This window comes from Coregonus lavaretus (genome assembly GCF_964263955.1).
Source record: "Coregonus lavaretus genome assembly, chromosome: 12".
In the NCBI taxonomy this organism is placed as follows: Eukaryota; Metazoa; Chordata; class Actinopteri; order Salmoniformes; family Salmonidae; genus Coregonus; species Coregonus lavaretus.
The window spans coordinates 45,052,035-45,338,628 of record NC_139999.1 but is presented as its reverse complement, the minus strand read 5'-3'; the positions used below and the strand labels follow the sequence as shown (position 1 = coordinate 45,338,628).

At 42.9% G+C, this 286,594-nt stretch overlaps 17 protein-coding genes and 2 pseudogenes across 31 annotated transcripts; 10 read left to right on the top strand and 9 right to left on the bottom strand.

The window, feature by feature from the left end:
• Window positions 1-360: 360 nt before the first annotated feature.
• Window positions 361-30,026, bottom strand: tmcc1b (transmembrane and coiled-coil domain family 1b). Of its 2 annotated transcripts, XM_084172864.1 has the most exons (8): window positions 29,971-30,026; window positions 26,977-27,151; window positions 24,547-24,590; window positions 21,965-22,756; window positions 19,141-19,566; window positions 17,232-17,713; window positions 5,987-6,122; window positions 361-1,545 (listed from the first exon to the last, which is right to left on the bottom strand). In XM_084172864.1, the coding sequence occupies exons 4-8, from the start codon at window positions 22,568-22,570 to the stop codon at window positions 1,231-1,233; spliced, it is 1,965 nt and encodes a 654-aa protein (XP_084028990.1). In that variant the 5' UTR covers window positions 22,571-22,756; window positions 24,547-24,590; window positions 26,977-27,151; window positions 29,971-30,026; the 3' UTR covers window positions 361-1,230. The 2 variants fall into 2 exon arrangements, with proteins under 2 accessions (XP_084028990.1, XP_084028991.1); XM_084172865.1 differs by lacking the exon at window positions 29,971-30,026 and having other exon boundaries at window positions 362-1,545; window positions 21,965-22,233; window positions 26,977-27,065.
• Window positions 30,027-47,127: 17,101 nt separating this feature from the next.
• LOC311138856 (uncharacterized protein) lies at window positions 47,128-50,176 on the bottom strand (the record flags this gene model as incomplete). Its single annotated transcript, XM_084173654.1, has 3 exons — window positions 47,128-48,878; window positions 49,002-49,103; window positions 49,180-50,176. The coding sequence occupies 3 exons, from the start codon at window positions 50,174-50,176 to the stop codon at window positions 47,128-47,130; spliced, it is 2,850 nt and encodes a 949-aa protein (XP_084029780.1).
• Window positions 50,177-55,603: 5,427 nt separating this feature from the next.
• LOC311138740 (transcriptional regulator QRICH1-like) lies at window positions 55,604-69,039 on the top strand. 2 transcript variants are annotated; one of them, XM_084173546.1, is made up of 12 exons: window positions 55,604-55,653; window positions 57,508-57,780; window positions 58,013-58,093; window positions 58,325-58,429; window positions 58,549-59,592; window positions 59,957-60,116; window positions 60,341-60,495; window positions 61,295-61,409; window positions 61,579-61,687; window positions 63,968-64,128; window positions 64,381-64,471; window positions 64,642-69,039. In XM_084173546.1, the coding sequence occupies exons 2-12, from the start codon at window positions 57,535-57,537 to the stop codon at window positions 64,829-64,831; spliced, it is 2,457 nt and encodes an 818-aa protein (XP_084029672.1). In that variant the 5' UTR covers window positions 55,604-55,653; window positions 57,508-57,534; the 3' UTR covers window positions 64,832-69,039. The 2 variants fall into 2 exon arrangements, with proteins under 2 accessions (XP_084029672.1, XP_084029671.1); XM_084173545.1 differs by lacking the exon at window positions 55,604-55,653 and adding an exon at window positions 55,793-56,093.
• LOC311138855 (pseudouridylate synthase RPUSD4, mitochondrial-like) lies at window positions 68,953-72,510 on the bottom strand (annotated as a pseudogene). Its single transcript has 8 exons — window positions 72,487-72,510; window positions 71,480-71,786; window positions 71,197-71,344; window positions 70,773-70,986; window positions 70,582-70,655; window positions 70,304-70,434; window positions 69,205-69,266; window positions 68,953-69,078 (listed from the first exon to the last, which is right to left on the bottom strand). The product of its transcript is annotated as a pseudouridylate synthase RPUSD4, mitochondrial-like (transcript).
• Window positions 72,511-72,806: 296 nt separating this feature from the next.
• On the top strand, window positions 72,807-76,364 carry LOC311138741 (WD repeat-containing protein 82-like). Of its 3 annotated transcripts, none has more exons than XR_014614065.1 (9): window positions 72,807-73,104; window positions 73,476-73,576; window positions 73,970-74,036; window positions 74,123-74,222; window positions 74,355-74,471; window positions 74,647-74,888; window positions 75,145-75,214; window positions 75,495-75,637; window positions 75,771-76,327. XR_014614065.1 is itself a non-coding variant. In XM_084173547.1 (9 exons), the coding sequence occupies exons 1-9, from the start codon at window positions 72,944-72,946 to the stop codon at window positions 75,798-75,800; spliced, it is 984 nt and encodes a 327-aa protein (XP_084029673.1). In that variant the 5' UTR covers window positions 72,807-72,943; the 3' UTR covers window positions 75,801-76,327. The 3 variants fall into 3 exon arrangements, 2 of the variants coding, with proteins under 2 accessions (XP_084029673.1, XP_084029674.1); XM_084173547.1 differs by having other exon boundaries at window positions 74,647-74,841; XM_084173548.1 differs by having other exon boundaries at window positions 72,809-73,104; window positions 74,647-74,802; window positions 75,771-76,364.
• Window positions 76,365-76,434: 70 nt separating this feature from the next.
• On the top strand, window positions 76,435-90,860 carry LOC311138854 (twinfilin-2-like; annotated as a pseudogene). The gene is made up of 8 exons: window positions 76,435-76,465; window positions 81,338-81,415; window positions 81,558-81,736; window positions 82,004-82,099; window positions 84,853-84,978; window positions 89,626-89,731; window positions 90,411-90,577; window positions 90,795-90,860. The product of its transcript is annotated as a twinfilin-2-like (transcript).
• An 8,022-nt stretch (window positions 90,861-98,882) lies between these two features.
• LOC311138389 (cytokine-inducible SH2-containing protein-like) lies at window positions 98,883-102,792 on the top strand. The gene is made up of 3 exons (XM_084173057.1): window positions 98,883-98,949; window positions 101,732-101,901; window positions 102,097-102,792. Exons 2-3 carry the CDS (start codon window positions 101,760-101,762, stop codon window positions 102,564-102,566), a joined length of 612 nt encoding a protein of 203 aa, XP_084029183.1. The 5' UTR covers window positions 98,883-98,949; window positions 101,732-101,759; the 3' UTR covers window positions 102,567-102,792.
• A 2,531-nt stretch (window positions 102,793-105,323) lies between these two features.
• On the top strand, window positions 105,324-110,679 carry LOC311138780 (transforming protein RhoA). Its single transcript, XM_084173603.1, has 5 exons — window positions 105,324-106,055; window positions 107,243-107,400; window positions 107,776-107,896; window positions 108,107-108,237; window positions 109,941-110,679. The coding sequence occupies exons 2-5, from the start codon at window positions 107,245-107,247 to the stop codon at window positions 110,112-110,114; spliced, it is 582 nt and encodes a 193-aa protein (XP_084029729.1). The 5' UTR covers window positions 105,324-106,055; window positions 107,243-107,244; the 3' UTR covers window positions 110,115-110,679.
• A 415-nt stretch (window positions 110,680-111,094) lies between these two features.
• On the bottom strand, window positions 111,095-122,135 carry tmem43 (transmembrane protein 43). Its single transcript, XM_084173602.1, has 12 exons — window positions 121,887-122,135; window positions 121,401-121,544; window positions 118,097-118,231; window positions 117,622-117,716; window positions 113,899-113,948; window positions 113,555-113,624; window positions 113,345-113,415; window positions 113,112-113,239; window positions 112,515-112,589; window positions 112,086-112,187; window positions 111,796-111,913; window positions 111,095-111,656 (listed from the first exon to the last, which is right to left on the bottom strand). The coding sequence occupies exons 1-12, from the start codon at window positions 121,926-121,928 to the stop codon at window positions 111,454-111,456; spliced, it is 1,233 nt and encodes a 410-aa protein (XP_084029728.1). The 5' UTR covers window positions 121,929-122,135; the 3' UTR covers window positions 111,095-111,453.
• A 6,874-nt stretch (window positions 122,136-129,009) lies between these two features.
• LOC311137988 (rab GDP dissociation inhibitor beta) lies at window positions 129,010-134,296 on the top strand (the record flags this gene model as incomplete). The annotated part of the gene is made up of 11 exons (XM_084172633.1): window positions 129,010-129,051; window positions 131,652-131,759; window positions 131,849-131,945; window positions 132,080-132,214; window positions 132,417-132,615; window positions 132,709-132,840; window positions 132,959-133,058; window positions 133,233-133,404; window positions 133,542-133,686; window positions 133,811-133,865; window positions 134,132-134,296. 11 exons carry the CDS (start codon window positions 129,010-129,012, stop codon window positions 134,294-134,296), a joined length of 1,350 nt encoding a protein of 449 aa, XP_084028759.1.
• Window positions 134,297-134,994: 698 nt separating this feature from the next.
• On the bottom strand, window positions 134,995-137,631 carry ndufaf3 (NADH:ubiquinone oxidoreductase complex assembly factor; the record flags this gene model as incomplete). Its single annotated transcript, XM_084172488.1, has 5 exons — window positions 134,995-135,591; window positions 135,876-135,976; window positions 136,546-136,612; window positions 136,855-137,050; window positions 137,498-137,631. 5 exons carry the CDS (start codon window positions 137,629-137,631, stop codon window positions 135,496-135,498), a joined length of 594 nt encoding a protein of 197 aa, XP_084028614.1. The 3' UTR covers window positions 134,995-135,495.
• A 477-nt stretch (window positions 137,632-138,108) lies between these two features.
• LOC311138191 (NCK-interacting protein with SH3 domain-like) lies at window positions 138,109-162,106 on the top strand. Of its 2 annotated transcripts, none has more exons than XM_084172862.1 (13): window positions 138,109-138,473; window positions 146,956-147,068; window positions 154,685-154,862; window positions 155,011-155,086; window positions 155,268-155,812; window positions 157,147-157,317; window positions 157,549-157,635; window positions 157,829-157,967; window positions 158,287-158,367; window positions 158,568-158,696; window positions 159,362-159,451; window positions 159,615-159,787; window positions 159,971-162,106. In XM_084172862.1, exons 1-13 carry the CDS (start codon window positions 138,303-138,305, stop codon window positions 160,184-160,186), a joined length of 2,169 nt encoding a protein of 722 aa, XP_084028988.1. In that variant the 5' UTR covers window positions 138,109-138,302; the 3' UTR covers window positions 160,187-162,106. The 2 variants fall into 2 exon arrangements, with proteins under 2 accessions (XP_084028988.1, XP_084028987.1); XM_084172861.1 differs by having other exon boundaries at window positions 155,265-155,812.
• Window positions 162,107-163,250: 1,144 nt separating this feature from the next.
• On the top strand, window positions 163,251-169,846 carry slc25a20 (solute carrier family 25 member 20). Its single transcript, XM_084172749.1, has 9 exons — window positions 163,251-163,550; window positions 165,750-165,842; window positions 165,956-166,083; window positions 166,217-166,307; window positions 166,563-166,680; window positions 167,363-167,435; window positions 167,640-167,749; window positions 168,687-168,811; window positions 169,097-169,846. The coding sequence occupies exons 1-9, from the start codon at window positions 163,449-163,451 to the stop codon at window positions 169,157-169,159; spliced, it is 903 nt and encodes a 300-aa protein (XP_084028875.1). The 5' UTR covers window positions 163,251-163,448; the 3' UTR covers window positions 169,160-169,846.
• A 361-nt stretch (window positions 169,847-170,207) lies between these two features.
• On the top strand, window positions 170,208-182,375 carry prkar2ab (protein kinase, cAMP-dependent, regulatory, type II, alpha, B). Its single transcript, XM_084172593.1, has 11 exons — window positions 170,208-170,289; window positions 170,719-170,977; window positions 171,657-171,698; window positions 171,848-171,987; window positions 173,097-173,203; window positions 175,212-175,365; window positions 175,808-175,909; window positions 176,127-176,201; window positions 176,300-176,365; window positions 176,639-176,777; window positions 181,969-182,375. Exons 2-11 carry the CDS (start codon window positions 170,743-170,745, stop codon window positions 182,091-182,093), a joined length of 1,185 nt encoding a protein of 394 aa, XP_084028719.1. The 5' UTR covers window positions 170,208-170,289; window positions 170,719-170,742; the 3' UTR covers window positions 182,094-182,375.
• Window positions 182,376-183,093: 718 nt separating this feature from the next.
• On the bottom strand, window positions 183,094-210,847 carry LOC311137962 (msx2-interacting protein). The gene is made up of 15 exons (XM_084172594.1): window positions 210,616-210,847; window positions 206,876-207,196; window positions 203,652-204,137; window positions 203,219-203,382; window positions 202,773-202,973; window positions 202,454-202,605; window positions 202,229-202,354; window positions 200,433-200,546; window positions 200,213-200,326; window positions 200,017-200,117; window positions 191,972-199,871; window positions 191,769-191,852; window positions 191,430-191,624; window positions 185,834-185,992; window positions 183,094-184,350 (listed from the first exon to the last, which is right to left on the bottom strand). The coding sequence occupies exons 1-15, from the start codon at window positions 210,696-210,698 to the stop codon at window positions 184,219-184,221; spliced, it is 10,332 nt and encodes a 3,443-aa protein (XP_084028720.1). The 5' UTR covers window positions 210,699-210,847; the 3' UTR covers window positions 183,094-184,218.
• A 5,256-nt stretch (window positions 210,848-216,103) lies between these two features.
• On the bottom strand, window positions 216,104-221,028 carry fblim1 (filamin binding LIM protein 1). The gene is made up of 8 exons (XM_084173360.1): window positions 220,917-221,028; window positions 219,770-220,167; window positions 219,406-219,563; window positions 218,426-218,525; window positions 218,095-218,264; window positions 217,831-218,009; window positions 217,564-217,684; window positions 216,104-217,308 (listed from the first exon to the last, which is right to left on the bottom strand). Exons 2-8 carry the CDS (start codon window positions 220,161-220,163, stop codon window positions 217,195-217,197), a joined length of 1,236 nt encoding a protein of 411 aa, XP_084029486.1. The 5' UTR covers window positions 220,164-220,167; window positions 220,917-221,028; the 3' UTR covers window positions 216,104-217,194.
• An 11,294-nt stretch (window positions 221,029-232,322) lies between these two features.
• slc25a34 (solute carrier family 25 member 34) lies at window positions 232,323-249,964 on the bottom strand. 8 transcript variants are annotated; one of them, XM_084173725.1, is made up of 8 exons: window positions 249,880-249,964; window positions 248,626-248,813; window positions 247,925-247,983; window positions 246,769-247,779; window positions 238,132-238,197; window positions 235,282-235,434; window positions 234,900-235,034; window positions 232,323-233,398 (listed from the first exon to the last, which is right to left on the bottom strand). In XM_084173725.1, exons 4-8 carry the CDS (start codon window positions 247,396-247,398, stop codon window positions 233,216-233,218), a joined length of 1,167 nt encoding a protein of 388 aa, XP_084029851.1. In that variant the 5' UTR covers window positions 247,399-247,779; window positions 247,925-247,983; window positions 248,626-248,813; window positions 249,880-249,964; the 3' UTR covers window positions 232,323-233,215. The 8 variants fall into 8 exon arrangements, with proteins under 8 accessions (XP_084029851.1, XP_084029846.1, XP_084029848.1 ...); XM_084173720.1 differs by having other exon boundaries at window positions 246,769-247,983; XM_084173722.1 differs by having other exon boundaries at window positions 246,769-247,934.
• A 7,592-nt stretch (window positions 249,965-257,556) lies between these two features.
• Window positions 257,557-269,197, bottom strand: fbxo42 (F-box protein 42; the record flags this gene model as incomplete). The annotated part of the gene is given in 11 exon segments (XM_084172815.1): window positions 257,557-259,369; window positions 262,579-262,695; window positions 262,815-262,871; window positions 263,039-263,135; window positions 263,438-263,548; window positions 263,817-263,970; window positions 267,314-267,448; window positions 267,661-267,777; window positions 268,092-268,373; window positions 269,096-269,144; window positions 269,147-269,197. Coding segments are annotated over 11 exon segments (2,232 nt in total). The 3' UTR covers window positions 257,557-258,307.
• Window positions 269,198-271,652: 2,455 nt separating this feature from the next.
• On the top strand, window positions 271,653-274,140 carry LOC311137960 (SUZ RNA-binding domain-containing-like). Its single transcript, XM_084172592.1, has 4 exons — window positions 271,653-271,782; window positions 272,492-272,541; window positions 272,641-272,910; window positions 273,185-274,140. The coding sequence occupies exons 1-4, from the start codon at window positions 271,732-271,734 to the stop codon at window positions 273,288-273,290; spliced, it is 477 nt and encodes a 158-aa protein (XP_084028718.1). The 5' UTR covers window positions 271,653-271,731; the 3' UTR covers window positions 273,291-274,140.
• Window positions 274,141-286,594: the final 12,454 nt, after the last annotated feature.

Genomic DNA, 286,594 nt, shown 5'->3' with positions numbered 1-286,594 from the left:
TTGTGTCTGTTGTGATACTTATGGACATTGCCATGGAGGGCTTACACTATTTTAACGTAGTCAACCGGGTGGGAATTCCTGAGTTGGGAGAAATCTGCCATTGGAGAAAATGGAATACTTTAACATGGAGAGCATAGGCAACGCCATTGAAGCTGTCACAGATACAGATTAGTTCTATATCTGTATCTGCCCTCTCATTGGTTAGAATGGTCCCGCCTGCCTTCCATCTTTGAGGACATTGTTAGAGCAGTCACTCGACTAGCTTGACAATACAGGTAATATTTGCTACACAACAAAAACATGAGGTTGAAATAGAAACTGGGTGATGTTGACTCAATGACAAGTCAATCCTTCATTTTTAAAACAGCATTTTTATTTGTTTTAAAAAATAAAAAGTTAATTTAATTGTCACTAATAAACAGTACGGAAGCACTGAAAGTCTGAGCAGTTTCACAGCTCTTCAAGTATGTTCATTCAGTTTAGTCTCTGCAGGGGCAGGGCCAAGAGTGCAGGGCTTCAAGCTGAGCATATTCCGACTCAGTGTCCTGATCAAATCAGGCACAACGTCGCGTCCAATAGAAACAAGTCAAGAACCCATCACTTGCTTGATCCAGTGATGAACAAATTAGATGTTGTCCTCAGTAGTGCACTGTAGTTAGTCACATCAATCCTCCCAGAAAGAAGAGCGATTTGGTGAAATGGGCAAAGAGAGGGGCAGAGGAAGAGAAACAAAGGAAGATAACATATTGGGAGTAAGGAAAGGAAGGGAGAAAGGAGAGATTTTGGGGTTAGAGAAAAGGAGAGCGAAAAAAGGGAAAGACACTTGCCATGTGGATCATCAAAATGCCAGCTGTTTACCTTCCATATCCAGCCACAAGAGAAAGCCCTCAAGAATCTGCATTAATGACTGCAATAACATGAAGAAACAAATTCAATACCACTTGAATCAATTCTAAAGCAATAAAACATATTCCACATGTAAACAATTTCACTGTTTGAAGAGAGAGAGAAATAAAAGTGTGCAGTTCTCCTGGCTCCTCATCCTCCTCCTTTCCGCTAAGCCCGCCCATTGTGCTGGCGCCACCACAGTTACATCAGAGGCAGTGTACGAGTTTGTTAGTTAGTCCCCTCCCCTCACACCAGGCCCCGCCTCTCCGTCCCTCATTGTTCCGGGAGCCCCACCCCTAGGTCGCCTCCCCTCGTCATTTATTAAGAGAGCCCCCCCGTAGGTCAACTCGGGGACAGCAGGAAGCGATCCAGGTACTGCGAGATGACCTCCCAGTTCCTCCACAGGAAGGCGAGGAGGACGACGAAGAGCAGTGTGGAGAAGGTGCGGCTGCGCGTCTTCATCAGGGGCACCACGCAGTTGGCCACGGTGGAGACGAACACCAGGAGCACGGCCATGACGGCTAGCAGCACGTTGATGAGCTTGCCCAGCAGGGTCCGGGCCGTGGCGTTCTCTAGGCCCTCTAGCTGGACCACCTGCTGCTGCTGCTGCTGCAGCTCCATCTTGGAGATACGTGTCTGGCACACCTCCAGAGCCTCCTACATGGGGGGGGGGGGGACATGGTTAAACAGTTTGGAACGTCACCAACTCGCTTCAGCACAAAACACAGCTAGACCCTATCGTAGAACATATTTAATATATATATATACAGTGAGGGAAAAAAGTATTTGATCCCCTGCTGATTTTGTACGTTTGCCCACTGACAAAGAAATGATCAGTCTATAATTTTAATGGTAGGTTTATTTGAACAGTGAGAGACAGAATAACAACAAAAAAATCCAGAAAAACGCATGTCAAAAATGTTATCAATTGATTTGCATTTTAATGAGGGAAATAAGTATTTGACCCCTCTGCAAAACATGACTTAGTACTTGATGGCAAAACCCTTGTTGGCAATGACAGAGGTCAGACGTTTCTTGTAGTTGGCCACCAGGTTTGCACACATCTCAGGAGGGATTTTGTTCCACTCCTCTTTGCTGATATTCTCCAAGTCATTAAGGTTTTGAGGCTGATGTTTGGCAACTCGAACATTCAGCTCCCTCCACAGATTTTCTATGGGATTAAGGTCTGGAGACTGGCTAGGCCACTTCAGGACCTTAATGTGCTTCTTCTTGAGCCACTCCTTTGTTGCCTTGGCCGTGTGTTTTGGGTCATTGTCATGCTGGAATACCCATCCACGACCCATTTTCAATGCCCTGGCTGAGGGAAGGAGGTTCTCACCCAAGATTTGACGGTACATAGCCCCGTCCATCGTCCCTTTGATGCGGTGAAGTTGTCCTGTCCCCTTAGCAGAAAAACACCCCCAAAGCATAATGTTTCCACCTCCATGTTTGATGGTGGGGATGGTGTTCTTGGGGTCATAGGCAGCATTCCTCCTCCTCCAAACACAGCGAGTTGAGTTGATGCCAAAGAGCTCCATTTTGGTGTCATCTGTCCACAACACTTTCACCCAGTTCTCCTCTGAATCATTCAGATGTTCATTGGCAAACTTCAGACGGGCCTGTATATGTGCTTTTTTGAGCAGGGGGACCTTGCGGGCGCTGCAGGATTTCAGTCCTTCACGGCGTAATGTGTTACCAATTGTTTTCTTGGTGACTATGGTCCCAGCTGCCTTGAGCTCATTGACAAGATCCTCCCGTGTAGTTCTGGGCTGATTCCTCACCGTTCTCATGATCATTGCAACTCCACGAGGTGAGATCTTGCATGGAGCCCCAGGCCGAGGGAGATTGACAGTTATTTTGTGTTTCTTCCATTTGCGAATAATCGCACCAACTGTTGTCACCTTCTCACCAAGCTGCTTGGCGATGGTCTTGTAGCCCATTCCAACCTTGTGTAGGTCTACAATCTTGTCCCTGACATCCTTGGAGAGCTCTTTGGTCTTGGCCATGGTGGAGATTTTGGAATCTGATTAATTGCTTCTGTGGACAGGTGTCTTTTATACAGGTAACAAGCTGAGATTAGGAGCACTCCCTTTAAGAGTGTGCTCCTAATCTCAGCTCGTTACCTGTATAAAAAGACACCTGGGAGCCAGAAATCTTCTGATTGAGAGGGGGTCAAATACTTATTTCCCTCATTAAAATGCAAATCAATATATAACATTTTGACATGCGTTTTTCTGGATTTTTTGTTGTTATTCTGTCTCTCACTGTTCAAATAAACCTACCATTAAAATTATAGACTGATAATTTCTTTGTCAGTGGGCAAACGTACAAAATCAGCAGGGGATCAAATACTTTTTTCCCTCACTGTATATGTATGTATGTATGTATGTATGTATGTATGTATGTATGTATGTATGTATGTATGTATGTATGTATGTATGTATGTATGCATGCATGTATGTATATTTTAAATATACCTACACACATATTTTAAATATACCTACACACACACAGTTGAAGTTGGAAGTTTACATACACCTTAGCCAAATACATTTAAACTCAGTTTCACATTTCCTGACATTTAATCCTAGTAAATATTCCCTGTCTTAGGTCAGTTAGGATCACCACTTTATTTTAAGAATGTGAAATGTCAGAATAATAATTTATTTCAGCTTTTATTTCTTTCATCACATTCCCAGTGGGTCAGAAGTTTACACACACTCAATTAGTATTTGGTAGAATTGCCTTTAAATTGTTTAACTTGGGTCAAATGTATCGGGTAGTCTTCCACAAGCTTCCCACAATATGTTGGGTGAATTTTGGCCCATTCCACCTGACATAGCTAGTGTAACGCAGTCAGGTTTGTAGGCCTCCTTGCTCGCACACGCTTTTTCAGTTCTGCCCACACATTTTCTATAGGATTGAGGTCAGGGCTTTGTGATGGCCACTCCAATACCTTCACTTTGTTGTCCTTAAGCCATTTTGCTACAACTTTGGAAGTATGCTTGGAATTTGGAAGACCCATTTGCGACCAAGCTTCAACTTCCTGACTGATGTCTTGAGATGTTGCTTCAATATATCCACATAATTTTCCTTCCTCATGATGCCATCTATTTTGCGAAGTGCACCAGTCCCTCCTGCAGCAAAGCACCCCCACAGCATGATGCTGCCACCCCCGTTCTTCACGGTTGGGATGGTGTTCTTCGGCTTGCAAGGAACCCACTCTTTCCTCCAAACATAACGATGGTCATTTTGGCCAAACAGTTCTATTTTTGTTTCATCAGACCAGAGGACGTTTCTCCAAAAAGTACGATATTTGTCCCCATGTGCAGTTGCAAACCCTAGTCTGGCTTTTTCATGGCGGTTTTAGAGCAGTGGCTTCTTCCTTGCTGAGCGGCCTTTCTGGTTATGTCGATATAGGACTCATTTTACTGTGGATAAAGATAATTTTGTACCGGTTTCCTCCAGCATCTTCACAAGGTCCTTTGCTGTTGTTCTGGGATTGATTTGCAATTTTCGCACCAAAGTACGTTTATCTCTAGGAGACAGAACGCATCTCCTTCCTGAGTGGTATGACGGCTGCGTGGTCCCATACTATTGTTTGTACAGATGAACGTGGTACCTTCAGGTGTTTGGAAATTGCTCCCAAGGATGAACCAGACTTGTGGAGGTCTACAATTTTTTTCTGAGGTCTTGGCTGATTTATTTTGATTTTCCCATGATGTCAAGCAAAGAGGCACTGAGTTTGAAGGTAGGCCTTGAAGTACATCCACAGGTACACCTCCAATTGACTCAAATTATGTAAATTAGCCTATCAGAAGCTTCTAAAGCCATCACATCATTTTCTGGAATTTTCCAAGCTGTTTAAAGGCACAGTCAACTTAGTGTATGTAAACTTCTTTCCCACTGGAATTGTGATACAGTGAATTATAACTGAAATAATCTGTAAACAATTGTTGGAAAAATTACTTGTGTCATGCACAAAGATGTCCTAACCGACTTGCCAAAACTATAGTTTGTTAACAAGACATTTGTGGAGAGGTTGAAAAACAAGTTTTAATGACTCCAACCTAAGTGTCAACAGTGAAGAGGCAACTCCAGGATGCTGACCTACGCAGAGTTGCAAAGAAAAAGCCATATCTCAGACTGGCCAATAAAAAAAAAGACAGGGCAGTCTGAGATATGGCTTTTTCTTTGCAACTCTGCCTAGAAGGTCAGCATCCCGGAGTCTCTGCTTCACTGTTGACGTTGAGACTGGTGTTTTGCGGGTACTATTTAATGAAGCTGCCAGTTGAGGACCTGTGAGGCGTCTGTTTCTCAAAAACTAGACTAATGTATTTGTCCTCTTGCTCAGTTGTGCACCGGGGCCTCCCACTCCTCTTTCTATTCTGGTTAGAGCCAATTTGCGCTGTTCTGTGAAGGGAGTACACAGCGTTGTATGAGATCTTCAGTTTCTTGGCAATTTCTCACATGGAATAGCCATCTTTTCTCAGAACAAGAATAGACTGACAAGTTTCAGAAGAAAGTTATTTGTTTCTGGCCATTTTGAGCCTGTAATCGAACCCACAATCGCTGATGCTTCAGACACTCAACTAGTCTCAAGAAGGCCAGTTTTATAGCTTCTTTAAATCAGCACAACAGTTTTCAGCTGTGCTAACATAATTGCAAAAGGGTTTTCTAATGATCAATTAGCCTTTTAAAATGATAAACTTGGATTAGCAAACACAACGTGCCATTGGAACACAAGACTGATGGTTGCTGATAATGGGCCTCTGTATGCCTATGTAGATATTCCATTAAAAATCAGCCGTTACCAGCTACAATAGCCTTTTAGAAATATAACAATGTCTACACTGTATTTCTGATCAATTTGATGATATTTTAAAAATGGACAAAAAAAATTGCTTTTCTTTCAAAAACAAGGACATTTCTAAGTGACCCCAAACTTTTGAACGGTAGTATACATATACGTGTATGTACACACACACACACACACACACACGTTTACTGGAGATTCATCGGTAGGCCCTTTGCTCCACCAGGACCTAAAAGGGATAAGGTAAGAATAACCCTATTTTCAAGAGCTGACAGAACCTACCTGAATGTCTCTAGCTCTCTCGTAAGACTGATAGGCGATCTTTTCCTCCATGCTGGCCAGCTCCTGCTTCAGGTTCAGGATCTCATTCTGGTGCAGCTCTGTTAAGTCATTGAGCTGCTCCTCCAAACGCTCACACCTGAACACACACACACACACACACACACAAACACACACACAAGGTACCAATCAAACACTCCCTTTCATGAAGGTAGTGGAAATGTTTGCTGGAGCTGAGTGATAAGAGTTATTTTGAAGTGAGAAAATATACCTTTATTCTAAATTTAGTAACAAGGGGTTTTTGCATCTCTTCACAACTTGAGTAACTGCTGAGTTCAGTGAGTATGTACTGTGCCTTCAGAAAGTATTCATACCTCTTGACTTATTCCACATTGTTGTGTTACAGCCTGAATTCAAAATGGAATAAATGTATTTATTTTCATCACACAATACTCCATAATGGCATAGTGAAAACATGTTTAGAGTTTCTTGCAAATATATTGAAAATGAAATATCTCCATTTACATAAGTATTCACACCCTGACTCAACACGTTAGAATCTCCTTTGGCAGTGTTTACATCTTTCTGGGTAAGTCTCTTAAGAGCTTTGCACACTTGCATTGTACAATTTTTCCCCATTATTATTTTCAAAATTCTTCAAGCTCTGTCAAATTGGTTGTTGATCATTGCAAGACAACCATTTTCAAGTTTTGCCATAGATTTTCAAATCAGATTTAAGTCCAAACTGTAAGGAACATTCACTGTCTTCTTGGTAAGCAACTCCACTGTAGATTTGGCCTTGTGTTTTAGGTTATTGTCCTGCTGAAAAGGTGAATTAATCTCCCAGTGTCTGGTGGAAAGCAGACTGAGCCAGGTTTTCCTCTAGGATTTTGCCTGTGCTTAGCTCCATTCAGTTTATTTTTTATCCTGAAAAACTCCCCAGTCCTTATCGATTACAAGCAGAACCATAACATGATGCAGCCACCACTATGCATGAAAATATGGAGAGTGGTACTTAGTAAAGGGAAAGGAAAGGGGGATACCTAGTCAGTTGTACAACTGAATGCATTCAACTGAAATGTTTCTTCTGCATTTAACCCAACCCCCCTCAATAAGTTGTTGTATTGGACTTGACCAAACATAACACTTCGGATTCAGGACAAGTTGTAAACAGGATGCATGTTTTGGAATATTCTTTATTCTGTACAGGCTTCTGAATCAAGTGCACCTACAGCCAACAGAGCAAGACTTGGCATATTATTAAATAATTAATGTGCAAATCTGTCATCAAGGCAAAGGGTGGCTATTTGAAGAATCTCAAATATAAGATATATTTTGATTTGTTTAACACTCTTTTGGTTCCTACATGATTCCATGTGTTATTTCATAGTTCTGATGTCTTCACTATTCTACAATGTAAAAAAAATAGTACAAATAAAGTAGGTGTCCAAACCTTTGACTGGTACTGTATGTATGTATATGAGCACAAGGCTTTATCACTTTTCTATTTACATTTTAGTAATTTAGCAGACGCTCTTATCCAGAGCAACTTACAGCAGCAATTAGAGTTAAGTGCCTTGCTCAAGGGCACACCGACAGATGTTTCACCTAGTCGGCTCGGGGATTCGAACCAGCGACCTTTCAGTTTCTGGCCTTACCCTCTTAACCACTAGCCTTTTCTACTGAAATGTTTGGTGATCAACTAGAAATGCCTTGAAGATCGACCAGTTGATCGACCGGTTGGTAACCGAGTGGTACACAAGGAGGGAGTCTGAGCCAGAGTCAGGACATGGCTCTTGATTGATTATACTGTTATGTACAGTGGGGGGAAAAAAGTATTTAGTCAGCCACCAATTGTGCAAGTTCTCCCACTTAAAAAGATGAGAGAGGCCTGTAATTTTCATCATAGGTACACGTCAAAAATATCCAGAAAATCACATTGTAGGATTTTTAATGAATTTATTTGCAAATTATGGTGGAAAATAAGTATTTGGTCAATAACAAAAGTTTCTCAATACTTTGTTATATACCCTTTGTTGGCAATGACACAGGTCAAACGTTTTCTGTAAGTCTTCACAAGGTTTTCACACACTGTTGCTGGTATTTTGGCCCATTCCTCCATGCAGATCTCCTCTAGAGCAGTGATGTTTTGGGGCTGTCGCTGGGCAACACGGACTTTCAACTCCCTCAAAAGATTTTCTATGGGGTTGAGATCTGGAGACTGGCTAGGCCACTCCAGGACCTTGAAATGCTTCTTACGAAGCCACTCCTTCATTGCCCGGGCGGTGTGTTTGGGATCATTGTCATGCTGAAAGACCCAGCCACGTTTCATCTTCAATGCCCTTGCTGATGGAAGGAGGTTTTCACTCAAAATCTCACGATACATGGCCCCATTCATTCTTTCCTTTACACGGATCAGTCGTCCTGGTCCCTTTGCAGAAAAACAGCCCCAAAGCATGATGTTTCCACCCCCATGCTTCACAGTAGGTATGGTGTTCTTTCGATGCAACTCAGCATTCTTTGTCCCCTAAAAACGACGAGTTGAGTTTTTACCAAAAAGTTCTATTTTGGTTTCATCTGACCATATGACATTCTCCCAATCCTCTTCTGGATCATCCAAATGCACTCTAGCAAACTTCAAACGGGCCTGGACATGTACTGGCTTAAGCAGGGGGACACATCTGGCACTGCAGGATTTGAGTCCCTGGTGGCGTAGTGTGTTATTGATGGTAGGCTTTGTTACTTTGGTCCCAGCTCTCTGCAGGTCATTCACTAGGAACCCCCAGGTGGTTTTGGGATTTTTGCTCACCGTTCTTGTGATCATTTTGACCCCACGGGGTGAGATCTTGCGTGGAGCCCCAGATCGAGGGAGATTATCAGTGGTCTTGTATGTCTTCCATTTCCTAATAATTGCTCCCACAGTTGATTTCTTCAAACCAAGCTACTTACCTATTGCAGATTCAGTCTTCCCAGCCTGGTGCAGGTCTACAATTTTGTTTCTGGTGTCCTTTGACAGCTCTTTGGTCTTGGTCATAGTGGAGTTTGGAGTGTGACTGTTTGAGGTTGTGGACAGGTGTCTTTTATACTGATAACAAGTTCAAACAGGTGCCATGAATACAGGTAACGAGTGGAGGACAGAGGAGCCTCTTAAAGAAGAAGTTACAGGTCTGTGAGAGCCAGAAATCTTGCTTGTTTGTAGGTGACCAAATACTTATTTTCCACCATAATTTGCAAATAAATTCATTAAAAATCCTACAATGTGATTGTCTGGATTTTTTTCTCCTCAATTTGTCTGTCATAGTTGACGTGTACCTATGATGAAAATTACAGGCCTCTCATCTTTTTAATTGGGAGAACTTGCACAATTGGTGGCTGACTAAATTCTTTTTTTCCCCACTGTACTTATTTTCCACCATAACTTGCAAATAAATTCATAAAAAATAATACAATGTGATTTTCTGGAGAAAAAAATTCTCAATTTGTCTGTCATAGTTGACGTGTACCTATGATGAAAATTACAGGCCTCTCCCATCTTTTTACGTGGGAGAACTTGCACAATTGGTGGCTGACTAAATACTTTTTTTCCCCACTGTATGAGGCAATGCATTAGGAATGTCTTAAATGTATATGGTTGAGAATGGGTTACGGACCTGCCATGTTTAAACCATATTTAAGTATCGATTGATAGGTTTTGGAATAAACAGAGCAGTCAGGAGATGGCTCTGTTATTTTTTACATGAGAAAGCCTGGTTCTGCCACTATTGTTTCCAAACTAGATAAATAGGAGGAGACTGAATAGGGTCAGATTTCACCACTATCATAAATTAAGAGAGTGGGCGGAGCGGTCAAAAGATGGCCTGGAAACAATAGTGGAGAAACTGAACTGGGAGGGTTTAAGCTAAAAAAGTATGTAAAACGAGCAGGAATGGAAATTGTATATAAACTGAGGGCCGAGTGTTGGGAGTTCAGATGATTTGCAAACCACCTCGGCTCTATTGCGTATGTAATAAAGTCTATCTTAATTCTACAAAAACTCTGGAAGAACTTTGATTTTTAATAAGTATATTGATAATTTTCCATAACATAATTGGCACCCCAGATGGGCCTGGGAAAAGAGACCACAGGGGTGCTGCACCATCTGGAGGAGGTTGGACGAATCACACACTAAAATACAGTGGCCACTGTTAAGAGGTAAGCAACGTTCCTACTTTTAACATTGAAAGTGTGTGATTCGTTCAAGCTGATTCTGAAGGTCAGGTACCGTGGGGTCTCTCCAGTATTAAGGACTACATTTAGGAAAAGTACAGAGTTTTTGTTGGCATGAGAAATAAGCATGCATGCAATGTTATGGATTGTTGAATATTGTTGGTAATTACAAATAAGTTAAATCCTGTGGATACCGCTTTGGAGAGCTAAGGTTAGCACTCCAGAGGGCTGAACGGGCCAGTGGCTAGCCAGTACATGAATAGGTGCCTACGGTTACCGCTCTAACGTGGAGTTCATTGTTAGAGGCTGCTCGAGTAGGTGTTGCATCATCCTGTGGTGGTGATGCAATAATTAGACAGGGCCAATCAGGTAAAGAAGTAGGTCATCCTGAGTAGGTGACACCATAAATTGGAAGTAGCGCCGGTCATCCAGAGTAGGTGAACGGTTGTGAAATAGCCACTAGGGCTTCAAAATATAAATAAAGTGTTAAATAGAGTAGGTCAGCTCACCTCGTGCGGGTGAATGGTTTGCTTGAGCGGCTGTGATTCATTCAATTGTATGTTTTATCCATCTCATTTAGGTTGCTCATTTGGTCAGCTTGATCAGTTTGTTTGATTCGATTGTTTTGTCTGACTCATTTTGTACAAGACTGGCTTGTTGGACTCGCGAAAGTAGCTCTTTCATCTTGGTCCACTGGTCTGACTAGGTTCGTGCATTCAATCTGTCGAATTCACTCGATTGTTCATCTGATGTATCTGTTCAATTCGTCTGATTCATTCGTTCGTCCTGCTGGTCATTCTGTCTGATTCAGTTAAGAACGAGTGGCTGCTCATCTGTGCGGGTGATCAGAAAATAACAAGAAACCCTGCAAATAATAGCCTTTTCTGTGTTGAGGAAGTGTCAGGAAAGGGACTATATTTAAAGGTCACTTGAAGCTTCTATGTCTGGTGGAGAAAGGGCGTGCCCAATCTTGCATTAGGAAGATAATAAATGGTATGTGGATATTCATTGACCAACTGAGTGTGGAAAATTCACGTTACCAGGAGGGGTAGAATAAATCCTGTTGGAGGAACAGGTCATGTGTGGTTGTATAACGTCTACACATTGTATTTCGGCCAATCTTGTAGGATGTGTTTCGGACATTATATTTGGAAATTTAGAGGTGATGTAGGATTATGGTAAAATTGAACACAGTAAAATGATAAAATGTGATAGGGTTAACATTCCAAATTTGGGCCCTTTTATAGAATAAAATATTCCTGTAGGTTATACAAATAGTTATTGGTGGTTTGTGAATAGACTTTACTAATGCCATGTTTTAGCTCGCGGGTGAAAGAGAGTCGTACTCGCTGGACTGTATCGGGCTGTAAGGGACATTTGAAGCAGAGGTCATAATAGTTGAATCGGGAAACATTCTTTGACAAATTGTTATTACTCAATTCTATAGTTTGTGTAACACCAGTGACGTATGCAAATAGTTAATGAATTCTAAAACGATAATCTGTTTCCATTACGTGGAACAGTGGATTGCAGGTAGTTTTGACTATTACACTAATGGGATAGCACCAACTTGTTGTAGGTTCTAGATTTATTAAACAACACATTTATATTTGACTAAATTAATGCAATAGGCTACAATGATAACATTATCAGAAAGAGGCTAAATCTAATGTGAAACAGCTATTACTTATGTCATTGATCCAGTAAGGATACAAGAAATAGTAATAAAATAAATCTGGGTAGGAGAATTCAGGATAGGGATTAGCTGTCCAGATATAAACAAGTAAACGAGAAAAACAGTAAGGAAGATATTGCTGACTCTACACCCTAATATAGACACTGAACCAAACCTAAGGCTAGCGTCAGGGAGACCAAGAATACAGGGAATAGAGACACCAGTAGAAATCATGAAAAGAAGGTTCCCAGAAAATAAAGAAGAGATTGGAAAAATCTCTGATAAATAAGAACTAGAAAACGAGCAACAAAATGGCCTTAGAGATGTTTGATGTGACAGTGTGTGAGGACATGGATACCCTAATAAAGAACTATAAAACAGGAGAAAGAGGATCACATTTAGACATAGACTGTTATGAGGGACTGAGGGGTATGTTAAGCAAACTGGAAAATTATGGGATAGATGAACAAGATGGTGATGGACAGAGCGAGTGGGATGATGCAAGTAATGAGGAAGATGAGGAACTAAAACAGTGTGCTGACTCTGAGCAAGAACAGAGTGAGACAGAAAGACAATTATCACAGCAAGGAGTCACAGGAGGCAAATCTATAGTAACAGAACTAGGTGAAGCACTGCAAGCCCACCTGGAAAAATCTGAGAGAGAATTAAGAAACAGAAGAACATAAAAAAGCCAGACAAGTATGGAGCCCAGTATCCCATTTTGGTAAAGGGGACAAAGGTTCACTATGTGCCTTGGGGATCACGGGACCTGGAAGGCCTGGTGACTAGACTGCCAAACATGCATGAAGGAGCAGGAAAATGGATTAGAACATTTGAAGAACAAACAATGGGGAAGCTACTGGCAGTGGGAGATTTGAAGGCATTGCTGGCTAGGGTGGTGGGAGTGGCCAAAATGGAGGACCTGTAGGCGGGTGGCCTCATACAGGACGTTACTGGATGGAGTGGCCTTTGACAATTATAGGACTATGGCACACTGAGAATGGAGTATCAAGAAAAATACACCCTAAAGCACTGAGAGGGGAACCATTGGGGGATAAAGAAAGCCCTGCACGCTACCTAGAGGATCAGCTCAAGAGGTGGCGACAAGAAACAGAAAAAGACCCAGAGGGGGATCCACTGATGACAACACTATTCAGGACATCACTGATGGAGGCAATGCCAACGCCTGTCAGAAGCAGACTGGAAGATGTGGTGGGACTAACGTCAAAATCACACAAGGAATTCTGCGACCATGTTATCCACGCAATGGAGAAATACAGGAGGGATGACCCCAGTGATTACTCCAGCACTGCCAGAAGAGGGCGCCATGGCACCTGTTCTCCAAGGAGGTCCACAACTACAGCCTCAACCACAGGGCCAAAGAGCTCCTGCCTTACCAATAGTGAATGTGTACACACACAATAATCCCCTGGACAGTGGCAAAACAAAGGAAATAGAAACAGACCCCAGAATCAAGGGCACCGATCACAACAGCAGACATACCAAAATGGTGGACCAGGAGGACCGCTAGGTGTCTGCTGGGGGTGTCATCAATCAGGACATCTAAGAAGGAATTGTCCTACCAACCCATTGCTGCCTAAGCAACCACAGCAGGGTAATTGGCAAATAAATAACACCAGCTCAGATGCATGGCGGCAGTTCAGACAAAGGCTCCACAGGGCCCAGTGAACCCGTGGGGAGGACCAAATCAGGGATACTAGGGATGCCCAGAGAATCCTAGAGGGGAGGGTCTGCTAGTGGCAGTAACTATGCAGGCTGATGAAGAACCTATGCTGCAGGTTCAGGTGAAGAATAGAGGCACACCCATGATGATAGATACTGGAGCAACTTACTCATGTGTAAGTCCAAATTATGCCTCTCACCTCCCCATGTCAGGCAAATATGTAAAGACAGTAGGATGTACGGGACAAACGCAGCTAATGCCTATGACAGTTCCAGTAAAACTAGAAGCAGGAGAAAAAGCTACCTGCATCATACCTATATTAGTATCAGAACAAACTCCAGTTAATCTATTAGGGAGAGATGCACTGTGTCGAATGGGCATCCAAATTAAATGCACATCAGAGGGACTAATAATAGTAAAGTGTACACCCACAGATGATGGCTACAGACAAAAACAACAAATGTTTACTGGATAGGGAACATAGAATCACCAATATAAGAGTTATTAAAGAAGTGGGGGAAATGTATCAGGGCTCAAATTACAGAAATGAGAGTACCAAAATTAGGCTATCATTATACACTGCAATATGATCCATTTCAAAATCATTTGCTAGAACAACTATGGTTAAGGAAGGGCTAATTATATACACAGAAAACAGAGAATTCATTCATTTTCCAGTCTGTTGACAAAAACCTCATTAAAGTCCTATGCTTTGCAGAACTGATGGGGGAACAACAGGAAGTGGAAATAACTGAGGAAAGGCCAGTTTTGAACCAGTTGTTAAAAAAGAAAAAACAAGAAAAGCTAAGGAAACAAATGAAAAGTGTGATTACAGAAGACTTGATACAGATGTGGGTTGGGTAAAATCAGCTAATCCAATTTGCATTAAAGTAAAGGCAGACACAAGACCCCCATGGAAACAGCAATACCCAATGACACCGGAAGCAGAGGCAGGAATTCAAGCTACAATAGAGGGACTGATAAAAGCAGGAGTACTGGTTAAAACCCAGAGTGACTGGAACCAGTACTAAAATCAAACAAACAGCAGTGAATGAAGTAGTTTAAGACCACCAAGCACAGGTGTCCAATCCACACACACTTAACAAACATTCCACCAGATGCTAAATGGTTCTCAGTAATAGACTTATGTGGAGCATTTTTTAGTGTACCTTTAGCATAAGAAAGTAGACACTTGTTTGCATTTATTTACAAAGGACAGCAATTTATATAAACAAGGAATTAGATTGAAACAAACGATTACTCATTTGATGGAGTACAGTGGAATTATCTTCATGTTTTGATTGTATTAAAACATTTGGGGGGCTGATTAAGATGTACTATAGTGAATGTTAACGAAATGTACACTTTCTTTTCCAGGAGAATGGGAGTTTCATTATGTCTCTTTGGAATGTTTCCCGAGTCTGTGATCTGAGGAGAGCAGTTAGTAAAACTCAGCAATCTTATAATTAGGCCATAAAAGGGAGCTACCAAATTAAATAAGGCCTGGCCATTTGTTTGTTTTTGCCCTACGTTTCACCACACACACAACCCACCTATTATGAATATTTGGTAGTTGTGTAGGGTTTTTATTTTTGGTTTAGTGGATTTTTCACAGGTTAGAAATAATACACCTTAAAGGGCACATAAATTACATTTTCGGAAGTTTCTATTGCCAGAGTTTTGATTACACACGTAAATTATCCTGATAAGAAATGTACTGAAAAATCCCAATGTAAACTTGGTACACAAAATGTTTGAAATATTGTTAAATAATATCTGAGGTAAAGGGGAAGAAAAGGGAAAGAGACACTCACTTAAAATGGTGTTGAATGACCTCTGCTCTGACTTTCTGGTGAGGCCTGATCACCATCACTAGAAAGCTAGAAGACATTGTGTGAGATGTATATGTAGTATGTAATGATTCATACCATGACAACGACAGAGCGAGAGAACTAGCCCTGAATGAGGGACACAATTAAGTTAAGGTGTTATCAAGGGTTATCATTCTAGTTTGATTTGTTATTTTGATTTAACAGACAGTGTTGTCGTTTTTTTTGGGGGGGCTCAACTCTGGCATTAATGAGCTATCGTATGCAAGCTAACAGAATTACGCATCTAACATTGCATGAAATGCTTACGAGTCGACCCATGCCAGTGCCGGTGCTTATGGGACCATATGAGGGTCTGCCTCTAGAGCAAATGGAAAGGGAATTAGAAGAGTATATCAGGCAACTAACTATCATACATGAAGTTTTATACCAACAGGAGAGAAGCAGAGTTCCAGAACCAGAGGCGAATCCACCACGACCAGTGGTCCCGGGGGAGAAGGTCTACGTCAGGGTCTTCAGAAGGAAGTGGAACGAACAGAGATGTGAGGGACCCTACACCTTCATCCAGGCTACACCAACTGCCGTAAGGGTTGAGGGGAGATCGACCTGGTATCATCTAAACCACTGCACCAGAGTACTGCATGGAAACCGACGACCGAGAGATGAGAAAGCTGAGGCTGCCGAGACCCTAGTGACAGAGAAGGTCCCGAGCCAAAGGGACCCAACGCCGGCCCGGAGTAGAGGCCCAGAAGCAGATAGTCATTATCGGAAGAGAGCCCTGCTTGGCCCTCACAACAATGAGGACAACTTGACTGCCCTTATGGCAACCTAGAATGTCTGTATGGGGTCGTTGCAGGAGGAGGATGGGCTTGTCATGACCACAAGGACAAGCAACAGCTGAAGCACACTGGACTTGGAGATATTAATCCTGTTCCATATTGCTTTAGTGATGATAAAGAGTCTAAGCATTAATTAAAGAAGGTGAGTAACATTTAAATTGATTTTGGTGTTGGAACTAGGGGTCCCATATAGGACGCCTGGGGAAAACCTGGAATCCTAAAAATATAGAATAGGCCTCTCTCATGTTTTCTCTATGTAGTATATGCATGTAACATAGGGTTTCAATGTCTCTTAATCCCCTAAACAGGTTCAGCTTAGATTCAGAAAATGGTTGTTAGGGAGGTGTCCGAAAGGGAGCAAGCATTACTAGGCCTTGTAAAACATAAGGGATGATATTATGAAGAATAATATTATAAAGGATTTAGTATTTCATGTATTGCTTATACAAACCGCAAGATAACTGCCTTAAATAGATATTATGGTTGAGCCAGAGTCAGGACATGGCTCTTGATTGATTATACTGTTATGTATGAGGCAATGCATTAGGAATGTCTTAAATGTATATGGTTGAGAACGGGTTATGGACCTGCCATGTTTAAACCATATTTAAGTATCGATTGATAGGTTTTGGAATAAACAGAGCAGATCCAGGAGATGGCTCTGTTATTTTTTACATGAGAAAGCCTGGTTCTGCCACTATTGTTTCCAAACTAGATAAATAGAAGGAGGAGACTGAATAGGGTCAGATTTCACCACTATCATAAATTAAGAGAGTGGGCGGAGCGGTCAAAAGATGAAGGCCTGGAAAAAATAGTGGAGAAACTGAACTGGGAGGGTTTAAGCCAAAAAGTATGTAAAACGAGCAGGAATGGAAATTGTATATAAACTGAGGGCCGAGTGTCTGGAAGAACTTTGATTTTTAATAAGTATAGTGATAATTTTCCACGACAACAACTGGTCTAGTCTATTTAGTACCGGTTGCGTCCTAGGGTGTGTGTGGCATGCAGTGGCTACCTGTATCTCTCCTCCTGCAGGGCCTGCATGATCATGGTGTAGTCTCTCTGGTAATGGCTTTTCAGGCTGTCAAACGACTCATCCAGCCGACCTTGGCTGTTCCGGAGCTCCTGGACCTCATGGAGCAGCGTGTCCAAGCCCAAGATCTGGCCGTGCTCCAGTGTGTTCAGGCCCTTAGAGCTGGGCGGGCCCCCGGGGGCCCCTGTGATGCTGTTGGCCCCGGCCGAGCCGGAGGTGGCACTGGAGCAGTCGTCCTCGCTGCCGTACTTGGGGCTAGAGGCCCCCCCCAGTGTCCTGGACCCCCCCGTCCCCAGAACGTGACCATCATCCTGGGGCTCGTCCAGGGAGTCCTTCAGGGCAGAGATGTTGTCTGCGCTGCCAAACTTGTTGCGGATGAGGGAGGCGATCTCTCGAGGCTTGGACACCACGGCCCCAGCCGCCGAGTGAGTGGCGTGGGAGAAGCTGGAGAGGCCACCGGTCACCTGTTGGGGGAGATGGGTCAGTTACTAACTGGGGGGGTGGGGGGGTAGTGAAAACAGATTCATGGATAGGGACATAGAGATACCAGACCTGGGTTCAACTTAGGGATGTGACAAATGGAGAATTTTGCTTAACGTTTCCATTTTCTTTTTACAATTTATCAGAAAAATCTCAAAATTCCACATCAATTCACAATGCAGAATAATTTTCCTAATGTATGACTGCTGGGCCGGGCAATGAAGTTATATCTACTGCAGTCATATACCCTTGAAAGCGACTCGGCCACGGCATGTTTGTTTGTCTGTAAGGGTGCATTACTGCTTTTTAAAAATGGCGACACTAAACTTTTTCTGGAGATAGTTTTGAAGCGCCACTGAACAGGCATTTTACTTGTCTGTAAAGGAATGCCACTGAAGCGGTACTAACGTCCATCACTAGGCAACCAGAATTGTCAATCAAATAATCGAACTGCCTGCATGCACACAGTCTGGTCTCCTAAAAAAGTACTTTAGGCCTAAATTTCGTTAAATACCATGACTTACCAAGACATTTAGTAGAAAGAAAACATCATTCGATAGGAATCGACTCCTAAGATTTAGTATTTTTTAAACGGAGGAGACTGTTTAGTTGCCGTACTTCACAAACACTTGCATCTTTCCTAGCGAGCTAGCGTGGAAAGAGAGAGAGGGGAGGGGCAGAGTATAGGAAGGTCGGCCACCAGGCAGCCAGTCAGAACTGTGCACTAGGCCTATATCGGCAATCAGAAGCTGTATCACGCAATGTATTTTGCAATTTCTTTGCTTGAAATGTCTCGCAATTTCAATAAACCAGGGCCTATTATCCATAAACAGGCTAGGTAGTATATTCTACACGCAACAGACTGAAGACTGAACACACACACACGCAATATTAGCAAAGAGGAATAGCAGGCGAGCCAGCTGCACTGTCATTTTAATATTGTGTGGGGATTCTTTTTTTTTGTTAGGGATTTTTCTAAACGTTAAGGATCCAAATTTCATTTAAACTTTTTAACGTTTCACACCCCTAGTTCAAATACTACTTGAAATCTTTCAAATACTTTTAGCGTTTGCTTTAGTCTGCCTGGAGTTGCAGATGGGTGGGGTTTGCGACTATTCTCTAGGTTTTTGCACCAGTCAAGCCCAGCTAAAGTATTTGAAATGATTTCGAATAGTATTTGAACCCAGGTCTGAGACATACATATTCTACAAAACTGTTCTGCTAATTACTCTGCAAAGGACAGGTGGCTAAAACCAGACAAACTATATTTTGATGGTGGTGGTAGTACTCACATTAGCAGTTGCAGTGGCACACTACAGTGGTAGAAATAACACTGGTGAAAAATAAGCGGGATGACCTCTAAACAGCTCATCAGGAAAGTATATATGATTAAAATGTTCATAACGCTAACCTTAGCGCCCACGCCCTTGAGGCCTTGGTGCATGTCCCGGAGCACGTCTTTGGGCTGGCGGGGGATCCCGTTGTGCTCCACCTCTCTCAGTTTGCGGTGGTAGTGCTCCAGCTTCCTCTGCAGCTGCTGGATGGTCTGGGCCGACTTCTGGTTCTTCTTCTCAAACACCTGTTTGATGCGGGCACTCTGCTGCTTGTCCGCGTTGTTGGCCAACTTCAGGTACTCGGCCACATTGTCGTCTCTGGCCGTCTGCTCAATCTTGACCTGCTCGGTGAGCTTGAGGATCTTCTGCTGCAGATGGGCGATGGCCTGTTTTGTGCGCTGGGGGTCGGGGGTGCTGTCGACCGAGTCCAGCCCGTAGCCGTCGGCTCCGTAGGAGAGGGCGTTGGGCGATACGGCCGGGCCGGAGCCATCCAGACAATCCAGCTGACCCAGGAAAGACAGAGAGTAATGAGGAGGAAGAGAAGATAGGAGGATGGGGAGGAGAAAAGGATAGATCAGAGACTGTCGTTTAAGATTGAGAAAGTGCATTAAAAGTAGCCAAATGGAGTGGAAAGAGGCCTATATCAATAGGGGCCATTTTATAAACTATAAGGCAAACATTATAAAATCAGCCAACACCAACATCTTATAATCATAATGTAGGGTCTCCAATCAAAAACACATATTTTGACCAATGTGTAAAATAATGTTAATTGTGTAGATAATCATCCAAGAAAACCCAGTGGTCCAAACCTCATGTCTCCATCATAATCCATTCAAAAGTTATTTGAGTCTTTACCCTTGTAGGATGGCCAGAATTAGGGTGACTAAATCAATGACCAAGAAATAAATAAATATATATATATAAGGAAAATTGCATCGCGTCAGCTAGGCTGGATTCTGTGAAAAAATTAAGGCTATGGGCTACCTGACAAGCTCACTTTCCCATTGAACTTGTCGTCATTCTCAAATCCGCAGGACATAAAACAATAGAGGTAAGATGGATATCGATTTTGAGACATGACATGTACGCTTTTCATATTAATTCGAAATTCCTCTATGGAAGATTTCTCACAAAAACAAACATATCTCTGCGAAATGTCATCGGATCACTGAGCGTATATCAAGCTTTTTATTTTCAAAGGTCTTTAGATTTAATTACATTTGTGTAATGCTAATTTTCCGACCCGCAGAAACAACTTTGACGAGAACCACAAAATTGTAAATCATAAAAGTTATGAGGAACCTGCAGCGCTATGTCAGAGCTCTGTGCTTATTATCGGATATATTAAGTTACAAAATCTGACTTTTTGGATATAATGTTAATGATACATTAGAGAAAGACCCCACTGAACGATTCAGAACATGAATAATCATATTTGTCTTGGTAAAATGTATTTTATAGCATAAGGAAGCTTTGGGTTTGCAGTAGATTCTGCCTGTTATAACATAAAGTGACATTCTCACCCACTCTGGGCAGTGGCTGGACACCCTACATAATGTTACCTATCAGACTGATTTACCATAAAGGAGCATGATCATAATTTGTAAAAACAGCTGAGTCGTACCTTCCATAAATATCTCCAGAGGAATCCATGTCTTTATACTGAGCAGTAATCCATCAGACAGGGATGCCATACAGTGTGTACACCTTCCCTATTCACAGTAAATTATGAGGTGGCTTAACTGAAGAAGCTAACGAGGGAGGCTCAACCAGAAAAATGAAATGTTATGTTCTCAAATCAATTTGCTATACAGAGATGTGGTGGCATTCTAGAATGGGGGTGCTGGAGATCAGAACATAATCATTCATTCTGGGCTGTTCTGGGGAGTTGGGACAGACGTAGGACACTAACTACAGTGGAGTTGCACTTCCATCCCCCTTCAAACACTGTCAGTTCAGACAGCTTATGTAACAGACAGCCAGTGGGGGATGGACAGGACTTTTGCTTTCTCCAAGAATGACAGACAGACTGAGTCACTCAACCACAGCCCTGTCCAGACGCTAGCCCGATAGCTGCTCATATAATGCAAGTTAATTACAGTTCACACAATAGGGTGTCCACTGTCTGCTGTTGGAACAGATGGCTTAGACTCATCATCCTACTGCCTGATTCATACCATTACTGCTCAAAAGCCTTAGTTGTGTCATCAAGCATTGTGAGGTGACTGCCAGGGATATGCACTGTGCATGACGGGTATACCTCAGACACAATGGGCTGCTAGCTGTACTAGTTGTCTAGGAGTTCAACACTCAATCCTAACAGTGTAAAAGGCTTTGAAAGGATTTTGAAATGTACTGTCCTGCTAAATGTACTGTCCTGCAAAATATTGCAATACAGTGTACTACAGATTTCTATGGATTTGAGCGATTCCAGTGAGGACCATTCTACATCTAAAATGTTGGAGGACAGTGTCAAAGATGTCAGGGGACAATCCGTTCTTTAAACTTTTCAGCTTGTTTTGGCCTGCAAGTCTTCGCTGGCTGACCTGAAGTACACTTGGAGACAGCCACAGCTAAATATAGAAAGGCTTAGAGCACATAGTGACCAACACACACACTGACCTGCCAGTAATGACAGCTACTTTCACTCCTTCATCCAAGAACATCCAGAGGAAGGCAACCAGTTAGCCCAATATTACCAATTTCATTTCACATCATCACATCATCATGAATTCTGACCTTCAAATACTGTGCTTCCATTTAGATATGCGTTTCTCTAGTAGTAGCTTTTTTTTGTTTTGTTTTTAAATATAGGTGAAAAGCTTGCAGTGGCCTGTCTACACCAGTGGGTAGGTTTTACAGGGGACCAACCCCTGTAGGGCCCTAGTTTCAACTCACCCGATCAGGCTCCTCAGTGGAGTGGTACCCGGAGGTAAGCAGCATGTCGGCCAGGGCAGGGCTGGTGGGCGTGTCCGTGGTGGAGGAGGAGCGCGGGCGGCCAGCCTGCAGCAGCATAACTTCCTGGGTACTCCTCCGGTGGATCTGGGGGCTGCCTTTCTGGGGGGGGTCCCCGGTCCCCCCCACCTTGCTGCGGCGGCTCTGCAGACTAGTCCCTCGCTTCATTATGGGGGGCGCGCCACGGATCTGCTGCAGAACGCGGCTCAGAGCTGCAGGGGGAGCGGAGGAAGTAGTATGGGGGTCAGAGTCCGGACCGGGTACCGAGTGGGCGTCCCCAACCTCTGGCCCCCCACCGTCAGGGGGCTCAGGGGCGGGGCCACCCGAGGAGGAGGCGGTGGCGTCGTGCGGGGAGACGGACGAGCGGCGGCGTTGCGGCTGGAAGAGCTGCTTCAGGCCTTGGCCAAGCGCGCCCATGTTCTCCAGTGCATTGTGGGTGATTTTGGACAGGCCGTGCTCGGACTCCGACGCCCTCCGGGCCACCTCCTGCTCCACCCGACCTCCCGCATCCGGCTCCTCAGGATTCTGCTCACTACTAGCCTGATCCATCAGGGGGCGCCAGGCTGACGCTCAGCCACAGGGTCAACTCTGGGGGTGCGGGGGTCTAGCTACGCCACGACACCACACCCCCTTTGAGAGGCAGCTTCAAAGTCGGGAAGCAGGGGGTATGGCGCTCGCTCACTTGGGCCCTGTGCGCATGCATGCATCTGCGAATTGGCTCAAAGTCATGCTCGTCTAACAAGAAGGAAAATAAAATGGATTATGACATGCAGCAGTGAGTGGATGGGACAAAAGAAAGCACCAGAATTAAAACAATGATTACAAAAAGCGGCAGTCAGAGGTTGAACTCGTGTCGGCTTTGAGACATTAGTTGACTCGATTTATTTAATTTTTATGTTCAAATATTCTTTATATTTTTTTATTCGAATATTACACTGAACAAAAATATAAATGCAACATGTAAAGTGTTGGTCCCATGTTTCATGAGCTGAAATAAAAGCGCCCAGAAATGTTCCATACGCACAAAAACCTTATTTCTCTCTAATTATGTGCACAAATTTGTTTGCATCCCTGTTAGTGAGAATTTCTCCTTTGCCAAGACAATCCATCCACCTGACTGGTGTGGCATATCAAGAAGCTGATTAAACAGCATGATCATTACACAGGTGCACCTTGTGCTGGGGACAATAAAAGCCCACTACAATTTGCAGTTTTGTCACAACACAATGCCACAGATGTCTCAAGTTGAGGGAGTATGCGATTGGCATGCTGACTGCAGGAATGTCCAGCAGAGCTGTTGCCAGATAATTTAATGTTAATTTCTCTACTATAATTTGGCAGTAGGTCCAACCAGCCTCACAACCACAGACCACGTGTACGGCCTCGTGTGGGCGAGCGGTTTGCTGATGTCAACGTTGTGAACAGACTGCCCAATGGTGGCGGTGGGGTTATGGTATGGGCAGGTATAAGCTATGGACAACGAACACATCTGCATTTTATCAATGGCAATTTGAATGCACAAAGACACCATGACGAGATCGTGAGGCCCATTATTTTTAAGGTGACCATTAGATGCACATCTTTATTCCCAGTCATGTGAAATCGATAGATTAGGGCCTAATGAATTTATTTAAATTGACTGATTTCCTTATATGAACTGTAACTCTAAAATCTTTGAAATTGTTGCGTTTATATTTTTGTTCAGTATAGTAAATCCATATGAACCACAACGTCTGATGTCCAAACCCACTTACAAAACAACTCTACTAGCCTTCTAAAGAAAGCAGTCTTCTACAACAATGACGGGTGTCGTGCTAAACAAAATATACTTTCCAAAAACATAATTTCTGAAATGCTGGAGCTTTATTGTACAGTTTCCATAGATATTGTGGCACTTCAGTGTATCATATTGCAAATGCACTTTTAGAGGACGAAAGCGTGTCACATGTCACAGGACCTGGGTTAACTAGCATAATCTGGCTGTGGTTTCCTTGTCAGGCTGAGGTTAACAAACATTGCCTTAATGAGTTATTTACTTCAAAAGTCGTTGTTTGTAGTCTAATATAAGATACACAGCATTTCAGAAACTATTTATTTACTAAATGGGTGAACGAAACCATATATCCTTTGAGGATTTGGAATGAGTTTAAAGTATAGTAAATAGTATGAAAAGGATGATAAGTAATAATGAAACATTCAAATATAAATTAATAGAATCACATTTTCTGGTGGGGTCTTATCTGCCTGAGGCACCCAGAGTTGCACCATGATATCCCTGTAGAGAGCTTTGACCTCAGAGACCGGATCAAACATGGAGCTGTGAGCGGAGCTGGCTAAAGCTAATCCACATCTGAGAGCTGAGCTCCGGGAAAGCACTTTATATAAAGACTGTCTTTTACTTATCAACAGCATAGAAAGAGGGAGGGAGAGAAAGGGGGGAGAGATCTAGAAGGAAGAGAGCGCGAGGGAAAAGGAGAGAGTAAGAAGAAACAGGTGGCAAGAAAGAGAAGAGAAAAAGAGCTTACCATCTGTCCGGCTTTACCTCTTCGGACTCACAGCTCAGGGTTGGCTGCGGAGGAAGAGGTCAACATAAGAGGAAAATCACTATCAAATTGGAACCAATGACGAGATACAAATAAATGACGCTGGCATGGCGGCACACAGACTCGTCTCAAATCAGCCATGTACAAACTGCACAGAATCAAAGAGACATGTACACACACACACTTTGAGGGGCATCAGTGACTTCTAAAATGTATTAATGGGAAATCCTCATCTTAACAGCAAATATCTTCACTGCCCAGTGTACACTCAAAATATGAGACTGACATGAAGGTGTGTGGAACACCTCACAGTGATGACTCCATCCAGATTACTCAGGAGAGCTAAGAGCAGAGCAGTAGATGTCTGATACATCATGAGTGTTACAGTAAATAACGGAAGTAATGAGGGACACAAAGCTTGAGAGACACTGACTAGCAGAGGCTGTCAATAACCTAATGGAGCTCCTTTCATGTAGTGAGCAAAGAACCTGCTTTTGAGTCAATGCCTGCATCCCAAATGGAACCCTATCCTCTACATAGTACACTACTTCTGACCAGAGCCCGTCAAAAGTAGTGCACCAGATAAGGGACAGGGTGTCGTTTGGGACAGAGTCAGTGCCCGTCAGTGGAACCCACCAATCACAGCATTTGCCCAATCAGCACACAACTAAGGAAGAGGAAAAGGGAAAGAATTCAGTCACCACCAGTTTACTGGCACCAGCAGGACACGATGCCTCCCACACAACTCCCTACCCACTTGCAAATTATGATACATCACCAGAATTTCCCTCACATTAGCAGATTGCGCTATGCAGGCAGTTTCTCTCTGCATTCTGCAACACCCAAATACAGCATAGAGAAAACACTACTAATGATGGAGTGAAAGTATCCCAAATGGATAGGATTGAGAGATTGCTTCATTTGAGTAAGTCCCTTCCTCATAGCTATAACACTAAGCCTGTAACATTAACCCAACACTGAGGTAACACTATGGCTAATCTCACCAAGAAGCGCTGCACACTCGGTGTAACTAACACTTGACCTCACCAAATAGGCATCACCAACAGTCATATCTGCATACTCCTCATCTATCAGTGGAAACCCCCTAATGTGCTTACCCTTTCCCCTCCTCATTTCACCGCATGTTTAACTTATTGCAAGCCAGACTGAAAGGTCCTGCTATATATAGGTCTATCTGCAGGCCCAAAATCACTGAGGGGACACAGTGGTTAACAGGTGAGCAGGTAGGCTACACACACACAGTGACATGCATGTTCCACAGAGTGGTAAGGGAATCTAATAGTGTTGTGAATGCATTATTAAGCAGACAAACAGAGGAGTGACTCCAAGACTCAGCACAGCTATTGTGTGTCACTGTAAACAAGCAGGCACCTCAAACCATCTTATGGATAAAACACCCCCTGCCACAATCAGATAGGCCCATAGGCTAATGGAAGTATGGAACACAAGACCTAATGCTGTAATTTCAGACTACCTACTGCCACAGACGTAGTCCAAAATGCACATCCACTGCTGCAGTTTCAAACATTATGAGTACATAGACAAGCATACTAACAGACATTCACACAGTGAAACACACCATGACACTATTACACAACCAGCCCCTCTTCCTCCTTTAGGGCGCTACATTTTCTCTGTCTGAAGCGGCTCAGCCAACACTTACCTATCACTGGGAAGATCTCAATTGCATACACCTTGCATCCGCTCTCTTTGTCTCCTTCTCAAAACCCATTGGATGAGAAAGCCAGAGGTCCCTTCCCTCTGACCTCCTCCAATGGGTTTTGAGAAGGAGACGAGACGAGGAGAGAGGACGCGAGGAGTATGCAATTGAGATCTTCCCTCTTTCCCTCGGCCGCCTCAAGTATGCAGCCTTCCAAGGTCACACCAGCATGTGTGTAACGTGTGTGTTTGTGTGTGTCTCTCACTACAGTCTATACTGCCTGTGCCTACATAGATAAGATGCTGCATGCAAATACCACATTGTCAACCATATCACCATATCTGTCCATTCACTATAACAGTCTACTTTCACATGGCATCTACAGCAGGGCCCTTTGTCCAGGAAGTAAGTCACTCTGGATAAGAGCGTCTGCTAAATGACTTAAATGTAAATGTAAGATCACAATGTCTTAATGTGCTGTGTCAGCCTGCTGATCATCCATCTTTTCATCTATTTTTACCACTGTTCATCTACCAAAAGCTATTCTTCATTCTGATGAAAGCCAACATGGCTGTAACATTAATGCCACAAATATTTCAGGCCCCATTTTTAAAGCTCAAGAGCAGCCTTCTTTTTTATAAAAATAGCTTTAGGAAAGGTGCGATTGGCAATTAGTCTAAGATCACTTTAGTTTGCTAGATACTTTAGTTTGGCTTTACTAGGAAACATACCTTGAGTGCCGGTCATCAACAGGCCTATTAGGATTTCTCTGTATAGGAAAAGGCTAAGTATTCCATGGAAATTTCCAAAACCCACTTCCTTTGAACACTCTTTCCAAGTAAAAGAACTGGGATATCCTTTTCTCTTCAGTCAACAGTTTCCATTGATGTTTAGGAATATCACATGCTGAAAAGGAAAGAGTGGAGAAATATTTCAGGGCAGGTTTTCAAACATCTTTACCATTAACCCAATGACTCCCACCGTATCGCTTGCACGTTTTGGACTTCTAACCCCTTTTAAACATTCTGGTTGAGCTTCTGGGTTGTACCATTGAGTGTGACTATTTCTTCTGCATACGTAGATACCAACCATTAGTCTGTGTGCTTAACGGGGGCTGAGCTAGAGTGGTGTTTGTGAGACAAGGGCAGATCCCTCTGTAGAGTCCAAAGAGTTTGAGCTACACTACAAACTATTAAACATGTTTTGCTCTATGACACAAGCGTCGTTAGAAGGTAAGGGGTTCTTCTACATAGAAAATCATTGGAAATCCCAGGACATAGTGTCTATAATACTGTAATAAGCTCACAGTTTGTCACAAACTCCACACAGTTGTCAATGACTAGTTGGACATCCATTTCCCCGTGAGCAAACTAATTCTGTACTTAAAGCATTCATCAGGTTTTTGCTTTGGCGGACCTCGTCAATAAAACTCATGAACGCAACTGTTTATGACTAATTGTTTTGAGTTCTACTTGTAGCACTGGTTGTCCTATAAAGAAAATAGTTTTTAAAAACCTTCATTGTGAAGCTAATATAAGGGCTGAACATGCAGACAAATGAAAGTCAGATATATGAAAACGCCGATTTTTGCTGGGATCTCGGGACTGATCGGGTTGAGATCATGGTTCAGCCATTGCCTACAAATTGGCTTTATATATTATCTTAGTGCTAAATATGATCTTAATGCTTTTGAGAAACTCACTGCAGTTCAATTAGCTGCAGTACAATACTGTACTTTCAGACTCGACTCAGAAACACATTTGTGACTCACTCATAAGTGTGGTTGATCAGACACTTAATAATAATAATAATAATAATAATAAGCCATTTAGCAGCCGCTTTTATCCAAAGCGTCTTACAGTCATGTGTGCATGCATTTTTATGTATGGATGGTCCCGGGGATCGAACCCACTACACTGGCGTTACAAGCTCCATGCTCTACCAATTGAGCTACAGAGGACCAGATTTGAATGTTTACATCCAAGATGAGGTCCATCTTGAAGGACTCACTTTCACAGTGCAGATGAGAAACTCGGTCAAATGTCATAAAGTACGTTCTCCAGATTCAATTTGCTGTTGCACTGCATATAATTCTGTCTAGTCCAGTGGGCTGTCATGAAGACTAAGACAAAACAGGTGCACAGACACTTGCCTGGAATAGGCAAACCAATGCCAACATTTTCAAGGGGTGTGATAGGCCTACCTGTCAACACAAAGCACTAGAATAGCTGGGCCTAATATTATCCCTGCTAAATCGTGTGAGATTAGTTCAACTGCTACAATCAGTCGGCTACCTAGATAGCGAACTTTGCCTCCTCTGAGTAGCCTATGTCTGGGAGGTTGCTATTTCTTAGCTAACTGTGACTGAGATCGATTTTCCAATCAATGAAATAATCGTTGTGTGGGGTTTGTTTTTACAATAGGAGACATTAGCTAGTTGACTGCCGAGCTAAACACAGAGCTGTTAGCTCAATTAATCCGATAAACGTAATCAGACAGATAGCCGTTGATAAATGTGTTTGCTGTAAGAAATGTGGAGGTGTTTACGGGAGGTGTTTACGCCCAAAGCCGGCCAGTGAGTAATTAGCTAGCGATAAGACACCTAGCGAATTACAATCACACTTCAATCTAACGTTAAGCTACTTGCTAAGCAATTGACTACATATGTTAACTACTGATATTATAAAGTGGAGAAGAACAATTACCCCATCCCATTTCAGAATTGAAAATAACAGCCGCGCGACTGTCACCGTGAGTGGCAAAACACAACACTACCACCAGCATTATCAATATGAGAATGAGCCATGTAGCTGGATGGCTAGCTATTAGCATAGGTGTGGATTTGAATCGAGGCTAGCTAGCTAGTTAACTAGCTAATGTTTAATCCACTATTGTGGACAGACCTAATTAAAATGCTAAACCGGCAACAGACAGATAACATGAAAAATGTGTCTGAACGCAAACCATTTTAGTTGTTGCGTGTTGTGTATGGCTAATGATCTCACAGACAGCCTGAAAATATCCACCCACCCGGTGTTTGTAGGATGTAACGACATAGCTAGCTAACGTTAGCTAGCAAGTTTGTGCCAATGGATTTACACCGCAGCACATCCCGACGTTACACCGGCTGAGAATGGCGTTCGTGTTACTCCCTCCCTGACACCATACTGAATAATTAGCTATACAATTAGCTAGGTACTGTAGGTACCTATTTACTTAGCCAAGATTAATAGCAAACGTTAGCTAGTTTAATTTAATGACAATGTAGCTAGGGCGAATCTGCTTACTGGAAATGTGTGATAATGGAGGGGCATGGTTGATCATATCTGAATGCTGACACACCCCAACAAAAACCGTAACGTTAGTCAGCTCATGCCCGGACAGTAACGACACATTAAAGTAAATCGCTTGCACCCAGACAGCCACACTAGCTAGTTACCGGCTATCTAGCTTAACTAATGCTAGCGAGATAGAACAGGTTGGTTGAGAGTAATGTTAGCTAATGGTGGCTAGCTAATTAGCTAGTTTTAGCGGTAGCCAGCTAACTTTAGTTAGCTAGCCAGCTATTACACAGCTAGTTTAGCTAACACCAGGTTGAACACAACTTCATAAACAATACACCTCTTTCGAGAATATACAACTACAAAATTGGAAAATCTACACTCGGCATTGATATTATAGTTAGTCAATCAAACTATATTGTGTATTTACAGATTACAACTTACATGGGCGCTGAGAGGATTGTGTTGATGACCGTTCATTTCTCCCGATGGAACACGCCCACGATGACGTCAAATAGTTTTTTCAACGTAGGTCGTGATGGGGCAACTCGTCTGACCATAGAACGTCTGACAGCGACAGCGACAGCGACAGACACTTACTTTTATTTTGATAAGGAGAAGACAAATCGCCTGAGAAGATACTGCAATATTCTAATGTAAAAGGTTAAAAGCTATATATATATATATATATATATATATATATATATATATATATATATATATATATATATATAGCACATTATTTTTTATTATATTTGTATGTATGTACAGGTAGCTGCCAAAATAAAGAGAACACTTGAGAAAATAATAATAATATGCCATTTAGCATACGCTTTTATCCAAAGCGACATACAGTCATGTGTGCATACATTTTTACGTATGGGTGGTCCCGGGGATCGAACCCACTACCCTGGCATTACAAGCGCCATGCTCTACCAATTGAGCTACAGAGGACTATTTTATTCCAAAATGAGGGATAAAAATGATATTAAAAGCAGGTGCTTCCACACAGGTGTGGTTTCTGATTTAATTAAGCAATTAACATCCCATCATGCTTAGAGTTGTGTACAAAAATACCCATTTGCCCATTATTTTGGCTACCATGGCTAGAAGAAAATATCTCAGTGACTTTGAAAGAGGGGTCTCACAGAAGCATACAGGGTTTAAAGTGTGTGTTTTATTTGTCACATGCACAAGCACAATGAAATGCTTAACTTATGAACCCTTCCCAACAATGCAGTGTTCTATATCAAAAAGTATAACAAAAAAAAACGTTTAAAAAACACGAGAAATAAGAAACATTAAAGTAAACAGGGCGGCAGGTAGCTTAGTGGTTAAGAGCGTTGTGCCAGTAACCGAAAGGTCGCTGGTTCTAATCCCCGAGCCGACTAGGTGAAAAATCTGTCGATGTGCCCTTGAGCAAGGCACTTAACCCTCTGGATAAGAGCGTCTGCTAAATGACTAAACAAAAATTTAAAAAAAAAAAAAATGGAGAGTGTGAGCTATATACAGGGTCAGTAGCAAAATTACACTGTGCAGGGATACTGGAGTAATTGAGGTGTACATGTAGGCAGGGATTAGGAGGAAGTGACTGGTAGCATAATTAATAACACATAGCAGTGTAAACAGGGCTGAAAAGTGACTGGTAACAGGAATATATAAATACTATGGTAATATATACAGTGCATTCGGAAAGTATTCAGACCCCTTGACTCTTTCCACATTTTGTTACGTTACAGCCTTATTCTAAAATTAATTAAACCGTTTTTTTTCCTTCATCAATCTAAACACAATACCCCATAATGACAAAGCAAAAACAGGTTTGTAGAAATTTTTGCAAATGTATTACAAATTAAAAACTTAAATACCGCATTTATATAAGTATTCAGACCCTTTACTCAGTACTTTCTTGAAGCACCTTTGGCAGCAATTACCACCTTGAGTCTTCTTGGGTATGACTCTACAAGCTTGGCACACCTGTATTTGTGGAGTTTCTCCCATTCTTCTCTGCAGATCCTCTCAAGCTCTGTCAGGCTGGATGGGGAACGCCGCTGCACAGCTATTTTCAGGTCTCTCCAGAGATGTTCGATAGGGTTCAAGTCCAGGCTCTGGCTGGGCCACTCAAGGACATTCAGAGACTTGTCCCAAAGCCACTCCTGCGTTGTCTTGGCTGCATGCTTAGGGTTATTGTCCTGTTGGAAGGTGAACCTTCGCCCCAGTCTGAGGTCCTGAGCGCTCTGGAGCAGGTTTATATCAAGGATCTCTCTGTACTTTGCGCCGTTTATCTTTCCCAAGATCCTGAGTAGTCTCCCAGTCCCTGCCGCTGAAAAACATCCCCACAGCATGATGCTGCCACCACCATGCTTCACCGTAGGGATGGTGCCAGGTTTCCTCCAGACGTGATGCTTGGCATTCAGGCCAAAGAGTTCAATCTTGGTTTCATCAGACCAGAGAATCTTGTTTCTCATGGTCTGAGAGTCCTTTAGGTGCCTTTTGGCAAACTCCAATGGGCTGTCAAGTGACTTTTACTGAGGAGTGGCTTCCGTCTGGCCACTCTACCATAAAGGCCTGATTAGTGGAGTGCTGGAGAGATGGTTGTCCTTCTGGAGGGTTCTCCCATCTCCACAGAGGAACTCTGGAGCTCTGTCAGAGTGACCATCGGGTTCTTGGTCACCTCCCTGACCAAGGCCCTTCTCCCCCGATTGCTGTTTGGCCGGGCAGCCAGCTCTAGGAAGAGTCTTGGTGGTTCCAAATTTCTTCCATTTAAGAATGACGGAGGCCACTGTGTTCTTGGGGACCTTTAACGCTGCAGGAATTTTTTGGTACCCTTCCCCAGATCTGTGCCTCGACACAATACTGTCTCGTAGCTCTACAGACAATTCCTTCGACCTCATGGCCTGGTTTTTGATCTGACATGTACTGTCAACTCTGGGAGCTTATATAGACAATTGTCGTGGAAATTACCACCAGGGACACCTGAAGTCAATCTTAAATTAATCATTCTTTATTATCAGCAAGCTGGAGATGTTCCAACAAACTAAATGTACCAAGTAGTACACGTCTGTCAGGAGCTCCGCCGGGGCAGTCCCGTTAGTTCTCTTATAAGTTATATTTGTATGATTTAGCTTATTCATTATTCATAATTAATTCATAATTAACGTTTGGTTCATGCATGTGACCGACCAATACCTCACGAGGCTTCTTCTCTCCAAGCTGAGACCTTCAAACTGAGACACCCCTTTCAGTTCTCAAAACAATGTTCTGGGTGTACTGCCAAATTGCTTATACTGATAGTGAGGATTCCTCCCAGGCACAATCAATCAGTCACATGCATGAACCCAGTTAAATTGGTTATTAGAAAAGCACAAACATAACATTTTCCTTCACACAGGTGTGTGTCTTTCCAAATCATGTCCAATCATTTGAATTTACCACAGGTGGACTTCATTCAAGTTGTAGAAACATCTCAAGGATGATCAATGGAAACAGGATGCAACTGAGTTCAATTTCGAGTCTCATAGTAGAGGGTTTGAATACTTATGTAAATAAGGTATTTCTAAAAACCTGTTTTCACTTAGTCATTTACGGGGAATTGTGTGTAGATTGATCAGGAAAAAAATAATTGAATCCATTTTAGAATAAGGCTGTAACGTAACAAAATGTGGAAAAAGTCAAGGGGTCTGAATACTTTCTGAATGCACTGTACATGTAAACATGAGTAATAGTGACCAGTAGCAGGATAAATAGATAGATACTAGTTAGCAGCAGCGTAGATGTGAGGGTGTGTGTGTGTGTGTAAGTTTGTGGCGTCAGTAATAAGTGTGTGAGTGAGGGTATATGTGACTGTGTGTATGTGAGTATGTGTGTGTGCGTGTGAGTAAGAGTGACAGTGAAGGTGTGTGTGTCTGAGTGGGTATAGACTTGTGGATGGGCATAGAGTCAGTGTGGATAGTCTGTGGGAGAGGGAGAGCAGTAGTTGTTAGCCATTTAACAGTGTTATGGCCAGGAGATAGAAGCTGTTTAGGAGTCTGTTGGTCTGAGCCTTGATGCACTGGTACCGCCTGCTGGACAGGAGCATGGAGAACAGTCCATGTCTTGGGTGGCTGGAGTCTTTGGCAATTTCTCAGGCCTTTCTCAGACACTCCTGGCGTGTACGTCCTGGATGGCTGGGAGCTCACCCCCAGTGATGCACTGGGCCGCCGCACCACCCTCTGTAGGACCTTCTGGTTGAGGGATGGGCATTTGTCATACCAGACGGTAATACAACCAGTCAGGATGCTCTCAATGGTGCAGCTGTAAAAGTTCCTGAGGATCTGAGAGGACCATGTTAAGTTCTCAGTGATGTGGACAACAAGGAACTTGAAGCTCTTGACCCTCTCCACTGCAGACCCGTCGATGTTTCCTATAGTCCATGATCAGCTCCTTGGCCTTGTTGTCGTTGAGGGAGAGGTTGTTGTCCTGGCACCATACTGCCAGGTCTCTGACATCCTCCCTGTAAGCTGTCTCACCATGTGTGTGTGTCTCAGTCCCCAGATCTCAACCCAAATTAACCCAAAAACACCAAATGATAGAATATGGTGTCGCAACCCTCCAATAGAGTTCCAGACAATTGTAGAATCTATGCCAAGACACTTTGAAGCAGTTCTGGTGGCTCGTGGCCCTATTAAGACACTTTATGTTGGAGTTTCCTTTATTTTGGCAGTTACCTGTATATTGGTACTTAGTTGTATAGTTGTATTAGTTGTAGCAATAGTTTTATTAGTTGGTCAATTAGATTCTAGGTCTATTACATTAATTAGACAGTAGCTAGTTGCCATATTATTCTTGTTACAAAGTATTGTTTTGTTTATCAGACACTCTTGAAAATGAGATGATGCATCTCAAGAGAGTACATTTTCTTTCATTAACTTTGGTGCAATTTTTCACAAGTATGTGGAACATTTTCACAACGAAGCACAAAAACCTAAACAGAGCCTCAAAATGGCTCATGTTAAAAAATTCTAAGAACATTATCAATTGACTGAGTACAACAAACAAATTCACAAAGTCACTTGTTCACTGCACCAAACCACTCTTTCAGTTTGGATGCATATTCAATCTAAGTATCTGCTTTTCAAAATGCAATATTCACTTTACTTTTGATATGATTTTCTTGTCATTTGTTAACAATACAATGAACTATCACTTAATCAAACTGCTCAAAACTGTTAACTACTAAACCAAAATTATGTAGTGCCTAGTTAACGTATATAGTTTGATAACTGCTGAACACTGTAAATGTCTGTCTATATTTGTACCTCATAAATGTATCAATTTGACATCAATTTATGTTAGAAGCTAAAATCAAATCATACACGGAGTGTACAAAACATTAGGAACATGGATGGTGGACCATTCTTGATACACAGGGGAAACTGTTGAGCGTTAAAATCCCAGCAGCGTTGCAGTTCTTGACACACTCATACCGGTGCACCTGGTTCAAAGGCACAACTCTTTTGTCCTACCCATTCGCCCTCTGAATGGCACACATACACAATCCATGTCTCAATGCTTAAATATCCTTCTTTAATCTGTCTCCTCCTCTTCATCTACACTGATTGAAGTGTATTTAACAGGTGACCTCAATAAGGGATCATAGCTTTCACCTGGGTCACCCGATCAGTCATGGAAAGAGCAGGTGTTCCTAATGTTTTGTACACTCAGAATATATGGACGTGGCTGTAAATACTACATCATCCTTCTCCATCAGCCAGTGTGCTTCAATAGGACAAAGTGGAAAGAGTCACTTATGTGCTACCATTTGAAATTATAGTGTAGTGTACAATGCACTGCTGAAATACCTGGGTTGCACAGGAGGTTGGTGGAAGGGCTCATAGTAATGGCCGGAACGGAGTAAATGGAATGGGTAATCGAACTAATCAAACACATGATTTCCATGGGTTTGAAACCATTCCAATTACTCCATTCCAGCCATTATTATGAGCCTTCCTCCCCTCAGCAGCCTCCTGTGAACAATATATTCCACTCATTATTTGAATTCAAGCTGATGAATTTTGTCAAGCAGAGAGACAGGCGATACTGTATCAGTTGACAAGTCACATAGAAAAGGTGATCTTGTACAATGTTGCATGGGGCCGAAATGGCATACAACACCTTGCTATGTTTTTACAGTAGCCAACTGCTTTACAATACCCCTATTTCTGATGATTTGTCCTACATATGTACTGTATAAGGATTAAGAAACTGTAAGACTGACATATTTCTCAACATGCTCACAACCTGCTATTGGATACAAAAAATGTATTGCATGTCAAGTTATATTCAAATACTGTATGGGAAATTATATTTACCCGTCACGCCCTGGCTCTGGGGACACTTGTATGTTGAGCCAGGGTGTGAGTTTCCTTTGTGTATTCTAGTTGTTGTATTTCTATGTTGGCCAGAGTGGTTCTCAATCAGAGGCAACGAGTGTCAGCTGTTGCTGGTTGTCTCTGATTGGGAACCATATTTAGACAGGCTGTTTTCCCACAGTGGTTGTGGGATCTTGTTCCAATTAGGTTTGTGTTTAAACCGAGGACGTCACGTTATCGTTTGTTGTTTTGTTCGTGTGATTACTCGTATAATAAAAATATGTTAACCTTCCACGCTGTGCCTTGGTCCTCTGTTCCCAACGATCGTGACATTACCATCTATTATTCTTTCTATTCAGCACTTCAAAAAGTATAGTTTTGAAATGTGTATTTTGTATTTTTTTCTATTCGATTAAATGGTAGTTAAAATGACTAAATGGGGAGCCTATCATTCATTATCTGATGTAATGGTATTTCACGGAAAACTTAGATTTTGCATGAATAATTCAGGGTTGAAAGATGTGTGAAAACCCAACAAATGCATAATAAAAGGTTCTTAAGATAGGGGGAATTACATGTGTTATCCGTTTAGAGTTGTGTACTTAGAGTTTTGAAAATGTACCACTAACATCTGAAAAATATGCCAAAGTGATAGAACTTTAAATAGAATTGGAAAAATCTACATTCGAAAAGTGTTACAGTGTGTGTGTGTCTGTGTGCCACATGCACATATTAGCTGGACTTTAATTCACATTGATAAAGTCAACAGGCACAGTAGATGGCACACATCTCACACAGCCTATATTTCTTAGCACAGCAAAACCCCAACTCTCCCGTCACATACAGTATGTTACCGAGGTCAACACATCACCCATTTCTACATTGAATAGGGTATAGCAAGAGGATGGCAGTATTCCACTAGCCACGAGACTCAAGCCATGGACCAGTGGATACCCAACTTGTTTTGAGCAGTGAACTACATACTGACCCATTTCTTTCCTTTGCAGAAGTGGCCCTTGAGCATGACAGGTGTGCAGTACATTAATCCACAAAAGCTAGTGGTACTCTGTACCATAATATAAGAGATGCAATAGCTCAGTGAACTCATTGTAATTGCTTTGGGAGAAAGAGCTGATAGATGCATTGAAAATCAATTGTTCCCTTTATGCAATGTTGACTAGGAGAACCATGCAGGCTTCATCAGTCCAGAGGACCCCACTCTGCCTAACAGTATACCCAAGTGTATTTATTTTGCATTTCACAAGGCATGGTTGGCAATTGTAGATTCCTGCTGTTGAAAGAAATGTGTGATTAGAATGAAACTTTAATTGTTATTTGTGTAAATAGTACATTAGATAATTACACAAAATGAGTTACATTAGTAATAACTTTGCCTTTCCATAGGTTACTTCTTAGGGTTAGGATAATGATACGGGGCCATCCCACTTGGCACAGAAGTCAATTCAACGTCTAATCCACGTTGGTTCAACGTAATTTCATTGAAATGACGTGGAAACAAAGTTGATTCAACCAGTGTGTGCCCAGTGGGATTCCATAATGGGGAGGGAACTAAGGAGAGGCATACGGATTCCAGCTGTGAACTATCAGGTACTGGTCATATTGCATGAAGGGCTGCTTGGGTTGGGCCTGGGGAGTGGTGGCAGGGGTAGTGGTGGCATTAGTGGTAGCGGTGGTAGCAGGGCTGGCTGTAGTTGGAGCTGGAATGGTTGTTGGAGGAGTGGCTGACTTTTGACGGTAGGCGTAGGGGAAATCATTGTAATTGTATTTCTGGTTCTGGGGGTTCTTCTGGTCGTTAGCCAGTTGGCTGGCTGTGCAGGAGGGGGCTGTGGTTGGAGCTGTGGTGGGGGGTGCTGTTGGGATGGACGGTTGTTGAGGGGGAAACCCAGGGAAATTGTACTGGGAAACTGGTCGTACAGGGGGTATCCAGGCATTTGTGGGGCCTGGGGGTATCCAGGTTTTTGTGGGACCTGGAGATATCCTTTAGGTGGCATATGCAGGGCCTGGGTAGCAGGGTTAGGGGAATGAGTGTGTTTTACGATCTCTTCGCAGAAACGACAGTTACAGGGATGGTTTAAACAGCTTGATTGTCGTAGCAACTGCAGGGAAACTAGGCAGAAGGGAGGAGTGCTTCAAATACAGCAGTTCTGCAACATCTTTAATTGAGCCTCTCGTTCTCCTTAATTGCCAGCCTCAACACGTTACAGAAAGAGATTAACTGTATAGGAAGCGCTGGGGACAGGTCGTCTGGATACTGGACAGCCAATAAATTGGCAGATGCAAACAGGTTATAATATTTAGCGAACAACAGTCCTTGAGAGCTTGAACAATAAAAGCGTTTTGCGATTTTCGTTCATACTGGTGAACCGGCGTTTGAGTTGTGTGGTTGCAATATCAACAGTGCCTTATCTCTGGTATATGTTGGCATGCATCATTCAAGACTAAGTTTAAATTGTGTGAAGCGCAATGGACATATACTGTAATGCACAATGTCTCAGGAAAGATTGTCTGGGTTGGCAATACTCAGTATAGAAAACAGTCGGGCCTGCAACCTGGACCTACTGGCCGCGGTGAAAACATTTGCACACAAAAAAGGAGGACTTCAGGAGACAAGGGGAGTCTCTCAAGTTGTATTTAATTTGATTTAGGCCTAATTGAATTTACCTTCAATATTGCAGTCCATTTGTGTAGGCTATTAGCCAGACAAAACCCGCTGAGTTCAACAATAAATAGTGGCTGAATTTATCCTCAAGCCGATTAGGCAACTTGTTTCCTTATTGTTCGGCTATTTGAAGTTTATAAATAGCACCTAAATCGCAGCTAAAGACGGTATTTAACTATATATACAGTGGGGAGAACAAGTATTTGATACACTGCCGATTTTGCAGGTTTTCCTACTTACAAAGCATGTAGAGGTCTGTAATTTGTATCATAGGTACACTTCAACTGTGAGAGACGGAATCTAAAACAAAAATCCAGAAAATCACATTGTATGATTTTTAAGTAAATAATTTGCATTTTATTGCACGAGATAAGTATTTGATCACCTACCAACCAGTAAGAATTCCGGCTCTCACAGACCTGTTCGTTTTTCTTTAAGAAGCCCTCCTGTTCTCTACTCATTACCTGTATTATCTGCACCTGTTTGAACTCGTTACCTGTATAAAAGACCCCTGTCCACACACTCAATCAAACAGACTCCAACCTCTCCACAATGGCCAAGACCAGAGAGCTGTGTAAGGACATCAGGGATAAAATTGTAGACCTGCACAAGGCTGGGATGGGCTACAGGACAATAGGCAAGCAGCTTGGTGAGAAGGCAACAACTGTTGACGCAATTATTAGAAAATGGAAGAAGTTCAAGATGACGGTCAATCACCCTCGGTCTGGGGCTCCATGCAAGATCTCACCTCGTGGGGCATCAATGATCATGAGGAAGGTGAGGGATCAGCCCAGAACTACACGGCAGGACTTGGTCAATGACCTGAAGAGAGCTGGGACCACAGTCTCAAAGAAAACCATTAGTAACACACTACGCCATCATGGATTAAAATCCTGCAGCACACGCAAGGTCCCCCTGCTCAAGGCAGCGCATGTCCAGGCCCGTCTGAAGTTTGCCAATGACCATCTGGATGATCCAGAGGAGGAATTGGAGAAGGTCATGTGGTCTGATGAGACAAAAATAGAGCTTTTTGGTCTAAACTCCACTCGCCGTGTTTGGAGGAAGAAGAAGGATGAGTACAACCCCAAGAACACCATCCCAACCGTGAAGCATGGAGGTGGAAACATCATTCTTTGGGGATGCTTTTCTGCAAAGGGGACAGGACGACTGCACCGTATTGAGGGGAGGATGGATGGGGCCATGTATCGCGAGATCTTGGCCAACAACCTCCTTCCCTCAGTAAGAGCATTGAAGATGGGTCGTGGCTGGGTCTTCCAGCATGACAATGACCCGAAACACACAGCCAGGGCAACTAAGGAGTGGCTCCGTAAGAAGCATCTCAAGGTCCTGGAGTGGCCTAGCCAGTCTCCAGACCTGAACCCAATAGAAAATCTTTGGAGGGAGCTGAAAGTCCGTAATGCCCAGCGACAGCCCCGAAACCTGAAGGATCTGGAGAAGGTCTGTATGGAGGAGTGGGCCAAAATCCCTGCTGCAGTGTGTGCAAACCTGGTCAAGACCTACAAGAAACGTATGATCTCTGTAATTGCAAACAAAGGTTTCTGTACCAAATATTAAGTTCTGCTTTTCTGATGTATCAAATACTTATGTCATGCAATAAAATGCAAATTAATTACTTAAAAATCATACAATGTGATTTTCTGGATTTTTGTTTTAGATTCCGTCTTTCACAGTTGAAGTGTACCTATGATAACAATTACAGACCTCTACATGCTTTGTAAGTAGGAAAACCTGCAAAATCGGCAGTGTATCAAATACTTGTTCTCCCCACTGTAGTACACTGCATAATGAAACAATCCCTAGTAAGCTAGTGTTTTGAGAGTGGACTGACTGTATTATTTGGCATTAATAGACTGGTTTTAAGCACAACAACTTTCTATCCAAGCTGGGAGAGAGTGCGAAGACGGCTCATGTCATGCAGGTTCAGGTAGCCTCTACATGACAGCTGTATATTCTAAAATATCAATTGGTAGCTGATTTTAATTTAAAAAATTAAAATTAAATTAAAATTAATTAGACAACGTGCAAGGTTTTAATTTCCAACTTTAATTACTGAAAAAGTAATTACATATTAATCCCACAAGACAGCAGTCTAAAAGTGCAGCATTGCGACACCGTGTGTAGCTTCGTGAAATGTTAGGCTTCACATGAGAAAATGAGGACCAAATAGGCCTACCAATAAACATTTCACCATTAGCTAAAGCAAATATATGCCCTGGCACCATAAAAAGCCTATCATCGATTCGATAGGCATGCAGCCGCGTAGACATAGCAATTGCAGCACCATGGACAGCGATCGGTAGTCTACTTTGTGAGTGGCTGTCTGGCTGACACATTCGATTATTATAATAATCGCCGACCTTGCGTTGGGCCCAGAGAAATTGCGTTACGATAGTGCTCTTCATACAATCAAAACAACTGCAACTCACACTGAACACATCTAATACTAAAGTATTAAACTGCCCTGGCGGCAACAGGGAATCAAGTTGCAAGGAGTTCTGCAGACAATTCCAAGAATGGGGGCCATTAACACTGAAAGCGGATCTACCTAGGCTACGGATCAGTGGAACCTGGAGAGTAACCTATCCCTGTGAACAGGTTTGGTGTCTCATATTTTTTCATTTTAACAGTGAAGTGAGGTATGTTGGGAGCTTTGTAAACAAAATGAAGTGATCTACGAGACTTTAGTAATCGACATTCTGATACAGGATGCAGTGATGAGTATTAAACCTATTCATATATTTGACAACTTTGATTTTTACTCCATTACATTCCTAAAGAAAATATGTACTTTTTACTCCCATACATTTCGAATGCTTAACAAAAAACTGTCAAATTCACACATTTATCAAGAGAACGTGCGGTCATCACTAATGTCTCTGATATGGCGGACTCACTAAAGACAAATGCTTAATCTGTAAATTATGTCTGAGTGTTAGAGTGCCTTTGGCTATCCAGAAATACAACAAATAACATTTTAAAAAATACAATCGTGCTTTCTGGTTTGCTTAATATAAGGAACTTGAAATTATATATATCATTTACTTTTACTATTGATACTTAGGTATATTTTAGCAAATACAATTACTTTTGGTACTTAAGTATATTTAAAACCAAATACGTTTAGACTTTTACTCAAGTAGTATTTTACTGGGTGACTTTCGTTTTTACTTGAGTCATTTTCTATTAAGGTATCTTTACTTTTACTCAAGTATGCCAATTGGGCACTTTTTCCACCACTGAAAAAACAGATAAGACTCAGGAAATAACAAAGGTAAAATGTGACCATTTTCTCTCACTTCCATTAATGACCACAAGACTGGGATAAAAATTGTCTGACTTGCGCCTACATGTCGACTGCATGAACCTTACAGCAATCATATGATCAAAGCTCATGAATTTTCGACTGAAGTCGACTTACATTTTATGCAGTTGCTCCTCACCAGATGCAACTAGTGGCCATCGTCTGCATTGTGAGAGGCACAATTTGGCACAACTAATCATTAGAATGTTTTTGTTTGACCCACCCGAACGGGACCAAAGACATGACTAAACAGGAAGCAACTATGCCGCGATTCATATACAGTATATACGGTGGATATGTACAAATGAGTGTGATATTTTGAGTCTCTCTCTCCCCAATTGATCGTACAATGTACACACACACTACCGTTCAAAAGTTTTAGAACACCTCAAGGGTTTTTCAAGGGTTTTTCTTTATTTTTACTATTTTCTACATTGTAGAATAATAGTGAAGACATCAAAACTATATAACACATATGGAATCATGTAGTAACCAAAAAAGTGTTAAACAAATCAAAATATATTTTATATTTGAGATTATTCAAATAGCCACCCTTTGCCTTGATGACAGCTTTGAACACTCTTGGCATTCTCTCAACCAGCTTCATGAGGTAGTCACCTGGAATGCATTTCAATTAACAGGTGTGCCTTCTTAAAAGTTAATTTGTCAAAAAAATTTCCTTCTTAATGCGTTTGTGCCAATCAGTTGTGTTGTGACAAGGTAGGGAGTATACAGAAAATAGCCCTATTTGGTAAAAGAGCAAGTCCATATTATGGCAAGAACAGCTCAAATATGCAAAGAGACTTCACTTTAAGACATTAAGGTCAGTCAATACGGAACATTTCAAGAACTTTGAAAGTTTCTTTAAGTGCAGTCGCAAAAACCATCAAGCACTATGATGAAACTGGCTCTCATGAGGACCGCCACAGGATTGGAAGCCCCAGAGTTACCTCTGCTGCAGAGGATAAGTTCATTAGAGTTACCAGCCTCAGAAATTACAGCCCAAATAAATGCTTCACAGAGTTCAAGTAACAGACACATCTCAACATCAACTGTTCAGAGGGGAATGTGTGAATCAGACCTTCATGGTCGAATTGCTACAAAGAAACCACTACTAAAGGACACCAATAATAAGAAGAGACTTGCTTAGGCCAAGAAACACGAGCAATGGACGTAAGACGGGTGGAAATTTGGTCCTTTGGTCTGGAGTCCAAATTGGAGACTTTTGGTTCCAACTGCCGTGTCATTTGATCTCCGCATGTGTATTTCCCACCGTAAGGCATGGAGGAGGAGGTTTTATGGTGTGGGGTTACTTTGCTGGTGACACTGTGATTTATTTAGAATTCAAGGCACACTTAACCAGCATGGCCACCACAGCATTCTGCAGCGATACACCATCCCATCTGGCTTGGGCTTAGTGGGACTATCATTTGTTTTCAACAGGACAATGACACACCACACCTCCAGGCTGTGTAAGGGCTATTTTACCAAGAAGGAGAGGGATGGAGGGCTGCATTAGATGACCTGGCCTCCACAATCCCTTGACCTCAACCAAATTGAGATGGTTTGGGATGAGTCGGACCGGAGAGTGAAGGAAAAGCAGCCAACAAGTGCTCAGCATATGTGGGAACTACTTCAAGACTGTTGGAAAAGCATTCCAGGTGAAGCTGGTTGATAGAATGCCAAGAGTGTGCAAAGCTGTCATCAAGGCAAAGGGTGGCTATTTGAAGAATCTTAAATATAAAATATATATATTTGTTTAACACTTTTTTGGTTACTACATGATTCCATATGTGTTATTTCATAGTTTTGATGTCTTCACTATTATTCTACAATGTAGAAAATAGTACAAATAAAGAAAAACCCTTGAATGAGTAGGTGTTCTAAAACTTTTGGCTGGTACTTTTGGAGCTCTCCCCCCTTTGACCTTAAGGGTCATTGCGTCGTTGCTGTTACCGATGGCCCCATGCGCTGGAGTTTAGCATCCAACTTGTGCCATTCTAGGAAAGAAAACGAATAAACAGGGTCTGTAAAGGCTAAAACATTTTCCTTCTTTAAAGGGGCAATCTGTGATTCAAACAACAAAGTGGCACCTTGCCACTTTCTTGGTAAACAGCTGAGGTATGGTGCTGGACTAGGGCCGGATTACCAAACAGGCACGTAAGGCACGTGCCCTGGGGCCTCCTGTGCCTGGGGCCCCGACCTCCAAGGGGTCCCCAGATAGCATACGAACACATCAGTTAAGGACCCCTTGGATGTCGGCTCTTAAGCCATGGCAAAATGTGTAGAATTGGAAGAAATTTGCTTTACAACTGCAACATTTTCTCTCAGCCTCTTGGCAAAATATGTAGAATAGCAGAAGAAATTGCTATAAAATTGCTCAATTCTCTCAGCCTCTTTGCAAAATGTGTAGAATAGCATGTTATTAGCTATAAAACTGCAACATTTTCTCTCAGCCTCATGGCAAAATGTGTAGAATAGCATGAGATTAGCTATTAAACTGCAAAAAAAATCTCTGCTCGTGGCAAAATACAGTGCATTCGGAAAGTTTTCAGACCCCATCTCTTTTTCCACATTTTGTTATGTTACAGCCTTATGCTAAAATGGATTAAATAAAACATTTTCCTTATCAATCTACACATAATACCCCATAATGACGAAGCGAAAACAGGTTTTTAGACATTTTTGCAAATGTATTAAAAAAACTAAAGCAGAAATACTTTATTTACATAAGTATTCAGACCCTTTGCTATGTTTCAGATTATTTTGTGTTGTGAAGCTAGCAACAATAAGGATTAGCCACAATAGTGGATAAATACAAACAGTGGAATCATGCCATGTTTAGATTAGATCATGCTAAACAACTTTGGAGTGTTGGAATGTGGAGCAATGAAATGGAGTAACAGTCTACTCAGTGACACCCACAGAACACAACTGTGAAGAGTTTACACAAATATTAGCGTTGTAGCTCTTATTGAGGGACATTGACTGTGGGAAATCACCCCAGTCAGCCTATTTTGCATATTGACATTCATATTGCACTGTTCAGCCTTACCTAAGGATTGTAGATCAATTAAATGGGGCATCAGTCTACTCAGTACTCAAGTGCTTTTCCCCCCAAAGTCCTCCTCAGAGTTTTCAGACTCCAAAACATCCACGTTGTATTGTTTTTCCTCTGGAATAGTGTTCAATACACATTCAGTGCATTCAGAAAGTATTCAGACCCCTTGACTTTTTCCACATTTTGTTACGTTACAGCCTTATTCTAAAATTGATTAAATAATATTTGTTCCTCATCAATCTACACATAATACCCCATAATGGTTTTTACAAACTTTTGCAAATGTATTAAAAATAAAAAACAGAAATATCTTATTTACATAAGTATTCAGAACCTTTGCTATGAGACTCGAAATTGAGCTCAGATGCATCCTGTTTTCATTGATCATCCTTGAGATGTTTCTACAACTTGATTGGAGTCCACCTGTGGTAAATTAAATTGATTGGACATGTTTTGGAAAGGCACACATCTGTCTATATAAGGTCCCACAGTTGACAGTGCATGTCAGAGCAAAAACCAAGCCATGAGGTCGAAGGAATTGTCCGTAGAGCTCCGAGACAGGATTGTGTCAAGGCACAAATCTGGGGAAGGGTACCAAAAACATTCTGCAGCATTAAAGGTCCCCAAGAACACAGTGGTCTCCATCATTCTTAAATGGAAGAAGTTTGGAACACCAAGACTCTTCCTAGAGCTTGCTGCCCGGCCAAACTGAGCAATCTGGGGAGAAGGGCCTTGGTCAGGGAGGTGACCAAGAACCTGATGGTCACTCTGACAGAGCTCCAGAGTTCCTCTGTGGAGATGGGTATTGTGTGTCCATTTTAGAATAAGGCTGTAACGTAACAAAATGTGGAAAAAGTCAAGGGGTCTGAATACTTTCCGAATGCACTGTATATAGAATTGCAGGAACTTAACTTTGTTTGTAACCAGATGTGGGTGACACTTTTCGAAAGTTCATTTTTCTAATGTTATTTATTTGAAATTTAGCAGGATGAACTCTTGAGATGCATCATCTCTTTTTCAAGTCTCCAATTATTTTATTTTTTAAAATAAACAATACTTAGTGACAAGAACTACTAATGACTAACCATCCATGAGATCAAAATGATAGTTCTAACCAGGTGTTGAAGCTATACAGCATTTTAGTATTATGCTACATGATTTACAAACAAATGTAAAACAAGCATATATGTTTGGTTCTGATGGGGTAAAACAGTTTAACTAAACTCATGTACCAATTCCAGATTACCCCAATTATTTTCAAATAAAAAATCAGGCCTTGTGACTTACCTTGAGATGCAGGTTGGTCGGCCTGATAACCAGCGTCAAATGCAAATGTCAGAGATCTGTTTTGAGTCTTAATGCTGTCAGATGCGGCTGATTCATCTTTGGTGCTACCGAGACCTACCCTTCTCAGTTGGACATTATTACCAACTATAAGCCTCCCGGAACGGACAGTCGGATCAGTTTTGTTATATTTTGGCACAGGAATGCTTGTGTCTGGAATCTGTCGATAGCAAGGCATTACAACAGAGCTCAGCGTCGCTGTCACCATAAAGTGCAATAAAGGATGTTTCCACGACATCACACTTCTAATCGTTTTTTGCATGCTGGCGCACACACAATTCTGTTTAATTGAGCTCGTTTGTATGAACAGACTGAGGACTCTGCTAGAAGTTGCCCCAAATCTAAACCGCTTACCTAATTGAGCAAGGCACTTAACCTCCCACAACAACAGCTCCCCGGACGTCCAGTGTCGCAGACCCCGCACCTCTCCAAAACCTGTACAGTATGTGTGTCCTTCGGAGGGGTTTGGTTAAAAGTCACATTTCGTTTGGCCCTTGTGTGCAATTGTGTAATAAAGTGATCTTAATCGTAATCTTTTACTGAAATTCATAATGAGATGGTAAAAATATCACAACGAACATTATAACTTTAGAATACAAATACAAAATCATAAGTACACTTCTTTAACTGAAATATTTATTAAGAGAACATCGAGTTAAAGTACAGTCAGTGAATTTAACATAGAGAGCTGAATATTTTCATATCTTATATATGACTTTATCAAACTTCTGATGAGTGGTGATGTTCCCCTGCCAAGTGTTCAGTGTGGAACCACCTAAGTCCTTTTGTACTGATATGAAGTGACATGGGCATTGGATGAGGTGATGATGACATCACGGTCAGCTCATAGATCTGTAACATCCTCCCTGCTGCCCACACTGGACCCTTCATCCTCCTGAGTGATCCCTGGCTTATTCACCTTGTTTGGAACAATAGACATGTATATATAATTGTCTGGAACCTCCTCCTGGTGCTCAGGGGTTGGAGTTGGCTGGAGGATCTGGTTATCAGAAGCCTCCAGTAGCTGTGGCTGTGGCTCCGACTTTGGCTCTGCCTCAGGCTGTGCCTGCTCCTTGGCTATGAAATGATCAGAAGTTGCAGGCCTGGAGCCAGCCTCCACCTCCCACCTACAGCCAATATGAGAGGTGGGAGAGGTGAGAGAGGTGAGAGAGGCGGGTGTGATCGCACTGTCCCCCAGCGAGGTGTCAGCACCAGCTTGGTGGGTCCAGGTGGAAGGAGGTGGGGCTGTGAAGAGGCTGCCTACCCCTAGCAGGTGTCCGTTGTCACGGTGGAGAGTGTTGTCGATGCTGCGGCTGAGGTTGATTGGCGACTGGGGGCGCATGTTGCACTCTATGACGGAGAGGATGCACTCGCGCTCCCCCACCCGCTGCCACAGTAGGTGGGTATCACTGCTGCTGCTGGTCGTGGGTTCTCCACCCTTGTGATGAGATGGTGACATGGTGTCCCTCAAGCGGTGTGTGGTGGGGGGATTGTCATAGACCCGTATGGAGCCACTGTCTGCTCCCGAGTGATGCTGCTCCGCCCAGTTTTTCGGTATGAGCTCTGCCCAGTTTTTCTCAAACTTCCTGAAAGGCCCTATCCGCAGGATTTTCCACACCCTGTCCCAAAACGATGCTCCCTCTGGCCTCCCTTGGCCGTGATCGCTCCTGGCACGGCTCCTCCGGGGGGTCCAGAACACCCAGGAGCCCAGCACCAGCATAGAGAAGCCCCATAACAGCTCCAGCACCCGGGCCCAGAACTGCCCCAGCCACCAGCCCCAGCCAAAGCGCCTCCAGTCCCCCAGCAGCCCATAGAGCCAGAGCAGGCTGTAGATCTGCAGGCCAGAGCACAGCACCCCCAGGAGGGCACACACTGCCATCACACGTCTTGCCCGCTCCTCAATCTTCTGAGGGGCCCCACACGTGTGTATGGGGGTCTTGGAGAAGGGGTGCAGGTGGGATAGTGACTGGGTGAGAATGCCCAGGCAGAGTGGCAGGCCCCAGCAGAGAGAGAGGCTCTGTAGCACCAGAGGGAGGGCAGCGGACAGCGTTGGGGAGAGCAGGTCGGCTGCCAGCAGCAGAGTACAGTGTAAGACTGCCAGACTTCCCACCACACGAGGGTGCTGCAGCGCTGGGGACAGCAGAATCATCGCAAGGGCAACCTGTGCCCACAGCAGCAGCAGCAGAGGCAGATTATAGAGGGCAGTGAGGACGGGCCGAGACAGTATCCGGCGTGTGCCATACGGGTCAGTGAGGAGGAGGATAGCACGCAGAGCCCCGGTCAGCAGCAACAGCCTATTGGCCAGGGTTAGGACATCACAGAGGGGGTGGAGCATATTAGACCGTCCAACTATTCCCAACACAGCCACATAGGACAGCATCAGGAAGAGTCCAGCAGAGCCATAGACGTGGAGCTCCCAGGCGAAGGCCAGCGTGCGGCTCAGGTCCTCCCAAAGAAGGAGGGTGCCGTTGGTGCCAGTAGGGAACACGCAGGGGCCAAGACCTAGCACACAGGGGCCTCCAATCAGGTTCTGATGTGTTATGGGGCCAAACACACCGTAGCGGACAGAGGGCGCAGGCCAGAGTTTACCCTTAACTGAGAAAGTGAGGAGGGGGTGAGAGAGAAATGTAATAGTTTACAATCTCATCAAGTAATATAGAAAGCATATTAAGAGAAAGAGAAATTGCCCAACTTAGAACTAACAAAATTGCCATTTACCATTTTCTTCATATTGATGGATTATGTGTTTCACATCAGGTGATGATGGTACCGACAACTCCGTTAATTGTATGTCAGGAATGGATTGAGTTTGTTCATTTTCTGAAAAACAAAATAATCATGCACATAGAATTTATAGCAGAGGAAACACTCTGATATGTTGTGAGTCAACTCTTACCTCTTCCAAACTGTCCTGTCACAATGGGTGCTTGTTTGGGATTGGCTGATGACAGGGTGGAGGTGTGGGACTGTTTTCCCCGACTGTCTCTGCTTATGGGAACCATTGAGTCAATCACAAAAATGTATTTTAACAAATCCACATCTTCTTCCTCATTCTCCTCCAGTGCTCCAAACCCTTCTTCTTCTTCTTCTTCTTCTTCTTCTTCTTTGAGAGTGGCCTCTGTAATTGTGTGTTTAGGAGATTGGTGGGAGCTGTGATGAGTTAATGGGTTTGGAGAATATTTTATTTCTGATGTCGAGTTGACAGTTGGCTCCATTTGTTTTGAGATCTCTACAATAGAATACACAGGTTCCAGATTGAGTCCACTGTCGTCGTCCCCTATGGGTGACAAAGAAAATTTAGACGTTGCTCTAAGTGTAAGCTTGGTCAGTGAGCTCTTGGCTGGTGAACGCACATCCTCTGACGTTCGCAAGCCAGCTGGTTCTGCTGTGCTGACACTGTCTTGGGTCTGTTTTGGGGGCATTGGAGGGAGGGAGAGAGAAGTAGGGATGGAGGAATGGACTTCAAGTTCCTTCGCTTTCTTCTCCTCATTTCCTGGCGCAGAAGTGAAAAGAGGTGTGCTGGCAGGTGGCTCTTGTTGACTTTCTATTATAACTGTGTCCCCAAGTCCACTATCATCCATAGACTCATCACTGTCATGTGATGTGCCAATCAATACCCCATCTAAGTCCTCCATACTGGTAATCCTGTTTCCTGGCACCTGCATCCCGCCGGTGGGCAGAAGGATGTCTGTCCTTGGCTGTTGTGTCGTGGTGAGCTTGGGGGCTGTTGTACTCGTGTTGGAGGTGGTGCTGAGGGAGTTGGAGAATGCAGGGAGTGGGACATGGTCAGAGTTGCTGGATGAGGGTGGGGTGGAGGTGGCCCTGATAATGTTTCCAGGTGAACAGTGAAGCAGTGCGGCCAGCACCAAGGAGAGAGATAAGACCCACACCATTGCTCAATGTAACCTTGAAGCAGCAATCATACCCTGCAGAAGACCTGCTGAACAACACAAAGGAAAACGTAAGTGAGGTGGCTAGCCACTATAGGACGTAGCAGTAGGCAGGCAGGCATAGCACTCCATTTGGACAAAGTGACTTTAATGGATAACATTCACTATCTGCTATCTTGTGACACACTGACTATGAGTCTGGGAGTTGTTGTTCACGGTCAGGTAATGGGGTTTTCCAGGGTAATTTGCAGGTAAACGGGTTAGCAACATGACGTTTGTCAGGGTGAACAGTGGGGCTGTTAAGTAGCAGCTTGGTAAGTCGAGCTCAGGGTAAGGTGTCAAACAGCTTCCCTCCTGATTATTAATCTGCACTTCCAATCCATTAAGAACCAATAAATCACCTCTGTAATCCTGTGTGTGTGTGTGTGTGTGTGTGTTTTGTTGTGTGTGTGTGTGTGTGTGTGTGTGTGTGTTTTGTTGTGTGTGTGTGTGTGTGTGTGTGTGTGTGACAAATGTGCCATGCACGCACTCTTACACCTGTCGGGGAGCTTGACAAAAATACAGCTGCAAGCAGTCTGATCTGCTGAAAGTTTGGAGGTGTGCCCTCTTTGTCACAGCCTATTTGCTTTTTTCCTTAACCTCTTCCCCAAGTTATTGCACGGGGAGGAAGTGTTTGGTGCACAAGATTAGTGTTTCCTTGGTCCAATCTGACACCATCATAAAAATATGATATTTAATTTCACTGTGATTTGTATCAGGCATTTGCAGACTGTACATATCTCAACAGACACACACAATACTACTAATAATAATACTAATATTTCCAAGCTAATATCCTTCTGTCTTACATATCTTCACATAATTTACTATTACTTCATCTGTTATTAAATTCAAGTTGAAAAATGTGCCGTTTGAGTTGACAAAATATTGCTAAACTTACACAGTTGGGTCATTTCACACATTTTTGAGAAGTGTAACTTGCTAAAAAACAACAACATTGATTTCACCTAATTTTAACATTCTGTCATAAAGAAAGTTTTCCTGTCTCAAAAGATTAAATAAAAAAAGTACTATAGTAAGTGCCTATTAAGTGCCAAATAAAGTAACAGGGTTGACCGTGTTAGGGTTGACCGTGTTAGGGTTGACCGTAACAGGGTTGAGACCATAACAGGGTTGACCACAACAGGGTTGACCGTAACAGGGTTGACAATTGCTTAAATCAGCCATAAATCCCCTCATGACAGGGGTAATGAAAGCTTGTTGTGTGCAACAGGGAGGGGCAATTGAATGCAAGCTTCACAAAAATAAAAATAAAGTTACAACATTTCTTGCCTGTCTATCTATGGGTAACAGGGTTGATATCTTATACTCCACCCACTCAGTGTTCCACCACAAAACACCAGAAAAGGGCCAGAGAGACTAGAACCAGCTCACCTGCTTTTACATTATGACTTGACTATTAGGTGTTCAATGTTTTTTTTTTTTATATTTAAAAAGCAATAGTTTCACCATATTAAAACGAGAGTTCATTTCACTCAACAGGGTTGACCTTAAAATGAGGGACAGCTGTAAATGAATCACTAATCACATGAAATAAATACTTATCTTAAGAAATATCTTTGTCAAAGTAACAAAATAACTAGGGCTTTACAATAATGGTGAAAACTTGGAGACATTTTACGGGTTAAGTGGGTTAAAATCTTCCTAGAATTCACAGAGGGTGCACGGAGGGCCATGACAAAATGCTGAATTTTGGCACTTTAGCATGTCTTTATTCATATTTAAGATTTATTGAATTCTCCACGTGGTCTATATTAAAGTGCAGTTAATTTAATTAAATAAAATGTAATATTGGTGCATAATTTCTACTTATAATATCAAAGGCACTGTTATCTGAAAACATTTAGGCATAAGTCCTCTTTCAGTAACTTTGAGGCACAGTAACAGATGCTTTAATATGCCAATTTAATTTCCCTCAAAAGCAATAAAAAATAAAACTATTTTAAAGCCTACCTGTGATTCTTTAGCTCTGCTTCACATTTGTTGTGTTGTTGGGTAGCACTCTGGCTTTCCCCTTTCTCCTGTTGGTCTCATGGGTCAAGTGTAGCCATTTGTAGTTGTCCTGTTTGGATTTGTTAGAGTGATGCTCAGAGTCTCTCGCTCTCTCCTATACAATATCACAGCTGTGTTCTGTAATCTCATCATGCAAGGATTACATTAAGATCATTAGTGGCACAAAGCTACCAGCAGTTCACGAGGACAGCAGAGAACAAAACACACACACACAGAGAGACAGATGCATAAATGTATAGAGAAATAAGGTTAGTTAGGAATGGTTAGATTTATGTATTCTTTAGTGTATTTCAGTGTAGTTGGAGGGTTTGGGATAAGGTAAGCAGAAGATGGATGGATACACAGTTTACTTCACAGTATATGTAAATATGCATGAGAATATACTCATAAGAGTGTAATGCTGAGTTAGGGTGGTTATAAGAGTGTAGGATTTTCCACTAATGTTGAGAATGTTTGTATGTATTACAGGTGTAGTATGTTTCATACTGTATGTACAAATAGTAAGTCTTATCTCAGAACGTGCTGCCATGGCCTTTCCACCGCAGTAACACACATATTGTTTTGATGCCAAGTTCATGGCTTATTCACAGTATGCCAGGGTTGAACTAAATCAGACACTAAGCTGCGAATGTAGTTTAGGGCTCTGACCTCCCACCAAAGATATAAAATAAAGAAAGCACTTCTAAAAGCCTATTTCACACCATAGCCTGCTGAATTGAAATGAAAATATGTGGCACTGACTTGCCCTAGGTTTGACGTTTCAGCAATGTTTCAATGAAGAGTTTGTCGTTCGACCAGCCACGTGCGACATGCACGCGCAGTTACAAGCCTGCTAGAGTGAGCGGGATGCTGACAAGCAATATCCACCGTCGTAGTATGGATGAAGCCTGAGCTGGAATAGGAAGCTTACTGAAGATGGCTAGCTTTAGAAACCCCTTTAGATCTAGCTTCAGTCGTAATATACCGCTCTGGTCTCACTGTCAACCCACAAACACAGACTAGTTTACAGAAAGTAAGATACATTCTTATGCACTCACATACTTAATAAACTTTACACACTAAAATAAGAACGTATTCCTGTTCTCATACACTACAAACGTATACAAACTAAGCAGCAATATTCCATGAGCAGGCCTCTAATTCCACAATCGTAAAATAGTGCACTGTGTTGTGTATGCTGTGAACAAGTCAAAACAGGTTGACATCATGTATTGTGTACAGTTTGTGATCAAATAAACATCCCACCTCTCATCCTACACACCTCATGTGAATTAACTTGAGTATGAGTAGTGTTATCTGTGTGTTACAGGAGGTTGGTGGCACGTTAATTGGGGAGGACGCGTCGGCTTGTGGTAATGGCTGGAGTGGAATTAGTGGAATGTTATCAAATACATCAAACACATGGTTTCCATGTGTTTGATGCCATTCCATTCACTCTGTTCTGGCCATTATTATGAGCCGTCCTCCCCTCAGCAGCCTCCTGTGGCGTGTGTACCATATTATTAGGTGTGATGAGGTCTATTAGAAGTGTTCTGGGGAAGGGAGTCATCAACATATCCACTGGACAGCCCTCCATGGGATCACAGAGAGGCTAGAGGAGAGACCGTGGGAATTAACTCTTTCCTGTCCACTGTCCCAACAAAGTACTATACACATGCAGCACATCTCTTTTGGTCCACCTTAAGAGAGCTGAGAAGCAGCCTGTTGTGGGGAGAGCAGGGGTAGGCCCTCACTGGCACATGCCTGGCTCTTTAAGGCAGACTGGGGCAGTTGTATTCCTGTTTAAAGGCACATACACACACAAAAGTTATACATCCAAATGAACCTTGAATATTAACTTCTGAACAAAATGAACCTTTACGCAGAAAACAGTGTGTAAGCATCCAACTTAGGTTTTCTTTACCTTAACAGTCAGTTTAACACTCACTTCAACATTAAAACACAGGCTTTAACATATGAATTATTATAACATCCTACATTTTTCAGGAGGGATTTTTTCCACATGGCAAGCACAGTATTACATGTGCAACTCATTTTGCTATTGCAATGTACATTTGTTGTGCCACTTATGACAGGGACTTAAAGGAAAACTCCACTGAAAAAAGTTATGTTATTATTTTGTTTTTATTAGTCCACTGTTCATACAGTCCCAAATGTTTTGCATGTCAGCAGTCAAGTTTTCAAGATATTGCATTTTGCATCATCATGATCATGATCATGAGGCCAGTGACAATTTGCTTCTTGAAAGTCCAATATCTTGAAAACTTGACTGCTGACATGCAAAACATTTTGGGACTGTATATCAACAGTAGACTAATGAAAACAATACCAAAATATAGTTTTGAGTGGATTTCTCCTTTAAGAACCAGGGTCGTATGCAAACCTTCAGAGTTCATTATTCACTGTGAAAAAAAAATAAGAATGAAGGTGATTCAGTATGATGACAGCATATTGTGCCTCTATGTTTCTTCTCAAATATTGACATTGATCCTCTAAGACTTCTTGATTCTTTGAAGAGAATAGTCCTTACATGTCCTCATACTGAGCCTCAATACTGCAGGATATCTTCTCTGCTTGCGTGCATGCCATACTCGTGACCCTTTCCTAGCGAGTAATCGTGAGAATATGTGCATACCCATTCAATCTCAATATAAGATGGTGCCTTCCAACAAATGTGTAGGAAATTGATCAATTAAATGTTGAAAGAAAAGTGCTAATTATTAGTCAAATAAAAAAGTCTGGGCCTGGGAGGATTTACAAGTCACATCCTTATTTAAAGGAGATGTTCCGTTGGCCATTGTAACAGGTAAACCCACTACAATAACGAGGATATGGGTGGAGGTTCTCTATTACAACATTGCGAGCGCTGTTCGCGTACATGCGCGCGATCCATATGTCGCGGGGGCGAGCTGGACTCCAATACAGGTGCTGATAAGGTGTTCAAATGTACAGAAGTGCAGATAAATAACTTCGCTTGAATAATTACAAGTAATGTCAAACTTTATTTAAAGTGCATTGTCACAAGGTCTCAACAACACTCATTGACAGAGGGAAGAAATAATAAAGAAATAAGACAGACTTTAGAGCAGACTGATAGAAAGAACAGAAGGGAGAGGACAATTAATGGAAAGCATTCAATGTTGCCTAATAAATCAGACTGAGATAGCCTCAAATTCGACCCACGGAAAGACCAACCCCACAGATAATCAGCAGAGTAGGCTAAGTTAAAATATAATTGTATTGAATATTCGTGACTGACAAGGGACGTTTAGGGTTTTTTCTAAGTAATTGTGCTTGGCTATTGCGTGGCTACACTGTAATTTTACACAGCATAGCCACTGCAGGATTACTACAGGCAATGATGTATCATTGGATGCATTACACACACACAGAGTTTCCTCTCATAAGTAAGTGTATGTTGACATTATCTAAATTATCTAATTGAACACCTTATTTATTACTATCAAATAATTTATGTCGTGCAACAAGAAAATAGTTGTCTGGATTGGCACCGATCTACTGTCTCCGGGGCACGCGATGCTCGTTCCCGTAAATATGAAATGTGTTGTTGGCTAGACTTGCAAGTGGAGAATTTGCGGTGTAGCCGAATGAGCGTCGCGACCTACTCGCTGTCTGATGCGGCCGTTGATTGTCACAGAAGTCCGGGGATTCACGTTGTTCCATCGGGCCTACTTCGTTAATTCTCTCTGTATTGATGAAATACTTTTATCTGAATAGTAGTAGTTAGACAAATATTATCGCCAAACGCTCAGAATTATACTGGATAAACTCTGGGCGAGCCAAAAGGCGTGTGGATTTCCCCCATATTGTTCTCATCGAAACGAGGGTAAATATCGCTGAAATACGCACACGACGTAGCAAGCTAGCAAGCTAACGTTACGATATTGTTTAGTTGGATAGCTAGCTGTTTAAATTCATAATTCTTGCAATTTGTTGCGTCGCTATAAAATGGAAGATTTTACAAGTGTCATTTGGAACGCAAATTACTTGGAGTTTATCGTGTTTTATTTTTGAATGCCGTGCCTTGGCGGAACGGAGGGGTTTTGGTTTTATTTAAGGTAGCATGGGAAGATGCCCTGGTAGCTAGTTAGCTAGCCAGCTAACGTTAGCAACTAGTTAGTTAGCTATTGTAGAATACATTGCAAAAGTTGCACGTATATTCATCACTCAAATACACAATTTATTTGTTTTTGTAATGTTGACTTCATTCAGATTGTGGGATTGTAGTAGCTAGCTAAACTAGACAGCTAGATTAGACAAACATAAGCTAAAGTAATCATGTGATAGATAGCTAATGATGCAGAGGCTGATGGCTCTTTACGCTGCCCCAGTAGTAAATGTAACTAGCTAACTAATCATAACATCATAGTAATAATAACTGTCATATTTTTTCAAAGACAGATACTGTGTACCACAACCAATGATGTACTCGTCATTGACCACAACGGCCTATTGCTTTCTTGGGGCAGTGTTCAGAACATAGTGCCAGGTGACCAGATGGCGTAATAATTGGTTCAAAGTTCAAAGAAAGGGGTTTGCCTGTGCGCTTTAGCCCCATCTCGCTTCATCTCCCCCTCTAATGCAAACAGTTAGGTAGCTTGGCCTTTAAATGTATACTAGACATTGAGATGTTAGGCTGTACTGATGACAGGGGCTGTAGTCTTTATAATTTGCACCCCAGTATCTCTATTTGCACATCATCTTTTGCACATCTATCATTCCAGTGTTAATACGAAATTGTAACTATTTTGCACTATGGCCTATTTATTGCCTTACCTCCATAATTTACTACATTCGCACACACTGTATATATATTTTCTGTTATATTTTTGACTTTATGTTTTGTTTACCCCATATGTAACTCTGTGTTGTTGTTTTTATCGCACTGCTTTGCTTTATCTTGGCCAGGTCGCAGTTGTAAATGAGAACTTGTTCTCAACTGGCTTACCTGGTTAAATAAAGGTGAAATAAAAAATATAAAAAATAATTGGTGATGCTGTATAGGTGTGTGAAAAATTGCTGCATTCAAAACAACCAGGAACTCTGAGAAAAACAACCTCAGACTGGGAAAAATGGTTTTGAATGGTCATCCAACTTGGAATTCCAAGTCGGGAACTCTGGCCTCTTTCTAGAGCTCCGACTTTCTAACCTGAAGATCACTGACCGCATGATTTGACCTAGTTTTTGTCAGTGTTCCCAGTTGTCTTGAAGGCACCATATGTCCCCTCCTTCCTCTGCAGGCGCCGTGGAGGGCATAGTGACTTGTCATGAACGAGCCTGTAGAGAGCGGTGTAGTCTCGTTTGACGAGTACGTGCGTCAGAAGGCCCGCAGTGTGCCCCAGCACCGTATGAAGGAGTTCCTGGAGTCTCTGGCCAACAAGGGCCCCGAGGCACTGCAGGAGTTCAGCCAGCAGGATGGCGGCACCACCACCATGGTGTACCAGCAGGGGGGCAACTGTGTCTACACAGACAGCACTGAGGTGGCTGGCTCGCTGCTGGAGCTGGCCTGTCCGGTAAGAGGAGTGACCTTATGTGGTTCCTTAAGTAGTTCAGTTCTTTTGAATACACCTCAGGCTGCCGAGTGCCCTTTGCCCTTATCTAGTCTATACACTTTGAAGAACAGATCAGTTGACTAAATTGAGAGTAAAGCCCAACTCATTCTTCAACACTGGTACTACCCATCTTATTGCTGCTATCATTGTCACTTTTGCTCTATGATTGATTGATTCTCCTGTGGATGAACAGGTGCAGGTGAACTCTGCACAGATCTCACCCCAGATGGCTGCTGGTGTGCACCAGGGGTCTGAGCAGCAGATACAAGTACAGGTAAGGCCTTATCTCACTCACCCTACCGATTTCCACTCAATTGTTTTCCAGACTGGACCCAATGGCCTCCTTATCGACATCCAGGGCCTATAACCAAAATGATCAGTTGAAAATACAATAGTCAGGGAAACACCGACCCTAACCACCCTCAGACATGTGGCATGTAACGCATGGTGGATGTGACAGAAGTGTATGGTGCACTGTGTTTATTCTCCTTCCCTGTGTGAACAGGTGCAGATCCAGGGACAGCAGGGTCAGACGGTGGACCTCCAGGGCATCCCCACAGCAGCACAGCTGGTCCAGCAAGGAGAGCTCACAGAGGAGCAGCACCAGCAGGTACACACGCACAACTCTGCATTATTGAGTACACACACTCACCCTGTGTACTCTACTCACCAGGTAAATGTATTGGTTTTGTATACACCAGGCTCAGGTATTTGTTCTGTCGCTTTCAGATTCAGGCCCAGTTGGTGGCAGCAGTGTCAGGAGGTCAACAAATTAGACTACAAAGCGGTCAACAAATCCAGCATATTCAACTACAAGGGGGCCAGCAAATTCAGCTCCAAGGAGGTCAACACATCCAGCTTCAAGGGGATCTACAGGGTGGTCAACACATCCAACTTCAAGGGGGTCAACACATCCAACTTCAAGGGGGTCAACACATCCAACTTCAAGGGGGTCAACACATCCAACTTCAAGGGGGTCAACACATCCAACTTCAAGGGGGTCAACACATCCAACTTCAAGGTGGGCAACAAATCCAGCTACAAGGCGGGCAACAAATCCAGCACATTCAGCTACCAGGTGGTCAACATATTCAACTACAGGGTGGGCAGCAGATCCAGTTCCAGACGGTGGAGGCCATGTCTCCTCAGCAGCAGGGCTCTCCCCGTGAGGCAGAGAGGAGGGCGGGCACCAGCGTCCTCCAACCCGCCAAGAAGCGCAAGGTGGACATCCCCATCCAGGTGTCGTACGCCCTGCCTCAGGGCCAACAGGGCCAGCAAGTGGTCCTGGCCCTCCCCCAAGGGCAGGGGCAGCAGCAGCAGTTCCTGTCTCTCCGGCCCGACCTGCTTACTGTGGACAGCACCCACCTGTATAGCACTACGGGTACCATCACAGGCCCTGCCGGGGAGACCTGGACCATCCCTGTGTACTCCGGTGGGCAGCAGGGGGGAGTGCATCACATCACCATCCCCCAGGAGGCTTACAACACGATGCAGGTGTCCTCTGGTCACCACGACAACAAGGACAATAGGGTGGCCCACTCCTCGTCGTCGGGGGCTGTGTCTGTCCAGTCGGGCGCCACGGTGTCAGTCTCCGAGACAACGACGAACGAGGAAGTGGTGCAGACGCTTTTCCCGGCGCAGTTCATGAACGGGAACATTCACGGCCCTGTGGTGGTGCAGACGGTGGGAGGGGCTTACAACACCACGCAGCAGCTCCACATCTGGGATCCCCAGCAGCAGCAGGAACACCAAGAGCACCAGCTCCACCTACAGGTCAGAACAGGACCTACATTACCTGGGTTAGACCTTGACTTTGTCTTTGCCTCAGATTTCAAGGTTTTCCACAACAATGACGTAGATTTAGGCTGTAGTCTCCCCCAGTTAAGCAGGGGATGATTGGTTTGACTAATGTAACACTTCAGCCTATTGTGGTGTTTTGGAAGCTAATTTCCATGTCACTAGTTTTAAGGTCCCATATTTTCTGTGTTTGTGTAGAAATATCCTTACATTTTGTGTGTGCGAAATTGATCTCTTCTACAATGAAGTCAACTCAAGGGCTGTAATTCCCCGCACCACAAATCGGAGAAGCATGGTGGTGTGCGTGTTAACATTGAACTTCTAATGTGTCCCCCTGCAGGGTCACATAGAGTCAGAGTCCCAGGTGGAGGCCCCCCAGGAGCTGCTGCTGCCCATCTCCCTGAAGCCTGAGGAGGGCCTGGACGTGTGGCGCCTCTGGGTCCAGCGCAAGAACACAGAGCTGGACAAAGACGAGCAGAACAAGCTGGCGCCCATCGGACGTGAGTCAACACAACACAGACTCCCACTCACTCATTAAACCGCCCTCTCCAAGTATGTGTACTTATCTCTTTCTCACACTCCTCCCTTCCTGTCTCTGTTTTGTTGGTTTGATTCCGAATACTGAATATATTCCACTGAATATTGACAGTTCTATTAGTCGGGGTTTGGATAAAAATTTCCTTATTTATCTGACCTTTTTCTCTACCTGTGTCTTTCTGTGCAGGTCGTCAGGCCCTGCGCTTCCAGGAGGACCTGGTGTCGAGTGCGGTGGCTGAGCTCAATGTGGCTCTGGCCCTTATGACCCAAGAGGCCCGGGGGTTGGAAGGAGAACAGTTTGAGCCTGACGCCCTCTACTACATCTTCCTGTGTATACAGAAGGTACGCGCACCACTACTACACATGGAGGACACATTCTCAATGAAATTCACATATCCATACAGAAAGGATGTATTTTCACTGACATATCCACAATACACACACACACACACACACACATTTTTACTGACATATCCTACACACTCACAGTTGTGGAAAAAGTACCCAATTGTCATACTTGAGTAAAAAATAAAGACACCTTAATAGAAAAGGACTCAAGTAAAAGTGAGTCACCCAGTAAAATACTACTTGTAAATGTAATTGCTAAAATAAACATAAGTATCAAAAGTAAAAGTATAAATCAATTCACATTCCTTATATTAAGCAAACCAGATGGCACCTTCTTCTTGTTTTCTACATTTACTGATAGCCATGGGGCACACTCCAACCCTCAGACATTTACAAACAAAGCATTTGTGTTGAGTGAGTCCGCCAGATCAGAGGCAGTAGGGACGACCAGGGTTGTTCTCTTGATAAGTGCGTGAATTGGACCATTTTCCTGTCCTGCTAAGCATTCGAAATGTAACAAGTACTTTTGGGTGTCAGGGAAAAAGTATGGAGTAAAAAGTACATTATTTTCTTTAGGAATGTATTGAAGTAAAAGTTGTGAAAATATAAATAGTAAAGTACAGATACCCCCAAAAAAGTATTTTTACTTAAGTACTTTACACCACTGTGCGCACGCACACACACCCATACATACATATATACATACATGCATACATACACTTCTGTCAGTATCTTGTATTGTGTATTACAATTGACTGAGGTTGTTAATGCCTTTCTCTATTTCTGCTGGCAGTACCTATTTGAAAACGGACGGGTGGATGATATCTTCTCTGACCAGTACTACACACGCTTCTCCCAGTGGTTACACAAAGCCTTGGATGAGTGGAGGCCCGTCATCCATCCACTAGGTAAGATACACTGTTTGTTTGTGTTTCCGGGTGTAAGTGCAAGAGTGTAGGGAAGAAACCGCTGAAGACCTAAGGGTCAAAACCTGAGTACATTTCTGTGTTTTGGGCTGCACGCTGTCTCTTGAGAGGAGAATGTATGGTGATTGGCTAATCTGCTTTCTCCTCCCAGGGTACATCATTCCCAGTCACGTGACAGAGGAGATGCTGTGGGAGTGTAAACAGCTGGGTGCCCACTCACCAGCCACGCTGCTCACAACACTAATGTTCTTCAACACTAAGTGAGTCATACTGGACACATGATTCTGATTTCATACTCATCCTACTAATGTATCCTGTTCACCAATACACTTGTGGGTCATTCCATTTCATTTTAATCACTTTTTGACCGCACCCCTTTTGATTTGAACGAAACCTTCCATTCATATTTGCCCAAGTAGTCAGAAAGTGACTTTTTGGACCTGAATGCCAAAACATTAAGAGATAGAGGTGCTCAAAGTTGACCCATTTTGCATACCTCACTCTGCCATAAGACATCCATGTCTTCATCTCTGGAAAAGATAAACGGTTGACTTACAATCAGGGTTGTCAAAATATTTTAATTAAAAATAATAATAATTTACTTTCAATGTCATATATCTAAAAACGGGTAAACTCCGATTTGTATTTCTTCATTTTTGCATATGTTGTAGTTTAGACCCTATTTGACATAATGTGAGGTGTTTGTGTTGTGCCCACCATCAGCTGAGACACAGCGTGCTCTTGAAAACAGGGTGGGTGTCTGTAAATTGGAGTTTACGTGTTTTTAGATAATTGACATAAAGGTATAAAAATATATATTTATTTTTTAAAAAATATGCTAAAAATTATTAAATAGTTTGACAATCCTGTTTGTAAGCTTTTAAATTATATCAATCTCAACCGTTTATCTTTTCCAGTGATGAAGACATGCATGTCTCATGGTAGGGTGGGGTATGCAAAATGGGTCAACTTTGAGTGCCTCCATCTCTTAAATGTTTTGGCATTCGGGTCCAAAAAGTTACTTTCTGACCACTTCTACCATGGGCAGATATGTATAGAACGTTTTGTTCAAAAAGTGATTGAAATCAAATGGAACGATCCTTGTACTTGCCAAGTCACAATGTACAGTGGGGAAAAAAAGTATTTAGTCAGCCACCAATTGTGCAAGTTCTCCCACTTAAAAAGATGAGAGAGGCCTGTAATTTTCATCATAGGTACACGTCAACTATGACAGACAAATTGAGAAAAAAAATTCCAGAAAATCACATTGTAGGATTTTTAATGCATTTATTTGCAAATTATGGTGGAAAATAAGTATTTGGTCACCTACAAACAAGCAAGATTTCTGGCTCTCACAGACCTGTAACTTCTTCTTTAAGAGGCTCCTCTGTCCTCCACTCGTTACTTGTATTAATGGCACCTGTTTGAACTTGTTATCAGTATAAAAGACACCTGTCCACAACCTCAAACAGTCACACTCCAAACTCCACTATGGCCAAGACCAAAGAGCTGTCAAAGGACACCAGAAACAAAATTGTAGCCCTGCACCAGGCTGGGAAGACTGAATCTGCAATAGGTAAGCAGCTTTGTTTGAAGAAATCAACTGTGGGAGCAATTATTAGGAAATGGAAGACATACAAGACCACTGATAATCTCCCTCGATCTGGGGCTCCATGCAAGATCTCAACCGGTGGGGTCAAAATGATCACAAGAACGGTGAGCAAAAATCCCAGAACCACACGGGTTCTGGGATTTGGGGCTGTTTTTCTGCAAAGGGACCAGGACGACTGATCCGTGTAAAGGAAAGAATGAATGGGGCCATGTATCGTGAGATTTTGAGTGAAAACCTCCTTCCATCAGCAAGGGCATTGAAGATGAAACGTGGCTGGGTCTTTCAGCATGACAATGATCCCAAACACACCGCCCGGGCAACGAAGGAGTGGCTTCGTAAGAAGCATTTCAAGGTCCTGGAGTGGCCTAGCCAGTCTCCAGATCTCAACCCCATAGAAAATCTTTGGAGGGAGTTGAAAGTCCGTGTTGCCCAGCGACAGCCCCAAAACATCACTGCTCTAGAGGAGATCTGCATGGAGGAATGGGCCAAAATACCAGCAACAGTGTGTGAAAACCTTGTGAAGACTTACAGAAAACGTTTGACCTGTGTCATTGCCAACAAAGGGTATATAACAAAGTGTTGAGAAACTTTTGTTATTGACCAAATACTTATTTTCCACCATAATTTGCAAATAAATTCATAAAAAATCCTACAATGTGATTTTCGGGAAAGCAAATTCTCATTTTGTCTGTCATAGTTGACGTGTACCTATGATGAAAATTACAGGCCTCTCTCATCTTTTTAAGTGGGAGAACTTGCACAATTGGTGGCTGACGAAATACTTTTTTCCCCCACTGTAATTGTAATCCTATGTATCTTGCATGTGATCAGGCCTAGTGGATGCAGGATAGCTGACGTGTGTGAATGCCAGGTTGTGTCTGTTGCGTGCATTTGTGTTTTTGGTGTTAAACGTTTCGCTCTCCTGTAGGTATTTCCATCTGACAACGGTAGAACAGCACATGAAGGTGGCCTTCTCCAAAGTGCTGAGGCACACAAAGAAGAACCCGTCCAACCCCAAGGATAAGAGCACCAGTATCCGCTATCTGAAGGGCCATGGTCCCTTAGGGACACAACATGCAGGGCAGAAAGGTGAAAACATCTTAGAGTTCATAATAAAGAAAATTAAGCTTTGTATATTTTAGTCAGACCGGATTTCCATTTTCCCAGTCACTGACTGACTGGTATTGGTCAGCTATGTGTTCCAAACATTCCAAACTTTCCCTTTGGGGATAATTCTTTGCGCCTCTGATCGACCAAGTTTGTCAATATTATGAGGTCCATAAGCCCAATCACTACTGGCTGATGATCACCTCTGACCTCTGTGATCTTTGAACTTTGCAGTGACTGATGACATGTATGAGGAGCAGGCTGAGGATCCTGAGAACCCTCTGCGATGCCCAATTAAGCTGTACGATTTTTACCTCTTCAAATGGTGAGTAATGACCCCCATTCTCAGTACATTTCTAGTCGCTAAGAGGATGTCCTTGCACAGGGTGATGTTTTCCATGGTGTCAAATACACAACAGAACATTTGTCTTCTACAGGAGCTCTTTTATGCATTTCTAGTGATCTAATCAACGTCTAACCTCCTGTCTCGCTCAGTCCCCAGAGTGCTAAGGGGCGTAATGACGCGTACTACCTGACACCAGAGCCCGTCGTGGCGCCCAACAGTCCCATATGGTACTCCACTCAGCCAATCACAAGTGAGCAGGTGGAGCACATGCTCACACGCATCATCATGGTGCGGGAGATCCAGGAGGCCATCGCCATGTCATCGGCCAACATGCACTGAGCGGAGAGGGGAGGAGGAACTGAAATGGACACACTAACCCCCGAAATCAGCCCTCCTCTCTTAAGCTTTCCTCTTTCTGGTACCTCCTTCACTCAGTAATGAACTCTAAGGACCTCCAGTGGCCCCAGTCTTAACCCATCACACCTTCCAACCACAGGAGTGGGGAAAAACAGACAGTGTTTACAGAGTGGACTTATGAGCCTTTTTTAAGGAATAGACTCCTGCGTTTATTCATCTAATGGCAGTTCAATGGCAGTTATGTCACTCAATGCCCAGTTATGAATTACTTAATCTTTTTTGAGATGGTCACACGTAAGTAAGCCACCACTTCACCTAACCCCCCACCTCACTTCACCATATAATTTTGTCCTGGACTGACGAGACAAGTGAAATGAATTTTGATCAACTCACTAAATCAGAGCTCATCATGTACTCTTGTAGGCCACTGCAGCCCCCAATAAAGATGGAATGGTCAGAAATGGATGGTGAAATATCGGATATATATTCAGTCTTATATATAAATATATTGTACACATACAGTGACTTCAGAAAATATTCGTACCCTTGACTTTATTCCACATTTTGTTATAGCCTGAATTCAAAATAAATAAAAAATCTCACCCTTCTACACACACTACCCCATAATGACAAAGTGAAAACATGTTTTTAGAAATGTTACCAAATATATTGAAAATGAAATATCTAATTGACATAAGTATTCACACCCCTGAGTCAATACTTTGTAGAAGCACCTTTGGCATCGATTACAGCTGTGAGTGTTTCTGGGTAAAAGGCTCTGCATGGTCAATCCGCTGACTGCAATGGTCATACAGCATTTACTGCAATGCGGCCTCCGCAGAAGTCAGAGCAAACATACTTTTTGCGCTTCGCAGAGCGGTTGTGAAGGAAGTGAGTGTGTTTATACAGGACACCTCGCCCCCACCTACCGTCAAATCAATCATGTCAATGCGGAACTATACGGAGCCCTCCGCATTGTTACAACATTTGAGAGGGGCACTGCGATGCGGTATGGAGCTTGATTTGGCCTCTGCATTCCTCAGGAGGCTCCGCAACTGCGTCACACCCTCCATACGAAGCCTCCAACCACATTTTTGGATCAAGCATAAATTGGCTTCAAGTCTTTAAGAGATTTCCACACCTGGATTGTGCAACCTTCGTCCATTTATTCTTTTCAAAATTCTTCAAGCTCTGTCAAATTGGTAGACAACCATTTTCAGGTCTTGCCATAGATTTGCAAGTAGATTTAAGTCAAAACTGTAACTTGGACATTCGGGAACATTCACTGTCTTCTTGGTAAGCTACTCCAGTGTAGATGTGGCCTTGTGTTTTAGGTTATTGGCCTGATGAAAGGACAATTCATCTCCCAATGTCTGGTGGAAAGCATACTGAACCAGGTTTTCCTCTAGGATTTTGCCTTTGCCTAGCTCCATTCCGTTTCTTTTTTTATCCTGAACAACTCCCCAGTCCTTAACGATTACAAGCATACCCGTAACATGATGCAGCCACCACTATGCTTGAAAATATGGAGAATGGTAATCAGTAATGTGTTCTATTGGATTTGCCCCAAACATAACACTTTGTATTCAGGACTAAAAGTTAATTGTTTTGCCACATTTTTTGCAGTATTACTTTAGTGCCTTTTTGCAAACGGGATGCTTGTTTTGGAATATTTGTATTCTGTACAGGCTTTTTTATTTTCACTGTCATTTAGGTTAGTATTGTGGAGTAACTACAATGTTGTTGATCCATCCTCAGTTTTCTCCTATCACTGCCATTGAACTGCGTAACTGTTTTAAAGTCACCATTGGCCTCATGGTGAAATCCCTGAGTGGTTTCCTTCCTCTCTGGCAACTGAGTGAGGAAGGACGCCTGTATCTTTGTATTGACTGGGTGTATTGATCCACCATCCAAAGTGTAATTTAAAAACTTCACCATGTGCTTTTTTTTTTTTTTGACCATCTACTAATACCCTTACTTGTGAGCCATTGGAAAACCTCCCTGGTCTTTGTGGTTGAATCTGTGCTTTAAATTCACTGTTCGACTGAGAGACCTTGCAGATAATTGTGTGTGGGGTGCAGAGATGAGGTAGTCCTTCAAAAATCATGTTAAACACTATTATTGCACACAGTCCATGAAACTTATTGTGACTTGTTATGCAAGTTTTTACTCCTCAACTTATTTAGGCTTGCCATAACAAATGGGTTGAACACTTATTGACTCAAGACTTTTCATATTTAATTTGTAAAAGTTTATAAAAACATAATTCTACTTTGACATTATAGGGTATTTTGTTTAGGCCAGTGACAAATCTCAATTTAATCAATTTTAAATTTGGGCTGTAACACTACAAAATGTGGAAAAAGTAATGGGGTGTGAATACTTTCTGAAGGCACTCCCCTACGTATTTAGTTGGACAATGATGCTAAAAACCAAAAACATTTAACTTGGCTCTATACTCCAGCATTTTGGATTTTAGATAATGTTTAATTTGAGGGTATTTTCATACATATGTTTTACCGTTTAGAAATGAAAGCACTATGTATCTAGTCCCCCCCATTTGAAGGTGTTGTAATAAGTATTTGGACAAATTCACTTGTGTATTAAAGTAATCAAAAGTGTAGTATTGGGTCGCATTCCTAGGATGCAATGACTACAAACTTGTTGGATGCATTTGCAGTTTGTTTTGGTTGCGTTTCAGATTATGTTGTGCCCAATAGAAATGAATGGTAAATAATGTATTACGACATTTTGGAGTCACTTTTATTGTAAATAAGCTTTGAATATGTTTCTGAACCGTTCTACATTCATGTGGATGGATGGATGATTACGGATAATCATGAATGAATTGTGAATAATGAGTGAGAAAGTTAGGTACAAAGATCATACCCCCAAGACATGCTAACCTCTCACCATGACCAATAAGAGGGGTATGATTTATTTTGAGGGGTATGATCTTTCACTCCTCATTATTCAGGATTCAAGTTTGTAGAGTCACGTATGAAAATACCTTCAAATAAAAGGTGACATTCTGTACTGTCGCCTCATATGAAACATTTGATGTCATCCAAAATGCTGGAGTATAGGGACAAATGTACACATTTTAGCTTCACTGTCCAAATAAATACATAGGGGAGCGTATGTGGACATTTACCCCCTTTAACATGTTTGCCCTCACGCGGACCCTCCTGCGCCTCTGTCCTCCAAGCTCTCAGGTCCCAGACAGGACAGGAGCCAAGAGCAGAGTGGATTACACACCAACAGACATTTAATGGGACCTCTGCTCACTTTTTGTAACTTTTTTTTTTATTGGCATTTATGATCTCCTGTATGTATTGATATTCTAGTGGTATTGGAGGCTAAATAAGAAAGCCTGTGTTTTCAAACGTGCCTTTGTACTGTGAATGACTGAGAGACGGTGTACCTTTTTAAGAGTTTCAGTCAAGTCTTAGCTCCGATGTTGTGTTCACAATGCAGTAGGTTAAATGCTGCAGTATTCACACATGACTGGGACATGTGCCGGTAATTTAAGCGGACTACTAATCAGTACTGATTCGAAGAAGTAGTGAGATATCTGAACCGCCACCCCCTTTTCTCTCAGGTGAGATCCTCTGGTAGGCAAAAGTCTGCATAGGAACCTACAAAAGAGAAATGTTTAGTCTTCAAATAACTAACTCTGTTGCCTTTCCTATGGGAATTGAACAACAAATAGGATCCTAGCATGTGAAATCAGAAAAGTACTGTTACAATATAAATGCTATTTTATAATTCCAGGTATGGACTTGAACAACCATTAGGCCTCCTTGTAGCTCAGTTGGTAGAGCATGGCGCTTGCAACGCCAGGGTTGTGGGTTCGATTCCCACGGGGGGCCAGTATGAAAATGTATGCACTCACTAACTGTAAGTCGCTCTGGATAAGAGCATCTGCTAAATGACTAAAATGTAAATGTCAAGGGTCACTTGAAGTGATGCCGCTTCATATTTCTGAAGCAAAAGTCTTCTGTATTCTGTCTGCTCTGCATAGGAGCCACTGATGCACCGTTCATCCTCTTTCTTATCTGGAATGGGGATCTGCAGTTGTCGCAGGGTGCTGGTGAACTACTTCAGCAGCGGGCAGGACACAGTGATATCTCTGACAGTGTCAGCTGATGTGCGAGCAGGTGGAGCGGAAGGTGACGTGCCTTGCTTTGTTCTAATCCCAGCCTCCGTAACACACCATCCCGCAGTTTCTGAAGTAAAAAAATAATAAAAAATCCATCATTGCCTGCCATTAAAGTTAACTTGACTGGTACCAAAGAGGTCTAAAGGTTAGGCAACCTTGTTGTAATGCATCTATATTGTGAAGTGGTGTTTACCTGAGGTGGAAGTTTTGTCCAGTGGGAGTATTTGTGGTCCCCAATGATATGACATCCCAGAGCTATGCCAGTGGATGGAAGAGACACATTGAACAGGTTGCTATGCTGGTTCACAAGGTAGTTTTTAAAAAATGGTGCTACTATTAAAAGGGGCACTGTGTCTTATTTGACCTAGGTTAATGTGAGGTATGTGTGTAGTAGACCCCTCAACAACATGAAGTCTAGAGATGTTTAGTTGGCGGACGATTCATTCTTTTTGAACAACTTTTTACTGACTGGAGAGATATGATTCATTTTTCTGATTGACTCGTTCATTTTAGTCTTTTGTTTGACCTGCTGGCCGCAATGAATTCTACAACAGGATTAACACGCGCTCCTCGGTTGACGTGCTCCGAACAACTGTCTGTCATATATGCTCGCAGGCAAAATAGATCATGCTACAAGTTTCGAACTGATAATTCACATGGTGTAAGGATTAATGCAGTTAATTGATTATTGAATGTTATGATGAACACAGCTTTGTAGAACCAAAATATACACCGCCTCTGCTCAACGAACTCGAGAATGAATCATTTGGGATGCTGCAGTTTGCGCTCATCACCCTCAAGGCAGTCGAGCGATGCATTCCGCCAAGACTCGCTCGCAATCTAGTTCAGTTGCGGCCACAACTAGACCTCGTTTCAAATGTACCGAGAAATAATCGTATTTGTATGCCTAGCAATCAACAAATGTACATTGTTTAAGGCACACTTTTACAAGTCTCAGTTACAAATTACAGCTCCAATAAGCCCCTTATGGTGAACGACATGTGAATGAGAGGGTTTGTAGAATCATCATTCGCCGGTAGGAGGTCCTGCGTTCTCTGGGCATTACTGACTCAAATGAACGAAATGAGTCGAAAGATTAGTTATTTTGACTGAACGAGTCGAAAAGATCAGTCAGTAAAAAGACCCGAACTTCCCCTCACTAATGAAGACAGGTTTCATGTCACCTTTTTTGCAGTCATATTATATAGCAATCTTTTGGGATGTGCGGGGGATCTGCAAAAACAGACGACTTGGAACCACACCAGAGTCAATTGCTTCAGTAGTGTCGCTACCTGTGATGGGGTGGAGCTCCACAAGGCTGCAGCCGTTACTGCTGTCCAGGACACGGTACTGGGTCACTGCCCCCTGGGCCTGCACTTTAGTCACTCACCCTGTACACAGGACTCAGGCCCATATGAGAGGGGTTATGGGCGGTTAGGTGTATACAATTACACAATACATTATGTACAACTACAGGTTCTATAACAGATGCCAACTTCAAAATCTGAAGGACATCTCAGTATCTGCTGAAAGCCACCAATACACAAATGACAGGAGTTGTGCACTCTACTGTCCCTGTGACTTCTCTCTCTATGACAGGGATGTCAATCATATCTTATCAATGGCAGGGTCATTACAATAACTCTATGGCATATTCTCAGTTGCTGCCCTCAATTGGTGGTTTTGAAAAGTGAATGATGTGCTGACTGGAACCTTATATTAAACTAAATCTCTAAACACCCATAGACATTAGACATCCACACACCAATATTTCCTCTCCACTTGGTTGTTTTTGTGGAGGTTTTGTACATAGCCCAGTGCTTCCTCAGTCCCTGCCAGCAGGAGGGTCCCTGTTGTCTCCTTGTCCAATCCAAGGCAGACTTGCAGCTGGGAGTGGGACCCAGCCCTCATGCCATCCAGCACCTTGGCAAGGACTGGAAGACATCCATGATATTGTTTTTGTCCTTTGACCCATCTAGGAGGAAGATTATTGGATTTAAATCACAGTGAATTTGACCACTGCTCAGGGTATTAGGGTGTATTTTGTACAAGTGACATTCAAATGAACAATCTCTTTCATGACATAATCCTTGACTGTATAATCCTTGACTGTGTGTTTGATCATATAAGCCTAATGTACCATAATGTAATAGGCATGTAAATACATTGCTACAACACCCAATACCTTGAACAGAAACTCCATATGGCTTATTGATGACACCGAGCTCTGGATGTGGAAGGATCAGACCTCTGTGAATGTGCTTGGCCAGAACGTTGGGGTGAACATTACTCAGCTGCTGAGTGAACTGTCGCAGCTCGATGACCCTCTTTTGGCAGTGGGGACACTTGCCGCATTCACATGCTAGTCGGAACTACGAAATTTCCGACTTGCTAACTGGTTGAACGCGGCACGTGTAGAACTACAACCATTTAGCAAGTAGGACATTTCCAAGTTTCCTAGTTCCTACTAGCATATGAACGCGGCAACTGGCACCGAGGATAAGGGACAGTCTCTTCTGACCCACACCAGTTGCCTTTCCTTTCTGTTTCTCCTGGCGAATTTTGCGTGCAAGGTCGATGGCTCTCAGATTTGGTCTCTTTATCAGAGTCAGACCCTGGTGCTGGTGCCTCTCGTCTCGAGGCAGAGGCATGTGTCCTCGTGAGCAAGGATGCTGCTGCTCACCTCGATATGTGACAAATATTGCTCGTTTTCCCTGAGCGAATTAGCACTTGACATGTGCTTATAACATCATTATTACAAGCCAGCGTCCCTTCCTGTAGTTGTTTATGACAACTAGCCTATTTTAAAATATTTTATAAATCTCATGTCGACTTGTGTCTGAAGCTAAAAACACTGGATTGCGCCATTGTGGTGGTTGTTTTCTTCACACCGGAAATGATGTATATTGACTTATCTTTTTTCAGATTCGCACAAAGACGTGAATGAATCTACAATATTATAAATGCTGCCGCTGAATGGATATCCAGTCTCAGCTATGCATTGTGCGGATAGGGCTACGCAAATACTTTCACAATGCATAGTTATTTGGGAGTTGAGGCTAATCGTTTGGGAATAGTATTGGAGGGAAGGGAACATTACATTCAGTCATTGTGCACACGTGTGTCATGAACAACATTAGCGTGAGCAACAATAGTGGAATCGGTGGTTCGCCTTCAAAATAAAAGTATCCTATTGAAACATGCAAACGGATATAAATAGTGGACTCATGACACAATTAGACTAGGTAATTCTAAACAAGGTTAGAAATGGCATGTTGTTATATAGAGCAATATTTGTTATATAAATTCAGCAAAATACAATAATTTGTTAATTTGAAAAAATAACAAATCAGTTGAAATCGCACTGTGGATGTATTAGACTTCAGAATTGCATTGGGGCATACTTATATGTACTGAGTTTCACAAATATTAGCGTCGTAGGACTTATTGCGGGACTTTAACTGTGGGAATTCACCTCATGTACGTGTCGAACGTTCATATTGCAATGTACAGCCTTACCTATGGATCTTGACACCCACAGAACACAACTGTGAAGAGTTTACACAAATATTAGCATTGTAGCTCTTATTGCTAGACTTTAACTGTGGGAAATTAACTCATAATTGACGTTTGTTTAATTTATATAACACATTCCAAACTTGTTTAGTATTATCTAGTCCAATTGTGGCATGATTCCACTATGTTTATGTTTTCAGCAGATTTAATGGGGGACTTTTATTTTGAAGTCAAACCACCGATTCCACTATTGTTGCTCACGCTAATGTTGTTCACGACACACCACACATGGCCCGACATTCAATGTGCCAATTTGTCAATACATTTTGCTGAGATGTCAGCGCACCATTCTGTCCTCGCCTAAAGAGTGATAAAAAAAACACATTGATTGATGTCCAAATTCGGCGGCTGCCGAGATGAAGATTACGGACAGTGTGTTGCGAAGTTTTAGGGTTGCTAGGACATTCCGGGAGAATTCGCAGAAAGTCAACTGTGTGGACTACAGCTCGAACGGCGAGAGTGCAATATCTAGTAGCGACGACGACTCCATTGTTTTATATGACTGTCAGGAGGGAAAGTGAGCACAATTAATCTTGTTTCATCAACTGCAGTTTGCATGCCATAATCTATAAGTGCACAAAACAGGCTAGAAGACAAATGTTCTCTGTGTGGGGCCTGTTGTTTGGGAACATCCCCGAGCTCTAGTCCCACATCGAGGTTGATTGTTCAAGTGGGCAAAAATTGGTGTCCATCAAGGCATGGTTAATAATACTTTACAGTATAAATAAAAATAGTTGGCATAGAATGAAGATTATTTAATTTGAAGAAAACCGAAATACCATGCATTACATCACCACATCATGTACAACTTTGGCATTATACGTTACTGTGAATGAGAGAGAATCAAACGAAGCTTTTCTGTACTGTGTTGTCCTCACCCCACTTCAGACCCATACGGACCCTGTACAGTAAGAAGTACGGAGTAGACCTTATCCGGTATACACACGGGGATGCCAACACAGTGGTCTACAGCTCCAACAAACTAGATGGTAAGAATTTCTGGAAGTGGAACAGCTCTAAGGCTGCGTTTACACAGGCAGCCCAATTCTGATCTTTTTTCCACTAATTGGTCTTTTGACCAATCACATCAGATATTTTTACAGCAGATATTTTTCTGATCTGATTGGTCAAAATACCAACGAGTGAAATAAAGATCAGAATTGGCCTGCCTGTGTAAACACAGCCTAATAAACAAAGAGGTCAAGCCAACATACAGTATGTTTGTGTGTGCAGTGTTTTCCCTATATCTTATAAAGTGGGGCGCAAAGGTGCTAAAAACAACATGATGGGCTGCTTCCACAAAATTGTTGAATCAAACACGTGTGTGTCAGTTTTACGAAAGTATGACCTCACTCATGTCCTCGTCTCTGTGACTCATCCAGATACCATCCGATACCTGTCTCTCACTGACAACAAGTACATCCGCTACTTCCCTGGGCACACTGATAGGTGAGACAACACTTTTGAGGGATTCATATACAGTTAATGGTTGTTTGGACACTAACATTGATTACACACTGTGTGGATGTTGTCAGGGTTGTTGCTCTCTCCATGTCACCGGTGGATGACACGTTCATCTCGGGTTCATTGGATATGACCATACGACTCTGGGACCTGCGCTCTCCAAACTGTCAGGTGAGTAAGAGCAGCCTTTAGAAGCCACAATTCTTTGACTGTGCCCTTTCGATGAGCTTGGGAAAAGACACATACCATCAATGTATTTTATATAATGTAACAGGTTTTGAACTGTGTGTTTGTTTGTCTTAGGGTCTTACTAATCCTTTGGGGAAGCCTGTTTGCTCCTTTGATCCCGAGGGCCTGATATTCGCTGCTGGGGTCGACTCTGAGGCGATTAAACTGTACGACCTCCGCTCCTTTGACAAGGTAACATTGAAAATGTGTTTGAAATGTATTAGTGTTTGTAATATAATATGTGATATCGTATTTGTTGATTATGTATGTGTGTGTGTGTGTGGTTTACCGTTAGAAAATGTGTATGATGATCGACATCAGTGTGAGTTCCTGTGGTGAGGTCAATTTGTTGTTTACTTGTGTTTAGGGCCCCTTCGCCTCCTTTGAGACTCAGTTTAGCCGCGTCTGTGAGTGGACTGGACTGAAATTCAGCAGGGACGGGAAGCAGATTCTCATCTCTACCAACGGGGGTGCTATTCGCGTCCTAGACGCCTTCAATGGATCCGTGCTGCACACTTTCTCAGTGAGAGAACCGTTACCACACTGCACTGATAGACCTGAAGTGAATATTCTTCACACACATATCTACGAGTATGCACATCACAGGAGGTTGGTAGCACCTTAATTGGGGAGAACGGGCATGTGGTAATGGCTGGAGCGGAATAGGTGGAATGGTATCAAATACATGATTTCCAGGTGTTTGATGCCATTCCATTTGCTCCGTTCTGGCCAATATTATGAGCCGTTCTCCCCTCAGCAGCCTGCTGTGATGTGCATAGCTTACTGCATGTACTGTGTCTAGTAAATATAGTTATTTATTATCTGACTGGCTGAATCAAACGTGTCTCCCCTGTGTGTTCTGTAGGGCTACAACAACAGTAAAGGCATTTCATTGGAGGCCTGCTTCACCCCAGACTCAGACTTTGTTATGATTGGTGAGCCCGACACCTCCCAAGTTCCAACATTAGAAGTTAGCAAACTAGGCTGTCTTACCCAGCCCTCCCTGATCCACCGAAGTCTAATGTCAGAACAACTCAACACAATTTCAGCTCTGAAGCGCTCAAGCCAATTCCAGAGTCACCCAAATCAATTAGCCATTTGACCCTATTAACTGATATTATTACTCTGCCAATCAGTCCATATGTTTGTCAAACTTTTCTCCCCCAATCCATCATCCATAACCACCTAACCCTCATGTTGTCCTTTATGCCCCAGGTTCAGAGGATGGGAGGGTCCATGTGTGGAGTACAGAGAGTGGGATGAAGATAGCGGTTCTGGACGGGAAGCATTCAGGACCAATCAACACACTGCAGTTTAACCCTAAATACATGACATTTGCCAGCGCCTGCTCCAATATGGTGAGATACATACACACACACACACTTTCATCAGCCTAAACACACCCACACAACCATGCTTAGACACACATACATTGTCTCTAATTTGCCCCTGCCAAAATCTACCCCGCTCTCTCTGTCTCTCTCTTTGCAGGCGTTCTGGCTTCCCTGTGTAGGAGACTGATAAAGGGGTGGGGCCACAGAGACAAACTGTCATCATCATTACCCAGGATGCCTTTCTCCTTTCATGTTGCTCTGAGTATGCAGAGACACTATGGACTCTTAACGGCTCCAAATGAAATTGTAGGCATATTAAGGCATTGGTGAAAGGGATTCCACTGTCGATTATCCATGAGGAGAACTGTCACTCTATAAACTGATTTATTTGCCAAATGGGGAAGGTTACATGAGGGGATCACTAGAGCTGTGGGAGACAGTAGTTATTGTCCACTGTGACAGGTGCTTGTTGAAAAGTTTTTATAAGAGTAGAGAATACCTGTGGTGTACTACTGACAAACACTTGTTTTTATATATTTATGAGCAAAGTGCCACAATGTGTTAATTAGTAGACAATTATGACCTTTTAACTTTTTAATACATTGACAACTCCAATCAAGTATGCATTTTAACTGCGGATACATGTTTTATTTTATTGGGAATTCAATTATTTTGTACTGTTTATTCAGAAAGTATTAAAATGTTTTAACATCTACGTTTTATGTACTTAAACTGGTGTTTTTCAATGGTGAAAACGAACTGTGTGTCTGTGGTAGAAAGTGCATAGAACCTTGGACTGTGTACTCACAGCTTACTGAATTATGGATGATACCGTCACAGGTAACCTCACAGGTACACACTCGTCTTTCTCTCACCACCTGTGTCTAGAGTCAGCTTGCAGACACCCGGCCCGCCACAAGGGGACAAGGAAATCCCGGCTGGCCAAACCCTCCCCTAACCCGGATAACGCTGGGCCAATTGTGCACCACCTCATGGGTCTCCCAGTCATGTGACACAGCCTGGGATTGAACCCAGGTCTCTAGTGACGCCTCAAGCACTGCGATGCAGTGCCTTAGACTGCTGCGCCACTCAGGAGGCCCCCTTGATACTGAATGTTATCAGCTCTTCAACCAAAACATAATATTAGATAAAGGGTACCTGAGCTTACAAATAACCAAAAAAATGGATACCTATTTTATTTATTTAATTAACAAAGTTATGCAACACCCAATTCCCCTGTGTGAAAAAGTAACTGCCCCCTTACACTCAATAACTGGTTGTGTCACCTTTAGCTGCAACCAGATGCTTCCTGTAGTTGTTTATCAGTCTCTCACATCACTGTAGAGGAACTTTGGCCCACTGTTGCATGCAGAACTACTTTAACTCAGTGACATTTGTGGGTTTTCAAGCATGAACTGCTAGTTCCAAGTCATCCAGGTCCTGAGGCAGCAAAGTTTCCCCAAACCATCACACTACCACCACCATGCTTGATCGTTGGTATGAGGTTCTTACTGTGGAATGCTGTGTTTGGTTTTCGCTAGACATAATGGGACCCATCTAGTCCAAAAAGTTGACTCAAATTTGCCAAAAAGCACCTGGAAGCACCTGGATGATCATCAAGACTCTTGGAAGAATGTTCTATGGACAGATGAGTCAAAAGTATAACTTTTTGGACATCATGGGGCCCATTATGCCTGGCGAAAACCAAAGACTGCATTCCACAGTAAGCACCTTATACCAACGGTCAAGCATGGTGGTGGTAGTGTGATGATTTGGGGATACTTTGGTGCCTCAGGAGTCAGGATCTGGACGACTTGCGGTCAAGCATGGAAAGAACCATGAATTCTGCTCTGTATCAGAGAATTCTACAGGAGAATGTAAGGCCATCTGCCTGTGAGCTGAAGCTGAAGAGCAGCTGGGTAATGCAGCAAGACAATGATCCAAAACACACAATCAAGTCTACATGAAAATGGCTAAAAAGCAACAAATGTGAAGTTTTGGAATGGCTTAGTCAAAGTCCAGACCTAATCCCAATTGAGATGTTGTGGCAGGACTTGAAACGAGCAGTTCATGCTTGAAAACCGACAAATGTCACTGAGTTAAAGCAGTTCTGCATGGAAGAGTGGCCCAAAATTCCTCCACAGCTATGTGAGAGACTGATCAACAACTATTGGAAGCGTTTGTGTAACAGTTTTGCTTCCATCCCTCTCCTCGCCCCAACCTGGGCTTGAACCAGGGACTCTCTGCACACAGCGACAACAGTCACCCTCGAAGCACCGTTACCCGTCGCTCCACAAAAGCTGCGGCCCTTGCAGAGCAAGGGAGACAACTATTTCAAGGTCTCACAGCGAGTGACGTCGCCGATTGAAACGCTACTAGCGCGCACCGCTAACTAAACTCAGCAAAAAAGAAACGTCCCTTTTTCAGGACCCTGTTTTTCAAAGATAATTAGTAAAAATCTAAATAACTTCACAGATCTTCATTGTAAAGGGTTTAAACACTGTTTCCCATGCTTGTTCAATGAACCATAAACAATGAATGAACATGCACCTGTAGAACGGTCGTTAAGACACTAACAGCTTACAGATGGCAATTAAGGTCACAGTTATGAAAACTTAGGACACTAAAGAGGCCTTTCTACTGACTGAAAAACACCAAAAGAAAGATGCCCAGGGTCCCTGCTCATCTGCGTGAACGTGCCTTAGGCATGCTGCAAGGAGGCATGAGGACTGCAGATGTGGCCAGGGCAATAAATTGCAATGTCCGTACTGCGAGACGCCTAACACAGCACTACAGGGAGACAGGACGGACAGCTGATCGTCCTCGCAATGGCAGACCACGTGTAACAACACCTGCACAGGATCGGTAAATCCGAACATCACACCTGCGGGACAGGTACAGGATAGCAACAACAACTGCCCCGAGTTACACCAGGAACGCACAATCCCTCCATCAGTGCTCAGACTGTCCGCAATTGGCTGAGAGAGGCTGGACTGAGGGCTTGTAGGCCTGTTGTAAGGCAGGTCCTCACCAGACATCACCGGCAACAACGTCGCCTATGGGCACAAACCCACCATCACTGGACCAGACGGGACTGGCAAAAAGTGCTCTTCACTGACGAGTCGTGGTTTTGTCTCACCAGGGGAGATGGCGTTTATCGTTGAAGGAATGAGCGTTACACAGAGGCCTGTACTCTGTAGCGGGATCGATTTGGACGTGGAGGGTCCGTCATGGTCTGGGGCGGTGTGTCACAGCATCATCGGACTGAGTTTGTTGTCATTGTAGGCAATCTCAATGCTGTGCGTTACAGGGAAGACTTCTTCCTCCCTCATGTGGTACCCTTCCTGCAGGCTCATCCTGACATGACAATGCCACCAGCCATACTGCTCGTTCTGTGCGTAATTTCCTGCAAGACAGGAATGTCAGTGTTCTGCCATGGCCAGCGAAGAGCCCGGATCTCAATCCCATTGATCACGTCTGGGACCTGTTGGATCAGAGGGTGAGGGCTTAGGGCCATTCCCCCCAGAAATGTCTGGGAACTTGCAGGTGCCTTGGTGGAAGAGTGGGGTAACATCTCACAGCAAGAACTGGCAAATCTGGTGCAGTCCATGAGGAGGAGATGCACTGCAGTACATAATGCAGCTGGTGGCCACACCAGATACTGACTGTTACCCACCCCCCTTTGTTCAGGGACACATTATTCAATTTCTGTTAGTCACATGTCTGTGGAACTTGTTCAGTTTATGTCTCAGTTGTTGAATCTTATTCTGTTCATACAAATATTTACACATGTTAAGTTTGCTGAAAATAAACGCAGTTGACAGTGAGTGGATGTTTCTTTTTTTGCTGAGTTTAGCTAGCCATTTCACACCGGTTACATTTGGTTGGAGTCATTGCAGCTAAAGATGGCACAACCAGTTATTGAGTGTAAGGGGGCAATTACTTTTTCACACAGAGGCATTGGGTGTTGCATAACTTTGTTTATGAAATAAATAAATAAAGTATGTAATTGTGTTATTTGTTCACTCAGGTTCCCTTTATCTAATATTAGGTTTTGGTTGAAGATCTGATAACATTCAGTATCAAAAATAGAGAAAATCAGAAAGGGGGCAAATACTTTTTCAGAGCACTCTATATAGTCTACCTATAGCATACTTTCCCATTTATTGTTTGGTTAACAATTAGGCTGGGATATGGAAATAGGGTTTACATCTAAATGTATCTCGAGTTTTATCAGTCAAGAGGATCAGTGCTTATCTTTCCCATATTAAACTGGGTCTAAATACATTACAATCCGTTGTCGAAATTTGGGGGTCAGCTTCACGCGGGGGGTCGCATTTCTGTGACCAGCTGGCTTGAATTGGAGATCTTTGTTGCGTCCTCATGTTGAACCGATCCGGTTCACGATGTGAACGAGTGATAATATGTCATTGCTGATGACACAGGCAGGAACAGACATCCATCGTTGGAGAGATCCCACTCCCGCCAAGCGCTTCAAAGTGCTTGTCATTGATACGCGAAGAATTTTAGATCAGTGATTAAGGTGGCATATCCACTGACAGCCGCGTTATTACTCATCTACCACAGTTCTGCAGGTCGGGTTTCACGCGTCAGGGATCCCCCAAGTCAACATTGGGGCGTGTATGTCACTGTCGCGGAAGTTGGTTTAGGCTCTAGAAGGCTACCTTGGAGGAGAGGATTTTAAAGCAGAAAATCTTACTGCCAAAGGATGTCGCCCCAGACAGGAATCCATGGTAAATGTCCACTTGGGTAGGCCTAGACGCACGTTTAAATGACATTACAAAAACATTTACTCTTTCAACTATTTCAATTAGTTTTTCTAACGGATGATAGCTAGTGTTATATTGTATAGAGGGGAAAAGTGATTATTGGCAATTACCAGTGCTCTCTCTGCGCTGCGCTATTGTGCGTAAAAGTTAATAGTGCGTAAAAGTTCTCCACTCGTGTACCACTCTGTTCTGAGTTGTGACTGTTGCTAAATAATGATGGACATTCTGCCACACAACACTGTAATTAGCATTAATTTGATGTGATTTAATGTGATGGTAATTAATTCGTCCTGTAGGGGAATGTTATGCCATCTCGTGAGTCGTGGTATTCAGCTGGTGAGTGACACCTCTGGGTGCAGTTTGTGTTAATGCGCGCCTAGAGCTTCTGGACTTCATTATCATCTTCATTGTAGTCTGCATAATACCGCCCTTATAGGCATTTAGTCCCAGAACCATTAATATGTCTCAGCTATGGTGGTTAATAATGTGAAACATTATTATGACACATTCCTGAATGTATTGAACAATGGGGATATTTCAAACCCTATAATTGTATTAGATGTATTTATGGGAACGTGTGTATAGTTTAAGGCTATGTGCATATGTTTCAGCATATGTTTCAGCATGTGAGCATGTGAGTAACTGGAGCTTGGGGGCGGAAGCATACTTCTCTCTCACCTGTCTCCACCTGATATGAGACTGCTGCTGTATTTGGTAACCATGGTGAGAGGGGGGGGGTAAAGTAAATCCCTTTAATGAGAGGGAAACTCCCACTTAGTGTAATAACCCAAATTATGGGCTCAGTCCATTTCAAAGAGGCTGACTTCCCCAACCAGCATTGACTGTCTCTCTCTCTCTCTCCCTCTATACTTCTCCCTTTCTCTTTCTCTCTGCCTCCCTATACCTCGCTCTCTCTCTTTATTTTTTATTGTAGCATGGGATGAGCAGAAGGAGTTGCTGGCCAGGGCGAGGGGAGGGACCATCAGAATAGCAAAGATTGTCATCAGAGATGGTAATCATGTGTGTTGAATCTAGACTGAGTAAAGACCACCTGTTTGTGTACAATTTGCCTGACCTTAACCTGATCCACTGGGGACTGGCATCCATTTAAATATGAGGAGTATGATCGGAGTGTTTCTCTGTCCGTCTTCCAGAAGAGCTGGTGCTAGGTACATACAGAGGACGGGCACAGAGCTGAGACAATGACTATGACCACTTCCTCCTTCCTCTGCTGGTGTCTCAGGAGCCGTGCTACATCCTCTACCGCCTCGACTCCCAGAATGCACAGGGCTATGAGTGGATCTTCATCGCTTGGTCACCTGATCAATCACCAGAATGTAATACCAAGACCACACATTAATTTTAGTATTGATGTTCATGAACAGTAAAATCATGCATACTTGACCATGACCTTTTGATAACATTATGCAGGCTTGCAATACTACACAAATCACCAGAAAACATTGACATGTTGTTTGTTAAATTGACAAGCACTGGATAAAGTTGACAAGCACTCATGCATATAGTTTATACACAATTTCTGTCAAACATGCAAATGCAATGCTCTATCCAGTGTTCAGTGTTATTTTCTCATCTGCAGGTAAGGGACAAGATGGTCTACGCTGCCACCCGAGCCACACCAAAGAAGGAGTTTGGTGGAGGTCACATCAAGGAATAAATGTTTGGCACAGTTGAGGTCTGTGGTATGGAATCGTTAAATGAAAAACACTTTGAATTTACTTTGGTTTAACTGACTTGTGGGTTAACCCTATCAATCCCAGGCCTTTGGAATGGCCTCCCTCCTCCCTACCTTTACTTACTGCATATTGGAACATTTGACTCACTCCACAGCATACAAGTACTCTGTTCAGGAGATACAGGGCCAGGGGTTAAGATGTTTACCAGACCACACCCACTCCAGAGTCCAGACAGTAGAGCAAAGCTCCACGTCCCATATGGGTAGACACTTGATGAGGGGTGAAATGAGGGCTTGACCTCATTTGGTCTGAAGATTATCATGTGCAGGCAGTCAGTGGATGATGTTGCCCAGTAGAAGTTGCATCACTGTGTGATTAAAAGCTTATGGCAACAGCTCATGCAACCCTGTAGAATGTGGGCCTCAGGGACCTAGTTGACCTCGCTACTAAAGAGCAGTCAGACTACCGTACCGAGGTTGAGTTAGATAGGTGAGAAGGGAGCCCTCTATTTGAAAATGAAGACCTCTGTAAATATTTTTTATACCTTTGTATGATGTGTAGTACATGTAGTCAGCCGTTTGTGTTTGTCTCTGTAATATGCCATCCAGGACAAGGTTGTATGGGTAAGCTATGGTTCTTCTCTCAGTCTTTTCACCTGTGTATTTTGTATCTGTGTGAGTATGTGTGTGGGTCTGAGCATCAGATTCAGGCGTCTGCATGCTAACTGTTTCAGGTGTATGTGTGCAAGTATGTATGCAATGTTTGCATGTGTGTGAGAGAGAAGGCGGGGAAAAAGAGAGAAAGAGCTAGAAACAAGATGGCTGTCCATTATATGCCCACAGGATGAGCATAGAAGGCTAAGTGACACTCCCAGATAATGAGCAAAGGTTTGTTCCTCCCTTTCATCTATAATTCGGTACTAAAGACTTTTGAAGAGAGGCTTGCTCCCAATATTCCCTCTAAACTACACCACAGGCGCGCAGTAGCCCCAAGATAGCTGCGCAGCTCCCCCAGGACTGCCGCGCAGAAGAAATACTGGATCAGTGTCACGACTTCCTCCGAAGCTGCCTCCTCTCCTGGTTCGGGCAGGCTTCGGCGTTCGTCGTCACCGGCCTTCTAGCCACTGCCGCTCCTCATCTCATCATTCCATTTGTTTTGTCTTGTTTATTACACACACCTGGTTCATATCCCCTCTTCAGTACCTGTATAAGTGTTCTCTCTGCCCCCTTGTCCTTGTGGGTGATTGTTTATTTTGAAGAGAGTGTAGCTCGGTTGAGCTCCGTGTATTTTTTATTGCCGGGGTATATTTTCCCCATGTACCTGTTTGGTTCCAGTGCGCCTGTTTTGCGCACTGGACTGTTTGATGCATTTCTACGTAACTCTGTATTCCGGAATAAACTCTGTATTCTGTGATTTACCCTCCTGCACCTCTCCTTCAAATCACCCATCACAATCAGCCCATAGAGAGAAGCACTAGATTGAATTTCACTCTACTTTCTAGAGTTTTCCCTGTTAGTTAACACAATCAACGTTTCCCTTTACTGTGGAAATTGTGATCGAATCAACGCAATATTAGCCACTTTCAATGCAACATACCGAAACAAAATGAACTATGCAAGAGAGTTTGTTGCAGGCAGAACGCATCGGAGTAGGATTCTATCGCATTGACACGACTCAGCCGTCTACACAGACCGGTGCGGCATAACCAATCAGAGCTGCAGTAGGCCTATTTGCAAATAGACCATTGCCATACATGGATCTGTACTGTTTACTTGTATCTGGACTGTCTTTACAGCTTTGGTTGTGAGTAGGTGTTCTTGTTTTGAGATCAAAGCAAGAGATGCATGTAGCCACGTGTGCACATTTTGTTTATATCCTTTGCTAGTTAGTGACTTATTAGCCCAGTTATATATCATTTGTAGTCAGCAATATGGGAGGGATTGCTTCCTACAAGAGCACAAAACATGTACATTTCTAGACATCTTTGAAAAGCTAGTCATGTAAATAACTTTTTTATGTTTTAAGGGGGTATTTTGAGACAGGCTTGAATAGCAAAGTAGCCAATAGGCAGAGGGTAGCATAATTTGTCTGATTCTCTGTAATAATTGTATGGGAATAATAATGCATTTTTTGAAGTGGTTTCTTGCATCAAACAACACAACACCAGTTTCAGTCACCTCCTTGTATGAAGGACAATTGGATAAACAGGTTAATATCAAGCCCTGCATGTTTTTTTCAAAAGTCTCATGGAATGTAGGCCTTCATTGAACACCACACATTGGCTGCTACTGTAGGCTGAATGACAGAACAGCTATTTCCATGTTAAAATGTTATGGGATGCATTTTCTCCATTGTTTTTGATGGTAGTCCACTCTTGTAGGCCTACATTATGATCAAATAGCCACAGTAGCCTACTTGGCCACTGTTAAAACTGTAACTTAAAGCGGGTACAGCCTCAGTGTTCACAGTAAATGCGCAATGAAAGTTGAACAGAATTTTCACAACGTTCAAGTTTGCTCTCAGCAGACCTGAAGTTTGCTCAGTGCCGAGAACATTTTGAGGGAACATTGCTTGCTCCTCATCTTTAAGCTTCAAGACACATTTTATAAGTATGTTTTCATCTGCATCTCTTTTTAGTGATTTGTGTAGTGGATAACCACTTTTTCTTGTGCTGTCCCTTGTTCTTTGTAGTTTATGTCTGAATAAATCAATTATTGATGTGTGTTATATGGTTATATGTTGCCCCCTACAGGTGACAATGGAGTTTGGTTTGGACAAAAGGCACCAGACTCTTACCGGCCTGGCGTTCCCTCTACAGGAGGAGGCCAAACGCTCTCTGCAGCAACTCAAGCAGAAACGTTTCAACTACATACAGCTGGTGAGCTGGCATCACATAACAAACATACAAAACAAAGCTTTTCCCTTCGCTTGTGGACTTCAGTGCACAACACAACAATTTTCTGTGACCAGCTGCTAAAACGTATCCAAGCCAAACCTTCATAACCACTAACCGCTACACAGCCTACATCATTATCACCATATTAACGTTATAGTCAACCAACTAGAACAAGCGCGTAAGTAAACCCACAAACCATTTTTTTGAAAGTTGAAGCCCATTTACTGCATTTCTATATAATTAAACAACTTTAAAATGCCATTAGGAGAACAGCAAAAACAAGCAAAAATGAGCCCAGCCATTATCACCTTGGCTGCTGTAGGTTCATTCACCTCAGTTGATCTACAAACACATAGCCTATTAGCTTGACAATTGTATTGTTATACCCCTGAAAGGGGGGAAATATGAGAAATGGTTCACACTGACACGTAGCATCAGTGACTGTTCAGTCAGTTGTAATGATGAAATGCATAAAATCGTCAACTCTTTACATAGATATCTCTTTTCTCAAATTACATAGTGTTCACATTTTTATTCCTAGGCATTACTAATTAAGCTCCACACAAACATGTTACAGGAGGGGGTCGCAGTTCCGGAGCGACCCACTAGGTGTCATCCTCCGACAACCTTAGGCACCTCCTCACTCACAGTCGGGACTAATCATCATCCTATTGGTGTCACCTGTGTCTATCGGTTCAGCTGTTTATTTATGCCCTCATTTCCCTGTGTTCCCTTGCTCAGTTTCCTCTGCGAGTTTCTCTATGTCCAGCAGTACTACTCAGTGTCTGATCGGAGATCTATGTGCAGGTACTTGAGAAGTGTTCTCCCTGTTTCGTTATTTGTTTCAGTCTTAGGTAGTATTTCGTATTTTGGCTGTAAGCCGGTTTTTGGAGACTTATTTGCTCTGCCTTTCTTTTATCGTGATAAGTCCGTTATTTTGTATTTTGGCTTCGGGACCACCAGTAAAGATCCTTGTTTCACCATCTCTGCCTACTGCCTACTGTATATCCTGCACCGCACCTGGGTCACACATCACCCCAACCCTTACAGAACACTGAGCCAATATGGACCCAGCGGAGGCAGCACAGTATCGGAGCGCATTGGCAACACAGGGAGCTATGCTGAACCAACATGACCACAGCCTGCAGCAGATCACCGAGAATCTCCGCCAGCTGACGATCGCCATGCAGAGCCGTGTGGACACCCTACCAGCCCCGGCAGCCGGCGGAGCGGAAGTCTCCAGTCTCGCCTGCGACATCGCGGGAACCCCGCCTACCACCTCCGGAGAGGTATGACGGACGTCCAGAGGGCTGCAGGGAATTCCTCACCCAGTGTTCCCTGGTATTCAGCCTACAACCCTCCTCCTTCCCGACGGAGCAGGGCCGGGTGGCCTACATTATCACTCTGTTGACGGGTCGGGCCCTTTCCTGGGCTACCGCGGAGTGGGAGAGCCAAACTCTGGCATGCTCCTACCAATTCCTACCAAAAACTCCTACCAATTCACCCGGGAGCTATGCAAGGTGTTTGACACTTCTCGGGTGGTGTCAGGGCACGAGGCCGGGAGGCGGCTCACGGCCTGTCGGCAGGGTGACCGTTCGGTGGCGGACTACTCTGTGGAGTTCCGGACCCGGGCTCGAGAGGCTGGATGGGAGGAGGCCGCCCTGGTTGTCCTTTACGCCCAAGGGCTATCAGAGGGGATGAAGGATGAACTCTCCTTCAGGGATCTGCCTGAGTGACTGGACGGCCTCGTCGAACTCTCGGTGCGGGTAGACAATCGGCGTCGTGAGAGGGCGCATGAGAGAGGGATGACGCAAGGCGTGCCTCCGCGTCCCCCTATCAACCCGGAGGCTTTCCGCCGATTCAGGGAGGAGACGCTTCAGGAGGAGGCTATGCAGCTGGGGGCAGCGCACTTGTCCAGGATGGAGAGGCAGAGGCGTCTGCTCCAGGGACGTTGCCTGTACTGCGACCAGGCAGGTCACCACTGCGACTCAGAGAGAAGCCGAGAAACGTGAGGGCTCGCTAGTATCGGGAGGGCTGCTAGCGAGCCGGAACCGAAACCCCAACCCCAGAGACTCCCAGACTTTTCTCCCCGTCAGGGTTCAGTGGGCCCGCGCTGCGCGTCGGGCGCATGCACTGGTGGATTCTGGGGCCACGGGACACCTGATGGACGCGGGGCTGGCCCAAGGGTGGAGCGTTCCGTTACTCTCCCTCTCCGAGCCGGTTCCGGTCATGGGCCTGGACGGCCGGTCGTTGGGGTTGGGCTTCATCACCCGGCGCACTGTCCCCGTGCATGTCCAGGTGGTGGGGGGGGGCTATGGGAGGATATCCAGTTTTTCATTGTGGACTCTCCGGAGTGTCCCCTCATCCTCGGGCACCACTGGCTGGTCGCCCACAAATAGACTGGTCCACGGGGCGGCTCATCCTGGAGGGAGGCTCCGCCCCCGTCCTGTTCCGGTCTCCACTGACCACTCATCAGCCCACCGGGAGGACGGCGGCTACAAACTCCGTCACCTGCCCAGACCTGGCAGGCATTCCTCGGGAGTATTGGGATCTGGGGGAGGTGTTTAGTAAGAGGCGTGCCAAGGGCCTACCTCCTCACTGGCCTTACGACTGCGCTATTGATCTCCTGCCGGGCACCATGCCCACACGAGGGCGATTGTTTTCCTTGTCCCGGCTGGAGACGCTGGCCATGAGGGAGTATATCGACGAGGCACTCGTCGAGGGCCACATCCGTCCATATACCTCACCCGCGGGCGCGTGCTTCTTCTTCGTGGGGAAAAAGGACGGTGGGCAGCGGCCATGCATTGATTACCGGGCGCACAACGACATCACGGTTAAGAACCGCTACCCACTCCCCCTGATGACGACGGCATTCGAGTCGTTGCAGGGAGCCCGGGTCTTCACCAAGCTGGACTTACGTAATGCCTACAACCTGGTGAGGATTCGGGAGGGTGACGAGTGGAAGACGGCTTTTAACACACCCAGTGGGCATTACGAGTACCAAGTCATGCCGTTCGGTCTAGCCAACGCGCCTGCGGTGTTCCAGGCGTTGGTCAATAACGTGCTCCGGGACCTCCTCGACTACAGCGTCTTCGTGTATTTGGATGACATCCTAATATTTTCAAAAGACATGAGTGAACACCAGCAGCACGTTCGGCAGGTCCTCCAACACCTTCTCCGTCACCAGCTCTACGTCAAGGCGGAGAAGTGTGTGTTCCACACAGAGACAGTCTCCTTCCTGGGGTTCATCGTCACACAGGGGGACCTACGGATGAACCCAGCCAAGGTTAGCGCGGTACTGGATTGGCTCCAGCCCTCATCCCTCAAGCAACCACAACGGTTTTTAGGGTTTGCAAAGTGATTTATTCGCAATTTTAGCTCCCTAGCCGCTCCCCTGACAGTCCTCTCAAGACGAGCGTACGCTCCATCGCCTGGACCCCGGAAGCGGGGAACGCATTTGATGCGCTTAAGCGGCAGTTTACATCGGCCCCGGTCCTCGGGCATCCTGATCCGTTCCTGCCGTTCATTGTGGAGGTGGATGCATCAGACGTTGCGGTGGGAGCAATCCTGTCCCAGCGGTTCCTTACGGACGGTAAGACTCACCCCTGTGCGTTTTTCTCCCGTCGGCTGTCCCCGGCGGAGCGGAATTACGACGTGGGGAACCGTGAGCTGCTAGCGGTCAAGCTCGCCCTGGGGGAGTGGAGGCATTGGCTAGAGGGGGCCGACCATCCATTCGTCGTATGGACTGATCACAAGAACTTAGCCTACATTCAGGGGGCCAAAAGGCTCAACTCGCGCCAGGCCAGGTGGGCGTTGTTCTTCCCCATTTTCTGGTTCACCATCTCATACCGTCTGGGGTCAAAGAACACCAAGCCTGACGCGCTCTCCCTGCAGTTCGACGCCATGGACCTGGTGGAGAGGGACAACCCCATTGTCCCCAACGCCCTGATTGCTGCCCCAGTTTCGTGGGGAATTGATAGGCTGGTCAGAGCAGCGCTACGGCGGGAGCCCAATCCGGGCGGAGGTCCATCGGGGAGGATGTACGTACCCAAGGCTGCTCGCTCGTGACTGCTTCAGTGGGCGCACGCATCCGACCTCACCAGCCATCCAGGGGGCGCCAGGATGTTGGAGTTCCTCACGTCAGCCCGCGGCAGGGCTGCTCCGACCCCTGCCTATCCCCAAGCGCCCCTGGTCCCACATCTAGCTGGGTTTCATTTCCGCCCTACCCCCCTCTGATGGATACACAGTATTCCTGGTCGTTGTGGACCGGTTCTTGAAGTCTGCCCACTTCATTCCCCTTCCCCAACTCCCGTCAGCCCGGGAGATGGCTAAGTTGGTGGTGCAGCACGTTTTACGGGTCCATAGCATTCCCCAAGATGTGCGTCGGATCGGGGCCTTCAGTTCGCCTCCAGGTTCTGGAAGGCGTTCGCCACCTGCCCTGGCGCCTCCGTCAGCTTGTCTTCCGGCTTCCCTCCCCAGTCGAAGATGGAGTGCGTCAACCAGGATCTGGAGGGGTTGCTGAGGTGCTACGCCTCCAGCAACCCAGCTACGTGGAGTCAGCGACTGGCGTGGGCGGAGTACGCCCACAACACCCTTCTCTGCTCGTCCACCGGCCTGTCCCCCTTCCAGTGCCAATACGGGTACAAACCCCCCCTATACCCCAAGCAAGAGGAGGAGGCGGCGGTCCCGTCGGTCCAGGGCCCACATCAGTCACTATCGCCGCACCTGGAGGCAGGTACGGGCGGCGCTTAAGCGGGCCTCGGTCAGGTCTCAACATCAGGCCAACCGCAGGCGTCGCCCGGCCCCGGTCTTTCGCCCAGCCCCGGTCTTTCGCCCAGGACAGAGGGTGTGGCTCTCCACGCGGGATCTTCCCCTCCGCTTGGAGTCCAGGAAGCTGTCCCCCCGGTTCGTCGGGCCATTCAGAGTGGTCCGGCGAGTCAACCCAGTGGCCTACCGCCTGCAACTTCCCCCCACCATGCGGATGCATCCCACATTCCATGTGTCCCTCCTCAAGCCCATCGCCACCTGTCCCCTGGCTCCCCCTCCTCGTCCTGTTCCCCCGCTGCGCCTCGTCGGAGGGCAGCCGGCTTTTACTATGGACCGGATCCTGGACTGCCAGCGGGTGGGGAGGGGTCTCCAATTTCTGGTGGACTGGGAGGGTTATGGGCCGGAGGAGCGGTCCTGGGTGCCCAGGAGGGTCATTCTGGACCCAGGGCTGATAACAACATTCCGTCACCTCCACTCGGAGGCGCCGAGATGAACGGCTGGGGCTGGCTGACAGCCTCAAGCAAACACACACTGTCAGCAGCGTCTCTAGTTGCCTATTTGAGCCGACTCCGAGCTGGGGTAGTTTGTTTCAGCAACAGGAGGCTCTAGGTCAGTATCACACACACCAAACATCACATAACTGAAAGGTTATAGGATCTCTCGTCATCCTTCTCTCTTTCTGTCTCTCTCTGTGTCCATCTACTCCATGCCAGGGTACAGCTGTAGCATTAAAGAGCGGATGTTGTACTCCAGCTGTAAGAACCAGCTACTGGATGAGGTGGAGAGAGACTGCTGTCTAGCGATCGCCAAAAAGGTTCAACAATTACACACTCTCCACCTTACCCATCTTTATTTTACATTACAATATCACAGTTAAAAGGGAGTGTGCATGTATACTGATCTTGTTTTTCAACAGTGTTCTCTCTTTCTCCCTCTTCCATTAGTTGTGTTTCTCTCTCCTTCTGTGCGTGTGTGTGTTTGCGTGTGTGTGGGTGTGTGTGTGTATTTGTGTGTGTGTGTGTGCACGTGGGCCAGGAGGGAAGAGGGGCAACAAGCGCCTCATCAAGGGGGCTGGAGAGTACAGAGAAGAGAACTAGAGCGTGACAGGAACAGAAACACACACAAACCTCCATGTATAACCAAGACTCTTTTTACCCAACCTTTTCTTCCCTTGTGGACCTTATAGTGCCATGGTGGCGGGAAGATGTTTTGGGGTGGGGGTGCTGAAATGTCTCCCCGCTCTGCTGATGAGTATTTTGCTCTGCTAACACAGGAGTAATAAAGGCCTTGTGCACTAAATAGGATTTATCAGGCTCAGCACCTTTCTTCCCACGGCTATGGATAGTGCTTGTTTTAAGATAAACAAAGTCTCAATACCTATTTTTTACAACTTGTATGTTCCCTTTTTCCACTCGCTCCATTGTTTCACCATCTGTGACCTGTTCCCCATACTAAAATAGACACACCTTCTTATTGCCTATCCACAAAAGGCCAGTCAGATGAAGGTTCAATCAAAAACAGGTTGTAGTATTTCAGGATGCTCATTATTTTACATTATCTTACAATAAAATATGTTTTGTGTATATTTAATTTTGTCTTCTGTTTTTACTAAAATGTTTGGTATAAGGGATCCAACAAGCGATGATCAAGTGTAACATACAATAGTGCGTGCTGCATGTGTGTTTGTACATACCGCAGTGATAATCTGAATGAGGTCAAATGATGTCTGAGAAGTATTTGTTGGAAAGGCCTCTTCCTGGAAAATAACTCAAGTAGCCTAGTCTACCTGATAGGATTGCATATCTCAGCTTGTTTGTCCTGTAAAAAAGATAGCAGCCTACATCTTAAAGATGTGAAATTGGAGACGTATTTGTTTCTAAACACATTTAAACCACTTATAGGCTTACAAACAGTATTCACAAAGTTAAAGAAGCAGTAGCCTATAGAACAGGGTTCCCCAACTGGCGGCCCACAGACCAAATTTGGCCCATGGTGGATTTTATTTGGTCCCCCAAATTCTCTGAGCAAGAATGTATTATTTATTAATTTATTTTATTTTTTATTGTTGGACATAAAAGAAGGTAAAAACACCAGGAAATCAGCTCCAAGTGATTTTAATTTTGGAAATCTGTTCCAATGTATTCCCACGCATAATAGAGAGATACAGGATACACTGAGTGTACAAAACATTAGAAACACCTTCATAATATTGAGTTGCCCCCAGTTCTTGACACACTCAAAATGGTGCACCTGGCACCTACTACCATATCCCGTTCAAAGGCGTAGTTAAATATTTTGTCTTGCACATTCACTCTCTGAATGGCACACATACACAATCCATGTCTCAATTGTCTCAAGGCTTAAAAATCCTTATTTAACCTGTCTCCTCCCCTTCATCTACACTGCTTGAAGTGGATTTAACAAGTGACATCAATAATCGATCATAGATTTCACCTGGATTCACCTGGTCAGTCTATGTAATGGAAAGAGCAGGTGTTCCTAATGTTCTGTACACTCAGTGTATGTGGTCGTATAGAAATGTCAGAAAGGTTTCAAATGATTATGTTTTAGTCAAATATTATGTCTGTTTGGGCTTTTTGCGGTAAATTTGCAGTCTACAAATTATTTGTAATAATGTTCCCGGCCCCCTGACCATCGCTCAAGAAAAAATCTGCCTGCAATCAAGTTGATGCAGTTGCGACACATCATTCAGGGCAGTTTTGCATGTTATTTTGGCATTAATATGTGTCACATATCAGTTTGCAAACAATGTAAAAAATAAATTAAAAAATTGAGTGAATAAAGCGGCATACAAACATGGTCTCTTTTTTGCTTTCTTGAGTAAGGCAGCTCCAAAATGCAAGTGTTTCAGCCTAGCTCAGTGCTTTCTGTGGTGGTGGGGTAGCCAGTGGAAAATACGGAGTGTATGGGTTGGTAATGTTCTCTAGTTGCGGCGTGATTGGCTCAGTGTTCTGTCACTCGTGTGGACACTACTTCACCGCAAAATCTACAGGGAGAGATCGAAAATTCAAGCCCCTTGGTTGCTGCCATAGATTTACATTAGAAGTGCCCATCCAAGAAGGCTCAAGGTCATTGGCCACAGATAAAATGACGTCAAATCACGTTATATCTACCGTAGCTTTGATTGGACTGATCATGTCAACATCATACCTTCACATTTTTAGCCAGCAAGCTAGACAAGCAGTCATCATCATGAATCAAGTCGACAATCTACTGGCAAATCCTTTTCAATTCTTGTCATATGAAGAGAAATTCAATGGCTCAACGGCCATTGGACATAAACACTACACAACAAGTTGGAAATCGCAAATTCAACAATGAGTGGTTTGGAAGGAATCAGTGGCTAACTGCAAGCGTTGCAAAGCAATCACTAGCCTGCTATTCAGTGGAGTGGGTGTGTGGTCCAAGTATGGGTTTAAGGGTCTCTTTTCCAAGCTTAAAATGATAAACATTCAACACCATGGGCCAGAAAAGGTTGACTACATTGGCCATGCTGTCAATCCAGTGTCGTGACTTACTTACTTAAATGTATGACTATTATTTATCGAATCACCTATCTATGTTTAATTGTCACTCAAATAAATTAATCATGTAACAATTAACTCATTAGGAATTTGGGGCACCACGGAAGAAGTTGTTTAACGAGTTACCATCTCCCGAATTAAACTCTTAGAAGATATATGTGTTACATATTGATAACAGTCACTTATTAAATAATTATCTCATATCAGTCTCATTCTGAACGTCGCATAATCCTTGAACCTGCAAGAACCCTAACCTTATTGATGAATCAGCAATACACAAATTGGCTTAATTATGTATTTACATTTTTACATTTTAGTCATTTAGCAGACGCTCTTATCCAGTTTTTTCATACTGGCCCCCCGTGGGAATCGAATGAATGAAAACAGGTCCCTAGTGGACTGGACTAACATTAGCTTGAATGCTTGGGTAGAAGGAGGGTCAGAGTGGAAGGGAGAGAGAGATTCAAACTATTGTGGTTACTTTGGATACTATGCTCACAGTAATCATAATACTTATGCACCCTAATAACGCTCATTCGGATTAGAAATACAACATGTATTTACGTGTTGCTGTCCTCGATAGTTGAGTTGATGATGTAGGACTCTAGTTTGCCCACCAGAGATCTCAATGTCCTTGGTAGAGTTTCTGGTCATAGTAGTGGTTAGAATGGATACTTCAGATGTACCAGCGGTTGTCGGAGAGGGATTGTCCTTTATCTCGTGTCTTGAGTGAAAGTTCTCTAGACGACTATACATGCCCGCTGCAGACTTAAATGATAAGGTCTAGTGCATTGTCTTCTTCTTCACCTCGTGTAGAGGTTGAGAGTTTCAGAGTTTCTCCATTTCAAACGTGTGGACTAACATCTCATGTTTTCTGGTCTTTCTAGTCTAACCATTTTGTAACGTGTAGCTTCAGCTTCACGCTTCTTGGTCTTGTAGAGTGTCAACCATTCTAAGCCGTGGGGCTTACTGGTCTGGTAGAAATTCAACCATTTGCAATGTTTTGCTCACGCTTCACGTCTGCTGGTCTAAAGGTTGATTTGTTTTTCAAGGCTTTTTATGCACTCGGGGTAAAAGGGGCGTTCCATCATGTTTACACGATCTCTGATGTCACTCGGGGTGTGGCTAGTCACTGTGCATAGTTTATATGAAAAACTATTATCTCATTAGAAGACTAAAATCACATTCCTATCTTCACCAAAATACTCTCATACTTAATCATATATTTTATACAACATTTAGATGTAAACTTGATAGATAGAATATGTACACTTTCCGAGTTACAGTTATTACTTGATACCATCCTTAATGACAACATAAAATAATAAACAATATGACATGATTATTCTTTAGATCCCCACTGACCATTTCCCACATTCTTTTAAGTAGGAATATTGTTTCATTATCCACTTTTGGATGTTGGAGTCTTGGCGGGAAGACTTCCTTTGTCTCACAGGGAAATTCTTTCTTCCCATAATAGAGACCAAAAGGAGTCCTTTTCTGCAAACTATTTATGACCGGCTGTTAAGTCATATAACTGGCCCCCAGGAAACGGGGTGTTCAAACCTTTGCCTAGCAGGAAAGTTTGATCCTCAACCCATGAGGGCAAGTCATGACACCAGCATGACTTCTGCCACGTTCAAAACAACTGGAAACTCTGAAATCTCAGACTTCAGTGAGTTCAAGACAACTGGGAACTCTGAAAAAAACTATCTCCGACTGGGAAATACGTTTTGAACGGTCATCCAACTCGGAATTCCAAGTCGGGAACTCTGGCCTCTTTCTAGAGCTCCGATCTGAAGATCACTCACGTCATGATTCAACCTTGTTTTTTCAGAGCCCAGTTGTCTTGAAAGCACCATATATACAGATAACGCCAGACTTTGATGACAAAGTTTGATGAAAAAACTTGCCCACAAGGACCGCCGCACCAGCTTCCTGTTCAAGTGAGCACAACAAGGTGAGTTCAACAATGTCTTGGATATTGCTGCATAAATTATGTAATATGCCAGGGAGATATGTATACTGTAGCTAAGAAAGTAATACTAAGTGTAGTTAGTTGTTAGTAGCTCATGTGCCTCACCCTAATAATTTGGTTCCTTTCCCCCCTCATAACTTAGCCTACTGTTCTGACTTGGTGGTGCACATGTAGCCTATAGCCTGTTTTAGAGAAATGTAATCATCGAATATTGTAAGAGCTTTCATTGTCTGCTTATACAGTGCATTCGGAAAGTATTCAGACACTGTCACGCCCTGACTCAGGGGACGCTTATATGTTGAGTCAGGGTGTGTATATTCCTTGTTGTGTTTGGTCATTGTTTGTCGATCTAGTATGTATGGTTCTATGTTGGCCGGTGTGGTTCCCAATCAGAGGCAGCTGTCGTTCGTTGTCTCTGATTGGGGACCATCTTAGGCAGCCTATTAGCACTAGTGGGTTGTGGGATCTTGTTCCGGTTAAGGTATGTTGTGTCTACCTTGGACTTCACGTTTCGTTTTGTTGGTTGTTTTGTCGTTGTGTTTAATAGAAAATAAACATGTACATATATCACGCTGCGCCTTGGTCTGTCCCGTCATTCAACGAACGTGACAGACACCTTGACTTTTTCCACATTTTGTTACGTTACAGCCTTATTCTAAAATGGATTAAATTAAAAATGTTCCTCATCAATCTACACACAATACCCCATAATGACAAAGTGAAAACAGGTTTTCAGAATTTTTTGCTAATTTATTAAAACTAGAAAACAGAAATACCTTATTTACATAAGTATTCAGACCCTTTGCTATGAGACTCGAAATTGAGCTCAGGTGCAACCTGTTTCCATTGATCATCCTTGAGATGTTTCTACAACTTGGTTGAAGTCCACTTGTGGTAAATTCAATTGATTGAACATAATTTGGAAAGGCATACACCTGGCTATATAAGGTCCCACAGTTGACAGTGCATGTCAGAGCAAAAACCAAGCCATGAGGTTGAAGGAATTGTCCGTAGAGCTCTGAGACAGGATTGTGTCGAGGCACAGATCTGGGGAAGGATACCAAAAAAATTCTGCAGCATTGAAGGTCCCCAAGAACACAGTGGCCTCCATCATTCTTAAATGAAAGAAATTTGGAACCACCAAGACTCTTCCTAGAGCTGGCCACCTGGCCAAACTGAGCAAACGGGGGAGAAGGGCCTTGGTCAGGGAGGTGACCAAGAACCCAATGGTCACTCTGACAGAGCTCCAGAGTTCCTCTGTGGAGATGGGAGAACCTTCCAGAAGAATAACCATCTCTGCAGCACTCCACCAATCAGGCCTTTATGGTAGAGTGGCCAGACGGAAGCCACTCCTCAGTAAAAGGCACATGACAGCTCGCTTGGAGTTTGCCAAAAGGCACCTAAAGACTCTCAGACCATGAGAAACAAGATTCTCTGGTCTGATGAAACCAAGATTGAACTCTTTGGCCTGAATGCCAAGTGTCACGTCTGGAGGAAACCTGGCACCATCCCTACGGTGACGCATGGTGGTGGCAGCATCATACTGTGGGGATGTTTCTCAGCGGCAGGCACTGGGAGACTAGTCAGGATAGAGGGAAAGATGAATGGTACAAAGTAGCAGGTAGCTTAGTGGTTAAGAGCGTTGTGCCAGTAACCGAAAGGTCGCTGGTTCTAATCCCCGAGCCGACTAGGTGAAAAATCTGTCGATGTGCCCTTGAGCAAGGCACTTAACCCTAATTGCTCCTGTAAGTCGCTCTGGATAAGAGCGTCTGCTAAATGACTAAAAATAAAAAATAAAAATAAATTAAGCACAGAGAGATCCTTGATGAAAACCTACTCCAGAGCGCTCAGGATCTTAGACTGGGGCGAAGGTTCACCTTCCAACAGGACAACGACCCTAAGCACACACCCAAGACAACGCAGGAGTGGCTTCAGGACAAGTCTCTGAATGTCCTTGAGTGGCCCAGCCAGAGCCCGGACTTGAACCCGATCAAACATGTCTGGAGAGACCTGAAAATAGCTGTGCAGTGACGTACCCCATCCAACCTGACAGAGCTTGAGAGGATCTGCAGAGAAGAATGGGAGAAACTCCCCAAATACAGGTGTGCCAAGCTTGTAGCATCATACCCAAGAAGACTGGAGGCTGTAATCGCTGCCAACGGTGCTTCAACAAAGTACTGAGTAAAGGGTCTGAATACTTTTGTAAATGTGATATTTCAGTTTTTCATTTTTAATACATTTGCAAAAAATTATAAAAACCTGTTTTTGCTTTGTCATTATGGGGTATTGTGTGTAGATTGATGAAGAAAAACAACAACAATTTAATCCATTTTAGAATAAGGCTGTAATGTAACAAAATGTGGAAAAAGTCAGTGGGTCTGAATACTTTCCGAATGCACTGTAGGCCCCCTTTATTTATCCTACGGTTTTGACTTGGTATACAGGGAGAATACTGTAAGAAAGGCCCATGTTCTGAATTCTGTCGCTGTACATTTCAAAAGTGCTGAACAAATACTTATATTGACTACATCGTTCTAGCTCGCTTATTCATGTGTTAATCGAAATTACGGATTGCCTCTTATCCGCTCATCATCCTCTTATGCCATAGTTTGTACATCTCAGTTGTCAGTAGAAACCACATTTGTTTAAGCAAGTCAGCCATATCAGCTATGTTTTTTAAATGGCAGTAAATGAGGCTGAATGAACTGTTTCGCTGCCAGACAAGGCTCCGCTGATAGCCAGGTGTAGCGGTGGTAAGGATTCACTCCATTGTGCTGAAAAGAAAGCTCTGCTGTTGGGTCAGCTTTATGTAGGCCCTAACAGTTTGTGAGCACCGTTTGTCACCGTTACAGTGTAATTAATGTATTGTTTAGTGTTGTGTAGTGGCTTTGCTGGCATGCATTAAAAACAAAATGTTTGAGTTTGCCCCACCATGATTTACATGCTAAAATCGCCATTGAGTTGAAGATCCCTGCTATAGACATTAGGAGGGCGGAGCATTATAAAGCGGAGGCTCAGTCAGTGGCTAAAGTCAAAATTTAGTCAGCTTTTCTGGAAAGTGCACTACTTGGAAGTCATCAGCTGCGCATTACTGGTGAAGCCAGCTGGGCAGCTTCCATAGCCCTGTCGCGCGGCAGAGAAGTAAACGGAGCATGTATGGAGCCAATCGAAACGCAGCGCAGCTCATAAGCGCAGTTCCGCGAAACCGAGTGGGCAGAAGCGGCCCTTGCCACCGCCGCTCTGAAATACAAAGCCATTCTTGGAATTAGATTCCTAGAACTTCCGTCGACCCGCAAAACTGACTTTACAAGAGAGGCGTTTTCTCACGGGCTTTCTGTAGAATAAAACATAGAACAATTGTGTCTGGCGAGTGGATCACTGCGTTGGACGTAGCCTATCTTTCTTTTCCAAGGTTGACACTGACACATTGGAGATTTTTTACGTTATCACCAAAATAACTTATGATTTTTTAGTTTTGGAAAAAAAATCAGAAAAGTCTCTTGATTTGATGAGAAACATTTTTTGTCGGATTATTGGCGCCATGACAGCATGAACTCAGTGACTGTTCCTACACATTAATAATCACTGGATCTGTTAAATAATTGTACAGCCTATCACATTTTTTCAACTGGATTCAATTTCATTATGATTGTGTGTTCAAAGGTAAGTAAAATGTATTGTTGGAACAATTATTAGGCTAGGTAATAATGTTTTTTCTCCCTATATGCTCATTTTAATTTCACACCTTGACTGTGCTGAGAAAATGTAGCCTCAGTTTTGACATCATAATAGTCAAAGAAAAATTCCGTATTAGCACAGATCGTATTTGTTGTATCAGACGGAGTGGAACAAAGCCAGGATAATTATTAAAGGGTCTATGATATATATGACTTTATATTTGCAGATGAAATTAGGCCTGTAGTTTAACCTGAAACTTTGAATGTTGATGGACCTTTTATCCAGAATGGAAGTGATTGCAGGTCAAGAATTCGTATTTGACCTTGTGACCTACATACATAGCTTTATATATCTCATGCTATTTTACACATTTTGCCATGAGGCTGAGAGAAAATGTTGCTGTTTTAGAGCCCAGGGAGTCTTGAAAGACGGGACAATCTAAATTTTGTTCCCCAAAATATTGGTCTTAATATAACAAAATATGAAATATATATTTTGATAGACCAAAGTATCAGCTATGTTTTATGTTGTTGTAATTTAGCAGACACTCTTATCCAGAGCAATTACGGTTAAGTGCCTTGCTCAAGGGTACACCAACAGAGCCTTGTCGACTCGGGGATTCAAACCAGCAAGCTTTCAGTTGCTCTAACCGCTAGGCTACCTGCCGCCCTACCACACCACGTAAAGGAACAACCTAAATCATAAAATGCAACTAAATGAATTTATATAATCTCCATAAGACACCATAAAAGGCATTTCATTTTTACAAGTATTGTGCAACACGTGTTTGAAGGCCTTGATTGTTTAATTCTAACATTAGATTATTCAAATATGTAATACAAATCTCCAAACATCTTTATGTTTGTTTAATAGCACTATTAAATGCTCCAGGGCTAATGTTGTGAGTATTTTGGCATGTTTATTTTCTAGATTTAGAACATAAAACAAAATGTATAAAACAAACATTATCCCTCAGGTCTAGCACAGCAAATACTTCAATTCTTTAAGCATATGTTGCAGAGCAGAGATTAAAATACGTTTCAGAATATTGACAAAAAAATATTGACTCCATCAGTAACAGAGTTGACAAGCCACTGATGGAGTTGACAGGCCACTGATGGAGTTGACAAGCCACTGATGGAGTTGACAACAGATAATCAAAACATACATATTTTTGCCTCTAAAAGTAAAAGTTCAATACAAACATTTGTAAAATATGGAAAATTATTCATTTGAAAATCCCCAATATAAACCATCCTATCAGCTCTTTCAACAAAAATCTGATGGAGTTGATGTTTTACGGAGTTGACAAACATGTCATTTTTCTTCTTTATTCAAGTGTTATACAGGACAATTTATGGTTATGACCATGGTGATTCTAATATTGTTTGTTTAAATCTGTCAAAAGTAGAGAACTTTCCAGATCATGAGTGGTCTTGTTGCACTACATGGACATCTTTTAGGAATCATTTTTGTGAGAAATATTCTTTCACAGAGGGCTATTGCAAAAAACTACATAAGATCATTTTTCAGTTATTAATATCCATTATTGCCATTTTAAAATTTAAACGCTTTTTTGGAGAGTTTGAAAACTGGATTCTTTGCTCCGGACTAGGGCATTTTCAGGCATAGAGTCAACATGAATAATATTCAAAGTATTTTGAAAATTCCAAAACATATATTTTCCCTTGTAAAATTCCCCATAAATGTACATTTTAAGCTCAAACAATAATGAAATAACAACTATAGAAATAAGGTTTCCCTGCTGGACAAGGATTGTCCCGACTTTCAAGAATCTCTGAGCTAATTTCCTGCTATTCTATGCATTTTGCCATAAGGCTGAGAGAAAATGTTTCAGTGTTAAAGCTAATTACATGTGATTCTAAACATTTATTTCTTATGAGGTGTTCATGTGCTATCTGGGGGGCCAGACCTCCGGGGGGGGGGGGTAGCTGACAAGTATCTTTCTCCACTCTGCTGACAAGTATTTTTCTCCACTCATACAGGAGTAATAAAGGCCTAGTGTACTAATTGTGTCCATTAATATTTGTATTTCGATTTATCAGGGGGTGTTGCAGCACCCTCAGCACTCCTACTTCCCGCGGCTATGATGGTTGATAGTGAAAGTCATGGTTGATACAAAAAGGAGGAAATAATCTTCAATAGGCTACAGATTCCTGACACATTCACAACATTTGCCACATTTTATGTAATGGCAGCATCAGTGCCTTCGGGCCCCCTGTCTGACAGTTTAACAAAGTGCCTCCTATGGGTTTATATCAGTGGAGGCTGCTGAGGGGAGGACGGCTCATAATATTGGCTGGAACGGAGCGAATGGAATGGCATCAAACACATGGAAACCATGTTTGATGTATTTGATACCATTCCACTAATTCCGCTCCAGCCATTGCCACGACCCGTCCTCCCCAATTAAGGTGCCACCAACCTCCTGTGGTTCATATACCACCATTTGCCAAGTTATGAAAAACTGTTTTTGTAGTCTGATATTCACTGATTTTCATCAGTCAGGATTTTCTCTGGGTGTGCGCCAGCTCATGCTTTTTATTCCCCTAAACATCAAACACAAAGCAAGTTACATGAGCAATCTCTCCCCCCTCCCACCACTTATCTTATTTGACCACGTTGTGGGGTGGAAATCACAACCATTTTGCCCCACCTATGACATATGTTTCTGTCTCCATAGTAACTACTGTGTTATAGCCTATCCAATCCATGCACTAAATGGACAATCGTTTCTTCACCTCAGGGCTCTGTTGCCAGGGCCACCTTCGAATATGATTGCCAGGACGATGAACAGCATGCAGCAGGATCCTGGTGAGAGAAGAGGGTCATGTCAGAATCGGGCTGCCCCTCTCTACGACTCTACAGAGGACCTCTGCTGCATCACCACCACCTTCCAGTACCTGCAAAACTCAGGTACGCCAACTAGTATTTAACACACCATTTTTAATCCATGCCCCCCACCCCTATTGTGTGTGATGTCAGTGTGTGTGTGTGTGTATATATATGTCAGTGTGTGTGTGTCAGTGTTAAAGTCTGTGTGGCTGCTGTAAGATGATATCGAACACAGTAGTAATGTGTAGTAACGTGTGGGTCTGTTTCTGGCTCCAGGCTGGTATTGGGGCTCCATTTCGGCCAGTGAGGCTCGAGACGCTCTCCTGAAGATGTCAGTGGGAACCTTCCTGGTACGCGACAGCAGCCACCCCCTCTACATGCTGACCCTGTCAGTGAAGACAGCCGTTGGCCCCACCAATGTACGCATAGAGTACAGCGGGGGTCACTTCCGGCTCGACTCCAGCTCCCCAGGCCCCCCTCACTTGCTGTCCTTCCCTGATGTCTGCAGCCTGGTACAGCATTATGTGGAGGACCCTCCTCAACCTAAAGCCAAACCCAGCCCAGCCCAGCCCGCAGTGAAGGACAATGCAGTACTGCTCAAACTGCTGCGTCCCCTGCCCCAGGCCTTCCCCTCCCTCCAGCACCTTACCCGACTCACCATCAACCACCACACTGACTGTCCTAACCAGCTGCCCCTGCCATGCTCACTAGTGCGCTACCTTCAGGACTACCCCTTCCAGGTATGATGTATGAGGGTCGTCTGGCAGCCATCCCTGCCCATGGAAGGGCACACAGCAGCACTAGCGACCTCCCAGTGAAGGTCAGAGGTTATGACCTTATGCTTATAGGGTCAGAAATGGCCTCAGCTCAGCTGGACAGTGGCACCATGGGAAGCAAAGTGCAGTGTTGTCTGGGAAGAGTAGAACTATACAAGTCTCACTGGGCCTTGGGCTTCTCGTACAGACACCCATGAAACGGACTCCTAAAATTATATTTTTATTACCATTTATACTGTTTACTTTAATATTTTGTCAAGGATTTTATAAGAATGACATTATATGGATTATTTGTCTATTCATGTAAATAAATCTATTTTATAGTAAAAAAATAAAAATAAAAATATTGTTCATCTTATGTCTAACCCATAATATATTCTAAACCATCACTAACAGACTTATAGAGAGTAGCAGTAACCCGAAAAAGAGAGTAATTACTCTACCAGGAATGAACAGGAATTGTAGATAGTGTAATAATAAAACCAACACCTTGCTGCTGTACTCCCTGTTATCTTTATCATTGAGCACATTGCTGGGAGCATTTCCATGGAAACATTTTGCCTGAGTTGGTTTCCATGAAGTGGATTTAAGCAATGCTGAGAAAATCTCTTATCAGGATTAGAGCCAGAGCCATGGTTATTAATACACCAACAGAGGATGGAGTGTACTTACACACACACACACACACACATACACACACACACACACACACACACACACACACACAAATAGAAGCGCATACAAACACAAACACACACACACACACACAAACAGACACATACGCACATGAACAGACACCTGCACACACATGCACACACACACACAGCATTGTGAAGCATTAGAGACAGGCTGACCATTTTGTCAACTTTTGTTTAGCAATCTGTTCCCAATAAGTTAGAATTTGCATAGAATGCAGGGCCTTTTACAAATTTCTTAACAGGGACTTTTAAAATCATATTTCTACTCCATCAGTGGAATTAGCATTCATTTTAATTATCAATTAACTATAATAATTAATTATCATAATTATTACCATGCAATTTACTTTTTTAAGACTCAATTAATTTGTTGGTGTTTGTGCTGGTGGTGCCAAGATGTAAGAAAGGAAGGAATGTATTATTAAATATACATACTGTAGGCTAATAATAATTGTGCCCTGCCCTCCCATGCATTTCATATGCCCCCCTTAAGACTGAGGTCTGGCGACGGGTCTGATGAGAGGAGAATCCCAGCCCAAGTATAATGCCGTGTTCAACTGCTACTCGGAACTAGGACATTTGGAAATGTACAACTTGCTAACAACTAGTTTTAGTTATACAGTACACGTGCCGCGTTCAACCAGTTAGCAAGTCGGACATTTCCGAGTTTCATAGTTCCGACTAGCACATGAACCCGGCATAAGTCTATTTTGTGACAACAACAATAACAAAAAACACCTATTGCAGTCTGGACGATGGGGCACGGGCACCCCTGCCGTAGGTTCTGAACTCTGTGGTTTCAGTCAATTTCCACAGAGAGGGAGGAAACCCTGACGGTACACAATCATTTCTGTCCGACTCTTTCCCATCAAAGCTTTTTCTACCACCCGCCCTCCTCCTCCCTTCACTCCCTTGTTGGTCTGTTTCATCTATGTAAAGCTAGCCACAATAAGGATTAGCCACAATAGTGGAATATGCGGTTCGCTAATTGAAAGTTATACAAATGGATACTAATAGTGGAATCATGCCATATTTGGACTAGATAAGGCTAAACAAATTTGGAATGATGTTATATAAATTCAACAAAAAAACAGCAATTAGTTAATTTGACAAAAAAAAAGTACAACTCAGTTGAAATCGCACTGTGGATGTAATCCACTTCAGAATACTTATATTTCACAGTGCAGACTTACCTATGGGGTATCAGTCTACTCAGTGACCCCCACAGAACACCCACTGTGAAGGGTTCAAACAAATATTAGTGTTCAAGCTCATATTGCGGGACTCTGAAACCACTGTGAAATGAGCCACATTAATCCTACCAGTCAATCTACTATGCGTATTGGACGTTCATATTGCACTGTACAGCCTTATCTAAGGATTGTGGATAACTGAAATGGGGTATCAGTCTACTCAGTGACAGTACAGTGCAATATGAAAGTCCAATATGCATAGTAGGTTGACTAGTAAGCTTAATGTGGCTGACTGGGGAGGTGATTTCCCACAGGCTGTACATTGCAGAGCGACTGCATACATTTTCATTCTGGCCCCCCGTGGGAATCGAACCCACAACCCTGGCGTTGCAAGCACCATGCTCTACCAACTGAGCTACACAGTGGGCTTAAGTCTACACCCACAGCTAAAGTCCCACAATAAGTCCTACAACGCTAATATTTGTAAAAACTCTTCACAGTTGTGTTCTGTGGGTGTCATTGAGTGGGCTGATACCCAATTTAATGGACCCAAGATCCATAGGTAAGGCTGTACAGTGAAATATAAGTATGCCCCCAATGCAATTCTGAAATCACAGTGTGATTTCAACTGATTTGTTGTTGTCAAATTAACTATTGTCTTTTGTTTAATTTATACAACATTCCAAACTTGTTTAGCATGATCTAGTCCAAACATGGCATGATTCCACTATTTGTATCCATTTGTATCACTTTCAATGAGGAACTTTTATTTTGAAGCAAACCGCAAATTCCACTACTGTGGCTAATCCCTATTATGGCTAGCTTCACATAGGTGTCTGTTTTGCAATTGTGGTGGGAACCATGAAGCCACGTCTTTCGAATGCCCCACAAGGGTGAAAGAGAATGAGGTGGCCAAAGTCAGGGCTATCCAGAGCATATCATATGCAGCAGCTGTTAAAAGGGTTGAGGGTTTGAATGGTGCACTTGAAGAGTCCATGGTGGTGGATAGGCCTTCACTGCAGGCTGCAGGGGTTGCCTTTCACCAGCAGGATCCTGACATTTTAAATGTTAAGAAGTTGGACTTCGTGGCCGTTATAGCTATAGTGATAAATGGCACTGCCAAGGTGGAGAGAAGGTCCAGGAAGATAGAAATCATTGTGGAAGCGGCAGAGCGGTTCCTGGGGCTGAAATATTTCTCAGCGAAGGAGTTACATGGAATATTGACACAAGCCGTACCACCCTCTCAGGCCCTAGAGCCTGAGAAGGGCGATATGGAGAATTGAAAGAAGGAAGAAGTGGGAGTTTTGTTTTGTCAATGTACTTTTTTATTTGGGTGGATTAAGTTAGTTTCCCTTTCACGTTTTGGTTTAAACCCGTCCAGTTGGTGGCGGCAATACACCTTTTTGAGTTGTAGTCCGCCATAAAAAAAAAGAAGAAGAAGAAGAATAGGCGTTTGTTTCAGTGCGCCCCCTCAAACACGGTTGGGACGGAGCTAGCGAGTCAAGCGTGAGGTCGAGACATTATCCAGAAAACAACAACAACAATCTAGCTAGCTACATATTGTTCAGGTAAGGCTAATTATCTTACCAACATAACTCATAAACCAATATTGCAGTAATATAACCGCATTACAAGCTAGCTACATTTATTTTCCTCTGCAATAATGCCAGCTAGCCACCCCATCACTTCCGCCTCTGATAGCTTGCTAGCTTAACGTGAGCAAATCAGTATTTTTTGATTACCTAATTCACATAGCTAGTTAGGCCTGTTGTTTACTTGGTATTCGTGCCCTGTAATATCAGATATGGACCGTAGAAATGATTCATCACACATTTGTTGACCAGCTAACTATACCTAGTTAGTTAGCGGAATACACAATTTAAGTTGCTATCTAGCTGTTAGCCAAGTTAGCTAGCTGGGTACGTTAATAACAATTTCTATGTGAGTTAGCTATCTGGTTGTCTAGCTGAATTCATAATCTTATTGTGGCTAATCAAACTCGTTAGTTAACTTATTCAAAGTTGTTTACTAGTCGGGGGTAGACAGCTAGCTACTAACGTTACGTTAGTTAAGATAATGATGAGTTATGATGTTGATTGACAGCCCACTCCGTTAGCTAGCTACTTAACTTTAGCTGTGTTAGCTAGCTAATGTTATTCTGATTGACATGCAAATATGCACAATCGAGACATCTTGATCTGAGTCTTGTGTTCTGGCTAAATTAAAATAATAATATATGACTGACATGTTCCCTTAGTGGTTTCATGACAAGACACAGCTATGGCTTGGTTTCGGATCACAAATCCTGCAGGATAGTTTTCCGATCATATTAATTAATCAATGATTTTTGAAGTGACAGAGCTAGCCCATTAACAAGGATTTATTTTCGAAGGACAGTTCCACCACTTTGCCACAGCTAACAACAATAGTCTAATTATTTACTGCAGGGCTGTCAAACCCTGTTCCTGGAGATCTACTGTCCTGTAGGTGTTCACTCCAACCCTAATCTAGCGCACCTGATTCTAATAATTAGCTCGTTGATAAACTGAATTAGGTTAGTTACAACTGGGGTTGGAGCGAAACCCTACGGGAGGGTAGCACTCCAGGAACAGAGTTGGAGACTCCTGAACTAAGGAATATGTGGCCCATGCAGGACTTGACAACGTCTTTGTTGCCAGTACCATCCATGCTCCAACTCTTTGTGACCTGCAATGTATTTATGCCTGTCTCTCAATGTTCTCTATCATTTGTCCAGTCATGGCAGCCATCCGAAAGAAGCTGGTCATAGTTGGAGATGGAGCATGTGGGAAGACCTGTCTGCTCATCGTCTTCAGTAAAGACCAGTTCCCTGAAGTCTACGTGCCCACTGTCTTCGAGAACTATGTCGCTGACATTGAGGTCGACAGCAAACAGGTGAAAAAGTCCCCTCCCTTTGTTTTTTCAACCTGTAGTTCTCTCGCTGTAAAGGTAGACTCAAAAATGACATTGTACTCAGCAGGACAATCAATTAGAATCAACAGAATTCAAATCTACCAATATTGCCATTTCCTCCTCCCAATTTGCATCCTCCCTCAAGGCTTGCATACATTGCCAATAGTGGCAGACAGTGTTGGCAGATATACATTTTAGTAGTCATCGATTTCTCAATGCAGGACGTCGTATTGCTGACTCTATCAATAATGAAATGTTAGGTTGGCCATTCGGCATCATGCCTTTTCAAGTAGTAGGTCACGTACACGGTATCAGCTGTAACTGGGAAGTTGGCTGATGTCTGAAATCCTTTGGCAGGTTGAGTTGGCACTATGGGATACAGCAGGCCAGGAGGACTATGATAGGCTCCGCCCCCTATCTTACCCAGATACAGATGTCATCCTCATGTGCTTCTCCATCGATAGCCCTGACAGTTTGGGTGAGTATTTAATGCTGCTATGTGCAGACACCCACACATACATCTGTGCAGACATATACACATGCATACATATTCTGTTTTGTGACACGGGCCCTTGTTTTGGTGACACGGCTTTGACAGAATTGGAAGTACACTTACACGCACAAACACACACACACACACAGAGGCATTGTACCTGGACAGCCTTGATTTGTATTCTCTCCTGTGTAGAAAACATCCCAGAGAAATGGACTCCAGAGGTCAAACACTTCTGCCCTAACGTTCCCATCATCCTTGTGGGCAACAAAAAGGACCTGCGTAACGACGAGCACACCCGTAGAGAGCTAGCTAAGATGAAGCAGGTACAGTCAGTCACACACACTACAGTTGTCATCAGGCCTGAAAATTCAAATCCGGTCAGACCTAGCCCGAACCCGCAAAAAAGCCTGACTTCTAGAAAACGGTTGCGCCTTTACCCTGACCATGTTGCCATTGTGTTTAACAGCAAATTTCAACAGTAGGCTATAATGACTGTTGAGAACCATTCTAAGAAAAGTGAGAAGAGGAAAACTCACCTTAGTTGTGTAGGGCAGGGATCATCAACAAGAGCGTCTGCTAAATGACTAAAATGTAATGTAAATGTAGATTCAGCTGCAAGCCTATCTTTTCTTGAGTGGATGGTCAGGGGGCCGGAACATCATTTCAAATAATTTGTATACTAAATTGATCGCAAGAAGCCCAAACAGATATTTGACTAAAACATAATAATTTCAACCCTTGCTTGCATTTGTATACAATCACATATACACTATATATTCCAAAGTATGTGGACACCCCTTTAAATTAGTGGATTCGTCTATTTCATGTCTAGGAGCAACAACTACTCAGCTGCGAAGTGGTATGCCACATAAGCTCACAGAACGGGACCGCCGAGGGCTGAAGCTCGTAAAAGTCCTCGGTTGCAACACTCACTACAGAGTTCCAAACTGCCTCTGGAAGCAACGCCAGCACAATAACTGTTTGTCGGGAGCTTCATGAAATGGGTTTCCATGGCCAAGCAGCCGCACACAAGCCTAAGATCACCAAGCCCAATGCCAAGCGTCAGCTGGAGTGGTGTAAAGCTCGCCGCCATTGGACTCTGGTGCAGTGGAAACAGATTCTCTGGAGTGACGAATCGCGCTTCACCATCTGGCAGTCCGACAGACAAATCTGGGTTTGGCGGATGCCAGGAGAACGCTACCTGCCCGAATGCATAGTGCCAACTGTAAAGTTTGGTAGAGGAGGAATATTGGTCTGGGGCTGTTTTTCATGGTTCAGGCTAGGTCCCTTAGTTCCAGTGAAGGGAAATCGTAACGCTACAGCATACAATGACATTTTAGACAATTCTGTGCTTCCAACTTTGTGGCAACAGTTTGGGGAAGGCCCTTTCTTGTTTCGCATGACAATGCACAAAGCGAGGTCCGTACAGAAATGGTTTGTCGATCGGTGTGGAAGAACTTGACTGGCCTGCTCAGAGCCCTGACGTCATCCCCATCGAACACCTTTGGGATGAATTGGAAAGCCGACTGTTTGAAGCTGGTTTACAAAACCGAACGCAAAAGATGCAAAAACTAAACTTCAGAACGGGAAGCATAGAAATAGCACACATAGAACAGATCTACCGCTTCTTAGACTTGCTTTCAACAGGAATGAAAGACTCATTGCACAAACACTAGTTTATCAAGTTTATTGGTAGTTTGCACAGTTTAGGAGGTTTTATAGGGTGCAGCGAAATTGTTACTAGCTCCTAACAATGCAGTAAAATGTCAAACAAGTACGCAAATAATTTAAAATGTTAAACATTTTTTAAATCAAGAACAGAGGGGCGAATCCAATTAAACTTAAAATAGCATTCAAACAAATGTAAGGACCTGAAAAGTAATTGCTTTCCAACCTTTTTTTAGGACATTCGGATGAATTGTTAGGACATTGGTTTCCTGATAATGTAGGAAAACAAGTACACACACCTAATTCTCATAGGGTCAATATGTGGCTTTCCTAACTCCACATTGCCTGCCCCCCCCAGGAGCCTGTGAAACCAGAGGAGGGGCGTGACATGGCGAACCGGATCAGTGCCTTCGGCTACATGGAGTGCTCCGCAAAGACCAAGGATGGCGTCAGGGAAGTGTTTGAGATGGCCACCAGGGCGGCGCTACAGGCCCGGCGGGGGAAGCAGAGAAATAAATGCCTCCTACTGTAAAGGGAGGCGAGGGACTCGGCCTCCTACTGGGGGCAAGGGGAACGACAGAAGATAAGAAATTAGGTCTATTCCCCCTTCGCCCCAAAAAAGACTGTGCTCACCAGTTTTTACTAAAGGTGTAATGCTTTTAATTTGTCGTAAAGTGAAACAAGTTAAATAGTCATGGTTTTGTCAGTATTCAATGATGGGGTTATGGAAATGCTTATGTTTTTGTACATGAGTGAATCTGCCATAAACACATCCTTTGTGAACCTGTACTGCCATGCAACTAAAGTGGTCAGCCAGGGGACCTATTATTGTCATACCTGCCAATTAAGTGCTTGAGCCCCACCCACTGAACTGAGGAATGTCTCCATAGCCAATCAGGGTGGGGTACCCATACACTGTGACCCATAGGCTTGATAATTTTTTAGTTTTTTTATTATGCACACAGGCATAAAATTGTTGAAATAAATGTGCTTCATATAAAGCCCTATGTGCATCTATTCATATGCACACACGGACAAGACTGGACCACTCAGTTTAACACACGTGTCTTTGTGTAATAAATACCTCTAAGACTTGAGACAGTGGAAGTTAATAGGAACAGGATGATCGATGCAAGAAGCCAAATTGAGATACTGTATAGTCGTTGGGATATCAGTGAGAGGAAAGTATTGTGGCGAATTCGGGGTGGGTAGTGACCTTATATTTCCCTATACCAAGTCCCTTATGTGTACACACTTCTCTAATGGCCTCACGGGCACCATCCTACTTCTGACACCAATGTAGCAAATTCAGGGGGTAGCCCGGATCCAGCGACTGTCAAGGCAACACCTTAACCGTTACACCAAGAAGTCTGAGCATCTTGAAAAGGTGGATAGGTATTGGGTTAGGGTTAGGGTTGCTACAGTATCATTGTCCTTTGTTTGTCTGCTTCGCCAGAACTAAAAGGAGTTCTGCTTACATCTGCCCATACTAAGCTTTCAGCACAGAGGGTGGACAAATTAACGTTTTATTTAACATTTTGTAACATACTCATAACTTGTATACAATCAAATGCCTTACATGCGTAAATATCCCTTCTAAGGTCTTTGGTATTATTGCAAAACTTGTTCAATAACATTGTTTCAATATGTGCAAATGTATTTCATATTGTCCTATGTAACATCCATATTGTTCTGTACTTTTATTAGAATGACCACATTATACCCATTATCTAAATTCCTGAGGGGTCTGTCATTGGCATATGGCACATTAAGGGTGTGTTGGGTAAAGTGAGGTGACAAGACAATGGCTCTCAAATGACTGTTCTGCAAGGATTGGAGCACTGATGACAAGGGTCATTCAGTTCAAAACGTCATTGGTGTTTCTTGGCCGGGGCGCGAGAGCGGGCGATGACGATCGGAATCACAGCCATGGCAATCAGCCCCACAGCCACTAGGGGGCGGTAGAAGATCCAGCCAGAGGAGATGGTGAGCAGGGAGAGGGAGCAGGAAACACACAGGGCAAAGAGCTTCAGCCCCAAGCTGATCAGCTCTCTAAGAATAGGGACCCAATCCACTGGATAACAAAATACACATGTTAAGAGAGACACTGACATGCATACAGAGCAGTTAAGTTTAGACTGGAACGTAAGATCATGTCTGTATGCTTATGAAAAGTAAAATGAGGTATCGAGTTAACCAATGCGGTGTGTTACCCAGTGTGTGGATGATGCGGATCATCAGACTAATGCCGAGGAACATGAGTAACCAGCCTCCAGCCCTGAGAGCCCAGGTCAGCATAGCATTGTTCTTTTGCTCCCTCTCAAACACTTCCTACCAACACAACCAAAACAAAACTATCAGTGATGTGATCAAGGTAGTATAGAAAAATCAGGAAAAACAAGACATGGTTCAGAGTAGGTACATTTCAGTGATGGCTGAAGAGGATATTGTCAGAAAAGTAATCAAGAAAAATCACATCCTTCAAAAAAAGAAAGCCCCACACCTCAGCAGTGAGCTCCTCCAGGTAGATGATCTCTAGTATGTCTCCTGACTTGGTCCTAAAGGGCTTCAAGGTGTCATCACTCTGCATGGCCACAACACTGACCTGTGGGACACGAGGCTCTCAGATCAGTTAGGGTACTCCAGTTAGCAATCAGTTGATGATAAGAGTTGTTCCACTGACAGTTCATTTGAAGAGGATTATGGACTTATGTAGTACACAGTGACTTAAGGGGTACTTGGGGGCAGTATTTAGTGATTAATGATGAATAATGAATAATGACTTCAATAACTGATAACAGAGAGTAGAAAATAAGAACTTTATTCTCCATCGGGAGATGGACATTTCACAAGTTGACAAAAGCAATCTACAAGCTGACCACCATGGACCAACTGGAGGTCAGTGTAAAGCTCCTGAGCTCTATGTACTCACTGTCTGGGCTGGCCCAGGGTAGCTCCCTTCCCCACTGAGTCCAGCATAGGAGAAGCTCACACGCACGTCTCCCACCTAAACAGCCAACAAATCAAATCACCAGAGTTTAAGTCACAATAGAATGGATAAATATGAGTGGCATGAGCCTGTGCATACCAGCCTTTATGTTAACAGCTATATATATATATATATATAGTTGGTAGAGCATGGCGTTTGCAACGCCAGGGTTGTGGGTTCGATAAAATAATGTATGTGCTAACTGTAAGTCGCTCTGGATAAGAGCGTCTGCTAAATGACTAAAATGTAAATGTATATTTATTTATGAAGGTGAGTTGTCGTGTGAAAAACTAGGTTTATGTTGGTGAATCATTGTGTAAAAAGCTATACGTTTGTGTAGTGAGCCATCGTTAGAAAAGATTTGAGCGTTTAGACAGGCAGACATATTCTGATATTTTTTTCAATAATTGGTCTTTTGACAAATCAGAGCAGCTCTGAAAAGATCTGACTTGATAGGTCAAAATACCAATGAGTGGGATAAAATATCAGAAGAATTGGGCTGCTTGTCTAAACGCAGCCAGTGTTGTGAGTGACACTCACCTCTGGTCTGCGGGGGTGTTGGGTGTGGTAGAAGTAGTCCTCATCGACCGTGAGAAAGGAGTCAGAGTCAGGAGCGGGGAGATCCTTCAGACGCAATGTCTGGAAGTTCTCAATCTGATCCACCAATCCTCAGGAGAAAATTAAACAAATTAATAAATTAACCAAATCACCGGGATACATTTCAAAAGTTGTTAGACAAGCAATGGAGCTGCTAGCCTGTGTTCTGTAGATACCTTTGGAGAGCGAGAAAGGTCCAACCTGAACATCAGGAGTCACCACTGTTACACTCTCCACTGCCATGGCACTGTAAATGCACCAGCATGTTAGGTAGAGACAACAAAATACCTCTGTACCAGTTCATTAACATAATACCTGCTGTAGTTGTGACTGACAATGAGTGAGACAGAAAGAATGAGACCGAGAAGACAAAATAATTGGAGTACCTCGGGTTGATGTGACCAATCTCTTTATCAAAGTTCCTGCTGTTGATAAGCTCTGCCTTCCACTCTGTATCTGAAGAAAGAGTTCGGATCTGATACATTTCACTGGCATGGCATGCATGTTGCTACTGAAGTAAGTAATGTAGTACCTTTTGTTGTTCTTCACTGTGTGTACCACAGGAGGTTTGTGGCACCTTCATTGGGGGAGTACGGGCTCGTGATAACAGCGGAATGGTATCAAATACAAACACATGGTTTCCATGTGTTTGATGCCATTCCATTTACTCAGTTTCAGCCCTTACTATGAGCCGTCCTCCCCTCAGCAGCCTCCACTGGTCTGTACTTACTGTAGTTGTACGTAGTCTCAGTCTTGGACTCTCCACCCTCGTCATAGTCTCTGAGGAATAGTCACTAGCAGGTTACAAATAAAAAACACATCTGACACATGTAGCTGCCTAAACACAACCACAGTATTCATTCTGAATGAGTAGGAGCTATGGATTCCCTGAATCGGCTGTTGGTTAAGTAGTGAGTGAATGAACAAACAAACGAATAGCATGTGCCTGAAAATCAGTTCAGCAAAGACACAAAATGAATGTTTACACAGGCACACTAATAATTAGTCATGTAAACACCTTACTCTGCGTCAGGTCATAATCAAAGTAAGCATACGCCGATTAAAGCACCTGGATTTCTAAGCAATCTTTCGAATTATTAGGAAAATGTGAACACCAGGGGTATATTTGATCTACGCATGTGTTAGCACCAGCCTAGCGAGCCTCCCTCTTTTGCACGAGTGAAGTGAGTTTGGAAAAACTGAAAGTACAGTGCATTCGGAAAGTATTCAGACCCCTTCACCTTTTGTTATGTTACAGCCTTATTCTAAAATTGATTTTTTAAATTCAATCTACACACAACACCCCATAATGACAAAGCAAAAACAGGTTCAGAATTTGCAAATGTATAGATATTTTTTAAATATCACATTTACATAAGTATTCAGACCCTTTACTCAGTACTTTGTTAAAGCACTTTTGGCAGCGATTACAGCCTTGAGTCTTCTTGGGTATGATGCTTCAAGCTTGGCACACCTTTATTTTGAGAGTTTCTCAGTTTCTCCTCTACAGATCCTCTCAGGCGCGGTCAGGTTGGATGGGGAGCGTAGCTATTTTCAGGTCTCTCCAGAGACGTTAGATCGGGTTCAAGTCCGGGCTCAGGCTGGGTCACTCAAGGACATTTCAGAGACTTGTCCCGAAGCCACTCCTGCGCTGTCTTGCCTTTGTGCTTAGGGTCATTTTCCTGTTGGAAAGTGAACCTAGGGTCGTTGTCCTGTTGGAAATTGAACCGTCGCCCCAGTCTGAGGTCTTGAGCGCTTCTCATGGTCTGAGAGTCCTTTAGGTGCCTTTTGGCAAACTCCAAGCGGGCTGTCATGTGCCCTTTACTGAGGAGTGGCTTCCGTCTGGCCACTCTACCATAAAGGCCTGATTGGTGGAGTGCTGCACAGATGGTTTTTCCTTCTGGAAGGTTCTCCCATCTCCACAGAGGAACTCTATCAGAGTGACCATCGGGTTCTTGGTCACCTCCCTGACCAAGGCCCTTCTCCCCCGATTGCTCAGTTTGGCCGGGCGGCCAGCTCTAGGAAGAGTCTTGGTGGTTCGAAACTTCTTCCATTTAAGAATGATGTAGGCTACTGTGTTCTTGGGGACCTTCAAAGCCGCATAAATGTTTTGGTACCCTTCCCCAGATCTCTGCCTCAACACAATCCTGTCTCGGAGCTCTACGGACAATTCCTTCGACCTCATGGCTTGGTTTTTGCTCTGACATACACGGTCAACTGTGGGACCATATATACACACACACACGTGTGCGCCTTTCCAAATCATGTCCAATCAATTGAATTTACCACAGGTGGACTCCGATCAAGTTGTAGAAACATCAAGGATGATCAATGGAAACATGATGCACTTGAGAGTCTCATAGCAAAGGGTCTGAATACATATGTAAATAAGTTGTTTATTTGTAATACATTAGCAAAAACCTGTTTTCGCTTTGTCATTATGGGGTATTGTGTGTAGATCAAATTGTTTTTATTTAATCCATTTTAGAATAAGGCTGTAACGTAACAAAATGTGGAAAAAGTCAAGGGGTTTGAATACTTTCCGAATGCACTGTATGCATCTTAGAAATAGTTTCCACATACAAACTTTATATGTCCGAACTCAGAATCAAATACACTTCACAAAAACAACAGTCGCTGTGTGATTGGCAATTTTCGGCATTTATCAAAGTCCCAGCAGGTATCCTGATTTCAGGTGTGTCCATGTTAACAGGATTATTAGGGAAATTTCTTGCAAAGCATGTAAACATTTTAAACTATTATCTTTAAACTGAATATTCACAATAACCATATGATCGTGCGCATGTAAACGTACCCAGTGAAGGTCGGTGAAATGAGACCCGTCAGTAACTGACGAGGAGTGACGATCATAGTCCTGTCCACCAGTTAGCTCAACCCTACATACAGTGCCTTCAGAAAGTATTCACATTGACTTTCACACATTTTGTTGTGTTGCAGCCTGAATTTAAAAATTGAGTAAATTGAGATTGTGTCACTGACCTACACACAATAATCCCTAATGTCAAAGTGGAAATATGTTTTTTTAAAGTTTTACAAATGAATTAAAGATGAAAAGCTGAAATGTCTTAAGTATTCAACCCCTTTGTTATGGCAAGCCTAAATAAGTTCAGGAGTAAAGATTTGCTTAACAAGTCACATAATAAGTTGCATGGACTCACTCTGTGCAATAAGTGTTTAACATGATTTTTGAATGACAACCTCACCGCTGTACCCCACACATACAATTATCTGTAAGGTCCCTCAGTTGAGCAGTGAATTTCTAACAGATTCAACCACAAAGACCAGGGAGGTTTTCCAATGCCTCGGAAAGAAGGGCAACTATTGATTGATGGGGAAAAAAGCTGACATTGAATATCCCTTTGAGCATGGTGAGGTTATTAATTACACTGGATGGTGTATCAATACACCCAGTCACTACAAAGATACCAGGTGTTACTCCACAATACTAACAAATGACAGTGAAAAGAAGGAAGCCTATACAGTATAAAAGTATTCCAAAACAAAACATGCATCCTGTTTGCATTAAGGCACTAAAGTAAACCTGCAAAAAATTTGACAAATAAATTAACTTTATGTCCTGAATACAAATACAAAGGGTTATGTTTGAGGCAAATCCAACACGGAGTACCATTCTTCATATTTGTAAGCTTGGTGCTGGCTGCATCATGATATGGGTATGCTTGACATCGGCAAGGACTAGTGGAGTTTTTAGGTTTAAAAAAATTATCTAAAAATGGAACAGAGCTAAGCACAGGTAAAAATCCTAGAGGAAAACCTGGTTCAGTCTGCTTTCCAACAGACACTGAGACAAATTCACCTTTCAGCAGGACAATAACTTAAAACACAAGGCCAAATATACACTGGAGTTGCTTACCAAGACGACATTGAAAGTTCCTGAATGTCCTAGTTAAAGTTGACCAAATTTCTTTATAGAATAAATAAATAAAAACAATAATAATATATATATTTTTAAAAGGGGGGGGGGGGGGGGGGGGTGTATGTATATATATATATATATATATATATATATAAATATATATATATATATATATATAAATAAATGGCTTCAAAATCTATGGCAAGACTTGAAAATGGCTAACTTGACAGAGCTTGGAGAATTTTAAAAAGCAAAATGTGCGAATATTATACAACCCAGGTGTGCAAAGCTCAGAAACGTACCCAGAAAGACTGACCGCCAAAGGTGATTCTAACACTCAGGGGTGTGAATACTCATGTGAATTAAATATTTCATTTTCAATAAATTTCTAAAAACATGTTTTCACTGTCATTATGGAGTAGTGTGTGGATGGGTGTTTTTTATTTAATACATTTTGAATTCAGGCTGTAAATACAACTAACTGTGGAATAAGTCAAGGGGTATGAATCATTTCTGAATGCACTGTACCTGCCAGATCATAAGACCCTGACTCACCTGCTCTCGCTGTACTCCACCCATTGGTACATCTCCACCTGTCTCTTCAGCTTCACCGCCTGCACCGCCACTCTGTAGTTCGGGTCATGGAGGGGCTAGAGAGGAGAGGGATGGGAGGAGGACGTGATGACAGGTTAAGATCAGGGACCATATCCACAAAGCAACTCTTGAGTAGGAGTGCTGAATAAATACGATTTATATGGACAGATCCCAGATCAGCACCTCCTACTCTGAGATGCTTTGTGGATATGAGCCCAGGTAAAGAAATGAGATCAGAAAGAGGCTTAAGGGAACCTTTCTGTAAAGCATTTGAGCAGTAGGAGAACTGAATAGTAACAGTGGTAGGCCTATATTGGTTTATTATTACACAAGAGTTACAGCAGCGCTCAGTTGTACCAGCACCTCTAATAGAATTTGGGTCAGGTGATGAGACTGGTAATAGTAATGTATAGTGGTGAGTATTGTAGGCCTATACCTGTAAGGTGCGCAGTGGGGCTGTCAGGTGAACCAGATGGTTGTTGTTATGGTCCAGTGGGCTGGAGTACCGGTGCAGGGACACCACCTGAGAGAGACCCTCATCCAGGGAGGTAGCGGTTCTCAGGGCCCTTCCCTGTGTGGGGAAACCAACTGTTGGACTACTGGAGGCCTATACATGCTAAAATAGCCTATTCTACACACACACGGTTTATCTGAAACATGTCATATTTCAGAAATATTTTGTTTCAATGATACAATATTCTAGAAATGTCCACAGACATACACTTTACTGTGCTGCTACATACACTACCGTTCAACAGTTTGGGGTCACTTAGAAAAGTCCTTGTTTTCGAAAGAAAAGCATTTTTTTTTGTCCATTAAAATAACATCAAATTGATCAGAAATACAGTGTAGACATTGTTAATGTTGTAAATGGCTATTGTAGCTGGAAACTGCTGATTTTTTATGGAATATCTACATAGGCCCATTATCAGCAACCATCAGTCCTGTGTTCCAATGGCACGTTGTGTTTGCTAATCCAAGTTGATCATTTTAAAAGGCTAATTGATCATTAGAAAACTTTTGCAATTAGTGGCTTGCGAAAGTATTTACCCACCTTGGCATTTTTCCTATTTTGTTGCCTTACAACCTGGAATTAAAATTGATTTTTTGGGGGTTTGTATCATTTGATTTACACAACATGCCTACCACTTTGAAGATGCAAAATATGTTTTATTGTGAAACCAACAAGACAAAAAAACAGAAAACTTGAGCGTGCACAACTATTCACCCCCCCAAAAGTCAATACTTTGTAGAGCCACCTTTTGCAGCAATTACAGCTGCAAGTCTCTTGGGGTATGTCTCTATAAGCTTGGCACATCTAGCCACTGGGATTTTTGCCCATTCTTCAAGGCAAAACTGCTCCAGCTCCTTCAAGTTGGATGGGTTCCACTGGTGTACAGCAATCTTTAAGTCATACCACAGATTCTCAAATGGATTGAGGTCTGGGCTTTGACTAGGCCATTCCAAGACATTTAAATGTTTCCCCTTAAACCACTCGAGTGTTGCTTTAGCAGTATGCTTAGGGTCATTGTCCTGCTGGAAGGTGAACCTCCGTCCCAGTCTCAAATCTCCAGAAGACTGAAACAGGTTTCCCCTCAAGAATTTCCCTGTATTTAGCGCCTTCCATCATTCCTTCAAGTCTGACCAGTTTCCCAGTCCCTGCCGATTAAAAACATCCCCACAGCATGATGCTGCCACCAACATGCTTCACTGTGGGGATGGTGTTCTCGGGTGATGAGAGGTGTTGGGTTTGCGCCAGACATAGCGTTTTCCTTGATGGCCAAAAAGCTACATTTTAGTCTCATCTGACCAGAGTACCTTCTTCCATTTGTTTGGAGATTCTCCCACATGCCTTTTGGCGAACACCAAACGTGTTTGCTTATTTTTTTTCTTTAAGCAATGGCTTTTTTCTGGCCACTCTTCCGTAAAGCCCAGCTCTGTGGAGTGTACGGCTTAAAGTGGTCCTATGGACAGATACTCCAATCTGCGCTGTGGAGCTTTGCAGCTCCTTCAGGGTTATCTTTGGTCTCTTTGTTGCCTCTGATTAATGCCCTCCTTGCCTGGTCCGTGAGTTTTGGTGGGCGGCCCTCTCTTGGCAGGTTTGTTGTGGTGCCATATTCTTTCCATTTGTTAATAATGGATTTAAAATGGTGCTCCGTGGGATGTTCAAAGTGTCAGATATTTTTTTAGAACCCAACCCTGATCTGTACTTCTCCACAACTTTGTCCCTGACCTGTTTGGAGAGCTCCTTGGTCTTCATGGTGCCGCTTGCTTGGTGGTGCTCCTTGCTTAGTGGTGCTCCTAGCTTAGTGGTGTTGCAGACTCTGGGGCCTTTCAGAACAGGTGTGTATGATATATATATATATATATATATACACACACACACACACACACACATACACTGAGATCATGTGACACTTAGATTGCACACAGGTGGACTTTATTTAACTAATTATGTGACTTCTGAAGGTAATTGGTTGCACCAGATCTTATTTAGGGGCTTCATAGCAAAGGGGGTGAATACATATGCACGCACCACTTTCCCGTTATTTATCTTTTAGAATTTTTTGCAACAAGTTTTATTTTATTTTTTCACTTCACCAATTTGGATTATTTTGTGTATGTCCATTACATGAAATCCAAATAAAAATAAACTTAAATTACAGGTTGTAATACAACAAAATAGGAAAAACGCCAAGGGGGATGAATACTTTTGCAAGGCACTATGTTAGCACAGCTGAAAACTGTTGTGCTGATTAAAGAAGCAATAGAAACGGGTCTTCTTGAGACTAGTTGAGTATCTGGAGCATCAGCAATTGTGGGTTCGATTACAGGATCAAAATGGCCAGAAACAAGTAACTTTCTTCTGAAACTCGTCAGTCTATTCTTGTTCTGAAAAATGATGGCAATTCCATGCAAAAAATTGCCAAGAAACTGAAGATCTCGTACAACGCTGAGTACTACTCCCTTCACAGAGCAGCGCAAACTGGCTCTAACCAGAATAGAAAGAGGAGTGGGAGGCCCCGGTGCACAACTGAGCAAGAGGACAAATACATTAGTCTAGTTTTTGAGAAACAGACGCCTCACAGGTCTTGCTCAGTTGTGCACCGGGGCCTCCCACTCCTTTCTATTCTGGTTAGAGCCAGTTTGCGCTGTTCTGTGAAGGGAGTACACAGCGTTGTATGAGATCTTCAGTTTCTTGGCAATTTCTCACATGGAATAGCCATCTTTTCTCAGAACAAGAATAGACTGACAAGTTTCAGAAGAAAGTTATTTGTTTCTGGCCATTTTGATCCTGTAGTCGAACCCATAATTGCTGATGCTCCAGATACTCAACTAGTCTCAAGAAGGCCCGTTTTATTGCTTCTTTAAATCAGCACAACAGTTTTCAGCTGTGCTAACATAATTGCAAAAGGGTTTTCTAATGATCAATTAGCCTTTTAAAATGATAAACTTGGATTAGCAAACACAACGTGCCATTGGAACACAGGGCTGATGGTTGCTGATAATGGGCCTCTGTAGGCCAATTTAGATATTCCATAAAAATAAAAAATAAATTATATATATCAGCCGTTTCCAGCTACAATAGCCATTTACAACATTAACAATGTCTACACTGTATTTCGGATCAATTTGATGTTATTTTAATGGACAAAAAAAAAGCTTTTCTTTCGAAAATAAGAATTTCTAAGTGACCCCAAACTTTTGAACGGTAGTGTACACTGTTTGAAACTACTCGCCTCATTGGTGAAAAGGACGTAAAAAGAGAGCGCGAACAGTGCAACACCAAGAACTGTTCCCCCTGCGGTTTCACTCAGACGCTCCAGGAAGCCGGGCTTGGAACGGCTGGTTGTCCGCGTGTGCTGGTCATGTTCTGCCGATAACTGTGAGAAGGGCAGAATAAATATGCAGGGCCCGGTTTCCCAAAAGCATCTTAAATATGCACTATGCAGAAATCGCTCCGCCATTTCCTGGTTGCTAACATTCTATGAGCGCCTAATTTAAGTTTATGTGAAGAGACAAGCAAGTGTAGAAAATCATTGTACCATCTAAACCGCTGTGAAATATTTTTCTTAGCCAAAATTATATTTTCGGCTGCCCTGAACCGTCTCTCCATCACTACTCACTTTTAGGGTTGAGTAATCAGCTGGATGAAAATAAATATCAGAATGACTGATAAATGGCAAGGCTGGCTATGGTAATGTTAATAAAGAAATAAAACTTACTGTTGAAGCTGACATTGTCTGGATAGTTCCACGCCCAACCATGTATCAGCAAAGGGATAAAGTTTGCAGTAGCCTTAGTTGGCTATTGACGTCCTTGATTCAAAACAGACTAGCAAGCATTAGTTGCCCGGTTTGTTCCTGCTATAACCTACCCGCGGATACTCAAAACCGTCTACAAGCAAGAGACATCAACACAATGAAGCAAGAACTTGAAATATGCGTTTCGTGAGGTGAAAGGACATTTGACATATCTTCTTGGGGATGCTGGGAAATGTAGGCATGCTGTCATAACGGCCCCGCCACTGTCTTTAGCCTCGCCCTCCTTCTTTTTTATTATCACAGAGAGGAAGAGGCGAAGCGAGAGGATTTACACCGCCCAATCTGTCCGCGTGAAATAAGACCTTTTTTGTATGGAGGTCTATGAGAGAATGTCGATTAGAAGTTTCGTAATGTTTAGGCTGTTACAAATGTACTGATGAAAGTGGATGCACGTGGCATTCTGGCAACTTTGAGAAAAACGACTTAGTTGTTGTGCCTGTTGTCAGTTGTGGAAAAAGTACCCAATTTTCATAGACTGACTCAAGTAAAAGTGAAAGTCACCCAGTAAAATACTACTTGAGTAAAAGTCTGAAAGTATTTGGTTTTAAATATACTTATCAAAAGTAAATGTAATTGCTAAAATATACTTAAGTATCAAAAGTAAAAGTATAAATCCTTTCAAATTCCTTATGTTAAGCAAACCAGATGTCAAAATTTTCTTGTAATTTTTATTTATTTACTGATCGTGTAAATCACTCAGACATCATTTACAAACGAAGCATGTGTATTTAGTGAGTCCGCCAGATCAGAGGTAGTAGGGATGACCAGGGATGTTCTCTTGAGAACTGCGTGAATTGGACCATTTTCCAGTCCTGCTAAGCATTCAAAATGTAACGAGTACTTTTGGGTGTCAGGGGAAAACATATGGAGTAAAAAGTACATGATTTTCTTTAGGAATGTAGTGAAGTAAAATTATAAGTTGTCAAAAATATAAATAGTAAAGTTAAGTACAGATACCCCCATAAACGACTTAAGTAGTACTTTAAAGTATTTTTACTTAAGTGTTTTACACCACTGCCTGTTGTTCACACACGTATCTGCCCTCTCATTGGCTAGAATTGTCCCACCTGATCTCGCCTGCCTTCAATCATTGAGGACATGTATTTCCATTGTTAGAGCGGTCACTCTGCTATCTTGTCAAGGTTCCATCTACATAATCTTTGATTATCATTGCCTGGATTCCACAGGGTTTCCCAAACTCGGTCCTAGGGTCCCCTTGGGTGCATGTTTAGTTTTTTGCCCAAACTACACATCTGATTCAAATAATCAAAGCTTGATGATGAGTTGGTTATTTGAATCAGCTGTGTAGTGCTAAGGCAAAAAACAAAACGTGCACCCAGGGGGGGCCCCAGGACCGAGTTTAGGAAACCCTGACCTGGATGACTACATTTGCGAAGGAGAAGGCAACCTCAAGAGGCAAGTGCTTTTTGTTACAAGCAGTTTGTTTGGGGAAATTCCACGGTAACAGTGACACTGAGACTCAGATTAAAATGTAAAATGTATGTCAAACAAAAACCAATGGTTGCAAAGTTAAACAAACCATACAACTCTGTGCACAAGGACTACTTAACAATTCCCACTGAATTTTACGAAAACACATTTACTTGAAGAATAGTGCAGATGTAAAGTTTGGTAACAGAATGATGGCACAAATCGATATTCTGTTACCAAACTTTGCATCTGCACGGTTCTTCAAGTAAATGTGTTTTTGTAAAATCTTCAGTGTTACAATTGTTAAAAGTTGTCCTTGTGCATATAGTTGTATGGTTTGTTTAACTTTGCAATCATTGGTTTTTGTTTGACATACATTTTAAAGTGAAAAATCGGAGTCTCTCGGTTACCATGGAATTGCCCTTTGTTAGTTCAGTTATCCCTGTGTATGAATAATACTGTGTGGTAGCTTGCCTAATAAATCAGACTTTTATACCAATACTGATGTATAGTCTGAAACGTAGAGGTTTACCTTACAAGCCAGAATGTTTAATAAAACTACATTTGAACTTACTCTGCCAGCTGTCTATGAGGTTGGTCCTTCAGCCGCTCGTAATTTGAGATAAAATATCCACAGGAAAGTATTGTTTACCCAACTTTTTAGAGTGCCGGTACTGCCGTTGAAATTGATATCACCTTGCACATGCACAAAACCATGTAAACACCTGCAGACTTAGTTTTCATCCATGCGTCGCCTGTCTGTACTTCTGCAAGCCCTGCCTGGAGGCCAGCTGGAGGCAGGCAGGGGTCCAAGAATGCCCTGTCTGCTGATGTAGGTCCGCCAGAGACCAGCCCCCAGTCACTCTGGCCCTAAGAAGCATCTGTGATGCCCCGCTGAGGGAGAGGGAGCACCAGAACACTCAGGGGCCCACAGAGGAGGCTATGGAGGGGGTTACTGAGGGGGCTACAGAGGGGCCCTCGCAAATAGAAGACAAGGGCCCGTAGGCTGTGTGTAGCCTCCAATCCCAGAGGCCCTGTTTCTTCTGCCTTGAGGAAGAGTGTGTGCTTTGTGTGGAGTGTGTGTCTGATCACACAGACCACATTTTCTGCTCCATGGCAAAGGCAGCAACCCAGTGGAGAGAGCAGCTCTGAACTACAGTCGTGGTCAAAAGTGTTGAGAATGACACATACATATGTGGTCCTCTGTAACTCAGCTGGTAGAGCACGGCGCTTGTAACGCCAAGGTAGTGGGTTCGATCCCCGGGACCACCCATACACAAAAAATATGTATGCACGCATGACTGTAAGTCGCTTTGGATAAAAGCGTCTGCTAAATGGCATATTATATTATTATATTATTTACAAATTTTCACAAAGTCTGCTGCCTCAGTTTTGATTATGGTAATTTGCATATACTCCAGAATGTCATGAAAAGTGATCAGATTAATTGCAATTAATTGCAAAGTCCCTCTATGTGAACTTAATCCCCAAAAAACATTTCCACTGCATTTCAGCCCTGCCACAAAAGGACCAGCTGCCATCATGTCAGTGATTCTCTCGTTAACACAGGTGAGAGTGTTGACGAGGACAAGGCTGGAGATCACTCTGTCATGCTGATTGAGTTAGAATAACAGACTGGAAGCTTTAAAAGGAGGGTGGTGCTTGAAATCATTGTTCTTCCTCTGTTAACCATGGTTACCTGCAAGGAAACACGTGCCATCATCATTGCTTTGCACAAAAAGGGCTTCACAGGCAAGGATATTGCTGCTAGTAAGATTGCACCTAAATCAACCATTTATCGGATCATCAAGAACTTCAAGGAGAGAGGTTCAATTGTTGTGAAGAAGGCGTCAGGGCGCCCAAGAAAGTCCAGCAAGCGGCAGGACCGTCTCCTAAAGTTGATTCAGCTGCGGGATTGGGGCACCACCAGTGCAGAGCTTGCTCAGGAATGGCAGCAGGCAGGTGTGAGTGCATCTGCACGCACAGTGAGGCGAAGACTTTTGGAGGATGGACTGGTGTCAAGAAGGGCAGCGAGGAAGCCACTTCTCTCCAGGAAAAACATCAGGGACAGACTGCTACTCTGCAAAAGTTACAGGGATTGGACTGCTGAGGACTGGGGTAAAATCATTTTGCCTTTTCCAGCATGATGGAGCACCTTGCCATAAGGCAAAAGTGATAACTAAGTGGCTCTGGGAACATCATGCTGGAAAAGGCATTGTTCATCACCAATCTGTTGTTGGATGGTTGGGAGAAGTTGCTCTCGGAGGATGTGTTGGTACCATTCTTTATTCATGGCTGTGTTCTTAGGCAAAATTGTGAGTGAGCCCACTCCCTTGGCTGAGAAGCAACCCCACACATGAATGGTCTCAGGATGCTTTACTGTTGGCATGACACAGGACTGATGGTAGCGCTCACCTTGTCTTCTCCAGACAAGCTTTTTTCCGGATGCCCCAAACAATCGGAAAGGGGATTCATCAGAGAAAATGATTTTACCCCAGTCCTCAGCAGTCCAATAACCGTACCTTTTGCAGAGTATCAGTCTGTCCCTGATGTTTTTCCTGGAGAGAAGTGGCTTCCTCGCTGCCCTTCTTGACACCAGGTCATCCTCCAAAAGTCTTCGCCTCACTGTGCGTGCAGATGCACTCACACCTGCCTGCTGCCATTCCTGAGCAAGCTCTGTACTGGTGGTGCCCCGATCCCGCAGCTGAATCAACTTTAGGAGATGGTCCTGGCGCTTGCTAGACTTTCTTGGGCGCCCTGAAGCCTTCTTCACAACAATTGAACCTCTCTCCTTGAAGTTCTTGATGATCCAATAAATGGTTGATTTAGGTGCAATCTTACTAGCAGCAATATCCTTGCCTGTGAAGCCCTTTTTGTGCAAAGCAATGATGACGGCGCGTGTTTCCTTGCAGGTAACCATGGTTAACAGAGGAAGAACAATGATTTCAAGCACCACCTTCCTTTTAAAGCTCCCAGTCTGTTATTCTAACTCAATCAGCATGACAGAGTGATCTCCAGCCTTGTCCTCGTCAACACTCTCACCTGTGTTAACGAGAGAATCACTGACATGATGTCAGCTGGTCCTTTTGTGGCAGAGCTGTGATGCAGTGGAAATGTTTTTTGGGGATTAAGTTCATTTTCATGGCAAAGAGGGACTTTGCAATTAATTGCAATTCATTTGATCACACTTCATAACATTCTTTAGTATATGCAAACTGCAATCATAAAAACTGAGGCAGCAGACTTTGTGAAAATTAATATTTGTGTCATTCTCAAAACTTTTGACCACGACTGTAGGGATGAATTATACATTCTGCAGAACTTAGAACCTCCAGAGAATCAAAGTTTGCCTGGACATGGACAAACGGGAGGTGGCATTCTCCTTCCTGTTCAAAACAACAAGTACCTCGCCACTTAAAAACACACATTTAGAGAGAGGGTCTATGCATACTTTCATTAGACTGTGGGTATACCACTACATTTCAATGCAGGTGTAAAAACCACGCTTAAGTGAATGAGGGAGTTTTTCAATGTTGTGTCTCCACAAAAGGAACACAAATCATTTTTTATATTTTGACTTGAAAGTTCTTCAGCTTTAATAACATTCTGATATATACAGTGCATTCAGAAAGTATTCAGACCCCTTGACATTTTCCACATTTTGTTACGTTACAGCCTTATTCTAAAATTGATTAAATCGTTTTTCCCCACAATCAACACACAATACCCCATAATGACAAAGCAAAAACAGTTTTGTAGAGTTTTTTGATTTTTTTTAGAAAAAAGTGTTCAGACCCTTTACTCAGTACTTTGTTGAAGCACCTTTGGCAGCGATTACAGCCTTGAGTCTTCTTGGGTATGACGCTACAAGCTTGGCACACCTGTATTTGGGGAGTTTCTCCCATTCTTCTCTGCAGATCCTCTCAAGCTCTGTCAGGTTGGATTGGGAGTGTTGCTGCACAGCTATTTTCAGGTCTCTACAGAGATGTTCGATCGGGTTCAAGTCCGGGCTCTGGCTGGTCCACTCAAGGACATTTAGAGACTTGTCCCGAAGCCACTCCTGCGATGTCTTGGCTGTGTGCTTAGGGTCATTGTCCTGTTGGAAAGTCAACCTAGGGTCATTGTCCTGTTGGAAAGTGAACCTTCGCCCCAGTCTGAGGTCCTGAGCGCTCTGGAGCAGGTTTACATCAAGGATCTCTCTGTACTTTTCTCCGTTCATCTTTCCCTCGATCCTGACTAGTCTCCCAGTCTCTGCTGCTGAAAAACATCCCCACAACATGATGCTGCCACCACCATGCTTCACTGTAGGGATGGTGCCAGGTTTCCTCCAGACATGATGCTTGGCATTCAGGCCAAAGAGTTCAATCTTGGTTTCATCAGACCAGAGAATCTTGTTTCTCATGGTCTGAGAGTCCTTTAGGTGCCTTTTGGCAAACTCCAAGCGGGCTGTCTTGTGCCTTTTACTGAGGAGTGGCTTCTGTCTGGCCACTCGACCATAAAGGACAGATTAGTGGAGTGCTGCAGAGATGGTTGTCCTTCTGGAAGGTTCTTCCCATATCCACAGAGGAATTTTGGAGCCCTGTCAGAGTCACCATTGGGTTCTTGGTCACCTCCCTGACCACGGCCCTTCTCCCCTGATTGCTCAGTTTAGCCGGGCAGCCATCTCTAGGAAGAGTCTTGATGGTCCCAAACGTCTTCCTTTTAAGAATGATGGAGGCCACTGTGTTCTTGGTGATTTCAATGCTGCAGAATTTTTTTGGTACCCTTCCCCAGATCTGTGCCTCGACACAATCCTGTCTCGGAGGTCTACGGACAATTCCTTCGACCTCATGGCTTGGTTTTTGCTCTGACATGCACTGTCAACTGTGGGACCTTATCTAAATCCTGTCCAATCAATTGAATTTACCACAGGTGGACTCCAATCAAGTTGTAGAAACATCTCAAGGATGATCAATGGAAACAGGATGCACCTGAGCTCAATTTCGAGTCTCATAGCAAAGGGTCTGAATACTTATGTAAATAAGGTATTTCTGTTTTTTATTTGTAATACATTTGCAAAAAAATCTAATTTTGTTATTAAATCCATTTAAAAATACGGCTGTAACGTAACAAATTGTGGAAAAAGTCAAGGGGTCTGAATACTTTCCGAATGCACTGTATTTTGTATATATTTTTATGTTATTTACTGCATGTTGCTGTTGAACTGCAGAACAGAGTATATTCAGTTGTTTAAAACAATTGTTGGCGCTTTAAGTGTCAAGTGTTTGTGGCAAGAAATTATATGAAATAACGGTTTTGGTCATAAGTAATGAAATATGATTTGATTTGAATATGAACATGATTCCATTGATTTCAGTGATTTATTATCGAGGCACACACACACACACACACACACACATACACATACACACACAGATAAACTTCAGTGCCTAATTACTTGTCGTGCTTGTGATGCTTGAGAGGATTATCATGACGGGGAAGACATAATAATGATGTGTAGATGGAGAGAGTGAATCACACACACAACCATACTTAACCATACTGGTGCTCAGTAGTAGAAAAGGGACTTGGCCCTGGGCACGGATCAGTCACCATGCAGGAGTTTGATATCATAGTGTTGGGTACAGGACTGAAGGTAAGAGAAACTCTCACATTCCCTCACACACATTTTTACCAAAGTTCTGCTCTCTGAACTACCCAATAAAGATACCATAAAGACTTAATACTATAAAAACACATACGATTGTAAGCGTGGCAATGTCTTAATATGTAGGGGAAAATGTAGAAATGATTAATGTGTATCTTGGTGTTTAATGTGTATCATTGATTAATGTGTATCATGGACTATACTTGCCAGGTTTTTGTCAGAGTTTGAGTATAGAAGATCAACAGTGAATTCTATCAACATGAAAGAATAAAGTAATGGAAGTCAGAGAATTTAGAGAGGAGGTACATAGAACAGTATTATTATTATATACAGTCGCTTATGAAAGTCTACACACCCCTTGCACAGTCTTCACATTTGGCTGCCTTAAAATTAAATCTAAAAAGGATTACTTTTTTTTTTCAATACTACGATCTACACAACGGACTTCACATTTTCATAGTGAAACAAAGATTTTACCAACCTTGTACAACTCCTGGCAACATACAGGTAACTCCCAAAATAAAGGAAACACCAGTAAATTAGGAATACAAAGTACATTGAAAGCAGGTGCTTCCACATAGGTGTGGTTTTCTGATTTAATTAGTATTATATGTTTCGTATGGTATGTATTAATTTGTGGATGTCATTCATCCATTTCATACGATATGTTACGAATTTAAATTCGTACAATATGTTACAAATTTGCAAAATGTATATGTTATGAATTCCATATTGTTGTGGCTAACGTTAGCTAGGCTAGGGATTAGGGGTTAAGGTTAGTGTTAATGTTAGGAGTTAGGTTAAAGGGTTAAGGTTAGGGGAAGGGTTAGCTAACATACTAAGTAATTGCAAAGTAGCTAACAAATAATAAGTAGTTGCTAAAATGCAAAAGTTGTCCATGCAACCTTTGGGTAGCTAGACATTCGCGTTATATGCCTACCCATCCACCCCGACCAACCACACTACTTTAGTTTTTGCCTTAAGTAACCTTTTGTCTTATGTAACCATACCAAACGTAACATATCATACTAATTTGAGTGTCCCGGAATCGGATTTACTTTTACTATGTTTTACGTCTAGTCTGAGACCAGGCTGGCATTTGCGTATGCACAACTAAATCTCAACCCAATTGAACACTTATTGGAGATTCAGGAGCGTCGCCTGAACAGCGTTTCCACCACCATCAACAAAATACCAAATGATGGAATTTCTAGTGGAAGAATGGTATCGCTTCCCTTCAATAGTCCAATAGACAGTAGAATATATGCTTGTGGTGGCCTAATACATATCTCTCCCTGTACTAAAAACATATGTGGATGTTTCTGGAGTGTGAGTGCTATATATTTTAAAATAGAGCGAAGCTTTTAATAAATAGTGTCGTTCAAAATGATGACACAATGTATAGATGTTTGAAGTAGCACTTGCTTTGAACAAATGTCTCGTGGACATACTATCCATTGTTTTTGTCCAAATTGCTCAAGCTAGGTACATTTGGTTGGCAATCTTTTATGGACAACAATATTCGAACCTTGTCTCTGAATCTTCAAGCAGATTTAAGTCAGGACTGAAACTGGACCAGTCAGAAACACTCAACACCATTTTAATTTGTATAATTCTCCCACGGAAAAATACAATGCTATCGCAGGGTTAGGTTTTTAGAAGACTGAGGCGGGTTTTCCTCTAACTTTTTACATGGGATTTTGCTCCTTTCATAATTATTTTGATCCTAATCATACCCTTAACATGATGCTGCCACCACAATACTTGAAAATACAAATGGATCAACAACACTGAATTCACTCCACATTCCCAACCAAATTTACTGAGCTTAAGCAATTTTTACAAAAACAATGGATACATGTTGCCCTAAGAGTTGTGTAAAGTTGGTAGAATCTTATTCAAAATGGTTCACAGCTGTAATGGTTGCAAAGGTGCTTCCACCAAGTATTAACTCTGGGGAGTGAAGACCTACACAATCAAGAGTCTATAACTTTCTTTCACTTTGAAAATGTGGAGTAGGTGGTATAGATCTGTAGGAAAAACATGAAATGCAATCCCTTTTTAGATTGAATTTTAAGGCACCGTAATGTGAAGAAGGGTGTGTAGACTTTCACTAAACACTGTATATTTATGGTACCATGGACAAAGTAAAGATGATTAAATATAATACCTACTACTAGCTGTCACATTTCTTTCAAATGTAATATTTTACTTCAGTTCATTGATTGTATTACTTAGCTTTGATCATATTCCATGCATGTGTTTCATGTGTACTTTCTATAATGTCAAGTGTCAAAAATGTGTATTAATTCATTAACCTACACAAACACACACAAGCAAACAGGTGATCCCTGGGCTCTCGAAGAATGTTTAAAGCCTTGCAGGCTGTCTAAGGGATTAGATTAATCATTTAGCTGTCTACTGGAGCACAGGTTGCCTAGCAGTTAAGAGCAATGGGCCAGTAACCAGAAAGTCACTGGTTTGAATCCCAGAGCCAACCAGGTGAAAAATCTGTCGATGTGCCCTTGAGCAAGGCACTTAACTCTAATTGCTCTGGATATGAATAGCACTGACTCTATCTCCCTCAGGAATGTATTCTCTCTGGCTTGATGTCAGTGGGTGGGAAGAAGGTTCTTCACATTGACCGCAACCCTTACTATGGTGGAGAGAGTGCCTCTATCTCCCCCCTAGAAGAGGTCTGTATGAACACATGCACAAACATACAAACATACAAAACACTGAAGGGTTATTGTATATTGTTTATGAGAGTGGCTGTATTTTGTAGCTATATAGGAGGTTTCAGGTTCCATGTCCAGCTAAGCCGATGGGACGTGGGAGGGACTGGAATGTGGACCTTATTCCCAAATTTCTACTTGCCAGTGGTGAGGACTATGATTAATATTATGTTCATCTGTCTTGTCATCATACGTCTAATATGAATGTGAACGTGTTTAACTGTGTGTCAGGGTCAGAGTTCATTCTTATTGTGTTAACCTGTGTTTGTGTGTTTGTTCAGGTCAGCTGGTTAAAATGCTGGTGTACACCGAGGTAACTCGGTATCTGGACTTTAAGGTGGTGGAGGGCAGCTATGTGTACAGGGCAGGTAAAGTCCACAAGGTCCCTTCAACCGAGGCAGAAGCCCTAGCTTCAGGTAACGCACACCCATCAAAATAAACAATATTTGTAACTTACAAATCCCTTGTTTCCGAATCATTGATTCTAAACAAAGGATTGCCACATAACAGTCAAAGCCAACTGAAATTCATGGACATGACAAATGGATTAACTTGATTTCATATACATACAATCATTCAAAGTCTCAAACAGTGGATGTAACATGGTGTGTGTTTCAGATCTGATGGGGATGTTTGACAAGCGCAGGTTCAGGAAGCTTCTTCTGTTCATCCTGAACTTTGAGGAGAGAGACCCGCGGACCTACCAGGACATGGACCCCAACAGGACCAGCATGAGGGAGCTGTTCCGCCACTTCGACCTGGGACCAGACATCATGGAGTTCACTGGCCATGCCCTGGCCCTGTACCGCAGTGACGAGTCAGTACAAATATTACACAGACAGTCAGAAAGACAGGCAGACACACACACACACACACACCTATCTCAATGGTTGTGTCCCTGCCTCCACAGTTACTTGGACCAGCCGTGCATCCAGACCATCAGACGGATCAAGCTGTATTCTGAGTCTATGGCTCGGTATAACTTTAGTCCCTACCTCTATCCACTGTATGGGCTAGGGGAACTACCCCAGGGCTTTGCCAGGTAACACAAACACACTCATAAAGGCACTCAAGAATGCATAAATACATTAACTTCACGTTTTTTTAATGGTATTGTACATGGCCGCAACGTAAACCCTTACTATTCCTGTGTGTCTCAGGTTAAGTGCAGTGCATGGAGGGTCCTACATGTTAAACAGAGGAGTGGAGGAGATTGTGATGGACAAGGGCAAAGTGGTAGCAGTGAAATCTGAGGGAGCGGTGAGTGGCTGGTGAAGTAGAGAGTAGAGAAGAGAGAGCGAGAGAGTTGAAGAGGGAATTAATTAATGAATGAGAAATGGTAGAGCATGAACAGGAACATGGGCTGAATATCAGTGTAGTAAATGAGTAGTTGGACCTAATCTTTCTATCTTCTTTCACTTCCTCTTTGCGAAGCTGTTCCGCTGTAAACAGCTGATCTGTGACCCCAGCTACGTGCCCAACAGGGTGAAGAAGGTGGGCCGGGTCATACGGGTCATCTGTTTACTGAATCATCCAATCAAAAACACCCACGATGCCAACTCCTGTCAAATCATTATCCCTCAAACACAAGTCCACAGGAAATCAGGTATGACATCACAGATAGACCAGATATACACAAGAAGTTAGACAAAGGCCTACGACCCCATGTACCAAACAGGTTAAATATGATTGCAATATTTTAGCCTTGGGATGAATCATAACGTGACCCTCTTTGTTTTTCAGACATCTACGTATGTATGGTGTCCTACGCCCACAACGTGGCATCAGAGGGGATGTATATCGCTATGGTGAGCACCACTGTAGAGACCAGTAACCCAGAGAAGGAGGTGCAGCCTGGGTTAGAACTTCTAGAGCCTATTCAGCAGAAGTAAGTTCCACACAACCTACTGCAGACTGTTGCATCCAGAGCCATATGTATATTGTAAGGATGCAAGGCTAATTTCACACATACCAAAAAAGTTCACTAAAGACTGAATGTGATTGATCCACAGATTTGTTTCTATCAGCAACATGATGGTCCCCATTGATGATGGAAGGAACAGTCAGGTAAGGGTCAAGACCTTCAATATATTGTAGCACCGTTAACCTCACAACTAACGACCTCACCGAGATGTTCAGATCACTTGGTGTAATGGCTAAGGTGTTGGGATTACAGGCACTGGATCTGGGTTCAAGTCCCAGTTGAGGCTACCCACTGAATTCACTGTAATATATATAAATGTATTCATATTTCTTGGCCATTGGGTTGTACCAGGATTATACATTGTGGAGTCTCCAGTTTTGTTCATTGTGATCCTATCTCCCTTTTTCAGATCTTTGTGTCTCGCTCCTATGATGCCACGACACACTTTGAGACTGAGTGTGAGGACATCAAGGATGTGTATCGCCGCATCACAGGATCAGAATTCATCTTTGGTGACTTACGCAGAAACTGTAGTAGTAGTGGTGGTGGTGATGATGATGATGATGATGACTAAGCGACACTAAGTGGAGTTGCTACCATTTTTGTCTTGTGTGGCTCAGTTGATAGAGCATAGTCCTTGCAACACCAGGATCTTGGGTTCAATTTTCTCTAGGGCGGGCCACCCATACAAAAATGTATGCACACTCATGGATAACAGTGTCTGCTAAATGGCAAATATGACATTACTATTATATTGTGGTTGTCTATAATGTCCTTGTTTTCTGTGTTTTTTAAAGCAACCCATAGATTCACCTCATATCTCCCAGAATGCCCAGCTTCACAGCTACTGTATCAGTCACTGCATCGGTCCTATTTATCATGTGCTTTATCATGTGGTAGATGCTCTCGTACTCTGATGGCATTAAGACTGGAGAGTGGTACGCTAAATAACTTTCAGTTGATTTAATACCCTGTCTAATAAACACCACACTTTATTTGACTGTGGTAAATGTAAAAATGTGGCCTGAGATTCAGTGTTTAGTGTGTGCTCGAGTGTGAATGAATGAATGGCCATGTGTTTGTGTGGTGAAGTTGAACTGGATGGATGATTCTAAATGTATCAGAGCGATTAGGGATAGCCTTATCCTACAGATTAACTCCGAGAAGGACAAAGCCACTGGAGTTGCGTTACATATTGCATTATGTTCTATTCTGAGACAGATAAAGCGGTGGTTCAGAGAGATGGGGGTGGAAGACAAAACGGACAGACAATGAGATTAGAGAGGTTTACTAATCCCAGTGAAGGACAGTCACCTTGGGTAGATTACATACACAATGCACATACTCCCATATGCTTTCACTGACAATTAAATAAATACAAAACATTGTATTTGTAATTTTATATATTGTGTATTGCTTCATTGGTAGCATGTATTTATCCTTATACAGATATGACACACTAAATAACACTCCCACCAAATCATATCCTTCAATACTCGTCAGAAATACATCAATGCCAACACACTCCTCTTCTCTTTTTCATTTACACATTTCATACCACCCCCCCCCCCCCCCCACACACACACACACACACACACACACACACACACCACATTTCTATGGGGAAATGCCAGAAATCCACCCAGTTTGCAATGGCTAAAAAAACATAACTCAGCCCTTGAATGAGGACAGATTTATCCAGATCATCCATCCAAGTGGTGAAAATAGTTCCTTTTTTCCATCAAGTCCAATCAAGACCTCCTTCTGTTGTTGCTACTCCAGCTCCGTGCTGATTGGAGGAGGAATCAGACCTGCTGCCACCACTCGCCGTTCACTGCTCAGGAAGTTAAAGGTTGCACAAGCGTTTGGCTGAGGAAGGTAAAGGGATGAGTGTCAGAGAGAGAGAGGAAAAATGCAAATTATAACTGTCCTACACCTTATTCTATAGGCAGGGGCTGCCCATGTCTGTGTATGGATGGAGAGCTACTTTCCAGGTGGTGGCACACAGTAACTTGATGTGAGAGAAATCTCAAGAGGACATTCTGAACCAGGCTTGGGTAAACCGGTCTATAAATGCTAATGTACTGAAATCTATTACACAACCCTAATCCTTCTGCTGTAGACAGATGCCAGATGAGGTCAGGTGTCCCTACCGTGTCCTGCACCTCCACAGCGATGCCTTTTCTCTTGAGGAGGGCCAGGACTTTGGGGTCAATCCGCTCTGACCGACCCCCTGTGCCCAGGACCAGAACCTCTATGGATACAAAGCATTCAAGAGAGACATCATGAGAATATACAATCATTAAGCTGTTCAGGTGATAACACTGTACATCATCATAGTCAAGCTCTGAAGATCAAATATGAACTGGCAACTATTTAAGAGGGTAGAGGGGACCATCCCAACAACACTCCAACTGGAGTCTTATCGCTCATACACGCGCACACACACACGCGCACACACACACACACACACACACACACACACACGAGGTTCTGGACTCAGATAACACCAATAGGAGGATCACTCAGTTGTTGCTTGGCAACAGAGACTGATAGAAATACAAGGAGGTGACTCCGCCTAATCGGAAGGTATAAATATATGCTTGTGTGAATTGTATGGGTGCTATGCAGCTGTAGCCTCCAGTTTGGGTGGAATATATCTAGTCTGAGCTTCCTCTGGTGTCCGACTGGATTTGTACCAGAACTTAGAACCTAACAGAATCTTGCATAAGTTTGTGCATTCATAAATTAGAGTATCTGACTTTTTGTCTATCCTCATAATTTGTGTCAGCGTGACTAAAGTATAATTGAATTTTGTCTCACCAATTCGAGGTTCCAGCATGTGGAAAAGGGCCATGCTCTCTACAGTGATGTCTTTATAGCTGCCTACCTGCAGGGGGCGACAGATGAGAAGCCAAAAGCACAATCAACATTCTACACTGTTACATCTCATATTCTACTCATCATCACTCCTAATTTAGCCAGTTAAATATCTCACTCTCACACAGCACTCAACAGTATTACAGGGAGCATGTAAACTAAAGCTGAAGAGAGATGAAAAAAATAGAACCATCATAAAGGTTGACTTCCTGTGGGGATTAGAGGAAAGGTCAAACTAAAACTCTTTCCTACATTCCATTGGAGGATGGCTGGAGGTAGCAGGGCACATGGCCCGAAAACACGGTTCCCATCGATGTTGAACCCTCTGGGGCTGTAGCTGTGGATCATTGCTCCAGCTCCTGGTTCTTTTTGCATGATGGACACTGTGGTACGCTGGTACATCTCATCATCACTGGGCCCAAGCCTGTGGGCGCGAGATAGAAAGGGGCTGGAGGAGAAGGAGAGACATTAAGTTACTTTTCCATCACATACTGTACCATTACCTGGCTAGTGGCTACATCTGGATGACGTGGGATAGGGACATCAGAACTAGATTTGAAGTCTAAAAACGTCTGACAAACTTTGATATTGGGGTTGACTTTACCTTCAAACATGCATTAGGATGCCATTTTCATCAGATTTTATGAAAAGGGGCTCTCTGTATTATGAAATGTGGCTCTCTGTACCTAGCAAGATGTAATAACCATAGAATTGGTATACTCTGCCTGGGATGTATCTCAAGTAGCAAGCTTTGACACCAGCATCTACCAAAAGCTAACATTAGCTAAGTAGCCAGGCAGGGGGTAGAGATGTCAATTGTGTAACAGTTAGCACTAAAACATTGTCGTTTCTATTCTCTAGATGTCTCGTTTCTGAGCAGTCAGCAGTACTGTACCTTGTGAACGCGGGGGATGTCAGAGGGTTGAGCCAAAGACCCTGTGAAGATCTCTGGAGAAACAGTCGTGCACACATCGAGACAGCCATGTTGTTGACAGTTAAGTACCTAATGCCGATGGGAACCAAATACATTAAAACCAGGGTGGGAACAAATTTTGTGTAGCACAACGTTTGGTACTTCCGTTTGGGTACATCCGGTTATTTTATTATGGACACGGGTCTTGTGTAGATACATTGTAGAAATCAGTGATTAATTGTATCAGTGGCAGAGGAGGAGAATTACTTGCATGTGGTAAAAAATATATATATCCATAATAAAGCACATAAAAAAGTTTGTATTTCCAATCTGGAAATAGTTCACAATCATGTCCAACAATGGAACATGATAGGATGGACAGTCATAATTATGGCCCTATATCTGATACACATGTGAAGCAAGCTTGCATACGTTGGATTTATATTGCGAAACAACAACAAAAAACGATAGGACAAGGAGAAGCCTCCTTCAACAGCTTGATGAATTCGCCTGAATACCAAAGGTGCGTGCCCGCTCGTGTGTTGTTCTGCGTAAGTGCGCGCCCCCTACTATGTTTACTGGACAAGCAAGACACGCTCAAGGCGCAAATTGGATTTTACAATGTAAATAGAAAGCAGGAGAATCATTCGCGAAGTCGTAAATATCTATTTAAAATTACCTTAGACTGGGTACATCAGTTATTTACTGAACTAGCTAATTGTGTATTTGCTGAAACAGTAATATCGGTGTTTTTAGGAATTACAAGGGATTTAAAACAGAGGAAGCTATGTATCGGTCTCTGTATGCTTTCCGATCCGCGGAGCCCAACTCGCTCCACTTCGGGGCCGGGGAGGGCTTTCTGATCCTGGAACGCAGCAACAAACACTGGTGGCTCGGCTCGCGCTGCAGTTCGGGCGAAACCGGCTACGTTCCTGCTTCTTACATCGAAAGGATTCAGGTAGGTTTAACATGGATTTTGACAAGCAGGTCCTCCATGCTAGCTTTTTAGCATGATAAAAGAGTGGACCACAGAGAATTGAACGAGGAGGCTAGGTCCAATTGGTGCGTGCATTCCAATAGACCTGATTTCAGTTACTTTTGTGACTTTCATGTGACAGTCCTCCCTGAATGGGAGACATGAGACAGAGCATTTTGCTCTACTGCATTGCCTGTGCCTCAGTTGTTTCTCATACTATACTTTTTGCTGCATTCAACAGTATTTTCCATATTCAATGCACTATGCTAACGTTTACATGTAAACAAAAGTATGTTTACAGAATAAACCAAAATGTTTCAAATGGGTTAATGAGAGAGAATGAGAGAGGCTCAGAGAGGCTTGGCAAGTTCGCAATGCCAGCTGTGTTTGCGCCGCAGTGGTCGTTGCGTCATAAGCCAAAAATGCATGAAAAATGTGGCGCCGCATCTGTCATGTGTGTCACGCGCATTTCAGATCTCGTGACTGATATGAGATTATAGCAAGTACAGTACATATGATAAATTGCTTTTAATCACATAACACAAATACAACTGTAATCAAATGTCTTATGCTTTCTATGGAGATAGGGAATTAACTGGGTCAAATCTAGGTCAGTTAGAACAGTGGTTCACCAAAAAACTACTTTTATTTAATTATAGGAACTCAGTCCGGCTTTAAGCTTACTCTTGAAAGTTGTAATAATAGAATGTGCAAGGTGCAATTTCGAAATTGGGTTTTGCATCATCAGTCCCTCTTGTCATGTTAGTCATTGCATACCCTAGAGAGCTATTTATAACTTGTCAGAAACGTCCAGATCAACTAGCCCATGTCAGCTAAGGGTTTTTTATTTACGTTTTTTAACCCATATATATTGTTGTAATTTTGTAGTCACCAATATCACAAGAGTACACATTAGACGTGGCAGAATGTATAGAATTGCCAGTGATTTAGCTTTAAAACTTCAACATTTTCTTTGCTCCCCATGACAGAATGTGTAGACTTGCAGGAATAAGCTTTAAACCTGCAAAATTCTCTCCACCAACAAGAGGTGTGAACAGTTTGTGTCATGAACAGTGCTTGTGCCCATAAAACGGGGCACGTGCGCGCGCAGGTGGGGCGCGAAATGTTCCCAAATGCTGGAAGTGGGGGGCCACGAGTGAAAACGTTTGCGAACCCCTGAGTTAGAGCTATGCTTAGTTTGTGACAGAAGACAGCTTCACAGATTCATGCATGCATCCTTTAGCCGGAGATGTACTCTTAAGGAGCCTACCATTGCTCCTTAAAAAATAATTTTATTTAAAATAAATAAATATTGCATTTGGCCTTTACTACTATAGCCAATAGAAACGCATTGAATAACACGTTCATAAATCGCTCAGGAATATATATATATATATATATATATATATATATATATATATATATATATATATATATATATATATATATATATATATACAGTGAGGAAAAAAAGTATTTAGTCAGCCACCAATTGTGCAAGTTCTCCCACTTAAAAAGATGAGAGAGGCCTGTAATTTTCATCATAGGTACACGTCAACTATGACAGACAAAATGAGAAAAAAAAATCCAGAAAATCACATTGTAGGATTTTTAATGAATTTATTTGCAAATTATGGTGGAAAATAAGTATTTTGTCAATAACAAAAGTTTCTCAATACTTTGTTATATACCCTTTGTTGGCAATGACACAGGTCAAACGTTTTCTGTAAGTCTTCACAAGGTTTTCACACACTGTTGCTGGTATTTTGGCCCATTCCTCCATGCAGATCTCCTCTAGAGCAGTGATGTTTTGGGGCTGTCGCTGGGCAACACGGACTTTCAACTCACTCCAAAGATTTTCTATGGGGTTGAGATCTGGAGACTGGCTAGGCCACTCCAGGACCTTGAAATGCTTCTTACGAAGCCACTCCTTCGTTGCCCGGGCGGTGTGTTTGGGATCATTGTCATGCTGAAAGACCCAGCCACGTTTCATCTTCAATGCCCTTGCTGATGGAAGGAGGTTTTCACTCAAAATCTCACGATACATGGCCCCATTCATTCTTTCCTTTACACGGATCAGTCGTCCTGGTCCCTTTGCAGAAAAACAGCCCCAAAGCATGATGTTTCCACCCCCATGCTTCACAGTAGGTATGGTGTTCTTTGGATGCAACTCAGCATTCTTTGTCCTCCAAACACGACGAGTTGAGTTTTTACCAAAAAGTTATATTTTAGTTTCATCTGACCATATGACATTCTCCCAATCCTCTTCTGGATCATCCAAATGCACTCTAGCAAACTTCAGACGGGCCTGGACATGTACTGGCTTAAGCAGGGGGACACGTCTCGCACTGTAGGATTTGAGTCCCTGGCGGCGTAGTGTGTTACTGATGGTAGGCTTTGTTACTTTGGTCCCAGCTCTCTGCAGGTCATTCACTAGGTCCCCCCGTGTGGTTCTGGGATTTTTGCTCACCGTTCTTGTGATCATTTTGACCCCACGGGGTGAGATCTTGCGTGGAGCCCAAGATCGAGGGAGATTATCAGTGGTCTTGTATGTCTTCCATTTCCTAATAATTGCTCCCACAGTTGATTTCTTCAAACCAAGCTGCTTACCTATTGCAGATTCAGTCTCCCCAGCCTGGTGCAGGTCTACAATTTTGTTTCTGGTGTCCTTTGACAGCTCTTTGGTCTTGGCCATAGTGGAGTTTGGAGTGTGACTGTTTGAGGTTGTGGACAGGTGTCTTTTATACTGATAACAAGTTCAAACAGGTGCATTAATACAGGTAACGAGTGGAGGACAGAGGAGCCTCTTAAAGAAGAAGTTACAGGTCTGTGAGAGCCAGAAATCTTGCTTGTTTGTAGGTGACCAAATACTTATTTTCCACCATAATTTGCAAATAAATTCATAGAAAATCCTACAATGTGATTTTCTGGAAAAAAAATTCTCAATTTGTCTGTCATAGTTGACGTGTACCTATGATGAAAATTACAGGCCTCTCTCATCTTTTTAAGTGGGAGAACTTGCACAATTGGTGGCTGACTAAATACTTTTTTCCCCCACTGTATATAGACACATATTTAACCTATTTTTGTTGACAAAAAACTTCCTCCATACTTCCATTCAATTTGTATGGGTTACCTTCAGACGAGTCCCGTGAAACTTGTAGAGCAAAACGGAGAACACCATCATGTTCGTGAGTCTCATCTTTCAATAAAGTGAATTGTAGACCAAACTGTTTGGACGCTACAGACCTTTTTATGAGTGGACCAATTTTCGGGATGTCTCATGGTCTGGCAAACACCGCTGTAGCTCGGCCACGTTCTACAACAGATGCGGAAGGCCGATGTTGGCAGATGCAGTGGATTGAGACGCAGGTATCTCTACCTTAAATTGACGGATTTTAAATGGGGATTTTTTAATGTTACTGTAACAGATGTATATCATACTCTCCTTGCGTTGTGTTTTCTCCTAATAAATCACAATAGCCAGTGGTCCCAGTTGAGCATCATTTATTTATGTTGTTAAATGGGAAACAGCACGTTAGTTGTGCAGAGTTTAACGATATTGATGGCTGTCGATGGCAAAATCCCTTGCATCACATTTTCATACTGGGCGAACAAAAGACAAAAATACAATACAAAATATAGCATGTGTAAATACCTGTTGTTAAATGGGGAAACAGCACGTTACTTGTGCAGAGCTTAACGATATTGATGGCAAAATCTGTAGCATGAAGGCAACTGTGTTAGCAGTGGGTTTATGTGACCATTACGTCGGTGTATGCTAGCTAACACACTTATCTACAGCAATCATATGCCAAAGCACATCCCAGAAAGCGCCTCAATCCCTAACAGGTACCATATACAGTGGGGGGGAAAAGTATTTAGTCAGCCACCAATTGTGCAAGTTCTCCCACTTAAAAAGATGAGAGAGGCCTGTAATTTTCATCATAGGTACACGTCAACTATGACAGACAAAATGAGAAAAAAAAATCCAGAAAATCACATTGTAGGATTTTTAATGAATATATTTATTTGCAAATTATGGTGGAAAATAAGTATTTGGTCAATAACAAAAGTTTCTTAATACTTTTATATACCCGTTGTTGGCAATGACACAGGTCAAACGTTTTCTGTAAGTCTTCACAAGGTTTTCACACACTGTTGCTGGTATTTTGGCCCATTCCTCCATGCAGATCTCCTCTAGAGCAGTGATGTTTTGGGGCTGTCGCAAGGCAACACGGACTTTCAACTCCCTCCAAAGATTTTCTATGGGGTTGAGATCTGGAGACTGGCTAGGCCACTCCAGGACCTTGAAATGCTTCTTACGAAGCCACTCCTTCGTTGCCCGGGCGGTGTGTTTGGGATCATTGTCATGCTGAAAGACCCAGCCACGTTTCATCTTCAATGCCCTTGCTGATGGAAGGAGGTTTTCACTCAAAATCTCACGATACATGGCCCCATTCATTCTTTCCTTTACACGGATCAGTCGTCCTGGTCCCTTTGCAGAAAAACAGCCCCAAAGCATGATGTTTCCACCCCCATGCTTCACAGTAGGTATGGTGTTATTTGGATGCAACTCAGCATTCTTTGTCCTCCAAACACGACGAGTTGAGTTTTTACCAAAAAGTTATATTTTGGTTTCATCTGACCATATGACATTCTCCCAATCCTCTTCTGGATCATCCAAATGCACTCTAGCAAACTTCAGATGGGCCTGGACATGTACTGGCTTAAGCAGGGGGACACGTCTCGCACTCCAGGATTTGAGTCCCTGGCGGCGTAGTGTGTTACTGATGGTAGGCTTTGTTACTTTGGTCCCAGCTCTCTGCAGGTCATTCACTAGGTCCCCCCGTGTGGTTCTGGGATTTTTGCTCACCGTTCTTGTGATAATTTTGACCCCACGGGGTGAGATCTTGTGTGGAGCCCCAGATCGAGGGAGATTATCAGTGGTCTTGTATGTCTTCCATTTCCTAATAATTGCTCCCACAGTTGATTTCTTCAAACCAGGCTGCTTACCTATTGCAGATTCAGTCTTCCCAGCCTGGTGCAGGTCTACAATTTTGTTTCTGGTGTCCTTTGACAGCTCTTTGGTCTTGGCCATAGTGGAGTTTGGAGTGTGACTGTTTGAGGTTGTGGACAGGTGTCTTTTATACTGATAACAAGTTCAAACAGGTGCCATTAATACAGGTAACGAGGGGAGGACAGAGGAGCCTCTTAAAGAAGAAGTTACAGGTCTGTGAGTGCCAAAAATCTTGCTTGTTTGTAGGTGACCAAATACTTATTTTCCAATATAATTTGCAAATAAATTCATTAAAAATCCTACAATGTGATTTTCTGGATTTTTTTTCTCAATTTGTCTGTCATAGTTGACGTGTACCTTTGATAAAAATTACAGGCCTCTCTCATCTTTTTAAGTGGGAGAACTTGCACAATTGGTGGCTGACTAAATACTATTTTTCCCCACTGTACCCACACACGTATAAATCAGTAACGTACAGCAACCTTGTACACATTGTAAAATATAAAACAGTATTCAGAACATGACCTACCCCTTGCATCACATTTTCATACTGGGAAGACCTGACGTTCGCGATCGCCCCCTAGCTGCAAGCGGGGCCAATCACAACACGCCTTATTGTCATCAGAGTTGAACCAACCAATAAGAATGCTTGAACATTAAATACACATTTCTTTAGAGGCAAGTGGAAACATAACCAACCCTTTTTACATTACTTAGCCAAATACTCCATCTAAACGTGAATCGATTCTCAATTGCAGTATGGTTCTAGAAACATAAAGCCCTGTACTATATTATATTATTTATTATTATTATTATATTATTATTACTTTCATATCACATCAAAATAATTTCACAAATTTCATAAATATACAGTTACTGTACCAGCTTTATCACAGTTGCAGCCAACAGTATTTTTCAGTGACAACACGTTTCTGTCGGCCTTCTTCCATTACACACAGGAATTCGGAGCATGCTTGATAGCTAATTAGCACAGGTGGTCCCTCTGTCTTCGGTAAACAGGCGCTGTAACATGGATATATGGCCGTGTGTATCAATGTAACCTTCTGTTTTTGGAGAAAAAAAATCTCGCCGATATGAAAGGGAAGGTCCTTATGCTTCCAAAACCGTACAGCAAGCGATGTGTGTTAATGTTCAAACCTAGCGCCAGGGCTCTTTAAAAAAAAAAACTTTACAAGACACCTTCCTCCACCTTAGTCCAATTACTCTTATGTGTAATGTAATGGAACTGAGAGTCATGATCAAGGGCTAGCATCCCATATGATGTGATAGCGACACAGCTGGATGCTCCAATGCACTTTTATTGAGTCAATGAGTTCTCAGTGTGAACTGCTTGTTTCTGAGTGTGTTTTGCTGAAATTTCATCTGACTAATCAGTCAAATGAAACCATGCTGAAACAGAGCGATATTCAGTGTGGATTCCAGGCTGTGCAGCAGGATTTGCTGTGTCTGTCCGAGTGTGTCCCTGCCTGGGCCGTGTAGGTCAGGTCAGCGGGGATGTCTGAGTCTGTATCTGGACTGCGTTAGAGATTATTCAAATAGCCACCCTTTGCCTTGATGACAGCTTTGCACACTCTTGGCATTCTCTCAACCAGCTTCATGAGGAATGCTTTTCCAAAAGTCTTGAAGGAGTTCCCACATATCCTGAGCACTTGTTGGCTGCTTTTCCTTCACTCTGCGGTCCGACTCATCCCAAACCATCTCAATTGGGTGGTCGGGGGATTGTGGAGGCCAGGTCATCTGATGCAGCACTCCATCACTCTCCTTCTTGGTAAAATAGCCCTTACACAGCCTGGAGGTGTGTTGGGTCATTGTCATGTTGAAAAACAAATGATAGTCCCACTAAACCCAGATGGGATGGCGTATCACTGCAGAATGCTTTGGTAACCATGCTGCTTAAGTGTGCCTTGAATTCTAAATAAATCACAGACAGTGTCACCAGCAAAGCACCCCCACACCATATCACCTCCTCCTCCATGCTTTACGATGGGAAATACACATGCGGAGATCATCCGTTCACCCACACCGCATTACACAAAGCCACGGCGGTTGGAACCGAAAATCTCCAATTTGGACTCCAGACCAAAGGACAACTTTCCACCGGTCTAATGTCCATTGCTCGTGTTTCTTGGCCCAAGCAAGTCTCTTCTTATTATTGGTGTCCTTTAGTAGTGGTTTCTTTGCAGCAATTCGACCATGAAGGCCTGATTCACACAGTCTCCTCTGAACAGTTGATGTTGAGATGTGTCTGTTACTTGAAGTCTGTGAAGCATATATTTGGGCTGCAATTTCTGAGGCTGGTAACTCTAATGAACTTATCCTCTGCAGCAGAGGTAATTCTGGGTCTTCCATTCCTGTGGCGGTCCTCATGAGAGCCAGTTTCATCATAGTGCTTGATGGTTTTGGCGACTGCACTTGAAGAAACTTTCAAAGTTCTTGAAATGTTCCATATTGACTGACCTTCTTGTCTTAAAGTAATGTGTGGTCCTCTGTAGCTCAGCTGGTAGAGCACAGCGCTTGTAACGCCAAGGTAGTGGGTTCGATCCCCGGGACCACCCATACACAAAAATGTATGCACGCATAACTGTAAGTTGCTTTGGATAAAAGCGTCTGCTAAATGGCATATTATTTATTATTATTATAATGATGGACTGTTGTTTCTCTTTGCTCATTTGAACTGTTCTTGCCATAATATGGACTTGGTCTTTTACCAAATAGGGCTATCTTCTGTATACCACCCCTACCTTGTCACAACACAACTGATTGGCTCAAACGCATTAAGAAGGAAAGAAATTCCACAAATTAACTTTTAAGAAGGCACACCTGTTAATTGAAATGCATTCCAGTTGACCACCTCATGGAGCTGGTTTAGAGAATGCCAAGAGTGTGCAAAGCTGTCATCAAGGCAAAGGGTGGCTACTTTGAAGAATCTAAAATCTAAAATATATTTTGATTTAATTTAACACTTTTTTGGTTACTACATGATTCCATATGTATTATTTCATAGTGTTGATGTCTTCACTATTATTCTACAATGTAGAAAATAGTAAAAAATAAAGAAAAACCCTTGAATGAGTAGGTGTCCAAACTTTTGACTGGTACTGTATGTTCTTGTTCAGAGGGTTTGATTTTGGTTAGATAACTGTGATGTCCTAGATTTTTCCGCCCGGAGTCCCATTTTGCCCTCCAGCCAAATGTTTTGTTTGTTTTTGTTTCCAGTTTCATAATAACTAATGCTGATGATGAATATTTCTCTCTCTCTCTCTCTTGCTCTCTCTCTCTCTCTGCTCTCCCTCTCTCTCTCTCTCTGCCCTCTCTCTCTCTGCCCTCTCTCTCTCTCTGCCCTCTCTCTCTCTCTCTGCCCTCTCTCTCTCTCTCTCTCTCTCTCTCTCTCTGCCCTCTGCCCTCCTTTCCTCTGTTCCCCAGGCTCCGGAACAGGATGAAGTGTTACAGTCTATCGACAGGGCCATTGAAGAGATCCATAACGTGGCAATGAAGAACGGGGGCAAATACAACCTGGAGCAGCGAGACGTGCTACAGTGAGTGCAACATTAACATGCATACACACACACACACACATTTTCACATTCAGAGCACATGCCCCTTTGCCCTTCCAGTCTCCAAAGTGCCCTTTTGGGTGGTAGTAAAATTTCCCCCAAAATGTTTTATTTTTGTATAATAATTTGATCATTGTTGTTCGGAACCCACTGCCCGCAAGTCATCATCTAGTTTGCCCCCCACCCGTCCGTTGGTTGCGCCTGTTAAACTGCCCTGTATGGAGCTTGTGCGTGCCCTGTTGTGCATTTTTCCCAGTCTGCCCTGTACGAGAATGCGCACGCCCGGTATCCAAAAATGCATGGCTTGAAAGATGCGGTCACCGGCCGAGTGTGTATGTGTAGCTAGCTACCTGTTTTAAATATCAACAGTACTGTCACAGCAGCACATTTTATTAACAGTTGATAACATTTGATTTAGCCTACATCATCAATATTTGTTTTGGTTGGCTGATACGGGCTGATTGTTCTGAAATGGTTTCTGTAGTTTGAAACCGTTAAGATAAGCATTCCTGCAACATTATTTTGTTGAAAGACAATTTGAACTAAGCTAATTGATTGCACCCAAATTGGACATTTCAATTGATAGGATTCATTTAATATTCAATAAATATAGTACCCAACATCCGATTTGGACCAAACCTCTTCATAACAATGAAGCCATCCACGGACCCCCACACCAAACCTAACCCAATGGCCAGTATACAGTATCAGTTCTCTATGTTTGACAAGTAGTGTGCTGCTTGGAGTTTTGTTTATTCATACTTTGTAATCTCAGTGAATTTGATTATCTTTTCCCCCTTGTTCAGCCAATGAAGTCGCTTGCATTTCCCCCCATAAATTAGTGTGAAAGTACACGGTTTTGCACACTAGATGCCGCTGTTCCTGCTACTTTCACACCATTTAAAAAATTTGACTGGTCTCTTGTGTTTATCAAGTGGATCACAACATTTTCTTTGCAACATTGGGTAGAAAACCAATAGTTTTTGCTCATGTAGAAAATAAATTGTGTGGTCATCCTCACAAGTCAAGCCAGTCCTCCATGAAAGCAATTCAGTTTGTCCAAACCGCTCGCCCACACGACGGCCGGTTGGACGTACTGCCAAATTCTCTAAAACAATGTTGGAGCCGGCTTATGGTAGAGAAATGAACATAAAATTCTCTGGCAACAGCTCTGGTGGACATTCGTGCAGTCAGCATGCCAATTTCACGCTCCCTCAAAACTTGAGACATCTTCGGTATTGTGTTGTGTGACAAAACTGCACATTTTAGAGTGGCCTTTTATTGTCCCCAGCACAAAGTGCACTTGTGTAATGATCATGCTGTTTAATCAGCTTCTTGATATGCCACACCTGTCTGGTTGATGGATTATTTTGGCAAAGAAGAATGGCTCACTAAGAGGGATGTAAACACATTTGTGCAAAACATTTGAGAGAAATAAGCTTTTTTCTGCGTATGGAAAATTTCAGGGATCTTGTATTTCAGCTCATGAAACACTTTACATGTTGCATTTATATTTTTGTTCAGTGTAGTATGAATAAACAATACACCATGCCACAGCTTTATACTAGAGAACCTACAGTGAGGGAAAAAAGTATTTGATCCCCTGCTGATTTTGTACGTTTGCCCACTGACAAAGACATGATCAGTCTATAATTTTAATGGTAGGTTTATTTGAACAGTGAGAGACAGAATAACAACAAAAAAATCCAGAAAAACGCATGTCAAAAATGTTATCAATTGATTTGCATTTTAATGAGGGAAATAAGTATTTGACCCCTCTGCAAAACACGACTTAGTACTTGGTGGCAAAGCCCTTGTTGGCAATCACAGAGGTCAGACGTTTCTTGTAGTTGGCCACCAGGTTTGCACACATCTCAGGAGGGATTTTGTCCCACTCCTCTTTGCAGATCTTCTCCAAGTCATTAAGGTTTCGAGCCTGACGTTTGGCAACTCGAACCTTCAGCTCCCTCCACAGATTTTCTATGGGATTAAGGTCTGGAGACTGGCTAGGCCACTCCAGGACCTTAATGTGCTTCTTCTTGAGCCACTCCTTTGTTGCCCTGGCCATGTGTTTTGGGTAATTGTCATGCTGGAATACCCATCCACGACCCATTTTCAATGCCCTGGCTGAGGGAAGGAGGTTCTCACCCAAGATTTGATGATACATGGCGCCGTCCATCGTCCCTTTGATGCGGTGAAATTGTCCTGTCCCCTTAGCAGAAAAACACCCCCAAAGCATAATGTTTCCACCTCCATGTTTGACAGTGGGGATGGTGTTCTTGGGGTCATAGGCAACATTCCTCCTCCTCCAAACACGGTGAGTTGAGTTGATGCCAAAGAGCTCGATTTTGGTCTCATCTGACCACAATACTTTCACCCAGTTCTCCTCTGAATCATTCAGATGTTCATTGGCAAACTTCAGACGGGCCTGTATATGTGCTTTCTTGAGCAGGGGGACCTTGCGGGCGCAGCAGGATTTCAGTCCTTCACGGCGTAGAGTGTTACCAATTGTTTTCTTGGTGACTATGGTCCCAGCTGCCTTGAGATCATTGACAAGATCCTTCCGTGTAGTTCTGGGCTGATTCCTCACCGTTCTCATGATCATTTCAACTCCACGAGGTGAGATCTTGCATGGAGCCCCAGGCCGAGGGAGATTGACTGTTATTGCGAATAATCGCACCAACTGTTGTCACCTTCTCACCAAGCTGCTTGGCGATGGTCTTGTAGCCCATTCCAGCCTTGTATAGGTCTACAATCTTGTCCCTGACATCCTTGGAAAGCTCTTTGGTCTTGGCCATGGTGGAGAGTTTGGAATCTGATTGATTGATTGCTTCTGTGGACAGGTATCTTTTATACAGGTAACAAACTGAGATTAGGAGCACTCCCTTTAAGAGTGTGCTCCTAATCTCAGCTCGTTACCTGTATAAAAGACACCTGGGAGCCAGAAATCTTTCTGATTGAGAGGGGGTCAAATACTTATTTCCCTCATTAAAATGCAAATCAATTTATAACATTTTTGACATGCGTTTTTCTGGATTTTGATGTTGTTATTCTGTCTCTCACTGTTCAAATAAACCTACCATTAAAATTATAGACTGATAATTTATTTGTCAGTGGGCAAACGTACAAAATCAGCAGGGGATCAAATACTTTTTTCCCTCACTGTATACTGTATACTTTATTTTATTATTTTTAAAACGTTTTTACATTTTATTTTTAGTCATTTAGCAAACGCTCTTATCCAGAGCGACTTACAGTTAGTGAGTGCATACATTATTTATATTTTTTCATACTGGCCCCCCGTGGTAATCGAACCCACAACCCTGGCGTTGCAAACGCCTTGCTCTACCAACTGAGCTACATCCAGTATGAAAATGTATGCACTCACTAACTGTAAGTCACTCTGGATAAGAGCGTCTGCTAAATGACTAAAATGTAAATGTAATCCCTGCCGGCCATTCCCTCCCCTACCCTGGACGACGCTGGGCCAATTGTGCGCCGCCCCATGGGTCTCCCGGTCGCGGCCGGCTACGACAGAGCCTGGATTCGAACCAGGATCTCTAGTGGCACAGCTAGCACTGTGCCACTTGCCGTTGGGGTAGGGTGTGGTGGGTCCGTGGGTGGCTTTTGGCAATTTTTTTGAATTCCTCATGTCTTACTCATTGTTAGGAAGACGTTTTGTCCAAATCGGATATTAGGTACTATATTTATTAAATATTATATTAATCCTATAAATGAAAGGGCCAATTTGGGTGCAATCAGTTAGCTTAATTTCTCAGAGATCAAAATATATTTCACCAAAATAATGTTGCAGGAATTCTAATCTTATCTGTTTCTAACTACAGAAATTATGTCAGAACAATCTGAGATGGTGGGTGCCGAAATCTCTTTCTTGTTCTTTTTGAGGTGGAACTACCCAGAGGTAAATCACAATCAGTAATTTTAAATTAATTAATTTATTTCACCTTTATTTAACCAGGTAAGCCAGTTGAGAACAAGTTCTCATTTACAACTGCGACCTGGCCAAGATAAAGCAAAGCAGTGCGATAAAAAACAACAGAGTTACATATGGGGTAAAGAAAACATAAAATGAAAAATACAACAGAATTTTTTTTTTATATATATACAGTGTGTGCAAATGTAGCAAGTTATGGAGGTAAGGCAATAAATAGGCCATAGTGCAAAATAATTACAATTTAGTATTAACACTGGAATGATAGATGTGCAAGAGATGATATGCAAATAGAGATACTGCGGTGCAAATGAGCAAAATAAATAACAATATGGGGATGAGGTAGTTGGGTGGGCTAATTTCAGATGGGCTGTGTACAGGTGCAGTGATCAGTAAGGTGCTCTGACAACTGATGCTTAAAGTTAGTGAGGGAGATAAGAGTCTCCAGCTTCAGAGATTTTTGCAGTTCGTTCCAGTCATTGGCAGCAGAGAACTGGAAGGAATGGCGGCCAAAGGAGGTGTTGGCTTTGGGGATGACCAGTGAGATATACCTGCTGGAGTGCATACTACGGGTGGGTGTTGCTTTGGTGACCAATGAGCTAAGATAAGGCGGGGATTTGCCTAGCAGTGATTTATAGATGACCTGGAGCCAGTGGGTTTGGCGACGAATATGTATTGAGGACCAGCCAACAAGAGCGTACAGGTCACAGTGGTGGGTAGTATATGGGGCTTTGGTGACAAAACAGATGGCACTGTGATAGACTACATCCAATTTGCTGAGTAGGGTGTTGGAGGCTATTTTGTAAATGACATCGCCGAAGTCAAGGATCGGTAGGATAGTCCATTTAACGAGGGCATGTTTGGCAGCATGAGTGAAAGAGGCTTTGTTGCGAAATAGGAAGCCGATTCTAGATCTAACTTTGGATTGGAGATGCTTAATGTGAGTCTGGAAGGATAGTTTACAGTCTAACCAGACACCTAGATATTTGTAGTTGTCCACATACTCTAGGTCAGACCCGTCGAGAGTAGTGATTCTTGTCGGGTGGGCGGGTGATTCCAGCAGCGTTCGATTGAAGAGCATGCATTTAGTTTTACTAGTGTTTAAGAGCAGTTGGAGGCTACGGAAGGAGTGTTGTATGGCATTGAAGCTCGTTTGGAGGTTTGTTAACACAGTGTCCAATGAAGGGCCAGATGTATACAAAATGGTGTCGTCTGCATAGAGGTGGATCTGAGAGTCACCAGCAGCAAGAGCGATATCATTGATATACACAGAGAAAAGAGTCGGCCTGAGAATTGAACCCTGTGGCACCCCCATAGAGACTGCCATAGGTCCAGACAACAGGCCCTCCGATTTGACACATTGAACTCTATTTGAGAAGTAGTTGGTGAACCAGGCGAGGCAGTAATTTGAGAAACCAAGGCTATTTAATGCGGTGGTTGACAGAGTCGAAAGCCTTGGCCAGGTCGATGAAGACGGCTGCACAGTACTGTCTATTATCGATTGCGGTTATATTATAATTTAGGACCTTGAGCGTGGCTGAGGTGCACCCATGACCAGCTCGGAAACCGGATTGCATAGCGGAGAAGGTACGGTGGGATTCGAAATGGTCGGTGATCTGTTTGTTAACTTGGCTTTCAAAAACTTTCGAAAGGCAGGGAAGGATGGATATAGGTCTGTAACAGTTTGGACCTAGAGTGTCACCCACTTTGAAGAGGGGGATGACCGCGGCAGCTTTCCAATCTTTGGGGATCTCAGACGTTACGAAAGAGAGGTTGAACAGGCTAGTAATAGGGGTTGCGACAATTTCGGCTGCTAATTTTAGAAAGAAAGGGTCCAGATTGTCTAGCCCAGATGATTTGTAGGGTTCCAGATTTTGCAGCTCTTTCAATCAGCTGTCTGAATTTGTGTGAAGGAGAAGCGGGGGGGACATGGGCAAGTTGCAGCGGAGGGTGCAGAGCTGGTGGCCGGGGTAGTGGTAGCATGGCCAGCTGTGCAAAATGCTTGTTGAAATTCTTGATTATTGTAGATTTATCGGTGGTGATAGTGTTTCCTAGCCTCAGTGCAGTGGGCAGCTGGGAGGAGGTGCTCTTATTCTCCATGGACTTTACAGTGTCCTAAAACTTAGTTAGTGCTATAGGATGCAAATTTTTGTATGAAAAGGCTAGCCTTTGCTTTCCTAACTGCTTGTGTATATTGGTTCCTAACTTCCCTGACAAGTTGCATATCGCGGGGGCTATTCGATGCTAATGCAGTACGCCACAGGATGTTTTTGTGCTGGTCAAGGGCAGTCAAGTCTGAGGAGAACCAGGGGCTACATCTGTTCTTAGTTCTGAATTTTTTGAATGGGGCATGCTTATTTAAGATTGAGAGGAAAGCACTTTTAAAGAACAACCAGGCATCCTCTACTGACGGAATGAGATCGATATCCATCCAGGATACCTGGGCCAGGTCAATTAGGAAGGCCTGCTTGCTAAAGTGTTTTAGGGAGCGTTTGACAGTGATGAGGGGTGGTCTTTTGACCGCGGACCCGTTACGGACGCAGGCAATAAGGCAGTGATCGCTGAGATCCTGGTTGAAGACAGCGGAGGTGTTTTTAGAGGGTAAGTTAGTCAGGATGATATCTATGAGGGTGCCCATGTTTACGGATTTAGGGTTGTACCTGGTAGGTTCCTTGATAATTTGTGTGAGATTGAGGGCATCTAGTTTGGATTGTAGGATGGCCAGGGTGTTAAGCATATCCCAGTTTAGGTCACCAAGCAGTACGAACTCTGAGGATAGATGGTGGGCAATCAATTCACATATGGTGTCCAGGGCACAGCTGGGGGCTGAGGGGGGTCTGTAGCAAGCGGCAACAGTGAGAGACTTATTTCTGGAAAGGTGGATTTTTAGAAGTAGGAGCTCAAACTGTTTGGGCACAGACCTGGATAGTATGATAGAGTAAAATAAATCGAGCTAGCTAACTAGCAGATTTACATCAATCATCAACGTCATGATCAGTTGATGATTTTACATGTGGAAAATCACATGATTTCACATGAAATTTCACATGTTGTTATCACGTTGCTTTACAATTTGTCACATGTTATCACATTAACTTCACATAAGATCAAATGAAAACGTGCGTTTTTGGAACACTTCACATGTGTACACGTGAAGTTCATGTGTTTTTTCCGTATGTGAGCCCACCCTTTTTTCTCTCGATGTTAATCATTTACATTTACAATCCTGTCTTTAGGAGGCACTGTAACTAGCTTGCTTACAGTTTGTGATGAGAAGTGTGTTGCAGAAATAAATCGGCCTACGTTAAACAAAAATGTTTTGGTTACAGAGGCATTTAGAGCACCTGCCTCCTGAAAGGTCTGTGTACGGCCCTGCTCCCATTGTTATACCAAACACAACCATGCATGCAAATTAGTCTCATGTTGTCTGATATTGAATGGTCACTGTTATGTAAAATCCTCATGCTGCAGGTTCCTGATTGGTGGATCTTCTGCATTGTTTCTCTCTGATCAGTTATCTTCATAGGCTGCATCTGAAATAGCCCACTATTCATTATATAGCCTGGTGCACTATTTTAGTAGTATTAAATGCCGTTTTAGACATAGCCACTGTCTCTCTCTCTCTCTGTGTGTCTGTCTGGAACAGGAAGTTGATCCATCACAGGAAGGAGACCCTGTCAAGGCGAAGTCCAACTCCATCCAGTCACAAGCAGGGCCTGCCCTCATCTACCAGCGAACTGTCCCTCAGCCACACCCCTCAACCACCCAATGGGATCAGCCGCACCCTGTCAGAGAGTACCGACAATGTTCAAGGGCTTTACCAGGTATTGGAGACTAGAATTCGTACACACCTGAAGAAAAATACTTCATTGTCCATTTTTTGAGGAACCTGAGACAAGTGCATGCACATAAATATCCTGATATTTACTCTGTTATCTCTGTTATCTCTGTTATCTCTGTTATCTCTTGCAGGTGCCTCCTCAGTCCCGCCGTGCAGCACCCATAACCCCGCCCCCTCCTGAGAAACAAAGAGCCAGCCGACGCCCAGGTGACTGTCTCACCATCACCATGGAGATGCACAGCTACTCATCTTCTCTCCACACGCACGCACGAGCGCGCACACACACACACACACACACACACATACTACTCATTCCATTTACATGAAACTTTACTTCTACACTGACTCTATCCTCTCCCAAGCTTCCTTGTTCTCTCTTTCTCAGCAGAGTCTTCCATTCCTCCTCCTGGCCCTGCCACTCCTGCAGGGTCTGGCCTGTCCCCCTCGGTCAACTCCGCCTCCCTGGACTCTGTCTCCTCCCACTCGGTGGTGTCCTCTGATGTCAGCCTGACAAGCGTTGCCAGCACTCCGCCCCCAGTGCCAAGCCGTGTGAAGCCCCCACCCCCTCCTGCAGACGACCTGCCCTCCTCTGCCTCCTCTCCCCAATCAGTTCCCTCAAAGAAGGGCCATGCCCCCCAATCTCAAACTCAGCCCACTCTGCCACCACAGTCCAGCACTGTGGACCAAACAGAAACCGACTGGCCTCTTGCTCCGCCCTCTGTTGCTGAAAGCTCCCCCGGCAGCCCCACTCACTCAGAGCTTGTCCCTGGGACAACAGGGGCGGAGCTTATCGAGCTAGTGAGGAGGAACACGGGCCTGAGTTACGAGCTGTCTCGCGTGGCGGTGGGTGTGGTCGTGGGTCACCTGCAGACCACCCTACCTCAAGCCTCCTCTGCCTTAGAGAAGGTCCTCCTCTCATTGGTAGAGAGCAAGGTCAGTCACGTAACCGTGTAGTTGTAGGATGTCAACTAACTTGCCAAGGCAGCAGCTACTCTTCCTGGGGTCCAGCAACATTAAGGCAGTTATATACAATTAAAAATATTACATGACATTACATTTCATAACACTTTAAGTGTGTGCCCTCATGCCACTACTCTACTATCACATATCTACAATACAAAATCAATGTGTGTATAGTGCGTGTCTTATCATGTGTATAATATGCCATTTAGCAGACGCTTTTATCCAAAGCGACTTACAGTCATGTGTGCATACATTTTTAGGTATGGGTGGTCCCTCGGATCGAACCCACTACCCTGGCGTTACAAGCGCCATGCTCTACCAATTGAGCTACAGAGGACCACAGATGTGTATGTGTGTCTGTGCCTGTGTGTGTGTCTCTTCACAGTCCCCACTGTTCCATAAGGTGTATTTTTATCAGGTTTTTTCTATCTGATTCTACTGCTTGCATCAGTTACCTGATGTGGACTAGAGTTCCATGTAGCCATAGCTCTATGTAGTACTGTGCGCCTCCCATAGTCTGTTCTTGACTTGGGGATTGTGAAGAAACCTCTGGTGGCATGTCTTGTGAGGTAGGCATGGGTGTCCGAGCTGTGTGCCAGTAGTTCAAACAGACAGCTCGGTGCATTCAGCATGTCAACACTTCTTACAAAAACAAGTAGTGATGAAGTCAATCTCTCCTCCACTTTGAGCCATGAGAGATTTACATGCATATTATTAATGTTAGCTCTCCTTGTACATTTAAGGACCAGCCATGCTGCCCTGTTCTGAGCCAATTTTAATTTCCCCAGGTCCCTCTTTGTGGCACCTGACCACATGACTGAACAGTAGTCCAGGTGCGACAAAACTAGGGCCTGTAGGACCTGCCTTGTTGATAGTGTTGTTAAGAAGGCAGAGCAGCGCTTTATTATGGACAGACGTCTCCCCATCTTAGCTACTGTTGTATCAAATGATTATGTTTTAATCAAATATTATATCTGTTTGGGCTTCTTGTGGTCAATTTGCAGTCTACAAATTAATTGTAATTATGTACCGGCCCCCTGACCATCCACTCAAGAAAACATCGGCCCGCGGCTGAATCTAGTTGATGATCCCTGCTCTAGAAAGTGACGTTGTCATATGCGCACATTATACATCCGCACCTGACGAGAAACTACACAAAGAAACCGGAAAGCCTGCAAACTACAATGCTCTTTATACCAACTATAATTGTGACAATGTTTCGGTCTGATGTGGATCTTTGTCAGGTCAAACAGATTCCATGTGCACATAACATACCCCATAATACCCCTGACCTCTCCCTGTAGGATCAGAGTTCTGCATTGCCACAGGGACAAGTGTGTCACGATGAACAGCGCCTGGAGGTCATCTTAGGCGACCTTGCCCGTCACGTTGATGACTCTCAGCAGCGCAGCTGGGCCCTTTACGAAGACCACTCCCTCATCGCATGTTACCTGGAGGAGCTGCTGAAGATACTGGTGAGACGCGTGAACTCGGGGACACTTGACTCAGGACTGACACCTGGATAATGGATGTGCCCAAAATGGCGCCCTACTTCCTATATAGTGCACTATATAGGGAATAGGGTTCCGCTTGGGACGAAGCCAAATACTTTTATTGATTACCTTTTGGGGTTTAATGTGAGAATACCACTGAGACCTTTTGTAACTGTTGAATCTAAGGAAGAGAGTGTGTGTTTGTGTCCCCAGACGGATGCTGATCCAGAGGTGTGTAAGAGGATGTGCAGGGTCAACCACGCTGAGCCAGTGTTGTCACTAGTGTCCTATTATCAGATGGTAAGAGATTCTACGTGTCACTTACTCCCACACCGTTGCTACTGTTATGCTGTTGCCCACCCAAGAGGACCGCACTATTGTTAAATGTGTTGTTGGTGCTATGAATGTACTTTATTATCATAGATGAGTGATGTCTCACTGGCATGTTGTAAGCAATGTGTAACTGTGTGTTACTTCCTGTGTCACTGTGCAGGAGCACCGAGTGTCTCTACGCTTGCTGTTGCTCAAGGTGTTTGGGGCGATGTGTAGCTTGGACTCTGCCCTTATCTCAACCCTCCTCAACTCCATCCTGCCCATGGAGCTGGCCAGAGACCTGCAGACAGACACACAGGGTGAGGAGGCCTCCTCTCTCTCTCCCTTTCTTTCTCTCTCTCTTTCTTCCTCTGTCTTTCTCTCTCAATCTCTCTCTCACTCTCCATCTGCCCGTCTCTCGCTCTTCCTTGTCCTCTCTCTCTCTCTCTCTCTCTCTCTCTCTCTACTGTATCTATCTATTCCTCTGGCATCTCTTTCTTTCTCTTCTTCTTTCTCTTTGGGACCTCTGTGTCCTTCCTCAAGTATTTCTGATTTAGTCTCTATTATGTAGCATATCTGTGCCCCTCTATATCTCTTTCATTAATGTGTTTGTGTCTGTGTGCCCCCCCCCCTTCCCAGAGCATCAGAAGATGTGCTACACAGCCTTGGTCCTGACTATGATCTTCTCTATGGGGGAGCATGTGCCCTATCACCACTATGGTATGTGCAGTATCCCCTAACCCCCTTACATATCACCACGATATTGCTTTAGATGCCAAATGTATACATCTATAGAAACAAAAGTCCAAAATGTATACACTGATTGATAGAATTAAGACATTTTTTCTTATTTTTTCTTTCTCTCACTCTCTCTCTTTCTTTCTTTCTTTCTCTGTCTCTCTCCATCCCTCCCTCCACAGAGCACTTAAACGCTAGCTTTGTTCAGTTCCTTCTAGATGTAGTAGAGGAGGGTCTTCCCTCTGACCCCACAGAACAGCTCCCTGACCTCTGTGTCAACCTCATCCTGGCCTTCAACCTGCACCTCACAGGTGAGATGACAAAGGCTTTAGACAGCAAACACCTTTTCTTTTAGCAATCTGCAGTTGCTACATCCATTTTGGACTTGATTCTTGAAGAATATAACTTATAAATGCCTCGAGCTTAGTTCAACTGTCGCACCCCATCAGAACCCAAAGTATAAGATTGTTTTACTCCAGTGTTTGTAAACAAAGTAATAGTAAACAAACACTGTATAGCCTCAAAATATGGTTAAAATTATCATTGTTATATCATGGATGGTCATTCCTTGCATCCATAGATCTGTCTATAAATTTGAGTGGTTACATTTCTCCAACCCCATCCCTCAGCTTTTTACCAAAACATTGGCGGGTAAACACTTGTTTTAGCTGCAGATTACCACTTTAAAGGGCTACTTCACTACTTTCCAACCTCATATTCATCATGATCTGCAGCACCATACCAGTTAATTCTGTATTTAATCAATGTGAGGTTAAGAAATTGTAAAGTGCCCCTTTAATGTACTGTCAGAATGGGGAATGGACTGCTTTATGTTTTGTGATAAAGGAGACCCAAGTCCTCTTTTGAAAGATTTGGAATTACTTTAACTGTGTGTGTGTTTGATCTTCGAGGCATGGTATTTGTGGTAGTGTAAAGTGTATGTTATTTTAAGGTGTATATGTTCTTTCTCTCTCAGTGCCCAGCAGCAACGTGATAATGCAGACTTTGATCAAGAAAAACGTGAAGCTCTTTTCTGAGAAAATAGTGCTGCTACTAAACCGAGGAGGTGACACACACCTGTTAACATGGATTTTAAACAATGCAATTAAATTCAATACAGTTCAGTTCATTCATTCTTTTCCCCAACCCACTCTGTCCTTTGCCATTTGTTTTCTGTTTTTCCTTTTTCCTTTTATCTCTCTCTTACTTGGTCTTTCTCTCCTCTTCAGATGACCCTGTGTGTGTCTTTAAACATGCTCCCCCTGCCCCACACTCAGTTCTTAAGTTCCTGCAGGATGTCTTCGCCAGCCGAGACTCCGCTGACATCTTCTACCACACGGACATGATGGTGATGATAGATATCGCTGTTCGATGCATCTCTGACCTCTCACCTGGGGACAAGGTGACACTGACACACACACACACCACGCATCTTCCCATTGGCCAGCCAGCAGGCACGCTCGCCATGACATCATCATCCTGAACAGGAAAGTGAATGTCCACTGTATAATGACTGTGTTAATGACCTCACGTTTACTCTCTCTTTCGCCTTCCGATCTTTCTTTCTTTTTTCTCCTCCTTCCAGTTGAGAATGGAATACCTCTCTCTCATGCACTCCATCATGCGCTCCACAGACTACCTGGAGCACCGGCACCGCCTCTCCGACCTGCAGGGCGCGCTGCAAAGGATTCTAAGAGAGGACGACTTGGGAGCGGAAAAGGGCGGGGCCACAGCCAAACAGATGGATAAGCTAATAGTGCAGGAGATATACAAGGAATTCCCTCAGATCAACGAGAGCTAGGAGGACTGAATATAACAGTCCACTCATGATCCAGTAGTCTGCTCCTTTATACTGAGGGATGGTACTGTGAAGCTTCCTAGGGTTAACAAAGGACTGTAGTCAGCTACTTAGTTTCTGAGTGAACATACTAATACAACCCTCCATCACACTATTACAATCATGACATAAGAGGTGAGATTAAAACCTGCTGTCATGGCTGTTTATTACATCTGTTATGTCATGATTATGATAATGTTATGTAGCTCTTATGACGGAGGATTCAAGTGAAGTGTTACCCAACAACATACTGCATTGTGCTCTAAATGTGCTCCCTTGTACTGAGGGACCAAACTACGGTGTGTACGGAGGGCCTTGTAACCCTGGGACTAGTGTACTCTATACTGTCTTCTTACTTTGTCTATTCATGTGTCTTTATCACTCACTCTTATTCCTCACCACCAGGCATGGCCTCACAGAATGTTACTAAGACAGTTCAAAGAAAAGCCAAATGAGCTAATACACTGATAACGAAACATTCTGGTCCGGTTTCCCTAGACACAGATTAAGTCAAGTTCTGGACTAAAAAGCATGCTCAATGGAGAATCTACATGGACTAGGCTTAATCTGTGTCCGGTGAACCAGACCTCTGACAACAAGACATTCTAGGCTTTGAGGCTAGTTTAATACTCACTATTTATTGCAATGGCAATGCTGCTACATGAGCCTCATTTACCTTAATATCAATGGCTTTGATTCTCTGACTGAGCACTACTTGTTACCTTGCTTTTGCCATTACTTGTTACCTTGCTTTCGCCATTACTTGTTACCTTGCATTCGCCATTACTTGTTACCTTGCTTTCTTCCCGACACTTTATCTACAGTAACCTCCTCTCTAGGCATGGCTAAACTATGACATGCTCTAAATTCTTCTCAACCAGACAACTCCTACTCTGCTGCTTCTGCTGTAGATGGAACGTAACGGTACTGTAATAACAAGGCTGTACAACGTAACAACAAGCTGGAACACGCCGCTACTACAAACTAAGCCTTGACTAACTTCCTGTATGGCTATGGCTCTCTGAAAGGGAAGCTAGTTATTTATTCCTATGAAATAATAAGGGATTGATAAGATTCGATTGGTCAGTATTCTTTTTTACTGTAGTCTGGGTTTAACTAAGTGACTTGTCACCTAAATTGATTGATTGCTTTGCCTTGATCATTTTGGTCTGAAATCTGTCAGTTACCACAGTATGGTGTGTCCAATCCTTAGGATGGCTCTCCACTATGCCCCCTACTGTAATTTAACCCCTTATTATAGTACCCCGGAGAATCAGTCTACACGACACAAAGGGCATCTTAGTCTCCACCAGTTTTGCATTAAGCACAATACACATATCCAGTTTTTTTTTACTTTGCAACTCTCACTCTTACTGACTTCTCTAAGTCACCCTCTCCATCAGAGCCATTTCTCTCTTTGTGTCATAGCTTCTTTTTACTTTTTACTTGGCTCTGTTAGAGCTAATAGGAGAAGTGTTTCTGTGGCAAAATAGTCTAGTGGCCATCATGATACACATACCTTTTAACACACACTTAAAAGGAAGTGTTTACACATATAAACATATATATATACCAGAGTGTATTTTCTCTGACGTATGTGTTTTTATTATCCAGTGTCCATGCATAAAGCTATGCATGTGTATGTCTATATACAGTTTGTGTATATTTTCGTAAGTGTGTGTATGTGTATGGTTGTATCATGGTCCCTGTAGGTTTGCACATCCTTTGTCCCTTAAGGTACCACTGTGTTATAGTAATACAACCAATTGAACTATATTTTCTCAATTAAATATATCTGAAATGGTTGTTCAGAGAGGGGTGATGCAACAAAGTGTATTTTCTTAATGTTTACAATCAACTAATAAACATCTCAATGAACAGTGAGTGTTCCAGTTTTGTTTGTGAGTGTACTGAACACATTTGGGGTAAATATCAACATTTTAATAAATCAGGATGATTTTTATGCAGGAGCATATTTAGCAATACCAAATGTTTGCCATTTATTTGAAATTATATTTGAAAAAGTATGGTCAAACATTTTGGGAGAGAAAATGCTTAATTCTTACTGTAGTGTAGGCCTATAAAAATATGAAGCGTTTATGGTCGGACACTAAGGCTTTACACGTGGGATGCACTGTTGAGCGCTACATCCCGAGGGGTTCGTGCTGATTGTATGGAGATTGTGACAGCCGGTTAAATGGCGTCCCTTTACAAGGGTCAGGAGAAGTGCTGTATTATCATAAGGAGACTTATACTTGGAATACGGAGGAGGAATGGAGGGAAAAAGAGAGACAGAGTGGGTGTGAATAGTTATGCAAGTTCAGTTTTTTTGTCTTATTTGTTGTTTGTTTCACAAGAAAAAATATTTTGCATTTTCAAAGTGGTAGGCATGTTGTGTAAATCAAATGATACAAACCCCCCCCCAAAAAAAATCAATTTGAATTCCAGGTTGTAAGGCAACAAAATAGGAAAAATGCCAAGGGGGATGAATACTTTTGCAAGCCACTGTATGCTGAGGCAATGGAGAAAGTAGAGGAAGATGGGTCAAGGGGGAGGGATGGTGTGAGTAGTGTGAGTAGTAGATCTGTACCAGTGCAGAGGGATAAACCAACAAGTGATATATGTTTCAGTAAGATTGGATTTTTGGCATTTATAGCAATGGTTATCAACTGCACTGCAGGGATAGAAAGTAAGTCACAGAAAATAGAGGTTGTGGTGTCAGCTGCAGAGAGGTATTTGGGTGTGCTAGATTTGACATCAGAAGAGTTACAGGGTGTTAAGTGGTGATGTCCCATCCTTTCAGGCTGTTTTTTAGTGAGTGTAGGGTTAGATGGTAGGGTATATATATATATACATATATATATATTTATTTATTTTCCAAAGTATAAGGGAGTTATACTCCAGTCTAGTAGGTGGCGGTAATGCAACATTTATTGGATGCCAACCGCCGTTAAACCTCATCGAAGAAGGTCGGACACTAAACGAAGAAGGACCAAAGCATTTGTGTAACAGCCAATTCGGTCCGGGCACATATCTGGGTGAAAGGTCTGCATTGGATAACACGACGGTGACTGTCAAGAAATATACCTCTCATTTGAACCGGTAGTAGCGACACAGGCGTAACCTGTTAGCTAGCTAATTATTTTCTGAACTAGTTACGGGTCATAACGACGCAACATTTTGTGTTTTTCTTTTCTTGTTAGCTGTCTTTTCTTGAACAGAAACCATGTCTAAACAGCAGGCGATAAGTCCAGGGAAGAACTTCTTTGCTGGGGGCTTTGGGGGTGTCTGCTTGGTCTTCGCTGGACATCCACTTGATACCATAAAAGTAATTATTTATTTCTCAAAGTAACTAATTCCTCAACTAGCTAGCTGTTAATAATATATTGCCCCCTATGCATGCCTCACGAGCATAACTTTCATTGGTGTCTGCTGCACGCAGCATTCAGCAAACTAATCAATGAAAATGTATGTTTACAGATGTATAATTGGTTACTGGATGTGAGTGTCGTTGTTCTTTACATTTGATACAACTCAATGAGGTGGAGTGTAACATTAGACCTTTGACCTATATGTCAATTTCTGTCATACCGCACTACCTTAGCCCTATGACAGTGACGGGCATGTCATTACAGATGTATTATCACATGAGCCACTTATAGGAAATAAGACATGCATCTTGTAAAAGGTTTATTAATTTATTTTCGATTTTTTATGTATACATTTCTTTCTTAATCCTGTGTGCTTGGTTATGTGCTTAATATGCATTTAAAGTGTATAATCCAACTGCTATATGTTTGTACAATTTGAAAAGTTTAATTAAACAAAAAACAAATATATACACAGTGCCAGTCAAAAGTTTGGACATACCTGCTCTTTCAAGGTTTTTCTTTATTTTTACTATTTTCTACATTGTAGAATAATAGTGAAGACATCAAAACTAAGAAATAACACATATGGACTCATGTAGTAACCAAAAAAGTAAAAACCAAAATATATCTTATATTTGAGATTCTTCAAAGTAGCCACCCTTTGCCTTGATGACAGCTTTGTACACTATTGGCATTCTCTCAACCAGATTAATGAGGTAGTCACCTGGAATGCATTTCAATTAACAGGTGTGCCTTGTTACAAGTTAATTTGTGGAATTTCTTTCCTTCTTAATGCGTTTGAGCCAATCAGTTGTGTTGTGACAAGGTAGGGGTGGTATACAGAAGATACCCCTATTTGGTAAAAGACCAAGTCCATATTATGGCAAGAACAGCTCAAATAAGCAAAGAGAAACGACAGTCCATCATTACTTTAAGACAAGAAGGTCAGTCAATATGGAAAATGTCAAGAACTTTGAAAGTTTCTTCAAGTGCAGTCGCACAAACCATCAAGCGCTATGATGAAACTGGCTCTCATGAGGACCGCCACAGGAAAGGAAGACTCAGAATTACCTCTGCTGCAGAGGATAAGTTCATTAGAGTTCACTGCACCTCAGAAATTGCAGCCCAAATAAATGCTTCACAGAGTTCAAGTAACAGACACATCTCAACATCAACTGTTCAGAGGAGACTGTGTGAATCAGGCCTTCATGGTCGAATTTCTGCAAAGAAACCACAACTAAAGGACACCAATAAGAAGAAGAGACTTGCTTGGGCCAAGAAACACGAGCAATGGACATTAGACTGGTGGAAATCTGTACTTTGGTCTGATGAGTCCAAATTGGAGATTTTTGGTTCCAACCGCCAAGTCTTTGTGAGACGCAGAGTAGGTGAACGGATGATCTCCGCATGTGTGGTTCCCACCGTAAAGTATGAAGGAGGAGGTGTTATGGTGTGGGGGTGCTTTGCTGGTGACACTTTCTGTGATTTATTTAGAATTCAAGGCACACTTAACCAGCATGGTTACCAAAGCATTCTGCAGCGATACGCCATCCCATCTGGTTTGGGCTTAGTAGGACTATCATTTGTTTTTCAACAGGACAATGACCCAACACACCTCCAGGCTGTGTAAGGGCTATTTTACCAAGAAGGAGAGTGATGGAGTGCTGCATCCGATGACCTGGCCTCCACAATCCCCCGACCTCAACCCAATTGAGATGGTTTGGGATGAGTCGGACAGCAGAGTGAAGGAAAAGCAGCCAACAAGTGCTCAGCATATGTGGGAACTCCTTCAAGACTGTTGTAAAAGCATTCCTCATGAAGCTGGTTGAGAGAATGCCAAGACTGTGCAAAGCCGTCAAGGCAAAGGGTGGCTACTTTGAAGAATCTAAAATATATTTTGATTTGTTAACACTTTTTTGGTTACTACATGATTCCATGTGTTATTTCATAGTTTTGATGTCTTCACTATTATTCTACAATGTAGAAAATAGTAAAAATAAAGAAAAACCCTTGAATGAGTAGGTGTGTCCAAACGTTTGACTGGTGCTGTGTGTGTGTATATCTATATATATATATATAGATATATCTTCCTCTATACAGAAGTAATGTCGTGTGTAGGCCTATAGGGTGAGTCTGTTCATATCCTCCTCTCTTAGGTGCGTATTCAGACCATGCCTGTGCCCGGCCCTGGCGAGAGCCCCCTGTATAGAGGCACCTTTGATTGTTTCAAACAGACCCTTGCCAAAGAGGTGGGTAATAGTAGGCCAATGGCTTTTTGGTTTTCCGTTCAATGTATTTGTTTGTTCACCACTCTTTGCGCTCTCTTATTCATTCCTTTTCTCTCTCATGTTCTCTACAACAGGGGTTCAAAGGCCTGTATAAAGGTATGGCAGCCCCTATCATTGGAGTCACACCCATGTTCGCTGTTTGCTTCTTCGGCTTTGGCCTGGGCAAGAAACTACAACAGAAAACCCCGGACGATGTCCTTACGTAGGTGATTGTTCCATAGTAGAAAGTCTTCCCCATTTTTTAAATGTTGAAATTGTGTGCGGGCAGGTGTATGTATGTATGTATGTATGTATGTATATATGTGTTGTGCATAACCATCTGCTGTCCCTCTCAGGTATCCACAGCTGTTTGCTGCCGGCATGCTGTCAGGCGTGTTCACCACAGCCATCATGGCCCCTGGAGAACGTATCAAGTGTCTCCTACAGGTGAGAAACATACAGTACACAACACAGAACTGAACGTAGGTTAATAGGATTAGGTTAACTGGGTTTAGGATAACAGGCTGAGGTCAAAGGAGATGCGGTTCAGTGAACTACACTCACGTGATAAGGAGCCTGGCCAGAGACCAGAAGACTTGCGCTGCCTAGCTCTGTGGGCTAACGCAGTCTTGTGGCATGCAGAAGACCCAGGGTTTTAACCTAGTTGGTTACATCACATGTTATGTGTGGATGTGTGTACAGATCCAGGCTGCCAAAGGGGAGGTGAAGTATGCTGGGCCCATGGACTGTGTGAAGCAGCTGTACAAAGAGAATGGGATCAGGGGAATCTACAGAGGCACTGCTCTCACCCTCATGAGAGGTACTTACTGACTGAACATTCACTGAGTGTACAAAACATTAGGAACACCTTCATAATATTGAGTTGCACCCCGCTTTTGCCCTTAGAACAGCCTCAATTCGTCGGGGCATGGACTCTACAAGATGTCGAAAGCGTTCCACAGGGATGCTGGCCCATGTTGACTCCAATGCTTCCCACAGTTGTGTCAAGTTGGCTGGATGTCCTTTGGGTGGTGGGCCATTCTTGATACACACGGGAAACTGTTGAGCGTGAAAAATCCAGCAGCGTTGCAGTTCTTGAAACACTCAAACCGGTGCACCTGGCACCTACTACCATACCCCGTTCAAAGGCACTTAAATATTTTGTCTTGCCTGTTCGCCCTCTGAATGGCACACCTACACAATCCATGTCTCAAGGCTTTAAAATCCTTAATTAACCTGTCTCCCCCTTCATCTACACTGATTTGAAGTGGATTTAACAAGTGACATCAGTAAGGGATCATAGCTTTCACCTGGATTCACCTGGTCAGTCTATGTCATGTTCCTAATGTTTTGTACACTCAGTGGAAGTCTTATACCCGTGTCTCTGATATCTAACTCTTTATCTAGAATCTAGATACTTGTGTTCAGTAGTGATTGTGTTGTTAAGACACAACTGTGAGTTTTTGCCAGTAATTCTGACAGTTTGTTACTTGGTTTCTCAGACGTGCCAGCCAGTGGGATGTATTTCATGACCTATGAATGGTTGAAGCGCCTCCTCACACCAGAGGGCAAAAGGTGAATGTGTGTTTACTGTGTGTGTATGCAAATGAAACCCTAAGCACGTGTCTTTGTCCACCCCAAAATATTTTTACAGCTGTTTAGTGAATCTCTGTATGATTAGCTGTTTGTATCAGTGTTATTGTTTCAGTGTGCCGTGTAACTTGTTTATGTCACGGCATGTGTGTATTGTTTGTAATTAATGGGTGATTGGTTCCACAGCCCCAATGAGCTGAGTGTTCCTAGTGTTCTGTTCGCTGGAGGGATGGCAGGAATCTTTAACTGGGCCGTGGCCATTCCCCCCGATGTACTCAAGTCTCGCTACCAGACAGGTGTGTCTTTGGCATTTCTGACGTTGCCCCATTTTTGGTGTAAATACTGTATAATAGGTATTTTTTACCAGGTTGGAGTCAATTCCATTTCAATTCAGTCAATTCAGGAAGTAAACTGAAACTACAATTCCACTTTTACATTTTCCTCATAGAAAATCATTGTGGAAAAATGGAATTAGAATTAGAATTTCAATTTACTTCCTGATTTGAAATAGAATTAACCTCAACCCTTACTGTCTTACTTGTCTTGTGTTGTCTTTTTTCTAAGTGTAGTATACAGTATATAGCTGACCAACCGTACTGTCTGTTTGGTTTAGAGTAGTAGAGTGACTAAAGTCGTCAGCATGCTTCAGTTCGGTTGGCGCCTTGCTGAACTCGGCTAGCTGAACCAAACGAGTGTGCTCGCATTCTCCCTAAAAAGACCTTCGCTTGAAAAACGAGAAAAAGCGGCAATAGTACTGTTTGTCCATTTTGAAATGCCGTAGACAGTATACACTTCCTCATAATAGTCAGAATGAATCTAAGATAACTCAAGAAATGTGTCATTCATTTTGACGTTTTTGCCGAGGAGATCTTAGTCGTGCAATTTGACATCTAACTAAGATTTCTCAATGACAAAATGTGCATGAAAACAAGTTGTCTCTCGTTGAATGACAACAAAGACTTTATTGAAGAATCCCTACTGTTGACTAATCACCGAAGAAGGGGCATAGACGTCGGCTCCGAACTTCGGCTTGCCTCCAGAAAAGAAATGGTGTGCCCGAACAGCCGAAAAAACCCTCACCGAAGTCCAAAACTAACAAAAGCGTCACAAAATGTCATCATAATACTGTATATGCACAAACTCTTCAGAACTGTTTCGGCTGGGAAGCATGCGGACGCCTTAAGTGTACTGTGTAAAACAGTAGTATGACTGAAGCCCTTTCTCTCCTCCCAGCCCCTGAAGGGATGTACCCTAATGGTTTCCGGGACGTTCTACGAGAGCTACTGAGGGAGGAGGGCGTGGCCTCTCTGTACAAAGGCTTCACCGCTGTCATGCTCAGAGCTTTCCCCGCCAATGCAGTGAGTACACACACTCTACTCACATACAGCCTGTTAACTCTCAACACACTCACTGGTCAGTCAGAGATGGTACTCACATGCTACGTCCACCATACTCAGCCACTGATCTCCTATTAACACGTAATTACAGCATATGATACACAGAATAAACAGTATGGTTTAGTGTACAAAACGTTTATATTGCCTGCATTCTACAGTCATAATACTCTCACCCCTTGCCAGTAGAAATGTTACAGTTTTCATGAAGTCAATTAATGGTGACCACATTGATCTATCTCCCCTTAGGCTTGTTTCCTTGGGTTTGAAATGGCCATGAAGTTCCTGAACTGGGCAGCACCCAGTCTGTGATCCCTGTCCACGGCCCAGACTTAGACACCAGAGACAGAACTCAATAACACAGAGGATTACCCATGGACACCAACAGTACTCACAAACATATACACTTACGCAGAGATACACATTGGACATCTGACTGGCATACAGACTGAGAAAGACACACACATTGTAGAGGTGGACAAAGAGGGGACACACACATTGTTCTCACTCCTTGGTGTTTTACTTGCATTAGTTTTTAGTGTTTTTAATTAGAAAATGTGTTAATTGAACATGTGCCTTTACTTGCTCAGAGTGAGTCTGCATATCAGGGAATAGGTACATTTTCACAGGTTGGGTATAATGTGTGTTAGTATGCCATGTGTCTGTCTCTGTGTGTGTGTGTATGTGTGTTTAAAAACAAAATATATGGCTTTTAAAACATACCAGGACATTAAAACATCCCTGTATAGTCTCATTCCAAACTGTGATCCAATAACCAAATAATCGCATTGGAAATTGTTAGTTGATTTATTGAATGAATTAATCATACTTTTCTCCAAGGTTGTTGCAGATGTAGCTTATGCCACAACATGGAGAACCCTCATTGGGCCATTGTCTCATGTTTGTATGTGTCATTATGTATGTAAATAAATACAATGAAATCATAATCTATTTCTAATTTCCAATTAGAATATCTTATTAAACGTGTATAACTATCTATTTATGCTGTGGTGGGTTCACATTGTGTTGTTGTGCCTTTTGAAAAGGGACATCTAATAGGTGTGGTGGTCAAACAGGTCCTGGTGATTAGAAAATAACCCCAGCCCAGCCCTAAAAATACATTTTACCCAGACTGAGCACCTCGGGTCAAGGTCCGATACACAATAGGCCTATGGTTAGAGACCGGCATGAATTACATTTGATCTGAAAAGTTGTGACATAGCCTAGTACGCCCGGTCAATACTTTCCGATACGCTGCTTCTAGTCTAAACGGGGAAACCGGTAGACCAGTCAATCAACCAGTAGACGCGGACTGGGAGTGGGGTAAAATGGGTGGGTTTCGCCGGGGGGGGGGGGCAGAACAGAACAGCGCTGTGCGCATTTAGCAAAGTATGCATAATATCAGACCTTAACTAATCTTCGAAAGGCTACATTGCAAGGAGGTCGGTAAATTGGTTACAATTTATTTGTTTGATAGCTGTCATTGGTAGTTTTTAGTAAATGTATTTATGTTTGACATTTATGCTACTTTGATATTTTGACATTTAGGCTACTTTGATATTTGCCATGGCCGCTGATCATTGAACTGGCTCTCTTTATTCTCACATAGCCTTGGCAACATTGGATATCAGGGAATGCATTTTATATTGGACAGACACGGAAGGTTATATTCAAATTCTATTGTATTTTTACTACTTATTCTATTTAGCATACTTTATGACTAGGCCTAGGCTAAGTTTGACAAATCCCTGGTCTTGGAAATTCTTCATTATTATTATAGGGTTCTATGATTTTGTGATTTTTTTTTTAGGCCTATTGTTATGGATTAGGCAGATTGTTTTACTCAAATTTGTATTTTTTACTTGTCAAAGATTATTATAGGCCACCATAGTTCTATGATGAGCATCGAGATACCTGTTGGTTTGAAGGACATGCTCCAAGGATACACTGTGGAGGTATTACGGCGCAGACCGCCAGATTTGGTTGAATTCGCAATCCAGTATTTCACGCGTCTACAAGAGAGCCGAAAACACGACAAACATGCGAACTTCAGCCCCGCCAATTCTGCTCGAAAAGGCGTGGCTTTTGATAGTAATTCGGTTGAATCAGATGAAGACTCTGATGACTATAGTGAGTGACATTTTCCATCTCTATTTTGCCACAATGATTTGATTATTAAATATATGTAAATATTTTCCCATGTTCTTTATTTCTGTTAACCTTTTTACTCAATTATTATAACTTTTTACTCGCTCCCACTTGCACACATAATAGACTACATAAATAACCGCACAGAATGCATAATGAATCATAATATTAGTTTATATTCGATAATACTATGAAGTCCTTTTAAAGTCATCCTATCATCTGATAACCTATGGCAATGGAAAAATGGGTTCTCAAAGTAACGTGAGGGCCCGTGTAGTCATATGATTTTGTCTTCCATTGCCAGAGGTTATCAGATGATAGGATGCTACTGGGGTATTTTAGCCTACTGAATAGCTATTTGTCCTGAATTATTTCATTATTCAGTAGCCTATTTATAGCGACATGAGATAATGAACGTTTGTTAGAGGGTGTCTCAACCACTTTTGATAAATCAGTTGCTGTGCCCTGACAAAAATGGTTCAGGGAGAAAATAAGAGGATACTGTTGGGTGTATCTATGTAACTATATTCAGACAGAATTGGGTGTAAGCTAATGTGTTTCAATCGATCCATAAGAACAACTAATATTGATGTTCAGTGGGACCAACTTCATTTCTAGTGCTGAAACATCTCTCTCTCTCTCTCTCTCTCTCTTTCTCTAGTGCCACCTCCCACCCCAAATAAATACAGTCGCAGAGTATCTGGTGAGCCTCATCATTGGGTTTTGCATCCATTATATGCGGTGTATGAAGAATCTTATTTCAGTCTCTCACTTGTGTGTTACAGTCACAACATTCCCTTTGAGAGTATTTGTTTGTCCCCAGTGTGTGTCACAGTGTTTTTTTCCCCACAGTGTGTGCGGAGGCCTATAACCCAGACGATGATGAGGATGATGACTTTGAGCCAAGGGTGGTACACCCCAAATCAGACGAGCAGCGTCGCAGACTCCAGGATGCCTGCCGAGATACATTACTGTTCAAAACCCTCGACCAGGTAAAGTATTGTATTTAAGCCTCTGTCTTTAGCCTCTGTCTTCAGGTATTGAGAGTTACTTGTAAGTTAAGAGGAAATACAGTTAGTCTTCCTGTTATTTATCTTATGTTCAGTTATGAACAAAACAAACACCCTCTCAATAGTCATCATAACACATTGCAGTTTGTATTGATTTATACTGAACAAGAATATAAACGCAACATGTAAAGTGTTTCATGAGCTGAAATAAAAGATCCCAGACATTTTCCATATGTACAAAAAGCTTATTTCTCTCAAATTCTGTGCACACATTTGTTTACATCCCTTTTAGTGAGCACTTCTCCTTTGCTAAAATAATCCATCCACCTGACAGGTGTGGCATATCAAGAAGCTGATTAAACAGCATGATCATTACACAAGTTCACCTTATGCTGGGGACAATAAAAAGCCGCTCTAAAATGTCCAGTTTTGTCACACAACACAATGCCACAGATGTCTCAAGTTTTGAGGGAGCATGCAATTGGCATGCTGACTGCAGGAATGTCCACCAGAGCTGTTGCCAGAGAATTGAATGTTAATTTCTCTACCATAAGCGACCTCCTACATCGTTTTAGAGAATTTGGCAGTACGTCCAACTGGCCTCACAACCGCAGACCACGTTTAACCAGTCCAGGACCTCCACATTTGGCTTCTTCACCTGCGGGATTGTCTGAGACCATCCACCCGGACAGCTGATAAAACTGAGGAGTATTTCTGTCTGTAATAAAGCCCTTTTGTGGGGAAAAACTCATTCTGATTAGCTGGGCCTGGCTCCCCAGTGGGTGGGCCTATGCCCTCCCAGGTCCACCCATGGATGCGCCCCTGCCCAGTCATGTGAAATCAATAGATTAGGGCCTCATTTATTTATTTCAATTGACTGATTTCCTTATATAAACTGTAACTCAGTAAAATCGTTGAAATTGTTGCATGTTGCATTTATATTTTTGTTCAGTATATTTGTGTGATGCTTGTTGCTGGGTGTCCCAGTTTAGTATGCACACACACACACACACACACACACACACACACACACACACACACACACACACACGGTCATCCTCTAATGTATGAGTGTTGTTTCTCTCTTTCAGGAGCAGTTCTCAGAGGTGCTGGATGGCATGTTTGAGGTATTGGTCAAACCACAGGAGCACATCATAGACCAAGGGGACGATGGAGACAACTTCTATGTCATAGAGAGGTGTGTGTGTGTGTGTGTGTGTGTGTTGAATCTATATTTTTTCTGTGTGAGAGGCATTAGGCCTAATTATGTGAATCAGTGGAGGCTCTTCAGAGGAGGAAGGGGAGGACATCTTCCACAGTGAATTTCAGGACGGAAATACTTTTTTTTCTTTTTAGATAAAACTATACTAAATATATTCACGTCACCAAATAACTGATTAAAATACACTGTTTTGCAATGAAGGTCTACAGTAGCCTCAAAAGCCCCCTCTAGGGTAGCACCATGGTGTAGCCAGAGGACAGCTATTTTCCGTCCTCCTCTTGGTACATTGACTCCATCCAATCAGAGGATCAGAGAATGAAGTGTGGTGAGTAGTTGACGCAAAGAGAGAGAAAGACAATAGTTGAACAGGTCTGACAAATGTATTTCTTCAAAAATTAAGAAGAAGAAGCAGCAGAGAGGGAGCTAGCTATATTTAGTTGTAATTTTTTTCTTCTTAGTTTACCTTTTACTTACTTAGCTAATGCAGCTAATTTAGCCTACTCAACAACATGACTCAAACAGAGAGGAACACTATTTAAATTATGTTAGCTAGCTGACTAAGGTTATCCAAGTCTCCTGAGTGGCGCAGTGGTCTAAGGCACTGCATCGCAGTGCTAACTGTGCCACTAGAGATCCTGGTTCGTATCCAGGCTCTGTCGTAGCCGGCCGCGACCGGGAGACTCATGGGCGGCGCACAATTGGCCCAGCGTCGTCCAGGGTAGGGGAGGGAATGGCCGGCAGGGATGTAGCTCAGTTGATAGAGCATGGCGTTTGCAACGCCAGGGTTGTGGGTTCGATTCCCACGGGGGGCCAGTATAAAAAAAAATTTTATTCACTAACTGTAAGTCGCTCTGGATAAGAGCGTCTGCTAAATGACTAAAATGTAAATGTAATGTAAATCCAACATTGCAACTCTTTCAAGTCATGATAAGCTTTCGGTTTTATAAATGTTTTGCCACTGCCTGTGTAACTGCTAAACTGCTTGCTGTACACTGTACTGTTTGATTGTACATATGGATTGGCTTGTGGGTTTACTAACGCGCTAGTTCTAGTTTGTTGACTATAACGTTAATATGGTGACAACGATGTAGGCTGTGTAGCGGTTATGGTATTAAGGTTTGGCTTCGAGAGGTTTTTGCGCCTAGTCATAGACAGCTGTTGTGTTGTGCACTGAAGTACACAAGTGTAGGGAAAAGGTGAGAGGAGGAGAGCACGTAGATGCAAGAAGGAATTATCGAGGAAAGTGATCATGCTATTTGTATGTGGCTGCTATGAAAGTGAACTGTGTGTGCTGGTGATCAGGGGTGTATTTATTCTGCCGATTCTGTTGCAAAACATTTCTTAAAGAGAAGCAAACAGAACGAAAATGGGAGGGACCTACCTGAATTTGTACAATATAATAATAATAATAATAATAATAATAATAATAATAATATGCCATTTAGCAGACGCTTTTATCCAAAGCGACTTACAGTCATGTGCGCATACATTTTTACGTATGGGTGGTCCCGGGAATCGAACCCACTACCCTGGCGTTACAAGCGCCATGCTCTACCAATTGAGCTACAGAGGACCACCAATAGAAACTCTCATTTTGGACTAATGCTTACACCCCAGATCATCAGCTAGATGCAGGCAAGAGTATGCAAGGCGGTATTGTATGTGTCTGTCACCTTGATTACTACAATTTGTCTCTCGACCTGTGCAACTACGTTATAAACTTTCATTTGCAGGTTAGGTTTTAGCAACCTCATGATAGGTATAGGGCAAATTCGAGTATCATGTAGTAGCCGAAACCCATCGACGTTACATTGAGCTGGGTGAATGGAATATGAATGACAGTCTTCCAATATGCTGTAATAGAAATAAGGCCATGCTCATAAAAAAATCGTCCTCCCTAATCTTAAATGACACCGACCTCCACTGATGTGCATGTGATGTTCTCTGATTCCTCTGATGTCCTGTGTACCTCTGTGTGTTGTAGGGGTGTGTATGATATTATTGTACTGATTGACGGAGTTGGGAAATGTGTGGGAAAGTATGACAACAAGGGCAGTTTCGGGGAGCTGGCGCTCATGTACAACACCCCACGTGCTGCCACCATCATGGCCACCCAGGAGGGGGCACTGTGGGGACTGGTGAGTCACAGTAGGAGACTGAACATGATATATGTGTGTGTGGACGTGTTTAACTATACTTGTGGGGACCAGAAGTCCACCACCTTTACGTGCAATGAAACAATGAATAAGGTTGACCAACAGGGGACATTTTGTTGGTACCCACAAGGTCAACTGCTTTTTCTAGGGGGTTAAGGTTAGAATTAGTGTTAGGGTTAGAATTAGGGTTAGGAGCTAGGGTTAGTTTTAGGGTTAGGTTTAGGGTAAGGGTTAGGTTTAGGGTTAGGGGCTAGGGAAAATAGGATTTTGAATGGGACTGAATTGTGTGTCCCAACAAGGTTAGTTGTACAGTACTGTGTGTGTGTGTGTGTGTGTGTGTGTGTGTGTGTGTGTGTGTGTGTGTGTGTGTGTGTGTGTGATGTGTTTCTGTGAGAGATGAGTAACCTGTATGTGTATGTTTTAGGATCGGGCCACATTTCATAGACTCATAGTGAAAAACAATGCCAAGAAGAGGAAGATTTACGAAGCCTTCATTGAGTGTGTACCCCTTCTAAAGTCTCTCGAGGTCTGTTTCATTTGACCACAACATCTTAAAGTGCTTCACAATAAAAGTGTACTGTGCAGTGTGCATTCAAAATACAACATAAGAGAATGTACATGAGAGGCTCACATTGCACAAATAGAATCCATTATAAACAATCCTTCCTCTCAGAATGCATGTAAAGATCAATGTATACTTTTATCACACCTTCATCGTCTGTCCTCATCTTGCTCTTCCTCAGCTCTCTGAGAGGATGAAGATCGTTGATGTTGTGGGAATGAGAGTGTTCAGAGATGAGGAGTGCATCATAACACAGGTATTGTGGACTTTTACTGTACAATTTATATTTGATTACAATTCTTCTTTACTTTGTACTGTATCCCTGCTGATTCCACTGCTTTTCTGCAATCTTAGGGGGATAAGGCAGATTGCTTCTACATTGTGGAATCTGGGGAGGTGAAGATCATGATATTAAGCAAAGTAGGTGTACATGTTTTCCACTTCCCTTGGGGGTGTGTTAGATCTACTGTATTAATAACGAGTTTGCTGTGGGTACCTGCTGCAAGGCACTGTATGTACTGTATGTCTAGTGTCTTTGGAATGTGGTACGACTGGCTTTCCTGCTTTTGCAGCTAGTAAATTTATTTATCAGGTTGGGTGGTAGATAAGGAACGGATAACTGTAACTGAGAGTTATGTAATTGGTTATATCAGTACTGCAGCATCATTATCATGTCTATGTCTCCCTACCTAGACTAAGGCAGGGCAGCAGGGTAATGCAGAGGTGGAGATTGCACGCTGCTCTAGGGGCCAATACTTTGGAGAGCTGGCTCTGGTCACCAACAAACCACGTGCAGCATCCGTCTATGCTGTGGGAGTTGCCAAGTGCTTGGGTACGTTGTATGTACACACATACATACCATTATTCTTCATTCGTAAATTGATATTCATGGTCCTTCTCTCTTTCTCTCTAAAGCAGTTGGAAATGAATAGATCATGGACTGTATTCATACAGGGGAGAATTTCGGCCCCAGTTAAGCGCGAGTAAATGGAACGGAATTCCCTTTTTTATGAACATTTCTCTCTATGCCTATTCTGACCTAGAATTTAAGCATGAGAATAGCATGCTATTCACCCGCTATTTCGTTTTGGCTTGAGATCTAAGAAATAAAGGTGTGACGGAGGTGTGTCTACAGATAGGCCGTATTCTGACCTTCACTTAATTCCCTCATATTTCCACCACCTTTACGTGCAATGAAACAATGAATAAGGTTGAGCAACCTGTCGGTTCCAAGTGGAACAACATCTACTTAATTTTTTTCCAATAGAAATAACACCATTCTCCATGCAATGTAATGTAATTTACAAATTGATAAGAGCTATTGATAATAGTAAATTAGTAAGCCGTTTGGATAAGGGGATTGTAAATATAAATGATAAATGTTTTATATCTATTTCACCTTATGATCGCTGGAGACAAATGTGAAACCAGTCACATGGCAGCAAACTGAAGCATATCAACATATCACCTTTTCCACAGTGAAGTTTATGAAATGCTGGCCTTATAACTTGCAGATATGAAATGTGGAGACCCAAGCTATAGGCTTCTGTAGCCATATGCAAATGACAGTATAGCACCAAACCTACCGAGTTGATTTATGATTTCTAGAATCTTTTAATTATATTTTAATTGTAACTGTATTTTTTACAATTTGTATCGTGTTAAAGGTCCCGAATATTTTAGGGGAATAGAAATGTAAAATGTTGAGAAAACGTACCTTTTCTCTCATGGCAAACTACCAGGAAGTTTGAAAAGACTGGCTGACTGGGAGGGGAGCTTATTGTCATGAGCTCGCCTTGACTGACAGCTGTTTGAAACGCCTATGTCAAGAAACTTGGATGCAGTGAGCGGTGTTGCAGTAAAATCATATCAAGCAAATTTGGTGATACACAAAGCAACTCAAACAACATTGAAGTTGCATCAATAACCAGGTTTCCATCCAACCTTTTTATGCGAGTAAAGTACATATCGGATAATAAATATCATGACCAGCCTGATAGAAACATAATTTTGGGGGGTAAACTTTCTAAATGTCAACAAAACAAAATACACTAGATAAGGTGAGGTATTTTTGTGTCGGTAAAATTAATTATGCGATAAATGTCGGTGGTAACATTTTTATGCACAAATATTGATATAATAACCATCAAATCGAAGTAAACTTGGAGTCACGTGATGACATGTTGTGTGGTCCTCCCACTACGATCGTCGGGAAAGCATGCAGTTTATTAGGCTACAGATGAAATACATTATAAAGAACTTCACAGGGTGGTGAAAGTGCAAGGTGATGAGCTTGATGCTCCTTTCCAATAAATATCAAGGGTCTTATTTTGGTGACATGATAATCGATGCTTGGCTGCAGTTTGACAAATAAAAATAATCTTGCTTTTGTCCATATAATCTCATCATGTACACTACAGGTGCGCTCTAGCCAACAGCGCACAGATAGCGCACTTGCCAATAGACGAGTGGACATATTCACTATATAACGCTATTATTTTGGTGAGAAAACCATCAGTAGAGTTGAAAATGCGATGGAAACCCATTTAACTTGTATTTTTTTATTCCGTACATGGGAATTTAACCGCAAAATGTATTTGTATGTGCACTACATCATCACGTTAGCACAGCCTTTTATCTGCAACAAGTCAATTTAATGGAAACATCTCTGGTGTGAAAATGCGCCTTTGTTTTTATGCGGATTTTAGAATATTCTGAAGACCTAGCTAGCCAGTAACTAGCTAACACCAGACACACATGAAAGGGGAGAAATACAGTACCATTCAAAAGTTTGGATACACCTACTCTTTCAAGGGTTTTTCTTTATTTTAACTATTTTCTACATTGTAGAATAATAGTGAAGACATCAAAACTATGAAATAACACATATGGAATCATGTAGTAACCAAAAAAGTGTTAAACAAATCAAAATATATGTTATATTTGAGATTGTTCAAATAGCCACCCTTTGCCTTGATGACGGCTTAGCACACTCTTGGCATTCTCTCAACCAGCTTCATGAGGTAGTCACCTGGAATCCATTTCAATTAACAGGTGTGCCTTCTTATTGTTGTCCTGGTAACTCTAATGAATGTATCCTCTGCAGCAGAGGTAACTCTGGGTCTTCCTTTCCTGTGGCGGTCCTCATGAGAGCCAGTTTCATCATAGTGCTTAATGGTTTTTGCGACTGCACCTGAAGAAACTTTTAAAGTTCTTCACTTTTTCCGGATTGACTGACCTTCATGTCTTAAAGTAATGATGGACTGTCATTTCTCTTTGCTTATTTGAGCTGTTCTTGCCATAATGTGGACTTGGTCTTTTACCAAAAAGGGCTATCTTCTGTATACACCCCCCCCCCCCCCCCCCCGGGCCGGGCACTGATGTTGGGCGATTAGGCCTGGCTCACAGTCAATGTTTCAATTCATCCCATCGATGGGGTTGAGGTCAGGCCAGTCAAGTCAAGTTTTTCCACACCGATCTTGACAAATTATTTTTGTATGGACCTCTCTTTGTACACGGGGGCATTGTCGTGCTGAAACAGGAAAGGTCCTTCCCCAAACTGTTGCCACAAAGTTGGAAGCACATAATTGTATAGAATGTCATTGTATGCTGTAGCGTTAAGATTTCCCTTCACTGGAACTAAGGGGCCTTGCCCGAATCATGAAAAACAGCCCCAGACCATTATTCCTCCTCCACCAAACTTTACAGTTGGCACTATGTATTCGGGCAGGTAGTGTTCTCCTGGCATCCGCCAAACCCAGATTAGTCCATCGGACTGCCAGATGGTGAAGCGTGATTCGTCATGCCAGAATCCAATGGCGGCGAGCTTTACACCACTCAAGCCGACGCTTGGCATTGCACATGGTGAATTTAGGCTTGTGTGTGGCTGCTCGGCCATGGAAACCCATTTCATGAAGCTCCCGACTAACAGTTATTGTGTTGACGTTGCTTCCAGAGGCAGTTTGGAACTCGGTAGTGAGTGTTGCAACCGAGTACAGATTATTTTTACACGCTTCAGCACTCGGCGGTCCCGTTCTGTGAGCTTGTGTGGCCTAGCAACTGAGTACAGACGATTTTTACACGCTTCAGCACTCGGCGGTCCCGTTCTGTGAGCTTGTGTGGCATACCACTTCGCGGCTGAGCTGCTGTTGCTCCTAGACGTTTCCACTTCACAATAACAGCAATTACAGTTGACCGGGGCAGCTCTGGCAGGGCAGAAATTTGACAAACTGACTTGTTGGAAAGGTGGCATCCTATGACGGTGCCACGTTGAAAGTCACTGAGCTCTTCAGTAAGGCCATTCTACTGCCAATGTTTGTCTATGGGGATTGCATGGCTGTGTGCTCGATTTTATAAACCTGTCAGCAACGGGTGTGGCTGAAATAGCCAAATCCACTTATTTAAAATGGGGTGTCCACAAACCTTTGTATATATAGTGTATCTTTGCCATAGATGAATAGTGTAAACTTTAAATTATATTTGCTGACACCCTACAGTCAAATTTTGGCAACAGCAGAGTAGCTATCTAGCTATATAAACCACGCCCGCCCCTCCGCAAACACGCCTTCTCCAATGTTGGTTACAAGGCGGTACTTATTTAAATTAGGTAAGAGAATATCATGTTACCATTGGTGTATTAAAATAATCCCGCCTCCTAAATCCAAGCTCTTGACATGGGGGAGGGGACCAGTAACTTTATGATCAAACTTTATCAATGTAGAAGCAACAATTATTTTTTATAGTTTGGTCATCATACTTCCATATGGTTTCATCTAAATATCATCCAATTTCATGAAAAATATTATTTTGACTGTTCATGATCTTTAAATATTAGCCACTATCGGTAGCCACCGTCAGTTTTACCAACATACATTTATAACTGTCACTTTAGTGTTACTTTCCTTACATTTTGCATCATTCCATTACATCGTTAGTTTACCTTTCTTTCCTCTGTCACGTTCATGTGGTTGTTCCTGAGGATTGCTAGCAATAGTGGATCATATTAGGCTAACGTATTACAAGCTGTGCATTAATTTGGAACATGTAACCTATTTGAATCATTATGGAACGCATACCATACTTAGCAGTTTGAACCTGGAGCCTTTGCGCACAGTTCACGACGACTGGACCGTTGACATCACAGTTCCATAATTAGTGAGGATTATTAGGGTTGATTTATAGAGCTACTGGTCAAGTTCAGGTCAACCCCTATTGTACATTTTTCTTACCTTCCAATATTTCATTGGTTGAACAATTGAATATGGCAACTTTCAGGATGAATCAAAGCACTGTGTTTTTGATTCACCAATATATTTTGAGAATAGGCTCTCTAAAACAGTTAAAAAATATATATATATTCATAAATACTTTCCTAACCTTAAATAATATACAAGATCAGAGTATTTTTAAATCTATCAGTTGGTGCTGAAAAGTAGACGAATATGCGTGTATTTACATGGCTTTCTTTCATTGATCCCTAATATTCTGAAACGTTCTCTCCATATAATCTAGTGAGTCTGTCGAGAAAATTCGAATTAAAGATACACCAAATTTTAGGGGATGGCTTTAGATAAACGTACCGAAAACCCTATTGAATGAAAACTCCATGAGAAATTCTGTCGGCCAGCAAGTGGGAGGGTTTTCATTTACATTTACAGCGGTTTAACTAAATGTATTCAGCGCATGTGAAGGGAACCACGCCTGCAAATCCTGTTACGCACCTGAATAAGGTTAATAAGTCTGAATATGAACTACTGAGAAGTGCGTAGGAAAGGCGTACATTTCCTAAGTCTGAATCGGGCCCATAGCGCCTCAGAGTAGTCTCAGGAGTGTTGATCTAGGGTCAGTTTAGTCTTTTAAATGATAATGAATAAAAGGGGGGACCTGATCCTAGATCCGCACTCCTACGTTGAGACACTTTAGGAATACAGGCCCAGTAGATCAGTATGGCTCTAGATCAATAGCCTTTTAAAGAATTTGACTTGACACCCCCTCTTTCTCTCTCCTCCACCTCTCTTTTGCAGTAATAGACATTCAGGCGTTTGAGCGTTTGCTGGGTTCCTGTAAGGAGATTATGAAGAGGAACATTTCCCAATATGAGAACCAGCTGGTAGCTCTGTTTGGTTCTAGTGTAGATTTGAAACATTAACGTATAATTGTCTTTGTAAGAAATGTCACACACTAACACACACAGAGTACTTCTTGAACACAAACAGGTGGATACACAGACTCTCTTTAGTAGTATGGATGTATATAAATTATACACAGTGTGTATACTTACACCACAACATATTGGTTGACATTTAATTGTACAATCTACTGTACATGATTTATAATTGACATCCATGTTACTATGTGAATGGCCTCAAATGACTGATCATTTTATTTACATGTAGCTACTAGTATTTTCCTTTTTTTTTTTTTATACTATTATTGTGAAAGTATCCGTATTCTTCACCATGTTGGTAAAATGTTCATGTATAATTCTAGTCCAATAGAGCTTCCTCAAATGCTGTTTTGAACGGATTTGTCTAAAGGCCCATGATCAATCAATCAAATATTAACATGTACTTTGCTTTTATATGGAAAGACTTGTTTAATCTGCAGATGGTGAGATTTCATAAATGTAATCCCTGATGAAAACCTAAGGGGTCGAAATGTTATCATTTCGTAAATTGAAGCTTTTAATATGCAATTTGTTTTTTGCAATAAAAATTTTAATTGAAGCAAAGTTTGAAATGTGCTGTGTGGCACTGTAGTTCATTGGACTTTAAGTGGTGTGAAAGCCAATGGTGGCTGGGGGTGTGTAAGGACTTGGCCCAATGTGTCACTTATGCAACTATTCTGTGATTACTTAACACAATTCCAATGCACAGTAACCCCTCTGGTAGACAGTATCAGTGATTAAATGCTATTAAACTATAGAACGTTACATTAATAATTGAATGCATTTCCAAATACTTGACAATGTGAAGGGAAATCGCCAAATCCACCACCACATCCTGTATCAATATGTTACATAAACCTAACCCAACTGTTAGGAATGCAGAAGTAGGCCTTTACTGAACAGATTATATTTATACAATGTTCAAACATTTATTTCAAACAGACAGCATCTCAAAGAGAAATAACAATGACAAACATCCAGATGAAATAAAAGAGCTCATTTAATGTTCAAGTTTTCTGGATTGTTTTTTTATTGGAGTAACAAAATGTGAAGTGCCCTCAGCGAACTCCACACGAGTTTGCCAACCTGCTGTGTTAGAAGCATTTACTCCACAAAATCAAGGGGTTTCCCTCTGCGTCCTTCCTTACAACCCCAACAATCCCACCTTACCATCTTGTATTTCCACGGTTGGTTGGTTGGAAGTCTCTCAGTGTCAAATTGTCCCAAGTTCCATTTTGTCCGTTTTAAATATTTAAAATATTTACAGATTCCAGTACTCCAAAACTCCTTAAATCCCACTGTTGCTCGTATAACGCGGAAACAGGTGGAACGGAAGAGCCTTGTCTGGTTTGAGTAGAGAGAAAATGGAACAGCAGAGCTGGTGGAATCAAAGGGGTTTGTTAGGCTGACCCTGTCCTCTCTACAAGATCTGAGTCCCAAATGGCACCCTATTTCCTTTGTGTACTACTTTTCACCAGGGCTTTAAGTAGTGCACTATGAGGAATAGGGTGCCATTTGAGACATGCCCTATTAGGGTGCCCTAATAGTATTTTGAAGTTAATGCTTTCTCCTCTATGGGAAAGGCTGGAAAATGACATTTGTTTAAATACATGTTGAAATGTCTATTTCTTTTTTTTTCATTGTTGTACAATGACTTCTATGATCCTTTCTTATGAAGAATTGAAAAATGAACCATAATCATTAAAAGATGAAGGAAAAAAAGGCCACACAGTTAGTCACTCATTCTTCTTATTCATCAAACATCCAGATTTTTCTTCAAAGTAACTCCCTACGTAAAAATAAAACTCCCCAATAAATACAAATACAGCAGGAAAAGAGGTCCAATAAGAATGGACACATAGGGCTCTGGTCTGATCCATCCCTGAGCTCGCTCTTTTGAGAAGGACAAAAATACCAGGAGTGACAAAAAAAAAAAAGACTTGATATGGAAAAGGGAAAAGTTCCAACAGGACGTTATTCCTACATGTTCCCAGTGTCTCCAGGAGCAAAGATCCTGCCATTCCTCTTGGTTCCTGAGGCTCAACGTTAAGTACGTCCACTGAAGAGAAGAGGCTTTTCCCTTTTCTTGCTGGGGGGGGAGGGGTCGTTAAACGGAGGTGATGACGATCATGAGGTGAGGGGAGATATTAGAGATCCGGTTGAGGAGGTCAGGGGCTAGCCGGGATAAGTGGCTCTCTGAAAACTCGCATGGTGGGAATATCTGCAACACATAGGCAGGCTGGAGAAGAGAGATAGAAATGGATCAGAAAGACTAAACGATCTAAAGACACTTCTAAAATGTAAAAGAACTCCCATTAATGCCAAAACGTTTCATTTGGCTCTATACGCCAGCATTTGAGATCAAATGTTTTATATTAGGCGACAGTAAAGTATGTTACCTTTTATTTTAGGGTATTTTCAAACATCTGTTTTAGCATTTAGAAATGAAAGCGCTTTACATAATCCACCCATTTGAAGGTGTCATAAGTACTTGGACAAATAAACTTAGTGTATAAAATTCAGTCAAAAGTTTAGTATTTTGTCCCATATTCCTATACGGTAAATAATGTATTGTGTCATTTTGGAGTCACTTATTGTAAATAAGAATATAATATGTTTCTGAACACTTCTACATTAATGTGGAAGCTACCATGATTATGGATAATCATGAATGAATGAATCGTGAAAGAAAGTTAGAGGCATAAATATCATACCCCCGAAAAAGGTCATGTTTTGGGGGCTTTGTGCATCTACATTTCTCACTCCTCATTATTCACAATTCATTCATGATTATCCATAATCATGGTAGCAGCCACATTCATGTAGAAGTGTTCAGAAACATATTATTATTGACAATAAAAATGACAATACATTATTTACCATTCATTTCTATTAGGCACAACATAATCCGAAACACAAAAGAAGCTGCAAATGCATCCAAAAAGTTTGTAGAGTCACAAGCTTTATTTTTTTATTTATTAAAAAAGGTCCAATGCAGCCATTTTTATCCCAATATCAAATTATTTCCAGATAACAATTAACTACCTTACTGTGATAGTTTTCAGTTTAAAAATGGCTTCTTAGCAAAGAGCAATTTCTCAAGCAAGAATTTAGCTAGGACTGTCGGAGTTGGGAGGGGAAAACGACCTGTTATTGGCAGAGGGTTTTGGAACTCTTTCTTATTGGTCTATTAACGAATTTACTGCCGCTGGTGATGTCACCAGGCAGGCCAAAACTCGATCCCACCAAAACAGGCTGACATTTCAGACAATCTTTTAAAACAGCTCTTACACTAAAAGGGCATTATCATCATTTTCACAGTATTATTACAACCTCAGAGTGGAAATGTATATAAAAACACAGGAAAATGAAGTTTGACTGCACTAAAAGTGAATTTGTCCAAATACTTATGACACCTTCAAAATGGGGGACTAGATACATAAAGTGCATTATTTTCTAAACTGTAAAACTGACATACCCTCAAATAAAAAGGTGCCATACGGTACTGTCGCCTCACATAAATTTGATCTCAAATCCAAAATGCTGGAGTACAGGAGGCAAATTAACAGTTTTAGCTTCACTGTCCAAATAAATACGTAGGGGCGTGTATAACTTCACATTTACAAACAAATTAAATTTGATCAAAAACAAGGAGTGGCTGAAGGTTTTCAAAAACAGACATCGATAGTAGCAAACACCTAAATAGGCAGACTGAGACCCACCTGATTGGAGCCTGGGTTGGGGACATTGATGATGCCTGCAGCCAGCTTGGCCTGCAGGTAGTTGATGAAAGCGGTTCTTAGGGCCTGGGTCTGGTTCAGGACATCCTCCTGGTCCCGTCCACATGGCAGAGCGAGCAGGAGACAGAACTCACTCTCCCCCTGCAGTAGACAGAACATAAATCAAATTAGAACAAGGACGTGATGTAGATGAATGCTAGAAATTCTTCCTTCATTATTTGACCATTACTTAAGTTGCCGAGTGACTAGGTTATAAGTGAAACATTTTCCTGTTCATGTAGCATTCACTAACTTGCTGTTTGCCTCTACTTGAACTGGGCCAAAAAGCCCCCCATTCAGTCTTATTTTTTTAATCATCACTGTATGTCTAATAAATCACGGTTTATTTAATGAAAATAACTCATATTTTTAATCATTCTTTCCCTGGTCCTCTTTTGACCATTGAAATGCTCAGTGATTGTGTGTGCGTTAGGAAACTTATTTGAAGACATTTACATACACAGGCCTGATTGATAGGATGGTCTAGAGCCCACCCCCCTTACCCAGATGAACAGTCATTGGTCTATTATAATCAGATAAGATTGTGACATCATGATAGGGCTGGGCGATATGGCCATATTATATCACAATATTTTTCACATTGTTTATGGTATGATGGCATTTTATGTTTATGAATAATAAAAGTTCTACATTTGCTTCATGAGTTGTGCATGACCCTAGGGTAGCAACCCATACAGTGCATTCAGACATTTACTTTTTCCACATTTTGTTACATTACAGCTTTATTCTAAAATGTATTAAATTAAAATTAATTTTAGGATTTTTATTATTTTTTTCTCAAATCTACACACAATATCTCATAATGACAAAGCGAACAGGTTCAGAAATGTTTGTAAATTCATAAAAAATAAAATAAATATCTTATTTACATAAGTATTCAGACCCTTTGCTATGAGACTCGAAATTGAGCTCAGGTGCATCCTGTTTCCATTGATCATCCTTGAGATGTTTCTACAACTTGATTGGAGTCCACCTGTGGTAAATTAAATTGATTGGATATGATTTGGGCTCCCGAGTGGCGCAGCGGTCTAAGGCACTGCATCTCAGTGCTTGAGGCGTCACTACAGACCCCCTGGTTCGATTCCAGGCTGTATCACAACCGGCCGTGATTGGGAGTCCCATAGGGCGGCGCACAATTGGCCCAGCGTCGTCCGGGTTTGGCTGGTGTAGGCCGTCATTGTAAATAAGAATTTGTTCTTAATTGACTTGCCAAGTTAAATAAAGGTAAAATAAAAAATAAAAAAATAGGAAAGGCACACACCTGTCTATATAAGGTCCCACCGTTGACAGTGCATGTCAGAGCAAAAACCAAGCCATGAGGTCGAAGGAATTGTCCGTAGAGCTCCGAGACAGGATTGTGTCGAGGCACAGATCTGGGGAAGGGTAGCAAAAAATTTCTGCAGCATTGAAGGTCCCCAAGAACAGTGTCCTCCATCATTCTAATATGGAAGAAGTTTGGAACCACCAAGACTCTTCCTAGATCTGGCCGCCCGGCGAAACTGAGCAATCTAGGGAGAAGGGCCTTGGTCAGGGAGGTGACCAAGGACCCGATGGTCACTCTGACAGAGCTCCAGAGTTCCTCTGTGGCGATGAGACAACCATCTCTGCAGCACTCCACCAACCAGGCCTTTATGGTTGAGTGGCCAGACGGAAGCCACTCCTCAGTAAAAAAGGCACATGACAGCCCGCTTGGAGTTTGCCAAATGGCACCTAAAGGACTCTCAGTCCATGAGAAACAAGATTCTCTGGTCTGATGAAACCAAGATTGAACTCTTAGGCCTTAATGCCAAGTGTCACGTCTGGAGGAAAACTGACACCATCCCTACGGTGAAGCATGGTGGTGGCAGCAGCATGCTGTGGGGATGATGATTTTCAGCGGCAGGGAGACTAGTCAGGATCGAGGGAAAGATCAACGGAGCAAAGTACAGAGAGATCCTTGATGAAAACCTGCTCCAGAGCGCTCAGGACCTCAGATGGAGGTGAAGGTTCACCTTCCAACAGGACAACGAAGGGGTCTGAATACTTTCCGAATGTCGCGGGTCAAAATGTTTGCAAACCACTGAGCTAGCGTGAACAGATTGCTGATTTGCTGTACATCTATAGGATTGGGTGCAGCACAAACGTCAAATTGTAGGGAGATAAGATTGCCATAAATATCTAGCTCCCAAAAAAATAGGTGATCAAGAATATTAACTGCTTACTTTGCAAGCTCACCAGCAATGGGGCATCAATCAACAATTACTAGCATAGGCCTAGCTACTGGTCTTTTGTTACGTCAAAATTGCTTGAAATCAATAATTTACTTATGAAGCTTGTATTTGGAATTTGTTAAAATTAATTAATTATTAATCAAAATGTGTTAAATACAAAATAATGAAAAGGGCTGTCTGGTAGCATCAATAAATAGACAAAAGATTTTACTTGAAAAAAAAACTTCACTCAACTTGCTTTTAGAATGCGCGACTTGGACTTGACCAGTTCTGCTTGGGACTCTACTTGAGACTTGTGACTTGAGACTTGCTTGCTACTCGAATAATAGTGTCATGGTCCCACCTCTGCAAACTAGCAGTTTGCAGACAGTAAGATACACAAACTAATAGTATAATTATAGAACGCTTGTGGATTTATATTAAAAGGCAAAGTAGAAAGCAGCATCGTTGTAACCGATCCGCACATCAATACCGGTATATGGTAAAATACGGTATACCGCCCAGCCCTATGTCCTGATCTGGGCCAAAAACTCCATCCTACCTGAACAGGATGAAATTCCAGGCATTTTTTTCAAACAGCTCTTACAAAAAAATGGCATTATCATCATTTTCACAATTTCAGAGTGTTATTTCGACCTCATAGTGTGAAAATAACAAAACAACTGGAAAAGCACATGAACTGCACTGCCCCTTTAACACAATTTAGGATGGACTCTAGGGTTCAGCGAGGTCTGGAATGACACATCATCCCATCGTATTATAGCCGTATCAAGTGTAGGCTATTGTTATTTAATCTTCATCATCTGGGTAAGCACATTTGCAACATTCTTTCTTCCATTAGGCTACTTTCTGACAGTTTCAGACAAAAAAAAGAGAGGAAGTAACAGGATTTCACTTAGCTAAATCAGAAGAAAAGATGGCTGCCTTGGTGCGAAAGAAAATCACGTCTTCGCCGGTTTGGCAGTTCTTTGGTTTCAGGCCGAAGGATAAAGGTGAGCCAGCAGACCTGACCCAAGTCACTTGCAGAATATGCAAAAATATTCAGGGAAAAGGATGGACAGACTACAAACCTCCGTCATCCTGCAGAGTTTGCTACTCTGGGGGTGAACATGTTGGTGTTCCTTGTTATAAAGAATGTTATAAATAATCATTTGTTTTATCTGATTGTATATTTAGGACTTTTAAAGTTCGATAGGCAAAAGGCATAGCCTAAGGCCTATTCGTTTTTAGCCTAAGCCAATGTTCATTCAAGTGTTAAGGAATGTTATAGGCTAAATAATTTGATTGTTGTTGACTTTTATATAAAATGCACAATTTGTAAGCTATTCAAAATAAAGTTGTTTGAAACAACTCGGGCAAGACTCATCATTCATACATTTTTTTGTTCCCCCCTTTTGAAAGTGCTGCTGTGGGAGCGTAGCCCTTTACACTCGTACCCTTTTGTGGGTTGTGTGGGTTGACTGACAGACGTTCTGAACTTGAGCACCTCGTGCGACAAGAAGTTGCCCTCATCCCTTCTGCTAATTAGGCAACTTTAGCACATTTTGGGTTGTCTAAGTGAGGGAAATGCTGTAAATTAAGAGGACTCTATGCATTTTGAAAGATGAGACGTTGAGGATTATAATAAATACCGCTTTGATGTCATACAAGCAAGCCAAACCCCCGTGAGTCCAAATGTGCACTTCACATAAAACTTGTCATATACAGTGTCATCGTTTATGAGCACTATGTTTGATGTACAGTTACAAGATGACATGGCGTAATATCCTTGGTTGTTCTGAAGAGAATGAGTCTGTTGGTCTATTGTGAAGAAAATTTGACGCGGCACACTAACCTGAATGCACTCATGACTTCTTTGTATACACACCAAAATTATAATCTGTTTCACTGAATTGCATTGTGAAAGCCTAATATCGTATTTTAGAACTTAGCTAGTCATGTTGACCCATATTGCGATTTATATTTGACCGGTTTGAGGGCGGGGATGCAAGTGAGCTTGCTTTAGTTTCTCAACGGCACAGCTAGCAGAGCTCAGAAAAGCACTTTATAGTTGATGACTGAGTTATAAAAGTGCATTGAAATGACTTAGGAACTGTGCAGACTTTGGAGGTGTGGCCACTTGGAGACACCAGTTACACCTTTCACTTAAACCCTTGTCATTTTATGTCTTATGTTGCACCTACCTCACATGTTCAGATTTCGTTAACAAATGCGGCGAAAAGTACAGTAAATGTAAAATACACATAAAATCAACAGTGTAATGTTTTGATTCAGTCTTGTGTCAGGTGAACTGTTGTGCCCTCACCTTTAGTCTAATAATTTCCCCACAATCTCAAAACACTGTTTCCTTTCATGGTTATGCACATGCTTTTCATATTTATTCTATAAGAAACATTTCAATTTGGCCCTATCCATATAGGCCAATTCCCACGAGTGTAAAGGGTTAAGATTGCCCGTTGCACAATTCAAGGACATTAATAAAGACTGAGAATATTATAAATATTAGTTTATAAGTTGAATTTGTCAAAGTAACATTTACTGCAACTTTTATTGACAGTAGTCTATGTGTAGGCCTATATTATTGGCTGTTTGGTTTGCAAGGAGGGGTTTTCCGACGGCACAATTTATTTTGCCTACACTTTGGTCAAGTAAAGCAGAAACGTACCAGGTTTGTTTGAACTTCCTATTCCATTAGTCTATCTTGCGATTGTTTGTTCCCTCTTTCGTTATTACTATACTATGTTTTTATTTAGGCTATTCATAAACAACTTTCTGAGATGGCCTATAGATTCAATCGATGGTTGATCATGAAAGAGTAGGCTATGCCTAGGCCAACTAGTCACATTCAAATTGAATGGGGATTAGGGAGAAAAAGCAAAAAAGATTTTAAAACAATTATCCAGACAATTGAGTATCCTCTGCAAAAGGCCCATGATCATCTGACATAGGGTCTAACGTTTTTTTCCCCCCTCTCTTCTCCTATCTGACATCTTGCGCTGCTTTGGTGCTCGCCGCTCTTTCTACAATCTACATTGTTGTCCTGCATTATGTTAATAGTCTTAACTACTTAGGCTATGGCAATTAGGGAATAGGCAATTTGGCATGTCGCCCTGCTGTGTGCTCACTGCACTGCCAGACTCCGGCAGTGCAGCCAAGTTCACTTATGCTGAACCATCGTTTGTGACATCACGATGTCATCACCATTGTCGACGGCCGTCAAACATCGTCGACAGACGATGCAATCATAAAAATCGCCCAACCCTAATGGACTCATCCCAATGTAAACAATTCAAGGACCAGAAACTTACTGTCATTCTTCTAGCCACACCATCCAGTTGTGACGCCTCGAGTCTCATTCTCTGGACGATCCGAAGTAGCGCTCCTCCCTCTGGTAGGGGCAGTGACCGTAGAGCCAATCCTTTGTTGCCACAGACAAAATGCAACTGGACAGCAGCCTGGTCATTCTTCAGTGCCAGCAGCCCTTGCCACACTATGGGGTACTTCTGCTCAAACAGAGAAAAATGATACAAAATGCAATTTATTCTAAATATCTCTCTGGCCCTGTTAAGTTGTCTTTGTCCGGTTTTACCCTCTACTCTCTCTAATTCACTCTTTATTCCCCATTTCCATTCGTCCAAGTGACTCACCGTGAGCAGCTGCACCATGTTCACAGGTTGCTGTCCAACTTGTTTCACCTTGACATCAGCTTTTGACTGGCTGGGATCTGCACCCTGAGGACCAGAACAAAGCAATTTTTATATAAAGAAGTTGGTTTTCAAACATCATTCAAAACTCTACCACATTATTAAATTGTGCAGAGATAAATTACATTGAATAGGGTTTAACTCACTAAGGCAGAAGTGATGTTGAGAGGTGCCTGATTGACCCCAAAAGGAGCGGTCTCAGTGATCTGGGAATGGATGGCCCGGGTGTTGGTGTACATTCCTGGATACTCAGAGAAAGAAGCTCCCGTCCCTGATGGCAGCAGCTGCACCCTTTGCGGAGACGCCATGGTGGCCATACTTGGCCGAATTCCCATCATCCCATCCTTCAGAGGAGAGTGTGGCCTCTTGACCTCCTGTGGCTTGGCATCCTTCTCGGACACACCTTTAGACAGCAGATGTGCCCTGGGGGACATCGACGAGGTGATGTTGGTAGATGTTGAGGAGGGTGGGCCAGTCTCTTGGATGTGTCCCTGGTGTGGCTCTGGGGCCGAGCGCTCTCCCTGAGGGTGGTGCATGAGCACACGCATGTCCCTGGGCGACATGTACGGGTCCAGCTGCAGCCCGCTGAGTAGAGCCCCGCGGGGATCCGCCTGCATAGTCTCTGGTTTCAGCTGGGTGGCAGATTGTCTTCCTCCGGCCTGATGGAAGCGCCTGGAATCGTCTTGCTCTCCCTCGTGGCCCCTTACATTCCCAGGGTTAACCTTGAGGACCATGTCTCTGCCTACCGCCTGGGGCGAGGTGGGGCGTTGCTGGAGAGGACCGGACCAGGGAGAGGCAAGAGGGTCTCCATGCATCCCGAAACTCATGACAGATAGGGGTGGCGTGTTCACCCTGACCTCTCCTTGGACAAGGTGCCCCATGGGGATTGCTTGGGAGGCACGATGGGGTGACATCCTTCCAATGCCACCGTGAGCACTGTGAGGTTGCATGATGACAGACTGCTCAGGGTGGTGGCCACTGGTGACATACTGCTGCATGGCGGGCAGGCCAGAGGGCAGCATCCCAGGGAGGCCTTTGGGAGAGGAGGAGCCGATGGGAGAGGACACTTTAGTGAACGGAGAGTGTGGATGGCCTGACTTGCGAGGAGAACGGGGCTCCTGTTTGACCCCACTGAGATGCGAGGGAGTTCTGTCAGTGGCCGAACCGGGAACAAAGCCTACGTGGTTGCCAGCCGGAGAGGGCAGGTGGGGGCTTATTGCAGGACTTATGGCAGAGGTCCAAGATGGTTTACCCCCGTCAGCGTTCATAGCATCAGCCCCATCCACTTTCTTTGGATGCTTCAATAACATTGTGAACTCTGGATGATGGTAACCCATCACTTGTGGACTACTAACTGTCTGCTGGAGCCTCTTCACGACTCCTCCTTGAGGCCCTGATGGGTAGGGAGATTCTAACTTTTCCATACCAGTGTTTTCTTGTTTAATGGAAGAAACCGTTTGTTGCGTCTTAAGATGCCCATGGTCTGTCTGTATTGGAGGACACTGGGAGTGGGTATATATCTCCTGTTTTATCTGGGGCATGGACACTAGCTGCTGAGATTCCATGTCAACTACAGTAGCTGGTGGGATCTGGCTGATTTTGGCACTTATCCTCTGTGGTCCCTCCTTGATCTGCCCTGAGTGACTCAACACCACCACTCCCTCTGAGGTATTCACCCTTAGACCTGGGCTAGAGCCTGTACCCAGACCGGAGCTCTCAACCAAGTACCTCCCAGCACTTCCACCCTCCTCGCCAACTGATGGTCCGTGGTACGAACCACTGTCCCTGTCCTCCATGCTGGGCGGCCTGTATGTCTGCTTGGGAAGTGGCATGTCCACTAAGGGATTTCTGTCAACTGACATATTAACCTTCTCCATGTCAGGTGGATTGCAAACACGACTGATAACAGAGGTGGCAGTGGAGGCGATAACAGAAATGACTGACTTTGACTCAGGGGATGGTAGTGAGGCAGGGGGCCGGACTACAGGCTGAGCTGGATGAGATGACAGCCTGTTGTCATTAAGAGAGGTCTTACTAGGCACAGCAACCATTGGGGTATTACTTTCAGGTAGGTGTGGCGGATCCCTAAGGGATGAGGTGGCCAAATTGCTAGGAACAGAACTACTGCATGGGACTGGGAGTGAAACATTTTTGTGCTTCATGAGAATCCTACGCAAGTCACTGATGTTATGCTCAGTCTCCATGGGCTCAGTGTCAGGGGGAATTGCTGGGTTCTCAAAGGGAGCTGCTGATGCTCTAGGAGAGGAAGGGACACCTGCATCCTTGGATTGGTTGAGCCAATCTGGTGGGGAAACTGGGATCCTGCTTAGCTGTGTGGGTCTGATGTTTGGCCGGGTTGGGGGTGGAGAAAGTGAGGGTGAGATGCACTCAGGTGGTGGTGGTGGTGGTTGTTGTTGTTTTTGAGGCTTGGGGAGAATGGGACTTTTGGTTGGGGGGCAGACAGGTTTCAGATGTTGAGGTGGAGGTTGATCTGCAAGGACTGGAGGTAACTTCGATTCTTTAGGCATGTCTATAGCCTTAGGAACCAAATGCTCAGTTTTAGGCTTCCAAGAGGTGGCTGTAATGACACCTGCAGCTGTAGTTGAGGGAATACTGTCTAGAACAGGCTGTGCATTGGACGGTATTCTGTCTGATGTGATAACAGAGGTGCTCTCTGGTTCCGATGTAATTTCTTTTACAGCGTCCTTTTTGTTAGATTTTTGGCTCTTAGACCGTTTCGGTGTTTTAGCTCTGCCCTTAGCACCCTTCCTGGGTGTGGTTGGGAAAAAGGACTCCCCCTGAATAGGGGATGTGTTAGTCGCAGGTTCAGCTCCCTTGGTCGGCTGGACGAAGGTTGGAATCTCTGGGTCTGAATCCACAACAGCACTAATTACTGGCTCTTGAGGCAGAGGGACGGGTATATCCTCACCCATAATCGAATCAATGGCAGCAGCAAGCTCATACTCACTAGCAGGATTGGCAGGTTTCTCTTCCTCAGTCTCAATTTTTAATTCTGCAGATGGTGGGACAAGTGGAGTTGGTGACTCTGCTGGGAGGGTTGGGTCTGTCAGTTTAGCAATGTTCTCCACAGCTTGCTCCAGCTCCTGTTCCTGTTGTAGCAAAGTTTTAGGATCTATTGGAGGTTTAGTATCTGGTGTGCCCTCATCTTTATCCTCGTTGCTAGAACTCACATCTTTTCCTGAACTAGACTCTAATAATGGGTCATTAGTAGATTCACCTGGTTTGGTCTTTTTAGAAGAATCATCCTGATTTTCAGGTTCCTCATCCCCCATTTGAAGCAAATCTTTCACCTCAGTAACATTTAGTCTGATCTTGAGGTTCTTGAGGACAGGAGATTTTGGAGTCCGTGTCAAGCGTGGAGCTTTTCCTCTACCACTCTTCTCCACTTTCTCCAATACAGGCTGTTCTTCCACGACTGGTGGTTCAGACTCTTTCTCACCAAATTTAGTTCCACTGGCTTTCTCGTCAATAGGGTCCTTTTTCTGCCTGTCTTTGTCTCGTGATTTCTCTGTTCCTAGTTGTTGCTTGACATTCTCCTCTTTCTTTGTCACAACAGTATCTTCTTTACATGAGACAATGGAATCCTGCATGGCCAAACTGTCCTCTATAAAATCCATCTGCTGAGCAACATCTTCAGGCGGCTCAGTTTTGTCCCCCTTCCTACTTGATCCAGTCGCTGTGGGCATGGGTAATTGACTTGCCAACACTTTATGACCATGAGGAGAATGTCTGCCTTTTGACACTTTTGAAATTCTTTCACTACTCTCTGATTCATTCGAGTCTGTATCTTTGGTCTCCATTTTTGATCTATCCCCTTTAGCAGTTAACATGTCCTCTCCTTGTCGCCGATTCTTAGGGGGACGTCCCCGCCTTGAGGTGATCGGTGCAAGGGAATCCTGCTCTAATGGTTGCTGAGAGGCTGCTTCCTTGTCTTTGTCTCCACCTCGCTTCCGTGCAGCGCGGGGTGACTCAGTTACATCCTTTCCAGCCCCCTTAGAGGCATCTTCCTCAACTGGGGTGGCATACACAGATTTCACATTTCTACGCCTTGCTCTTCCAACAGATATACTCTGCTCTGTGCCATGCTCGGGGTCTGTACCATGTATGGGAGACTTGCCTGTGGATTTGGAATCTGAGATTCCCTTTGAAGACTCTGCTCTAGGGGATGATGCACGTTTTGTGCGTTCACTCTTGCGTGTAAGTGGTTTCTCTGAACTAGTTGCTGAAACCAAAGGAGTCAGTGGGACTTGAGTAGGAGACTTACTCTTTTTGTTCTTGGACTTCTGAGGTGATGAAATTGACTCATCACTGGTTTCATTATCAACAAGCACCTGGGTCTGATTGAGTTCAAGTTTCTTTTCCACCTCTGTATCGTCAGTGTTGGTATCATCTTTTGAAACCTCCATCTCCTCAACAGGGTTAGGTGGTGTGGAACTTAACAATTCAGGTGGTAATTCAGGTGGTGCCAGCTCAGGCTCTGGTACAGAACTACTCACTGATGTTTCATGAAGGCAGTCACCGCTGGAAGACTGCTCAGGGTTCAACATTTTAATATTCTGAGATATCTCTTCAAATTTCTCTTCACTAGGGGATTTTTTTACTTTTCTCACAGAACGGATGGGCTCAGGGGCTACTAAATTAACAGAAGCAGCGGGCGACATCTCATGGGGAGATATTTGCAGGAGGGGAGGGAGCTGCTCATTTTCTCTGTTTTCTTTTGTGAAAGGTTCTTGGGCAGCTGGCTCTGGACCCTCTGGCTCTGGAGTAAACATGTCACGTGTTTCCACTGTTGGAGACATCTCTTTGGGTGGAAGGGGTGGAGACATCTGCTTGGGTGGAGACATTTCCTTGGGTGGAAGGGGTGGAGACATCTGCTTGGGTGGAGACATTTCCTTGGGTGGAAGGGGTGGAGACATCTGCTTGGGTGGAGACATTTCCTTGGGTGGAAGGGGTGGAGACATCTGCTTGGGTGGAGACATTTCCTTGGGTGGAAGGGGTGGAGACATTTCCTTAGGTGGAAGGGGTGGAGACATCTGCTTGGGTGGAGACATTTCCTTGGGTGGAAGGGGTGGAGACATTTCCTTGGGTGGAAGGGGTGGAGACATTTGCTTGGGTGGAGACATTTCCTTGAGTGGAAGGGGTGGAGACATCTGCTTGGGTGGAGACATCCCCTTGGGTGGAAGGGGTGGATACATTTGTTTAGGTGGAGACATCTCCTTGGGCATAAGTGGGGGCTGGGAAATCATGTGGTTCTCAGCAGGGCTAATAGGTTTAGTCTCTGGATCCATGACCGGTTCTGAGGTTTTAGGTAACTGCAGAGGTTGCGGTTCTGCCTCAGGTGACTTCTCCACCCTATTACCATCTATGGAATCTGCTCTTTTTACTTCATGTAGTTGTTGGTCTTTCTGCTGTTGTAGCCGCGTGAACTCCAAAAAGCGGCTATGGAAGAGGACAACTGGTTCTGTGTCAGGCTGCCCATCTGCCAGGCCTTGCTGACCAGTTTGTTGAGCCTGACTTTGCTCAGGGTCCTCATGCTTTCGCTCAAGGTGCTGAAGACGTCTTGAGTCCTGCTCAAAGATTGAGCTGTGAAGGAAACGGGAGGCAAACAGTTCCCTGCGTTCATGTTCCTCTGGCTTGGGCTTGGACTCTTCCTTCCTGTCATCTAGTTTGTCTTCAGACCCACCACTGCGAATTTTCTTCTTCCTCTGGTACCAAGACCCTGTAGGCCGTGGTGCTGACTCAACCTTTTCAGTATCTTTCCTACTGCGCAAACCAGTAAAGTGTGAATCATAGTCCAAGAAAGACCAGTTGTCCTCCCTAGAGGAGGACAGAGACTTTGCTCGCTCTAGCAGGGCCTTGGTATCTGGTGTGATAGTCTGGTCAAGTGCAAAGGAGTAGAACTTCATCCTCTCCAAGGTGGCAAGCTTAGGGTCTGAAAATCTGTCCACTCGTTGCCTGTCAGAGAAAGGCATAGAAGTGGAAGGCATAGGAGAATGTGGTTTGTGTTCTCTATCCTCTTCAGAATCGGATCGTACTTCCCCAGGCTCCAAATCATGTAAAATTCCGCACTCCAAACGCTTGCGATTGTGTGTATTTTTTCCAATGCCTCTGGAGAAGTTTAAGTCGGGTAAAAAATCTTGCTTGACTCTGCTCTCCCAACGTTTTTCCCGCTCTTCTTCACTAAGTTGTAAAGGAGTGCTTGGCTTGGACATTTGCGTTGTATGTGTCCTTTTGACTGCCAGCTCCAGGTCTGGGTGGCTTTTATCCTCTGTTTTAACCTCCCTGAGATGTGACGATTCCGCAAAGTCCTCTTCAGCATGATGAGAGAAGTGTTGCAAGCCTGGAGATGCAGTGTTGTGCCACTCAGGATCTTCACTCTTTTGCCGGAAGCTCCTGTAGACGCGGTCTCCCCTCTTGGCACTCATATCTGCGTCAAATTGCTCTAGTTTCTTGAGTTTATGAGATGGGAAATTATCTGTGACGTCTTGAGGTGGCTTGCCCACTTCATGTACCAGACTGCGGTGTTCAAGGTCCTCCGTTTCTAAGCCTTGTGGACTTCCAGGTTTTTCTTGTTTGTCTGGCTCCTGCAGCTGTTGGTGGAGCCTCCTTTGCTCCATCTGTTTGCGGTAACTCTGGGAAAGGTCAATATCCAGAGGCTCTTCCTTGACACCCTTGTCATTGTCCTGTGCACCATATTTGAAAGGGCTCGGTGGATCTTGATCTCTTGCATTGTCTTGGTCCATGTTCCCATCATGGGAGAATCTTCTGGACATACTGTGGCTAGGGTGGCGTTTTGAGTCCATAGGGTCCACGCTCCCCTCGGGCAGCTCTTCCTGTCCTCTCATTACAGGATCCTGACCCTCTTTATGACTGCCAAGAAACGCCAGCCTCTCTGTTTTGGATCTTGAATCCCTCCGCTGTGAGTCTTTTTGCTGAGCCTTACTGTCGCCATCAGTCGCTTTTGGAAAGGCAGTGCTAGCTCCAAAGTCTGGGGCTTGACTCCCTTCCTCAGTTTCCAGCCTTCTCCTCTTCTGCCGAATGGTCCTCCCACTGGCATCTCCAAAGCGCCTCTTTCTCGCAGCTAACCGATCAGAATCCGCTGATGGATCTTTCCCATCATTTCCAGTGTCAGATTTTTGGTGTTTCTTGGATCGTGTTTTACCATCCTTGTCTGCATTCTCACCTTTCCCCGACTCAAGTCTCTCACTTTTTACAGGCTCATGGCGAGAGGTTGACGTTGTCGGATCTGAAGGAGGAGGGTCGTCGTCACCTTTATATCTCTGTCTGTCAAGGCTGTCTTGGTCCGACACCTTTCCCCTTCCAGAGCCTCCATCCAGGCTGGGTTCTAGCTCTGTCTCAGATGGTGGGATGCTGGGAGATTGCACCTTTCCTTTCCTTGACTTACTCTTCTCCCCCTTTTCTTTGTCACCTTTCTCCTTTCGTCTCCCCCGCTTGCTCTTCTCAGCCCCAGCTCCACGCTCACGCTCAGGTTCGACAAGGTGGGTGTCTTTTTCCAACCTCTCACTCTTAGAGCTGGCTCCATGTTCCAACGGAGGAACCTTGTCAGTCTTGTCAAAGCGTGGTGGTGGTGAGAGTGAGCTGCAACTACCACTTCGCTCAGAGGACTGGCTGTAGACCCGTCGCTCTGGATCTCTGGGAGCACGCTCAGATGGTGAAGGGGAGGCAGAAGGGGTGATCGGGCGCCGTGGATGAGAGGGGCTCCACATGCCGCGGTCTGCCTCAAAGCGCTCCCGCTCTCTTTCTCGCTCCCTCTGGATGTATGTGTATTTCCGAATGTCCTGCTCAAAAGGATCTCGATAATCCCTGAACTCCCGGGGGTCCTCGTGGTAGCGTGGGTCAAAGTGTTCTCCCTGGTAGTGCTCCAACTCCGAATACCGCTCACGGCTGCGGGCGGGATAGTCTCGTCGAGGATCTTCGGGGTAAATGGTGCCAGGGGTGCGTGCATTCTCAAAGTAGGCTCTTTCTGCTGAGAACTCATGGTATGGAGGTCTTGGTCGTTCCTCTCTGTAAAGCAGGGGGTTGTGGAATAAGAGAAGAAAAAAAATACGAACATTGAAGTGAGATCCATGAAGTACACCAGAAAACAGTAATTCAAAGTATTCCCTCTAATCAAATGCATTCACCTCACATAACAAAATGTGAACTTTACCGTCTTTCAGTTGGAATTTCGTAGAAGTCTCTAATGTCTTGCCCAGAGGCCTGCATAGCGCGATAAAAAGCCATCTGACTCTCTTGGCTGGCAAAATCCACCTGCAGACAGAAAATAAATCAACAAATTGCCTCCTTTCATCTGGTTTACTGTGAAAGTGTCAGTTACTAATACGTTAAAACTCATTTAGTCATACCTTTATTTTGTTGCCGCCAATCTTCCAGCCTTTGGTCTCCCTGACAGCTGCCTGTGCAAAATCTGTGTTGTTATACAATATGAGAGACATCCCCTTTAACCTGTCAAACACCACCTATAGGAAGAAAAAGGAAAATCATGTTTAGAATAACATGTCTAATATAGTCTCATAGAATGTCAGGGACTTCAAAAACATTGGAGGGGGAGAAAAGAATATGGACCTTGACTACATGTCCATAGCGGCAGAAGTGACGTGTGAGATATTGCTCTGTGATGTTGGAAGCCAAACCGTCCAGCCAAACACATGTTGTGGGCATACTCTTCCCAAAACCCAGCTGCAAAGGAGACAGAACGAGACAAGGATGTAGAAACAGTAAAAATAATTGCTACGGTTAGTTCAGTATCACTGAACTCAATTCCTTTTGTACTAACGTACAGTGCATTCAGAAAGTATTCAGACCCCGTGACTTTCTCCACAGTGTTATGTTACAGCCGTATTCAAAAATGTATGAAATTGGTATTTTCCCTTAATCTACACACAATACCCCATAATGACGAAGAAAAAACAGGTTTGTAGAAATTTTTGCAAATGTATTCAAAATAAAACTGAAATACCACATTTACATAAGTATTCAGACCCTTTACTCAGTACTTTGTTGAAGCATCTTTGGCAGCAATTACAGCCTTGAGTCTTCTCAGGTATGACGCTACAAGCTTGGCACACCTGTATTTGGGGAGTTTCTCCCATTCTTCTCTGCAGATCCTCTCAAGCTCTGTCAGGTTGGATGGGGTACGTCACTGCACAGCTATTTTCAGGTCTCTCCAGAGATGTTCGATTGGGTTCAAGTCCGGGCTCTGGCTGGGCCACTCAAGGACATTCAGAGACTTATCCCAAAGCCACTCCTGCGTTGTCTTGGCTGTGTGCTTAGGGTCGTTGTCCTGTTGGAAGGTGAACCTTCTCCCCAGTCTGAGGTCCTGAGCGCTCTAAAGCAGGTTTTCATCAAGTATCTCTCTGTACTTTGCTCTGTTCATCTTTCCCTCGATCCTGACTAGTCTCCCAGTCCCTGCAGCTGAAAAACATCCCTACAGCATGCTGCTGCCACCACCATGCTTCACCGTAGGGATGGTGCCAGGTTTCCTCCAGACGGCTGGCATTCAGGCCAAGGAGTTCAATCTTGGTTTCATCAGACCAGAGAATCTTGTTTCTCATGGTCGGAGTCCTTTAGGTGCATTCTGGCATACTCCAAGCGGGCTGTCATGTGCATTTTACTGAGGAGTGGCTTCCATCTGGCCACTCTACCATAAAGGCCTGATTGGTGGAGTGCTGCAGAGATGGTTGTCCTTCTGAGGGTTCTCCCATCTCCACAGAGAAACTCTGGAGCTGTCAGAGTGACCATCGGGTTCTTGGTCACCTCCCCGACCAAGGCCCTTCTCCCCCGATTGCTCAGTTTGGCCAGGCGGCAAGCAAGTCTTGGTGGTTCCAAACTTATTGAATTTAAGAATGATGGAGGCCAGTGTTCTTGGGGACCTTCAATGCTGCAGACATGTTTTTAGTACCCTTCCCCAGATCTGTGCCAGGACACAATCCTGTCTTGGAGCTCTACGGACAATTCCTTTGACCTCATGGCTTGGTTTTTGATCTGACATGCACTGTTAACTGTGGGACCTTATAGACAGGTGTGTGCCTTTCCAAATCATGTCCAATCAATTGAATTTACCCCAGGTGGACTCCTATCAAGTTGTAGATGATCCAATCTCAAGGATGATCCATGGAAACAAGGATGCACCTGAGCTCAATTTTCAATTTTGTTTTATAATTTAGCAAAAATGTCTAAAAACCTTTTTTCGCTTTGTCATTATGGGGTATTGTGTGTAGATTGATGAGGGAAAATACCATTCATACATTTTTGAATAAGGTTGTAACGTAACAATGTGGAGAAAGTTAAGGGGTCTGAATACTTTCCGTATGCACTGTACATAACTACAGGTTAGGGAAATATAGATTTAGGAATAATACCTTGAGCCGGTTGCTCCCCAAATACTCTCCATCCATCTTCTTTATAGCTTTGCAGACACTGACAATATCAGAATACTGCACAAAGGCGTATTGAGGAACACCATTGACCTTTTTAATGTCAATATCCTGTGGGAGGGATGACAAAATGCATAAATATTTTAAAACAGATTTTTTAGAAGAGACATTTCACTTGCAAAACCTTTCAGTGGCCTGTAACATGCATACCACAATCTCTCCAAAGCGCTGGAAGATATCAAGGAGCTGTTGGTAACTGGTGGTCTTCTCCAAGTTGCCGATAAACAGGGTCCTAGTCGCCTTGGGGTGGAATTCATCAATCCGTCCATCCAAAGGCCTGAATTCATTCTCGCTCTCTGTTTCTGAGGGAAAGACTTCTATTACAATCACCAAACAAGACAAGTACACTAAACAGTATGTCAATGCACCCTCATTACAATCCCCATCATTAGGATTGAAGGCCCAAGCTCAAATTATGAAAGAATTACAGATATGGCATTACATTTCAACATTCTAAAACGTTTCATACCAGGGCCGTTCCAGGCTGAAACCTCGATCATCATGCCGAAGAAAAGCTTTCCTTTGGAGACGTTGAGGGCTTTCTCTTGGTCTTCCTGCTGTCTGAAGAACACCAGACCATATCGGTCCTCCAAGGCCCCGTGGATCTGCACGGATGTCACTTTCCCATGTTTCTTGAACTCATGGAACAGTCCATCTTTCAAACTTGTGTCTGGAGAGGGAAAAGGACAGTTAATTGATGACCGATATGGTCATGGCAGCTGCATTGTGAAGGACAAAATAAAATGTTATGAAAATCTGAGGGAGAATTGCTTTGATTAGCAAGCTCTACAGCTCACCATGGCAGAGAAGTATGCTATTTATTAGTGACCCCCTTCATAATGTCATGGTGCACAGAAAAGTGCAGCCAGAATGCATGTTTGTGTATACTGCTAGGTAGTGGTACTTGGTACTCGCCTGTGGAGCGCACTGGTAGGTTCTGCACCCTGATGCCAAAGCTTCTGCGTGGCTCATCACCTTCCATCACCATGGAGCACGGCTGAGAGGGAGGTGCATGTGTAGCAGAGGACTGAACAGAGCGTGCATGAGACCCATCACTTGAGCTGCTGTTTGAATCGCTGCTGCCAAACGGACAAATGTGAGGAAAGAGGGGGAAATGTTCACGAGGGTCTTCAGCTAACATTATTAAATAAAGGGTACATCTGTATGCATCTCAGGTCAGTGAAATTCTCTCCATAATCCTACAGTGGAGCAATGTATTTTAAACTGTTCTACAACTGGGTAAATTGAATATGTTCCCATCTCTTGCACACATCTACAACACAGGCTAATTGACTGAATTGTGCTCCATCCATACAAACATCCACACCATCACAAAAGCACATCCTACCTGCCACTGCCGGTACTGCTGGTGCTGCTGACAGAATCAGAGCTAGAGGACCTACTGCGGGACCTAGAGCGTGGACCTCTTCCTGGGGAGAGGGGGGCTCTTTTGGGGGAATGGGGGGCTTTGGGCGTTTGCCCCGTGGTCCTTTGCGGGGAGGGATGTCGAGACTGTGAGGAATGAGATGACCGACTGCGGCGATGGTAAGTTCTGTCAACACGACGTCCCCTGTCATCTCGATAGGGGTCGCGGCGCACAGCACTAGACAAGGTGAAGGGATCTCCTCGGATCCTGGACTCAAAATGAGGCTCCGGGGTTTCAAAGCTCCCACCCATAGCGCCGCCACTTCCAGGCCCAGGGCTAACTCCAGCTGCAAACATGGTGCGATCGCGGTAATAGTCTGCGTTGTAGTGACGCTGTCTATCAAAAGTCCCACCGCGCTCATGGTGTCCATAGGGGCTGTGATCATATGCACGCTCCCGGCTCTCTGAGCTGTTGGAAGACACATGCAAAGGATGGATGGAAAGGGAAGAGAGAGGAGAGATAGAGAGGGGGAGAGAGTCTGTTATTGTGACTCCAAAAATACTTATAGAAAAACTTGCAGATAACTATTGGACAGTTCCAATACACAATGACGTTTCAAATAGGCAGTGCACTGTTAAAATGTCAACTTAAAACACACAAACAAAACAGGAATGCTGCTGAGCGCTGGTTCTATAGAAGACAATGGTTTGTGATTCCATTCGGACCAATAGAATACATTAGGGCATTTGGTCAATTCAAATTATGGTAGGTAGGTAGTACATTTTATTATGTCCTCCTCCTCTAGTATTTATGCTGACAGACAATAGCTTGTATACGTTCATAAAATGGGGCAGATCTACTCTGGAGTGGCATAGAGCAAGGTTGGGTAACCCAAGGACATGAAACCAAATATAAGGGCCATGCTAAGACTACAAAATGCATCAATTATTTTCTGTTGGCTAAACGTAGCACTACCGCAACCGTAATGATGAACTGGAAAGCTATTGAAATCTACCGTTTATTATAATGATCCGGAAGCTGTGTCACATCACATTTGGCATTTGTCAAAGTGAACAAGGGAGTTCCAACTCCCTACTCAGATCAAATACCATTTCTGAATCAAGTAAGAACAGGGGGTCTTGTAGGTGAGGGAAATGCTGGTGGACCTGCTAGATCTTAACTAGCCTATATTAAGCCACCTAGTAACTAACTAAGAGGAGCAAAAGCAAAAAAGGGAGGGAGAAAGACAGGAAAGGGAGGGAAAGAGGAAAAAGAGAGAGCAAGGAAGAGAAAGACAAGCCATTGGCACAGATGGTGTCTGCAGAAGCCCTCTGGGCCAAGCAGCTGTGTCTTTTTCTCTAAAAGCTCTAACAATTAGTGCAGGAGACAAGGAAAGAGACAAGGGTGCAAATCTGGGTTAGGAAAAGAGATGCAGAGGGCAGGACAATACCAACCTTTTCCAAAAGCAGTAACCGAACCTATAATCCCAAATACAATATAGGAGGACAGAATGGTGTGAGCAGGAATAAAAATAAAAATCATTCGGAATAAAAAAAAAATGGAGCAAAAATGTTTGTTTTGTCATCATGCGTATAGTCTTCGACGTTGGAGAAGAACACCAGGTGGGTAGGTATCTGAGGTATAATCCACCATTTCTTAATCTCTTCGTTTGATGGAAAAAGGAAGAAAACAAAATAACCAAAGAAATGGATTTCTTATGACAACAATTGATACAGTACTAAAGGTATGATTTGAGTCAAACATAGCAGTGCATTCCAAAAGTGAGACTAGAAATGGGCCATCCTGAAAATATGTCCAATTTGCTTATAGTAACCTAGTATAAAAAAGCAAAAAAGTGTGAGTTGTCTGCATACTGCTGTCCAAAATAGAGGCCGGTATTATTCCTCTTCGAAACTAGGAAGCCAGTTTGCATACACTCCTGTGAAAAACAGTATCGTATCTCACCAAAATTATTGGAACAATCCTAGTCCACTGCAACATATTTAATTCCTTAAGATAGGCCTATTACATATCCCAAGGGCAAAATAGACAGTCTACTCCCATCACTTTGTGTAGATTACATCCTCTTCAGGCTTCATTAATATTCTTTGAAAATGATGTTTCTGTTCTTTGTTCGTAACCCAAACCAAATACTGATGCTGAGAGGATATACAGCTAAATCCACACTGGAGCGGAGTAATCCAGCAATGGAAATGCGGTTACACCTGTGTACATCCTATACCCAACATCCTTACATCCAATAAGGGGGTTACATCCATACTTCCATGAGGCAGGTACATCCAAAATGCATGTCTTCAGTTGTCTTCATGGCCATCTCTCCCAAAAATATTTCCATGGAATTTCTTGATGGGTGTTTTCTGTTACTCCTCAGTTTCTCTTCAGTTCCTGTTGATATAAGCTCCATACTAAATTACAATTATACCCTGTAAAATTGTGTTTCCTTGTCTGAATATGATCAATTAGCGGTGAATGATGTACTGATGGGGCACTGTGATGACACCTAGCCAACTTACATCCTTTGGTCCATGATGTTATTTAAATCCAGACGAGTAGCAGATATCCTTGGTTTGGAGACTTCCAGAAAAAATAGCTTATGTCCAGCAGTGGAAAGGTGGTGAGCGAAAAAATTCAAAAATACTCCGTCTTTTCTGATGTATAGTCCATACGTGAATTAACCTGTCCGAATATAATTCTCAAGAAAATATAGGGGTATTTAATCCATCACAGGCAACGATTTACTTCCAAGGAACGACGATCCCAGGTAAATCGTGGTTAGAATCCATGGTTCGGAAAATCTAATTATCAGAAAATTCACCAGGATAAATTCCAACAAATGTGATATATCCAAACTCACCAGGATATTCCCCACAGGTGTAATATCCAACTTGAAAGCAGGATACGTCTCACACAATAAATCCGAAATTTTGAATGATAATATCTCATACATCCATACCTTTAAATGACCAATAGATTTGCATAAATAATTCACTTAGATCCCGCGAGAAAGGTCAGGTCTGTGCAGACGGAGAAGGGATCGTTTCCTAGGTTACCTTTATATAAAACTGTAAGGACTATATTCCCCTTGTTCTATTAATAACCCAACAAGGAAATCATGTTATTGCGGGATAATACCTTTTTTTTTTACTGACACCCTGATCCCTCAGAGTGAGACCATGTCCACTTACCCATCTCTTATCCGTTCATAACGCCCCTCTCTGGTGTGAAGGGACACTGGGGGGCCAAACACTGGACACACTGCCCCCCTAGAGAATCCTGAAACATCCCGCCCGTGACTGCTCGAGGGGGGGTTGTCATCAAGGCCCCGAACAGCACTAGGGACAGACCCAGGTTCATTGTAGTCAGTGCGTAGGTCCCTGTCCCCCATCTTGTTGACAGCATTGTGAGCCTTCTGTGCACTTTTGATATCCACAAAATCCACAAAGGCTGCCACGCCGCCCTCCGACCCACGCTTCCGCAGGACCTTGACGCTCTCGACACGTCCATAGCTGAGGAGCAAGAACAAAAAGGGAAGAGACGTCACACTTTATTGAGAGGACTATGTACGTGTCCCTTCACTCATGAGCACAATAATATCAGGAAAAAATATATAATTAAAAAGCAAAGAAAGCACAGGAGGCTGCTTTTGCCAGCCAGACAATTACAGTCAAATTAACATTAGTGGAGGGCCAAGCCTTTTGGGACCTTGGTGTGAAAAAAAAAGAATAATGTCTTTGCTCATCTTAAAGGGCCAGTGCAGTGCAATTCTGTTTTTCCCTGGGTTTTGTATCATATTGTACAACAGCTGATGAAACTAACACTGTCAGTGTGAAAAATGTTGATCAGTGTTATTCCTGATAGTTGCTGGTTGAAAATACAATCTACACAGAACCTTCTAATCAGTAGGTTTGCATGGGCGGGAGATTCGGCTTTCCATGGTGACATCAACATGTGGTAAATTGGTTAAAGGCCCAGTATATTCCATGTTCCACACTGAGGTTGGAATAATACTGTGAAAATGATGATAATGCCCTTTTAGTGTAAGAGCTGTTTGAAAAGATCGCCTGAAATTTCAGCCTGTTTTGGCCTGCCTGGTGATGTCACCAGGCGGTAAATTATTTAATAGACCAATAACAAAAGAGAGTTCAGATCCTCTCTGCCAATAACAGCTCGTTTTCAGTTTTCCCCTCCCCACTCCCAGACTGTCCTTGCAAAAATGCGTGCTTGAGAAATTGTTTTGCTAAAATGCAATTTCGGCCAATTTGAATAGAAATGTATTAATTGTTAACATTTAGAGCAAGCGCCGGGGCTCTTAAAAAAACTCCCCGGGTCATAAGATACTATCGCCAATAGGCGCTAAAGCAGTTTGCGTCTGTGAATGGGGTAGAATGAGACCAACTGACAATATCTACAACGCCTGACCTGTAGAATAGCTTTAAAAAGGCCCAATGCAGCCGTGATTAATATCAAATCATTTCTGGGTAACACGCATCGTTCATATCAGTGAGAAACAATTCTCAAAAAACTAAAAAAGGTTCATCCTTAAGAGTCTATTGAAGCACCGGTGCGTCAATCTAAGTAACATAATACAAAAATCCCTATAAAAATATGTCAGTTTAAGCTAGAGATATCTGTTTTGCATGGGCTGCGTTTCAATCCACCGCATCCGCCTATGTCAGCCTTCCGCATCTGCGGAGGAAGGTGGACGAGCTACAGCGGTGTTTGTCAGACCATAAGACATCCTGAAAATCGGTCTCCTCGTTGAAAAAAGTCCAGCGTCCAAACGGTTTGGCCTATAAAACACAATGGTGTTATCCCTTTTGCTTTACGACCCCCACAAGCACCAAGGGACTCGTCTGAAGTCGGTAACGTGCCAACTTCTGTCTGTAGCGTCCGAACCGTTTGGGCTACAAACTAATATGACCCAACTGTGAAAATGGAAGACTCACGAACATGATGGAGTTCTCCATTTTGCTCTACGGCCCCCACAAGTGTCACGGGACTTGTCTGAAGGTCACCCATACAAATCAATGGAAGTACGGAGGTAGTCTTGTGCCAACAAAAATAAGGTGTGAAATATGTATCCCAAAAAATATATTTAAAAAATCCTTTCTTATATTTCCTAGATATAGGACAGATACTGCAAAACCCTATTCCCTATTATTTATTTTTTTGTCTGTCTGTCTGTGCCATTTATGAATGTGTTATTCAATTTGTTTCTATGGTGCGTTTCTATGGGTTACAGGCCAAATTCAATATTTAATCAAATAATGTATATTTTTTATATACCTAAAGGGGTCCTAAAACTAAAATAGCTAAATGCCCCATGGTATGACCATCTTAAAACAATTCCATATGTTAACTTATTAGAAGCCCCCCCCTCACGGCTTAGATTTTTTGTTGTTACTTTATATGGTTAGGGTTCACACACAGCCATATCTCAAGTTACATCGCTTGTTTACGAATTACAGACGGAAGACATTAGCGGCCACCTGTGCTAATTAGCTATCAAGCATACTCCGAATACCTGTGTGTAAGCGTAGATGGGTAGGTGTGCAGGCTTTTGTTCATGCCCTGGTCTAACCACATTGTAGCCTAAACATGAGCTGCTCAACAGGACCTTGATTAAGGAGACTTAGGTGTTTCTGGGCTGGATCAAAAGCCAAGCCTGCACACCCAGGAGCTCTCCAGATGGAGGGTTGACCACATGTTGATAGCATGTGACTAACAGTGCAGTTGTACTTTGAGGGGGGGGGGGGGGGGGGGGTAAGTGCCTTGATCAAGGGCACAACGGCAGGAGATGGTAGGCGTACATGGGATCAGACACAGCAGCCTTCCAGTGCCAATAACGCTTACTTTATCATGTAGGCTACAATAACAGTCATGAAAATGTTGTTAACTGTCATGGAGAAGTCATGGAAAATGTGTATAAACCCTTAACAGTGAATAAATCAGAGGACTCTATAGCACAATGTAATGTGTGCATATCGGTGAACAGTCTAATGGACCGACTTGGAAAAAGACAGCCCCCGCACTTATTTCATCAAGTCAAGCACTGGTTGAAAGCTAGTTCCAATAACCTAGGCTGAAAGTCGCAGATCACGATGTATAATTTTCAGATTACCTTTATCATAATCGCAACAATGTATCTCCCTGCAACTTTCAGTTTTAGAACGTTGAGGGATCCAGTGTGATTGATGATGGTAGCCAACTTTCGGACGATATGAACAGCGAAACATTGCAGGGAAGACGTGTTGAATTATGCAGTAAACGAGCAATAGAAACAAGAAGCCCATATGTTACACGAGAGCTTTCATATTTCACATTACTGGCAAGTTGATCAACTCGCCGCCAGGCAATCAACACGACATCTTTCGCTAGCGAATTATGCTAGCTAGCTAGCTAAAACGAAGCTAGCTTCAGATGAACATGGAGTAACGATGCATTTAACGCAAAAGTTTGATGACCTATGCATTATTAAGTAATCCAGCTAACGATTAATAACAACATGGCCCGTGTAAATTCATAACTAGTAGACGAGATGTCTTACCACATTTTAATAATAACATGAGTTAGCTAGATACCTATCTAGCATGTTAGCTATCTTTCTTGCTTGCTTAACTAGTCAGGCATGATGTAGTTACCTATCAAGTGAGCGACGACAAAATGGTAGCTAACAAACTAGCTTGCGTTCAGTGGCATTTCAGCTTGCTAGATTCCATCAAATTGTGACTTTCTGTATGCAAGCGCCACACTGTTGTGTGTTGGTAAAAAATATCATGGGCAAAGCAAAATCTTCCAAAACAACAGAGGCCATTTGGTGTTGAATGTTGATTATGGCTAACGTTAGCTAGCTCAGCTGGCAAGCTAGCGATTGGACATAGCGCGCGCTACCTCTCCATATCCCTCTTGCGTAACGTTAACTTACCGTTTAAAATGTTCGACAATTTTCTCCTCTCGAACATGTTCGGGTAAATTTCCCACCCAAAGGTGTCTGGTTTCCCGAACCATCCTGTACGTTACTTTCCCCCTTCATACATATGCTCTAGCACGTTTTAATCCCCGCTGGTCGGGAAATCCGCCTTACAAAATGAACGACGAGTGATTCCGTGTAAAAAATATATCTTGGCCTAGCTCGGTCCCAATCCCTCCGAATGTGTGTGTATTCTCCAGAGATAGGGTGCGAGCTGCGCGCTTCCATGTGACGACGGCTTCGTTTCTCATGACTTGCGCGCTCCCGAGATCATGCGACAGCTATTCAAGGCTAGATGGTATACAGGTTATGTCAAATTGACTTCTAATGTTACTTTTTTGTTGCATTTTAGCTAACCCTAACCATTTCCCTAATCTTAACCTAATGATCATAACATGGTACGTTTATTCTCCTAATCTGCTCCGTAAAGTATCCTAACCTGCTACGAAAAGTAAATTCTAGTCAATTGTGACATAAACTGTATCCCATCTAGTCAAAACTCGGAGCAGTCCTATGGCTTTGTATTTTGTATTTTTTAGGGATCCACATTAGCTACTACTCTTCCTGGGGTCCAAACACATTAAGGCACTTACATCACACATAAAACAAAATATAAAACAGTACATCATATAACATTATTACACTAACACATATCTACAATACAAAATGTATTATACCACCATATAACAATATTACAATGTACGTGTGTGTAGAGTGCGTGTGTTAGCGTGTGTGTGCGTATGCGTGTATCTGTTCCTTTGTGTGTGTGTGTGTGTGTGTGTGTGTGTGTGTGTGTATCTCTTCACAGTCTTCGCTGTTCTATAAAGTGTATGTCCGAGCTGTGTGCTAGTAGTTTAAACATACACATCGGTGCATTCAGCATGTCAGCATTTCTTACAAAACAAGTAGCGATGAAGTCAATCTCTCCTCCACTTTGAGCCATGAGAGATATACATGCATTTTTTTTATATGTAATTTTGTTTTTGTTTTTTAGGGGGTAGATCAGCTTTAAAATTGCAGATAGATTGTAACTTCCATCAATGTAATTGTCTGCATCACTTCCAATCCCCCATATGTTTTTTTTCTTCTCGCAAATATATATATATATACATACACATACATACATATAAATACATATACATACATATATATACATACCCTTTTTTAAAATTTATTTTCCTTTATTACTTTCCAACCCCACCACCCCTCCCCTAATTGGAGTAAACTAGTGAACAACAACGCCTAGGCCTCTACTTCCAGCTTATACATACTATATACATTTTATGGACACAGTCAATTTTACAATAATTCTATTTTGTTTGTTTTTACTCCTGAACTTCCTCTACCCTCAACCTCTCTGATCATTTTCATGATGTCCATCCGGTTTGCCTCTACATGCCATATTCCCCAAACTGTGCTCTTTCACAAAAGTTCTCAACCTATATACTTATTATGGACACAGTATGTTTTACATTAGTTATTTTGTTGTTATTAATTGTTATTAGTCCCAACCTTCAGCTCCATTCAACCCCTCCCATCTATCTCTTAACACCATCCATATTGGATTTCTACTTGCCATATATTTCTCAACTGTACTGTGATGTTTCACAAAGGTAGCGATGAAGTCAATCTCTCCTCCACTTTGAGCCATTTTTTTTTTTTTTTTTTTTTTAACCAGGTAAGCCTGGGTAGTGATTCTAGTCGGGTGGGCGGGTGCCAGCAGCGTTCGATTGAAGAGCATGCATTTAGTTTTACTAGTGTTTAAGAGCAGTCATTTGAGAAACCAAGGCTATTTAGTCTGCCAATAAGAATGCAGTGGTTGACAGAGTCGAAAGCCTTGGCCAGGTCGATGAAGACGGCTGCACAGTACTGTCTATTATCGATCGCGGTTATAATATCGTTTAGGACCTTGAGCGTGGCTAAGGTGCACCCATGACCAGCTCGGAAACCGGATTGCATAGCGGAGAAGGTACGGTGTGATTCGAAATGGTCGGTGATCTGTTTGTTAACTTCGCTTTCAAAAACTTTCGAAAGGCAGGGCAGGATGGATATAGGTCAGTAACAGTTTGGAGAGGGAGATGACCGCGGCAGCTTTCCAATCTCTGGGGTTCTCAGACGTTACAAAAGAGAAGTTGAACAGGCTAGTAATAGGGGTTGCGACAATTTCGGCGGCTATTTTTAGAAAGAAAGGGTCCAGATTGTCTAGCCCAGATGATTTGTAGGGGTCCAGATTTTGCAGCTCTTTCAGAACATCAGCTGTCTGAATTTTTGTGAAGGAGAAGCGGGGGGGCATGGGCAAGTTGCAGCGGAGGGTGCAGAGCTGGTGGCCGGGGTAGTGGTAGCCAGGTGGAAAGCATGGCCAGCCGTAGCGAAATGCTTGTTTAAATTCTCGATTATTGTAGATTTATCGGTGGTGATAGTGTTTCCTAGCCTCAGTGCAGTGGGCAGCTGGGAGGAGGTGCTCTTATTCTCCATGGACTTTACAGTGTCCCACAACTTTTTGGAGTTAGTGCTACAGGATGCACATTTCTGTTTGAAAAAGCTAGCCTTTGCTTTCCTAACTGCTTGTGTATATTGGTTCCTAACTTCCCTGAAAAGTTGCATATCGCGGGGGCTATTCGATGCTAATGCAGTACGCCACAGGATGTTTTTGTGCTGGTCAAGGGCAGTCAAGTCTGAGGAGAACCAGGGGCTACATCTGTTCTTAGTTCTGAATTTTTTGAATGGGGCATGCTTATTTAAGATTGAGAGGAAAGCACTTTTAAAGAACAACCAGGCATCCTCTACTGACGGAATGAGATCGATATCCATCCAGGATACCTGGGCCAGGTCAATTAGGAAGGCCTGCTCGCTAAAGTGTTTTAGGGAGCGTTTGACAATGATGAGGGGTGGTCGTTTGACCGCGGACCCGTTACGGATGCAGGCAATAAGGCAGTGATCGCTGAGATCCTGGTTGAAGACAGCGGAGGTGTATTTAGAGGGTAAATTAGTCAGGATGATATCTATGAGGGTGCCCATGTTTACGGATTTAGGGTTGTACCTGGTAGGTTCCTTGATAATTTGTGTGAGATTGAGGGCATCTAGTTTGGATTGTAGGATGGCCGGGGTGTTAAGCATATCCCAGTTTAGGTCACCAAGCAGTACGAACTCTGAGGATAGATGGGGGGCAATCAATTCACATATGGTGTCCAGGGCACAGCTGGGGGCTGAGGGGGGTCTGTAGCAAGCGGCAACAGCCATGGGAGATTTACATGCATATTATTAATGTTAGCTCTCCGTGTACATTTATGGGCCTGCCATGCTGCCCTGTTCTGAGCCAATTGTAATTTTCCGAGGTCCCTCTTTGTGGCACCTGACCACATGACTGAACAGTAGTCCAGGTACGACAAAACTAGGGCCTGTAGGACCTGCCTTGATGATAGTATTGTTAGTAAGGCAGAGCAGCGCTTTATTATGGACAGACTTAGCTACTGTTGTATCAACATGTTTTGACCATGACGGTTTACAACCCAGGGTTACACAGATCAGTTTAGTCAATTTCCGCATTATTCATTACCAGATTTAGTTGAGGTTTAGGGTTTAGTGAATGATTTGTCTCAAATACAATGCTTTTTTTTTGGAAATATTTAGGACTGACTTATTCCTTGCCACCCATTCTGAAACTAACTGCAACTCTTTGTTAAGTGTTTCAGTGATTTCACTCACTGTGGTAGCTGACGTGTAGTGTTGAGTCATCCGCATTCATAGACACACTGTGGAACATATGTTTTTCCAGCAGCAGACTATGATCGATAATGTCAAAAGCCGCACTGAAGTCTGATCAATGATGTTAAACGCCGCACTGAAGTTAACAAAACAGCTACCATAATCTTTTTTATCATCAATTTCTCTCAGCCAATCATCAGTCATTTGTGTAAGTGCTTGTTGAATGTCTTTCCCTAAAGGCGTGCTGAAATTTGTTTACAGTAAAATAGCATTGTATCTGGTCAAACACACATTTTTCCAAAAGTTGACTAAGGGTTGGTAACAGGCTGATTGGTCAGCTATTTGAGCCAGTAAAGGGGGCTTTACTATACTTGGATAACAAAATGACTTTCTTGTAGGTTTAGATTGAAGATATGGCAAATAGGAATGGCAATATCGTCTGCTATTATCCTCAGTAATTTTCCATCCAAGTTGTCACACCCCGGTGGCTTGTCATTGTTGATAGACAACAATAATTTTTTCACCTCTTCCACACTCACTATACGGAATTCAAAATTACAACGCTTGTCTTTCATAATTTGATCAGTTATACTTGGATGTGTAGTGTCAGCGTTTGTTGCTGGCATGTCATGCGTGAATTTGCTAATCTTGCCAATTAAAAAGTAATTAAAGTAATTGGCAATATCAGTGGGTTTTGTGATGAATGGGCCATCTGATTGAATGAAAGATGTTTTTTGCCCATAATTAATTTAAACTGCTCCAAAGCTTTTTATTATCATTCTTTATATCATTTATCTTTGTTTCATATTATAATTTATTCTTCTTTATTCAGTTTAGTCACATGATTTCTCAATTTGCAGAGGTTTGCCAATTGGTTGTGCAGCCAGACTTATTTGCCATTCCTTTTGCCTCATCCCTCTCAACCATACAATTGTTCAATTCTTCATCAATCCACGGGGATTTAACCGTTTTGACAGTCATTTTCCTAATGGGTGCATGCTTATTAGTAACTGGAAAAAGCAATTTCATAAATGTTTCAAGTGCAGGGTCTGGTTGTTCCTCATTACACCACAGAACAGAAAATATTATTTACACCATCAACATAGGAATCACTACAAAACTTATTGTATGACCTCTTATACACTTTCATTATGAAACACATCTATACAGGCTCTGAGGTTGTAATGAATCGAGAAGCCATTCGGTTAGTATGTTGCCTGAGGTGATCTGTGATTCTCCCAAAATGGCTTATTCCAAGGCAACCCTGTGCTGACAAGGCATGGCAAACTTTGCCTGCATGTATTATGTACGTGCATTGACAGGATACACGTAATTCTTCCTAAATCAAATAGCCTATTTGTATCATGGCTTTGTTGAATATTCTGTTCTAAAGGGTGTTGATTACGTAAGTCATTGACCACGGCATCTTTGTAGGCCAAAATAATTTCGGAAGGTTTTAATGGCACGTCGACTGTGCTCTGAAATTGCATAACACCATGTCCACCCCCATCATGGTTTATTTTCTCAGAACTATACAGCCCCTGGTTTTATTCCCCTTGCATAGGTCATTTTCCTTGCATATATCCTATAATGCATTTGTTTATTTAATTAGTTAATATGTTCACTGTGTTCCTTGAGGAAATGATGCATGCAAGCCATACAAAGAACATGCATGTCTCAAAAAAGATTGCCAACATGGAGAGGGCAAGGAAAGCAAAAAAAACAAAGCACAAAACGATATAATATATTAGTTTATTTTCTCATATGAAAGGATATATTGAGAATGAACATACAGCACTGAGCACTACATAATGTTCAAAGAATGCATACCACAAAATACTTGAAAATGTATGTTGAATAAATATCTTTGGTGCATTTACTAGTGTGGGTAGAAAAAAGAGTGCAAAAGTATCAAATTATGAAAGAAGTATAGGAGGCAATTGATAAACATGTCTTGCTACGTAAACAATAATTGCAAATAATTTCTAAATGATGTGTGATTAAGAAAGTTTGTTACATTCTAAGTCCAACGACTTATTCCCATGATGCAGAACTAGGAAGGCTTGTCTTCTCTCCCAGTTTCATAGATATTTCTCCTTTACAATCCAATCAGGACCCACTCTGTTGACTTTCAGCCTGCCTCTCCATTTGCTCCATTGCACAGTTGGATGTCTGTGCTGATTGGATCAGCTCTGGCTCAGTCCCATCCTGGTTCCTGGGCCCGTATTCATAAAGTGTCTCAGAGAAGGAATGCTGATCTAGGATCAAGTCTGCCCTTTCCATACAATCTTATTCATTACGATCTAAAAGGCAAAACTGATCCTAGATTTGTCACTCCTTTTCTGAGATGCTTAATGAATACGGGCAGGGTTGGGTACTTTCTAAATGTAATTCGTTAGGTTAGAGTTACTAGTTAGTTACCTGTCCAAAATTACAATCAGTAACATAATTTTTGGATTACCCAATCTCAGTAATGTAATCTGATTACTTTTGGATTACTTTCCCCTTAAGAGGCATTAAAGAAGACAAGAAGGATCCTTCAAACATTTGGTGTGTCATCATACTCTGACTTGTGTTCAGACTCACTCAGGTGGAGCAAACTTAAATGTACACCTTTTTTCAATGCTGAATTAAATGTCATTGAGAAAAAAAAAGGTGTAATCATTTCACAAAGTAATCCAAGAAGTACGTTTTCAAAAGTATCTGTAATGTGATTACAATATTTTTGCTGGTAATGTAGCTGGTTACAGGTAAAGTTTTTTTGTAATCAGATACATGTAATCAGTTACTCTCCAACCCTGAATACGGGCCCTGGTTCTGAGTTCAGTATTAGAGCTGGGCAGACTGAACCATGGTCAGGTGACAAGACTTACACAGCACCCTCCCATCCAGTGGATGGCAGCCATGGTCGTTTGGCTCTGGGGAGAGCTGGGTACTGCAGACCTGAAGACAGGGTGTATAAAACGGAAAAGGTTGTGAGATGCAGATGCCACACAGATGCCACAGCTGAAGTTTCCTCTGGGAAAAATAAAGTTATTCTATTCTAGTCTAACGTTATTCTATTCTTGATGTTTGAACTAATTGTGAAGGACCCAATCCCCAGTAATTATTTAGCTGATTGAGATCGGCATGCAAATATAGAAAACACACATATCACACTGTCATATAAAGAGCCTTTCTCTTGTTCATGTACTGTACCTCACAGCGATAGCAGTCCTCGTGGAAGGAGCGTCCCAGGCACTCCACGGTGTAGCTGTCCGTGCCATCCTCTCTTGGAATGATCAGCTGCTGGCAGGCACTACACTGGGGAGCGTATTTCCTTCAACGCACAAATCGGATACAGCACAATATTTCATTATTATTACCATCAACATCACGCCCATTTAGTAGCTCTCATCATCAGGTAATCATGTTACATGAGTTTGTCAGAACAGAAGATGGAGATTTGTGTAGCAATGCATTTACCTATAGTAATCCTGGAGGCAATACACTTCCCCAACCTCTCCCTGAGCAAATCTCTGCTCTCCAATTGGTTGGCTGCATGTTGCACAGATAAAGCAAGGTGGGTGGTAAGCTCTTTCCAGTGCACGGATTACATGGTCTTTGATAACTTCCCCACACGCCCAGCAAAGTTCCAAACTGGCCTGAAGGAAAGAGAGTAGTTTATCATCATCATCTGAAGTCAATCTCTACTACATGTACTATTCCTCCTCAGGAGGTTGTTTATACCTGGTAGCAGTCCTCACAGAGTGGTATTCCTGCCTTGTTGTAGTACAGTTTACCGGCCAGAGGGAGATGGCACTGTCTGCACTGGAAGCAACTGGCGTGGTATGTCCTGTTCAGAGCCTCTATGGCAGTTTCACTCAGGGCCACAGGCTTACGGCAGAAGCCACACACCTCTACAAAGAAAGCATTTAATACATTTAATATTCAAATTATTATGTGGTGTCCCTGATTTGTTATGGGGGTAATTCGACCCCTGATATCATAACTGTGAAATGTGAAAAGTGCCATGCCCGGGTGACATTTCTAAAAGGTGGCAGATACAGTTTCACCTTACCCTTGGTCTCCACCGTCTCTAGCTGCTCCTGGGACGGTTCCTTCTGTCCCCCCCCACTAGATGGTGTTCTTTGCTCTGGCTGTCTATTCAATGCAGTGCTCTGTGGGTTTAAAAAAAAGGGGATTAAGTCAAAGATTCTTCACTTGTGTGACTAATCATTTTGTTTGGCACACAGACATGCTAGTCTTCAGCCTTCCTCAACAGTGCCATTTTAAAGTAAAGTCAATACACTATTTTCTCTCTGTTTTCTCTGTCTCAAAATTAGAGCATTTTTTTTTTTTTGTCCAAACTTAGAGAGGGCTACAGTTCATGGTAATGGAGAAAGGGGCCACAGTCTCACACACTGAGAGTGTCTCAGCAAAAATATATAAACTCCCCAGTGCCCAAGAGAAAGGGGAACAACAGTCCATGTACCCAATAGTCCTGCTCTCTCCGTTTAGGCATCTTTATTGGTCTGTGTTTTTGACTGAGAGTTGGAGAACAGAGAACGGAATAATGGGGTGACAGGGAGGGTCATGTTTCCCTGAGAGGGATCAACAGTCCTGTTTCTTTCTTTTTTTTTGCGAAAGATCATGTAGAAGTGCTGTAGAAACGGGTGCTAATGTGATTTGTGCTGTGCCATCCACTGTATCCAAAAGACAGCTGTGTTTCCCCCCACTAATCTGTATTACAGATGTATCCTTGAAGTCTCCTCAATGGATTTCATGCACACTACAGAGTCTCTGCACACAGCAATTGGCACCTCTCAGTATCATTGCCTGCTAAGACATTATTGAACATTTCAACAAAATGGTCAAGATAAGAGGTCTCGTGAGAAATATAAGTGGAGCTGTTCTATAGTATTGTCAGAAGAAATCTAAACATGGCAATAATATAGCCTGGTCCCACATCAGTTTGTACTGTCTTGCCAACTTCTATGGTCATCATGCCAGGGCTAGCAATAACATGGCATGGGATGTAGAATATAAAGTCAATCTTACCGGTTGTTCAGACACTGTTGGTCTGTCTGGAGACACAGGTTGGAGGATGGAGGCAGTTGGGGGCTCCTGTACGGGTGGAGGAGGCAGGAGAGGTGCAAGATCCTCAATCAGTTCAGTATCCACAGACACAGGGGGAGGGGGAGGTGGAGGAAGGAGCTCTGTGAGGAAAATAGGTTCCTGTATTGATGAGTATGGCAATAATAGCACTGTCGTCAACATCACAACCCTGTCTGTCAACATGTTATTTATATATGTATTTTGTTATCATTCATAACAATACTGTAACATGTAAATTGTAATATCTAGATTTCTTCACAGCAAAATGACAGATTTTGTAATGAATGTATTGACTGCTCCCCATTACCCCCAGGACCCTTGTATGCTGCGGTATCTGTCTGCTGCTGCGTGTATCCCGGACCCAGGGTGAGGTCAGGGGTCACTGGGCTGGATGGAGTTCTGGGTTCTGAGGGTCTGGCCAGGGAAGGTGTGGAGCTCTGGTCCCCATTCTGTGCACTGCCCTGGGACTCAGACGGAGTCCTCTCTCGCCTGCGTATGGAGCCATGCTGTGTGTCACCGACACTGGGCTTACGGGTGCTGCTGTCCCCTGGGCTAACCCGCGTGGCTGCATGTGGCATGTCATTGGCGGTGGCGCTGTGTGTGCGTGTGTGTTGGTGCTGCGTGACGGTGGCTCTGTAAGGGGACGTCAGTGTGATGAAGACGGAGGATACCATCCTCTTCTGTGGAGCAGCCGACGCCATGATGCTGGAACACACATAATGCAATGCACAACAGACCGTCAGGTACAACATGAAACACACTAAACAACACAGTACTTACTTGATTGCTATATTACGATAAGCTGATATAAATTCCCACTGTAACTAGCACATGTCAGGGACAAGCTAGGCATACAGTAGAGACTATTGAACACACTGAGGCCCGATGGTGCTAAATTCCTGTGGGAGGTGTCTTTTGAATGCCTAGTTATCCCTACCATTTCAACACTCACCCATACACTTATACATGAACGTACAGTACATATGCCTGATCTGTGTTATGGCACAGAATGTTTAGCCCACCAGAAAGAAATAGCTTCGCATTGTCACCTCTTGAACTTCCATTTCATAAAGATTTCTTGGTATACACTCTCTATGTCAACTGTGCCAAAATAACTTTTTACACCAGTTGACATAACCTACACATTTAAACACCACATACCTGCTTCACTCCCTCATGCAGTATAGTAAATGTACAGAAACATTTATAAAATATTTATACATACAGTGTGCTGAGCTCATGCATGAAAAACATACCTAAACAGTCAAAAATACACACACAAATGAGTACACACGCACACACACACACACACACTAGCACAAAGCCTCACATCCTCTCTGCGGCCTAACTACTTTGAAATGAGACCCCTAATAATGGCCTATGTGTAACAGTGCAAAACTAAAACCTCATTCCTCTCTGTATCAAATCTGATCTTCTACTGTGCCGTTACGTACCTGAGTGAAAAATGAGCTCTGTAGTCTCCCTCTTTATCTTTCCCTCTCTGTGTCTTGGGACTCCCGATCTGCTCCTCTATTGTCACTCCTAAGCCGCCACTGAGAGGGTGAGCTCTGGCAGAAAGGACAGCTATCTACAGAAAGCCACTCCTTTTCCTCCTGTACCTCCCTCCCTCTCTCTCCCTCCCTCTCCCCCTCCTCCTTCCTTTCCTGCTGAATGACAACAACACTTTCCCAACCGTAAAAGGTGAACAGTTAATCACTAACAAAGTGCAGAAAAAAGCATGACACATTCAGACAAACAGTCTTGCGCACAGGCTATGCATAGTCATGCACAAACTCACACACTCAACACTGATGCATACTCATACACACACATTAGTAATGTGCACAGCACGTACAGTATCACAGAGTACACGCTGGCCCCCCTCTTTATCTTTTGAAATCTAGCAGGATGTGACTGTACCTGCCTTTTCCAGCTCCCCTCTTTCTCTGTTTGCCCTTATTGTTCTGACAGTTCTATTTTCCCTACCTCCCTCATTGAGTCTGCCTTCTCTTTATTTTCTTCCCCCTCATTCTTCTCCTCCCATCCCCCACTCAGTTCTATCACTCACTCTTGCTCTCTCATTTAGCCTTGACTAACTATTGGTCTCTAATGCATTGCTGTAAATCAACAAGAATGTATGACTTTTTTCCAATACCGAATGCTGAGGGTTAAAGAAAGTACAAGTCTACTTCTTACTAAAGTTAGATTCAAAACCCCTTCTCAATCAGTGTTGGGACTAATAGCAGCAGTAAATGAACAAACACATTACAGTGCAATGAATCATAGCCACAATGAAATGGTATGGACAGAGAGAAAGAGAAAGAGAGATATTGCAGGATGTCTGAGAGTTATAAATCAGGTCTGTTATTGTATAAGCTCTCCCCTCCTGAGTCTGCCTTTATCAGCTCTATCAGCAAATATTTTGCCGTTGAGTGGAGCGTAACCTTGTGCAGCCTGCACCCTCATTCCAGCCAGAGAGAAGCTTGTGCTAGAGAAGAAAAAAGCCTGAACGTTGAAAGATTAAGAAAAGATAGGGGGCTTGACAACAGAAGTGAGGAAGAAAGAAGGGCACAGGCCCAGTGCAGATGATGTGAGAGAGAAACGAGAGAACGGAGAGAGAGAGGGGTGAAATGGAGAGAAGTGGCTTGAGAGAGAGAGAGAGAGAGAGAGAGAGAGAGAGAGAGAGAGAGAGAGAGAGAGAGAGAGAGAGAGAGAGAGAGAGAGAGAGAGAGAGAGAGAGAGAGAGAGAGAGAGAGAGAGAGAGAGAGAGAGAGAGAGAAGGGGAGCTGCTAGAGGGGGAGCTGGGTCAGGGGGTCTGTGTTGTTCCAGTGTCTGAAGAATGGAATGCTGCGCTGCGGTGATGTCACAGCTGCAAGAGGGAGCATGCTCAGTGATGACATCAGCCCCTAAAATCTAGGCCCCTCCCCCATAGTCCCCCTTCTTCATGAACCCAGAAACCCAGATGCAGAAAAGGGGGGAACTGACAACGCAACTCATATTTATGGGTAAGGAGAGATGGCCATTGTAGGAAAACAGCACAAAATGTTACATCCCATGAAATAAATGGCTTTTCAGTTGATTCAGTAGAAACCCTTCTGTGGCCTATATCTAAAACCCTGTTCTCAACTCTAATCTGGTTCTATCTGCAACTATTTCAAACCCTAGCCATAGTCCTGGCATCATAAACCAAATATGGTCTAATTTCTCTTTTTCGGTTAGTTGATAAAGCAAGAAGCATGTCTGTACTTCCAGTTTGACTGCAAGTAGCCCTAGACAAGGGCGTCTGCTAAATGACTAAAATGTAAATGTCCTAGGGTTGTGCAACTGATTGTGCTGATGACAGGTTTTTAAAGGGACAAGGTACACCCAGTGCAGACAACAGTTACCACACACCTCTCCCTCTGCTCTTCGACTCTCAACTTCTATCTTCTACGTCTCCTTTTAATCATCCCCCCATTTTACCGTCCACTGAATTGCTAACTCTTTATTCACCCACCTTCTCTCACTGTATTACCACCCTTCTTAAATAATAGAAATGATCACCATAGGTGGACCTGCACACAGACAACACACACACAATTGTTATATTTTGAATGGTCAGGACATCTGGTAAAGCTAAATAGCGTACAATACCTAGCTACGCCACAAATCTACTGCAAAGTTATGTAATAACATAAGTCACGTAGCCAGGGAACAAACTGTATATCTGTGGCTCTAGCAACCATACCCTTGTCACTATGGTAATAGACTGGTTAATAATCAAATAGAAGAGAGAGTAAAGAAACATCAGTCCCCAGTGCAGTGTCAGCTGTGCCACTAGAGATCCTGGTTCGAATCCAGGCTCTGTCGTAGCCGGCCGCGACCGGGAGACCCATGGGTCGGCGCACAATTGGCCCAGCGTCGTACAGGGTAGGGGAGGGAATGGCTGGCAGGGATGTAGCTCAGTTGGTAGAGCATGGCGTTTGCAACGCCAGGGTTGTGGGTTCGATTCCCACGGGGGGCCAGTATATAAAATAAAAAAATAAAAAAATAATGTATGCACTCACGCTCTGGATAAGAGCGTCTGCTAAATGACTTAAATGTAAATGTGTAAGCAGGGTTAGGTCCCTTCACTGGTCCAAACAAGGTTATAAACAGTAAACATTTTAATGTTGATATGATTTATGACAGAAATGGTGTGTACATGACAACATAACATCAAAGCTTAACATGTCTATGTAAATGGGGACATTATTGGATTTCAACAGTATCACTGAGTGAGACAGGCCAGTAGATGGCTGTATTTGAGGTAGGAGTTGTTTGTCTGAGGTAGAGTGAAACAGTGATTGGTCTGTGTTGTGGTATGCTGAAGCCTGATAGTCTTTCTGTGTGTCGCTGTCTGATGACAGGCTTCTGGAATGCCGGACAGATCTGCTTGTGAATGTCTTCTTCTGCTTCCTCCTAAAGAACAATAGAGGCTGTCATGAGGAAACTGAATACTATTATCATGCAATCACAACAGTCAGTGCCATACAATATGTTAAACTGAAATTGTCATTTGAAAACGTCATTTGAAAATGTTGCACAGGAAGAAGCTTTCCCCTGCTTTAGAACTATTGCATGTTCTCTTTAGTCCCTAAACATCCTCGCTCTGTGAGAGCAGCAGAAATGAAAGAGAACTTAACTGATACCAACTACACTAGATTATTGATACATTCATTCTATTGATTTATAAAAAAAATCTTGTGAGCACCGCTGTATTTAGTCTTCTGGGACAAAGTTATGACAGACGAGAAGCTACATGTATAGACACACACTGAACAAAAATATAAATGCAACATGTAAGGTGTTGGTCCCATGTTTCATGAGCTGAAATAAAAGACCCCAGACATTTTACATATGCACAAAAAAACGTATTTCTCAAAAATGTGGTGCACAAATTTGTTTACATCCCTGTTAGTGAGCATTTCTCCTTTGCCAAGATAATCCATCCACCTTACAGGTGTGGCATATCAAGAAGCTGATTAAACAGCATGATCATTACACAGGTGTACCTTGTGCTGGGAACAATAAAAGTCCACTCTAAAATGTGTCAACAATGCCACAGTTTTGAGGGAGCATGCAGTTGGCATGCTGACTGCAGGAATGTCAACCAGAGCTGTTGCCAAAATTTGAATGTTAATTTCTCTACAATAAGCTGCCTCCAATGTTGTTTTATAGAATTTGGCATTACGTCCAACCGGCTTCAATCGCAGACCATGTGTATGGCGTCGAGTAGGCGAGCGGTTTGCTAATGTCAACATTGTGAACAGCGTGCCCCATGGTGGCGGTGGGGTTATGGTATGGGCAGGGATAAGCTTTGGAAAACGAACACAAATGCAATTTATCAATGGCAATTTGAATGCACAGCGATACCGTGAGGAGATCCTGAGGCCCATTGTCGTGCCATTCATCCTCCGCCATCACCTCATGTATCAGCATAATAATGCACGGCCCCATGTCGCAAGGATCTGTACACAATTCCTGGAAGAAAATGTCCCAGTTCTTCCATGGCCTGCATACTCACCAGACATGTCACCCATTGAGCATGTTTGGGATGCTCTGGATCTATGTGGACGACATCGTGTTCCAGTTTCTACCAATATCCAGCAACTTTGCACAGCCATTGAAGAGGAGTGGGACAACATTCCACAGGCCACAATCAACAGCCTGATCAACTCTATGTGAAGGAGATGTGTAACGCTGCATAAGGCAAATGGTGGTCACACCAGATACTGAGTGGTTTTCTGATCCACACCTCTACCTTTAAAAAAAAAAGGTATCTGTGACCAACAGATGCATATCTGTATTCCCAGTTGTGAAATCCATACATTAGGGCCTAATTTATTTATTTCAATTGACTGATTTCCTTATATGAACTGTATACTTTCTGGGTGATTTAAATATTGACTGTCTTTCATCAGGCTGCCCACTCAAGAGAAAGCTTCAAACTGTAACTGTTGCCTGCAACCTGGTTCAGGTTACCAATCAACCTACCAGGGTAGTTACAAACAGTACAGGAATTAAATCATCAAATTCCCTGTGGATTGATGAGGAATTGAAAAATTGTATGGTTGAGAGGCATGAGGCAGAAGAGATGGCAAATAGGTCTGGCTGTACAACCGATTGGCAAACGTAATGCAAATTGAGAAATCATGTGACTAAACTGAATAAAAAGAAGAAGAAACTACACTATGAAACAAAGATAAATGACATGAAGAATGATAGTAAAATGCTTTGGAGCACCTTAAATGAAATCTTGGGCAAAAAGGCAAACTCCGCTCCATCATTCATTGAATCAGATGGCTCATTCATCACAAAACCCACTGATATTGCCAACTACTTTAATTACTTTTTCATGGGCAAGATTAGCAAACTTAGGCATGACATGCCAGCAACAAATGCTGACACTACAAATGCAAGTATATCTGACCAAATTATGAAAGACAAACATTTTGATTTTGAATTCCGTAAAGTAAGTGTGGAAGAGGTGAAAAAATGATTATTGTTGATCAACAATGACAAGCCACCGAGGTCTGACAACTTGGATGGAAAATTACTGAGGATAATAGCGGATGATATTGCCACTCATATTTGCCATATCTTCAATTTAAGCCTACTAGAAAGTGTGTGCCCTCAGGCCTGGAGGGAAGCAAAAGTTATTAACCTAATGTCACGACTTCCTCCGAAGCTGCCTCCCCTCCTTGTTCGGGCAGGCTTCGGCATTCGTCGTCACCGGCCTTCTAGACACTGCCGCTCCTCATCTCATCATTCCATTTGTTTTGTCTTGTTTATTACACACACCTGGTTCATATCCCCTCATTAGTACCTGTATACGTGTTCCCCCTGCCCCCCTGTCTTTGTGTGTGATTAGTTATTGTGGAGGTGACTCTAGCTCGGTGGAGCTACTTTGCATTTTGTATCGCCGGGATATTCACCCCTGTGCCTTGTTTTTCTCCAGTGCGCCGTATTTACCGCACTGGAGTGTTTTACGCATTGCTGCGTACTGCTGTGTTCCTGAATAAACCATATATTCTGTGATTTACCCTCCTGCACCTGACTCCGTCCAAAATCATCCGCTACACCTACCTAAGAATAGTAAAGCCCCCCCTCAAATAGCCGACCAATTAGCCTGTTACCCTACACTTAGTAAACTTTTGTAAAAATGGTGTTTGACCAGATAAAATGCTATTTTACAGTAAACAAATAGACAACAGACTTTCAGCACGCTTATAGGGAAGGACATTCAACAAGCACAGCACTGGCACAAATGATGATTGGCTGAGAGAAATTGATGATAAAAAGATTGTGGGGGCTGTTTTGTTAGACTTCAGTGCGGCTTTTGACATTATCGATCATAGTCTGTTGCTGGAAAAACGTATGTGTTATGCTTTACACCCCCTGCTATATTGTGGATAAAGAGTTACCTGTCTAACAGAACACAGAGGGTGTTCTTTAATGGAAGCCTCTCCAACAAAATCCAGGTAGAATCAGGAATTCCCCAGGGCAGCTGTCTAGGCCCCTTACCTTTTTCAATCTTTACTAACGACATGCCACTGGCTTTGAGTAAAGCCAGTGTGTCTATGTATGCGGATGACTCAACACTATACATGTCAGCTACCACAGCAACTGAAATGACAGCAACACTTAACAAAGAGCTGCAGTTAGTTTCAGAACGGGTGGCAAGGAATAAATTAGTCCTAAATATTTCAAAAACTAAAAGCATTGTATTTTGGACAAATAATTTACTAAACCCTAAACCTCAACTAAAACATGTAATGAATAATGTGGAAATTGAGCAAGTTGAGGAGACTAAATTGCTTGGAGTAACCCTGGATTGTAAATTGTCATGGTCAAAACATATTGATACAACAGTAGCTAGAATGGGGAGAAGTCTGTCTATAATAAAGCGCTGCTCTGCATTCTTAACAGCAGTATCAACAAGGCAGGTCCTACAGGCCCTAGTTTTGTCGCACCTGGACTACTGTTCAGTCGTGTGGTCAGGTGCCACAAAGAGGGACTTAGGAAAATTGCAATTGGCTCAGAACAGGGCAGCACGGCTGGCCCTTGGATGTACACAGAGAGCTAACATTAATAATATGCATGTCAATCTCTCCTGGCTCAAAGTGGAGGAGAGACTGACTTCATCACTACTTGTATTTGTGAGAGGTATTGACATGTTGAATGCACCGAGCTGTCTATTTGAACTACTGGCACACAGCTCGGACACCCATGCATACCCCACAAGACATGCCACCAGAGGTCTCTTCACTGTCCCCAAGTCAAGAACAGACTATGGGAGGCGCACAGTACTACATAGAGCCATGACTACATGGAACTCTTTTCCACATCAAGTAACTCATGCCAGCAGTAACATTTGATTTAAAAAACAGATAAGAATACACCTTATGGAACAGTGGGGACTGTGAAGCAACACAAACATAGACACATGCATACAAACACACGATAACATACGTACTATACACACATGTACACATGGATTTTGTGTTATAGATATGTGGTAGTAGAGTAGAGGCCTGAGGGCACACACTTAATATATTGTGAAATCTGTTATGTATTGTAATGTTTTTAAAATGTATAACTGCCTTAATTATGCTGGACCGCCTTGGCAGCAGCTAATGGGGATCCATAATAAATATAAATACAAAACTCAGTAAAATCTTTTAAATGGTTGCATGTTCAGTATAGTTATTTTATACATTGCATATTTAGAATGTGTGGGCATGTGGACTGAGCACACATTTAACCAAATACATTTTTTTTAAACACACAAAAACATACTAAGCTCCAACTCCTCTCCCAATGCACCAAAACAAAAACAGTGGAGTATGTCATCATACATACATTGAAGAAAGGCTGCCACTTAAGTACTGTGGTCGGTTTGTATTACTTTATAAATTAAATGAAAGTATTGTGGCTAGTGGGGGTCTACTTGAGGAGAGTGCACCGAGAGACTGAAATGGGATGAGTGGAGGCCCCATGCACACCTCAGAGAAGTGTCTGATGCCCTACCTGTCACCCCATCCCAATCCCTCGGCTAAAGCTCCTCTCCATTCTCACCAATAACCACCATTGAATCTTAGTTATTATGACAAACAAGGAATAATAGTGATTCAACATCCTTTCCTAATCTGTCCAGAACTCTAATTCATTTTACACTGGGTTTGCAAGTGTAAAACTGACGAATATAACGAAGGCTGGGAATGTCAATACAATCAAACCAGCAAGGGCAATGATCACAAGTCAGTCATAACGTGGCTAATAGGCTAGTGTATCTATTTATGTAGCAAGCTAAAAATACGGAGCCTAAAGTTAGCTAGTTAGGCTTCTAGGAGGATGTCATGCCATGTCATTGGAGTAGTAGGTGAGTGACCGACTTTTTCCCCTTATATCGTTTTTCGGTGTCTATACACAGCTAGAAATGCAGGTGTAATTTAGTTAGCGAGCAAGAACTTGAACGACTGTTATACAGTTAGCATATCTCGTGTTCGCAAATCCACTCTGGCTATCTACTCCGATTTCAGAGCACTCTCATCTGAGTGTGACAGAGCACAGAATAACGGATGAATTTTCGAACGTGCAACACCAGCTGAATATGACCGGTGTCAGTAAACGTAGGCAAAAAAGTAATAGTTTGTCACGAACGGTCTAGATAACATGTATACAGCCTAGCTAACCAGCTCTGCTAGTGCGAGTAAAATGGTCAGAGTGAGGTGTTCTCTCATTTGTGTCTAGAAGTACAGTGTGGGAAAAAAGTATTTGATCCCCTGCTGATTTTGTACGTTTGCCCACTGACAAAGAAATGATCAGTCTATAAATTTAATGGTAGGTTTATTTGAACAGTGAGAGACAGAATAACAACAAAAAAATCCAGAAAAACGCATGTCAAAAATGTTATAAATTGATTTGCTTTTTAATGAGGGAAATAAGTATGTGAATAAGTATGTGACCCCCTCTCAATCAGAAAGATTTCTGGCTCCCAGGTGTCTTTTATACAGGTAAGGAGCTGAGATTAGGAGCACACTCTTAAAGGGAGTGCTCCTAATCTCAGCTTGTTACGTGTATAAAAGACACCTGTCCACAGAAGCAATCAATCAATCAGATTCCAAACTCTCCACCATGGCCAAGACCAAAGAGCTCCCAAGGATGTCAGGGACAAGATTGTAGACCTACACAAGGCTGGAATGGGCTACAAGACCATCGCCAAGCAGCTTGGTGAGAAGGTGACAACAGTTGGTGCGATTATTCGCAAATGGAAGAAACACAAAATAACTGTCACTCTCCCTCGGCCTGGTGCTCCATGCAAGATCTCACCTCGTGGAGTTGCAATGATCATGAGAACGGTGAGGAATCAGCCCAGAGAATCTTGTCAATGATCTCAAGGCAGCTGGGACCATAGTACCAAGAAAACAATTGGTAACACACTACGCAATGAAGGACTGAAATCCTGCAGCGCCCGCAAGGTCCCCCTGCTCAAGAAAGAACATATACATGCCCGTCTGAAGTTTGCCAATGAACATCTGAATGATTCAGAGGAGAACTGGGTGAAAGTGTTGTGGTCAGATGAGACCAAAATTGAGCTCTTTGGCATCAACTCAACTCGCCGTGTTTGGAGGAGGAGGAATGCTGCCTATGACCCCAAGAACACCATCCCCACCGTCAAACATGGAGATGGAAACATTATGCTTTGGGGGTGTTTTTCTGCTAAGGGGACAGGACAACTTCACCGCATCAAAGGGACGAGGGACGGGGCCATGTACCCTCAAATCTTGGGTGAGAACCTCCTTCCCTCAGCCAGGGCATTGAAAATGTGTCGTGGATGGGTATTCCAGCATGACAATGACCCAAAACACCCGGCCAAGGCAACAAAGGAGTGGCTCAAGAAGAAGCACATTAAGGTCCTGGAGTGGCCTAGCCAGTCTCCAGACCTTAATCCCATAGAAAATCTGTGGAGGGAGCTGAACGTTCGAGTTGCCAAACGTCAGCCTCGAAACCTTAATGACTTGGAGAAGATCTGCAAAGAGGAGTGGGACAAAATCCTTCCTGAGATGTGTGCAAACCTGGTGGCCAACTACAAGAAATGTCTGACCTCTGTGATTGCCAACAAGGGTTTTGCCACCAAGTACTAAGTCATGTTTTGCAGAGGGGTCAAATACTTATTTCCCTCATTAAAATGCAAATCAATTTATAACATTTTTGACATGCGTTTTTCTGGATTTTTTTGTTGTTATTCTGTCTCTCACTGTTCAAATAAACCTACCATTAAAATTATAGACTGATCATGTCTTTGTCAGTGGGCAAACGTACAAAATCAGCAGGGGATCAAATACTTTTTCCCTCACTGTAGCTAGCTAGCAATCTAGACAACTTTAGCCAGTTACTGTAGCTTGTGTGCTTGGTTGCAGGCAAGCTGCAGAAGGAGGAGTAGGTTACAATTTTGACGGCCAACTAGCTGAAACAGTTTGAGAGGGTTTATCTAATGTTCATTCGTCAGATTTTGGCTCATCTTGCTATGGCTAGCATTAGTTGTTGATCTTGCTGTTGTTGTTGATGTGCATAACTGAGGGAGAGAGCCTACCTTTTCATGGTTGTTTGATCAATACGACTGTAAAGTTCCCAAATGTAAGAGGACTCCCGTGGTATTGACATATTTGCAGAAATCAATTCAGGTGGCTTTTGGCGAATGCGTTCTAATGATCTAAAGTCATGCTGTTGCAACTGCCTGTAAACACACAGTCCAATTCAAAGTGAATGATTGCAGGCCTGTATGGCAAATGGCTTGTTTGCATAAAGTCCTATTGTGGCTCTGATTAGCTATGGTGCACTGGTCTGCGTAGACTCCGGTCCTGGACGAGACAGATGTTTTTATTAGGTTTTATTATCTGCAGTGTCTATTAATTGTCCAAACGCATGGCCGCTTTCCCACTATATTGCTATAGAATTTTCACAAATGCCTTAGTATACGTAATTCCCAAACATTCTAATAATTTATGAAAACGTGAAAATTACCATATCTAAGTCCTCGCTTGTCAGCCGACCAACCACCCTCGTTTTGTTTTTGCCTTCAAAGTAATGTTCTGTCTTATGTAACCATCACAAACGTAACATATCATACTCATTTCAGTGTTCCGGATTGACATTTACTATGTTACGTCTAGTCTATGAGACCAGGCTGAACGACTCACCTTGCAAAACACAATCAACAGGGTTGGAGTCAAATGCTAGCCATACCGGGATCTGCAGTATCCAGTTTGAGGGAGACTTTTTCCTGTTTTTTTCTGACTCTCACGATCCTCACAAGTATTTGTTTATTATCTCATGCTAGAAATGTCTATCCCAAAATGTACAGTGATATTGTCATTGATTAGATAGGCAGTAAGAAGACCAAGTAGTGTGAATTAATATCCTTTCCTCCTCAACACGACACCCTTCCGATAATTGTCATGTTGCCTTCATTTTCTCCATGTTGAAATTTCAAAGGTCGTATGATAGTGGTCTGACGACGTGTGCCCCCGTCTGTCTGAGTAGGCCTATCCGTTAACTGATCAAAAAGGGTTGCAAATAAATAACTGTTATAGATAGGCTTGACTATTAAACTATGATCAAAAGCACTGTACCTAAATATAGAGATGATTGCTTGAAATTGAATCAAGGGAATCTGACTGATTACATTGGAGCGTAATGCTTTTAAGAAATGAATGATCAGAAATTAGGCTGGGCTACTCACCTGTGCCTTCAGTAGGGTCTGTAACAATGTTAAAAAGTATAAAGATCTAGAATAGCAATTCAAAAGGCTTAATACAACAATTATACATTTGTACTTCAGTTAGTTCAAGTTATTTTTCTTTAGGCATTTTTATTTTCACACATTGCATGGAAAAGACAAACATATCAGTAAAACTGTAGGCTCAATATTATCCAGGTCACTAACCCAGACTAAAAAGCACATATTACATGGACTTGGTGATCTGACCAAACGTAATCTTGTTTCATGAAAAATGGGCCTTCTTGTGCACAGTTTGACTTTTGACCATAAGGCTTAGGCATGGAGTGAGCCTCATCTTACATATCATCCTTCAACATCACTGTCCAGCAATTTGCAGTGTCTACAAAATCAACCTGAGATAGATCAAGTTTTTTAAATCAAGTCAAGTAACATACAGTGAATGTACAAAACATTAGGAACTTTTCATTCTTTTAACATGACATAGACTGACCAGGTGAATCCAGGTGAAAGCAATGATCCCTTATTGATGTCACTTGTTAAATCATGGGCCAGCATCCCTGTGGAACGCTTTCAACACCTTGTAGAGTCCATGCACCGACGAATTGAGGCTGTTTTGAGGGCAAAAGGGGGTGCAACTCAATATTAGGAAGGTGTTCCTAATGTTTTGTACACTCAGTATGTCAAGCCATTATGTGTCCTTCCTGTCAACCCCTGAGGGAGTGCAAGTCTATTCTGTGGAATCGAGAGCGTCTCCTCCTCCTCGTCTCTCCACCAACTTTACACACTGCCGTCACAAAGAGCATCTACTGCTCGTCTCTACCAACGGACCAGTTATTCATTAAACTCTGTCCACCATATGAGGCCTTCTGTCTTAGCTCCGGCTCTGATGAAGACAGCAGGCCCAAACATGTTGGTTTTAGTAATGAATAAGTATTTTTTAAATCAACTTCCATTGTCCTCCAGGATTGGCAGAATATCCTCTTCTCTTCAGCTCTGGTTCTGGACGTCCTGAAAGGCCCGTTGTCTCATCAGGTCCCAGAAGAGCATGCTGAGAACGGTGTGAGGGCACAGGCGGAAGAACACAGGGCCCATGCCTTTATACAGCCCCAGAAGACCCTCTGTCCGGCACACCTTCACCAGACAGTCTGAGAAGCCCAGGTACAGACGACCCTAACAGACAGGCAAGAGAGGCAGAGGATAAAACTGTGAGTTCAACAGCTAAAGACAGTTACAGTATACAGTGCATTCAGAAAGTATTCAGACCCCTTGACTTTTTCCACATTTTGTTACGTTACAGCCTTATTCTAAAATTGATTTAAAAAAAAAAAATTATCATCAATCTACACATCTACACCCCATAACGACAAAGCGAAAACAGTTTTTTTATACGAAATTAAAAAGTGTATTTACATAAGTATTCAGACTCTTTGCTATGAGAATCGAAATTGAGCTCAGGTGCATACATTGATTATCCTTGAGATGTTTCTACAACTTGATTGGAGTCCACCTGTGGTAAATTCAATTGATTGGACATGATTTGGAAAGGCACACAGATGTCTATATAAGGTCCCACAGTTGACAGTGCATATCAGAGCAAAAACCAAGCCATAAGGTCAAAGGAATTGTCCGCAAAGCTCAGAGACAGGATTGTGTTGTGGCACAGATCTGGGGAAGGGTACCAAAACATTGCTGCAGCACTGAAGGTCCCCAAGAACACAGTAGCCTCCATCATTCTTAAATGGAAGAAGTTTGGAACCACCAAGACTCTTCCTAGAGCTGGCCGCTGGGCCAAACTGAGCAATCGGGGGAGAAGGGCCTTGGTCAGGGTGGTGACCAAGAACCCGTTGGTCAATCTGACAGAGCTCCAGAGTTCCTCTGTGGAGATGGGAGAACCTTCCAGAAGGACAACCATCTCTGCAGCACTCCACCAATCAGGCCTTTATGGTAGAGTGGTCAGACGGAAGCCACTCCTCAGTAAAAAGGCACATGACAGCCCGCTTGGAGTTTGCCAAAAGGGACCTAAAGGACTCTCAGACCATGAGAAACAAGATTCTCTGGTCTGATGAAACCAAGATTGAACTCTTTGGCCTGAATGTCAAGCGTCACGTCTGGAGGAAACCTGGCACCATTCCTACTGTGAAGCATGGTGGTGGCAGCATCATGCTGTGGGGATGTTTTTCAGCGGCAGGGACTGGGAGACTAGTCAGGATCGAGGGAAAGATGAACGGAGCAATGTAAAGAGAGATCCTTGATGGAAACCGTCTTCAGAGCGCTTCAACAAAGTACTGAGTAAAGGGTCTGAATACTTATGTAAATGTGATATTTCAGTTTTTTATTTTTAATACATTTGCCAACATTTCTATAAACCTGTTTTTGCTTTGTCATTATGGGGTATTGTGTGTAGATTGATGAGGGGGAAAAAACAATTTAATCAATTTTAGAATAAGGCTGTAATGTAACAAAATGTGGAAAAAGTCAAGGGGTCTGAATACTTTCCGAATGCACTGTAGATCTTGTAAATCTGTGAGTTCAACAGCTAAGAGCCAGAGGTATACAGTATATGGAGAAGGCAAGGTTCTACTTAGAAACCAAGACCAGGGAATATCAGGGTGAAATAGGCAATTCCAATGATGGTGGACAAAGGAAAACAAGATATTGAAAAGAGGCTCACCCTATGACGCTCATCCACTGGCTGGTTGTAGAGGCGTGTGCTGATGACGTCAAACGGCGTCATGGTGATTGTCACAGCAACTCCACTGATACAGGCAGCTGTCAAGGCAACCAGCCAGCTGTTTGGACTGTACCACTACAAGGACAAAGAGAAAGAAATCAAACAACTGTAGAGGTGAAAGATTATTCATATCTTGATGGCTACTTGTATGAAATGTACCTTCGAAAGAACAATAAACACACTCAAACACTTTCAATAGTTCTATATACACCATCCTTATCTGCTGGTATTGTCCTGTACAGGTCATTCTGCACGTGTGATACCTGGCTTAATGCAATACGCAACACAGCCTTTGAGTGCGATACATGGTTTCTATAGTTACCTGTAGACGTGTCACCCATTCCTTGGCGGAGCTGAAGGTAGCTAGTTGGGCGGCTGATCCCACCATCACTCGAGGCACAGCCCCGTTCACACCCCTCCACAGCCCCACCACGCCCTCCCGCCGGTAGATATTGGCGAAGGCACTCGACACACCCTGACGGAGGGAAATTCAGGTGAAAACAAATACATTTTATGAGGGAGAAAAGTTGGAAGTGTTGAGCCAGAAGTGTAGGCTATCAGCCCACCTGAATACAGGTAACTTTCCCCTTCACTCCATGCAGTTTGGGTTTAGGGTCAACCACTCTAAAGAAACAGCATGTTGCCATTTCCTAGAGATGATCAAGGCCAAGCTGGACAAAGGGGGTGTTGTAGGTGCAGTTTTCCTTGACCTCGGAAAAGCCTTTGACACTGTTAACCACAATGTCCTCCTTTCCAAGCTATCCAACTTCAACATTTCATCAAATGCTTTCAAATGGATTGTGTCTTATCTGGCAGACCGGATGCAATGTGTTTTGGATTAATAGTGAACTATCATCACCAAGGGATTGCACTGTGGGGGTGCCACAATCCTGTGCCCTTTGTTATTCATTCTCCTATATTAATGGCCTTCCATCTGTATGCCAGAGTGTGGATATTCAAATGTTTGTGGATGATACAGTTCTTTATACGCATTTCTATGCTGATGAAGTGGCAAGCAAACTAACAGCATCATTGTAGAAAATGGCTAAATGGCTCAACCTCTCCTGCCTCACCCTCAATGTGGGGAAAATGGTAGCCATGTACTTCTCCACAAAACTAAACAAACACGCTTACCCGGACATACTCATCCAAGGACCAAAAATAAAAACAGTCACCGAGTTTAAATATTTGGGCATTATATTTAAACTTAAAAAAACATTAAGAAATCAGATAGTCTTTCAAATTTTAGATACATCAGGAACCAACATGTATTTACATGCAATGATCTTCTCTCACCTGTTCTATTGTATCACCAGCTGGTTTCAAGCCAATGAAACATAAATTAAACCCCTTCGATCTCTATATAAACAAGCACTGAAGATCCTGGACAGGAAATCACATCATTACCATCACTGCAATATTCTCCCCAAGTACAATCTGTTCCATTTCGACAACTTTGTTTTTCTCAGATGTTTGTCTAGTTTGTAAGATTATCATCAATGTTGCACCCCCACCTCTGAAAGATTTTGTCATATTAAACTCTGAACGAAACAGCAGAATCACCCCAACCTCCACAAGAGGAGTCTGTGTCATTCCTAAAAGAAAACACCTTTGGGCAGTCAGCATTCTCCACCTCAGGCATTAGGAAATGGAATTCCCTCTACTTTAAGAAGCACTAGTGACTTTAAATCATTCTCCATGCAGATCAAAGCATGGATCAAGACGCATCAATCCTGCACACATTGACTAATTCTTAATGCACTCAAGTCTCAAGTCTCCTGTATTTGTTGTATTATTTGTTGTATTTTATGTTTCCTGTATTTGTTTTAATCTGTTATCCTACTATACTACTGTATGACTGATGTGTATTTAGTTATGTTTATGTATTTAGTTAGTTAGTTAGGGACTGCAGATGAAAATTAGCTGTGCTTTGCTAACTCTGGTGTGAACATCATATTTCACTGTCTAAAATCTTTAATTGCACATGGTCCCTTTAAAATAAACTATTACTACCATTTATAGTGCTTCTCGCTGTTGAATGTGAAAGTGTTATCTTATCGAAATCCCTCCCTGAAGTATGGACATTTTTCTACTATTAAGTTATCAACTCTGCGCTTACATCACTTGTGGATATTTTGCCCACAAATGGCAGTGTGTCAGGGTATTGGACAGCTTCAGCCTACAGCACACACAAAGGGATATTGTGCCAGCTTTACAATAGCAAACCTGCATACCTTAGATCTATACATTGGCTTTGATCGTTATTGTAAGGGTGTGAACAGTTTGCCTGACGACTAAAATTGAATTCTTCTCTGGTCTATGTTTCCTACATACTGTACTTCAGTCTGAGACTGCCATTGTTGAAGTCGTTTGTGGTGACATCAAAATGAGGGGTGTTGTACAAAGTCATCAGCGATTGGATCATCTCTAACCAATCAGAGTATCAAAGACAATGACTCCTTTTTTTAAAACCACTTTACCCACGTGTGTTCTGGCTCTGGCCCAACCCATTGGTTTCTGGGACCAATCAGAACGGTTTGAATGCATTTGCGTTCTAGAAATCATCGGGGAGGTGCTCAGATCCAGACTCATTGCGGCGAAGAAACTAACGTCCATAGGCGTGGCGTAGCATTTTGCCTGAAGCAAGGAGTTTGGGTAGCAAGGCAAGTGAACAGTGCCATGACAAATTAAAAATATGTATCTCTGAGATCAAAAGGGCCACAATACATCCCTTAACAGGGTTTTTAAAATAAATCCCTGTGCTTGTCTTTTTCCTTGTGATTACAGTATTAGTCACAAAGGTTGTGTATCATTGTCTCGTTGACACCCCTCCACGCCTCTGCTTGCATGTTACTGATTGGCTGGTGGTTGTGATGTGTCACTGGGGTTCGCACGGAGCTGTAACACATGTTTGGGGCCGTGTATTCATCATTCATTCAGCATTGTTTACACTAACACCGACACTCCTGACCACACTGATATGATTAGTTATGCTGGGGGTGGGCTGAAGAAGTAGGGGAGAGAGAGAGAGGGATGATAGAGGAGTGGGATTGGAAACAAAGTGACATATTGATATAACATGAAGGACTGGTGTACAGCCTGAACAACTAGAGAGCCAGAGATCTTGAACACTTGGTCCAACTGTTTGGCGCACACCACACGCACTCCTCACCTGATGGTTGTGCTGGTGACCCACTGCAATGGCCTCGACTGTCTGGGCCTGTAAATGTGTCTTCACCTGTGGAGGAAACATAAAACACTTGCTTCAATGTATTCTATTCCAGAGGAGGCTGATGGGAGGAGCTATAGGAGGACAAGCTCATTGGAAGAGAGCTGGAATGGAATAAATGGAATGTTATCAAACACATCAAACACATGGAAACCACGTTTGACTCCGTCCCATTTATTCCATTCCAGCCAATACAATGAGCCCGTCCTCCTATAGCTCCTCCCTCCAGCCTCCTCTGTTGTGTACCCATTTCACATGCACAGCATTGCAAAGAGAAACTTTGCATTACACCTCCCCATAATAACAGAGGCACAACCCCATCACTAAATAGAGACACACTGTTCAGTGGGTACACCTGGTATGAGTTATGTAACATTTACACGTTTTTGAGCACTCTGCACACACAGGCACACACATCTCCATGACCTCCATTTCACATCTCCCCTTCTCTCTCTCTCTCTGAATGACCATTATTCAGCTTACTGAGATGACACTGCACACTGACTGGGTCTAGAAACCTGAGTTGGGCTCTCACAGTACACATGCACACACACCCAAGTCTGACCCCTCCCTGCTTCTTCTCACATACCGAGTGCAACCAAAAATATCCTCACATCTCTTTCTCTTTCTATCTGTCTCACTCTCTCTTTCCTTCATATACTGCCAGAGAGCATAGGAGGGAATGCTGGGAAGTATTTTGGGTAGTGCTTAGAAGTAGGTACGTGCTGGGTATATTTAGTGACCCAGATTCTCACAAACATATCACCATGCAGATGATATAGTGTTTCCACGATGCTGCAGAGGTCAGATGGCTACATTGACGTATTGAGCAACAGATTCAGCCTAGACAACAACAGCAGCCTGAGTATATGAGAGCCACCTTGGGTTACACAAGTTAAACAACTGCCTTAACTCATGGGGAAATACAGAGCCACTGTAGAAGCCACTGACCTTCGCACAGTAGAAACACAACTTATGATATGTAACACACTGAACTGGCTGACTTGATTAATTTGTATTTACAGTACACACACAAACACGTCAAGTTCTCATAACAGGGAAAATGGCTGGGACAATATTACTACCCGCATACAAAATAAATTAATGATACAAACAAACACTGTCACACTTAGGGACAGATCTAAATTTACTGGGGGGGGGGGGTCCAACATAGGGGAGGGTTGTCAAACGTATTTTTTGTGTGTGTGTTTTTTAATTGGGCACAGGGGAGGGTAGTGCGGTTCTCAGGTTTACATTTGCTCTTCTTTTTGTATTTTCCCTAATGGCTTGACTTACTTTTGATATTACCGTAATAAAGTTTCGAAACGTTTGTGAAGGTTTGGTATAGTGTGGCTATTATTAAGCTTTAGCTACTGCAGGTCTATGATATGAAGGCAGTGCGCCCCGGCGCTCCAACTGACTCCGACAGTTGAACTTGAGGTGAGGAAGACTGTTTCAGACCTACCAGAGTTACTCCTATAATCTAACAATATAATGCTTATCTTTATACAAAATATTCGGATCTAAAATAAACGAATTAGCCTCCTTCTGTACGTCTATCTCTGTATAGCAGAGGCAGTAGCCATCTGACATAAATAAATGAATGTCAGTGTCGTAGCATGCCACCGGCATGTCTCTATCTCTCACTATCTCTCTGGGGTTAGGCCTAAGCTTTTCTGCCTTTATTTATTTATAGGTGACCAAGAACCCGATGGTCACTCTGACAGAGCTTCAGAGTTCCTCTGTGGAGATGGGAGAACCTTCCAGAAGGACAACCATCTCTGCAGCACTCCACCAATCAGGCCTTATGGTAGAGTGGCCAGACGGAAGCCACTCCTCAATAAAAGGCACATGACAGACCGCTTGGAGTTTGCCAAAAGGCACCTAAAGGACTCTCAGACCATGAGAAACAAGATTATCTTTTTTTATGGGGGTAGATCAGCTTAATATTGCAGATAGATTGTAACTTCTATCAATGTAATTGTCTGCATCACTTCCAATCCCCCATGTTTTTTATACAGTGGGGAAAAAAAGTATTTAGTCAGCCACCAATTGTGCAAGTTCTCCCACTTAAAAAGATGAGAGAGGCCTGTAATTTTCATCATAGGTACACGTCAACTATGACAGACAAAAGGAGAATTTTTTTTCTCCAGAAAATCACATCGTAGGATTTTTATGAATTTATTTGCAAATTATGGTGGAAAATAAGTATTTGGTCAATAACAAAAGTGTCTCAATACTTTGTTATATACCCTTTGTTGGCAATGACACAGGTCAAACATTTTCTGTAAGTCTTCACAAGGTTTTCACACACTGTTGCTGGTATTTTGGCCCATTCCTCCATGCAGATCTCCTCTAGAGCAGTGATGTTTTGGGGCTGTCGCTGGGCAACACGGACTTTCAACTCCCTCCAAAGATTTTCTATGGGGTTGAGATCTGGAGACTGGCTAGGCCACTCCAGGACCTTGAAATGCTTCTTACGAAGCCACTCCTTCATTGCCTGGGCGGTGTGTTTGGGATCATTGTCATGCTGAAAGACCCAGCCACGTTTCATCTTCAATGCCCTTGCTGATGGAAGGAGGTTTTCACTCAAAATCTCACGATACATGGCCCCATTCATTCTTTCCTTTACACGGATCAGTCGTCCTGGTCCCTTTGCAGAAAAACAGCCCCAAAGCATGATGTTTCCACCCCCATGCTTCACAGTAGGTATGGTGTTCTTTGGATGCAACTCAGCATTCTTTGTCCTCCAAACACGACGAGTTGAGTTTTTACCAAAAAGTTATATTTTGGTTTCATCTGACCATATGACATTCTCCCAATCCTCTTCTGGATCATCCAAATGCACTCTAGCAAACTTCAGACGGGCCTGGACATGTACTGGCTTAAGCAGGGGGACACGTCTGGCACTGCAGGATTTGAATCCCTGGCGGCGTAGTGTGTTACTGATGGTAGGCTTTGTTACTTTGGTCCCAGCTCTCTGCAGGTCATTCACTAGGTCCCCCCGTGTGGTTCTGGGATTTTTGCTCACCGTTCTTGTGATCATTTTGACCCCACGGGGTGAGATCTTGCGTGGAGCCCCAGATCGAGGGAGATTATCAGTGGTCTTGTATGTCTTCCATTTCCTAATAATTGCTCCCACAGTTGATTTCTTCAAACCAAGCTGCTTACCTATTGCAGATTCAGTCTTCCCAGCCTGGTGCAGATCTACAATGTTGTTTCTGGTGTCCTTTGACAGCTCTTTGGTCTTGGCCATAGTGGAGTTTGGAGTGTGACTGTTTGAGGTTGTGGACAGGTGTCTTTTATACTGATAACAAGTTCAAACAGGTGCCATTAATACAGGTAACGAGTGGAGGACAGAGGAGCCTCTTAAAGAAGAAGTTACAGGTCTGTGAGAGCCAGAAATCTTGCTTGTTTGTAGGTGACCAAATACTTATTTTCCACCATAATTTGCAAATAAATTCATTAAAAATCCTACAATGTGATTTTCTGGAATTTTTTTCTCAATTTGTCTGTCATAGTTGACGTGTACCTATGATGAAAATTACAGGCCTAACTCATCTTTTTAAGTGGGAGAACTTGCACAATTGGTGGCTGACTAAATACTTTTTTCCCCCACTGTATATATACTCCCCTTTATTACTTTTCAACCCCGCCATCCTTTCCCTACTTGGGGTAAATTAGTGAACAACAATGCCCAGGCCTCTACTTCCAGCCTATACTTACAATCTACACCTTATGGACAGAGTCAATTTTACAATAATTATATATATATATATTATTTTTTTTGCTGCTGAACAACTTCTACTCTCAAACTCTCCGATCATTTTCATGATGTCCATCCGGTTTGCTTCTATATGCCATATCTTTCTAACTGTGCTCTTTCCCAAAAGCTCCCAACATACAACCTATATACTTATTATGGACACAGTATGCTTACATTATTAGTTATCTTGTTATTATTTGTTGTTATTTGTTATAAGTCCCATCCTTCAACTCCATTCAATACCTCCCATCTATCTCTTAACACCATCCATATAGGATTTCTATTGGCCATATATATTTCAACCCTACTGTGATGTTTTACAAAAGTTCTGAACCTTTCTATTCTCATTGCTTCTACAGATTGGGAATTAAAAATAAACATTTTTGCTAAAAGTATTATTATATTATTGATCGATTGACTATGACTTTTCAGATCACTCAGTAATGCTATCTGCAAGGTTAGCTCCAGGTAAATATTGCAATCCTTTAGCCATTCCTGGACCTGTGTCCAAAAACAAGCTACAAATGGACAGAACCAAAACAAATGATCTAATGATTCTGTCTCTTCACAGCAAAATCTGCAGAGCTGGGAAGATTGTATCCCCCATATAAATAACATTCTATTGGTAGCAAGAATTTTATATAATAATTTAAATTTAAAGATTCAAATTTTTGAATTCGGTGTCATTTTGCGTGTCAGTTCATAAACACTATGCCATGGGATCGGTACGTCAAAAATCTCTTCCCAACTATATGGCTTTTTCTTTGCAACTCTGCCTAGGTCAGCATCCCGGAGTCGCCTCTTCACTGTTGACGTTGAGACTGGTGTTTTGCGGGTACTATTTAATGAAGCTGCCAGTTGAGGACCTGTGAGACGCCTGTTTCTCAAACTAGACACTAATGTATTTGTCCTCTTGCTCAGTTGTGCACTGGAGCCTCCCACTCCTCTTTCCATTCTGGTTAGAGCCAGTTTTCGCTGTTCTGTGAAGGGAGTAGTACACAGCGTTGTAAGAGATCTTCAGTTTCTTGGCAATTTCTCGCATGGAATAGCCTTAATTTCTCAGAACTATATTAGACTGACGAGTTTCAGAAGAAAGTAATTTTTTTCTGCCCATTTTGAGAATGTAATCGAACCCACAATTGCTGATGCTCCATATACTCAACTAGTCTCAAGAAGGCCAGTTTTATTGCTTCTTTAATCAGCACAGCAGTTTTCAGCTGTGCTAACATAATTGCAAAAGGGTTTTCTAATGATAAATTAGCCTTTTAAAATGATAAACTTGGATTAGAAAACACAACGTGCCATTGGAACACAGGACTGATGGTTACTGATAATGGGCCTATGTAGATATTCCATTAAAAATCAGCCATTTCCAGCTACAATAGCCATTTACAACATTAACAATTTCTACACTGTATTTCTGATCACTTCGATGTTATTTTAATGGACAAATAAATTGCTTTTCTTTCGAAAACAAGGACATTTCTAAGTGACCCCAAACTTTTGAACGGTAGTGTATATAAATATATATATATATCATACAGTGGACACCTAAGCCTATACATTCAATACCCTGATACATTTAGTGCTCAAATCTCTGAGAGCTGAACCGTGAGGTGGACAATTATTATTTTAGGAAAGTAGCCTAAAAACCAATAAATAAAATAGGCAATAAAATGTTGCACATGCTACACATCGAAACACAAGGAATAGTGTTTTTGTCATTTGTTATAGCTGTTTTTAAGAACACGTAAATGTGGCTCATTTAGCCAACATCCTTCATTTATTGATGGCGCTGGCTGCACCAGGTTGGATCTGAATGCATATAGATGTCCGTAAAATATCTCAAATGTCTGGAAAAATTAAAATCTTCCCTGTCATGTTTTCCTAAAGGAAACTCTGAAATGGCATAATGTTTTTATGAAGATTTTATACAGTGAGGGAAAAAAGTATTTGATCCCCTGCTGATTATGTACGTGTGCCCACTGACAAAGAAATGATCAGTCTATAATTTTAATGGTAGGTTTATTTGAACAGTGAGAGACAGAATAACAACAAAAAAATCCAGAAAAACGCATGTCTGAAATGTTATAAATTGATTTGCATTTTAATGAGGGAAATAAGTATTTGACCCCTCTGCAAAACATGACTTAGTACTTGGTGGCAAAACCCTTGTTGGCAATCACAGAGGTCAGACGTTTCTTGTAGTTGGCCACCAGGTTTGCACACATCTCAGGAGGGATTTTGTCCCACTCCTCTTTGCAGATCTTCTCCAAGTCATTAAGGTTTCGAGGCTGACGTTTGGCAACTCGAACCTTCAGCTCCCTCCACAGATTTTCTATGGGATTAAGGTCTGGAGACTGGCTAGGCCACTCCAGGACCTTAATGTGCTTCTTCTTGAGCCACTCCTTTGTTGCCTTGGTCGTGTGTTTTGGGTCATTGCTATGCTGGAATACCCATCCACGACACATTTTCAATGCCCTGGCTGAGGGAAGGAGGTTCTCACCCAAGATTTGACGGTACATGGCCCCGTCCATCGTCCCTTTGATGCGGTGAAGTTGTCCTGTCCCCTTAGCAGAAAAACACCCCCAAAGCATAATGTTTCCACCTCCATGTTTGACGGTGGGGATGGTGTTCTTGGGGTCATAGGCAGCATTCCTCCTCCTCCAAACACGGTGAGTTGAGTTGATGCCAAAGAGCTCCATTTTGGTCTCATCTGACCACAACACTTTCACCCAGTTCTCCTCTGAATCATTCAGATGTTCATTGGCAAACTTCAGACGGGCATGTATATGTGCTTTCTTGAGCAGGGGGACCTTGCGGGCGCTGCAGGATTTCTGTCCTTCATTGCGTAGTGTGTTACCAATTGTTTTCTTGGTACTATGGTCCCAGCTGCCTTGAGATCATTGACAAGATCCTCCCATGTAGTTCTGGGCTGATTCCTCACCGTTCTCATTATCATTGCAACTCCACGAGGTGAGATCTTGCATGGAGCCCCAGGCCGAGGGAGAGTGACAGTTATTTTGTGTTTCTTCCATTTGCGAATAATCGCACCAACTGTTGTCACCTTCTCACCAAGCTGCTTGGCGATGGTCTTGTAGCCCATTCCAGCCTTGTGTAGGTCTACAATATTTTCCCTGACATCCTTGGAGAGCTCTTTGGTCTTGGCCATGGTGGAGAGTTTGGAATCTGATTGATTGATTGCTTCTGTGGACAGGTGTCTTTTATACAGTTAACAAACTGAGATTAGGAGCACTCCCTTTAAGAGCGTGCTCCTAATCTCAGTTTATTACCTGTATAAAAGACACCTGGGAGCCAGAAATCTTTCTGATTGAGAGGGGGTCAAATACTTATTTCCCTCATTAAAATGCAAAACAATTTATAACATTTTTGACATGCGTTTTTCTGGATTTTGTTGTTGTTATTCTATAGACTGATCATTTCTTTGTCAGTGGGCAAACGTACAAAATCAGCAGGGGATCAAATACTTTTTTCCCTCACTGTAATATTCGCATGAAAATCTGTCACCAATTGGATGGAAACCTAGCTATAGTATAGACACCCTAAAGACTCTGGCAAGTGCGCTAGTCCAGTGTCACTTTGATCATGCCTGTACATTATGGTTCACCAGCAGCCCCAAACATCTAAAGAATAAGCTACCAGCCAAACAAGCTTGGAAGAATTGTACTTAAACTCCCCCCTCATACTCATCTGGAGGTTGAGCATTTTTTTGTCTCTATCTATGTAATTGTATATGTATTTATGTAAAAATAAAAATGGGGACCACAAGGGAAATAGGTCCCTGACTTCTTTGTGCAATCCTGGTCACTTAAAAATATTTGTGTATTTATGTATTTTTTTTACTGACAAATAAAATCAATCAATCAATCCAAACTGTGCAGCGGCCAATTAATGAATGGAAAGAGACGTCTGTTACAAAATAACAAAACGTTTAATGACATTCAGAGATTGTCGAGCCAAGCCTTCGATACTGGGTAAACTTACAAGATAGAGAGGGATGTATTTTCTGTTTGTCAAGATTGTCTACTTATTGTAGTGTTGAAAACGCAAACCATGATATCGAAGTGCCCGAAGTCAGGATGCTTTGTTTACTGGTTGTGTGGTGCATTGGCACAGATACCTGTTGGTGGAAAATGTGTTGCATATATTTTATATAATTATAAATATGGCATTAAAATGTTGAAAATCTGATTTCCCCCTAGCTGATCATTGTTTGCAGCCGGCTCTGATCGTTGTGTAATGAAACAGGCAGGGAGAGTGAGCACCTCTGTGGTGGTCGGCGAACCATCAACCTTCTGGCCCGTAGCCCTGTGTGGCATCGACCTTCCCACAAAAGCATGCTGAAGTGGCAAAGTCGATATCCATGTTTATAAACACAGGGTCGCTACAGTTATTGTTATTTCTGGTCGTAAACATTATTTTGAATTAATTCTATAAGGGGGAGGGTGTTCAATTTATTTTAGAGTACAAGGGGAGGGTCATGTGAAAATATGTTTAATGTTGGGGAGGGGGGTGCATTTTTTAAAATGACACCTTGAGTTGGAACAGCCACTCCCCCCAGTACATTTATATCTGTCCCTTATCATTATACTTCACAAGGTATCCATGTACAGAGTGCTCAAAGAGCCTTTGCTGTGAAAATTGGGGCACATACTCCAGGGTGAACACTGTTAATATTGTAGGGTCTGTATATGGCAATATGACACCCTAAGTGCCCTCCATATCGCCTTACTTCATCCAAAGCTATGCACTACGAGAGAGAAGACAATACAACAAACATGTATGCTACTCACCAGATAGGCAGGAGAGGCGATGAAGGCCCCCAGAGCCCCGGCCACGGCCCCTGACATCAGACTCCCTCCAGGGGCTGCAGTGACCCCCACAGCATCACAGTAGGAGTAGAAGCCCAGCCTCACACCGTTCATCAGACTCTGGTACATCAGCCCAGCCGAGAGCCCCTTCTGCAGCCCGCGGAGCCCATCCGTCCTCCCCACCACCCACAGGGCCTGCAGCACCCCGCGGTAGTGCTGCTGGTAGGACCCCCGCGCCCGCAGCTCTCCCTGTAGCTGCAGCCGTGTCTTTACCACCTCCAGGGGGTTAGTGAACACACAGGCCCCGCAGCACGACAACGCTCCAAAGGCAAAGTCCAGCGGGGGCCACAGGGCCGGAGGCAGTTGCGGCGAGGGGACTGAGGTGGCCCGGGAAAAAGGGGGGACTGGGGATGTCATGGCAGCTGAATGGAGCTGAATAGAGTTGGAGCTGGGAGAACTGAACGGAGAGTTTGTGGTGGGATAGTTCATGAGCTGGGTACCGGTCATTTCTGAAGGGTGGAGTGTCCAAGGTGATGAGTCTACCCAGGCTATGGAAGGGCTCCCAGGTGGGTGAGAGGTTATGGAGTGTGACGGAGTGTGGGTATGGTGCATGTAATCATGACAGCGTGGTAGGAAACAGTGAGGTCAGAACTGTGTGGCAGGTAGCCTTGCGGTTAAGAGCATTGGGCCTGTAACCGAAAGGTCGATGGTTTGAATCCCTAAGCTGACTAGTTGAAAAATCTGTCAATGTGCCCCTGAGCAAGGCACTTAACCCTAAGAGTGTCTGCTAAATGACTGAAATGTAAAACTCTACAGCTGACGTAGAGTGGTATGATAAGAATTCAGCGATTACTGCCTGATATGACGTCACGTGACCTGTGCTCCTGTCACTGTACTCCTCTGACATTGGTGCTCAGTGTTTCTGGGATGTTGTCCTTAGATATCTTATGCCAGTCTCTTCATAAGTAGCAACATGTTGAGGTCCTCAATGTCCTTGAAAACATAGGATGAATTGGGTTAAAGAGTTGTATTTGTTCACTGAGCTTAAGTGTCTAAATGTGTAATTATCATTGAGGAAGTCCAGCCAAGAGATCTAGCCCAACCCGAGAGACCGCAGAGCCTGCGATGAGCCAAGTACCTGCAGGGTTCTGTAAAAGAATAAGGGAACTCTTAGATTCTAGCTTTCTGTTCCATTTCCTATGAGAAAAAAAAACATGTTATGAGGAGGGACTACATGTCCTGCTTTGGTTGCTTCTTTGGTTCCCTTTTCTTTAGAAAATATGTAACAGGAGAGTAAGGAGGACAGCTGACACTACATTTCTTCCCAACAAAACTCAGTCACATAAGGGCAATTCCACAGTAACAGAAATGCACTGAGACTCAGATTTTTCACTTAAAAATGTGTGCCAAACAAAAACCATTGATTTCAAAGTTTAACAAAACATCCAACTCTATGCACAATGACTACTTTTAACAATTTGCACAGAAAACTTTACAAAAACTGTGCAGATGCAAAATTTGGTAACAGAATTTCGGTAAAATTGCTGTACAGTAGAGCTCAGTACAGTACAGTAAAGTATAGTTCTGTATAGTTGAGTACAGTACAATACATTAGAGTACTCAACTCTAGTGTGCTCTACTGTGTACTGAACTCTACTGTACAGTACAATACAAGACAGTACTGTACTGAACTATACTCAACTATTTAAAAACTTTACTGTACTGTGCTGTGCTGTACTGTGCTCTCCAAACTTGTAAAACATAGACGTCTATGATTGGTTCAGATTTGGTCTGAATCAATCATGGACGTCTATGTTTGGGCGAAATCAAGGACCGTACCAAAAATCTATGTTTGTGGACATTGAAATCAAGGCCAGGGCGGACTGACCAAATTTCAACTACTTTTCAACGTCCATGGATGTCCTGTGTCGGTCGGTGCTCAGTGGGTAAGGATGCTGGTTACATTACATGGAAAAAGAGGGGGCTCATGGGTAGGTGTCAGTAAGATCCAGGAGAGGTGATGTTAACTGGAGAGAGAGAAGAAGGAAAGAGAGGCAGCGAGAGAAAGAGGGAGAGAGATAGGGAGGGGTTGTCCAGACTGTTATCACACTTGCTTTTACCACCAGACGACAGAAAGAGAAAGAAAACAGCTATCAGCTGAACATAACAGTATGCCAGTGGAAGGGAAGACAGTAGCAGGTGACCCAACTGTGGTCCAACTGTGGTTTGTGACTACTTTGATTTCCCATTGTAGCCACTCTGGGTCATCAATTGCGGTAATTCTGTGTCATCAATTGCAGTAATTCTGTGTCATCAATTGCAGTAATTCTGTGACAGATTTTTTGGAAATTCTGTTACCAATTTGGAAACAATCAATTAATAATTAAACTTTAAATATCCTCCCTCCTCACCAGGGAGAGTAATGTGAAACTATTATAAAGATATGTTGGTTTTTGGTAATGGAATTTAAAGGCACAGGGCAAGGTTTCCAAAACTTACAAGGCCAATAATTTATCCAAAACTAAATATAAGTGTTGATATTAGTTGGCAGGGGTCTTTACTTCAACATGATTTTGTTTTGACGTATTTCTAATACCTTTTAAGACTTTTCTGGTAGATGTTTTTTAAGACCCCTTTTCCATCTGACCAGAAATCAAACCCTTTGCTTATTCCTAATATTTAGGATAGAACATGGTTGAAAAATGTATATATGCCTTAATAAATAATTAAAATAGACTCTTAGCTTTCATTTGACATCAGATTTGACATGCTCCTATGAACTTCACATGTTGGTGCTCATGGGTCCTTTTACATGGAAATGGCCATAACACTCATATTTTCAAAGATAACCACCCATGCAGTTTGATCACTTTACAACTTGTACAAAGACAAATACACACAAACTACTGAGAACAGCACACAGATACACATACTTACTCTACAATTACAGACATAAGCAGGGATCACAAGTTACAAATCAAGCACTTTGCACCTCTGTAATCAGACTGAAGTCTGATCCCCAGAGTGACTCCACATAATCTGCACATATCCACAATGGTCTGAATGTCTGATAGCAAATTAAGCTAAACTTACTCTTGTTGTGTGTTGTGTTCCTTTCCTCTCGGCTTCCCTCCCTGCACATCCAGACAGCATTAGTAAACATATGTCCCCAGCAGTCCCATCCATTGTGGAAGTCTCCTCCTACTGCCGTAGGCCAGAGCCAATCAAGACTGGGCCCTGTTGCCACCTCAACACATCCCCTGCTCTGTTCCAATCGAAAGCTCTGCACTGCCCCCTGCCTTGGTCCAATGGATTCTCTCTGGGTAAAAGGTTATAGTTTTGAGAACGGAGGTGGTGTATAAGGGTGTCACATAGGAAAAAAGGGGAAAAGTATATCGACCACTGCTGTCAAATAGAAGGACTAATCCTGTGCTAAGGAAAAATAGGTTAGTCTGGGACCCACAACAAAGAAAGTGACAAATTTATAGGCTTCTACACTCTGTCCCTATTAAAAGAAGGTTGGTATTTTCATCATATTCACGGAGGTAGGGAATTATTATTAGGTAAAAAAAGGTTAATTACTTCTTTATGAACAAATCACAACACTGGCCTTGAAAATTGGGGACAGCTTCAATGGATTTGGAAACTCTTTTACATTTGTTTTTCTTCAATGGATGGTTAAGTAGTGAGGAAGTTAATTCCTGTACTCAAACTACCTTTTTTAGAACAGCGTTTTGTTTCAAAATTACTGCCTTCGCCAAGAGCTCATACCAACGTCAGTTTTCCTTGTGTTTCCAATCCCCCATTCATTTGATTCTTGCTGTAACCACAGCGGCCACTAGAGGCCCACATTGTCCAATTTGAGAAAGTTGCCACTACCGCACTGACTCTACTAAATCTCTTGAATTTCTTTCACAATTATTGCCTTCTCCAAATTTGAGGTATATAATGAAATGTTCAGTTGCTTCTCTTATTCATGATTTAACCTTGGAGTCCTTTATACCTTTAGCACATCTGAAATACGATGTTTTCAAAAGTGTGTAAAGATGTGTGACAGAATGTAATCTTTATCTTTATTATACAAATGATTTGTAAATCAGTTAAAGATAATCCCGCCACCACTTCCCTTCATCAGAGGCCAACTTTAATTTTCAATTTTTGAACGTAAAAACAATGTAAACATTTTTTGAAAGTTGAAGCTCATTTACTGCATTTCTATACAATATAAAAAAAACGTTTAAATGCCATTTGGAGAAAATATTTATTTTGCTATTATCACCTTGGCTGCTGCAGGTTCATTCACCTCAGTTGATCTACAAACACATAGCCTATTATCTTGACAATTGCAATGTTATACCCCTGAAAGGGGGAAAATGTGAAAAATGATTCACACTGACACAGCATCAGCGATGAAACGAAAACGTATTACATTTTTAGAACTGTATTGGTAGCATTTTTATGCATTTTAATGTAGGCCTATAGAGAAGACAGGCCATGTGGAGACGTTCATTTTGAGTTCTAAGTTCCTAACTTGTTTGATAAGATTAGTATATATTTTCTCAGGGGACCCCAAATGGGGCTCCGGCCCCAAGTTTGGGAACCACTGTACTAACCTCTCTCTCTGTCTCCTCTGCATGCATTGCAGCTTGCCTCAGCCTCACTGTCAGCCTGTCTGTCTCAGTAGCCTACTCTTTGTAAAGCAAAGTTAGAGCGTATTTTTTGCTCCTGCTGAGTTAGGCTCCGTTTAACCTTAGCTTCTTACTTCATCCTTCTAGCTGGCTAAGTAATACTAGCCTGAGTCCTTCAAAGTTACTGCAATAGAAATCTCTGCCGGCAGCTAGCCACTTCACTGACATACAGTGCCTTCAGAAAGTATTTATACCCCTTGACTTTTTACACATTTTGTTGTGTTACAGCCTGAATTTAAAATGGATTACATTTAGATTTTTGGTCACTGGCCAACACACAATACCCCCTAATGTCAAAGTGGAATTATGTATTTTGCAATTTTTACAAATTAATAAAAAATGAAAAGCTGAAATGTCTTGAGTCAATAAGTATTCAACCCCTTTGTTATGGCATGCCTAAATAAGTTCAGGAGTAAAAAATTGGAGGCAGTGGAGGCCGCTAAGAGGAGGATGGCTCATAATAATAGCTAGAATGGAGTCAATGAAATGGTATCAAACACATCAGAGGTGGTTTCCATGTGTTTGAGACCATTCCATTGACTCCATTCCAGCCATTTTTATGAGCCGTCCTTCCCTCAGAAGCCTCCACTGGTGACAATACTAGTGTTTAACGTGATTTTTGAATGACTGCCTCATCTCTGTACCCCACACATACAATTATCTGTATCAGTCGAGCAGTGAATTTCAAACAAAGATTCAACCACAAAGACCAGAGAGGTTTTCCGATGACTCGCAAAGAAGAGCACCTATTGGTAGGTGGGTAAAAATACGAAAAGCAGACATTGAATATCCCTTTGAGCATGGTGAAGTTATTAATTACACTTTGGATGGGTATCAATATACCCACTCACTCCAAAGATACAGGTGTCCTTCCTAACTCAGTTGCCGGAGAGGAAGGAAACCGCTCAGGGATTTCACCATGAGGCCAATGGTGACTTTAAAACAGTTACAGAGTTTAATGGCTGTGATAGGAGAAACCAAGGATGAATCAACAACATTCTAGTTACTCCACAATACTAACATGTACAGAATAAAAATATTCAAAAACATGCATCCTGTTAGCAACAAGGCACTAAAGTATTACTGCAAAAAATATGGCAAAGCAATTAACTTTTTATCCTGAATACAATGTGTTATGTTTGGGGCAAACCCCTGTAGCTCAGTTGGTAGAGCATGGCGCTTGCAATGCCAGTGTTGTGGGTTCGTTTCCCACGGGGGGCCAGTATGAAAATGTATGCACTCACTAACTGTAAGTCGCTCTGGATAAGAGCATCTGCTAAATGACTTAAATGTAAATGTAAAACCCAATAACACACATTACTGAGTACCCTTCTCCATATTTCCAAGCATAGCGGTGGCTGCATCATGTTATTGGTATGCTTGTAATCGTTAAGGACTGGGGAGTTTTTCAGGAAAGAAACAGTATGGAGCTAAGCACAGGCAAAATCCTAGAGGAAAACCTGGTTCAGTCTGCTTTCTACCAGACACTGGGAGATGAATTCACCTTTCAGCAGGACAATAACCTAAAACACAAGGTCAAATCTACACTGGAGTTGCTTACCAAGAAGACAGTGAATGTTCCTGAGTGGCGAAGTTATAGTTTTGACTTAAATCTGCTTGGAAATATATGTCAAGACCTGAAAATGGTTGTCTAGCAATGATCAACAACCAATTTGACAGAGCTTGAAGAATTTTGAAAATAATAATGTGCAAATTTTGCACAATCCAGGTGTGGAAAGCTCTTAGAGACATACCCAGAAAGACTTACAGCTGTAATCACTGCCAAAGGTGATTCTACAAAGTATTGAATACTTATGTAAATTAGATATTTTCAATACATTTGCAAAAATGGCAGGTAGCGTAGTGGTTAAGAGCATTGTGCCAATAACCGAAAGGTCGCTGGTTCTAATCCCCGAGCCAACTTGGTGAAAAATCTGTCGATGTGCCCTTGAGCAAGGCACTTAACCCTAATTGCTCCTGTAAGTCGCTCTGGATAAGAGTGTCTGCAAAATGACTAAATTGTCAAATGTCTACAAACATGTTTTCACTTTGTCATTATGGGGTATTGTGTGTAGATGGGTGAGAAACACAATCAATTGAATTAATTTTGAATTCAGGCTGTAACACATCAAAATGTGGGATAAATCATGGGGTATGAATACTTTCTGTATAAGCGACTATTCATCAGTTGTGCACTGATTCTCCGAGTCAGTTTTTGTTTGTATGGGGGTTGTCTGTGGACATGGCAGAAATCGCAGGACTGTTTTAAAATTAATTGCCTTTTGTCCTGCATCTCTCAAACACAGTCAGCAGCCAGTGTCACTCTCTAGTAGTTGCTGACTTGAGCTGACTGCAAGCTGGGTAGTTCGTTTCACGTAGGCCCTCAACCTGTGCGGCGAGAGGGCGGAGTTAGCAGTTTGCGAGAGTGGTGAATGTGCTGCTAAAAACAATTATGGGTAGCTGCAGCCCTATATGGCGACCGGAGTATCTCCGAGGGCGTGTCGAAAAGAGTGGGTGTATGGAAAGCGAATCAGCTAATTGGGCAGATTTCTTGCCACTCAAGACCGTTTTGCGTAGCTGATTGGGCTGCACGACTAGTCGCTAAACTGTGCAGTGTTGTATGGACATTGCTGTCGCTGGCAGTAGCTAACGTGGCCAGAATTTTCCCTCCGATGATTTTAGTAGGATAGTATCCAACACAATAAATAACTAATATTGAAAACCATCTAGATGTCACCTTGATACATGCACATACAGTGTAATCAGTGGCCCCACCTGTTTAGCTCAAATAAAAAATAAAAATAAAAAGTAAATTGTTGTTGCCTGTTTTGCATGTTATTTTTTGCATTAATACATGTCACATATCAGTTTGCAAACAATGTTAAAAAATATATAATCATTGAGTTAATAAAGCCGCATACAAACATGGTCTCTTTTTTGCTTTCTTGAGTAAGGCAGCTCCAACATGCAGGTGTTTCAGCCTAGCTCAGTGCCTCCTGTGGTGGTGGGACAGCCAGCGGAAAATACGGAGCGTAGGGGTTGGTAATGTTCTCTAGTTGCGCCGTGATTGGCTCAGTGTTCTGTCACTCATGGGGACACCACATCACGCAAAATCTACGGGGAGAGATCGAAAATTCAAGCCCCTTGGGTGCTGCCATAGAGTTACATTAGAAGTGCCAATCCAAGAAGGCTCAAGGTCATTGGCCACTGATAAAATGATGTCAAATCAGGTTATATCTACTGTAGCTTTGATTGGACTGATCATGTCAACATCATACTTTCAAAATCTTAGCTAGGAAGCTAGTCGAATCAAGTCGACAATCTACTGGCAAATCATTTTCAATCCTTGTCATATGAAGAGAAATTATGAAGAGAAATTATAGATAAAACGTATTGGTGCTCATCGGCTGTTGGACATCAACATTACACAAGTTGGAAATCGCAAATTCAACAATAAGTGGTTGGGAAGGAATCAGTGTCTAACTGCAAGCGTTGCAAAGCAATCACTTGCCTGCTATTCAGTGGAGTGGGTGTGTGGTCCGAATGGTCTCTTTTCCAAGCTTAAAAGGATAAACATTGAACATTGGCCATGCTGTCAATTCAGCACGACTTCTGCCGCATTCAAAACAACTGGAAACTCTGAATTCTCAGACTTCAGTGAGTTCAAGACAACTGGGAACTAGGAAAAAAACAAGCTCCAACTGGGAAAATACATTTTGAACGGTCATCCAACTCAGAATACAAGTAGGGAACTCGGTCTTCTTTCTAGGGCTTCGACCAGAAGATCACTGACGTCATGATTCGACCTTGTTTTTTTTTGGAGTTCCCAGTTGTCTTGAAAGCACCATAAATCCAGAGAATGCCAGGCTTTGATGACAAAGTTTGATGACATAATTTTCCCACGAAGGACCGCCGCGCCACCTTCCTGTTTAAGTGAGCACAGCACAACAAGGTGAGTGCAAAAATGTACTGTATACTGCTGCATAAATGATGTAATATGCCAGGGAGATATGTTACCGTAGCTAAGAAAGTAATACTAAGTGTATGTTGTGTAGTAAGCTGCTAGCTGTTGGTGGTGCACATGTAGCCTATAACCTGTTTTAGAGAAATGTCATAATTGAATATTGTAAGAGCTTTCATTGTCTGCTTATATTCCCCCTTTATTTATCCTACGGTTCTGACTTGGTGTACAGGGAGAATACTGTAAGAACGGCCCATGTTCTGAATTCTGTCACTGTACATTTCAAAGTGCTGAATAAATAGTTATATTGACTAAGTCTGTCCTAGCTCGCTCATTAATGTCTCAATCAAAATTAAGGATTGCCTTATTCGCTCATCGTCCCCTTATGCCGTAGTTTGTACATCTCAATTGTCAGTAGAAACCACATTTGTTTAAGCAAGTCAGCCATATCAGCTATGTTTTTTTTTTTAAGGCAGTAAATGAGGCTGAATGAACTGTTTCGCTGCCTGACAAGGCTCCGCTGATAGCCAGGTGTAGCAGTGGTAAGGATTAACTCCATTCATGATGCTGAAAATAAAGCTCTGCTGTTGGGTCAGCTTTATGTAGGCCCTAACAGTTTGTGGGCACCGTTTGTCACCGTTATAGTGCAATTAATGTATTGTTTAGTGTTGTATCGTGTAGTGCATTTGCTGGCTTCCATCAACAACAAAAAAGTTTGCCCCACCAAGATTTACATGCTAAAATCGCCACTGGTTACATCAGTTCTAGCACGTTAATATGGTTTATGGAAAAAGGGTTTCTCCATAATGACCAATCTGAATAGCCTACCTACAACTTGTAAAAAGTTGTCACGATGTGCGCGCGTGTGGCTCTGCATCCTTGACTCAGCTGCAGCACTCTCTCAACCAGTGCTCTCCTCTGGCCCTCCCCACAATTCACTCAGTAACAACCTGCTCCCTGCCTGATAGTCAGCAGCAGCAGGTTACAGTTAAATAAAATATATATTTTTAAAGAGAAATGCCATGGCGGCTGCGGTACAATTTAGAAGTAGGCCAAAAACCCGCTACCCGTGACCAATAAATGTTCACCCGCGACATAGGTTTCAAAGTAGCCCAATTGATTGGGAACGGGAAAACCGCGAACATGGCAACCCTGGATGTACCTACCTAGTATCAGGTGACAGTCACAGTAAGCACACGCATGCAACGCATGAAACAGTACACCAATCATCAGTACCTTTGAATAAATAAATAAAAACACAATTATTTGTATAAAACTAACAGTGAAATACCGCTGACTCATCTTCTGGCTTCAACACATTAGCCAAACTCTCACGATATGGTAGCTCAATGTATGGTAGTTGTGTCAAATATTTTTATCTATCTGTGGTTGTGTGGTAAGAAACGGAAGAAAAAAAACACAGCTCAATCAAAACCGTCTGAGCACTTTCGACACACTCACTCCTCTCGACACACCCACTCTCCCATACTCCGGTCGCCATTTGAGCTGCAGCTACCCCCTTCTCGCTAAAAAGGCAAATCCGGGGGATGCAGGCGAACATAACGAACAAACCACTGTTCATGATTCCACTCGTTTGCAGATGCAGGCGCGATTAGAACTGTCAGATCAAGAATATACGCCTTCTGAGCTTTGATCAAAGCTGGGAGCAATATTTCGATGTTGACTCGTATTTTATTTTGTGTACAAAATATATTTACGGCCATGCTTGGCATCCCTCTGGGAACCTAGTGAAGGGTTTAAGTTCCCCCAAACAGACGACACACAATATTTGCAGTACATGCTGGGTGAACTCCATCTGCGTCCTTATCTAGCAGCTCACTTCCTTAGCGTGTCAATAACCTACCTTCAGAACATCCCATCCCTTGTTTTGGGCCCGCATATCAGGAAATTTACTCAGGAGTCTCGTCATTCCCCTCAGTAGTATGATGTTTAATACTGCATCAAGGTTATACCAAGCAGGTCTTTACTGGGTGTGTTTATTTATAACCGTTAGTTTGTAAGATGGCACGTAGCCTATGATGGCCCAATATCAAAATATTTTCATGACACAATGAATCAACAACTTAAAGTGAATGTAATAACACCTAATGAAACAAAACATGACAGTTAAGACATTGAGGCCTTTATTGTTTTACTATGCTTACAGTACATTCCAACATCCCTCACCTAAACATCAATCAACATACAATAGCATTTACACCACACGCACTCACCCAACATCAACGCTTTCACACTCACACAGTTTTCAATGTAAACGATGCAGGCTGAAAGAGTGATAAAAAAGCAAAGTAGTCAGCCGTCAACTGTTCCTCCCTCTTAAGCACAAGGCTCGGTCAACCATTTTCTTTTCTCTCTCTCTCTCAGTGAGTGCAAAGTGGGGAGACCGAAGAGGAACAGAAACTGTCTACATCTTTTGGGATCAATGAAAAACTGCTATCCTCTCAGGCCATTTGGCCAACCTTCATCTCACTCACTCACTCACACACACACACACACACACACACTCTCTGCAGGTGTTAGGATGTCAGGAAACCCATTCATCCAATCGTCACCGTCATAGCAACAACACCCTCAACGTCCTTAAAATGTACTGTCTGAAATATTATGTTCTTTGAAGTTATGCAATAGGAAGAAGGGGAGGGGGGTAGAGGGAGAGAAGTAGAGGGAGAGAAGTTGGTGTGAGAGGAGAGAAACGCCAAGAATTAGTATGACATGTTCTTTTCCCATGATCCTCTTCGGTAGAAGAAAAATACCTTGTTTCACTTCCCTTGTATGGGTCAGGATGGAAAATTGATCGTCCGTTACCTAGCAACGCTCTCTGGCGTCACTCACGACCCTGTCCGTCGTTGCATTACCTCTTAGCGCGCACAAAGTACAAGGCGTTGGTTTTAGGGTAGTACTTCACGTTCTGCTTCTTGTCCATCAAGCCCCCGAAAATGATGAGCTCGCCCCTCCCCTGGACCACTGTGTGGAGGCTCGTCTCTGGGGGGCCCGTGACGGCGGCGGGGGTGCCGTTACCGTAAACTCTCCAGGAGACAAGACCGTCCGCTTTGGCTCGGGACACGTCCAGTACATACATCTGCATGGGCTTGCAGTTGAGTGACTGGTACAGGGGCTTGCCCACATTCAGGCTCTGGGGCGGGTGGTGGCCAAGCCGGCGTGCGATTGGCGGGATGGTGTGTCCGTCAGCGGCAACCTGTGGTGGGCTGGAGGATGAGGAGGGGGAGGTTCCCGCTGAAGCCCCTCCTCCCCCGCTTCCACTTACTCCTGTAGCAGCCCCTTGAGACAATGGATTTGAGGACGATGAAGATGGCACGGATGAAGACGACAGGTTTTTGACAGCCTCCAGGCCCCGTCTCAGGGCAGCGGGGGACACTGCCCCCGGTGGAGTGCGTGGGGAGCCAGGGCCAGGGGGAGGTGTGTGCACTCCATTAGTGCTGGGTACCTCAGCAGAAAGGGAGTGGGTGGCAGAAGGGGGAGACTCCCAGCCGTAGTCTGACGAGACAGGGGGGTGAGAGGGCGGGGAGGCAGCCTGGGCAGGGCTGGTCCGGGGAGAGGGGGACGAGCCGTTGAGTAGTGGATGGAGGGCGGGCAGAGGCGGGCTGTCAGGCCCCTGGGAGGGGGATGGCTGCTGAGAGGAGGAGCCGGGGCTACCCTCTCTGGCACCCCCTCTAGCCGAGGGCCGGGGTCTCAGCGTGCCCCAGCGGCCGTTCACACAGGGGGCCTCCTCAACGGCCCCCAGGACGACCCCGGCGGCTCCGCTCCTCACAGGGGAATAGGAGCGCAGGGAGGGGGGCTCTGTGCCCAGGGGACCGGGCGAGGCACTGATGGGTGAGGGCCGAGAGTTCAGGCTGGGGCTGAGGGGCGCACGGCCAGACGGAGCCTGGGAGAACACCACCACACACTGCCCAACCTGGAGAGAGGGAGAGCGAGGGCGAGAGAGCGGGAGAGAGAGAAAGCAATAAAGAAGGTTGAGTTGAAAGAAGAAATCCTTGACAAAGCAATATCCCAATAGTGTTCACTGCCGTGAGACCAAGGCAGGGTCCCACATTAACGATGGTCCGGGGCCAGTATGTGTCGGGCCAGTGGATCTCGTCAGTTATTGGCTGGACTGGGTAAGTAACTCTGCACATTTTAGCGTTCCAGTTCAATATTTACCTGCTATGTCGCAGTCTTCCATTGAAGACTACATGCGAAAAAGTAAACTTTCAATAGTGAACACACAGTGGCTTGCGAAAGTATTCACCCCCCTTGGTATTTTTCCTATTTTGTTGCCTTACAACCTGGAATTAAAATTGATTTTTGGGGGGTTTGTATCATTTGATTTACACAATATGCCTACCACTTTGAAGATGCAAAATATTTTTTATTGTGAAACAAACAAGAAATAAGACAAAAAAACAGAACTTGAGCGTGCATAACTATTCACCCCCCCCCCCCCTCCTCTCTTGGGGTAAGTCTCTATAAGCTTGGCACATCTAGCCACTGGGATTTTTGCCCATTCTTCAAGGCAAAACTGCTCCAGCTCCTTCAAGTTGGATGGGTTCCCCTGGTGTACAGCAATCTTTAAGTAATACCACAGATTCTCAATTGGATTGAGGTCTGGGCTTTGACTAGGCCATTCCAAGACATTTAAATGTTTCCCCTTAAACCACTCGAGTGTTGCTTTAGCAGTATGCTTAGGGTCATTGTCCTGCTGGAAGGTGAACTTCTGTCCCAGTCTCAAATCTCTGGAAGACTGAAACAGGTTTCCCTCAAGAATTTCCCTGTATTTAGCGCCATCCATCATTCCTTCAATTCTGACCAGTTTCCCAGTCCCTGCCGATGAAAAACATCCCCACAGCATGATGCTGCCACCACCATGCTTCACTGTGGGGATGGTGTTCTCGGGGTGATGAGAGGTGTTGGGTTTGCGCCAGACAATAGCGTTTTCCTTGATGGCCAAAAAGCTCAATTTTAGTCTCATCTGACCAGAGTACCTTCTTCCATATGTTTGGGGAATCTCCCACATGCCTTTTGGGGAGCACCAAACGTGTTTGCTTATTTTTTTCTGTAAGCAATGGCTTTTTTCTGGGCACTCTTCCTTAAAGCCCAGCTCTGTGGAGTGTACGGCTTAAAGTGGTCCTATGGACAGATACTCCAATCTCCGCTGTGGAGCTTTGTAGCTCCTTCAGGGTTATCTTTGGTCTCTTTGTTGCCTCTGATTAATGCCCTCCTCTTGACAGGTTTGTTGTGGTGTCATATTATTTCCATTTATTAATAATGGATTTAATGGTGCTCCGTGGGATGTTCAAAGTTTCTGATATTTTTTAATAACCCTGATCTGTACTTCTCCACAACTTTGTCCCTGACCTGTTTGGAGAGCTCCTTGGTCTTCATGGTGCCGCTTGCTTGGTGGTGTCCCTTGCTTAGTGGTGTTGCAGACTCTGGGGCCTTTCAGAACAGATGTATATATACTGAGATCATGTGACACTTAGATTGCACACAGGTGGACTTTATTTAACTAATTATGTGACTTCTGAAGGTAATTGGTTGCACCAGATCTTATTTAGGTGCTTCATAGCAAAGGGGGTGAATACATATGCACGCACCACTTTTCCGTTATTTATTTGTTAGAATGTTTTGAAACAAGTAATTTTTTTAATTTCACTTCACCAATTTGGACTACTTTGTGTATGTCCATTACATGAAATCCAAATAAAAATCCATTTAAATTACATGTTGTAATGCAATAAAATAGGAAAAACACCAAGGGGGATGAGTACTTTTGCAAGGCACTGTACTAGCAACAGACTGGCTAGTGGCTACTGTTGACAGTCTGCAAAAAGAAAGCTACAAAAAGACAAGTAGCATTCCTCTTGGCTAGCCTACAGCAATATCTCTTTTGAAAAGCATGTGTCTTATGGGCAACCTCCCATTTTAAGATATACAAATCTTCTTAGTACTTTAGGAAATGCAAATAAAGATGCACTATGCAGAAATCGCGCCACCATTTCCTGGTTGTTAAAATTCTAATAGTTCGCTTAATTTCAGTTTGTGACAAAACAAGCAAGTATAGTGGAGAGCAGTGGTCACCAACCGGTCCATCACGGCAGCTACAATTAATTAGTAGTGAATGTGAATTTGGTCAGTAGCCGAAACAAGTTACATATTGCAGCATTAAAAAGGAAAATACCACTCAAAACCTATCTTTTGGTATTTGTTTCATTTGTCCACTGTTGATACAGTCCCAAAATGTTTTGCATGTCAGCAATCAAGTTGAAGAACTGTATTTTGAAAGTTATATATCTTGAAAACAATGGACTAATTGTATTTTCCTTCAATACAATAACATTTTAAAGAACAGAATAATGTCTTACATTGCTAAATTATATTACACAGCTTTTTAATATATACCATAATGTAGCATTTTATTAGTTGAATATATAGAAAGAAAGCATGTCAACCTAGGCCCTGCATGACCATAATGGATTTATAAACTACCCCATGTCCGGGACAGTAGAAATTCTGTTCGGGCCAGTACATTTCTGGCCAACATTTTAAAAAATAACAACAAAGAAAACAGACATAACAAACACAGACAACACCATACAATGTTATACATGCAGCTCCAGCCCATAAAAACTAAATTCCAAAATAAAAATACAATTAAATTCAGATTTGGTCAAGCCTCCCACCCATCTCCCACCAACAGTCTGTAGCAAACTTCTGAAATAGCAGAGACAGTCAAAAAGAAAAACACAAAAGGGGAAGGAATGCGAGAAGTAAGTCACCCCACAAGTCTTATGGCTGAGGATATCCCTGCCCATGCCTGCACTGTGGATGGCCTCGCCCTATTAAATTCCAAATTAACAATATTCTGGAAAACATTCATCCAGTAAAATTCAAGAGCCAGCCCTGATTCCACCATAACTGCAAAAAATAAAGAATTTGCTGCTGTAAACCCGGCTACTAAGATCCTACATTGAGTAAGTGTCAAAGATAAAGATGAGTCATCATTCAACAGGCGCAGGCAAGGATCTGGGATAAAGTTTACCCTCATCAATCTTGACAGCACCAAGCATATATCTTTCCAAAATGTGTGTATAAAGGGGTAGGGTAAATATTTTGAGCCACACATACCCTGCAGGCGGGGTGGCACCACAGCTCTGGGGCTCCATGGTCATCGTTCTCCACCCTCAGCTGCTGCCACGTCCAGGGTGGGGCACCCATGTGCAGGAGCCAGGCATCCTTCAGCAGCTAGCAGGGACATGAGAGAGGGGGGACGCGCAGAGTCACAACCAGCAAAACATCAGCAGACAGAATAGTCTATCCACGGAAAACAATGCAGACTCCCATTAGAGAACACAGGCACTCACCGCATTAGGGCCTCCACAGCCTCCCAGAATAAGCAGAGTCTCGTTGCCAATCACAATCTGTGAGAGAAGGGAATATACATTTCAAACATAGAGAACCACCTACACAAGCCACAAAAATGTGACTGGTATTCTCTGTAAAAACACTAAGAAAGACATTTACAAAATCATCTGAAATACTGCATGATGTAGGTATGGAAGGGAGAAGGTGAAAGCGTCATCCTGACCTGAGACTGGCCTCCTCGAGGGTGGGGGGATGGGCCAGAGATGGTGGGCTTGGACCAGGACCACTGTTCCAGATCCAGAACCCACACCTCGTTACTCCTGATCAGGGACCAGTGGAGAGCAGGGGGACACGGTGAGACAAAACACACACAGTGACAGATTCACACACACAACTTTCAACATTGCAAAACAACTCAACCCGACAGTTTTTTGTAATAAAATTATTTCCTTTTACTTTAAGACATTCACACTACAACCTTTCTACATTGTTTCGTAACACCACAACTGTATTAATTCCAAGTGAACTGTGTCAGGTTGTGCCATTGTAGTGTCTGGTTTGGCACAGTATGGTAAAATGTGCAGAAAACTCAAGGTAAAAGCTCCTCAAAGTAGTGACATACATTTGGCGCGCCCCTAGTGACCCTCCAAACACCACCATGGTGCTCCCTATGACAGAGGAGGAGTGACCGGCCATGGGCGGGGGTCCGTGGGTCGTCACGATGCAGTTCCACCTGAGAGGACATAGAAGACTACGAGGTTAGTTAGATAAGAGGGGAAAGTGGTAAAAGACGAGGCACTGATAGCTAGGTAAGGCTAGATACAGTTATGGGGCTATGGGCCTTAAAGAGTTTTTTACACAGACAGACTTCTCATGAGTAATAACACACTGACTATCAGCCTGTATTGAGAGAGTGAACTGTAGACAACGTGATAAAGCCACTCATGGGCTTCAAAGGGGTTAATTAATCTACTGGGTCTAGATGTGTCTCTTCCTCTCACCAGTTTTTGGAGGGGGAGTATGTGTGGATCTCGTCAAAGAATCTCTCTGGCTGATGCAGTGGGTAGGGGCTGGGGCGAGTCCATCCACCAAACAGCACCAGCAGGTCTTTGTACATCACCAGGGTAGCCCCCGCTTTAGGAGACGGATAGGAGCCTGTGTGGGCAAAAGGAGAAAGGAATGAGCATTCATACATATTTCTATGTAATGCATACACAGGTTAGAAGTCAAGTTAAAAATGAAAAACCATAAAAACAATACAATTTAGATTTGTTTGTCCCATCGTGTAAAATGTTTTTGCCTCCTTCACTTCCCTTGTAACAAATAGATATGGCAGGCAGCATCCACCCCAAGGGCGTAGGAGTGCTTACCGGAGGTAAAATCAAATCACATTTTATTTGACACATGCTTCGTAAACAACAGGTGTAGACTAACAGTGAAACGCTTACTTAGGGGTCCTTACCAACAATTAAGAGAGAAAAATATAGATAAATATTAACACAAGGAATAAATACACAATGAGTAAAGATAACTTGGCTATATACACGGGGTACATTATTACCCGTACCGAGTCAATGTGCAGGGGTACGAGGTAATATAGTAGATATGTACGTATGTACATACAGTGCATTCGGAAAGTATTCAGACCCCTTGACTTCTTCCACATTTTGTTACGTTACAGCCTTATTCTAAAATTTATTAAATTGTTTTTTTTCCCCTCATCAAACTATATACAACACGCCATAATGACAAAGCAAAAACAGGTTTTAATACATTTTTGCACATTTATTAAAAATAAACTAAAATATCTCATTTACATAAGTATTCAGACCCTTAACTCAGTACTTTGTTGAAGCACCATTGGCAGTGATTACAGCCTCGAGTCTTCTTGGGTATGATGCTACAAGCTTGGCATACCTGTATTTGGGGAGTTTCTCCCATTCTTCTCTGCAGATCCTCTCAAGCTCGGTCAGGTTAGATGGGAAGCGTTGCTGCGCAGCTATTTTCAGGTCTCTCCAGAGATGTTCGATCAGGTTCAAGTCCGGCTCTGGCTGGGCCACTCAAGGACATTCAGAGAATCTCTCTTTACTTTGCTCCGTTCATCTTTCCCTCGATCCTGACTAGTCTCCCAGTCCCTGCAGCTGAAAAACATCCCCACAGCATGATGCTGCCAACACCATGCTTCATGGTAGGGATGGTGCCAGGTTTCCTCCAGACGTGATGCTTGGCATTCAGGCCAGAGTTCAATCTTGGTTTCATCAGACAAGAGAATCTTGTTTCTCATTGTCTGAGTCCTTTAGGTGCCTTTTGGCAAACTCCAAGCGGGCTGTCATGTGTCTTTTACTGAGGAGTGGCTTCCGTCTGGCCACTCTACCATAAAAGCCTGATTGGTGGAGCGCTGCAGAGATGGTTGTCCTTCTGGAAGGTTCTCCTATCGCCACAGAGGAACACTGGAGCTCTGTAAGAGTGACCATTGGGTTCTTGGTCACCTCCCTGACCAAGGCCCTTCTCCCCCGATTGCTCAGTTTGGCCGGGCGGCCAGCTCTAGGAAGAGTTTTGGTCGTTCCAAACTACATTGTTTTAAGAATGATGGAGGCCACTGTGTTCTTGGGGACCTTCACTGCTGCAGACATTTTTTGGTACCCTTCCCCAGATCTGTGCCTCGACACAATCCGGTCTCGGAGCTCTACGGACAATTCCTTCGACCTCATGGCTTGGTTTTTGCTCTGACATGCACTGTCAACTGTGGGACCTTATATAGACAGGTGTGTGCCTTTCCAAATCATGTCCAATCAATTGAATTTACCACAGGTGGACTCCAATCAAGTTGTAGAAACATCTCAAGGATGATCAATGGAAACAGGATGCACCTGAGCTCAATTTCGAGTCTCATAGCAAATGGTCTGAATACTTAAGGTTATTATTTATTATTATTTGTTATGAATTTGCAAACATTTCTAAAAACCTGTTTTCGCTTCGTCATTATGGGGTATTGTGTTTAGATTGAGGGAATATTTTATTTAATCCATTTTAGAATAAGGCTGTAAAGTAATAAAATGTGGAAAATGGGAAGGGGTCTGAATACTCTTCAAAGACACTGAATAGATAAAACAGTAGCAGCAGCGTATGTGATGAGTCAAAAGAGTTAGTGCAAAAAGGGTCAATGCAGATAGTCCGTGTAGCTATTTTGTTAACTATTTAGTAGTCTTATGGCTTGGAGGTTGAAGTTCTTCAGGGTCCTGTTGGTTCCAGACTTGGTTAATCGGTACCGCTTTCCCTGCAGTAGCAGAGAGAACAGTCTATGACTTGGGTGGCTGGAGTCTGACCATTTTTAGGGCCGTCCTCTAACACCGCCTGGTATGGAGGTCCTGGACGGCTGGAAGCTTGGCCCCAGTGATGTACTGCGCCGTACGCACTCCCCTCTGTAGCGCATTTTGGTCGGATGCCAAGCAGTTGCTGTGATGCATCTAGTCAAGATGCTCTCAATGGTGCAGCTGTATAACTTTTTGAGGATCGGAGGGCCCATGCCAATTATTTTCAGCCTCCTGAGAGGGAAGAGGCGTTGTTGTGCCTTCTTCACGACTGTGTTGGTGTGTGTGTGGACCATGTTAATTCCTTAGTGATGTGGACACCGAGGAACTTGAAGCTCTCGACCCGCTCCACTACAGCCCCTGTCGATGTGGACGGGGTAGTCCTTGGCCCTCCGTTTACTGTAGTCCATGATCAGCTCCTTGGTCTTGCTGACTTTGAGGGAGAGGTTGTTGTCTTGGCACCACATTGCCAGGTCACTGGCCTCCTCTCTATAGGCTGTCTCATCCTCTTTGGTGATCAGGCCTACCAACATCATGTTGTCAGCAAACTTAATGGTGTTGGAGTTGCGCGAGGCCACAGTCGTGGGTGAACAGGGCGTACAGGAGGGGACTAAGCATGCACCCCTGATGGGCCCCTGTGTTGAGAGTCAGCGTGGCAGATGTGTTGTTGCCTACCCTCACCACCTGGGGGCGACTCGTCAGGAAGTCCAGGATCCAGATGCAGAGGGAGGTGTTCAGTCCCAGGGTCCTGAGCTTAGTGATGAGCTTGAAGGGCACTATGGTGTTGAACGCTGAGCTGCAATCAATTAACAGCATTCTCATATAGGTGTTCCTTTTGTCCAGATGGGAGGGAGAGGGCAGTGTGGAGTGTAATAGAGATTGCATCATCTGTGGATCTGTTGGGGCAGTATGCGAATTGGAGTGGGTCCAGGGAGTCTGGGATGATGGTGTTGATGTGAGCCATGACAAGCCTTTCAAAGCATTTCATGGCTACAGATGTGAGTGCTACGGGGCGATAGTCATTTAGACAGGTTACCTTGGCGTTCTTGGGCACAGGAACTATGGTGGTCTGCTTGAAACATGTAGGTATTACAGACTGGGTCAGGGAGAGGCATAAAGCACCTTCCCTTGTTACCAACAGATACAGCAACAGATACAGTGAGCTGAAGAGGACATTGAGTGTGTACCTGAGGCTAAAGGGCGGATCCACTCCTTGCTGTTGAGGTCAAGTCTCCACAGGTCATTGAAGGCAGCGTTGCAGCTACTCTGAGTGCAGCCCCCAAACACATACATGGACTGGTTGGAGTCATAGTAGCATGCACCTGCAACACACACATACATGGTTTGAGTAAGAATGACTTACACCTTCAACACCCTATCCCTGATACTTTGAATTTCAATTGCGTATGGTATTACTTTTTGAAAAAGTTAATACTTAGACTGCACAGCCTGGAGTTGATTATCCAGCTTATACCATGGCCATTCAACTAAATTCAACAAAGCAGTGGTATATAATTATATACTGTATACTGACTGTGTGAGAAGCGTTGAGTGATGGGTGTTCCAGGATATGGGTATGTTCGACTCTCCCATTGGATGTTGCCATCCTGGACGGCCCGCAGAAAACCATGGTAACACTGATATGCAACACCTGGGGGGAGGAAGAGATTGGAGATGAGGTGAGTGACTACTATGGTTTTGTGAACTCATAACCACAATAAAAGCAACAAAATAGGTAACACGTCAGTATCATATAACTTATTTTGAAAGAATAAGTAACTTATTGTTTTAGGTTGACTCAGTGTCCCAACTGAAAATGGGACAAAGGTTCCTGAAAATGGGACAAAGGTTACTTGCCCTATTGTAAAGAAATAACCACTTTGGTGTCTCAAAATGTAGCATCATGGCATTCTATTGCCTACTTGGGTTTAGGGCGGTTGTGGTGTTGTCAGAAGAGAGACATACCTTTGATAAGGCGGTACCACTGTTTACACACCAGTGCAGCGGTCTTGTGCTCCTGGTAAGGTGAAAGGAAGGACAGGATGTATTCTAGGACTTCCTCCGGCAGCTCCACCATTCTCCTCTCACCCTCATCGAAGCCCTCTAGGTCCCTCTCTTCTCTGCTGGTCCCCATCTTCTCTTCTTCCCCCTGTGCCATTCCAACAGGCCCTGCTCCTGCACCATCTTCCTCTGTATCCATGGCAACAAAGTATCCATCCTCACTGTCTGAGGAGCGGGACATTCTTTCTGTGGACAAATTTGGGAGATGTCACTAAAAAGGTGGGCCCAAAGACTCAAACAAGAACTGTACCTTCCATCACGTGACATGTGTTTTCAGGGTAGTTTTCAGAAATGACAACAGGGTGGAAATACACATCGCTAATTTAGCTAGCCACTACACGAAGCAAAACAGATTAAGTTAACTACCTAACTAACTATATAATGTTTTGAGCAGCGAACGTACCTGCTTTAGATAGCTAGCTAACAAACGTTCTTGGATAATTGATAGCTAATTTCTAGCTAGAATTTTAGCTGGTAGTAGCAAATTCAACACATTTCATTGCCAGATAGTGCTATGCTAAATTCATGTAGCTAGCTTGCCTGATAACTAGCTAACCAAAGTGGTTAGGTAGTTGGCACAACAGTTAGCTAGCATTAAGTTAGCGTTCACCGATGAGCGCATCAATCGTGGCCCGCCCTCGCTAATTAGAATTCCAGTAAAATCTGTTAAAACTATGTGTCAAATCATGGATATTTTGCTACCAATCCGTGGAAACTATGACAGTTACAAATTTCCGGAATATCGAGATAGTTGGCTAGCTAGTGGGTTACGTTACTAGCTAGCTCTCTAACGAGCTAACGTTTGGATGCAGTAGTCAGAAACTAGAGTGGTTTCTGCTCTATTTCGGTCAGGTTTTCAGGGTCAATAATTCCCTTCCAACCATAACCCCAACAACTTTTATATTCACCGCAATTCTGCACGTATTCTTTTGTTGGTTTTCTATCTTTTGACGTCTCTAATTCTCATTCCCTTTATCAGCTTCTGCAGTAAATCGCCATCCTCCAAACATTCGCCATCTTCCTCAGTGGCAGCATCCTCCGCAACGCGGGAGCGCGCACGTAAATCGTAATGAACAGGAGAAGGAGAAACAAAAGCGGTGGATCGTTAAAAAATAGGTATAGGCCTATTGTACTAATATACCATGACAACCAAACACAACATATTAAATAAAATGCCTTTAAGAAATGACACACATTTTCTAATATTGCGTTGGTACCAATGTATCTGTAGCTCAGCTGGTAGAGCACGGCGCTTGTAACGCCAAGGTAGTGGGTTCGATCCCCGGGACCACCCATACACAAAAAAAAAAAATGGATAAAAAAAATGGATAAAAGCGTCTGCTAAATGGCATATTATATTATATTATATCTACATCACGCTATTATACAACAATCTGATTGTGGACTACAGGAAACAGAGGGGGGAGCACGCCTGCATCCCATCGACAGGGCTGCAGTGGAGAGGGTCGAGAGCTTCAAGTTCCTCTGTGTCCACATCTCTAAGGACTTAACATGGTCCCAACACACCAGCACAGTCATGAAAAGGGCTCAACAGCGCCTCTTCTCCTCAGGAGGCTGAAGAGATTTGGCATGGCCCCTCAGATCCTCAAGAACTTCTACAGATGCACCATCGAGAGCATCTTGACTGGTATGTCAACTGCAACTCCCTCGATCGCAAGGCTCTACAGAGGGTGGTGTGGATGGCCCAATACATCACTGGGGGCGAGCTTCCAGCAGTCCAGGACATTTATACCAGGCGGTGTCTGAGGAAAATTGCCAAAGACTTCAACCACCCCAACCATGTACTGTTCTCTCCGCTACCGTCTGGCAAGTGGTACCGGAGCATCAGGTCTCAGACCAACAGGCTCCGAGACAGCTTCTATCTCCAAGCAATAAGACTACAAAACAGCTAATTCCATGGCTGCCCACCCTCACCAACGGACTATCTGGACAAACTCTATGCACACTCACAGGTCTCTATCCACATACTCACACACACTTACATTGACATTCTCACACACATACACATATATTGACGTCCACACACACACACACTATCACACATGCACACACAAATTCACCATAAACACTGCTGCTACTATTTATTATTATCCTGCTGCCCAGTCACTTTTACCCCTGCCTATATGTACAGTTGAAGTCGGAAGTTTACATACACCTTAGCCAAAAACATTTAAACTCAGTTTTTCACAATTCCTGACATTTAATCCTAGTAAAAATTCACTGTCTTAGGTCAGTTAGGATCACCACTTTATTTTAAGAATGTGAAATATCAGAATAATAGTAGAGAGAATGATTTATTTGCTTTTATTTCTTTCATCACATTCCCAGTGTGTCAGAAGTTTACATACACTCAATGAGTATTTGGTAGCATTGCCTTTAAATTGTTTAACTTGTTCAAACGTTTCAGTTAGCCTTCCACAAGCTTCCCACAATAAGTTGGGTGAATTTTGGTCCATTCCTCCTGACAGAGCTGGTGTAACTGAGTCAGGTTTGTAGGCCTCCTTGCTCGCACACGCTTTTTAAGTTCTGCCCACAAATGTTCTATAAGATTGAGGTCAGGGCTTTGTGATGGCCACTCCAATACCTTGACTTTGTTGTCCTTAAGCCATTTTGCCACAACTTTGGAAGTATGCTAGGGGTCATTGTCCTTTTGGAAGACCCATTTGCGACCAAGCTTTAACTTCCTGACTGATGTCTTGAGATGTTGCTTCAATATATCCACATAATTTTCCTTCCTCATGATGCCATCTGTTTTGTGAAGTGCACCAGTCCCTCCTGCAGCAAAGCACCCCCACAGCATGATGCTGCCACCCCTGTGCTTCACGGTTGGGATGGTGTTCTTCGGCTTGCAAGCTTCTCTTATTTTATTTATTGTGTTTTTATTTTATCTGACCTAGTATTGATTACTTGCTCTTTTTAAGATCATATTCTGGATTTTTCTATTTCTTTACCTTTGATATGGTACACTGCATTGTTGAGGAAGAATAGCTTGTAAGTAAGCATTTCGCTGTACTGTTTACACATGTTCTATCCTGTGCACGTGACAAATAAACTTTGATTTTATTTGATGTAGCTGCACACAGAAGAGAACGGGCACGGGCTATGTCTATTTCTGCACCTCGATTAAGTTTAGACCAAGTTGGCATACCTAAATTAAAGGTCACTTACAATAACAAAGTTGGGACAAACGAAGTCATATGGAGAGATAAGCTCTGTAAACGTATAGCTACAATAACCTGTACAACACATAGGTCCTCCTATATTCAAATCATTCAACATTAAAGGAAAATATTTGTAACAAATATTTTTGTAGGAGTAGGCTACAATTCTAGGTCAGGAACCAATGCGCGTTCCCGATTAACAAATGCAACGTCGATACAGTAGAGGTCGCTGTTGATTCTGTCTTTTTTTGACTGCTTGTTTTTCGATTTCGCATCCGCGCACACATCCAGCTAGCTACAGCGTGTGTTCGTCTCGTGAACTGTGAACACTGAGCTCGTGTGTGGGTCTTGGACGCTGTAATATGGAAGATGAAGAGGTTTGCGAAAGCTGGGAGGAAGCTGCAGACAGCGGGGTGAGGAAGAAATGTGATGAAAGTTTTGTTTTTAGGATATGAACTGTGTTCAATACTCAATGTGTGTGGTTGGCCTGTCAAACATTCAATGTGAGGAAAAAGAAGTGAACAGCCTGTCGCCATGTCGGAGCCTCCACTAGTTAAGGTTAGATACAGCAGGCCCAAGTTTAGCCATGCCAGGGTATCGTGAGTTGCAAAGGCCTGGCCTACATATAACGATATGGTTTATTTTTGTAACAGGCGGAAGTGTAAAAAGGGAGTCGACAACAGTCTGGTAAAGTCGTTAACTAGCGGCAAGTTATTATGTAACTAGTTGGCTAGCTAGCCAGGATGTGGAAAGTGTCGCTAGTTAGCAGTTGTCTATCGGCTAGCAGCTAACGTTAGCTAGATAACGAACTAGTTAACGAATAATTTCCACTGAAACTGGATTCGCTATAGTTATGCCAGTTAGGTAGTTAGCTTTATAACTAGACAATTTTGCCACTATTGTCTAAATTCTCAACACTCAAATCACATTTCAGCGCTGGAATTAAATGTAGATAACTAACTAGTTGGCTAGCTAGCGTGCTAAGTCGAATGATGGCATGCCAAGTCTCTTTCTTTACCCAATTTTCTCACGAAAATGTATTCATTCTGATTCTCTATATATGTAAGGTATTCTTTCGCTGAATAATTGAATGAAGAATTTGTTTATTTGCCTGTTTCCCAGGAAATTGAGAGGAGACTCGAAGCAAAGTTGAAGATAAGCCAGAAAACAAAGTGAGTGAAATAAAATCTAACTGAAAACATCCAAGTAAAGTTATGGCTATACAACACAACGTATGTGTTGTTTAATTCAAACTCTGCCCCCTCCCTCAGGAAAGCCACCGTCGGCTCAGTTAGCTCCCCTATACGAACTGCCATGGTTATCCAGGACGAATCTCAACCTGCAGCCCCCCCACCTCAAATCCGAATTCTGAAGCGCCCCTCAAGTAACGGTTCTGTGGGGTCAACTAGTTCATCCAACCGCCCCACCCAGCAGCCGAAGTCACTGGCCCAGCGAGAGGCAGAGTATGCTGAGGCCCGCAGGAGGATTTTGGGTAGTGCTAGCTCTGAAGAAACACCTCAGGACAAACTCAGCCCAGACAGGTTAGACACCTACACTCAATAGTATGGGTCAGCGTTCTTCAATTCCGGTCCTGGAGGGCCGAAACACTTCTGTTTTTTATTTCTACCTGGTAGTTAATTGCACTCACCTGGTGTCCCAGGTCTGAATTAGCCCCTGATTAGTAGGAGAGGATGAACAACAGAGGTGTTTCGTTCCTCCAGGACCGGAATTGAAGAACCCTGGTATGGGTTATGTAAACATAATCTTATTGTGCTGTTTCTCATTCGCTTACATGTCGATGTCTTTCCCCATTAGACCAGTGCGAGTGAGTGCCCAGCCAGAACCGGTTCGTCCAAACAATCACCTGATCCGCCAACCCACGGGCCCCGACGGTACCCCAGGCTTCCGTCACTGCAGATAAGAGTGCAGAAGGGAGAGGGGGATCCATCGTCTCCATGGGGGCATGGTGTGCAGGGGATAAAGGGGGAGGTAGCATAGTGCATGAAGAGCAGAGTGGTGGGATGAAATTGAACAATTGAGATTATGACAAACAGAATATATTGGCTCACAGAATGAGATGAAGTATCCCTCCCACCCCTTTCTGCTGACTGTTGGCACGCTCATTGCCTTTCGCCCTCTGCCCTGTCTCCAGCCTGCGCAGAGGGTTGCAGGGAGATGGCAGAAAGGAGTGTCGGGTCAGATCTCCTCTCTGTCCCACACTGTGACCAGGGCATTCCCTCAGGATTCCACACACTGTGATATCTCCCATGATGCACCCTGAGCTGCCCCATGCCCCTCTCCACTGTCCCTCTCCTGCTGAGGACCAGGGTCCTCCTGGGTCCCGGGAATGCCTGCCCTCCAGGAAAATGACAGACTGAGTCTGTGGGACTTCAAAGTGGCCAGCGGGAAGTAAAGAAGGAACCTTGCTCCGGATGTGAGTGTAGGGCCATGGATAGAGCAGGGGAGTGTCAAGGTGCCACTTCGTGTTAGCATGTTCAAGCAATAATTCCGAAATCAACATGTAAGCCCCGTCTTCTATAGTTAGACTGCCCATCTGCCTGTGCTGTATCTGTTAATATTTGTCTGTTTTGTTTTAAGTTATTTCAACAACAACAAAAACATTTAACTGGTTTTTGTTATTTTCCTTTGTTTTTTTTAAACATCTGGGCAATAACTGAAGGGTGAATTTGGAAAGGTTGTTAGATTGTCTTTTCTGTTTTTGCATCTAGTTTTTTAAAATTCATGTCTGTTTTCAAAGTGGGAATGATATAAAAAAAAAAAAAAAAAAGGACAGAAAATGTTAGTGAAGCTGAATGTTTTATAGCATCTTATACAGGTAGTCATTGAAAGTAGTAGCCATTCGTTAAACGATACTGTAAGTATATGTTGAGATTAGGATAAAATAGTTTATGGATGGCCAAAAAGTAATCCTGTAAAAATGTCCACACTGTGTGGCCTTGTTGCTTCATTGGCAGAGAGAAGGAAAAGAAAGAGAGGGGCCACAGATGACAAGGAGCATAAAGAACTCCATGGCGTTCTTTTGATTCAGGGTTGTTTGAAGAGGAAGCCATTGGCTGGAGGAGTGTTTTAATCAGCACCTCTGTTCTGTCTTGTCTTTCATTCTGTCTCTCTCCAGGGTTGCCTTACTTGGAGAGAGGACAGCACCTGTTCTTGTACGGTAAAGACATGCTGGAACAAAGAGAATGACAGAATAACAAACTGAGTTAGATGGAGATTGACAACCATTTTCAATTTTTGCTTGGTTAGAAGGCAATGTTATTGTTAAGGAGAGTGCCAAAGTTGAACAGAAACCCATTTTTCCCCAGCGGAGGAACATGTCATAGCTCTGGCTATCTATCTAGTTTTGTAAATGAAATGACAAACTACATCTTGGCTGTTTTTAAACCATACTAAATGTGTTGACTCAAACGCCTTAAATTATCTTTGGTTTCATATTGGACCCCACAGTTACCGAGGCACCTCAGGTAAATGCTCTTGGATGCTGAGATTTTTTAAAAACATGATTTTTTTTATCTCCTCCCCTTAAGCCCCCTTTATCTCTCATATCTGTCAATTGGCCAGCCTAAGAACCTCAGGAAAGGTGGTTTTGTTGGCCCCTCTCAGGGAGGTTTTAATGCTGGAGTGGCCAAGCAGTATTTGGTCTGCTCAACTGTAATCCCAGAGGTGCAGTGACTGACTGGAATTGTTGCACAGCCTACTATGTAAAGAAAGTCACATATGGTAACCTTATCTGGGTGTGATTCGGTTCATATTTGGATTACACCTAGAGTATTTTACATCTGGGCCATTGAAGAGTACTCTTAACCTCATCCTTTATCCTTTCTAGGGATCACTGATCAGAGAGGGCTGGACAGGTGAAAGCAATACAGTGGAGAAACCCAGGTGGATTGTAGAAACCCCTGTGTGTGGTTTCTACACCTGTCTAGTCTACATGGATCAGAGATCAGTTGGGAAAGGAAGGGAGGAGGAGACTGGAGTCTAGCCCTGGATTAATATTATCCTCCTGAACAGGGCTGGGCTTAATTCAGTTTAATTCAGGATGCGAATTGAAATGTAATTCTTGAATAGAAAATAGCTTTTTTTTTTTTTTCTGAGGATTTATTCCGTTTGTGAAGTGAATTTGAATTCAAAACTGAATTGACCCCAACGCTGCGCTTGATGAGCCTGCGCAGTTCCGGTAATTCAGCCTTCGGATATGGGCGACAATGAAATGATGCTCTTCTCTTCTGTCATGTGAAAACAACAAACAAATCAGCCTGTAAAGATTTTTAAAAAATCCCTTTAATAACATAATATTGAAAAGTAAAGTTAAACACAATTGCAAATATTTTTGTGGGTGTAGAGCGTTTTATTTTTCTATTTTGTGAAATGGGATATGTGCATGGACTTTTAGTCAAATATTAGTGGTTATACAGAAACCAAGTATAGCTGAAAACGTAACCTTAAATGGCCCTCAATGACTACAGGAAGCATTTCAAATGCATTAATATGACAGAATTCTTTGAACAATCATGTGAATATGACATTCTGCACAACCACACAAATTGCATTTCAGAAATGCTTAATGCGACCATTGTCAATTTTGGTCAGTGCCCAAGGAGCTCTTTGTGTGCTTTTGAAGTTATACCTAATGTACAAAACGTTTTTTTTTTTTTGTTTTTTTTTTTTTTTGCTTTCAGTTAGGCTAATGCTTGAAATTATTATTCTAACTTAAACAATAGCAGTAAGAACTCCCATGTGTGACTAACATTCTCTCAGATTTTGAGTTGTTGTAGCTTTAAAATTAGTTTGGTGCCAGAAATTTCGGATTTTCCCTTGATGTTGTGGAGATATTTAATAGAGGTCTGTCCTGTGAAAAAAAATATCAAATATGTCTTAAACCCCGCAGTAAGCACCATTGATATGCATCTTGTGTGTTCTTACCAACCTGATCTAGAAATGTGTCATCCTAATGTATATCTCCTTGGATATGTCATATGACTGAACACTTATGTGTCCTTTGTTAGTGTAGCCCAACACAGTGGTATTCAAACTAAATCAAATGAGGTAACCTTAAAATCGGTACATTAAAATTTTTACCTCAAATAACCTTCAATTCATTACATTTTCTAAATGAAAAGAAACCAATAAATACATTTACTCAAAAGTGTGTTTTTCCAATTATCTTTCTAAAAACAGTTTATATATTGTCCCATACAAGAATCTGTACTCTTATTAATTTATTTTACGACCCCACTAGGGGTCGTGACCGGGACTTTGGATACCACTGCTCTACAATATATGTCAAAGATGTGTTATTCTGTGTTCCTGTGTTCTGTCTATTTTGTATGAATAAACTGCAGTAATTAGAGAACTTATTCTGAAAGCCCTTGGCCTTTTTAGACATGGACAATTTTTATTTATTTTGGCAATAAAGTAACATTTGAGATGTAAATGACGTCAACAATAACATTTACGTTTTAGGTCGTATCCACTTGTGTGCTATGCGCAGAGCGGTTACTATGAAACAGCGTTTTACTATGTCCTACAAGTGAGAGCAATGGGGTAAAGTACTTATGTAAAAATACCATCAAGTACAACTTAAGTCGTTTTGGGGGTATCTGTACTTTACTATTTATATTTTTGATAACTATTACACCACTACATTTCTAAAGAAAATAATGCATTTTTTACTCCATACATTTTCCCTGACACTAGTTACATTTTAAAAGTGTCCAATTCACACACTTATCAAGAGAACATCCCTGGTCATCCCCACTGCCTCTGATCTGGCGGACTCACTAATCACAAATGCTTAGTTTGTAAATGATTTCTGAGTGTGACCCTGGCTATCGATAAATAAAAAAACAAGAAAATCGTGCCGTCTGGTTTGCTTAAGGATTTTTAAATTATACTTTTACTTTTGATACTTAAGTACAGTACCAGTCAAAAGTTTGGACACACCTACTCATTCCAGGGTTTTTCTTTATTTTTACAATTTTCTATATTGTAGAATAATAGTGAAGACATCAAAACAATGAAATAACACATCATGGAATCATGGAACCAAAAAAAGTGTTAAACAAATCAAAATATATTTTATATTTGAGATTCTTCAAATTAGCCACCCTTTGCCTTGTTGACAGCTTTGCACATGCTTGGCATTCTCTCAACCAGCTTCATGAGGTAGTCACCTGGAATGCATTTCAATTAACAGGTGTGCCTTGTTAAAAGTTAATTTGTGGAATTTCTTTCCTTCTTAATGTGTTTGAGCCAATCAGTTGTGTTGTGACAAGGTAGGGGGGTATACAGAAGATACAGTGAGGGAAAAAGTATTTGATCCCCTGCTGATTTTGTACGTTTGCCCACTGACAAAGAAATGATCAGTCTATAATTTTAATGGTAGGTTTATTTGAACAGTGAGAGACAGAATAACAACAAAAAAATCCAGAAAAACAAATTGATTTGCATTTTAATGAGGGAAATAAGTATTTGACCCCCTCTCAATCAGAAGATGTCTGGCTCCCAGGTGTCTTTTATACAGGTAACGAGCTGAGATTAGGAGCACACTCTTAAAGGGAGCGCTCCTAATCTCAGTTTGTTACCTGTATAAAAGACACCTGTCCACAGAAACAATCAATCAATCAGATTCCAAACTCTCCACCATGGCCAAGACCAAAGAGCTCTCCAAGGATGTCAGGGACAAGATTGTAGACCTACACAAGGCTGGAATGGGCTACAAGACCATCGCCAAGCAGCTTGGTGAGAAGGTGACAACAGTTGGTGCAATTATTTGCAAATGGAAGAAACACAAAAGACCTGTCAATATCCCTCGGCCTGGGGCTCCATGCAAGATCTTACCTCATGGAGTTGCAATGATCATGAGAACGGTGAGGAATCAGCACAGAACTACACGGGAGGATCTTGTTAATGATCTCAAGGCAGCTGGGACCATAGTCACCAAGAAAACAATTGGTAACACACTACGTCGTGAAGGACTGAAATTCTGCAGCGCCCGCAAGGTCCCCCTGCTCAAGAAAGCACATATACAGGCCCGTCTGAAGTTTGCCAATGAACATCTGAATGATTCAGAGGAGAACTGGGTGAAAGTGTTGTGGTCAGATGAGACCAAAATTGAAGAAGCACATTAAGGTCCTGGAGTGGCCTAGCCAGTCTGCAGACCTTAATCCCATAGAAAATCTTTGGAGGGAGCTGAAGGTTCGAGTTGCCAAACGTCAGCCTCAAAACCTTAATGACTTGGAAGATCTGCAAAGAGGAGTGACTTGGAAGATCTGCAAAGAGGAGTGGGACAAAAACCCTCCTGAGATGTGTGCAAACCTGGTGGCCAACTACAAGAAACGTCTGACCTCTGTGATTGCCAACAAGGGTTTTGCCACCAAGTACTAAGTCATGTTTTGCAGAGGGGTCAAATACTTATTTCCCTCATTAAAATGCAAATCAATTAATAACATTTTTGACATGCATTTTTCTGGATTTATTTGTTGTTATTCTGTCTCTCACTGTTTAAATAAACCTACCATTAAAATTATAGACTGATCATGTCTTTGTCAGTGGGCAAACGTACAAAATCAGCAGGGGATCAAATACTTTTTTCTCTCACTGTAGCCCTATTTGGTAAAAGACCATGTCCATATTATGGCAAGAACAGCTCAAATAAGCAAAGAGAAACAACAGTACATCATTACTTTAAGACATGAATGTCAGTCAATCCGGAACATATCAAGAACTTTGGAAGTTTCTTCATGTGCAATCGCAAAAACCATCAAGCGCTATGATGAAACTGGCTCTCATGAGGACCGCCACAGGAAAGGAAGACCCAGAGTTACCTATGCTGCAGAGGAGAAGTTCATTAGAGTTACCAGCCTCAGAAATTGCAGCCCAAATAAATGCTTCACAGAGTTCAAATAACAGACACATCTCAACATCAACTGTTAAGAGGAGACTGCTTGAATCAGGCCTTCATGGTCGAATTGCTGCAAAGAAACCACTACTAAAGGACACCAATAAGAAGAGACTTGCTTGAGCCAAGAAACACTCGCAATGGACATTAGACCGGTAGAAATCTGTCCTTTGGTCTGATGAGTCCAAATTTGAGATTTTTAGTTCCAACCGCCGTGTCTTTGTGAGAGGCAGAGTAGGTGAACGGGTGATCTCCACATATGTGGTTCCCACCGTGAAGCATGGATGAGGAGGTGTGATGATGTGGGGGTGCTTTGCTGGTGACACTGTTAGTGATTTATTTAGAATTCAAGGCACACTTAACCAGCATGTCTACCATAGCATTCTGCAGCCATATGCCATCCCATCTGGTTGGCGCTTAGTGGGACTATCATTTGTTTTTTAACAGGACAATGACCAAAACACACCTCCAGGCTGTGTAAGGGCTATTTGACCAAGAAGGAGAGTGATGGAGTGCTGCATCAGATGACCTGGCCTCCACAATCCCCCGAACTCAACCCAATTGAGATGGTTTGGGATGAGTCGGACGGCAGAGTGAAGGAAAAGCAGCCAACAAGTGCTCAGCATATGTGGGAACTCCTTCAAGACTCTTGGAAAAGCATTCCAGGTGAAGCTGATTGAGAGAATGCCAAGAATGTGCAAAGCTGTCATAAAGGCAAACGGTGGCTATTTGAGTTATTTCATAGTTTTGATGTCTTCACTAACTGTAAGTCGCTCTGGATTGAGCGTCCGCTAAATGACTAAAATGTAAATTTTCTACAATATAGACAATAGTAAAAATAAAGGAAAACTCTTGAATGAGTAGGTGTGTCCAAACGTTTGACTGGTACTGTATATACAGTAGTTCAATATCTTTTCTCCATGCTTCTGGTTTAACTGAAACAGGTTTTCCATTCGGAAAATTACCACTTAGACATAGAGCCCTGCACGGGCATGACGTTTTTAAGCCCAATGTTCAGGCCCTACACTACACAGGCCCGATTGCTTCTGACAAATTTAAGGCCCGGCCTGAAACCAGAAATCAGAAATAATTTCCTCCTTAGTAAATCCATTAGCTGCTCCTCTCTGTCTGTCACTCGTTCCTTGTGCGCAGTTTGCTCTGCATGCACTCTGCTCATGGCGCTCTGAGTCTGTGAGTATCCATAGCAACTACTCAGCTTGGGCTGCTCTGCTCAATGAAGAGACATGAGAGAGAAGTTATCTGTTAGCTACTTTTCATCATTCTAATCTCAAGGAACATTATTTACTGTGAAATAATCTCTCCTGTTTTATATTTGATTATGTTGAAACACTTCTGACACAATGTTATGATCTTAGTCAGCACTTGCAAATGGCTCAGCTTCAAAATGTTAGGGATCAATTTAGTGATACCCGAGCCCTGCCCGTACCCTAGTTATTGATGGAAAAACAGACCCTACCCGGCTCTAACCCAATGTATAATGTCGGGGCCCGTCGGGCTCGGGTCGGGTAGCAGAGCTCTACTTAGACGGCCCGCCTAAGAATTTTCTATACAGAAAAAACCCTGTAATTAGCTCCAATGACTGTAATTTCCTCCAGTATGAAAAAAAAAATGTATGCACTCACTAACTGTAAGTCGCTCTGGATAAGAATGTCTGCTAAATGATTAAAATGTAAATGTAATATTAAAGGGATAGTAAGAGATTTTGGCAATGAAGCCATTTATCTACTTCCCCAGAGTCGGATGAACAGGAACAGCTAGCATGCTAACTGTTCCTGTAGACTTCCAGTCATAGCACTAATGCTAGTTAGCATTGGCTTGTGAAACTACCTCAAACTTCCTTCATAGTGAAAGCAGAGACATACAAATTGTATTCATTATGTTATTGTGTTGCAGCTAGCGATATTCATTAAGTAATTAATTTCACATAAAAATTAATTTAAAAAATCCAAGTTTAATTTAATTGTTAAGAAAAACTTCAGGTGATGTATTTAATTATGTATTCCGTTTCCTTAGGGAGACTGTTTTTAGACCTTCCGTCTCTGGTCCACACTCCAGTCCAGCTGGTGGCGGTAATGCACCACTAAAGTTGGTTGCCAACCGCCATTTAAAAACCACTGAAGAAAAAGAAGAAGAAGAAGAAGTAGCGCATTATTTTCTACGTCCCAATTTCCAAAAGATGGTGGGAGTTAACTGGACTAGGATTCCCCTCAAAATGTCAAAATTACAGCTATTTAACACGTTTCTTACCGACCGATTATCAGCGGCTGCTGTGGAGATATCCGGGGCATTAAAAAAATCGTTAGCAGAGTACAATGAATAATTATCCCGTTCAAACGAGGAGATTGAACGTCTACAAAGGCTGCTAGATTTGGTTTTGGGACCCGAGAGAAAGTTACATAGAACAGGTTTGTAACTAGGCAGGGGATATAACTTACCTACCTCTCTACCTAGTTATCTAGATTGGCTAGAATGCTTGCCACAAGTTTGTTGTAAATATGTCAAATTTAGCCAGCCAAAGCCACTGCTGAACAAACGGTTATGTTGTTAGTTGGCTGTTAATTATTAGCTGTTTTGAAGCATAGAAATCTGAAAAAAGTTATCTTTACAAAACCATCCGAACAAAACTACGATTGAATTGGAAAATGCATTGAATGTTGTCTTCTTTCCTCAAGACCACCAGCAGCTCACACTACAGGTATCTGAAGTGGTTCCTCCTGTGCACAGTAAACAAGAGGGGAGCCCAGTTTGGGCCAAGACCCAGAGCCCACACAGATTAAAGATGAACAGGACTCCGAACCCACACAGATTAAAGAGGAAGACCACCTCAGGACCAGTCAGAAAGAGCACACACAGATTAAAGAGAGGGAGGAGGAGTTGTTCTGGGTCAGTCAGGGGGGACCAACTTCAAGGGCTGGAGGCTGATATCAAAGAGTTCATATTCAACCCTACCTATATTAAAAGTGACTGTGATCAGGATCCACCTCAGCCCTCACACTTTTTCTAAAGACATACTGTAAAGAACAGACAGAGTGAATCTCTATCAACCAACACAACTGAGCAGATGGAAAAAGAAGTGAATGAAGAGAACTACAGTGATTCTCAGCTCTTCTCTGCAGTAAATTCAGAGTGCGCTGCTGATGAGGCGACTAAAACCAGAGAAAATGCTTGGGTTGAGAAGGGAGAAACATCATCGGGGTTAAAGTGGAGTTGCAAAGGGAAACAATATTGTTGCCATGTCTGTGGCAAATGCTTCGCTCACAATACTAATCTGAGAATCCATATGACCGTTCACACAGGTCACAAGATTGTGACATGCTACAGCGCGAAGGCAGACCTGCTAAGGCATATGAGGAATCATCATTATTGGCCGGGGCATGTTTTGGGAGGACATTTTAAACAGGAAACCCATCATACTGTGAAAAACAAAGTTGCTTTATTAATGTGTGATGACAAGGTGTTTCTGAGAAGATACAGGCTTGATCAGGCAGGAATTAAGTTTGTATTAGAGTTAGTCAGGGACTCTCACGTCATCAAAACATCAATGTCAAGCCATTTCTCCTGAAGTTAAATTACTAATAACCCTGGGTTACATGGCCACAGGCAAGATGCTACCGTGCAGTAGTGACGATTTGGGACTGTCAAGCTCCTCTATAGCCCATGTCAGAACGGTGATAACACAAACTATCAATGACTCAGATCCTCAACTAGTAAGCCAGTTCGTTGCCTTCCCGCAAGATGCCAGTCAGCTCCAACACAACCAAGCTAGGTTTAAGGCAATAGCTGGCTTCCCCAGTGTTGCTGGAGTCATTGGCACAACCTTTAGAAGCAGCTCAGTATTAAGTACAACATACAACAAGGAGTTCAAGAATTTCCCTGGAGACCCGATTATCTTAATCGACACCCACGTGGTGTTCGATGCACACTGTAAGATTCTTTATGTCGTGCAGAAGAGTGTGGATCAGGAGATACTAAGTGAGGGTGGCCTCAAACAGATTGAGGGGCTTCTTGCTCTTGCTGGATATCACTTGCTGGGGGACAGTGGATACCCTTGCAGACAATGTCTGCTCACACCTTACCTCCGTCCACTGCCTGGCCCACAGTTGAACTACAATAGGTAATATGGTGTCATATACATGTTTAAACTCAACCTCTTAATTGAGTTTAACTTTAATTGAAGTAAGTTTGTTGTCATAGCAAATTTGTGAATTGAATACTTACGACATAACCACCCGAGGAGGAATGAAACCGTGCGGTTATCCAATTGTCAGTATCCCCTTCTCTGTCTTGTATCCATTTGACCTATCTTAGTGATACAGGTGTTGTGGTGGTTATTTTCAGGGCACTTAAGAAAACGCGAGGTGTGATGAGGAGGGGCATCAGCCAAATGAAGAGGAGATTTCCCATCCTGCAAGCAGACATCAAGTTGAAGCCAGAGAGGGTGAGTAGGATTATTGTCATCTGTGCCATCCTGCACAATATCTGCCGTGACAGGAATATTCCACTGCCTGAGGGGGAAGATGATGACGACGGCGATGACAGTGATGTCAAAGTGAAAGATGAGAAGATGATGGATGAAGAGAATGGGCCAGTGGAGAGCCTGCCCCCAAGTGATCTTCACCACAGACTCCACTTTACTGATCTCCATTTCAAGTAGGCTGTAGAACAGACCCTGAATGTGTGGCTATCACCAGTACTATACATGACAGTTAGCCAAAAACTATATGGAAATATGTGTTTATCGATAAGTTACAGTTATCAACTGTCACAAGGGTGAGTTATTGTTGATTTTTAGAATAAATCGTTAACCCTGTTACAGGCGAGTCAACCCTGGCACTTTTAGTCACCTTTTGAAGTCATTTTTCTTAATTTAACCGCTTGAGATGGTAAAACATGTTTGTTATGAAAAAATTGTTATTTTTTACAAAACTACACTACCCAAAAGGCACTCTATTCGTGGAATGGCTCACATTTTTTCAAAAAGAAAGTAGGACCAAGGCCCTCTTCATATAATTAACTAAAATGCCTTTATTAGTATGGCATGTTCAATAGAAACAAGATTTGTTTGAAATCCAACGCGTTTCGGCTGCATGGCCTTCGTCAGGGAGTACAAAGAAGAAATACAATGTCCTCTTTTGAACAGCTTTTCCAATTAGCCCTAATTTGAAGAGGGAGTGGTTACAAAGTTGATTGGACACACCTAGTAGGCAATACTATACACATTAAAAAGTGAAATACTGTAACTATGTTATCATACAAATACAACTCCAAGTTAGAAGTATCAGAACACTTAGAAAGGTAGTTCTAACCTTAAATATGACTGGGAAAAGTGTCAAAAATAAGAAAGCAGTATATTCCATAGTACACTAGAAACCAGCAAAACATGAACAACAACAGTCTAAACATAGCTGAGGGCAATTGAGCACAATGTCCACTAGATGACAGCAAATGGACCTATCACAACCCTACAGGAAGGGTGAGAAATCCATATCTTCATTTACACCAGGGTATTTAGTGGCCTGTAGTTTGTAAATCCAAAAACTTTCCCTTTGGTTTAACTGTTTCAGACGGTCCCCTTTTCTAATAGAGGCCGGAATATGATCAATACCCATAGCTTGTAGGGAGGCAGGGTTACCATGGTGTAAGGACTTGTAGTGCCTTGCCATGGGGTAGTCTTCATTGCCTACCCATATGGCTTACTTGTGTTCCGCTAAGCGGTCTTGAAGGGTCTCTTTGTCCGTCCAATGTAGAACACCTTGCACTGTGGACATTCCAATCTATAGATGACATGAGTGGTTTTGCAGTTAATGAAATGCTTGACGTAATACTCCATTTTGGAAGCTGTGTCAACAAAATACTTTTTCTGTGCAATATTTCTGCAATGGTTGCACTGGTTACATTTAAAAGAGCCCTTGGGTTTGTGGTCAAGCCAAGTTTTTTGAGAGTCACCCGGAAGATAACTGTGGACTAATTTGTCATTTAGGGTAGGACATCTCTTAAAGCTTTATGACTGGTGGCTCAGGAAAGACTTGGCATGGTAGCGTCTCACTTTGGATGATTCCCCAATTCTTTTTAATGATTATTTTAATGTTCTCTGCTTTAGTGCTGTATTTTGTAACAAAATACACTCTCTCTGATGTATCACGAGGCACTCCCCTTCGCAACAAGTTCTCTCTGTCAAGTAATCCAGCCCTTATACCTGCATCTTTCAGGACCTGAACGCTGTAACCCCGATTCAAGAAGCAATTCTCCAATTCAGCAGATTTGACACTGTAGTCTGTTTCCTGATCGCAAATTCTGCGGACTCTTTGGAATTGGCCATATGGAATATTCTCTTTTAGCCTTTTGGGGTGAAAGCTGTCTGCCCTCAGAATGGTATTCCTATCTGTAGGCTTCCTAAAGATTGATGTGTGCAAACAACCTTTGTCATTTTTACTAATGTCGAGGTCCAAAAAATGAATGTTATCCTTGCTGTACTCCATAGTTAGTTTGATGTTAGGATTAATGCTGTTAAGGTATTGGCGGAAGGAAATCTTCTGAGCCGGACCAAAACAGGCAAACATCATCAATATAGCGTCCCCACCATATAATCCGGTCAAAGAAATGGTCATTAGAAGGATCCAAAATGAAGTCATTTTCCCATTTCAAATCAAATCAAATCAAATTTTATTGGTCACATGCGCCGAATACAACAGGTGCAGACATTACAGTGAAATGCTTACTTACAGCCCTTAACCAACAGTGCATTTATTTTAAACAAAAAAGTAAGAATAAAACATCAACAAAAAAGTGTTGAGAAAAAAAGAGCAGAAGTAAAATAAAGTGACAGTAGGGAGGCTATATATACAGTAAAATAAAGTGACAGTAGGGAGGCTATATATACAGGGGGGTACCGTTGCATAGTCAATGTGCGGGGGCACCGGCTAGTTGAGGTAGTTGAGGTAATATGTACATGTGGGTAGAGTTAAAGTGACTATGCATAAATACTTAACAGAGTAGCAGCAGCGTAAAAAGGATGGGGTGGGGGGGCAGTGCAAATAGTCCGGGTAGCCACGATTAGCTGTTCAGGAGTCTTATGGCTTGGGGGTAGAAGCTGTTGAGAAGTCTTTTGGACCTAGACTTGGCACTCCGGTACCGCTTGCCGTGCGGTAGCAGAGAGAACAGTCTATGACTAGGGTGGCTGGAGTCTTTGACAATTTTGAGGGCCTTCCTCTGACACCGCCTGGTATAGAGGTCCTGGATGGCAGGGAGCTTTGCCCCAGTGATGTACTGGGCCGTACGCACTA

Excerpts from the sequence above, each read along its gene's own strand:
- fblim1 (XM_084173360.1), bottom strand. The coding sequence starts at position 220,163 with ATGGCGTCGGCTGCTCCACAGAAGAGGATGGTATCCTCCGTCTTCATC. Across the intron at positions 218,526-219,405 it reads CAACAGTGTCTGAACAACCG|AGCACTGCATTGAATAGACA; the intron begins GTAAGATTGACT and ends TTAAACCCACAG. Across the intron at positions 217,309-217,563 it reads AGGACTGCTATCGCTGTGAG|GTCTGCAGTACCCAGCTCTC; the intron begins GTACAGTACATG and ends CCCTGTCTTCAG.
- tmem43 (XM_084173602.1), bottom strand. The coding sequence starts at position 121,928 with ATGGTTGGGCGTGGAACTATCCAGACAATGTCAGCTTCAACA. Across the intron at positions 121,545-121,886 it reads AGACAATGTCAGCTTCAACA|TTATCGGCAGAACATGACCA; the intron begins GTAAGTTTTATT and ends CCCTTCTCACAG. Across the intron at positions 113,625-113,898 it reads TGAGACTACGTACAACTACA|ATACAGAGTGGAAGGCAGAG; the intron begins GTAAGTACAGAC and ends CTCTTTCTTCAG.
- LOC311138389 (XM_084173057.1), top strand. The coding sequence starts at position 101,760 with ATGATTGCCAGGACGATGAACAGCATGCAGCAGGATCCTGGTGAGAGA. Across the intron at positions 101,902-102,096 it reads CCAGTACCTGCAAAACTCAG|GCTGGTATTGGGGCTCCATT; the intron begins GTACGCCAACTA and ends TTCTGGCTCCAG.
- slc25a20 (XM_084172749.1), top strand. The coding sequence starts at position 163,449 with ATGTCTAAACAGCAGGCGATAAGTCCAGGGAAGAACTTCTTTGCTGGG. Across the intron at positions 163,551-165,749 it reads ATCCACTTGATACCATAAAA|GTGCGTATTCAGACCATGCC; the intron begins GTAATTATTTAT and ends CTCCTCTCTTAG. Across the intron at positions 166,681-167,362 it reads TGCTCTCACCCTCATGAGAG|ACGTGCCAGCCAGTGGGATG; the intron begins GTACTTACTGAC and ends TTGGTTTCTCAG.
- LOC311138191 (XM_084172861.1), top strand. The coding sequence starts at position 138,303 with ATGTATCGGTCTCTGTATGCTTTCCGATCCGCGGAGCCCAACTCGCTC. Across the intron at positions 155,813-157,146 it reads TCTCATTGGTAGAGAGCAAG|GATCAGAGTTCTGCATTGCC; the intron begins GTCAGTCACGTA and ends CTCTCCCTGTAG. Across the intron at positions 159,452-159,614 it reads GCTGCTACTAAACCGAGGAG|ATGACCCTGTGTGTGTCTTT; the intron begins GTGACACACACC and ends TCTCCTCTTCAG.
- LOC311138780 (XM_084173603.1), top strand. The coding sequence starts at position 107,245 with ATGGCAGCCATCCGAAAGAAGCTGGTCATAGTTGGAGATGGAGCATGT. Across the intron at positions 107,897-108,106 it reads CGATAGCCCTGACAGTTTGG|AAAACATCCCAGAGAAATGG; the intron begins GTGAGTATTTAA and ends TCTCCTGTGTAG. Across the intron at positions 108,238-109,940 it reads AGCTAGCTAAGATGAAGCAG|GAGCCTGTGAAACCAGAGGA; the intron begins GTACAGTCAGTC and ends TGCCCCCCCCAG.
- LOC311138741 (XM_084173547.1), top strand. The coding sequence starts at position 72,944 with ATGAAGATTACGGACAGTGTGTTGCGAAGTTTTAGGGTTGCTAGGACA. Across the intron at positions 74,037-74,122 it reads TTCCCTGGGCACACTGATAG|GGTTGTTGCTCTCTCCATGT; the intron begins GTGAGACAACAC and ends GGATGTTGTCAG. Across the intron at positions 75,638-75,770 it reads CCAGCGCCTGCTCCAATATG|GCGTTCTGGCTTCCCTGTGT; the intron begins GTGAGATACATA and ends CTCTCTTTGCAG.
- slc25a34 (XM_084173720.1), bottom strand. The coding sequence starts at position 247,398 with ATGCACCATACCCACACTCCGTCACACTCCATAACCTCTCACCCACCT. Across the intron at positions 238,198-246,768 it reads TCGCCTCTCCTGCCTATCTG|GTGAAGACACATTTACAGGC; the intron begins GTGAGTAGCATA and ends TTTCCTCCACAG. Across the intron at positions 235,035-235,281 it reads AATGGGTGACACGTCTACAG|TGGTACAGTCCAAACAGCTG; the intron begins GTAACTATAGAA and ends TTGTCCTTGTAG.
- LOC311137960 (XM_084172592.1), top strand. The coding sequence starts at position 271,732 with ATGGAAGATGAAGAGGTTTGCGAAAGCTGGGAGGAAGCTGCAGACAGC. Across the intron at positions 272,542-272,640 it reads AAGATAAGCCAGAAAACAAA|GAAAGCCACCGTCGGCTCAG; the intron begins GTGAGTGAAATA and ends CCCCTCCCTCAG. Across the intron at positions 272,911-273,184 it reads GACAAACTCAGCCCAGACAG|ACCAGTGCGAGTGAGTGCCC; the intron begins GTTAGACACCTA and ends TTTCCCCATTAG.
- LOC311137962 (XM_084172594.1), bottom strand. The coding sequence starts at position 210,698 with ATGGTTCGGGAAACCAGACACCTTTGGGTGGGAAATTTACCCGAACAT. Across the intron at positions 200,327-200,432 it reads GCTATGGACATGTAGTCAAG|GTGGTGTTTGACAGGTTAAA; the intron begins GTCCATATTCTT and ends TTCTTCCTATAG. Across the intron at positions 184,351-185,833 it reads CCAACCCAGGCTCCAATCAG|CCTGCCTATGTGTTGCAGAT; the intron begins GTGGGTCTCAGT and ends TCTCTTCTCCAG.
- tmcc1b (XM_084172864.1), bottom strand. The coding sequence starts at position 22,570 with ATGGATCAGGCTAGTAGTGAGCAGAATCCTGAGGAGCCGGATGCGGGA. Across the intron at positions 19,567-21,964 it reads CCACTGAGGAGCCTGATCGG|CTGGATTGTCTGGATGGCTC; the intron begins GTGAGTTGAAAC and ends TTCCTGGGTCAG. Across the intron at positions 17,714-19,140 it reads TCAAGGGCGTGGGCGCTAAG|GTGACCGGTGGCCTCTCCAG; the intron begins GTTAGCGTTATG and ends CTCCCCCAACAG.
- prkar2ab (XM_084172593.1), top strand. The coding sequence starts at position 170,743 with ATGATGAGCATCGAGATACCTGTTGGTTTGAAGGACATGCTCCAAGGA. Across the intron at positions 171,699-171,847 it reads ATACAGTCGCAGAGTATCTG|TGTGTGCGGAGGCCTATAAC; the intron begins GTGAGCCTCATC and ends TTTTCCCCACAG. Across the intron at positions 173,204-175,211 it reads AACTTCTATGTCATAGAGAG|GGGTGTGTATGATATTATTG; the intron begins GTGTGTGTGTGT and ends TGTGTGTTGTAG.
- LOC311138740 (XM_084173546.1), top strand. The coding sequence starts at position 57,535 with ATGAACGAGCCTGTAGAGAGCGGTGTAGTCTCGTTTGACGAGTACGTG. Across the intron at positions 57,781-58,012 it reads TGCTGGAGCTGGCCTGTCCG|GTGCAGGTGAACTCTGCACA; the intron begins GTAAGAGGAGTG and ends GTGGATGAACAG. Across the intron at positions 64,472-64,641 it reads GATTTTTACCTCTTCAAATG|TCCCCAGAGTGCTAAGGGGC; the intron begins GTGAGTAATGAC and ends TGTCTCGCTCAG.